The 288,358-nt window shown below is 42.5% G+C and overlaps 4 protein-coding genes across 8 annotated transcripts; all 4 read left to right on the top strand.

Annotated features, from left to right (window-relative positions):
• The first annotated feature begins 6,690 nt into the window (after positions 1-6,690).
• On the top strand, positions 6,691-160,942 carry MAPK4 (mitogen-activated protein kinase 4). Of its 2 annotated transcripts, XM_067545403.1 has the most exons (6): positions 6,691-6,835; positions 81,586-83,092; positions 126,267-126,411; positions 143,665-143,826; positions 146,569-146,770; positions 156,924-160,942. In XM_067545403.1, the coding sequence occupies exons 2-6, from the start codon at positions 82,547-82,549 to the stop codon at positions 157,609-157,611; spliced, it is 1,743 nt and encodes a 580-aa protein (XP_067401504.1). In that variant the 5' UTR covers positions 6,691-6,835; positions 81,586-82,546; the 3' UTR covers positions 157,612-160,942. The 2 variants fall into 2 exon arrangements, with proteins under 2 accessions (XP_067401504.1, XP_067401505.1); XM_067545404.1 differs by lacking the exons at positions 6,691-6,835; positions 81,586-83,092 and adding an exon at positions 92,541-92,625.
• Positions 160,943-182,322: 21,380 nt separating this feature from the next.
• ME2 (malic enzyme 2) lies at positions 182,323-224,010 on the top strand. The gene is made up of 16 exons (XM_067545405.1): positions 182,323-182,442; positions 190,220-190,341; positions 197,075-197,208; positions 198,962-199,111; positions 199,829-199,904; positions 200,727-200,888; positions 202,233-202,336; positions 202,693-202,802; positions 202,913-203,010; positions 203,453-203,566; positions 203,659-203,773; positions 205,127-205,269; positions 213,243-213,345; positions 213,912-213,982; positions 215,348-215,446; positions 218,055-224,010. Exons 2-16 carry the CDS (start codon positions 190,234-190,236, stop codon positions 218,217-218,219), a joined length of 1,752 nt encoding a protein of 583 aa, XP_067401506.1. The 5' UTR covers positions 182,323-182,442; positions 190,220-190,233; the 3' UTR covers positions 218,220-224,010.
• A 4,365-nt stretch (positions 224,011-228,375) lies between these two features.
• ELAC1 (elaC ribonuclease Z 1) lies at positions 228,376-238,030 on the top strand. Its single transcript, XM_067545653.1, has 4 exons — positions 228,376-228,597; positions 231,299-231,477; positions 234,495-234,962; positions 236,670-238,030. The coding sequence occupies exons 2-4, from the start codon at positions 231,321-231,323 to the stop codon at positions 237,137-237,139; spliced, it is 1,095 nt and encodes a 364-aa protein (XP_067401754.1). The 5' UTR covers positions 228,376-228,597; positions 231,299-231,320; the 3' UTR covers positions 237,140-238,030.
• Positions 238,031-248,016: 9,986 nt separating this feature from the next.
• On the top strand, positions 248,017-280,100 carry SMAD4 (SMAD family member 4). Of its 4 annotated transcripts, none has more exons than XM_067545406.1 (12): positions 248,017-248,355; positions 262,645-263,014; positions 264,001-264,175; positions 264,622-264,651; positions 266,324-266,536; positions 267,701-267,820; positions 267,954-268,067; positions 271,071-271,121; positions 272,140-272,323; positions 273,585-273,753; positions 275,062-275,200; positions 278,678-280,100. In XM_067545406.1, the coding sequence occupies exons 2-12, from the start codon at positions 262,766-262,768 to the stop codon at positions 278,887-278,889; spliced, it is 1,656 nt and encodes a 551-aa protein (XP_067401507.1). In that variant the 5' UTR covers positions 248,017-248,355; positions 262,645-262,765; the 3' UTR covers positions 278,890-280,100. The 4 variants fall into 4 exon arrangements, with proteins under 4 accessions (XP_067401507.1, XP_067401510.1, XP_067401508.1 ...); XM_067545407.1 differs by lacking the exon at positions 248,017-248,355 and adding an exon at positions 248,569-248,720; XM_067545408.1 differs by lacking the exon at positions 248,017-248,355 and adding an exon at positions 250,575-250,754.
• Positions 280,101-288,358: the final 8,258 nt, after the last annotated feature.

Consider the following 288,358-nt stretch of genomic DNA (forward strand, 5'->3'; position numbering starts at 1 on the left):
ATGATGAAGCGGTGAATCTATTCCTGCATGATGAATGCTCTCAACTCCCCTAGAGCTGCAGGAGGTGCTCAGCGTCTCACTCGATCCAGGCATTATTACCCATTACCACTCCAGAGGTGCTGCATAAGGGCAGTATTCCGCAGATATTTATTGCTATGCATAATGCTTTAGAGAACAGTCCCATTGGGTCTCACAATAGCAAGTCCCACACCTGAGAGTGTTTGCAGGATGGGGTCCTGATGTTATCAAGACAAAGAGGCTTCCTTTTAAACAGTGTGGTTAAATGGCAGAAACTCAAAACAACTGTAATTAGTTCACTAATCATTAAACAAGCAGGTGTAACTAATGAATATACAGTATTTACAGTACAGTCTGCTGATGAATCTCAAACTGTCAACTGAGACTGTTGCATATCCTGGCTTTTGGCACCTGAAGCAATTAGTGATATCATTACACATAAACTGCTTCTGTATACTTCACGTGGCAAGCTGAGAACCCCAGTGGGACCGACAGCAAATATTGCAGGGAAGAGGACTTCACTGGGGATCTGCAGCCTACAGAGCGTCGCAGGCAGGAAGCAGAATACCAATGGAGCATATTTCAATAACAAGATGTGGAGAGGAGAGGTGATGGCACCATAAGTGACTTAATTAAATACTATCGAGCCTGAATTGATAATGGCTGGTCTATGCTGCATATTAATGTCCGAGGAAGTGTGCCTCTTTTAAACCAGAGAAAATCGAAGCTCTTGAAACGTGCTTGACTGTTTACACAGAATTTGTGGTGATTGGTGAGATGGGAGTCAGGCTGCTTGATCAAAGCACCTATATTAACATCATTTCTTGAAGCATATGCCAATAATGGAGGCTATAACAAGCTATTTTTTCCCCAACCTACCACGAATGTGTCTCTTCATCCCCTCTCTCCCTTCATTTTGCCAGAGAGCTGAAAACAGCAGAGTATATGTAAGTCAAAGACACCAGGACATTTCATAGCCTTGCCTCAGACCCAGCAAATGAACCCTTTTAAAAAAAATAAGCAATTAAATTGCTGAGGCTGTAGATGTGGCATAATTACAGAAAGAGGAGCTGTGACTTCTGTGCTTCCTTCAGTTCTGTTTCCACTTCTCTGCCTATTCCAAGGTTTCTTGGTTTTTATTTGGGTCTTAATATTTGATGTTGTCTCTAACAATTGTGCCCACAGTATTTTATTCAGAGGATGTAACTTCACCCCTGTGCCAAGGGTCAAAACAAGCTTCAGTGGTTCTTGGTACGGGAACAAATTTCATCCCAATTGCATAATGTCAGTGCCACTGTTACACCGACTAAAAATCATATGTGTTGACCATATTCTGCCTTTAGTTACACCCGTCTGATCCCAGTGATGTGGCTCAGGTTGATCTAGTATGGTGTTACACATATGCATTTTCTATTGACTATGTCAGGCACCATTTGGCTCATTGTATTCAGTATGAGTAATTATAGTACTTTTTGTATTCAGAAGGCTTCTAGAGTACTTTACTAGTCATTGTAATTGTGATGTATTGCAAACTGTATTGAAATGGTAAGCTGTCACTTAAAAAGCTCAGTGGCTTTTCCTGTGCCTATTTGAAGGCTGGGGGCTCTGTGTGTGACCTGGGCCTAGCCAGCCTGCCTAAGGTAAGGTGGAGGAGCTGTGCCTCTCTGTTTTAAGGAGCAGCCTGCTTTGTTTCTCTCTGTTTTAGGGTTTGTGAGCATTATCGTTCTGCATTACAAGTGTACCTTTCTGCCAGGTGTAAATGGCAGCAGAAAGAGGTGGGCTCAATTTTCTAAGTGTTTCCTTAATGACTAAATTAACACTGGCTCAAACCCCCACCCAGAAACCTGGGAAACTATATCTACCAGCCTGGGTGCCCTGGATGGATGAGACATCCCCACTTGTAGGCAGGGAGTCCAGTGCTTAAAACAGAGAGAACATGACAAAGGGGAGAAAATTGTGTGTGAGGGGAAGCGGGAAGGACAACAGAATAAACACAAGAAAACCAGAAATTAATAAATCAACACATTCTGTGAGGTAAGACTCCCACCCCTGGGGTGCTTTAAGCATCGTCCCACCATCATCAGGCCTCCTGGCAACTGTGACCGGTGCATTCTAGTCACTTCCTCCTCTCCCGCTCAGTGATGCTCTGGGGACCCCATCCTCTGACCTAGCTGGGGTGAGTTCAGCTTCAACTGGTGAGTAGGGATGTCCACACCCTTAGGTAGGCTGCTGCTTCTTCCTCTGTGGCTTCTGTCAACTCAAGCTGTCTCTGCTCTGCTCTAGCCACTGCTGCTCTGTGCTGTCTGTCACCTCAAAGCTACCATCATCGCTCTGCGCTGTCCATTGCCTCAAAGCTGCCACCTGTACTGTCCATTTCCCCCAAACCACCTTTAGCTTTGCACATCTACTCTTCTGCAGCCATCTCAAGGCTTTGCAGATGAATCAGGAGAATCCCAGAGGGGCCTCATCACCAGAAAACCAGTCCAAGTGGAGAATGAAAGCCTTTTTCTCTTTCCTCTGCTCTCTGTTCAGGTCCCGTTGCGCAACTGTGCCTGACTGCCTTCTCTGCCAGGGTGACCCCAGGCACATTTGATGTCAGTGTCTTCTCCTTGTGTTTCCCAACAAGCTCAAAAGCATTTTATTGTCCCCAAACTCAAATGAACCGTATTGTAACCAAAATGCCCCCAAACTGTCTCCTAACTTAAAAGGCAAATTGAGGCCTGGCCCGTTCAGTCAATTCCCCATGCTCTCCAACAGACACCAGCAGAGAGTTTTCTTCCTACTGGAGCCCCTGCTCGTCTGCACTTCTTAAGCAGCTCTGGGCTGTTCTCATCCGTTGGTGGAATGGGAGATGAATAGAGAGCTCTTTACTCTCTATTCAGGCCACAGGGCTTACATAAGCAATACCGGTGTTAGAGAAAAACAAAGCACTCTTTTGAACTTCTCTGTGTGTAAGCTGTGAACAGAACAGTGACAAGTTGCAGTGTGTAAGAATTCTTGTCCTCTATCCTCTACTGCAATGCAGCCAGGGTTACGGTAAATCCTCAGCTGGTTTACAGACCCCCCCCAAACACTACACAACCAGCAGGGAATGAAGGCTTCCCTTCCACATTAAGGACGCTTGAAAAAAATTCAAACTAGATTGCTGGAAGTTAGGCACCTAAATGGAAGTGGCCTGATTTTAAGAGGTTCTGAGCCCCCTCAGAAGTCTCTAAGAGCTTATCACCTCTGAAAATCAGGCCCCTGTTTGTTCGTTGCCTACCTTTTGGCACTCAAGTTTGAAATTCTATGCCACTATCTCAACTGTAAACTCCTGCTAGGTTTCAGGGACGTCTTTGTCTTCTGCCTAAATGTAACATATTGTTAACCACTCCGGGGGGCGAGGGGGAGAATAGGTCCCCAGACAGATCCCCATGGGTGAATCCCTCAGTTTGTGTGGAGTCACAGGAAGGGTCTGACTATAGTGATCTAATTGCAGGACTGGGGGTTAAGTGCTTGGTGGGTAGAGAGGGAAATGGGTTCTTTCTTACACTTCCCTATTCCAACCACATGTTACTCATAAAGTGTTAGCCCTCCCTCAGCATTTTTACACTGCGACTCAACGTTTAATAAGTGTCCTACTTCTCCGCAGATTAACAATTACTTGACTATAATCCACACTTTTTAAAAACTAAAAATAAAACAAACTGAACCACATTAAAAGGGTCTCAGGAAATACCTTCCCTGCCTGAGCCTAATCCCCTGAGCTCTCCATGCATGGACCTCCCATTGGGGTGAACAGGGAGTTTTATGTGAAGTGTTTGCAGGATTTGAGCCGTAGTAACTACACACTACCAAGCACCATCCAGTTTACACTTCATGGCTGAAATTGTGCAGTGGTTCTGAGATTTATGTCACGAATCTTGCGATATTTTTTTTAAAGTCCCAGCTGCTGGAATCAAGAGGTTGCATCAGAAAGTCAGCTTTCATTTAACCCAACAAATGTAGCCCTCAGAGAAAAACTGGAACGTGACCCAAGAGCACCCTAAAGGCACAAAACTTCAGGGCAGATAAAGCTCCTCAAATTATTTATTTATTTTTAAATCTCATGGCTGGGGGCCTGACTCATGGTGTTTGAACATTTGGTGGCAGGTGTGTGTGTGTGAGGATCACAGTCACCTGAGCAGATGTAGATGGGGTAGAGAAAAGCTGGTCTTGTCAGTGCTGCTGCCTGGTCATCTAAAAGCAGCTGGATTTTTAATTAGATCTCCAATCTGTGCAAGCAAGGGCCCATGTCCTCAGTAAACGTAGCAGATATAGACTTTGGCTGTTTCCCCTGACCTTGAGTATCACTCTTAAAGCTTTAACAACCATGTTTTTATCCATACCCCTAACGTGGTTCAATGATTTGGGCCCTAGTTTATGAAGTGGGAGTCATGGGTTCAAGTTCCTGTTCTGCTACAGTCTTACTGTGTGACCTTGGGAAAGTCACTTAGCTTCTCTGTGCTTCAGTTCTCAGCTATAAAAGGGGTGCTGTGAGGATAAGTACACTAAATATTGTGAAATGCTTTGAGATTTACTGATGAAAAAGTACCATGTAAGCCTAGATATCATCTCATGCAGATGCTGAGACTTCATCAACTACAGTCCCTGGACTGGAAAAGGCAGGGATATAAAGGTAGGTCTCATCAGCAAAGGGGTGGAGTTCAACTGCTATCTCCCTGCTGATCTTCCTTTCAGCTTCATACCTTGTGCACAGCATTGCCAACCTCAGGCATTCAAAAAAACCCATGAGACTACCTTAAAAACAATAAGATTTTAAAAATTAATAAATCTGAGGCCTTTTTTTGTTTGTCTGTAGGTTTCTGAGACATTAAAGTTCATAATTTCAAGCTTTACTCCACCACCACAAGAACTAGAAAGATACTCTTAAAAAAAAAAAGTTGAGATTCTCATAATCACATGACTCCAAGAGCTGGAGCTTTAAGAAAACCAAACATGGTGAAAATAATGATAAAGTCAGGAGAGTGGATGATACTGGGGATGTGTTGAACAGAAGGGATAGTTCCTGCTGTGCCTATATGAGGGAGCTTGCTTGGGTTGCTTCTCACACTGCCCTCTGAGCTTTCTCTGAGAGAGAAGAATGAAGCTCCCAGACAGCAGCTGCTTTGTCTTCTCTCCCCACCATCTGCCAATGAGTCAGCAGCACCTCATCCTCGGTATCAAGTCTAATAAATTAAGCATGGGTCTTCATCCGTCACTGGGAGAAGATCCTGGACCAATACAGCAATGGCTAAGCCAGATCAACAGGTGATGGAGATGTGTGGCACCATGAGATCATGAGAGGTTAGTTAGTTAGTTAGGCACAAACTTTCCTATGATTTGAACCAGCACTGTGGCCCCATACTTACCTTATCCCACCCTTTTGGGGAAACTAATCCGTGTCTTTGCTTCATTGCTATATTGTAGCTGTCCTCTGAGCAAAGCAGGGAAACATCCTTTTACATTGCTCCTCCAGCCCCCTTCCCCCCCATGTACCTGTTCATCATGAAGGGCTGGGCAGGGTCTAACTCCTAAAAAGGAGATGAGGAAAGTACAATGCCAGTGGCTGAGACAGCTACTGAACATCTATGGCCAGGGAACAGAGATCTTAGGGGCTGGGATGTGGGAATTTCTGACTTCCCCAGTCCCACCCCAAATGGAGAGGAGGAGTTTGTGGTTAAAGGACAAGACTGGGAATCAGGGCAGCAGAGCAGGGGATCTTCCTACCTATACCAGAGACTTCCTGCCAGACTCTGGCAAGTCACTTAATCTCCCTCCGCTTCATTTCCCCCTTCACTAACATAAAATCTCTCCAGCCAGCTGACTTGTGGGATCTGAACTCTAAACTCATGCCCGGAGCATCAGAGCTACCTTACTCCTCCAAGCTGGGGCTAAGGCTATTTCCCTGGGCCCACGCATTGTCTGCCAAGAGTCTCGAGAGTGACACCTGCTCCCGAGAGAGCAAAATCCACTCCTGTCCCGGGGTCCGCTTTGCCATTTACAAACCACTGCTGGGCCTCATTTCCCCTGGCAGGGGGGACCATCTGGTGAGTGACCACGCTTCCCCAGGCCAGGCCTGTGCCATGGGAGAAGTCCCAGCAGACTGACGCAGGTGTAAATCAGTGGTTCTCAACCAGGGGTACGCAGAAGTCTTCCAGGTGGTACTTCCACTCCTCTAGATATTTGCCTCCTGTTACAACAGGCTACATAAAAAGCATTAGCGAAGTCAATACAAACTAAAATTTCATACAGACAGTGACTTGTTTATACTGCTCTACATACCAGACACTGAACGGTAAGTACAATATTTATATGCCAATTGCTTTATTTTATAAGTACCGGGGGGGGGGGAATGAGAAAGTCAGCAGTTTTTCTGTGACCCTTCTGTATTTGTAGGTCTGATTTCATAAGCAAGTAATTTTTTAGTGAGGTGAAACCTGGGGTGCACAAGACAGACCTGACTCCTGACAGGGGCACACTCGTTTGGAAGGCTTGAGAGCCACTAGTGTAAACGGGAGCAGAATCCGGCCCAGCCCCTCCGAACTGACGTCAGGCGGTGGGCGTGGCCCCGGGCCGGGTTCTCTCCGCCAGGGGAAGGGGCTGGGCTGGGCTGAGCCGGGCGGGCGGTGGCAGCAGCAGCAGCAGCAGCAGCTGCCGGGGTAGATGCGCTGGGTGGTTGGGGCTGGGTGTGAAAGCGGAGCGGCGCTGCGGCAGGGCCGGCGGGGAAGGAGCCGGGCGAGCCCCGGCCGCGGAGGCTGCAGTCTCGGGCTGCCGGCCGGGCTTTCTCTCGCTCGGGGTGGGTAAGTGCTTGGCTGGGGGATGCTCCTTCCCCGGACGCGAAGACGAGCCGCCCCCCCCCCCACCGGCCGGGGCCCCTCGGGAGCGGCTCCCGCCGGCCTGGCCCCCGCGCAGGTTAATCGCCGGGTGGGAGGGGAGCCGGCGGGGCTGCCTGGCCTGGGGCTGCCCGGGACCGGAGCTGCGAGCTGGGGCGAGCGCTCAGCAGCAGGGGCGATGCTACCGGGGTCGGGGCTCGGTCCCGGTGCCGCTGTCTGTCTGTCTGTCTGCCTGTCTGCTCGGGTGCGGGCTGGCCGGGAGCTTGGCGGGCTGTGTGGATGGTGCCGTCTCCCAGTCCCCCCCTCGAAAGGACTCGCTGCCCTTCCTTTGCCGGGGGGTGCAGAGCCGGGCGATGGACCGGGGGGGGGGGGGTGAGTACACGTGGGGGGCACGGCCTGGCATGTTAGGGGAGAAGGGCCCCGTCATTTTCACGAGCCCCGTTTGTGCCACTGAACCCCCAAATGCATTTCCCCGCCCCGGCTCCTCGCAAAGGCAGCTGCGAACCGAGGCAAAACGGTAGATCTTGTTCGGTCCAATGTCCTGCAGTGGCTAAACGAAGTGATAAGATGCTTCAAAACACTGGTTATCGTGTGAGAGGCGTTGATTTGAGGCTGCTTGGTGGAAGATGAGGATGAGTCTATGGCACCGGGCTCTATTGTAACATTTCTCGTACTCTGCTGCCGGTATTTCTGTGGGCTATCATCACCCTATGAGCTTGGTTCATCTCTTCCTTACCCCTGAAGTCAGTGGAGTTACTCCTGATTTACACTGCTGTTAGTGTGTAGAGAATCAGGGCTTGCGTGTTTCGTCACACACCAAAAAGCATCAATATTCCAGTTTGCTTCAATGACTAACTGGTATTTGCATGAATGAATGGTGACTTTTAGTGTAGCGTCACCTCGGACATTTCGTTTGCAGTGGCTTTAATGCTTCGTTGGCCGTGTGGGAAGGGCACATTTTAAGGTAATGGATGCTGAGCTTTTGGAACTGTTACATGATGTGGTGTAAGTGACCCACCAGCTGGTAGCTGTGCACAGTTGTTAATACCGCTCTTAATTGCTCCAGGGAAGGAAGCAAACTGTCAGCCTGTTGCATCTGAAAGCTGTTGGGTGTCAAGTGTTCTCTGTACCACTGGGAATAATCTTGTACTCATGAGATGGACTAGGATGACCTACTACAATTTATCTATCTCTAAAAAATGCCAGTGGTGGTTCTGGGCTGTAGAGCAAAACATGGCTATACCTATGCCATAATTTTGGCCAATCTGGGTGTTTACAATTAGGTATTTTAATAAATGTGTGATCTGGTTTTTCTTAAAGGGAATTACAGGTGCCTGACAGTGAGACATCTAGATAAGTGACCTAACCTTAGAGTCGTTTGATAATACTAGGTTTAGTGCTCTTACACTTCTTCTTATTTTGCTCGGTCTCTGGATGTGTAAAATGAATGATCAGATCCGCTTAAATAAATCCTCAGCATTGATTTACCGCACATGCAACTGATTTTTGCTGCTGCCATTCATGAAAGATCCTGGCTGCATATTAATTGTTAGCATCACTTCACGCTTCTGAAGCAATGTCTGAGTATCATTTAGTTGACCAGACTCCTATGACAGGTCAGTATTACAACATTTAAGAGGTGGGGAAGCCGTGGCTTTGGGGAGATGACAAATCCGGGTTGGCAGGATTGGGATTAGAGCTCCTAGAACATAGAAGCTGGCGATGAGGTTATCGGGGGGCACGAGGACCTGTTGTAAAGTAGCACATTCCCACATCCTAGCTGTTTTCTGAGGGGCTGGAGCTGGCGGAGACCGTGCTTTTCCAGAGGTGGGCCAATGCCAGCAGTCGGCATGTAAGTGGAAGTCCATGGGGGAGGGGTTGCAGAGCAAATCCACCCCCCACTGTGCTTGTTACTGGCCTGGTGTGCAGGGGAGGCCCCGACTGCGAGGAGGTGGGGGGGGGATTGGAATGAGGCCACCCTCTCTCAGTGCCTTTGCTACCCCACCCCCCCCCCGACTTCACACCCTGTCCTGCCTGAGCCTTGGATGCTGGGCTGGTGACATCAGGAAGCAGCGTGCAGGTGGTGGGGCCGGAAGCAGTGTGGAGGAAGCAGCTGGAGCTGGCGAGTGGAGTTATCAGGCACCTGGTAGGCATCGTGGGCCGCCACGGGGAGGGAGAAGGGGTGCAGAGGGTGCAGCAGGCTGGGTGTAGCCCCCATAGCCCACATGCTGCTCATAAGGGAAAAGAAAAGACTAAGGCCTTGGCTACACTAGACAAATAAGTCGACATAAAATAAAATATGTCGACTTTCAGCCCCCGGTGGCTGATGTCCGCATTGCTCTCCTTAGGTGGATGGAGCGCGTTCTCACGAGGAGCACTTCCACCAACCTAAGCGGGGCAGTGTGGGGAGCTGAGAAACCCGTCTCTCAGCTCCCTGCTGTGAGCCCACAGGCTCCCCGGCTTCCTGTGGGCTGCTCCCTCCCCCCTCACTTCCTGGTCCCAGCTGGGAGCACGGCAGCAGCCGCTAAGTGCTGCCCAGTCCTCGTCTGCCTCTGGGAGCTGGGTGACAGCATCCCGCCTGGTCCCGGTGTGCAGCCACTGCCAGCGAGGACGCGAGCGGCTGCTGCCCAGCTCCCCAGGATGCGGGCGGTAGCTGCCTGCCTCCCAGGCCCCTCCAGTCCTGGCTGGTGGTAGAGAGCTGGGCTCCAGCTGCCCTAGGGTTGCAGCAGCTGGGAGCAGGAACCAGCTGCCCAGGCTTTCTTGTCAGTTTCACTGCTCCAGGGTCCCTCCACCGCTGCAAGGGGTTGCAGTGTCTACATCGACACTGTGTCACCCTAGCTCTGCCGACAAAAGCCCTACTCCTCTGGTCGCGTTGGTTTTATTTGTTGAAAAAACAGGGCGTGTGAGTGAGTGAGTGAGTGAGATTGTAGTGTATATACCAGCACTGCTTTGTTGACAAAACTCACTAGCACTTATGCTGGCAAAACATTTGTCGCTCAGGGGTGTGAAACCCTCTATCTCCCAAGCGACATAAGTTTTGCTGGCATAAGCGCTTGTGTAGACAGCACTATGTTGGTGGGAGATGCTCGTTTAGGTGGTTTTTACTAAGTCGGCAGGATAGCTCTCTCCCGTCAACATAACGCAGGTACACAAGCACTCTTATAGCGGCACAGCTGTACCGATACAGCTGTGCTGCTGTAAGTTTTAGGTGTAGACTAGCCCGAAGAATGCAGAAACGAAAGATACTTGTAGGTCTGGGCCTATAAGAAGTAGCTTAAGTGCTTAGCATAAGAGTCAGACCACCCTGCCTTAGCAGAAGTAAGTTGCTTAATAGCGTTAGCATAAGTAAGTGAACTAGCAGTGACCTTAAGTCACGAGATGGCCTAAGACTTTGTTTTGCTTGCTTAGCAATATTAGAAAATGCTGAAACTAAGCATGAAACTGCTGACAGGTAACAGCAACAAGGCAGTTCGTACCAGTTTGAGGGTATTTTGGGGGTAAACATCAGCAGATGCCAAACTGCAGGTAGCTATGGTAACTAACTGATGTACATGCTAATGAGTTTAAACTAATTAATATACTAACCTAAAGGATAAGGGCGCCCCCAGTGTTATGAGGGTGAAGAAATTCAAATATGGTGAAAAAGGGAAGAGTCACTCATGCATATGCATGATGGACATCAAGGCCTATAAAATCGTTGGCCATGGGTTGGGCCGTTGGAGTTCTCTATCTGCATGCCGGAATCAGATCTGTCTCAACCCTTCAAGTCATCCCCAAGGACAGAGTGAGTTACACACATGTAATAGTGCTGGATATAATTACAGGATTGTGTTGCTTCACTTTACTTATTTGGATTGTTTTACTTAGGACTAATCATAGTAATAATATAAATTCTGCACTTTCAAATGGTTTTTCCTGAGTGTGAGTGGTGTTGTCAGTGCTGTGCACATCGGCGCTCCCTACTGAACGGTAATTCTGATAACACTGGGCCCGATCTTGGGATCAGAACCTACCAAATTTTGGAATGTTAATTGAGAATTCTAAGTATTCTAAATGATCAACGTAATCGATGCCTAATCAATAGATCAGGCAACATGAGAGAGTGAGAGCAAGGGAGTTGAGGGGGAGAGTGAGTGGGTCAGGGTCAGACTGGGGAGGAGAGTGGAAGGGAGAATGGGTGAGTCATAAACATGAAGCCTGAATCTGTGAAGGGGGGTTGCAGTAAAAAAAGTTTGGGAACTTCCGTCCTAGAACTTCTGATTCCTAGTGTCATGCTTGTTTGACTAGACTGGGCCTTTTCCCAGTGTATTTGAGTAGAGTTCTGAAGTCTCCACAGTACATGTATGGTTTGTATAGTGAGAGACATGTCTTTCAGGGGGCTGATGGGTGTTATGAACAGAGCTGTCTGAATCAGGGTGACTTCAGATACCGGGAATTAGCAGTCTTTTCCGTCTCCCTGGTATTCACTCTGAATTTCCATTGAACAAATCTGGAAACTCAAAGCAAAACTCAGCCTAAAGTACCAAGTTTTCAGTGGTTTTTGGGTGGAAACCACTGAGCTTTGCTTGGTTTCTACCTCAAAACCATACCTGAAACCCCGGCTTGCTTGTAATCTGGTTGAGGATTGTTGACAAGCTGGAGAAAGCCTGGTGAGTGTGACTTGACTGTTGGGTTTGTAATAAACACAGGTGAATTTTGTCTGGTTTTAGGTTTTGGACAGTTTTAGTTACAAACCTGTGTCCTTCAGTATCTAAACACCTGCAGCCACAATTCACTGCAATCATATAGAGTCCTCAGCCAGAAGGGCCCAGTGTGAGCATCTAGTCTGATATCCTCTATAACACAGGCCATAGAACTTCCCCCAAATAGTTCCTAGAGCAGATCTTTTAGAAAAACATCTGATCTTGATTCAACAATTACCAGTGATGGAGAATCCACCACAATCCTTGATAACTTGTTCCAATACTTAATTACTTTCACTGTTTAAAAACATGCACTGTATTTCCAGTCTGAATTTGTCTAGCGTCAACTTCCAGCCTTTGGATTGTGTTATACCTTTCTCTGCTTGATTGAAGAGCCCATTATTAAATATTTGTTCCCCACATAAATACTTAGCCTGTAAATCAAATCACCCCTTAACCTTCTCTTTCTCTTTATGTTTGGAAGGATTCTATTTACATTGCTAGTTGTTGGTAAGCATCAATTTCACCTGACACACAGCAATTTACAAAAAAAAAAAATCCATTGATGGTAGTTGGTAAGCATAGCCCCCCCCTTACCTAGTGCCTGCAGGAATCTGGTATCGTGGCCCCTCAGCTGCTCAGACAGCCTCCTGCAGCCCGGCTGTCATGGACCCGCTCACTCATTGATGGGCCGGAAGTGCAGGGGTCAGTCTGCCACTCACGAGGCCAGAGCCGTTCAGCAGCAGCGTGGACTCCCCAACAGCTGGGGGCTCATCCTCCTTATTGTGGTCCTGGCAGACACCCTCCTGGCCACGTTGCTTCTGGTTGCAATAGGAGCACTCAGTGGGACTGGAACAGTGGCAATCATGTGACCAAGGGTGATAGTGGTTGCCAAGTAGTGTTGGAGCTGTAGATCTGATGGGTTAACACAACAGTGCTCTGGGATCAAAGTTCAGGCAGAGCATGAGTGCGGTTACATTTGTGGTGTGGCCTCAAATGCACTTGTACAGCAAGAGAGGCCGTGTGTGTTGTTTTACATCAGTAAGGGGTCACAAAAGAAAACACTAGAGGAATATTGCAGTGAATATCCTGACCTCACATTTAAAATGGTGAAAAAGTCTGGAATGGGAGAGAAGGACATTTTGTCCTGCCAGTTGATAACTTGGGAATCTCTGGAAAGGTAAATAGCATTGCTAAACATCTGAACAGTAAGTCTCATTTGATGATAAAAGAAAGTCAAGCAAAGGTAACCCAGGCTTTGATAGAAGCCTTTTTAGGAAGAATGAGACAAAAGGAGGAAGAAGCTGCAGATTTTCTACATCGTCTGGTATGTATATTGTGCTTTGAGGCAATTCCAATGAATGATATCCATGGGGTTGGAGCTTTTTATTAGTTCTGCTTCACAAATATGCATCGGCAATGTGCACTTGCCCAGAACGTCATCAGCTGGAAGAAAAATACCTGCCTGAAGTTTTTGCTCACCACCACGCTACAATAAAGGATCTTTTGAATAGTGAGAAGTTCTCTTTAATAATTGATTAAACCCGAGAGCTTTCCTGACCACCCGCAATTAATGTCCTTGCAGTGTTCTATAGTGACAAAAATAAATCGAGTAGTCTGTTGAAATCTTCACTTGTTCTTCAGTGCGATGCCGGGGTCATTTCAATTTGGAATCAAGATGTGTTGCAAGCATACAGCCAAACGTGGGAATGCTGTGGGTCAGTCAACAGTGACTACACAATATACATGCCACGCCTAGTAAAGGACTTGGAAGAAATGTTTCCACATCTGCTAAACATTGCATGCATTGCTTATCTTTTGCATATAGCCATTGATCATGCAATGAAACCTGATGCGTTCCACAACATCAACAAATGTGTGGTACACTTTTTGGTGATATTTAAACATACCAACAGGCAAAGGCAAGCGTCTTTTGAAGTTGGTGTGAGCAACAACATGAGCCTTGCCCTCTCATGTTGTGCCATCTTGTTAGTTTTCCTGGCTCAAGGCAGCAAAATTCATTCCTGTGCATTGGACAGTGTGATGGACTTTCTTATTAAAGAAGAAGTAGCAGTCACCTCAAAGAAGGCAATGAAACTTCACCGGGTGGTCAAGGATGATGGAAATCAGCAAGAACTGTACTGCAAGTTATCTTTTCTTTGTGTATTTTTGGGGAAAATCTACATTGTTCATTTACAGATGGAAACAAAAGTCACCTCTCAGACATTGCGTTGGTATGCTGCTTACCTGTGATTTACAAGTTCCTGCTGATGTACATTAGCACCCACAAGGGGAATGCAGGTCAGTGGGCTCCAAAAGGCAGTTACTATAATTTGCAATGAAACCCAGTCATTGCCTGTCATGTCCAGTGTGACATTACATGCACTCACAGTGTCAGTAACTTCAGTGCCTATGGAAAGACCATTCAGTTTGTTCAGAGAAGTTCAAGACAAATATCGCATGTGCCTCTCAAAGACCGACTTCGGTAGCTCAACAGTTTTGGGCTATAAAAAAAGGATAGAAGCTCCAATTTCGAGAGTTTTTGAAATTTGGAATCCTCTGCTTGCTCTAGCAAATAATTACGAATACCAGTACCTGCAAGGCCTGAGAGATTTTGTTTGTTTATTAACTCGACCTCCTAGCTGTGGGAACTGAAGATGTTATGGGCAAAATTCTGTGATTAGGCATGTTACAAATAAATAACACCTTCACTATTTGAATCTCAACATCTCCTGCCATTAAATAATTATTGTCTGACACCCTGCAATGGTGAAAATTCTAATTGATAAAAATAAAAATAGCTTAAAACCCATAATTTTGCATAACTGAGGAAATTAAAAGTAATAGCTTCATATCAGTTTTTATTTTTAAGGATTTTTTTATCTGTGGAAATTAGGAAGCAAAAAAAAGAAAGAAAGATCTAATTCTAAATAAAGCTAAATATCTTATCAGCACCACAGTCTGTAATGTGCAAGTGTTGCTGAAGAGGGAAAAAATAGATGGGACCCAAGGATATCTGTTGGAGATAGTTCTATGTTAGGCCGATTGTGCCTTACAGTGTGATTGGGTTGACATGACCTGTGTCCATTTGTCATTAGAGAGAGAAGGTGAGTGAGGTAATACCTTTTATTGGACCATCTTCTGAAAGCAGTTAAAAGATAAATGCACCCACATGGCTACAACACTGCAAACAACAATGGAAGATATCCATTTGTCATTGTCCATCCCTGAGTTGGTGGCAGATTGTTCTGTACCAAGATGTGATCCCTGCCCTCTTTCTCTTCTCTCCCAGGGTTATATACAGTTTCCCTCATTGCTTTTTGGTTCAGTCCTCTTTATCAGCTCCAATCATTCTGAGGAAATGCCATTCCTGCACTCACTCTAATTTTGGGTGCAAGCAGAAAATGTCTGCGGAGATGGGAAACTTTTCTAATTATAAAATTCTAATGAGTCATGGACATAAGTAGCACACACCTTTCACGCAGAAATGTGGCTGTCGATTTTTGCCTTCTGTCCTCCCACCATACCGCAGCACATTTTTTGAGGGCCAAGCCATGGTCCCTGTAAGCATATCTAGCTCTCTGTCCAAAAAACTGTTCCTCACTATCGTTAAAGAATTTATCCTCAAAACGCCACTGTGAGGTGCAGAAGTAGCATTATCTTCATTTTTACAGGCAGGGAACGGAGGCGCAGAATGAGTTGTCCAGGGTCGCACAGGGGAGTTTGTGGACAAGTTAGGAACTGAACTAAGATTTCCAGTGTCCCATTTTAATGCTTTAACCACAAGACAATCCTTCTAGGATGCTAGCTCATGGGAGTAGCCAGTTGTTCCTACGGAATATCATGTTTTAATCATGCCACATTTATATTCTAATGATATGAATATGGCCCCTGAAAGGTGCAGATGGAAATTAGGACATGAGCAATGAACACCCCCCCCGAGTCTGAAGCGATAGATACACTTGACTATGGACATTATAGGTAGTGGCTGAGATCAGAGGACATGCACAAGAGCTACAGATGAAAATGAAATAAGCTTTTCTGCATATGGGACTGTGTGTGATGTGCATGGCTGGGTATTGTTTAGAGCTTTTTTCATTAAGGCAGTCACTGCTTCATTGCACTGACACATGAAGTGGCAGTTTGAGACAATGTGACATCAATCAGCACTCTCCAGCTGTTTTTCTTGGATTCCTCACTCCCCTCCACACCTAAACTTTTTCTAATTTCTCATTCATTTTAAGGATTTGCTTGGGGGAAATGGTATAGTTCCAAGGATGTTGTGAAATTGCATGTTTATCAGATGAAAGAGAACACGTTTTGGTCAGGCTGTTTTTGCAGGGGGTCCTCCAAATTTCTCCTCCTTCTCCTTTCATTCCCAGTTAGAAATTGGAGCTCCCCATTTCCATTAAAAAAAAAAAAATCCAGTTTTCCAGGTGAAACTGACAAAATCTACTGTTCCAGATGAAGGTCACTAATGTTATAGGGGATGAGCTGACCCAGTAACTTTCATCCCACAAATCTTTTCCATATCCTCTCCAGAGGAATCAGATATAAGTCCTATTAGGTTGTCTAGCAGAATTGTTCCCTACAGTCTGTATTCTATAGCGCTTTGTCCAGCCTAGCTTTAAAGGGCTCAGATGATGGGCTTTCCACTCCTTTCCCAGGACGATGGCTGCCCAGACTATTAAGGATTGTTTTCTGATATTGACCCTTTGCCATATTTTTTCAATTTGCTTCTGGTTATGTCCCTTTAGACCAACTAAAATGATTACTCTTCCCTGGCTTTCCACTTGTGCTTATGCCCTTCAGAGTGTCCTATGTGTGTTGCTTAATCCATTGTATTTTTTATAGTTTGAATGGCTGTACTCGTATCCAGGCAGAGTACTATGTCTTCTCAGGCATTGTTGAGCCAAGCTGGGTTAGATCTGGCTCGGGTTTATGCCACTTGCTGCTGCTGCTGCTGCTGTAGGGCCCTGAGGTGGAAAGCCCACCAGTGAGGGATTGTGGAGAGGCCCACCCAGTTGGGAAAGGGGGGTGGGCAGTGATTGGAAAAGGGCACAGATCCAGGGCATTCCCTCAGCTGACAGAGCTCTTATGGTGTTCCAGCTGCAAACTAAAGCTTCCACTCTTGTCAAAAATCCAGAGTGAGATCAGAGGCATCAACTCACCCCAGGGAAGGGCAGGTGAACTCCACACTCCCTAGCCACAGACAGCGGCATCAGTGTGGCATTGCACTTCATGGACCTGATCCTGTCCTGAGGGGTTACAATCTAGGTTACATTTGGGTCCTCGAGGGGCGCATGAGTTTCAGGTTTGGACTCCATTGGTCTATGGGGGGGTTTTTATTCTTGCTGTCCTTCAGTGTTTCTGGTTTGTTGCCGCTGTCCAAAGCAGTTTCTCCGTTTTATTTCATGTTGTCTTATCCAAGTATTTTGCTGTCTTCACCCTTCCAGGAAAGCTGGTAAGCTCATCTGGGTTTTTTTGTGGGAAAGAGGTGACTGTATTGGCAGCGGGTTTGTAGGCCCTAGGAAGGCGCAGCTGGAGTCTTGAGCTTTGATTTTCTTGTGGGTGGTTTTATTAACTGCAGAACAGTGTGGGTGGGTACCAGAAAATCTGAATTACTTTTACTGGAGACTGTGGTTTTTTGTAATATGAGTAGGCTTGGACAGATTAGATTGACTGATAAAAATGTCAGTAGACGTCTATTTCACCACGCACACACAAACGGATGAAAAAATATTTCCATGGATAAGAATTGAAATTTACAGCTAGGCAAAAGTAAGAAAAATGTTGCTTGATAACTTATTAGAGTTTGATTTAAGGATATTTACTTTGTATATTTTGGCATGTGATGTTAACAGTTTGTATTTTAATGATTATATGGCTTTAACCTTTTGAATCTCAATGGACCACTCTCATTAAATAATTATCTGACACTCTCCCCCCTCTAATTTCCTACAACTGTGAAGATTTAAATTGATAAAAATAAAATCCCCTTTACTGAGCTATTTCCTGTAGCTACGATGGGAAATATTGCCAATAGCACTGTAAGTCAACTGCTAAGACATGAGGCATATGCAGCTGTGTGACTGCATGGGAGATATTATGATTCTCTTTCTTATGTATTGTACCTTCACATATGATTCTTTTTGTCTGTGAAGGGCGTCAGGATGGCTGTTTTACAGAGGGGGGTTCCTCTCTCGCTCTTTCTCTCTCTGAAACACTTTAGTTAGTTCTGGGTTTTATTTATTTTGTTTTTAGTCTTAAATCACCCTGACTTGAGAGTATGTTTTGCTCTGTTTAATGCTGCAGGTGGTAAATGCCCAGATTTTAATGGCATCCACTGTAGTGAATGGGATGTAAGCACATGATTAGTTTAAGTCAGCACTTAGATCATATGCTGGTAGGCACCGTAGATTTAAGTTAGACAGATGTAGCTTGAATACACAGAAATGTTAAAAATCAGTTTTTCTGTTTGTCTGTCTAGCTACTATACATCCCTCCTTCCCACAGCATCTGGGTCACTAACCCTTTAGCTGACTGGATCTTCCAATACTGGACGCTTTGCCAATATATTATATTATGTCCTTCACTTACCTTTTGTGGGTCACTGTTCGCTCCTCTCTATCCACCACTACCTAGACTCTTCAGCCGTGTCTCCCACTGCAGTTAAAAACCCGCGACTAGCCCGGGCCAGCTGACTTGGGCTAAGGGGCTGTTTAATTGAACTATAGACGTTTGGGCTCAGGCTGGAGCCCGGGCTCTAGGACCCTGCGAGGTTGGAGGGTCCCAGACCTTGGGCTGCAGCGCAAGCTGGAATGTCTACACCGCAATCGAACAGCCCCACAAGCCTGAGCCCCGCAAGCACGAGTCAGCTGGCAAGGCCAGCCTTGTGTGTCTAATTGCAGTGTAGATATCCCTTCAAGTCTTCACACTACATATTATGCTCCCATTGCCACTGGTACTTGACTGCACTCCTAACAAATACCCTTCGGGATCTGAGCCATTAGGTGCCTACCTCCCATTGAGTTAGGTGCCTACATACCTTTGAGGATCTGGGCCAATGTCCTTAAAGTCAGTAGCCTTAGAGTTGGGTAAACCAGTTCTAACCCTTCTCCCGCCCCAGCTTTCTCTCCGTTTGAGCCACAGTTCATTTTTAGAACCAAATCTTTTTTTGAGGCTCCAAAACGCTTGGGTATCTCTCTCACATATCCATCTAGTTTATGATAAACTGGTTTATCATATGTCTGTTGTTCAGTGATATTATATGATTATCATATGTCTATGTTATTCAGGGTCCCAGCAGGACAAGAAGCCAGATATACCAGGAGTCTCATGAGAGAAACTTTTCTTATGAAGTCTCCAGCTTGTTTTGGAGACAAGTGAAATGGATACTCCTCAGAAGGATCCAGACTCAAATTCTCAACTCTATGGTTTACCCATCACTACTAGCAATGTCTTACATGGTGCTGAGAGACCTGAGAGATGCTGAACACCCTCCACTCCTATTGTCTTCAGTGGAAACTCAGCCTCTTGAAGATTGGGGCCAATGCCCTTAATAATGAAAACGTCCGTTTCTGAAATGTTGTCCCCATGCACCCTTTCCTTGTCCTGCTATTCAGCCTGCGAGTGGGGCCTTTAGATAGACTAAACTCCGAGTCAAATGCCTTTCCCCACTGGTCAGACTAAAGGAAACTGAATAATGAGCATATCGTATTTTTCCTTCGGGAATTGAAGTGCCCCTCGCTCAGCGTCTGAGATCTCCTAATGCATTCCTATTCCAAGTTGTGTTTATGCAGAGGAACCTTTATGCTTAGAGGGAATATTTAAATAATTAAACCATCCAAGTCGTTTACCTTGTTTTAATGTATAAAAATCAATCCCATATCGAGCCAGAAGGGGTAGACTGTAGAATCGTACAAATCCTGTGCAAATGGATAGAGACTTTGTGTTTAAAAACATAACTCTGATGATCTCATTTTAACATTTAAAAAAAAAATATATTTACAGCAGAGAAAGAAAAGGAATTGTGACCTTGTTGTTAGAGCAGGGAACTAGGAGCTAGGACTTCAGAGTTCTGGTTCTACCTTTGTGGTGCTGGGTAGCTTACAAAAGAGAGAGCTTCCAAACTTGGGTGCCCAAAGTAAGGGACTGAAATCCATCTTTAGACACCTAAATAAAGGTGCCCTGACTTTCTGAGCGGCTAAAATACCTTCCATTAACATTTGCAATTCAGAATACTTCTGTTTAGGCATCTACAGTGCACCAACTTTGGCTTTAACCTCCGTTTGTCTCAATCCCTTTTTAAAATGAGCATGCTATTTTCCTACCGCACAGGGCTGTTGTGAGGATTAGTTAATGTTTGTTTGTTTTTTTGTTAGTTAATGTTTGTAAATGCTTTGAGATCCCTGGATGGAGGGTGTTATAGAAACACAATTGACTGAGAGTGTTTGCCTGATTCAAAATATGTTGCTGTGTTGGGGTGAGTCACCCTGTGCAAAGGGCCAGAACAAGGGCTATGCTCCATTTAAGTCCTCCAAGTAGGGTTAAGTGGAATTTAAGTAGTGCATGGACCTGCATAAGACTTTGCAAAGGAATAAATTATTCTTTTGAAGAGACTCATCTTGGCTTTGGCACTTACTCCACTTTCACTAGGGCTTTGTAAACCACCAGGGAATGGCCAAACTAGGAATTAGATTATTTTGGGTGCTTGTTTCTACAGCTAGTATAAGAAGGGGAGAACCCCAATAATTGTTCTAGTTCTACTGTGGGGCCAATCCTATAATGCTGGATTTTACATCATGCTGAAAGTAGTATTGAAACATTAGATACTCTATAGCCCCTCCAAAAATACAAAATCGTGGAATTGCCTTTGGCTTTTCTACTGAAAGATTTATCAGCTGGTTTATTAGTTTCTTTATTGATTATTCATTATTTATTATCACTGTGGTATTTATTTGCCTCTCATGGTTTGCAGGCACAATGAATCATGGCAAATATTGCTACTTTGTGTATTAGACAATAATTGAATATTCTAAAGTAGAATGAAACCCCATGATTATGGCCTAAAAGCATACAGCAGATACTGCTGCAATTAAACAGTACCACTGCTGGGGAAAATCAGATACTTTAATGTTGGTTCAATTATTTCTGTTTATGTAAGCATGGGATCTTTCTTTTTATCCTATCTGCACACTCATCTTCTCCTAGTCAGCCATGGTTTCAAAACTCATCAAGTGAATTCCCTAGACACGTGGAATGATAATTGACATAGTCTAAGAGTGTGCCATTTTAGTCCTCAACTGTAATGACTATGTTAACGAGGCCAGTTGACCACTCTCCAACATCACTTGTTATAAAGAACTCAAAGAAGACCCCACACCACAGTTTACCCAGAAACATAAGGATATCATCAAATCCTTCCTCGAACAACTCCAAGAGAAACTCTACAACCTCATCCCCCACAAACCCACACCACGGACCTTCTATATGCTTCCCAAGATACACAAACAAGGGAAGACCCAGGCAGACCCATCATATCTGGCCATGGCACTCTTACTGAAGGAATATCGGGACTCATACAAACCATCCTCAAACCACTCACCATACAAAGGGGCAGCTTCTTCCAGGACACAATCGACTTCCTCCACAAACTCTGCAACATTAACAGCCTCCTTCAGAACACCATCCTTACCACCATGGATGTCACTTTCCTATACACCAACATCCTTCTACAATGATGGCATAGCTGCCTGCCTCAAAGATTTACAAGACAACGGACAGCCCTCAAATATCCTCCCCAAACACATTTCCAAACTCATCCATTTCATCCTCACCTATAACAGTTTTACAGTCAACAACAAACACTTTTGTCTAAACCATGGGAACAGCCATGCATACTAGGAGGACTCCCCAATATGCCAACCTCTTCATGGGCGACATTGAAGAATTTTTTTCTGGACAAATGGACCATGAAACCAATGATGTACCTGACATACACTGATGATGTTTTCATCCTCTGGACAGATGGCTTAAACTCACTCAGATTTCCACCACAATTTCAACAACCACCACCCTGTCCATTAAACTCTCTGTAACATTCCCAGTCTAGTATCAACTTCCTGTACACCACAATCAGTTTTAGCAATGGAATCCTGCAGACAACCATATACAAGAAACCCATGCATGCATCACCACACCTACCTTAATAGACCTAGTAACCACATCAAACACACCAAGCACTCAATATCACAGAATCTGCTCCAAGGAGAAACCGGGATATACAGCCAAGGACACTCAGAGAACCTGCTTCGATACAGAAATAAAACCCCCTCCGACTGCATATGCCAACTTGTCACCTACCACCCCACACTGGAACACATACAGGATATCATCCCAACGACTACAACTCATACTCGAGAGGGACCCCATCCTGAAAGAAATCTTTCCTGAACCTCCACTTCTGTCCTTGAAACAATCCCCCCCAACCTCTCCCTCCCAACTCATCATCAGAAGCAAGCTCCCCACAGAGCAGGACACACCAATTCAAAGTGACACCAGACCATACCAAACAGATGCAAAACCTGCAGTCATATGCCCACTGCTCCAATGATAGCACCTCCCACAACATACCTTTCAAGATCCACAGATCCAACACGTTCCTGTCACAAGGTGTGGCGTACCTCATCCAGTGCACTAATTTCCTGAATAACAGCTATCTGGGTGAAACCAGACAATCCTTATGCTCCCGAATGAACTCACATAGGGTGTTTTTGTCTTTTATCATTTTCCTATCACCTTTGGGTGAACAATTTTCACAAAGGGATCTCTCTATATCTGACCTATCAGTCCTCATCCTCAAGGGAAACCTGCACAACACTTTTAAAAGATAAGATGAGAGCTTAAATTGATAACTCTACTAGACACTAAAAATCATGGACTGAACAGACACTGAATTTATGGCTTTTTACAATAATCTGTAACCCACTGCCCTTGTTTTTTTGTCCTATAACTGCAGAGGTGTTAACGGGCTAGTCTACCTTGAATGGTTCCTTAGATTAGAATATGTGCTAACTCCTTCTCTTAAACAGTCTGTTCCACCTTGCATTTAGCTGTACAAATGCAGAGAACCTTTCCCAGACCTGAAGAAGAGCTTGTCCAATAAAAGATATTACTTCACCCACCTTCCCTCACAGTCTGAGTGGCACTTAGAAGTTTCCATGAGTTTTCTTTGATCAGCACAAAGGCAAAGTTAAACAGTTTTTTGGTTTTCTGATGGCTCCACTTACAGAACTTTATGCAAAAGTATAAAATAACTGAATTCAATGTGGTGAAATGTGCCGGATTGACCTTAGTAGCAGCTGATGTCCTCTACCCACAGGAGAAATTAGCGGAAGTACAAGCTTCCCCGTTCTGTTTTTTTCTCATGAGCGTTCCCCAGCCCTGACCTGGAGGATCTCAGAGGAGTTAAGCCTTCCCACTCATGGAATTCTCTGCCCTTGAACTAAGAGTGTCTCTAAAAGATGGCCAGTTGTGACTATCACAGTATTGCCAACCCAAATGTTCAAAAATCAGGAGTCAGGCTCACCAGAAATCATGAGATTAAAATCATGAGATCATGTAAAAATAATTGATTTGGTGGTGGTTTTATTTGCCTTCTGCTTTTTTTGAGCCTTTAGAGTGCACTGGGGTCACGTTTTGAAGCTTTCTCCACAGCCATGAGGGCTTGAAACTTTTTCTTTAAGAATGAAGGCTGAAATCATCACATGTCCACTTGACTCCAGGAGCTGGGGTTTTCAGGAAAACAATAATGATCATGAGATTCATGACAAAATCATGAGAGTTGGCAACACTGCTCTGATTTGTGGAATGAGGAATTGGGCTAACACCGACTAACGCAGTTCACATATGCTAGCAAACAGCCATCTGTCTAGGAACTTATTTGACCCTCAACACTACAGTGTCTGGCTGGCTCGTGATCAATAATATGCTTCTCCTCATGCCACGCCCGTGTAGTAGTGAAGCATTAGCTTCATTTTACAGATGGGGAGCTGCGTTACAAAGAGGCTAGGGTTAAATTTTCCAAGGTGCCTAAGTGATGTGGTAGCTTAAGTCCCATTTTCAAAAGCAACTTAAGCACTTAGAAGCCTGAGTCTCGCTGAAAGTCAGGGGGAGAGCCCCAGTGACTTCTGAAAATGGGACTTAGAAGCCTAAGTCACTTAACGGCTTCTGAAAAATTTGTCCTCAAGGGACTTGCCCAAGGTTACTCAGTAAGCTTGAAGCATAGCTGGGCATTCAGTCTAGCTATCCTTAGTCCCAATCACACCATCATCCTGGCTATCAGGTGGTAATAACTTGTCGCTCTCCAACCATGTCCCATTCAAACTAGCAACCTAGAAGTCAAAGGATCTTATCCCCCTAAACCATGCAGTAGTTCCCGACTAAAACATGAAATGGGTGTTTCCCCTACCCCCAACCAGTTTGTTCATCTTCTCTCAATCTCCCTTATGCATGTCATGTATACTCAGGGCCACTGTATATTGGGGTGCAGGGAGGGGGTCAGCAATGATAGGTTTCCATGTGTTACCATCACTTTAGTTCTGTCCAAGTTTTGGTTACACCCTCCCCTGACATTTCAATGGTATTAATTACCAGTAACGGATGTACCTGCAACAGTTAGCTGTGTAAACTAAGATACTGAGGGTAATTAAATCTCATCCTTTAAGGCACAAACTGATTCCTTTCAAGATTCAGAAAAAATGTATTTTCCCTATGTATAGGTTTGCACAATTGAGTAGATGTATTATTTGGGGCTTTTTATCCTTCCCCCCTGAAACACGTATTGTCTACTTCTGAAGGTAAGATGCTGGACTAGAGATGGGCCAGGAAATCTTGGGAAGACATGTAATTATTTTGGGATTACTTTTAGGTTCCCACCTTCAACTTTTGCAGTAAATGTATGTGGCCTTGGTTGATGTAATTACATGCTGTGTCCTATTTACAGAGAGCCATCTGTGCAGATTGCAGCAATGTTACCTTGCGGGCAGCGTGCAGAACTTTGGGTGTTTGTGTTTCCAGGCAGGTGCACAGCAGTCTATTCTGGCTACCGGACAGATTCAAATTAGCATTTTGGATTGTAACAGTCATGATGACAATTGCTGCAGTGGAACCCACATGCTGGGCTGCACAAACTGTTCTCCCAGTGGGAGTTTGCCATGGAGGAAGAGCCCACATAGAGTTTTTGCCTTTCAGGCTTCTGTGAGCAGTAAATACAACATCTGAAGAGGCTCTTGGAAGGAAGATGATATGGATAGTCATCGATCAGCTGTTGTGACCTGCACAGTATGTGCTATATTTGTATTTCTCCCTGAGGGTAAAAGCAACTTTGTCTGTATGAAGTGCAAGATGATCTCTATATTGGAAGATACGGTTAAAGGACTAGAGACCCAAGTATCAACCCTGCATTGCATCAGAGAAGATGAAGACTTTCTGGGTAGAAGTCACGATTTGGTACTGCAGACACAGCAAGCTTAAGAATCCGAGAGGGCAGTGCAGGGGCGACTGAAGAACAGGGAAGAAGAAATAGGAGATCCCATGTACCCCCAATGTATATAGAGCAACCGTTTTCAGTCTCTCTGCACAGGTACTATTGCGGAGAATGGTTTGGAAGAATCGACTGAGGGAAGGGATCAGAAGGAGCCACCATCGATCGGAAGGCGTGGGATGCATTGCCCTTGGGATGGGGGTTCCATGACCACCACTCCCAAGAGGAGGAGACGGGTGGTGGTGGTTGGGGACACCCCGCCGTGTGGACTGGGAGACTTGAGACGTGTGCTGCTTGCCTGGAGCTAGAATTCAGGATGTGATGGAGAGTCTGCCAAGACCCTTGAAGCCCTCGGACTGCTACCCCTTCCTACTTCTCCATGTGGGCACCAATGATACTGCTAAGAATTAACTTGATCAGATCATTGCAGACTACGTGGCTCTGGGAAGAGGGGAAAAAGGAGTTTGAGGTGCAAGTAGTGTTCTTGTTCATCCTTCATGTGAAGGAAAAGGCCCAGGTATGGACCATCGAATTGCATGAATAAATGCATGGTAACACAGGTGGTGTGGGAGAGAGGGCTTTGGATTCTTTGACCATGGGATGTTGTTCCAAGAAGGATTCCTAGGAAGAGATGGGATCCACCTAACAAACAGAGGGAAGAGCATCTTTGCAGACAGGCTTGCTAACCTAGTGTGGAGGGCTTTAAACTAGGTTCACCAGAAGACGGAGACCTAAGCCTGGAGATAAGTGGGACAGCAAGGGGAAGCACAGGAGGAGGGTGCAACAGGGAAAGCCTCCTGATCCGTACTGAGAAAGTAGGGCAGTTGGCTAGTTATCTTAGGTGCCTGTACACGAATGCAAGAAGCCTGGGAAACAAGCAAGAAGAATTGGAAGTCCTGGCACATCAATGAACTATGATGTGATTGGAATAACAAAGACTTGGTGGGGTAACTCGCATGACTAGAGCACTGTTATTGATGAGTATAAACTGTTCAGGAAGGACAAGCAGGGAGAAGAAGGTGGAGGAGTTGCACCATATTTAAGAAAGCGATATGACTGGAGAAAAGCCTGTTGAGAATATCTGGGTTAAGTTTAGAGGTGAGGACAACAAGGATGAGGTTGTGGTGGGCATCTGCTGTAGACCACCAGACCAGGAGGATGAGGTAGATGAGGCTTTCTTCAGACAACTAATGGCAGTTTCCAGATCACAGGCCCTGGTTCTTATAGGTCACTTCAATCACCCTGACATCTGCTGGGAGAACAATACAGCAATGCACAGGCAATCCAGGAAGTTTTTGGAGAGTGTTGGGGACAACTTCCTGGTGCAAGTGCTGGAGGAACCAACTAGGGGTGTGCTTCTCTTGACCTGCTGCTCACAAACAGGGAAGAATTGGTTGGGGAAGTAGAAGCGGGTGGCAATTTGAAAAACAGTGACCATGAGATGGTTGAATTCAGGATCCTGACAAAAGGAAGAAAGGAGAACAGCAGAATATGGAACCTGGACTTTGACTTTCTCAGGGAACTGATGGGCAGGATCTCTGGGAGACTAATATGAGGGGGAAAGGATTCCTGGCTGTATTTTAAAGAAACCCTAATGAGGGTGCAGGAACAAACCTTCCCAATGAGCAGAAAGAATACCTAATATGGTAGACGCCCAGTTTGTCTTAACAAAGAAGTCTTTGGTGAGCTTAAACACAAAAAAGAAGCTTACAAGAAGTGAAAGCTTGATCAGATGACTAGGGAGGAGTATAAAATACTGCTTGACCATGCAGGAGTGAAATCAGGAAGGCTAAAGCACATTTGAGTTGCAGCTAGCAAGGGTGTGAAGGGTAACAAGAAGGGTTTCTACAGGTATGTTAGCAACAAGAAGAAGGGCAGGGGAAGTGTGGGCCCCTTTACAGAATCGGAGAAGCAACCTAGTGACAGATGATGTAGAAAAAGCTGAAGTATTCAATGCTTTTTTTGCCTCTTTTTTGCAGCACAGTATGGAGAGGAAGTGAGCAGCCCTCAGTGTTGAAAGAACAGGTTCTGAACTATTTAGAAAGGCTGGACATACACAAGTCCATGGGGCAGATGCAATGCATCTGAGGGTGCTGAGGGAATTGGCTGATGCGATTGCAGAGTCATTGGCCATTATCTTTGAAAACTCATGGCAATTGGGTAAAGCAAATATAGTGCCCATCTTCAAAAAAGGGAGGAAAGAGGATCCAGGGAACTACAGACCAGTCAGCCTCATCTCAGTCCCTGGAAAAATCATGGAGCAGGTTCTCAAAGAATCCATTTTGAAGCACTTGTAAGAGAGGAAGATGACCTGGAACAGTCAGCATAGATTCACCAAAGGCAAGTCATGCCTTACCAACCTGATTGCCTTCTATGATCAGATGACTGGCTTTGTGGATGTGGAGAAAGTGGTGGACATGATATACCTTGACTTTAGCAAAGCTTTTGGTATGGTCTCCTATGGTATTGCTAACAAGTTACAGAAGTATGGGTTGGATGAATGGACTATAAGGTGGGTAGAAAGCTGGCTAGATCATCAAGCTCAATGGATAGTGATCAACGGCTCAATGTCTAGATGGCAGCTGGTAACAAGCAGCATGCCCCAGGGGTTGGTGCTGGGGCCAGTTTTGTTCAACATAATTAATGATCTGGAGGATGGAGTGGATTGCACCCTCAGTAAGTTTGCGGATGACACTAGGCTGGGGGGGGGTGGTAGATACGCTGGAGGGCGGGTACAAAATACAGAATGACCAAGACAAACTTGAGGATTGGGCCAAAAGAAATCTGATGAGGTTCAACAAGGAGAAGTGCAGAGTCCTGTACTTAGGACAGAGGAATCCCATGCACTGCTACAGAATGGGGACTGATGGGCTAGGCAGCAGTTCTGCAGAAAAAGACCTGGTGGTTCCAGTGGACAAGATATGAGTCAAGTGTGCCCTTATTGCCAAGAATGCTAGCGGCATATTGGGCTGCATCAGTAGGAGCATTGCCAGCAGATCAAGGGAACTGATTATTCCCCTCTGTTCAGCATTGGTGCCGCTACATTTGGAGTATTGTGTCCAGTTTTGGGCCCCCCACTATAGGAAGGATGTGGAGAAGTTGGAGACAGTCCAGCGGAAGGCAACGAAAATGATTAGGGGCTGAAGCAAATGACTTATGAGGAGAGGCTGAGGGAACTGGGCTTGTTTAGTCTGCATACAAGAAGAGTGAGGGGGGATTTGATAACTACCTAAAGGGGGTTTCCAGGGAGGATGGAGCTAGGCTGTTCTCAGTGGTGGCAGATGACTGAACTAGGAGCAATGGTCTAAAGTTGCAGTGGAGGCGGTCTAGGTTAGATATTAGGAAAAAAATTTCACTAGGAGAGCGATGAAGCACTAGAATAGGTTACCTAGGGAGGTAGTGGAATCTCCATCCTTCGAAGTCCTTAAGCTCTGGCTGGGATGATTTTGTTGGGGTTGGTCCTGCTTTGAGGAGAGGGTTTGACTAGATGACCTCCTGAGGTTCCTTCCAACCCTAATTTTCTATGATTCTCTGAATGCTATCTGAGTTGCCTGACCCTCTCCCTGTGTTTTTCTCTCCTACTTTGCTGTGCTGTCTTCCTTTAAACTGAACTTCTGATTTTGGGGGAGTTGGTTACTTTTATCCCATCTCAAATGACACCATGCAAATTGTTCTGAGATCCTGAGGCAGGCATTTGCTGGCTATAAAAAGCTTTTTCCCATCTTCCTGTCTGTGAAAATCTGTTTGCTGGCCATAGAGTAACTGCCGGTTCTTGGATCCGAGAGCCAGGACTCCACTTTTGAAGGGTTGCCTGTGTTTTTTCTTAGCTGAACGAGCTGAAATTTCTGCTGTTTTGGGGGCAAGGCTGCATTTCTCAGATAGCGGTGTTATAATTCTATTCTGTGCTTATTCAGAGCAGTTCCCCAAGCACTGTGCTCTCTGCTTCAACAGCACTTTACAGAAACTCACTTAGGGCACAGTCCTGCAGGCACTTCCTGTAAGGTGTACAGTCCCACTCAGACCAATGGGGCTGCTTATGACAGTGAGTGTTATACTTGGTAGAAGGGCCAGATTTTCAAGAGTTCAGCTCCACAATCAGACCCTAATTTCTCAGTTTCCTGTCCTCTTCCTCTCCTCATGCCAACTTACAAAAATCTCTGGCCTCATTTCTAGCCTGTTCCACCCAGCTTGTTTTAATGCGGGTTAAATCAGGACAGAATTTGGCCCTCCTTCTTTTCACCTGACTGCAGCACTGAGGGAGAGGAGTGGTGACGTTGTCTGACAGTCCCATACGTTTATCTTCCATTTGTTTGGAGAGCAATTTAGGGTGATGGAGTGAGTGAAATGTGCAACAGCCTTGAGATGAGAAATATATGCCCCATGCATAATATATTCTCAATTACAAACACAAGCCCTTCTGAAATTAATTGTTTGTTCACCACATTGGCGCTGCCACTTGCAGATACAAAAATAGCTAAACAGTTCAGCAGCAGGCATTGGCTAACATTCCCTAGTGGATCTCTAAGGCAGTGATTCTTAACCTTTCCAGACTACTGTACCCCTTTCAGGAGTCTGATTTGCCTTGCATATCCCCAGGGTTCACCTCACTTAAAAACTACTTGCTTACAAAATCAGTCCTAAAAATACAAAAGTGTCACAGCACACTGTTACTGAGAAATTGCTTCCTTTCTCATTTTTACCATATGATTATAAAATAAATCAATTGGAATATAAATATTGTACTTGCATTTCAGTGTATAGTATATAGAGCAGTATAAACAAGTCATTGTCTGTATGAAATTTTAGTTTGTACTGACTTTGCTAATGCTTTTTATGTAGCCTGTTGCAAATATCTAGATGGGTTGATGTACCCCCTGGAAGATCTCTGTGTACCCCCAGTGGTACGTGTACCCCTGGTTGAGAACCACTGCTCTAAGGAGACTTAGTGGGGTAACGTTTATGGGCAGTGATGCCTGTCATGGTTATGGGGTTAACTGCACCTCGGACCCCTTCTCTGCCTCCTTAATGGCACAAACTCAGGTCTCAGGCTTCTTAGCTGCCACCTCTGATGGGGCTAGGATCCCTATCCTTTTCCTTCCAGACTGGGGATTTAGGCTTGCAGTTCCCCTAAGCACTTCCTAGTGTTTATCCCTGCAGGTCTGACCTTAGGCTAAATCCTGAAGTTTTGCTGTTTCGCTCAAATTGCTCTGACAGTGTCTATCAATGACCTGCTAGCTTTCGTAGAGCAGAGTACATTTATTTTAGGACAAAAGCATGTCAGGAGAATGCATCATAAAACAATAAACAGTCGACATGAATGCTAGGCTTACCAGAAGTCAGCCATCTTCCACATGGGAGATCTGGTAGTTTCAAAGTCCTTCAAACCCTTCCAGCAGGGTTTGCTCTCTTGTTTACAATCTCATGTTAGTTTTTTGGATCAGAATGAGGGAGCTTCAGCGAGTGCAGACTGGGCCTTTTCATCACAAACACTTTGTTTGTCTCCTGAGTCTCTTGAACTCAGTCTGAACCGGTATGGTTGGTACTTATGTGGAGTTGTTTACCTGTTCCAGGGTCTGTAGTAATTACCCCCGACTGATTTTAGTTCCTGGCGGGAGCTCAGTAACCTTCCCCCCGTGGAGCCAGCATACAATCCCTGGCTCACAGCGGTACAGATTAAGTGTATAAAGTTCATACAATACTGCGAAGGGTTACAAAGAGATTTTACACAATTGGGTGACTGCGCAACAAAATGGCAGATGAAATTCAGTGTTGATAAATGCAAAGTAATACACACTGGAAAACATAATCCCAGCTATACATATAAAAACATGATCTAAATTAGCTGTTACCACTCAAGAAAAAGATCTTGGACTCATTGTGGATAGTTCTCTAAAAACATCCACTCAATTTAGTGACAGTCAAAAAAGCTAACAGAATGTTATGAATCATTAGGAAAGGGTTAGATAATAAGACAGAAAATATCATATTGCCTCTTTATAAATCCATGGTACGCCTACATCTTCCACATCTTGAATACTGCATGCAGATCTGGTCATCCCATCTCAAAAAAGATATAATGAAATTGGAAAAGGTACAAAAAAGGGGAATAAAAATGATTAGGGGTATGGAGAAACTTCCATATGAGGAGAAATTAATAAGAGGGGGACTTTTCAGCTTAGAAAAGAGATGACTAAAGGGGGAATATAAGAGAGGTATATAAAATCATGACTGGTGTGGAGAAAGTAAATAAGGATGTGTTTACTCCTTTTCATAACACAAGAACTAGGAGTCACCAACTGGAATTAGTAGGCAACCAGTTTAAAATGAACGAAAGGAAGTATTTCTTCATACAACGCACGGTCAACCTGTGGAACTCTTTGCCAGAGGATGTTGTGAAGGCCAAAACTATAAGGGGGATCAAAAAAGAACTCGATAAGTTCAAGGAGGATAGCTCCATCAATGGCTTTTTGTCAGAAGATGGGAATGGGCAACAGGATGGATCACTTGATGATTACCTGTTTTGTTCATTCTCTCTGAAGCACCTGGCATTGGCCACTGTCGGAAGACAGGATACTGGACTAGATGGACCGTTGGTCTGACCCAGTATGGCTGTTCTTATGTAATAGTCGCAAAGAGATTGTATGTGTCTGAAATATCTGCCACAGTGCCATTTAGAGGACAGCTTAGGCTGACTGTTAGGAAGAATTTCCTAATAGTTACATTTATCAGGCAGTAAAATAGTTCCCAATAGAGGTGTTTGAAGCCTATCATTCAAGGCATTTAGGCTTGAGAATATACTGCATTATGATGTCAACAGTGCAGTAGGTGCCTTACAGACAGGTAAGATGTCATAGGCTGAAATCTTGTCTCCATTGAAGTCCATGGCAAAACTCCCATTAGCCTTTATGGGGTGAGGATTTCACCCATGGTCTCTGTCCCAAGGAGCCTTCAAGCTACATACCGTAGAGAACAATCCTGCACTGGTCCCCTGAAGGAACGGATTAGATGGTTTTAAAGTTTTTTTGTTTTTTCCACCGCTAGTATCTATTTATTTTAAAATGCTGTTCTTTGGACAGAGGTGGGTGTATTCCTAACCCCCAGATATCTGCAGCTGATTTAGAGTATCCACATGCCTCATCTGTCATCTTTCATATAATAAAAGGGGGGGGGGAAAACCCAAAGCACAAGTCAGATTGTGCTTGCAAGCCATGTACAAATCCAGCTCATTGCTGCTGCTTAAGTTCTACCAATTCAAGGAGGAATCTATTCGTTTTACTCACTGAAGCTGTTTCAGGAAGATCTGCAGAAAAGGCAAGTTCATTGAGAGGTGAGACAACGGAAGCAGACTATGGCCAGGAGGCAGTTCCAGCAATAGCTTCTAACAATTAAGCTCCGCTTTGGGAGTCTTTCTGGAATTGGCAGGTGCAGAGTGCCAGCCTTAGCACAGTCTGTGCACTACTCTTCTATTTGGCTAGTTAGCCTGGTTTGCGGCTCCTAAGATGCCAGAGAGAAATGTTCTGCTGCTCCCATGAAATTCATGATCAAGCTGCACATGGTGGAAATTCCTGCTGCTTGTTGTCTGTGCACACCAGTTAGGGGGTCCACCGCTGAGCTCTTTCTCTGCCTGAAGGGCCTATAGGAAATACCGTGCTCCAGGTTTTGGGACCCTAGCACTGGTTTGTGATAAAGGCTCTTCTTTGTATGGCACAAGTGAATTTAATGTTGGCGAAAGATTGCGAAATGTTGGCGAAAGCATGCGTGGCAGCAGCATACGCTTTTTGTATTCGAGCCAGTTGCCTGACTTGCAGCAAATGCTTCTAGGTGCGATTTGATATTTCAGTTGCTCCATGTCTATTCAGGCCCAGGCCTCTCTAATGCAACTGCCAGCGGGGGGCAGCTAGTGACAACTGGGGTGGTGTTTGTGTGTAATGTATCCATGGGGACCACCAAACCCACCTCGCATGGACCAGGTGACAGCCATCCCAGGGAAAGGACTTTCTCTTATCGCTGAGCTGGATTGGAGCCAGCGGCCTGCAGATGAAAGGCCATGTAGCCCATTAACTCACCCCCTGGGCCGTCCAGTCCAGTGGGAGATGGAAAGTTTGAAATGTTGGACAGTACGTTCTGAGTAAAGGCTTCAATAAAAGCCTTTCATGCTGTGAGACAGCCCGAGCTAAAATGTAAATGCAAAGCTCAGCTCCGTCTAAAATGACAACGTATTCCTAGGGAGACATTAAGGATGGAAGGCAGATTTTGGGCTCTCCTGGAACTGCCTCAAGAGAGGCTGATCCCAATTTGTAAATGAGAGTGATGGGCAGGGAGGAAGTGATCAGTTACAAGCCTTCCCGGCAGGAATGAAGAGCAGCTTTCTGTCTTCCTTGAGCACTTGTCTATGTGCCCCTATGGTCCCCTGTAGGAGTAAAGTCTATGACCCTGTCACAGATGTCTGTGCAAGTGCTGAAACTGGCCCCAACAGTCCTTCAGAGGGTTTCTGTGACAGATATTGCAACCACATGTAGTATCTGTGAGAGCCATGTGGTATTACATCTCTGTATCGTTGTGGGTTTGGGATTGAATTCAACTCCCCGTGGAACTAAACGAAAACTGGAACAAAAAACTGTTTGTGTTTGTCTTGCTGGGACTGTAAACAGCTCCAGAGAAGTGCCACCCTTGGGGTGGTTTGCGTCTACTGGTTCAAACTGGTACCTGACTTCTGGCATAAAAGGCTGAGTTTAATCTGAATCTTTTTTTTTGTTTTTGGACTCTGCAAACAAACATGATCTTTTTTCCCCACCCTGCCAAAGGGTTGGAAAGACTGGAACCTCCCAGAGTGCCCCGTAGATCTGATGGGTAGCTGCTGGTATGTTTAGACACTGTTCTTTTGTCTGTGTGCCTTTGTCCTTAACTAAAGGTACTCTGCTTTGGAAGAGCAGTTTGGATCACTTGTAACCGCAGTCACACTCCGGTCATAGCCTTTGGAGAAAAAGCAGAGAGCAGAGGCTGGATGTTAGTCACCTGTTCAAGGAGAATCACAGTGAGCGCAAGGGGACTGCAACCTAAATCCCTGGTCTGGAGGGAGAGGGACATGGGTCTTTGCCCAGAGAAAGTTGGCAGCTAACGGCCTGAGACCTTGAGTGGGCATTCCTGGAGCAGACAAGGGGGTTAAAGGTGCAGTTCCCCCAAAACTTTGACTGTTTCTGTAATGCTTATGACACTGCTGCTACCCTTCCCGTTTCCTGCCATTTAGGGAAGTGGAAAGCGCTTGATCTCTCTCATGTCTTTGATTTTTATGATTCCCAATTGTACCTGTCTTAGAAAACATTTAATCTTTTCTATCATTTGCTTATACTGTAGTCAACTGGCTTGTGCGTGCGCATCTCTCCTCTGCTACATGAGGTGGGAAGTACTCAATTGCACATTGTAGATTATATACTGCCAACAGTTTTTGGGGATTTTCCTGACTGCCAAGAGGTGGAGGCCTATACTGATGGAGCAGAAGGAGCCCAGTTCTACGGCTGATGGTTCTGTTCAGTTCTGCAGCATGGTGTGTAGCATAGTGAAAACCATGAAGCAGTGGGTGGCTATGGATTTGTTACAATAGGTAATGTCCCACCAGAGACATGTAAAGGAAAAAGATGGATTTATTTGCACACAACGGCAATAACATCAAAAAACCAGGAACATGGTAAAATAAGCCAGGAACAATAGGTACAAGAAACATAAAGCCAGTATCAGATAATCTGAAATGTAGACTATATCTTAATACTCACTTAACTGCAGGAGGGAACAAACTCTTTCCCCAAAGCTTCCCAACTTACAAAGAATAATGTAGGCAAAGTAATTTGATCCTACTAGTTAGTACTTGGTTCACAGACCTTCCCTGCAAGTCTACTCTAAGGTGACTGTCACTTCACTGTGACTCTGCAAGATTTATGGATTACAAAATCTCCCCTTCCTCTTGGGGGCTGAGAGTGCTGCTTTCTCATTGCCCCAGCCAACCTGGGAGATGGGGAGTGGGCCTGGGCTATGCTGGGCTGTTACAAGATCACTTGCGTGGTTGGAAAAATACTCTCTTGATGACAGCAGTGGGTTCTGAAACGGAGCCCACCTGGTGGGAAGAGGTTGCACAGCTACGTGCTAAATATGCCCACATGTGCAGGTGATGGAAGTACAGCGAATGAGCAAGGGCAGAGGGAGGAATGGAACAGATGGGAGTAGGAGAAGAATTACAGAGCAAAAGCCAACAGTGTGATCAATCTTTTATCACATTGAAGATGGGTAGAAAGTGGTAATCAGAGTGACAGAACTTCAAAGCCTGGCTGCCACCTAATTAAACTGCTTCTCCCAATATTTACTGCTGTGGGGTGTGAATGACATAAAACTTCTCAGTAGTTTGAACTTTTTCCCGTTGCTGTGAATCCCTCTGCCAACACAACCTGAGAGGCTAACCAAGCCGTAGGCTGCTGTTAACGTCAGAAACAACCTTTCCTGTGTCCATAACTGCCCAGTGAAGAAAACATCAAGGGCAGGATGGAAAACAAAAGAACTCTGATGTTTTCTCCTGAATTAACTGGAAACCTGAACTACCTGTGATAGCAGCAGCAGCAGCAGCAGCAGCAGCCTGGGACTGAAGTAACCCAGGGACAAATACAAACTTTGTTTGGTTAATTAGTACATTTCAATAACTTCTCCTGCAAGAATAACCAATGGGGGGGGGGGTGGTGGTGGGGGGGTAGTTGAAGGGAGAAATCCTGTAATGACTTTGGAGACGTGCTTTGGAGTTGAGTGTTTCATGACTTGCCAAAGCAGTGAAACATTTGTCCACAAAACACCTTACTGGTTCTGAAACTCTAAGTGCTGATTCTGGACTAACCATTAGAGGGGGAAGCTTTTGATACGTGAGTGCCAAGAGCAACGTGCAAATTCACTGACACTCCGCCACCCTCACCACCCTCCATCCGTGCATCCCAGGACCCCTTGCCAGCAGCCAGGGACAACTCTCAAAGCATGCCTTTGTCTGCACTGGGAGAGTTGTGTTCGCTAGGCTGGTGCTTGTAGCATAGTGTAATGCTTTGGTTTAGTGGTTGTGATGTTGTCTCCCTCTAGTGGGTGGCCTAAGCAACTACAACTGCCTACTACTTCCTCCATGCTGAGGAAGCTCTCTTGACTCAGGGAACTAAAGGCGTGTGATTTTGGTACTTAAGATCTGGGTACTATCCTTGCCGGTGGCTGTGGTATCAGTGTGTGTACAGCTGGGGTTCATCACAGTGGTGTTCTGCCCCAACCACCTTTGATCCAGCGGATATCAGACATCGCCTTTCACCGTTCAAGCATTCTGTTGTGTCCTTGCTCTCTACACAACATTAAGCATATAAGGAAACCACATGGACACAGCTGATTTCAGATACCTACCTTTACTAACCAGATGCCAGGCCTACTTACATGCATATGCAGCTGCTCTAGCAGGGTTGTGGTGGCTACTGCAGTAGAAGACAGGAAGGCCCACTAGAAGGATGCTGACTATTTAAAGGGATCCTGCCCATTTCCTCTGCACTACATACTTCTAAATTATATGACTGCATCACCATACCAACCTGACAAGAAGGCCGAGGAAGAGAGAGATGGTGACCGGTTAAGGGAGTTAGAATCAGTGTTTGCAGTGTTGTAGCCAGGTTGGTCCCAGAATATGAGAGAGACCAGGTGGATGAGGCAATATCTTTTATTGGGCCAACTTCTGCTTGTGAAGGAGACCAGCTTTCAAGCTACACAGAGCTCTTCTTCAGGTCTGGGGAAGGAAGCAGAATATCTGAGCTAAATACAAGGTGGGACAGAATGGTAAGCAGGAGTGATAATGCATGTTGGAGGAGGTCACTTGAAATCAAGTAGGCAACTGGAGGTTCAGTTGTTAAGGTTTGAAGCAGGTAATTAAGAGTAGCAGGCAGGGTGATGTTAGAAATTGTTGTAATGAACCATAAAACCAGTGTCCCTGTTAAACGCATGGTTTTTGGTGTTTAGCAGAGTTATGAATTTAAGTTCCCTACTTCTCACCTACCACCCTCCACTGGACCCCATATGGGGTGTCCTCAAACAATTACTACCTGTATTTGATGGGGATTACATCCTGAAAGAAATCTTTCCCCCATGCCCACTTCTGGCCTTCAAACAACCCCCAATCTCGCCAAAATCATCAGAAGCAAGACCAGGACATACCAACTCAAAAGAGCACCAGACCCTACCTGAACAACAGAGATGCAAAACCTGCAGCCATATCTCCACGGTTACGATGATCAGTAATCTCCACAATACATTTTTCAAGATTTGTGGGTCCTACACATGCTTATCACAACGTGTGGTGTACCTCATCCATTGCATCAAATGCCCCAATAACAACTATCTGGGTGAAACCAGACAATCACTACGCTCTTGAATGAACTCTCACAGAAAAATGACAGAAGACAAAAACACCACGTCACCTATGGGCAACACTTCTCATAAACCGATCACGCCATATCTCATCTTTCAGTATTTGTCCTCAAAGGAAACCTGCACACCTTCAAAAAGTGAGCTGGGAACTGGAACCCTTTGTGCATAACAAATCTAGCCTCCAATGCTCACTTCATATCAACTGACTGCTTCCGACATATGTATCCCTTCTGCTTAACAATCTGTTCTAATTTGTATTTAGGTCAGAAACTCTGCTTCCTTCCCCAGACATAAAGAGTTCTCATGACTTGAAAGCTCATGCCTTCCACCAACAGAAGTTGGTCCAATAAAAGTTATTTCCTCAACTTCCTTGTCTCTTCTTGTGTCCATGATAAATACTAGCTCATTAGCAAAATGCAAAACTGCACACTGTTGAACTTTGTCACGATGGCACAGATATGAATGTGCATCAGCATAAGATTTCCAGCTGTTAGTCAAATTGGTAGGAATGATCAGAGTGCTTGAAGGTCTTCATTATATGTGTATCAATAAAGTTCAAAGATGATTCCCCACTCAGGAAAGGCTAAAGGTCCTTGTCTCATTAAATCATTAGAAATGCCAAAATACTTATGTGAAAAAAGGTGCTAATGATTAAAAAAACCACAAAAAACTTGAAAGTGAATCTACCGTCTAGTCTTCAAATGAAGCGGAGTGGGCTGAACACAGTTTAAAAAGAGGAAGATGTTTAAAGCAAATGCCACTTGTCATGCTTGCAACATCTTTTCATTATCCAAAAATGTCATATGTTTTAGCAAAATTCAGAGGTGGTGCAGAGATTCATGCAGCAAAACAGCAGCCGGGGGAAATAATCTGAGCTTGAAGTTTTGGAAAATGTGGCTTTTTTCCTTTTGACTACTATGAGCTATTTTAGCTTATTTTATCAAATATGTGTGTGTGTTTAGCAGACTGAAGGGGGAAAAGCGGCACGTAAACTGAAATGAAGAACATTTGTCTACGTATGGTTAGATAGAGCACTGATTCCCAATGTACTAAGGCTGTTTGTTCACTAAAGAGGCTGGTGGGAGGTCTACTGGAGTGCTTCGAGGCTGGATTCCTAGGTTCTGTTTCTGGCTCTGTTGTTTCTTCACTGTGGTGCTGAACAGTACACTTAATATTTGTGTGCTCAAATGTACCTATTTGTGAAGAGGGGATGCAGTCAAATCCCTCTAACTGATCCAGTTATCTGAATTTAGGGTTATGTCCTATAATGTGCATTGATTACAAGGCACAATTTATTCTCTGTATTTGTTACTATTCAAAAAAACAGGTCTCCCCTGCCATAATACCGACTCTGAAGCCTTCCTTGATCCCTGTAATGTACTGTGAGATCTGAGTGTGGAATCATCTTTGAACTTTATTGATACAAAGGTGCTGTGGGAATCTAAGATATCTTTATAAAATAATAAAGACAGACAGACACACACAAGTTAATCTTCAACTTGAATTTTATAAAGCAAACAATTTAGCTAGATATTCTTGGCAAGATTTCTCTGCCAGCAATGAATATGCCACCACCCAGTGGGACCAGAGGTTAAGAGTGGGATTATGCCTGCTTTAATTGCTCCTTTCAGATCACCATGTTATTTACGGTACATGGAGGCATCAGGGATACTACTGAGCAATAGTCAGCTAAATATAAAACGTTGGCAGGCCCAGATTTCTGCTGCTGTGAATGGGGAAAACTCCACTGATGTCAGTGGAGCCACTGTACTTTACGCCAGGTGAGGATCTAGCCTGGTATCTACAGAGTCTAATAAAAAATTAAAAGCAATTAAAAACTACACAAAAACTCAGGCTACGGCAGAACTCTGACTTCAGGCTGCTATGTCATTCCCACTCCTCTGGTGTGCCCAGCTCACGAAGGGATTAGCACTGCTCACTCTTCAATTGATTCCCTTAGAAAGGACCATATCGGCTGCAATAACCAGGGGTCTGGTGACATGCCATTTCCTTGCTGCTGTGAATTGCCGTCTGGCCCTTTGAGGTCTATGCTCTTCTCCTGTTTGCATCCTTTGCAATGAGACCAAGCCTCTGTGGTGAACTATTGTGCTCTCTGTTACCGAGAACTTTCTTCAGAAGATGTGCAGCGGTGCAACCTGCTTGGGGGCCTTTGGAGAACAGCAGCCCCTTGGTGGGACAAGCGCATCTGCAGAGGCGGGAGCCGTAGTGCTACAGGCAGGTATAGTTACTCCCGGGGCTCTTTGGGAGTATGGGCCACCACCGCCGTTGCTATTACCTCTTCCAGGGTGCTTCGCCACTCTATTGGGGCCACGTCTGATGGCTGGTATGGAGGAGGGCTGGGTCATGGGCTGTGGTACTAGCTCTGAGCTGTTCCCTGAGTGCAAGGGTTGGGATTGTGTCTGCACTACATTGTAAACCCGTGTCTGTGAGACCCGAGTTTGTGGACTCGCTATTTCCGAACTCACAGTGAGTATCCATGCTGCACTGTAAACCTGAGTGTACAGTTGCTTGACTCTGGTCTCTCAGCCATGCTAACGCGTCTATTCTGCACTATGCAGATCTTCCGACTTGGATCTGTGGCTTGTGCTGTGTCCACACTGCAGAATGACAGGGAAAATCCAAGTCTCAGCTGGACTTGGGCTCAGATCTACCCCGCTAGCAGGGTCTTAGGACTTGGCTCCTGAGTGCTTGCTAAACCGAATCAGACTGATTTCTGTGTGGACAGAAGTGGCGGGCTTTGGCTCACACCTGACTCAGAGCCCAGGCTTAGTGGGCAGTGTAGACGTACCTTTTTCTAGGGCTGGTGGGTGTGGGTGTGGCAAGAGAGCTGGGCAAACATTTTCAGTGAACAGTAAAATAGTGAAAAATGTATTTTTCAAGGTGGGGCCCTGATCCCTGCGAGGGGTCTTGGTGCTACTGCAATACAACGGAATAATAACATGAACATTATTACTAGCTGGTTAGGAAGGGAAAGAGGTCCAGGTCATTCCTGGTGTAACTCCATTGAAGCCAGTGTAGTAAGACCAGAGAGGAATTTGGGCCAAGAATTTGAATGATTCCTGCCAGTCGTCTTGTTGTGTTCAGTGTGTGTAGTTCGGGAGAGAATAAAGGTAACCATGGCCTGGATCAAATGAAAATACAGAGCCCCAAGCCCATTTGTGTGCTTTGGTGAACTGGAGGCTGGAGTGGAAATAATCTCCAGAGAATGCTGGCTGGATTGGCTGATCGATTTGATCCGGCTTTGATCCACCTTGGGGGCCCTTCAGACCACAGGACAAGCTCAGTCATTGGGAATTAATGATCAACCCAACACACTTCAATAGAGATCAGCACCAGTCTAATCGCTGGGTCTGAGCTGTTGAGCTGTTTGAACCTTTCCAGCCAGCTCCACTGAACAGCCTGTGATTTCAGGGTGTTCAGAATCTAAAATCAGATGGGCATGTTGCAGACACCCCTTATCTTTATAATGGCCACCCTGCCCTGCAACACTCCCTCCGCCCCCCACCCCCTACCGCAAATTAGCACTATCCTATGGGTATCCCGGTGCATTCTGGTGTGATCTGTCGACTTAGACATTCTTCCTGCATTGGCATTTGTGTGTGAGTGGGCATGCCTGTGTGGTGTCCCATGGAACGTTGAACTCAGTGGGACATGGCTGAAGTGTAAAGGTTTGCCAGTGCAGGTCACATGGCAGGACTGGGGCCTTAGACTGTTGTGTCCTCTGAGCAGGGGTTATGTCTTTCTTTGTGTCTTGCTGTTATGGCATGCTCAGAGCTCTGCTCCCCAAATACTGATACCCATATCCCCAAACTTCCCTCAGCTTCGGAGAGTTTAACATATGGATCCAAATGTTGCAGCTTTATTTCTTCTGACATCACCTTAATTTTTAATTTTTTCCAAAGCAAACTTCTTGGGTCTATTTCACATCAAAACAATAAAGGACTCCAAGCTAGAGTCATCCCTGGTGTAACTCCACTGACTTCAGTCAAGAGACACCAGGGCTGAATTTGGCTCTGTGTTTCTGTGCAATGCTGCTGCCCCTGGCTGCTGCGGTTTTTACAGTATGCTCCTCTATTTCCTTGCCATACCTTTGCAGGGTAGGTTATTTACAGAAGTGTTTTCTAAAAATAGCCAGTTGGTTTGACCTCACCCCGCATAGCACCCAAACTCTGCACAGATGGGCTGCTCCGTTCAGTGATGCTCCTTTACAAAAGGTTATTCCACATAATCTCATTAATTCTGGAGGTAATTGTGCTGGGCTGCTGCTAAAGCTTGTTCCCAGTATAACTTTTTATTCTCCAAATGCAGGGTGGATAGTTAATAGTCATTCAGTATGTGTTTTGTTGGGCTATGTTGGGAGCTGCACTTGTAATACTTTTATTTTGAATTCTCTTTAGAAAACTCTCCCATGTTATTTCTGATACTGACAAGCTGCTACCGGCACGTTATTTTCATTGCTTTTGGCATTCAGCATTGCCAGCTCCATGCATTCAAAAACTGTGTGCCAGGCCCCGAAAAATCATGAGATTTAAAGGGGGGGGGGGGGGAGGAAAGAATTCTGTCATTGTTTTTGTGTTCTTTCGTTTTGAGCCTTTAGTTTAGGGTCCATGTTTTCCAGTCTCTCTCTCTAACCATGAGGGCTCAAAATGTATGTTTTTTGTATGAAAGCTGAAGTTCTCACATATTCATCTGACTCCAGGAGCTCAGGCTCTACGAAAAGCACCAGATATTGCCAGTAAAATTGCACAAGTTGGTAAAACGATTGTTTGGTGGTTAATTCTCAGATAGGGCCAGACTGCCACTTTTATTCGTATTGAGTAGTCCCAGACTCCTCGTGTAACCCTATTTAAAATGCATGGCACCACTTGTGGAATAAGATCTTACTCGATTCGTGCTCAATAGCCAGAGCGGTCTGGCTCATAATACCTTTGCAAGCTTCAATATGGATGGCAGCCTGGAGCTGCAGTACTCTGCGGATTTGGTGGGCCCAGCCACCATGTAAAGTTTAAACCTTTTTCATTCTGAAGGAGACAAGGGAGTGGGAAACTTAAGCAGACTGGTGGAATGCCAATTAATGCCATGTCTGCGAAGTGACTTCAGCATTCCCTAAAGCTGTTGGATGGAAAGCCCTGGAAGCCTTAGTCTGCTGTTTATATAGCACAGGGGACATGTTAGTACAGACCTCTCCATTCTACCCAGCTAGTGTGCCTCACCTGTGCCAAGTCTCTAAGGATGAGAAGCTTGTTTGTGGAAGGAAATCTCCATGGTCATTCATTCCTTGGCCTCTCTCCTGAGGCCATAGTGAACGGAATCAAATGAATGTTATCTATAAACCCACGCCATAGAAATATTTATTTCTATAGCCTTTAAGTGGTACATGGTGTTGGAGAGACACATTAAAAAGACAGGTCCTTGCCTCCAGAATGGAAGTAAGAAAAGAGGTGGCAAGAAATGCTGAGCAAAGCTGGAGGAGTGGGGACTGAGGTAAGTATAGTAGAACCACACACATCCTGTTGCTTCCTATTCTTTCTTTTGTTTTTTATCATCGTGTTTGCTTGTTAAAATATTTGTAGAGGGAGTGAAGTCGGATGAGAGGGTGACAGTATGGCCTAGCAGTTGGAGCACTTGAACTGGGAATCAGGTAACCTGGGTTCTAATCCTGGCTCCTTCACTGACCTGCTATGTGACCTTAGGCAAGTCACTTCACCTCTCTGGGACTCTGTTTCCCCTCCCACCTGTTGTCTCATCTATTTAGATGTAAACTCTTTGGGGCAGCAGCTGTCTCACTCTGTGTTAGTACAGCGCCTCGCACAAAGAGGTCCCATTATTGGTTGGGCTAAGAAAGACCAGGAGTCGAAGAGCGAAGGTATTGGCATTTTGTGAAATGGATTGTGCAGACAAATGCAATTTCCTCTTTTTTTTTTTTTTTTTTAACGGCATACCTTTATTTTGGGGTTTAGAAGCTGAGTGTGTGGATCTGCATGCCGTAAAGAGCAGCATCCCGAAACATAATGCAATGCAGCATGAGCTTTGTCAATGAATAGCAAGATCGCAGACATTGCTTTTGGAGACACAAATGCAAGCACTTGTGAGATGATAGTGTAGCGTTTCAAATAATACTAGGCTCTCGTCTTGCAGAGGTTGCTGGTGGTTTACAGCAGTTTGCTGTTTGTTGGAAGGTAGGAGTGAGTAGACAGAATTGCTATATTCCATTTCTGTCCTGGCTGGGGCAATAGAGAGAAAGCAGTGAACGCTGCTTTTATTTGCCTTGGCATTATTTCCCTGTCGCAGGCTGCCTGGTCACTATGAAAAGCCTCTGGGGCTGTTTCTACATTACCCTTTTCCCTCCCAAGCATCCCACTGCTGCTAACCCTGGTCCAGCTCCACAAGTGGTAGCAATGGTTGCAGCTGCAGTGTGGGCAGGGTGCCAATACCTACCAGTGCTTTTGGCACCCTGTTGTCTAACCCCTGGCCACAACACACATAAGCAACATAGTAAGAAAAATGCTGGTGGCAGCTGGTACATTGTCTGTCAGCTTGTAAGCTATTGGGAGGGACTATTCTTTGCTTTATGTTTGTACAGTACCTAGCGCAAAGGGGCCCTGATTCACCTTTGAATAATAATAGAGCTCCTAGTGTTGCTACCCCCAGTGGTGTTCCATGGGTGTCAGCGACGATGGAGAATTATAGGGAAAAGGTTTAGAGAAGGCTGAAGATCTGTGAAATCTAGGTTCTGTTACTGGCTGCAGACTTGCTACGTGACCAAGGGCGAGTGATCTAACTACTTTTTTCCTGAGTTTTCCCCCTCCGTAAAATAGGGATAATGCTCCCTACCTTAGTGGGTTGTTCTGATGCTTGATTCGTTAATGCCTGTGAAGCATTTTCAGACTCGCGGGTGGAAGGTGCTTTAGAACTGCAAAGTACAAAACATGCTAACAAACTGATGTGAAAGACAGAGAAAGTTTTAGCTAAGGTCCTGGGGAGTGTTCAGGCTTTTAGGCTACCACATCTGAGGTTAAGAAATTGTCCTGGTATGTTCCTTAGATGCTTAGGATGGATATTTGGATTGGTGGTGTCATTATTTTAACAATAGTCTTCCTTGTTCTGTATCTAGTGATCAGTCTATTCTATTGAAGGATCATTGCCCCAGATAGTTTTGGTAACCTGGAGCGGTTCATAGGAAAAGAGACGTAGATGGCACAGTAGTTTCATGCAGTAGCTTTTCTTCTATGAAGATGTGTGTCATGTTCCTTCAATGTATTATATGTAAGTTATAAGTAAAATGAGCTGTGTAGTCTGAACTCTAGTATAGGTTTTAGCCTGTGTTAAAGGGCCAGATCCTGATACCAGTGCTTATGTTGAGTAGTATCTTATTCTGTGAGTAGTCCCATTGAAATCAATGCTTGTGGAGTAAGGGTATGAAAATACGTCCATAAGGGAGCTCCATGTATTAGTGTCCGCTTAGCAGTGCTCTAGGAGGGGTGGTCTGGCAATGGTGGATTGGCGGAGCTATGCTGTGGAGAAGCTTATGTAACCCATATGCTTGCATGGCAGCATTGTGTGGTGCAAAGAAAGGAAGAAACAGTAGGGAGAATATGTAGTCCCTTGTTTTTGTTTCGGGAGGCTCAGCATACCCGACTTGCCAGAAGCACGCAGGGTGACTGCTGGCTGGGCCAGAATTATCCCGAAATGTAGTGTGACAGGCAATAGGTTGAAGTATTTGGGTGACTTCCATTGTGGGCAAGCAGCCTGGCAGGACACATCCAGAGTCACTCAGCGAGAAGGGAACCAATAGGAACTCAAGAGGACGAGGAGGAGTTTATAAACAGGAAGAGTGGGAGCCAGACTGAAGGACTCCGTGATGTATAAGTGCAAGGACTAGAAGGGTCTGCGGTAATGATTGTGTTCCAGGGACTTTGCCACTCTTGTTGGATTAGACTGGGGAAGAGGACTAGAATTGCAACAGGCTGTGCAAATTGCAGACATCTATTGCAAAAAATCAAGGGGGGTTTGAAGGAGATTGTGGGACTAGCACTTGTTTCCCAACTTGAAGAAGCCGGTATGCCCAGAAGAGAGTTGGGCACCATTCCACAGAGACTGAGAAGGGTGAATTCTCCTAAGGAAGAGTCCTGGGGGTGGAGGGGTGTGCGTGCATATAATTATATTTTGCATGTGAAGATGTGACAAGTACTAAAACTTGGGGAGAATCCCCTCAAAGTGTTGTCTTTAAAAGCGTTATTGACAATATTCACAGTTGTTTCAAAGGTTTATAAGACTATATGAATGGCCATACTGGATCAGACTAATGGTCCATCTAGCCTAGGATCCTGTCTTCTGACCATGGTCAGTGACAGATGCTTCAGAGGGAATGAAGAGAACGGGACAATTTTGAGTGATCCATCTGATGTCGTCCAGTACCAGGGCTTGTCTACATTTCAGATGCTACAGTGGCACAGCTACCTACCTCCCATTGGTATAGGTAATCCACCTCCTCAGGAGGTGGTAGTGAGGTTGACGGAAGAATTTTTCTGTCAATCTAGTGCTGTCTACATGAGGTCTTAAGTTGGCATAACTACGCTGCACAGATGTATGGATTTTTCACACTCCTGACCAACATATTTGAACAGACCTCATTTTCTAGTGTATGCCAGGTCCCAGCTTCTGATAGTTGGAGAATTAGGGATATCTGGAGCATGGGATTGTGTCTTTGACCATCTTGGATCTAAGAAAGATCTGGAAAAATTGGAGAGTCAACAAAAATTATAAAAAGTTTAGAAAACCTGACCTATGAGGGGAAAAATCGGACATGTTTTGTCTTGAAAAAGAAGCCTGAGGGGGGCCATAAGTCTTCAAATATGTCAAAGGCTTTTTAAAGAGGTGATGATCAATTGGTCTCTATGTCCACTGAAGATACAAAAAGAAGAAATCAACTTAATTTGCAGAAAGGGAGATTTAGGTTCGCTATTAGGATAAAACATCTAACTATAAGAGTAGTTGAGTACTGGAATAAGCTTCCAATGGAGGTTGTGGAAGTCCTGTCATTGGACGTTTTTAAGAACATGGTAGGCAAACACTTGTCAGGGATGGACTAGCTATGCTTGGTCCTGTCCCCGTGCAGTGGGCTGGACCAGACGAGCTCTTGAAGTCTCTTCCAGTCCTACACTCTGTGACTCCGTGATTAGCACAGTTACACTTATATAGGGCTTGCCTACTTAGTGCCTGGCTCTCAGGTTCCCATTATCATGTGCTCCTAAAATTTTATCATATTAATTCCAGAAAAAATAACTTGAAAGGAATTGTATCCCCCATTTCTGTGTTTGGAAGTGAATGGTGCTCTGACAAGAGGAGGAATCTCTCCTCTTGGTACATTTAAGCATGGTGGTATTAATGCACATATAGGACAGGGTAAAGCTGAATGGTAAATAAAACTCAAGTGTTAAACTATTTAAATAGGTAATATTTTTAATTTTTTTCTATATTAAGCCCATGTTTAAATTAGTGATGGGTGAATGAGTTCCAGATATAATAAAAATCATTATACAAGGTGCTGGTGAGACCTCATCTGGAATACTGTGTGCAGTTCTGGTCCCCCATGCTTAAGAAAGATGAATTCAAACTGGAACAAGGGCAGAGAAGAGCTACTAGGATGATACGCGGAATGGAAAACCTACCTTATGAGAGGAGACTCAAAGAGCTTGGCTTGTTTAGCCTAACCAAAAGAAGATTGAAGGGAGATATGATTGCTCTCTCTAAATACATCAGAGGGATAAATACCAGGGAGGGAGTGGAATTATTTAAGTTGAGCGCCATTGTGGACACAAGAACTAATGGATATAAATTGGCCATCACAAAGTTTAGACTTGAAATTAGACGCAGGTTTCTAACCATCAGAGGAGTGAAGTTCTGGAATAGCCGTCCAAGGGGAGTAGTGGGGGCGGAAAAACCTAGCTGGCTTCAAATTGTGCTTGATGAATTTATGGAGTGGATGGGATGATGGAACAGCCTAATTTGGCAATTGACTGATCTTTCACTACTGGTGGTAGATATGCTAATGATCTGTGAAGGGATGTTTGATGGGGTAGGTTCTGAGTTATTACAGAGAATTCTTTCTTGAGTGTCTGGCTGGTGAGTCTTGCCTATATGGTTTAACTGATCACCATATTTGGGATCGGTAAGGAATTTTCCCCAGGGCAGATCGGCAAAGGCTCTGGGGGTTTTTCACCTTCCTCTGTAGCATGGGGCACGGCTCACTTGCTGGTGGATTCTCTGTATTTTAAAATCTTTAAACCATAATTTGAGGACTTTAATAACTCAGATTAGAGGTTTATTACAGGAGTGGGTGGGGTTCTGTGACCTGCATTTTGCAGGTCAGACTAGATGATCAATATTGGTCCCTTCTGACCTTAGAGTCTATGAATCTAAGTATTTTGGCCTGAATGGTGGTTTACATTTTATTTGAATTTAAGCGCACATACACAGAACTAACACTTCCACATAAAGCACAGCAATACCATTCAATATGGTCCAATCCAGTCTCCCAACACCTGCTGATATGGAGGAAGGACTTTTCTTTTTAAATTATTATGTTTATGGTCAGGCCAAATTACACTGGGGAAATTAGACAACACTCATTTGGTCATGGACAGAATGGAAAGCACACAGAGACTTAAATAGACCTGAAATAACACAGAAGTGATATTCATTCAACAGAACTACAGACAATCTTGGCGATTCACTCATGACATGAAGTATCACATCACCAGAATATATAGCAGAAATGGGGAAGGATCGCTTTTCCACTGGGAGATAATGTAAGAAGAAGAAACACTGGCCTAAAATCATGGGTTCCAAAACGATAACCAGATAATACCTTGAACAAATAATTCTTCATTACATGACCTTCTAGCCAACGTGCCTTCTGCAGTCAGCCTGAATAAAATATCTGTATGGGAGGTTAAACTGGGAAACCCCAGTCCCTAATCTAGTGATGTATTAACAATCATCCATTGAGATCTATACATTTCTCTTAGCTGGTCATTTTAGCAAGCTAATTCTCACTTGCATAGTCCTCACTTTTATTATTTCATAGCATACCCAAGTGTGTCAAGCACGTCAAAGAAGAAGGCATGGGCTATCCCTAAGCAGATTGGTATTATATCTACAACCTTTTGTTACACCTGTAACCTATGTTACAACAATTCTCCATTTGCAGACTGACTTAATTCTGCCAACTATAAGTTTTTCAGTTTGATACATCACACTTTAAAAACCCCCCAAAATTAAACTTATTGAAGTGTTGGAATTCTTTTATTAACTAATGGATCATTTGGAAAACTCCTCCCTCACTGTGAATTAGTGTAAGTGAGAACACGATGCCTAATCATGGCAAATCACTTTGCAATATTGGTTTGCCATCTACATACTTTTATTACAAAAAGGAATGTGCCACCAGCAGAGTGTGTGTGTGTTTGTATACTGTGCACTCTCAAGAGGGAGCAACACTGAGACCACCATAAAATATACTGTGGGCTTACTTTTGATCTTACACCAGTGAAACTCAGCTGACTTCAGTGAAGTTCTTTCTGTGGCGTGGTCTACACTGCCGGTGAAATTCGGCGGCAGTTGACGTAGCTTGTGTATTATCTCCCGTCAATTTGTGACTTCTGTTTACCTCTGTCCCAGATTACCTTGCCCCTGAACCCCTTGTGATCCTTTGGGGACTGCCAGTTACAAGGATTAAACACGTGAGAAACTCACACTTTCCTAGTGGTGGTGCTGTTGCTTCCCTCTGGAATCCTAATCTGAGAGAATGAGGATAACCTCCATGATGGCAAAACTCATAATCTGGTCATGGGTAGATTGCATGTTATTGAATATGCGGCTCCCATTTACACAGACTCCTGAAAAGCAGAATTGTCAAGGCATGATGGATCCCAGAGGAACAAACTGTTTTGCTGAATTTGCTTAATTAAACAGATTATGCTAGTCCTCCTGTGATACCTGATGTATTGTCCTCTGCTAGGCCCAGCAATACCCTGGAACAAATTGAAGCAGAATTGTTCCCTGTGCTGCTGCTACTTTACCTGTTTAGGAAGATGAAAAGATGAAGGTTGAAAACCAAACCAGCACCCAAACCTGAAAAACCCTGTGGGAGTTCATTGATTGGAACCAGTGATGAAAACACCTTCATGGATGTAACAGAGCCCTGTTGCTGCCGTTCCTGGTAATTTCCCCAGGGTCTCCTCCCTCTTCCATAAAGATGATCCACATTAGAACAGGTGGGGCAGAAGCAGCTGAAGCATTATGTAGGCATCAGGATCTGTTGCCTCTGATTGTTCTGCTTTAAACAATGCCTGCATAATAGGATATGATTCTGAATGGGGGGGCGGGCTTCGCTTGTCACAATAAAAAGAAGTTAACTCAGGGAGTTCAGCACGACAACCCTCTAATTATGCAACTTCCTTTTATATGGATCCCGCTGCCACTCAATGCTAGTGCATCAGAGCACACTCTTACCGTGCTTTCAGGAGCATTGGGACAGGACGTCTGTGATGGAAATGCAGGCACAGAGGTAAATGAGGACACGTTGCACAACAGCATCATCTGTTCTTTAGCAACATTTGGAAAACTAAGCTGTCTGCCTTACTGAGTGCATTCATGGTATGATGTGAGGGAGGTGCTACCTCTCCTCTGAAACAGGACCCAGTCCTGGGGCGTGGATGCTTGCCTGGGGCTCAGTTTTTATTTTCTTCCACTAAAATCCAGTCCTTCTGCTGGTCCCCCAGTGCACCCCCATCTGCAGCCCAGCCACATGCTCCCAGGGTGTTCTGAGCAGGAGTGAGTGCTGAGGTGATGCAGCTCTTCCTCCTCACCTAGAGGTGGCGTCATGTGTAGCTCTATGACCATAACGCTGTGTGAGGAGGTGGGCGGTGCTAAGGAGCATGGCAGAGGAAATGCAGACAGGCTACTCTGGCTGGAAGGGCAGCAGAGGAGAAAAATGAGAAAGAGGCAGCTGCATTTAAAGTATAGAATCTCTAGAAAAGAGATTTTAGTATAGTATAATTCTAGTATAGAATCTCTAGAAAAGAGAAGAAGCAGCTGCATTTAAGTAAGGCTACATTAAGGCCTACGCCCTGAGCTCCTTGAGTCATATGTCAGAATCCTAGCTTTCATTTGAATGAAAGGAATTCTCTAGTCCTCCCTGTTGTGGGGAAAAGCTTTAAAATGTGAATCAAGTGTAAACCAATGCTCTGACATCTGCCTAGTCTGCAGATAGCCTGATAGCTGTGAGACGGGAAACTGCCCCCTTCATCTCAGCGGGGCGCTATTGCCAAAACCTTTGCTCTGGGGAAGCCAATTCAGGCCTTGTGGTAGGTGGCAGGGGTTGAGTCACTCTCCTTGTGGGAATTCCCTAGGCAAATGTTCCGCTGGCTCCTACTAGTTTTAGGTGGTAAAGAGGTTTTGGAAAGAGAATCGGGTCCATTGGTGACAATTCCTGGAACTACTGGATTTGCTGTTTGCTCCTACAGAGTCATCCAGCAGGGAGCAGGAGGCAGGAAAAACTGCAGGGAAGTTGCCCACCTCATCTGCTGATAGCACCTGCACTGCAGGGCCCCCACATGGAGGGGTGGGGATGGAGAAAAAGGGTACTCTACTGGGGCTCAGGAGGGGACCGACCTGTGTTTTTAAGTTTGTACTGGGACTGAAAACATTACGCTTGGGCCCTGACCGTAGGGAACAGAAAACTCTGCACACAGCTAGTCTGTACTAGAACACACCTTCGTTATTACTGCAATCATCCTCCACTACCTGCTAGTCTCCCTCCCCTATTGTATCTTTTTTTTGTTAGACAGCAAGCTCTTCAGGGCCAGGAAAGGCATCTACTGTGTTTGTACAGCCCCTAGCACAATGGGGTCCTAGTTGGCTGAGGCCACTACAATACAGCTAAGAATGAGATGGGGTGGGAAGGAAGGCTGTTCTAAAGGCCTGTGGTTGAGGGGAAGGAGGTGACAATTAAGTTCTGTTGGGGAAGAGGAGAAAAAGGGGGAATTACATTTTGTTACACTCCTGCCCAACTCAACCCATGCTATTTTTTTTTTAGTATAGCACTTTATAAAGAAGCTAATAAGTTGAGTGAATACAATAAGCATAGCTTATGATCTGTCCCAGAATGCCCTCTTTGCTGCCCCCGCTTGTAGCACATTATTTAATTTAGAGTCCAGTCTTTGTCTATTCACACTTAAGGGTTTGCAGGATTGGGAACTTTAGATTGCAAGAGATATGTCTGGTTTTTTTCTTTAATTGGCTTCTATGGTGCTATGTTAATAATAACCATCGTGCTGCAACACTTACATCCAACTAGGGAGAACTCCAGCACTTCTAACAAATCTAGCACAAATAAAAGGCTTCTGTTAAATACTATTTATCTGAGCATGTCCTTCAATCCTGTATGTTATAGATGAAGGAACCCTAGCAATTCACTGGGCATAAATAAACCACATGGAAATTTTAGTTGAAAGCCCATCTAACAGCATAAACCCCATCCCCAACCTTCAAAGAAGATAAAAAATAAGAAAACGTCAAAGACTCCCTAAATACCGTAGACTGGCACAAGAATCTAAGTGAGCTGGAGAGACTAACATATCACTATAGAAAACAGCAGGATGAATTTAAAATGATTCTGTAAAAGAATCTGAACAGCAACATGGGAGCAAACCCCGAGTGCTTTGCTCGCACACTGGCCTCAGGGGGATTGTGTGTGTCTAAAAAGTGAGCAGGATCTGGCCAGTTTTCATGACTATATTCACGGATATTTTATTTTAAACAAAAATTAAAAGTTGTTTCTATGCAATGTTGTAACCCAGATATAATTGCTTGTGCTGAGACCCATAAAATGAAACCTACCAGGATATTTTAACCAACTAAACAGAGTGAAGGGCACAAAGTAAATTGACAGAATAAGTAGCTGCTATTATTCTTTATTAGTGATAATATGGTAGCACCCAGTGGCCCGAGTTGATGGTCTCGCCATGCTAAGTTCGGTACAAACAGTTACACATAGCCCTGCCTTTAATAGCACCAATCTACAGAAAGTTAGTGAAAAGTGAGTGAAGATGTTACAATCTTTTCAGTTTTGATACTGTGATTAAACCCATGCAAAGAAATTTCTTAGATCATTTTTATCTTCACAATGCTCCTTTAAATATTCCTCGGGAATTTGACTTCACAGTTCTCAATAAGAAGAAGAAAATTACATGGAGTACCATCTTCTGATGGTCTGAACACAGGATTGGGAGCCAGATGTGCCACAGACTTATTGCATGGGCCAAGATTATCAAAATCAGGTGTCTAAATCCATACCCAAGTAAAAATGGCCTGATTTTTATAGGCATTAGGCACAAACCACTCTACTGACTTGAGTGGGAAGTCTGGGTACCCAGCAGCTCTGTGAGCAAGCCTTATGTTTAGATGCCTACATTTCGGCACCCAGTTTGGAAAACAGCTTATGGCCTTAACTTCTCTGCACATCCGTTTCCCCATCTGCAAAGACAGCATAATGATGCCCAGCGCCCTCACAATGTGTTGTGCTGCTGAATTAGTATGTCTCTGTAAAGTGCTTTGAAGGTGACAAGTGCTGTATAAAGGCTTACTATCATTACCCAGTGTGTATTGTTTATGTTGTGGGCTTTTCTTAACTCTCAAAAGCTGTTGCAAAGTAACGAATGGCTCCTAACAGCCAATGGTCAGGAACAAGCTTTTTACACACTCTGGATGCCTCGTGTAGCAATTTAAAATCAACTCATAAGGGAAGAACCAACTGGGAGAATGCATGGAGGGAGGGAGGTACAAACCTGCTCCCCTTTCAGCTATGACAATTAGGACAAAGTATCGCTAAATCCCATGCTATTTTACAACTGCAAGAGATTAAAATGTAACTCGGTTCTTGGGTGACAAAGTCCACTTAGAATCGATGACGCCTGAGCCGTTTTTACAAGTCCTGGGGAATGGTACAGGGAACCATGCTGCGCTAGCGCTGGCAATGAACTAATGGATCCAGTAGGCCTCTTCTGTCTCTAATTTCTGATTCTGTGGTCATGCTATGAGCCTGAAGCTGAGCTGGAAATTTCCGTGCTGCCAGTGATGTTCTGTAGGTCATGTGTATTTATAATTTATATGATAGCTACGATTTATGGTCTGTAGATATCAAAGCTCATTCTAAAGGAGGGTATCATTATCCTGATTTTATAGATATGGAAACTGAGGCATAGGCGGGTTAAGTGACTTGCCTGAGTTCCCATCCCATGTCGGTAACAGTTAGGAATAAAACCCACCTGTCCTGCCTCTGAAACCTTTGCCTTACCCTTGACCCTGTTGTCTTCTGTATTTCTGCTCTCCCCTTCTTGTCTGTGTTCAGAACAGTGGGGAATGCTTTGTAAAGCATCACCTGTTTAAATGGCAGGTTGCCTCACGTTAATCGGTCAGCAATGTCTCCTGGCATCTAGGTACCATTTATCATAGGATCCTTTCCTGTGCACACTGCAGAATGAAACCAACTCTCAGCACCAATCCCACTAATCTGGAAGATGACAAGACCTTTTCACATGGACTTTGTAACCGGTCAGAAAAATGACAGAATCACTGTCCCAACTTGGTGAGGTGGTTCTCTTGGTGAGGGTTGGTTACATCCCCTTCATCCTCTGTGTGATGCTTCTCCTGCTTGTGATCTCTGTCTGATCTGGAATTTCATAAAGTATGAATGCTGCAAAATATGGCTGGATGAAGTCTTTCCAGCTAAGGGCCACACTGACAACTGGCCATGTGTCCTCTTGAATCTCAGTGGCCTTTCAGTCGGACAGAGAGAGTATGGCATTCTGCAGCCTGTGCTCTCTGCAGTCTCACCTCAAGGTATTGAAAATGAGGATAGCCACACGTTGGGCTGGATCAACAAAATGAACATCCATATGCCCTAAAACTGGTGTCTCTTTCTATTCTTACCCCTGCTAGACCTCATGTTTCACTAATGTAGCATGTTGGGAACAGCTCAGGGAGCAAAAGATTTGAGTGATTCCATTGATCTACACAGAAGAAAATCTCTACTGCGCTCCTCTCTCTCCAGTCCACCAGTCACAAGCTTGCCTCCTCATCATTCCTACTTGCTGGATAGATTCACTTACTCTGAAATCCCTTCAAAACAGAGAGCTCTGTTGTGCCATTGTGTTTCCCTAATGCTCCTCCAGAGTGCTTTAAAATGGGTGGCAGATTTATGGCCCAGTCAATTTTTAATACTTAATCATAATCGCCCATCAATTGGACTCCAGTTCCTAGTCCAATTTAAATGGATTAAGTATTCCATCATCCACAGCTAAGTGACAGCACTACTGCTTTGATTATCATTGCAGGTTTGCTACAGTTATTTTCATAAGGCCACTGAAATGATGCTTTTTCATTACAATGGGCTTTGGGAATCAAGAAAAGAGAAAGTAGCTGTGCCATTACTACTCCCCTCTTCCAGGCTGATCCTGACAGAGCTGGCCTCCAGAAACTCCCACTGTATTAGGCTCAGGCCCTTCATGAGTTATTGGACATGGTAGGCAGAGCGAGATGGTTGTTGCCCACTGTGATAGCTGTGCCTTGGCTGTTCGATAATTTCATAGACTCTAAGGTCAGAAAGGACCAATATGATCTAGTCTGATCTCCTGTACAAAGCAGGCCACAGAACCTCATCCACCCACACCTGTAATAAACCTTTAACCTATGACAGTTATTGAAGTCCTCAAAGACTTTAAAGTACAGAGAATCCACCAGCAAGTGAACCGTGCCCCATGCTACAGAGGAAGGCGAAAAACCCCCAGAGCCTTTGCCGATCTGCCCTGGGGAAAATTCCTTCCTGACCCCAGATATGGTGATCAGTTAAATCCTGAGCATGTGGGCAAGACTCACCAGCCAGACACCCAAGAAAGAATTCTCTGTAATAACTCAGAACCCACCCCATCTAACATCCCATCACAGGCCATTGGCATATCTACCACAAGTAGAGAAAGATCAGTCAATTGCCAAATTAGGCTGTTCCATCATCCCATCCCCTCCATAAATGTATCAAGCTCAATTTTGAAGCTAGCTAGGTTTTTTCTCCCCCACTGTTCCCCTTAGATGGCTATTCCAGAACTTCACTCCTCTGATGGTTAGAAACCTGCATCAAGTCTAAACTTCCTGATGGCCAGTTTATATCCATTAGTTCTTGTGTCCACACTGGTGCTCAACTTAAATAATTCCTTTCTCTCCCTGGTATTTATCCTTATGATTGCTCTCTATGAATACATCAGATCTCCCCTCAACCTTCTTTTGTGGTCCACTTCCTGGAACCGGGGCAAGAGTACCCCCGCTCCTCACTGTGGGTCTCTGTCCCTGTGATCCTCCCCTGTTTGGGTGAGGTCACCCTATCTCAACTCCATTACTCAGTTGTCTGGGCAGTCAGGTCCTCCTTCAGGCCTCTGTGCCTGTGTCCCTTGGCTCTGCCCAGGCAGGCTTCTCTGTAACTCTGGTACCTTTTGTGTTGGGGTAGCAACCGTAATCACTCCAAGCTCTGCTCCTCCTCTTAACTCCCTTTCAGCTGCCCCCAGCTGCCTGGCAGGGAGGCTTTTAACTGCTGGGGCAAGCTCCTTAATTGGCCTCAACTGGCCTAATTGCCCTGGAATAAACCAGCTGAATCACCCAGGGAATAAGGATTTGTTGATCCTGGGGCTAATATATATACCCTCCAACATAGCAGTGCCTTCAGACATCTCCCACGCCTGCTCTTATTTCCTCTTTCACTGTCCATTACGGCTGCTCAACCTGCTTATCCTTATAGAAGGCAGTGTGGTCTGCTACCAGCTGTACTCCCTGCTGTGCTCGGAGAAGTGGAACCACACCCTCTCCATGGTCTTTATCCTCTTCTGCAACTACTATGTCTTATTTAAGCTCCTCTGGGACTGGATAGTATTGAGCAGGGCCTACTCTACCCCCTCAACAGCTACGGACTCAAGGCACATTAACCTGCCCAACGCACCAAGGGAGGGGAAGGGAAGGGACCTCAGAAAAACTATTTTCATATAGTTCTATTTTTTTCTTGTGCTGTTTATAAATATTTAAGATATTTAAAAAAAATTTAAAAAAAAACAACACTCTCCTATAGACATCAGGTCTGACCCTATCACAATGCCTTAGAGGCCTCAATCCATGTGCAAATCAGATTCTGATGGTCTGTAGCACACCCCAAGCACTATCCCAGGGGAAACTCTAGTAGTTTTCTTCCCCAATGTGATTTTTACCGAGACAGACTCTGTCTTATCAATTTAATCACTTCTAATTTCTTTACAGTCTACCTCATCATTGACATACAATGCTGCTCCACCACCTGTGCCTTTAGATCTGTCTTTCCTAAATAGCACACACCCTTCAATACTTGTACACCAGTCGTGACTACTATTTCACCTTGTTTCTTTTTTTCCCCATTAATATCTGGTTTCACTTCCTCTACCAGTATCTCTAGGTCCTCCATTTTGTTACCCAGACTCCTCACATTGGTCTACAAACATCTTAACTTTTGCTGTTTGACTTCGCTCATGTTCCTTACCTGATTTGGCCCAGTCATTCTACTGCCAATATCGCTTATTAGACTGGTACTTACACTACCCTTCCTCTTTATGTCCATTCTGCTCGCCACTGCTGTGTCCTTTCTTTCTTCATTTTCCTCCCTCTCAGTGCTAAAATCAGGTGTGGAGATTACCTGGGCATCTCCCAACCATGTTCCCCAACTCCATAGTTTAAAGCTCTCTTAATCAGTTGTGCCAGCCTCCGTCCTAGAAGTGCATTTCCCTCCCTACTCAGGTGAAGTCCATCCCAAGAGAACAGTTCTCTGTCCATGAATGCCTCCCAGTGGCCATACATCCCAAAACCTCCTTATAGCACCGCTGCCTGAGCCATCTGTTGATCATCAGAATCTTGTCACATCTTTGTTGTTCTCCTCCAGGGACAGGCAGAATCCCACTGAAGATCACCTGAGCCTCGATTTCCTTAAGAGTCTTCCACAGCCTGGCATAGTCTCCCTTGATATGTTCCAGCGAGAATCTAGCTATATCATTTGTACCCACATGAAGGACAATCAGTGGATTCTTTCCAGGTCCCTTTAGGATCCTCTTCAGCCTCAGGTCCACATCCCATATCTTAGCACCCGGCAGACAGCACACCTTTCTGTTCTCCGGATCAGCTCTAGTTACAGGACTGTCTGTTCTTCTCAGGAGGGAGTCTCCAGTCACATAGACCTGCCTTTTCCTGGTAACGGTGCGATTCTCCAGCTTATCCCCTGTTCTTTCTGGTTGCAAGTCCTCTTGTCTACTGTTCTCCCTTGCAATCCTCTCCAACCATTCCTGTACCCTCCTGGGGTTCTTATTTGGTGGTATCTCCATTGGCTCATCCATTCTTTGTATAGGACTAGCTGCTCTTCTCTTCTTCCTTGCCCTCCCACCTTCAGCAACCACCTGCTGTGCCCCTTCTTCACTTTCCAACTCCGCAAACCTGTTTCTGAGCTCTATTTCTCCTTCACTAGCCCGTCTTTTCCTCTACCGGGTTCTTGCTTCTACTGGCCACTTTCCTCACCCAGCATTCTCCCCTCAGAGTTCATTGGCCCTGCTTCCATCTTCAGGTCTGTTTTTTTTTCCCCTTCAGCCTCCTCATTCCTTTGCTCCATCATCTGCTCAAAACCCCTTTTAAACTCAACCAGAATTTCCACCTGCATCTCCAACCCTCGAATTTTCTCTTCCATCATCTCTATGAGGCGGCACTTCATACAAACAAAGCTCTTTTTAGGTACCCCCTCCGGGATCATGTACATCCCGCGGCTTCCACATCCAGTCATCTTCATTGTCTCTTCCACTGCTTGAGTGACTACCACTACCGCCTCTGTATCTGTCGTAGCCTTTCCCCCTACTTCCTGTCAGTGAGAGACACAAAAACAAAAAATCCCCACCAAAACAACCAATGAGCACCCCAACAATACCAGAACCCACACACTTCTTCTCCAAACTCCCACTCACTCAAACTCCCCTGTTTTCAGCTCTCTTGGCTGGCTCCTGTGCTGCTGCAGCTGTGCCACTGCCTCATGAGAACATCTGTTGCACGTAAAATTTACTTCATTTCTTTACTGTTTCTAGTGAGTTACACAATAAGTGGAAACATGAAATGTCGAACATGGAAAGCATCATGGAAGTCACTGCTATAACTGTTTGGGTGGAATTGTCATGTCTTCTATTGCCTGGTTTTGGACTACCTCATCTCTGGGTTTCCTCCTGTATTAGAAGGCAGTCACATGAAAATCATGGATGGACACATCCCTCAGTCCTCTGTGCTGCTAAGACAAAGAACCTGCCTTCTTGCTGTAGGTGCAGTATGCTGTCAGCTGCTGGAGATGTGCCCTATGGGCCAAATCCTGAATCCAATAGGCCAGGGGAAGGGGACGTGCTGTGCAGTGAGGGGGGGAGCATGACATGGCATCCCCCCAACTCACAAGACTGCTCTGCAGGTGCCACTGCTACTTCACTGCTGCCAGAGCCTCTGCCGCTGCTGTAGCCCTACCACCATGCATAGGATTGAAAAGTGGAGCCAAATAAGCAGGGATCCATCAAGCATGTCCTGGCCTGTATAGCACAATGTTATCCTCTGCCATGGCAGAAGGAGCTTCCATGCACCCTCTGTCCGGGATGTCCTATTCTAATCCCCCTGTGCAATGGAACCCCACAGTTTCCACTACCTACCAGGCATTCTTTTATTGTGGTGGGTAAGATAGGGGAAAACCCTATGTCCATGGTGTTGCCTAGTAGTAGGTTCTCTCCTTGCTCAATCTATAGATAAAAAGGGCTACATAAGAGCGAGGTGGTGGTATTGTTACTACTATTTACCATTTTCTTTTCCAAGCCTACTTCCTGAAGGAGCAGAGTTGTATTTATACAACCCCTTCTGATCCAAAACCTTGCTTAAATCCCAGCCAGCTGCTAATTGTTCTGTTCACATCAAACCCAGCAGTTCCACAGTACCCAATAGTAGCCGACAGTTTCATCCTATAAACTTTCAGAACACCGGTACGCACTGAATCTTTGTGCATTGTTCTCACAGGCATTACCAGCTTGTGCCCCAACTTGATGCATCTGGGGCAGATGTACAATGATGCAGTATGTCCATGGGCTGAAATAAAATGGTTTCTGTTTTCATAATGCACACTGCATTTTCCCTTTCACTGCTCTGAGGACTGTGCCAATTATTAACAAGTAAGCTGACAAGGAAAATGTTCATCTCATTCCATTTCGCATCAAATAATCTGATGGACTCAGGATGGTGACTCTCTCTTTTGATCATGCTTTTGACCTTTTCCCCTCTTGATTTATGTGGTGGGTGGTTCTCTTAGCACAGTGTCTTATCCGCTTACCACAGCTTCCTTTCTTTAGTTAGCACCATGGGTTCAAAGCTTAAAAATGCCCTCAAACATGAGTGGCATAAACCCTATCCATGGAGTGGGAGGAAAATACAGAGAAGGGAATCTAATTTCTAACTTGGCTTATTGGTTAGTTACCACAAATTATGGGTCCAAATTCTGGCTAAGTGGCAAAATTTGCAGACAATACAAAATCACTCAAGAGAAGTTCAAAGTTGCCTGTGAATAGTTACAAAGGGAACACACTAAACTGGGTGACTGGGTAGGGTTGCCATTGCCAACTTTCTAATTGCTGAAAACCGAACACCCCTGCCCTTTCCACCAAGGCCCCACCCTCTTCCCCACTGTGTCCCCCCCCCCTTCAGTTGCCTACTTTCCACCCCCCACCCTGTTTCTCTCTCTCCCTCCTTCCCTGGAACTCACCTGCAGCCTGCAGAGCCGGGCTGGGAGGAGCTGACACTGAGCCTGTGTGCCCAAGTTGGGACACAGTGGGGCATGGCAGGGGGTCAGGGCTTGGAGCAAGGAGCTGTGGTGGGGGAAATAGGGGCACAGTGGGGTGGGGGAGGTCCATCCCTGGAGTGAGGGGCTGGGGTGGGGAAATCAGAGCACAGTGCGGTGGAGGGGGAACCACTCTCCAGAGTGAAGGGTCAGGTGGGATAATAGGGGCACATTGGGGTGGGGGAGGTTTGGTCCCTGGAGTGAGGGGCTAGGGTGGGAAAAATGGGGCACAGCAGGGCAGGGGTGGTCGGTCCCCAGAGCAAGGAGCCCAGGTGGGGAATCGGGGCACAGTGGGGGTGAGGGGGGCTGATCCCCAGAGTGAGGGACCAGGGTGGGGCAAAGGGGGGCTGATCCCTGGAGTGAGGTGATGGGGTGGGGCAGATTCCCGGAGCGAAGAGCCGGAGTGGGGCAATTGGGGCACAGTGGGGCAGGGGAGCAGACAGGATCCCACCCCCAGAACAGCAGCTCTGGTACCTACTTTGGGGGGGTGGGAAGAGCAGCAGTTGCTAAGCAGAACAGCTCCTCCATGCTCCAGCAGCATCTGCTGCTGCTTTTCCTGCCCCTGGGGCAGACCTTTAGCATTCGGTCAGCTGTGCTGACCAGACACTGCCAGGTTCCCTTTTCGACCAGACATTCCGGTTGAAAACTGGCCACCTGGCCACCTATGACTGGGTGACAAAATGGCAGATGAAATACAGTGTTGATAAATGCAAAGGAATGCACATTGGAAAACATAATCCCAACTATACATAAAAATGATGGGGTCTAAATTAACTATTACTGCTCATGAAAGATAGTTCTCTGAAAACATCTACTTAGTGTGCAGCAGCAGTGAAAATAGCTAACAGAATATTAGGAGCCATTAGGAAAGGGATAGGTAATAAAACAGAAACTATCATAATGCCACTATTTAAATCCTTGATACGCCCACACCTTGAATACTGCATGCAGACCTGGTCGCTCCATCTTAAAAAGATATATTAGAGTTGGAAAAGGTGCAGAAAAGGGTAACGGAAATGATTAGGCATATGGAACAGCTTCCATACGACGAGAGATTTAAAAGACTGAGACTGTTCAGCATGGAAGAGAGATGAGTAAGGGGGGATATGATGGAGGTCTACAAAATTATGAATGGGATGGAGAAAGTGATTAGTGACATATTATTCACCCTGTCACGTGACACAAGAACTAGGGTCACTGATGAAATGAACAGGCAGCTGCATTAAAAGAAACATAAGGAAGTAGTTCTTCACACAACGCACAGTCAACCAGTGGAACTCATTGCCGGAGGATGTTGTGAAGGCCAAAAGTATAACTGGATTCAAAAAAGTATCAGGTAAGTTCATGGAGGATAGGTCCATCAATGGCTATTAGCCAAGATGGTTAGGGGTGTAACCTTACGCCCTGGATGTCCCTGAACCTCCAATTGCCAGAAGTTTGGACTGGATGACGGGATGGATCACTTGATAATTGCCATGTTCTTTTCATTTGCTCTGAAGCATCTGTCACTGAGCGCTGTCGGAGGACAGGATACTGGGGTAGACGGACCATTGGTCAGACCTGAATGGGTGTTCGTATGTTCTTATGATCCCCAGGCTCACAGAGTCCTCCACAGTGTCTGGAGGAGGGAGGGGAAGCATTGTCAATGAGATGGGTGGCGCTCTCTTTCTATGCAGGAGGGGCATGACCCATGCACAGAGGTTATGAAGACTCTGCAAGCCCTATCTACCCTACAAAATGGATTTGTATTTTAACCATGTCAAGGGACAACTATTATAACAGTGTCCTTCGACACACAGGTTGTTGTAGTAGTGCTTACATCCTCAGAGGCTGATGATACTACAGTGGAGTGGGGATGCCACTTACTGAGTGCCCCCTCAGTTCCCGAGGTCCCCCCGCAACACCCTCCTGTTCTCCCTCTTTCAGGGCCCCTTCTGAGCTCTCCTCAGCCTCTCTTGTGAGTAGAACCGCCCTCCATTTGGAGCTAGTTTAACGACCACACACAGTCCCGCATAGTCCTTAATGTCTCCACAATCCAGGGCAGCACTGCAATCCAAGAGTTCACACTTATCCCTGGCTCTTCTGCCACCCACGCGGAGCTCTTCCCCTGCCAGCATTTGCTCTTTGCAGGGTCACCACTCCTAGCCATTTCAGCCTGGCCTTCTCGCTCCGGCTTCCTTCTCCCAGCGTCTCCCCAGTTCTGAGGAAGAAGGTAGTTTATCTGCTGCCGTCCTCCAGAGAGTTCTTCTCAATTGGCTGGATGAGAAGGGAGCCCTGCCCCCACCCTGCACTACAAAGCTCCTGGTCCCAGGCCCTTAAAAGGACAGTGTCCTGGGTTTTTTCCTCCATCCAACTACTAATTCCCCAGGACCTCTTCCTCTCTTTTGCTACAAAACCATTTCCTTGGCCTTCGTTGGTTCCAGCTTGCTGGAATGGGGTTGTCTGGCCCCATCTACTCTTAAAAGTCCAGTGTGTACTCCCTTACATGCAGTGTGGAACAATGCTGACCAATCTTATTACGCATGTGCATTCACTGGCTCAGCTGAGTTCAGTTCAAATATTATTCACTGCAAGTGGGGAGTGGTTCCCCCCCCCACTTGAACTTCATTTCCTGCTTGAGAACATTGGTTTGATAGCCCTGTGGGTAGTTTGTGCAGTTAGATGGAATCCTAGCCTTGACTGCTATACCGGTACACTCATTTATTGTTCCAGTCCACGGGATAGTAACTCCCTTCAGTGGATTTCAGGGCTTATTGTGGCCCCAGATAAATCTGCATCTCCGTCTCCAATAGAAGTCAATATTTTACTCATACTTATTATGTTTACAGCTGCAGGAATTGGAGGCCCATAGTACCAAAGTGTCCTACCCAAGTTCACAGAGAAGCCCAGATGGTTGTTCGTAATAAGAAGACCCAAGGAACCTTACTTCCTGCTCCTAACCACTAGTTCAACTTGCTTCTCTGGAGTTTAATTTCTAGAAGGAACCACTGCACAATTTTTAGGGTAAAACTGTTCAACTTGAGGCCCTCCTCTAGCTGAACATGGCCAACAAGCTGCTTATCATTTCAGCAGATGTTTCTCAATTTGTGTTTTTAAAAGCCAATGGAGGTTATGAAGAGATTCTCCCTCCCCTCTCCTGGGAGCATATGTTAGCACAGCTGAAACCCAGAAACTCCAGTAGGCTTTGGAATACAATTTTATGCTCGTGAGACCCCACATTAGGCTGTCTTTGCTGTCCTTATTTGCATTGGGTTCTGGCAATGAGACAGGGACTCTCTGCTGAGGGAGACAAAGGAGCAACTGGGATGGTTTATAAGGGCCTCCACCTAATGAGAACAGTAATGTATTCTGTGCCTGTCAGGAATATATAACCAGGACTGGAGGGCTGCCAGTTTTGTCATGCGTTAAGAGAGTTTGAATCCTAGGCTCATGCTTCTATCACTCTGTTTTAGCTTATTAATGTGAAGGGGGCTTTAACGTCCCCGCAATGTAACACTGCACCTGTGTAACAAGAATTCTAAATGCTACATCAGAGGAGACTATGCAGATGTCTGAGAGGATTCTAAATAGCACCTGGATTTGTCCTGTAGTGTGTGCATTGACTGGGGTGGGTCGGTCTTGGCTTTCAATAAAACCGGCAGCCACAGGTCAGAAAATAACAAAAAGTCTTATAATGAGGATAGGCAGTACCACTGATTCAGTGAACTGTTTTAATAGTAGACACCCCTTCAAATGATATAAGGCTGATCTGCTTCAGGTCAAACAATAAGATTTTATTTCACATACTGGCTCTCTAGCTAGTACTATTATTAAAATACTATTTGGTGGAGAAGAGGGTGGGGGAATATCGATGTTGTATACTTTCATCCAATACCCAAGTTTGCAAAGAGCAAAACCAATTTGTTATGAGAAAAATAAATGATCCAGACACTGACAATGCAAGAAACTAATTGGCCTCTCTACAAGAGACAGCAATTTCAGCAGCACTGCGGAAATGACACCCATCTTGTCAAGTTCTGTATGTCAGAGGCTTTGCATGCTTTTCCTTTTGCATTGAAATAGAATGAGTTTAAGTTCACTAAAAATACAAGGAAATGCCACAAGCATCTGTAGTGTCTTGTCCAGGCTATAGGGAAACCTGTTCTGGTTGGTTTTGAAAGGTGCATCAGGTGAAAGGTGCATCAGGGTTGGAGATGGGACCTATTTTCCTGTTGTAAGGCAAAAGCTAAATTTTATTGCTACATCTGTTGTGCTAGATAATCTGCTTTTAATGTGCATGGTGGGAAACAGGAGTGCCTGACAACTACTGGCTACAAACAGCTTATTTTATTATCTAATGCTATAATTAATACAATCACTCTTGTTAGTTGGTTATATGGTTTCTGGTATTGGTAACACGGGAGGAGAATAGTCGCACTGATTTGGTGGTATTCCTAGCCCCCCAAAAAGTTTGGGTTTTCCCATCGTCCCTTGTTTTGAAGTTTGCAATTTTTTTATAGTCTCCTCTCAGTGTTTTCCTTAAATACCAGATCTCATTTGTCATAGAGGCATCATTCTGGGTTGCATCTCTCCGTTTGTATTATGTTACAGAATGTATCCCATCACTGCTGCTGTAGAAACATGGGAGAATTTTGATGCCAAGGAAAACCATATGGTTTAGAACTGAGACCTGACCTTGGACATCATGTCAAGAAGGGGGTTTGAAAGAGTTTGCATGCTGGAAATTGCGATAAATGAGTTATTGATTAACTATCCTTTTCCTAAGGCCACTACATAACTAAGAGATCCTATCTTATCAATGCAAAACTTGGACAGTTATCTTATGGAATCTATAGTCCTGCTACGTTTAAGGTTTTTTTAAATTGTTGTTTATGACGTTAATAATAATACACTGTGCTTTTCATTCTGAAATGCTTTATGTCAGACCTGACCTATAGCCATCTCAGTAGCGCTACTCACATGCGTAAGTCTGCACTATCAGTCCCTTCTTTAGGACCTTTTCTCATGTTGAGTAGTACCTTAGTCTGTGATTGATTCTCCTGAACTTATGACACTACTTGTGAAGTAAGGTACTGTTCAATAGATGTGAAAGTTTCAGAATCTGGTCAATAGTATATATCATCTTTGTCAGTTTAGGGAATATTTCACCCACCCCTAAAATACATCCATGTCTGGGGTGAAACATGGCAGCTGTTTAAGGGCACACAACAACACTGCACTATACTATCTAGGTATTTTTATGAGCCTCATTGCTGTAATATCTGAGCACTTATACAAGAGTTTGTGACAGGAAAAGAGGAATACCGTAACCATTTGAAACTGAAAGGGAGTATTTTAGGTTTGGGTTACCTGAGCTGAAGTGGGCCAGACACCTAGATTAAGACTCTTAATTTACAAAAAAAAAAAAAAAAAAAAAAAAAAAGAGAAAAAATGAAGGTGCTAGGGAATCCTAAAAGACCCTGGCCTTTGGTCTTAATAACAATTAGCAATAAAGATTTCTCAAATATGCAGGACAATTCTTGGTTTGCTGAAGGTTCGGACTAATCACTGAGAAACTTCTGAGGAGAAAGAAATTCTGCAGTACACTTGTTAAACTGAACTTCCTCAAACAGAATATTATAGTGGAAACCACTAATTATTCTGTAGACACGGCAAAAAAAAAAAGTACAGTTACACAAGTGCTTTTGTACTTAGTTTAATGGTGGAAAGTACTCTAGAAGAATCAAAGCAGGTTTTGGAAGGTCTATTTTGGGAAATCTAATCATTTGAAATTAAATCCCTGATGCTAATATTTCAAAGATCAGCTATAAACATGCCTCTGAAATTTACATCAGTACAAAGGATTTAAAGCAACTTATTTTTTATCCCTCTTTAACACAGGAGATTTTAGAGCTTCTTGAACCATCATTTCTCCAGGTAAATTGTGTGGGGTAAATGGTGTGGTGACTAACTCTTCAGACAATGTTAATATAGGCAGTAAGGGGAAGTGCATACAGGAGAGAAGGGTGCTTGAAGATTCTTATTAGAGATGGGCTCCAAGCAAAGTCCCAGAGTCATATAACCCTTAAAAAGGAAGATGTTCCTATCTAAACAATTGGGGCCTATCTCTAATTATTAATGTCCAGGATGAACCATAGGCTGTTTTGTTGGACACAGACTAATTCCCTGGGGTTTAATGCCGGTCATTTTAAGGATGTTATGGACCTTGTGGGAGTGCTGTGTCATGGAGAAGGGGACATTTCTGACTTGGAGGAAGAATAGGTAAGAATTGTTGGAAGAACCAGTCCTACCCTGTTGGGAATAACACCATCTATGTCCTGTTGAACCTGAGCCACTGCTTCTTGCAGTTGGTTTACAAACTGTCCCTTGTGCCAGAAACCTGCAGTGGGAAAATGGGTCACATTGGGAGATCAGGGTGGGTAAGAATTGGTCAGACAGCAATGTTAGGCAGTAGGGAAACAGAGATGGCAGCAAAAAGATTGGGTGAGTGGGTTCCTAGGAGACAGAAGAGGTAGGAAGGAAGCAGGGATCCTTTTGTCTAGGAATGAGAGGACAAGTTTACTGGGATAGAACAGAACATGGATGGTGAGCACAGTCAGTGCTTTAAGGGATAAAATGCTACAGGGCTAAGCAGCAATGGGCCTGAATCAAAAACCCAGATCTGAACACTGGCACATGAATCTCTGAACTGGTCCATGTCTATGAGCCCAACCCTAAAGTCCTTACTGAGTATTGACATAGTTGTTATTCACGTAAGTTCATAGCCTCAACATCCAGAAGGGGTAGGTGTGTAAGTAGTATTATCTCCATTTTACAGAAGCATAGAGAGGTTAAATGTCTTGTCCAAGGTTACAAAGAGAGTCTGTGGGAGACCTGGGAAGAGAACTCAAGAGTTCCTGGCTCTGTCTGTGCTGAGACCAGCAGATCACACCTCTCTCGCTAACTTTTTCCTTCCATACTTTCATGAATCTTGTGTTTTGTTCCGTGTTGCAGTATTAGATTCCAGCTGAGAAAAGGAATTGTGGATTTTGGTGGTTAATTGGATGAACGTAAACTGTCAGTGCAGTGCTGTGGCCAAAGGGCTAATGTAATCCATTGATTCATAAACAGGAATCTAGAGTGGGAGTAGGGAGGTTATTTTATCTCTGTATTTGGCACTGGTGCGACCACTGCTGGAATACTGTGTCCAGTTCTGGTGTCCACAATTCTAGAAGGATGTTGTTAAAGTGGAGAGAGGTTCGGAAACCGCCATGAGAATGAGTTAAGGCTTATAGCAATAAGCCAAAGAACTCAAATCTATTTATCTTAACAAAGAAAAGATTGTGGGTCACTTGATTACAGTGTACAAGTACCTACATGAGGAAGAAATATTTAATAACGGGCTCTTCAGTCTAGCAGAGAAAGGTATAACATGATCCAAAGGCTGGAAGTTGAAGCTAGATGAATTCAGACTGGAAATAAGGTATGAATGAGAGAAATTAACCATTGGAACAACTTTCTGAGAGTGGAGGTGGATTCTCCATCACTGACCATTTTTAAATCCAGATTGGATATTTTACTAAAAGATTTGCTCTAGGAATTATTTTTGGGAAATTCTGTGGCCTGTGTTATCCAGGAGCTCAGACTACATGATCACAGTGCTCCCTTCTGGTTTTAGAATCTATAAGTATTGAAAGAAGGGCTACGGACACTTTCTTTGCAAGGAGATTAAAACTTCATGTCATCCAAACTACATCTATTCAATCAGAACACTCATTTAAAGTTTATTTTGAACAAACATACACATGTGAATAGTCAGATCTCTGTCTCAATGTATTTTCGGTATAGATCACTGTCTGGAGAATGTGTTGTGCTCTTTTTGGGTGCAATGGGGTTTTGGAGGGTGGTGGTGGTGGGTTCTTTTTGCTTTTATTATATTTTTTTTATTTGAGGATTTTTTAAAGGGCCGGATAATCTTTCTGCAGCATACTGACAGGGAAAACTTCTTGGCTCTGTCAGAGTAGCCCCATAAGGGTTCATTAATAGAGGCCTTGTGAGCAGCTATGTGATGATTAGCAGAATGTTAGGCCCCATCGACTTAAATCCCATCACTGACTTTGATCGTGATGCTGGGGGTGGAGAGGAATTTGTTGGTCAGGTTTCCTAATAGCCCAGTTATTTTATTATTGGTTAAAACAACGAGAGTCCTGTAGCACTTTAAAGACTAACAAATTTAATTTCTGCAGGCAAGTGCTACAGGAGTCTTGTTGTTTTTGCTGTATACAGCCTAACACGGCTACCCCTCTGGAAGTTTTATTATTGGTTGTTTCCTTTGAACTTTTTTCCCATCCTTGTTGTGTCAAAGTATAAAATAGGAAGATAAAACAGAGGTATGTAAGGAAAAAGAAAATATCAAAATGGCTTAAGTAAGTATCGGGCTTGTTCTAGCCATTCACTAACACTGGGGTAAGCAGTGTGACATCAGAGAAGGCCATCTGATGAGCCTGCACGAGATGAGCAACCGTTCAGGCAGGGTGGAGGATCCTCAGCTGCACTGAAATTGCACAGAGGGCCTGAGTCCCCAGGTCATTTGCTGCATACCTTGCCACCCCACCTCTGAAATGGTGGTGCTTGCACCAAAGATAACGTGGCAGCGTGAAGCCAGGCAGTCTCTGATCAGGCTGAGTGATGAGGAAGAAGTTTCTGACAGAAGGAGCAGCTTGTTCCCATTCTGCTCCCCACAATGTGATAATGTCCACTGTAGAGCCTGTAGGAAGCCGCTGTGGCCTCCCCCCAGAGACAGAGCCCGAGGGAGGGCGCGAGCACCCTGATTGGACAACACCAGGCCCAGCAGCCGAGTCTGCCCGGCAACAAGGGACCCGGGCCGTGATAGGACCGCCCAGCCAGCCCAATCGGCGGCAGTGGGGCGGAGCCCTGACAGGAAGGGGAAGTATAAAAGCCTGGCCCCTGAGCTCAGTCAGAGAAAGACTGCTGCTGAAGACAGATGTGCTGCCCTGCCAGCAGAGGCCTAGGCCGGAGCCGAGCCATGCTGCCAACCAACCCCGGCCCCACCTGGGCCTGTGGACTGGGTTGGGCCTTCGCGGAGCTGGACCAGGCAACCTGGCCAGGATGACTGGGCCGAGGTACCCCGACCCCAAGACTGGTCCTGGACACCGGAACCACAGGACTGGGCCGAGACCCCAGAGCAACCCGAGTGGCGGGTACCCCCTGAGACCGGATAGGATCTGGAGGAGCTGCCGGCTGCCAAGCCCCTCCCTGAGTTGGGACAGGACTTGGAGGAGCTGCTGGAAGCTGAGCCCCTCCCAGCCTACAATGACCTAGAGGAGCTGCCCCTTGAAGAGGAGCTCCCCGCCTTACCCCCCGTCGATGAAGAGGGACTGACGGGTCTACCCCAGGTGGACTACCCTTGCAGCACGGAGAAGGCAGGTACTGGGGCCAGCGGGGAGGAAGTAGCCCAGGGGCAGCCCCGGCCTGTGGCTGACACTGTGGTATAGTCGGTGTGTTACGGCAGGAGCCCCGCCGACACAGTGGTAGCCGCTTCTGCCGCTACTAGGGCCCTGGGCTGGGATGCAGTGGAGACGGGTGGGCCTGCGTCCCCCTTCCCTCCCTCCTTTTCCTAGCCATCCCGAGGAGAGTCTCTCTCTCCTGACCGCTCCTAGAGCTGTTGCCCTTGCTCGCTCGCCCTGATTGAGGGCCTGAGCGATAAATGGCTGCTCACCCTGCCTGAGGGCTGGAGCCACTGACTCCTTGCTCGCTTGCTCGCCCTGACTGAGGGCCTGAGCGATCAACCGCTGCTCATCCTGCTGAAGGGTTGGAGCAACTGACTCCTTGCTCACTCGCCTGGATTGAGGCCTGAGCGATAGACTGTGTGCTCACCCTGCCTAAGGGTAGGGCACTAGACTGCTCACTCGCCTAGCGCAAGCTATTTCCCCGCGTATAGGAAGCCGCTGTGGCCTCCCACGGAGACGACCCGCCAACAAGCCCAAATTGGTCTTCTGCTGATGAGTTGCTGGCAAGGTGCCTCACATATATCTTTGAAAAGTGAGAATTGTGGTGTCTCCTGGATTTTGTGAAGGATGTTCTTTGTTGCAATACATAATCTGATATTAGGAGGTGGGATATTAGAGAGGGCTGGTAGCCATTTGGTGTTTGTTGGTTTCATAGTCCCTGTTGTTCATTCTCAAGACTGGATTCAATTATGCATCGATTAGTTTTGTGTGGGAAGAATTTAACACTGTATCCTCCAGCTGAGTAGCAGAGAGCTAGCACCGAGCTGTGCAGTATGTGTACGTTAGCTTTGAGCCCACAAGCTTATTTATAAGTCTGTTTCTGCTCTTCATCTCATAAGCTCACTTCCTGAGGTGTTCCTTGTAGGAAAGTTAGTTATTCCTAGGTGTACTGGCTATGGATCATATATTCCACTCATTCTCCATTCAAGAAGATGTTGAGCTCTTGTGAAGCATTGGTGTGGTTGAGATGGAAGCATTACGGCACTGTCTTTGACACAATGAGCTTACGTCTCCCCTTCCTGCAATAGCCACTGGTGCCTGCCATGTCTGGGTTCAGGTTATCCTCTATCTTTTTGAAGTCTCTGCTGCTTGTAAGTAGGTAGATGCCATTTTCATACTTGAATGGTCTTGAGATTGTTGAGGGCAGATTCAATGGCCGAAAGATCCTGTGGGAGAGCCCATTAGTAGGGTGTCCCTACCACCCCTGACATCATGCATGAGTGAGGAGTCAGTCAGGCCACCCACAGGGTGATTCCTGTCGTCTCTGCTTCCTGTTATCTCTGCTATGTGTTATCCCAACTCAGTCCGAGTCCTGGATTTTCCTCCCTACTGCCTTTTCTCCCACCCTGGACAGAGTTCTGTTTTTCCACCTATTCCTCACCTTATTTTAAGCACATAAATGTCAATGGAAGGCAGGGACCAGATGTAGTGTGAGTGCATGTGATGGTAAGCACGAGTCTCTTGTTTTGTATGTAGCTAACCAACACCAAGGAAGGGAATGAATGATGAAGCCTGCAGAAGTCAACATTGTCATCAATTAATGGTCTGTGAACCCCTATTTCCTATTGCTTGTGGTGTAAAGTACCCAGGAAAGGGTTGATTATAAAGCCAACTGCTCTTAGAAGTTACTTCTTAAGTGTCCTGTCCTTAGAGTAAGTTCAGCTAATAGGACTTGCTTTGATCCTGTGATGGGACGGATGCTCCTTTCACATCAGGGGAGTTACTCCCGATTTGTACTGGGGTGAGGAGAATCAGGCCTGGGTCTCTGGGTGTTTTACTTGCTGCATGTTAACAGTATGTATCATGCAGTCCGAGTGCTATAGGAGCAGCCCTGGGATAATTCTCTGTTCCATTTTACTTTGGACTGATTACTGACCTGGAAGACAGGAATTCTCCTGCATTTTAATGACATGTCGGCCATAGGCTCATTGTGTAACCTTGAGCAAGTCCCTTGAGACATCCAGAGTCTGGTTTTCACATGTGCTGAGCACTTACAGCTCCCATTGCCTTCAGTCACCTTTGAAATTCAGGCTGCAGGTGTGTCCCACTGGGCGCCTAAAACTGAAGCACCTGAAAATAGCTGGAGCTCTTTTGAAAACTGACCTCTCATCTCTCTGTGCTTGAGTTCCCCGTGTGCAGAATGTGGACTATGTCCTAACCTGCAAACATGGAGGGGGGGTGCACTATATATTATATAGAATTGGCAAGGAGATCTTTTACTTTTAAGTTTTGCTCTGATGGTTTGTTGAACAACCCCAGTACCTAGTTGCCATAGAAACAGGTCCCTGAGCCGTGATAGGGAATAGCTTGGAAGTGGGGAAGGGAAGAGGCAGAAGAAATGGAATAGGCAAACAGGCACATTGACATTTGGGAACTGAGGAGGATTTGAATGTGTGGAGAGTTCACCAGATTGGAACCACACAGAGACAAGATGGGTTTGGAGAGGAGAAACCTCCTGCCCTGCTTGGGATTGGCGGGAGTGATGCTCCCAACTTTGTATGGGGAAGCGGCAGCTCAGGCTCTGATTTGTAACAAAGGAGCAGATCATGAAGCTGAGCTTCTGAAGGAGGATGAAGAGGGCGTTAGGCAGAGGCAGATGAAGCTGCGATGTCCCTGGAATTCCTGCTGAGCAACTAAGAATGCGGGAGCTGAGGTGATGAAAACTTTCAGTGTGTCATATGCACTGCTCCAGGAGATTGCTGAAACCCCGAGAAATCTGCCAGTTGCTGCTAACAATCCCCTGCACCAGAGCAGAGAGGGACAGGTATGTAGGAATCCAAGAGGGATTCGACTGTTGAAAATATTTTGCGCTTATATGTATAGTGCATGTGTGGATCTGAATTAATACAATTAGCTAAGCCAGGCCAGAAGGGCTGGGGAGAGATGTGTATCATTGACTTGCCAAATAAATGGCTCCCCACACAGTGTGTTGCACTTCAATTTTACTGCATTGAAAGATTCTGCTGTCTTCAGAGACATCTTACAGTGGCATAGTGGGTGGGATTTTTCAGAAGCACTCTGCACTGACCTAACTCTGCTCCCACTGAAGTCAGTGGTAAAACTCTCACTGACATCAGTGTGAGGCAGGTTAGATACCAATTCCAAGTGCTTTGGGAAAAAAAAACCCCATTTCTTAGATACTGTAGTGACAGGACCATGCAAATCCCTTGGTAGAGACATAGAGCCCTATAATGGGGAACTCTTCTAGAAATGACAGAATCTTTTGGAAGGGTACCAGTTTTTAAGGGCACCCAGTGTATGGCAGACAGTCCATGGTGTAGCTGGGGAAGGTAAACTGTCTGAGGGAATACATGCTTTTGCAGTATTGATGGTGGACTGATGATGCTCAACCATTATATGTGCAAAGTGCTTTTCATCCGTAGGTTTCAGAATGCTTAGATGTTGGTAATAGTTGGGGAGTCCAACAAGTCTGTATGTTGTCATCTGCCATGCTCAGCACTGGCACAGTTCTACTCATGAACAAAGGAAAGAGAGCCTGTTTTCCAGACCCAGGATTGGCATCTGATGTCATAATGATTCATGAGCTGGGTATCATGGGAGGGAAGAGGACAACCAGAATTATACTAAAGCAAAGGCCTTTCTCTTTGAGCCCTACATAAAATGCATTAATACATTATCCATGTCAAATCCTGGCTGTCTATATCTTGTGGATAACCCTATTGACTCTGCTGCACGGAAGGTTGTGTTGGCATCTTGCCAGAACCCCGCCTAACTTGTACATGCATTTACATAAGTCAGAAATAAATGCACATGGCCATAAAAACTATAATTTCCTTGGCAGAAGAAGGGATACGACTCCTGATCAGAGTTCACCAGCAATAATAGCGTTGTTGATCAGCTTGGTTCTCTTCCCCTTGCCCTCACAGCTTGTGGTCTTGAATGGAGCAGCACTCCCCCTGAATGAACAGAGATATCAGAAGCTTTGCTCGATGAAGGGCAGCAAAATTTGACTCTGTGAAGTGGCACTTGCCTCTTGATCATCTCTGAGTGGCTGGGTGCAGCACTGCAGTCCTCTTCTCACCCCTAGTGTCCCCAGCAAGCTGCCAGCTGATCTGGATGGGTCTTCAGTGACTTGGCCCTCCGGCTGAGTCACAAAGTCCAAATGAACCCCTTCCAGGGTATTAAAGACTCCAGCAAATAAAATAGCCTATTTGCCCTTCCTAGGGTCTTCAGCTCCGGCTCTGGGCTCTTTAAATTCAGCCCATTGTTCGGAGTCCCGCATATGCCCTGCCCCCTTCCTGTGGCAATAGGGGATCCAGAGCCATCTGCTACTCCAGTTCCAACCCAGGGTTCCTACACACAGTAGCCATGCACTGCCTGATTCAATCTGTCACTGCTGTTTTCCCAGGCCTCTTTCTACTGGACCCTTTTATCTCCATTCCTATCTCAGAGCCAGCGTCCTCAGGTCCTTCTCCCTTTGCAATCCCAGGTGTGTAAATTCAGCCAGCCATAAACTCTCTCTGATCATTGAGCAACTTTTGCCAGAGAGGAGCACCCACTTCACTCCCCTGGTTCCAGCCACGGACTGACCTGCTAATGCCAAGCAACTCCTTTTATCTGCGCCAGCAGGGCCCTGATTGGCTGTGGTTAGCCCCTCTTGTCCTGGGAGGACCAGGTCTCTATGGTTTCCAAACTAGCTGCTCTGGAGAGTCCTCACTAAGTAAGCTTGAAGGACTCACTTATACTGAGCCTCTCCTCCCAGCTTGCTGCTTCTTGGGCAGGGTGCGATAGGACCACAGGGCTCCCAGTAGGGAACTGCAGAGGCTGAATACCCCCCATTTCAGGCTCCTTTTAATTTACACACACAAATGATGCTCTCCACACTTCTTGTCAGAGGTTTAATATCAGATACTGTCACCTCATGTTACTATGGCTTCATTATTTGTTTTTAATGAAGCACATTTATAAATAGAGCTAAGCTGCAATTGCAAAGTAAGTTCAGAAAGAATACCGTGTCACGCCTGAGCCTTGCTGTCTTAGTATTTGGGTACTCATGTAACCCACAGTGGGTTACTCCAGCGTCTGTGTGATTAGCAAGGTTCTGCTTCATCCCCACTGTATGGATGGGGAAACTGAGATACAGAGGTGGCGACTTTCCCAAGGTCACACGGCAAAGCTGTGACAAAACTAGGATTTGGGAAAAATAGTGGAGAAGCTATGCGTTAAAGTGTGGGAGGAGGGAGGGGGGTGGAGCAGCTACTTAAACACCCTCTTCTTTTACACTTTTGGACTCCTTGGCATGTAAACTGCACCAATTTAGACTCTCTTATGCGTCTGTTGAGTGGGCGTCACAAAGTCTAAGAGTGTCTGAGTGGACAGGACATCTAAATTAGTGTGCGATGGCCTAAGTCCACAAGGGCGGGTCTGACAGACCAGGGCTTAGTTTGCAGGGTAGACATGCTCTTCGTGTGCAACAGGCTACTGCACTGTAGATTTATACCCCAGCTGGCTGCACATTAACTGTTGGTCTAGACAAGCCCTCAGACTCTCTTTTTCAACATGACATGGAAATCCCCTAGATCATTACAGCCGAAAAGAACCCATTACACATTCAGTTTGCAAGGCTGACCTGAATTCTGGGGAATTATTCTAACCAAAAATGTAACCCTGGAAAATCACATTGCATTTCCAGCTCTGTTCTCTGTCAAGTATTTAATGTTTTTCATAAGCCGAAAACCACTCAGACCATAGCTACCTGCCACCCCAGCTTGGGAACCAAATTTTCAAGGTCATATGGAGGAAGAATGAAACCTGCTGCTGCTGTATATGCTGTACTCAAAGATCTTCTGGGGTCTAGAATGCTTGTAGAATTATACTTTATTAGAGTGACATGTTGTTTTTGCCAAGTGCTGCTGTTGCCACCAGATACAGCACTTCCTCAAACTGTATGCTCTGTCTGGTGGGTGGGCGTTGTATACACACATATCACGAGCTGCACCAAACCTCAACAAAAATTGTTGAATAGAAACATACAGGTATGTTCCCTGTTCAAGGAAATCTTTGCTTCTCTCTCTTGAGACCTGATCCAGAAAAGATACAGCCCATTTCTGTGAAATTCCCCTGTAGATGATGTGACAGAGAAACTCCAAACATGGAAATGTTGTTTTTCTATTTGTTCTCTTTGCTACATGTGAATGGGAAGTAGACTCACTCTGGCTACACATCTGTGTGGTGCCTGAAAAGGGAGACTTCTCAACTAAGGATGTGCAATTACCCACAGCGAATAGAACAAAATAATGTTTTCATGTAGGTGATTATGTTATGGAGCCAAATAGCTGCGGTAGCAAACACACAACAAAAATCCCATAACTTTTGCTTGCCTTTAACTCTGTGTATTTAATTACAACAAATAATATACACCTGGATAGAGACATGGTTCTGCCCAAAGAGAGTACAGTGCATTTCAGGAATGGGCAGGGAATGCTGCTCTAATTTATGCTGTCTTCTTCTGGCCCAGTGCAGGGAGAAACCCGGCCATGTCCCTTTCTTCTTCCATAGTCCAGATACTGGCTGCAAGAGGAAGAGATGGAATAGGAGCCAGTTCAGGCCACCTGAACTTTCATAATTGCCATTAAGTGTAATGCTATTCTAAATGTGTCATTCAGACTCAACATCATGTGGGTTTCATGTACTGCACCCCAAGCAATAGCATGAAAGGACTACAAACTAAATTTTGTTTCTAAAATGAAATTGGTTTTTATTAAGAGAACTGTCTACAGCAGAGGTCCCCAAACTGTGGGATGCACCTCGCTGGGGAGGCAGACATGGAGGAACATTCGGGCCCCCCACAAGGGGTCAAGAGGGAGTGCCACCTAGCCTCACTTTGGCCCTAGCTCTGCCACAGCCCCGCCCTCAGCCATGGTTCTGGCTGCTCCCGGGCCTGGCTCCACCCCCAACTGCAGACCTAGCTGAGGCCGGCTCCCTCCCCAGTGTCAGCCGCTGGCTCCCGGCCACAGCCCCTGACCCCAGCATAAAAGGTTTGGGGACCACTGGTCTACAACTGCAGCTGGCATGCAAGCCATGTGCACACAGACTAACTTTCTGATGCCATCTCCAAACTCCTCCTGCAACCTCTGCGCCTCCTTCCAAGTTCCATGCAGGTTGCTACAGTATGAAGAGTAAACCATTTGAGGTGTTTGTTTCCCTTTTATTCAAAACAATCTGATTTATGACACATTTTGATTGCAAGCCGTCATTTCAAATCTTTTAGGGCATCCTTGTATAAACATGGATTTCAGAAGACGTTAATGTCTCATTCAGTGCTGACTGGTGCTGGTTAAATGTGTGTATGTAACTGCTTGTGTAAGTAGACCAAAGATAGGTGCTATGCGCAGCCACACAAAATGGGAGTCTGGAGAGGGGAAATGCTAATTCAAGAGAGGTAGTATGGTATAATTGTTAGAAGAAGACACTAGAAGTCGGGCCTTCTGGGTTCTATTCCCCGTTCTGCCAATTACTCCTTCTATGACTTGGGCAAGTCATGTAATGTCTCTGTTTCTCTTTACCCACTTGTAAAGTGGAAATAAAACATGCCTACCACAGGGGAGTGTTGTGAGGCATAATTCATTAGTGTTTATAATTGATTTGATATCCTAGGATAAAAAGCCCCATAGAGAAAAGTATTCATGGGGATGATTCTTGAGGCAGAGAAAGAAGCAAGTGTTCCCCATTACCCTTCCCCAAACAGATAATGTTTGGAGCTAATGGAGCTCTGTAGAGGTAGACAGACTCAGTAGCAGTGGATGGAAGGGACCTGAGAATGGACCAGGCCAGGCTTCATTTCAGCTTCTGAACCCCGGAATCAGAAATTGGCCTTTTTCAGTTCCCAAAGCCCAAATATAAGCCAGATCCAGACTGCTAGGTATGAAGCCCTTCCAATTTGGGAGTGTGCGGTAGCAGAATGCTACTATTAAGCATATCCTCATGAGAGAGACCGTGAGAAGTGAAGCTAACTTGTATTTTCATTTTCCACTCACACATTTGTCACTCGCAAAGTTGACGGAGTGAAGAAATTCCTGCCATTCTTACCCTTGCAGATAAATACCAAAATACAGCTGAATATCTCAGACTTTGCTAATAAATGATAAATCTCCCCATTTGGAATGACACATGTTCTCTTTCTCCCTCTGAATCACCCTGGACCATTAGCATTTCTAGAGGAGAAATGAGCTGCATTGTTAGCTGACTGTCGTACTCCACTCTTGGTAATACTCTTGTTCTCCTTGGTAAATATCCCAGATCCTGCCTGCCTTTATAAATGTACTACATCTAATGGTTTGTCTACATGATGTAAGATTTTGGCAGCCACCAAAGTTCCTAGGCATGTGGCCAACAACTTACTAAATCTAATGTTGAGAATATTTACCACTGGACCTTGAATTCAAAGGGAGTTGCACCTGCTTATGCCAGGTTTGAATTTAGCCTCATGTCTTTAAGATCTGTAGGAAAGCAGCCCAGCCTATAGAAACCATGCTCTCAAACCCTGAAGCAGCAATTTGTTTTGGTAACAGGTTGTGTGAGACTGGTCTTTTACAATAGCATGAGGCAGGGCTGGAGTTGTGTGTGCTCTTCTCTCTGAACAATGCATATGTTGAATGTCGCCCTTTTTTGGTTTGCAAACAGTAAGGGTACGTCTGCACTGCAACTGCACACCTGTGGCTGGCCCATGTCAGCTGACTTGGCCTTGCAGGACTCAGGCCCTGGGGCAGTAAAACTGCAGTTTAGCTGTCCGGGTTTAGGCTGGATCCTAGGTTCTGGGACTCTCCCCCATCATGGGGTCTCAGAGCCTGGGCTACAGCTGGAGCCTGGATGTTTACCCTGCAGTTTGATAGCCATACAGCCTGCATACCACGAGCCAGAATCAGCCTGCTGCAGGTGTGTTATTGCAGTTAGAACATATGCTCAGAGGTCTCTGGGAAAACCCTAGGTGCAGATAACTCAATAGCCGTCACTCTCTTCTTCAGCACAAAGTTAAGCTGTGCTGTGCTGTTACCATAGGCATGTCTGTGGCCCCCATTACCCCAGCATCTGAACACCTCACAGTCATTAATGTATTTATCCTCACAGCACCCCTGTGACTTACAGAAGGCCTATTATCTTTTTTTACAGACAGGGAACAGAGGCCCAGAGACGTGAAAGGCCAGATTCACAAGAGAACTTAGACACTGAGCTGCACCACAATCTCAGAATCCAGCTCCTCTGGGATTCACAAAGCCCCTGCTCAAATGCCTCTGAATCTGCAGGTGCCTAAACTCACTTGGCACTTAAATCTTTGCAGTAAAAGCTTCCTGGGCACCTATATTTCTGCCTCCGAGCATGTGCACTGCAGCCCCATGCCAAGGGTCTGGATGTCTAAGTCTCAGAGGGATGCATGAACCAGGGGAAGTTAGGTGTTCCTCTGCTTAACTCACCTGTAGGACCGGACTCTGTAAGCATGCTCAGACCTCGCCTTGTGGATCGGGCCCCTATAGGTGAGCTTGCATACGATGGGGGGAGGGAAGAGGAGGAGCTCTATCATAACTGCTAGCCCCGTGGTTACAGGACTCCCTTGGGACACCGCTGGTTCAAGTCCCCACTCTACCTGAGGGGGAAAGGAATTCGAGCTGGGATCTGCTACCTCTCCAGGGAGTGTGCTAATCAGTGCGCTGTGGCACACTCTGATGTAAGTGCTCTCAGACGCTCCTGTTGAAGCTGTTCCACTGTGGATAAATAAATGTTTTTAAAAAAAAAAAAAAAAAATCACTGGAAGAGGGAGAGTGGATCCTGGGTCTCCTGTGTTTGTGTTCTAACCACCAGGCCCCAGAGTCAGTCTCATGCTTGCTTGCTTGCTTGCTTGCGCGCGCGCTCTCTCTCCTTCTTTCTTTCTTTTCTTTTCCCCCCTTCCCTCTGGCCCAATGATTCTTTCGTCATTTAGCCACCGTGGAACAGTTTCAGAAAGAGAGACTGCGGGACATGAGACTCTCTCAGAGCCCAGCAGTTAGAGCACTCACCTGAGAGTGTTCAAATCCCTTAAGCCCCTCAGGTGGCGGGCCCTTGAACTGAGGGGTTCCCCCATCCCAAGTGAGTACCCCAACCACTTGGGTTAAACGTTATGAGGGAGCTGCTGCTGCTGCTCCTCCACCCTGCGGGTTTCCTGACAAAATGGCGTAGGCACCTAACCCCCAGGGAGGGTTTACAGCTCAGAGTCCCAAGCAGAGGGAGGTCCATCCTTGCAGGCTGGAGTGTAGGCACTTACCTCTGAGAGAGGAGGTGGGTCTTAGCACACAGCCCTCAACTTGACATCACCCATTTACTCCCTGAGGCTAGAAGCCATCTACCATGCTGGCTTTTGTGAATCCCATGCTGGGGCACCTACCTCTCCCCACGCCTGGGTGCCGAACTCAGGCTTTGTGAATCCCAATGATTTTTCTAGGTGCCTAGAAGTTAAGCATGGTGATGCTTAGTGTCACCACACCAAAATCTTTTGTGACTCTAGTCCAAAGTGACTTGCTCAAGGTCACACAGGAAGTCTATGGCAGAACAGGCACTTGAAGCCAGGTCTCCAAAGTCTTAGGGTAGTGGGTTAAGGACTGAACAAACCTTCCTCTCTACTTTTGTTAGCGGCACCACCTTTATTTCACATGTATAATACAGTAGTACCAAGAGGCTCAGTCAGGAACCCTGATCTTATTGTGCTAAGTCTTGTTCAAGCACATATAAAGTTAGTCCTTACCTTAAAGAATTCAGTCTAAGAATGGTATAAGGCATGCCTGTTGTTTAAGGCTGCTTTATGAAGTTAAACAGTAGTTCAATTCCTCCTCGAGATAGCTTCTCTTCAGTGGATGGTGAAAGTATTCCTATGTACAGTTTGCATGTCAATTGGTAAAGTTTATAAAGCATGTTAAGATCCTTCTGAATGAAAGGCTCCACAGAATTGTAAGATCATTATCATAGCTTTTAAATTACCTTGGCTTGTGCAGAACACAAATGCAAGTCAGATATTTTGTTTGTGTACCTGTGGGAGTGTCTTTCTCCCCCACTGCAGCATTTACATACAAAAGAGGGGGAGAAAAACCCAAACTGAACAGCTTTTAAACAAAAAGAACATAAATTACAAACTGAAGAAAAACATGCCAAATTCTTTACTCTGGGTTGCTTAGCACATAATGCCTTATGTGAATAATGCACCACTAATACAATTTTCTTGCAATTCAGTTAAGCATGCCTGTGCTGTTTAAATGGATGACACACAAGTCCTGTTAAATCTTAGACATTTGCAAATTATCTCATAAAATATTCAAATGTTAAAAAAAGAAAACCCAGTAAAACATAGTGTTTGGCCCTTTATGTTTTCAGTTTAAAAAGGAAGAATTAACCAGTTGAAAAAAGCTACTAATGATGTGTGTGTTTGGAGACCATAGAGAGCATAACTAATTAGTTTCCAAAGGTCACAGCTGATATTTCCCACCTACAGTTTAGCCCATGTTTAACCTTCAAGGAGAAAGAATTTACATAAGAGGCGCATATTTGATGTTCTTATCAAATCAATCAATCTCTTCTTTTTTTCCAGGAGGAGGGCCGAGAACCACTGAGGGATAGCCAGATGGTATGATGCAGGAAACTCCACCAGCAATAAATGTTCCAAGAGGCTATAAAGATCGAATGATACTTGGGCTGGTTAACAAAAGATGTACAAGGGGAAGGTGTTAGAATATTGAGCATGGAAATTTACTGTGCAGAGCTCAGCTGATGAAGCACGTTTCAGTCCGAAAAGCAGTTTACCTCTGTCAACCTTTCTACCTATCAAATGGAAAATGGGCCTGTATATAGAGAGAGAATGGCAGAAAGAATAACAGAGTCTCATTGAACGACTGGCTTCCGAGAAAGAGATCTGGCATTTGAATTCACCTCCGGAAGATTTAGCTCCCCAGTTTGAAGGTTGTTTGTGGAATCTGGGGGCTGAAAGGCATGATTGGCAGCTAGCAGGATACAAAGCAATTCTAGGTTCCCACATTAAATGCTGAAATCTGTTAGCTTGACTCCACTGTGAAGCAACACCTGAAGTAAGTGAGAACAATACAAAGATCGAGGAGAAAGACTAATTACAACACCAGCCAGCAGATTATTTCAGCATTGAATTGTAGACTTCAGAGAGAAAAAAGCGAAGAATTTAGCCGAGCTGATCTTTTAATAGCCTCAAGAAAAATAAACTAACTGTGTTTTGATAGGAAGAACTATTTTTTCATTGTTTTTTCTTCAGTGACTCTGCATTCCAAATTTTGAAGCTCTTTGGAAAGTCTCTTTCCCCCTCCCCCGTCTATCTTGAAATAGATCATTTTGCTCAGACATCTATTTTCACCATTTCTACGTATCTGGAAGCCTCTTGTCTAGAAACTATGGACTCAGAACAAGCAATCCTCCAGTCATCCATTAGTAACAATGACTCGCTTTGTTTCAAGATACATTTGTGATCTGGAAGTTATTTGCCTTTCTTGGTTTTCCAAGCGATAAAGAAAGAACTGAGCCCAACGATGGCAGAGAAGTGCGACTGCATCGCCAGCATGTATGGCTATGACCTGGGTTGCCGCTTTGTTGATTTCAGGCCCCTGGGCGTGGGGGCAAACGGCCTGGTCCTGTCTGCGGTTGACAGCAAGAGCTGCTGCAAAGTGGCCGTGAAGAAGATCACCATTAGTGACGCGCGGAGCATGAAGCATGCCTTCCGAGAGATCAAGATCATCCGCCGGCTGGACCACGACAACATTGTGAAAGTGTATGAGGTGTTGGGGCCTAAGGGAGCTGATCTGCAAGGGGAGTTATTCAAGTTTAACATGGTGTATATAGTCCAGGAATACATAGATACTGACCTGGCTCAGCTGCTGGAGCAAGGAACGCTGACTGAGGAGCACGCCAAACTCTTCATGTACCAGCTCCTGCGAGGGCTGAAGTACATCCACTCAGCTAACATACTGCACAGAGACCTCAAGCCTGCCAACATTTTCATCAGCACAGAGGACCTGGTATTGAAGATTGGTGACTTCGGGCTAGCAAGGATTGTAGATCAACATTACTCGCATAAGGTATGTGAAATAAAACCACCACTGTTTCTGTGTCAATCAGATTGCTGTCCGAGGGAGAGAGGGTCTCAGACCAAATCCCCAGAACTGATCATCCCCCAGAAACTTTGGAAGAGGATTCATGTTCAGTTCTGGGCAGTGGACCTGATTCTGACCTTGCTTGCATCAGTTTTGCATCCATGGATTGCTATAGACTTCATTTGAGTTACTTCTGACTTAAGGCTGGGGTGAGAGGAGAACTTGCATCTTGGAGCCACTCTGATCTAGTCTTCCATTGCTGTTTCTTCAGATCTCTTGGCATCTGCATATTTGTTAGGACCACAGGACTTCTCCTAAGGGGAAACCACTTATTGTTCCTATTCGTAGCACCTGTTGCAGCTACTTAGAACTCCTTCCATTAGTATTATGTTCTATTTCTAGGAAGTATTTCCTGGGTGTCAATGTACAGAACCTCTTCAACCCCCAGCACATTGCAGAATCATAGCAGTTCGACTCCAGTGTTCCACTAAACAAAGAGCAGAGCACTAGAACTCTTTTTTAAGGTATTAAAGAATCATTCAGGTTTCTTAGAGGAGTCAATCACAGTTTGCCTTTTTTTTTTTTTTTTTTTAAAGGACTAGTTTCGTACAAAAGAATAATAGGGTGACTTATTTATTGGTTTGGGTTTTTTAGATTTTTAAATGACTAAGTCTCTTATTCAAAGCTGTGCTTCTTTTATAAAACAAGAATTGCAGTATATCCCGCAGCCATGGGTAGGAGGGTTGTTTAACCGAATATGTGGTAACAAGATTGGAGTAGTCTTTACTCTCACTTATGAGCGGAGTGTCCTTGGTTTTTCATTTGCAGAATGTTTCTGTTTATGGTGCATCACTTCATGTCCTACCTGATATTAACATCTGTGAGTGCACAACTGTCAACCAGCTTCCGTAGTCCTGTGTGTGTCAGAAGGATTTGCTGCTGTGCTCCCTGAATATACTTTCCTTTGCAATGATAGTGATATTTGGCCGAACTCAGGATCATTTTTACTGATAGGGAGCTGCTGAAGCACAGATTAAGGTCAAAACTATCCACTAGCTTTGGGTGCCCAATTTGAGATGCCTGTCACCTGATTTTTCACAATGTTTAGAATTATATTGCGCTTTATATATTCAAGCGTTGCTCTGATTGACTTCAGTTGGAGCTGTGAGTTCTCAGTACTAAATCAGACCCCAGAGCCTCAAGTCAGTCACCCAGACTATGAGGAACAAACAATCTGTGGTCACTGGTGAAAGGTTTTGTTTTAGTGACTTGCCCAGCATCACACAGAACTCAGTGGCAGAGGCAGGAATAGAATCAGATGCTCCAGGAAAGCATTCAGCTGCCTTAATCAGGAGATCATCCCTTCTTTTCTGCCATCTCCTGCGTCATTCAAAACACACCTTCTAACTTCTGCAAAAAATGAGGCAGGAACCCTACAGACAATAGCCTGCTTCACTAGGCAGTCCTGATCCATCCTTAGAGCAGGTCCATCCTCTACACTCAATGAGGCAGGGGTCCTGTGCAAAAAATAGTATGTGAACACTTAAGACTGGATTATAATGCACACTCACAAGGAGACCGGATTCAGGTTGCACAGGCAGCCTTAATTCTGGCATTTCCTAACTGCTGAGTGCTCGACTTTTCAATCTTAATAATGCTCTTTTAACAGGCATTTTGTGTACAATTGGTGAAAGAGTGCAGAGAATTGGTATGGTTACTGCCAGGGTTCTGTAGGCCTGTCAGTCTGGTATCGTTTTAAACACTAAAAATCACAACTGCATCTGATCTACTTTTTTTGTAAACAAAGGGATAAATCAGAGAATATATTATAGGAAGGGGAATAAGTGAAGCTTGCTGCACCTACCCTGGCCACATGATGACAATCTGGAGGCTGTGGTGCAGGAGACCCTGTATTTCTTTAAAGGGAAATTCCAGAATTCTTCCAAAACTTGAGAATGATTTTATTTTATTTAATACTTCTACAGGCTGCCGTTGTGCTGGGGGCTGGCCCAAAAAGCTTGTAGTCTAGGCCAAGCAGACACAGAGTAGGCAGGATGCCCTGGGAAAACTGGGAGAATAACTGAGGTGTTTGATTATAGTAATACCTTCTATATTCTCAATTCCATTGTGGAAAGAGTGAATCTTTCAGGAAGTGGACACGGCAGTGCCCTATGGATCTGTTCAGGATGCGGGTTACCAGCGTAAGGGGCAGAATGGAAAAAGCATGATAGCCCTATGGGAAAGTTGAGAAAATTGGCAGTCGAGGCTGGCCTTGTTGGCAGAATAGAGGAGCAAAGGGTTCCCTGATAAGATAGCAGTGCAGATAAGTAGGTGGTGGGGAGGAGAGAAATGGAAAGCCTCAACTGTGAGAGTGAGAAGCTTGGATTTGATGTAGTGGAAAAGAGAGAGCCAGTGGCTGGATTCAAAGGATGTGTGTGCGTGTGTGTGTGTGTGTGTGTGTGTGTGTGTGTGTGTGTGTGTGTGTGTGTGTGTGTGTGTGTGAGGACAATAATCGCAGCAGCTGCATTTTGAATGGACTGCGGGGGGCCAATGCGTAGGGGGAGGTGGCTGCAGAAATAAAGATGGGAGATAATGAGAGATCAGATGAGAGTTTTCGCTGTGTGAAAAATCCTGGATCCTAGAAACCCTGTGGAGAAAATAGTGGCAAGCTCTGGATGCTGCATGGCTGCATGGGGCAGGAGGCGTCAGACAAGGCCCACGTGATAGCCCTTTCAAGCATGGTGGTATTGGCACCGGTGAAAGAGGAGAGTATGGGAGGAAGCATTAACAAAGAGTTTGTCTAATCTTGATTGTGGAGCCTTACGGCTATCGGGTTCAATGGAAGGAAAGATAGACTTATAATTAAAGCACAGGACTGGGAGTCAGGAGATGAGATTTCTAATCCCAGCTCTGACACTGACTATCTGTGTGACCAGGATAAGTCATACGCTCTCTGTGCTTCATTTTCCCCACCTACAAAATGAAGGTATTCATGCTTATGTACATTACAGAGGTGTTGAAATGATGAAAAGCGGCGGTTTCAGCAGCTGCCACTCATTTCCCTTTGTATAGCAATTCTTTTCCCTGAGACTCTCTGCCACTGATCAGCATGTGCACACCTGCTACGACGGCTGCCAGTAGAATTCTGCTAACAGAAGGTTGGGAATCATTAGGAAAGGGATAGATAATAAGACAGAAAATATCATAATGCCTCTGTATAAATCCATGATACTCCCACATCTTGAATACTGCATGAAGATCTGGTTACTGCATCTCAAAAAAGATATACTGGAATTGGAAAAGATACAGAAAGGACAACAAAAACGATTAGGGGTATGGAACAACTTCTATATGAGGAGAGATCAGTAAGATGGGACTTTTTAGCTTTGGAAAAGAGATGACTAAGGGTCTATATGATAGAGGTCTATAAAATCATGACTGATGTGGAGAAAGTAAATAAAGAAGTGTTATTTACTCCTTCTCATAACACAAGAACTAGGGGTCACCATATGAAATTAGTAGGCAGCAGGTTTAAAACGAACAAAAGGAAGTATTTCTTCACACAATGCATAGTCAACCTGTGGAACTCTTTGCCAGAGGATGTTGTGAAGGCCGAGACTGTAACAGGGTTTAAAAAAAAGAGCTAGATAAGTTCATGGAGGATAGGTCTATCAATGACTATTAGCCAGGATGGGCAGGGATGCAAAACTATGCTCTGAAGTGACCCTAACCTCTGTTTCCCAGAAGCTGAGAATGGGCCCTAGGGGATGGATCATGTGATGATTGCTTGTTCTGTTCATTCCATCTGAAGCTCCTGGCATTGGCCACTGTCGGAAGACAGGACACTGGGCTAGATGGAGCATTGGTCTGATCCAGTGTGGCCGTTCTTATGCTCTTAATTTTTTCAGGGATTATTTTTCCATTTTGCAGACCGAAGTGAATTGTCAGGTTATGGATCTGAGCTCCCACGAGCTCAGCGAGAATCAGTAGACAGAGTGTGCAGGGATGGCTTCACTTGCTCGCCCCTGCGGCCTCCACAGCCTGGAGCTCTTTTCCCCCATTTCTTCTTGATAGATGGAGTAATGAGGCTACCTTTTGAATTTTGCTCTTGTAATTAGAGCACCTCAAACACTTTTAAGGTTTGCTCTGTGTCAGGTTCAAATTCTGACTTCCTGGTCCAGGGTGAATGGCTGCTGTAGCTGTGCCATGGGACTTTATCTCTCCTGCACTATTTAGTGGCTACTCAACAGAAATTTAAGCATTGGTTAGTGTGAGCCCAAACCAATCGCCCAGACCCAACCACTCTTGGGGTACTTGAAGCCTGGGGGTGGATCTGAATGTTGCAGGATGCTAAATTTTGTGTGGCCTAGCGACTTGGTGGAGGGGACTATGGCACATACTGCACAGTTGTGTTCTGTTTGCATCTTATTTAGTCATTTACACCTGTGCAAAAGTGTGGCCACATGTGAGTTCTCAGTTCGCACCCACAAGTGGTGGAATTTTACACCCACTTTGCCTAGTGTAAGTGGCTACAGAAGGGGCAAAGCAGTGGAGAACCAGGCCTTGGATCTCTTGTCAGCAGGGCACATTTATAGCACTTTATGTTCTTTAAGGTCAAATCCTGCAAGACTGGCTCAAGCTGCACTTCCTTTGGTTTCCTGCCTGTTATTCTTGGGCTGCCACAGCCCTGCTTTTCTCATCTGTGCCATCTTCCCAGAAAAGATTGTGTACACACATCCACTAGAACTTAGCTGAAACCACCAAACACATTTCTCCGGTGCAGTCAGCCTAGTCTTTAGAGGTGAAATGGTAATAGAAGCACGTGCTGCAGTTGGTCACTATGCAGCGCTCTAGCTAACCTCATCTGGGATTTTTGTATGTGGAACAAGTGTAGAATATACCATCAGGACCCCCACATGGGGAGAGGGAAGGGTACACTTTACTGGGACCCCGAGGCCCTGGGGGGCCCAGCCCAGGCTGCAATCCCCATGGGTATGTGTGTGGGAGGGGGTCCGTGTAACAAGTTTGTACTGGGCCCGAAAAAATTATGCTTGGGCCCTGTATGCTATAAACTAATGCATCGCACCACTCTGGAATGCAGCCCCTTTTCTGCTTTATCTGAATCACTGATAAATGCACAGTGCATATTCTGCTACTGTTAGTAAACTAGGTCTGCTCTCTCTTATGTCATAAACGTCCCACCCTTCCTTCATTATATATTTATATTTAGCTAAAGATACGTATTTGCCAATCTGTTCTCCCCTTATCACAAAATCAGTCCGATCCTGATTCTTGTTGTATGTATGTTCTGCTCTGGTTAGCCTGGCAGTCCCACTTAATTAGTTCCTCTTGCTTGTTTCTGAGACAAAACATCTAAATAATAAGGCTGTGCTGTCTTTAGACTCCAGCCTATTAGGAAACAGAAAATCTGTCAAGGCTTCACAAAGCTCTATGTAAACTCCAGAAAACATCGCAAATCCAACCAAGTAGATTACGGTGCCTGACTTGCATTTTAAGTGCCTGATTAACGGCATGTAACAGTTTAAGATTCTTACATAACCCCCTAAGCAGGAGAAGCTGCAGCTATATAAAACACAACACCACAAAAGTGTGTGTTCCAGCCAACAAGCTCCTATCTTTTGACCTTGTGCAGCAGGATCAAAATGCGCAAGAGTGCGCCACCTTTCATTCTGTAATTGCACGACTAGAGTGTGTATGTGCACCTGCTCTTTACTGAAAGGACTTTGGATGGCTCAGTTGTGTGTCATAGGCCTTATACCACCCACAGCTAATGGAGATTCTCCTTTAGCTCAATCTGAGCAAAAGGCTCAGAGATCTCTCTCTGTCACTGTGAAGTTCTGATGTGCTGCGATGTGCAGTACAGTAACTAGTATGAAGTCCTAGTTGGCCACAGATTTACAATATCTAATGCTTACTAGAAAAATATTTTGAATGGAGTTTAGGCAGAGATGCCTTCGTATAGTTAAACCAGGACTAGACCGGAAGCTGTGTTGCTGCAGTATTTTCACAGTCCCTTCATGTACGCTACTGAAGGGCTTTGGGGTTTTTTGGGTGGGAGGGGGATTGGGTTTTTTGGTGTTGGACTGGATTTTTTTCTACTGGACTGGATCAGTTAAACAGCTCAACTTTTAAGGGCAGGATAAATGATCAACTTGTCTTAACAGCAAATTGCAGTGCAATGCTTGTGCAAAGGGAATATCCTGTTCCTGAGAACTATGCCCAGGGTACCTTGTTAAATGGCACTTTGTGTCCTTGCTGTACAGTTTTACTGCTCTGCAGGAGCTGTTAGTAACTGCCTGACTAATGCAGATGAAAGAGGGAGATGTGCAGAATGAGGAATGTGAAATATGTTCTGTGGGGGAAGGGGGAATGCAGGTGGTGATTTCCATGGGATTTTATCTAACGTGCCTTGCTTTCAGCAATAAATAATAAAAGCAAATCCCTCCTGACATTGGATGATGCAACCCTCTGCTTGGGTAAGACAATGAGGAAGCAATATGTAGCCTAGGACTTGAAAAAGCCTGATGTTAAATTGCAAAGCTGAGCGTCACACCTCTGCCTTTGTATGGCTGGGCTAGGGTTTAATGCATCAAGGAACTGTCAGTAGGGAGATTATTTCTCATGCTGTGGAGAATTGTGATTCCCCGTAGAATGAAGCCATTAGTAATTACAGTAGCCCTTAGATAGTGTTTTTTTTATCTGTAGATCACAAAGTGCTTTACAAAGGAGATCAGTATCATTATCCCCATTTTAGAGGTGGGGTAACTGAGGATCAGAGATGGGACTTGATCAAGATCCCCAGCAGACCAATGGCAGAGCCAGGAACAGAACCCAGATTTCCTGAGTCCTTGTCTAATCCTCCATTTCCTCATCCATACTGGCTCCCCCTCTCCATGAAGGCAACATATCCTGTCTAATCTACACAGGTTACACAGTAATGGCTTCTTATGTCTCTCTTCCCAGGGCCAGGTTCTGCCATTTTCATTCCCATTGGGCTGGATGGGTACCTTGCAATTCAGTAAGTAAGTAATCTAGTCAAGAAAGGGGCATGGGGTAACTGTGCTGTCCCATGAGCAGGCCTAGGTCAGAACTGTGGCTCCTGATTGAATCCACTGAGTAACACTTCACTCTGAGAGTCATCCCACGGAAATCAGCAGGGCTATCCGGAAAGTTTGCCATCACTGTATGCAAGGCTAGCAGAATCAGGCCATTGTAAGGTAGCAGAGCATGACCTCTGGCTTTGCAGATACTTGTCAAAAAACCCAGCCTTCTGTCATTGAGAAATTAAAAAATATTGCAAAAAATATAAAGGCTGCTGTTTATACAGGGTTATCCTGATATCACTGGGAGATTTGCTATTGACTTAAATGGGGCCAGGATTTTCACCCCATCTTGCTCTCCTGTTGGCTCTACAGTAAGAGTTTATCAAGTAATATTTTACACAGAGTTGAGCTGAAAGGGTGGTAGTATAGAAATGTAGGGTTGGAAGGGACCTCAAGCCATCATCTCACCCCCCCACCCCCGCTAAGGCATGTTAAAGTATGCCTATTTGATCAGAGCTGCTGGTGCAAAAGGGAACTAATGGGAAAAAAGGTGAAAATTGGTTCAAGGCACTAAATCTGGCTGTGGATCAAGATTTGGATTTTAAATATCTTCAAGTTGTTGCGGGTGGGTGGGAAGGGGGGAGGGGGAAGAGGCATTCGGATCTTATATTTCCTTGGATTCCTCTTTCAAAAAGCCAGAGTTGTTTCAATCTCTATTAGAATCATATGGTGGAAAAACAAGTGCCTGCTCTATTTCGGGTCAAACCGAGAGGGGAAGAAACTTCAGAATGTGCCGAAAGCGGGGAGTGCTGCCTGATGCTGTGCCTAAGAAGGGAGAAAGCAACAAAGGTTAGAATGGAGCTCACCGAACATGCGCAACCTGTTTGAAAACCATTCATTTTAACCCACCACCTCTATCTGGATTACGCTTATTCATTCTTGCATAACCTGGAGCAAACTTTTGAAATGCAATTTATGTTCTTTCACGGAGGTCAAGGACCAAATAATGAACATATCCGGCCTCCCACTCCTTGGCACCTTGCATAGTGCATTATAATGCAAATACTGTACATTCCATACGGCGAGACTCAGATAACAGCACAAAGGTGAACTGCACACATCTGGCATTAAAATCTATAGGTTAGCGAGGTAGGAGGGGACCGGCTGCTATTAATGGAACCTATCCTCGTTGCCCTGATTTCTATCGTACTGTGCTGTACATACTCAAACGATTTGTCCCACTGTAACACGATTAAGGTTGAATGAAACCAGGAGAACCTAGTTCAAACCTGCGTGGTCTGTGCTGTGATCAAGGCTGAAAGGTCGAAGATCAAATGCCTCTTCGTTCCATCCTGGGAAGTAGAGTTAACCACTCATGGTCATAGAACTGCATGTCCATTAAATATTACTTAAGAGGACAAAGAACAAGTACTAAGCCATGGCCAGCCGGGGCAACATCCAGAAGCCCTTACTCAGAGCAACCTCATATTTACATCATTGGGGGTATTGTCTAAGTTAGGACTGTTTAAATTGGAGGGCCAGAGTCTGCCACCTTTACTCCCATTGAGTAAGTGCCTTACTCCACCATATCAAAGACACAGTTCAGGGTGTGAGGTGTGAACACATTGTATACAAGGGAGACAGGTTCAGGGATGAGGAAAGAGCTCAGAAGTTGACTTGGATATTTTAGGCCCTGCTTATATGGGAAGCTTTACTAGTCTTACACTCGTTATACCGGTTTAACCCCATATAGGGATGCTCTCCTACCAGAGTGTCCACACAGTAGTTAAACTGGTATAACTATATCTGTTTAAATTCCAAGCTTAGAACATAAGAACAGCCATAATGGGTCAGACCAATGGTCCATCCAGCCCAATATCTTGTCTTCTGACAGTTGCCAATGCCAGATGCTTCAGAGGGAATGAACAGAACAGGTAATCATCAAGTGATCTATTCCCTGTTGCCTATTCCCACCTTCTGGCAAACAGAGGTTAGGGACACTTCAGAGCATGATCTAATCTAGTTCTTTCTTGAACCCCATTATAGTTTTGGCCTTCGCAACATCCTCCGGCAAGGAGTTCCTCAGGTTGACTGTGCGTTGTGTGATGAAATACTTCCTTTTGTTTGTTTTAAACCTGCTACCTGTTAATTTCATTTGGTGACTCCTAGTTCTTGTGTTATGAGAAGGGATAAATAACACTTCCTTATTTACTTTCTCCACACCAGTCAGGATTTTATATACCTCAATCACATCCCCCTTTAGTCATCTCTTTTCCAAGCTGAAAAGTCCCAGTCTTATTAATCTCTTCTCATATGGAAGCTGTTCCAAACCCCTAATAATTTTTGTTTCCCTTTTCTGTACCTTTTCCAATTCCAATACATCTTTTTTGAGAAGGAATGACCAGATCTTCACTCAGTATTCAAGATGTGGGCATATCGTGGATTTATAAAGAGGTAATATGATATTTTTGGTCTTATTATCTATCCCTTTCCTAATGATTCCCAACCTTCTGTTAGCTTTTTTGACTGCCAGTGCACATTGGGTGGATGTTTTCAGAGAACTATCCACAATGACTCCAAGATCTCTTTCTTGAGTGGTAACCGCTAATTTAGACCCTATCATTTTATATGTATGGTTCAGATTATGTTTTCCAATCTGCCTTACTTTGCATTTATCAACATTGAATTTCATCCGCCATTTTGTTGCCCAGTCACCCAATTTTGTGAGATCCCTTTGTAATTCTTCACAGTCTGCTATGGATTTAACTATTTTGAGTTGTTTTGTATCTGCAAATTTTGCCACTTCATTGTTTACCCCTTTTTCCAGATCATTTATGAATATGTTGAATAGTACCGGTCCCAGTACAGACCCCTGAGGGACCACTAGTTACCTCTCTCCATTCTGAGAATTGACCTGCTCATTGCTTCCTATCTTTTAACCAGTTACTGATCCAGGAGAGACCTTCCCTCTTATCACATGACTGCTTACTTTGCTTAAGAGCCTTTGGTCAGGGATCATGTCAAAGGCTTTCTGAAAATCTAAGTACACTATATCCACTGGTTCACCCTTGTCCACATGTTTGTTGACCCCCAGAAAGAATTCTAGTAGATTGGTGAGGCATGATTTCCCTTTACAAAAACCGACTCTTCTCCAGCAAATTGTATTCATCTTGTGTCTTTTAATTCTGTTGTTTACTATAGTTTCAACCAATTTGCCTGGTACTGAAGTTAGGCTTACCGGCCTGTAATTGCGAGAATTGTCTCTAGAGCCTTTTAAAAAAATTGGCGTCACTTTAGCTATCCTCGAATCATCTGGTACAGAAACTGATTTAAATGATAAGTTACATACCACAGTTAATAGTTCTGCAATTTCACATTTGAGTTCCTTCAGAACTCTCGGGTGGATACCATCTGGTCCTGGTGATTTATTACTGTTGAATTTGTTAGTTGGTTCCAAAACCTCCTTTAATGACCCCTCAATCTGGGACAGTTCCTCAGATTTGTCACCTAAAAAGAATGGCTCGGGTTTGAGAATCTCCCTCACATTCTTAGCCATGAAGACCGATGCAAAGAATTAATTTAGTTTCTCCACAATGGCCTTATCTTCCTTAAGCTTAGCTTAGACCATGAAAATGTTCCTGTACAGACAATGCCTTAGAAGCAGTAAGCAAGGGTGTGTGTGAGTGGTGGGTAGGGTTTGAAAGCCACGTCTTCCCGTTAGGATCTCCACATGGTTCTCACCATACATGAGCAGAAAATGATGCTCACAGCTGCTTCTGTAGCACCATCTGCCCTATCCCTGGACAGTTTGCTTTGATGTGTTAGATCTGTATACTGGAAGGGGCTGTTCTGGGGACAGGACTGAAGAGCTGGTAGAATGCGTACACCTTCCTTCCTTCACATACCTTCCTTCCTAGAGGTGAGCCCAATTACAAGTTTTCTGGGGAAGCCTTCTGTGGTTTGAATCTTCCCTGAATGTATAGGATGGAAGGTCCCAAAATGGTGGCAGATGGATAGTCCTTGTGAGCAGGGCTGGTGCTACAGTTATTGTGGGGGCATTATTGTGGGGACAAACAGGTATTTTGGGGTCTCTGAATGTCGCTATTTAAAGAACAACCAACCTTCCAAGAGTTCAGGGTTAGACCACTGGAAAATCTTGGAGTTTAAGAGTTTTAAAAAGTAAAATTGGGCTCCTGTGTCAGTATTTTACTCTGATTAATAATTTTGGTCTTTCTGACAAGAATTTGGTTCCCCTTGATGATTGTTTGGTGAGGCAATGCCAGTGGCACCAGGCCTCCTTGGGGGCAGTCTGAATGGAGCGATAGGGGAGTGCAGAGAGGGGAGCCCCAGAGTCTATGCAGAGTGAACAGCATCTGTGCAGAAGGCTGTGTCCGTCAGCTGATCCCAGAGAATTGAGTTCTAGTGCCTGGACTTGTTTGTTTCTTTGGGCGTGGGGGAACAAAGCCAGTCCCCGCTGATGGAACAATCTGGGAAGCTCAATCAGTTTCCCTTTCCTACTCTCATAGACCCTGCATTTATCCTGGGACGGGTGACCTAGCTCCAAAAATGGAACTTTCTCTAACGCAATTACTGAGTTATGTACTGTAGTCTCCTCTGTGCAACAATATATTCACAGTCAGCTACAGCATCCCGCACAGTAATCTATTTAAGGTACTGAAGTCAATTCCATCCTCAGTTATTAAAACAGCACATGCTGTATTTTTGCTGCAAACCTACTTAATTCAGCACGGCAGTGTCTTGGCAGTGAAGCTGTCCCACTGGGTAGTAATCCTATATGCTACTCTCCACTCTCATGATACCATCTTTTATCTATGCTAATGATCACCTATCTTTCAAGGCACTGCTGTTTTCTGGCAGCCTCTCTCACTGAACTTTCTATGGGAAGCTGTAGGAGAGAAGGAGCTGTATTGTATTCATCTGTGAGGACCACTTGCGAGATTTCCTGTGCTCTTGCAGCATCATCAGCAGTAGAGCTGACTGGTAATTTTTGATTGAAACTTCTTTTTGTTGGAAAATATCGGTTTGTCAAAACTGAATATTTTTGTGGGTGTTGATGAACCTTTTACTGGGAAGGACTCTCAAGTCCAGGATGGAATTTCTGGACAAAACTAGAGCGAGAGAGGTGAGGAGTGGGTCGGGTATTCAGCTGGGATGTAGGAGAGCCACGTTCACATCCCTGATTTAGAGCAGAGGCTCAAACTCACATGTCCCACATCCCCAGTGAGTTCCCTAATCACCACATTATTCTGGGATCTTTCTGGGTTTTCATGGAAAAGGTTTCTGTTTTTGTCCTGATGCAGCACAGGGGAAAAAAAATTTAAATCTCAAAAATTTTCACGGGACGAGAAAATAGCTTCGCACCCAGCTGCAGTCAGTTGTCCCTTGCAAGACTTCTGAATCCAGGCCAGTTCAGTGGTCACAGTAGCAGCATAGGCTGTGTTTAGTTAGACTGGCAATGAATGAGCCAGAGAGAACTACAAGGTCCTGTCTGTGTCCAAGAGCCTTAGTAAAGAATCCCTTTCCCTTAGTAAAGTCTTCTCTCTTCTCTACTGCTACGTTGGCAACAAGGATGGTGTGCTGGACAGGTGACTGTTCTGCAGGAAGTTATGGATCCTGTAGGTTGACTTGCTCATGGGGATGTTTGCTGAATGAATATGTTAATTTAGTTTAATAGCAACTTGTTGGGCAAAACAGCAGCATGTGAAACAATAGCTTGAGATAAGCTACCTTCTGGTAACACGTCAGGATGGTGAAGAGACAATGCCAGTGCTATTGACTATGAAGATCCTATATCTGGGCTCCAGCCATGTTACAAAGCTTGCTTTGCTAATGCTGGGAACCAACAGATCAAAGAAACTATAAAGACACACTCTGTCCAGAAGTCGGGGACCGTTATGGTGGTGAAGCTATACAGAGTGACACACACGGACCAGGGATGTCACAAGAAGCTAAGCTTTCATAAGCCACGGTCGTAAGGTGGTAGGTCTTCAAATAAGGTAGGCTTGCATATAGACTTTTTGTTGTTTTAAAATCCTTTTTCTTTTATGTTATACTTTATTTCTGCTGATAAGATTAAACACTGCTTTGGTTTAAGAAGGCTGTCTGGCCACTCTGTATCCCCACTGGTCTCAGTCTCCTGAAGGGAAGAACCATGGGTGCTGAACCTAGTTGGATCACGGGGCAAGTATGGCTGATTCACAGGGCACTGTAGCCCAGGGCCAGGTCTAAGAGTAGGAAAAAGTGGGTGATTCCACTCCACAAGAGGCGAAGGTATGAAGGCAGACACCTGAGGAACGTATTCTTAGAGAGCCAGGTGAGGGAGGGAACAGATGAGCGCACACCACCTTCTAGAAGTGGCCCACTAAATAGAGATCGCAGAGATTGGAGGTGTCTTGTGTGTCAGGGAACAGGGCACAAGTGGGCAAACTGCCAGGGATCATGGTTCATGGGGCTGTGATGTGCCCCAGCAGGCTAACATGACAACTTAAGTGCAACCACATGGCAGCCAGACTTGGTAGCCAGAAAGGCAAGTCCACTGCCTTCCCCTCGTGGAAACTGATATATTGCCATAGAGGACTCCAGCTCCTGACCCACAAGGAGATGGAGAAATGATAAGAATTTGGTTCTGTGGAGAGATCAAGGAATGATCCCCAAGGAGGAAACTATACACAGAACCTGAGATAGGGATAGACACCTTGACAAGCCATGCTTCAGCTGGAGGGTGGGGGACCTGAATCCATTCTACATGTGCCACTAGGTAACCTGAGCTCAGGAGTTACTGCTCGGGTCCATTCAGCTTTGAGAGACTCTACGTTGACAGCGAGGATGGCATCTAAACACACTTGTGCAAGTTATGACATTTAAGGGTCTCAAGGTTCCGAGTCTTGGTGATACTGCCCAATTGCTGCAGGGCTTAGAATGTCCAGAAACCAATCAAATTCCTCCTTTCCTAGTGCCCGTCTTATTTTGTGTGAAGAGTTAAGGCTTCCCCCAGAGTCATGGAAACACAAGCGAGTTAAGAACTTGCTGTAGTATAAAGGCCTGATACTAACTGATTTCAGTGGGAACTAGGGATGCTTAATGCCAGTCTGTAGCTTTGCGGCATTAGTGAAGCATGGCTGAAGTTTAATGAACATTCTCCATCAGGAATAGATGCTACCATGCTGCAAAACTTCTTTAGCTGTGCTGCTGGGATATTGCAAACCCTACAACACATGCTACTCACTCTAGCTATCCTGCTGCTAGGTCCTGCTGTTTCCTTCCATATTTATCCTTCCATTATCTGATCTGCCAAGACATGCAGTTCTCCATATGATCACAGATTCCTGTGATCAAACTGAGAGCAAAATATCACGTCTGCTGAAACTGACACCAGAATATCCCCAACTGGTTTCTGGTACAATTATTAATTACTTGTACAGTAGGTCGATAAAGTAAGATGTTGTTTGCCTTTAACTGGATCCTTCTGAGCATGAGCATTGGTGGCTTTCTTGGCAACTGTCGATTTTATCCCTGTGGCAAGGTGTAGGTGTGCCCTGGCATGTATGGGAATCTTGTGTAGCATCCTATCACAAGGCTGACCTGGGTGGGGTTATAAAAGTAAAAGGGGAAATGAATGAAGTAAGGCAGCTATTATAGGGAAAGGGTATACCTTCTTCTCTCCTGGCTGTACCTGGAAAGACCGTGAGTGGTTATTTACGCAGTGGTTTGAGTTGATTTGCTGTGGTTTTGAGTCTTGGTTTTGGAACTAAAACAAGCCCTGAAAAAGGGATGTGCAGTGACTTGTAGTTGGGACTCTTCTATTTCCTTCCCCAGCTGGCCAGTCTGTACATGGCTGTACAGCCCCCTCCTCAGGCAGCCCATTATTGGCAGAAGAGGGAATAGAAGCCAAGAATGCAGACTACAAATCCCTTGGTACAGTCTTTGCACATTATTACTTCCTAGTCCAACCAGTGGCTCCTACCTTTGAAATAGGCTTCTTGGGCAGACATGTACAAAGGAAAAGTCTTTCCTAAAGAAGGGTAACTTCTAAAGAAATGTATTCCAAATTACACGATGCTATGTGAATACATAAAGTAACTGACCTAAAGAATATCATCTTCTTGCCAGAGAGTACAAGACAATGACAGGAGTTGTCTAACCACTTCTGTAGTTGAATTACTGTTATTCCCAAGCAGTTGTCCATTGGATTAATCATAATCGGAAATAGTGGAAAGAAAGATGTCAAGCCTGATGCAGGGGTCAGCGCTTCTTCATGGGATTCACCTTTACAAAATGCCATTATGTTAACACCTTCTGATTCCCTCCTGGTGTCAAGAGATTGCAGTGTTGAATAAAAACACCCTGTTCTGCAACAGGAAAACAAAGCACATAAAATTCAAAGAGTTATGATTCCCATGGTAGGGCAAAGCCTGAATTGAACATGTCAAGGGAAAAATAAAGGAGCCAGAGGTATTTCAAGCAATATGGGGCTATAATAAGGGGAGTCTCCATCACTATTTTAAAATCAAGATTGTCTGTGTTTCTAACAGAGATGTTCATGTGCAAACAGGAGTTAATTCAGGGAAGTCCTATGGCCTGTGTGATACAGGAGGTCAGACAAGATCATCACAGTATTCCCTTCTGTCTTTATAATCTCTGAATCTAGGACAGAGTCAGACAGAAGAACAGAGGCCTGTGTGCTATAGATTAACTGTTATGTTATGACTTTCCAGCACAGACATAATCAGGAATATATTAGTTCTTTGCACAATATGGGGGAGAGCTGTATTTGCCAACCAGAGGATAGGATCATAAGCTTAAAACTAGTCATAGCTATATGACTCTGCCACTTACTCTATATAACATTTTCCACATGCTGGAATTCCCATCTGGACCCTACCTCCATACCTCCTACAAGCAGATATGTAGCACTAATGGGTGTTTCACACTGTTGCTATGTCTAATCTGAGGCCAGTTGGTGTTGTCATCAACAACATTCACAGCCGCTGTTTCATTCATGCTCTGTCCCATTTCTAGGGGTCACTTCCTGTGAAAATACTGAATGAAGTAGCCATGTTCACTGAGCAGTCAGTCCTTGCTTACTCTGAATTGCTACAAGGACCAGGATGCAAGTGGTAGGCCCAGCACCATCTGGCATGAAGATGGACCGTGGTCCAGTGAATAGGCCCCCTAAACTGGGCTGGAGGAAATCTGGATTCTTGTCCCAGTTTTGCCTCTGACCTTCTGGGTGGCCCTGAGACTTTGTGCCCCTGTTTCACTTCCCATCCTTTGTTGGTCTTGTCCATTTAGACTGTAAGCTCTTTGGGGGCAAAGACTGTCTCGTACTATGTGCCCAGTATAATGGAGCCCTCATGTTGGTTGGATCCATTAGGCTCTACTGTAACACAGAATAAATAATAAATGCAATCCACCTTCCTTCTGCTATACGTGTAGGTAGTGAACGGCTATAAAAGATCTGTCAGGTCCAACCCCTTAGAGGTTAGTACAGAATTGTTTCCCTTACAGAATATTTCACTTGCAAGAGTCCATGACAAGAAAATGTCACCCTTTAGTGCTTGTTTTTTGGTGAGCTATCATTGCTGGAGTGTGCTTAGACTGAGGTCTGGGATCTGAGAACTTGCAGTTTGTATATCAATCACTTACCCTAAAAGATTGCAGCTGTTCTGACCAAATGTGTCTCCAGTCAATCCTTCCCCCCACCCCCACTTCCCTGTAATCCTCCAGCTGCATAACCAAATGGCAGATAATAGCTACAACATATTTTGACTGATGCTGTAAATATAGTTTTTAAAAAATCAGGCTTAATAATAGTCTTTTCCTGGCAGTGTATCTTGTTTATATGAATTACAGCAAGCCGCCATTTAATTAGGATAATTATTTGTGGAAAGGGAGCACTCTTCACTACTGGAAGATGCTAGAGGAAAAAGCTGGCCACGTTCATCGTTGAGACTGAACAATGACAAACTCATCTCTGTCTCTCTCTAAGCATTTCTACAGTGCTTATTGCTAAGAGTCCTTCTGAACCTTTTCAAAGGTACTCACTGGATCAGGTAATTTGAGGTTTCAGTTAACATCAGAGATGAGCTCAGGCTTCAGAATTCAGATTCATATCCGGGTTTCCAAATTCTGAGGCTGTTCAGATCTGGAGTCTTAAATCACAGGCCTATCTCTGAACAAGTTACTAAATTTCCCCCTGGGGTGTTCAGATATTTGCAAATGCTTTTGCAAAAATTTAGTGATGGTGAATAATTAACTCTGAGTTCATCACCTCTCCTTCCCAGTGTTCTGACTAATGATACTACCTTGAGTATGGTCATCTGGGCTCCTTCTGTCTCTCATCCCAGCAGTCACTAAATCCTGCTGCTTCTCCCACTAAAACATCAAATTCATCCTGTCCTCTTTCTCATCCCTGCCCATGCTTTGGAAACTTCCCACCTTGACATAACTTCCCTACTGAAACCTACTCCAAGCCCTTTCCATCTATCCAAAACACAGCCAAGACAACTTTTTCCCTGTCTTAAATCACCAGCTCCCCTTCTGTATTCCCATTTAGTTCAAGCTTCTCATCTTCAGAGCACTCCATAGTACCACTCCTACGTCTCTGATCTCATTGCTTCCTGCATCCCTCCTGCACTCAGCACTCTGCTCAAGTGTCTTTAACATTTCTCTTTGTTCCCTTGGTTCATTCCTGGTTCTGTGCTTTCTTGCGGGCTGCCTTTGTATTTGGAGCTGCCTCCTAATCAGCATTTATCAAGCAGTCTCTCTTACCTTCAGATCACCCCTAAATGCTACAGATGGGTCCAATCAAAATTCAGCCTCCAAACACCCCCAAACTGAGGGGAAGGGGAGAGTCTGAAATCTGAACCCAGATCTGGCTTTCAGAGACTGGGCACTTTTCCTATAATGAGCTGAAACAAACTTCAGATCTCAACCCCACGGTCCCATTGTCCTCGGGTTCAAAGTCCAGATTTGAATTTTACAATTTAGGCCATCTTTGACTAAAAACCACAGAGCAGAGTTAGGAAAGAACCCAAGGGTCAAATTTTCAAAAGAGTTCAGCTTCCACAATCAGGGCCAGATTTTAACCAGAGCTCAGCTCCCAAAGGGTACCAAAATAAATGGCTCGGTCTTCCAAAAGAGCTCATCCCATTGGGGCCTTAATTCTTTCCAAAGTCAGGTCATCAGTGTCCCCATGGGGGCTGTTGGGTACCAAGCACTGGGGGATCTCTGGCCCCAAGTATAAGAACTGAAGACTTGGCCCTGAACTCGTACGATTCCAAATGAAGTCAGTAGGCGCTGACTCAAAACCTCTACAAGTCAAGCCCAATGACTTGAAGGCAGTGGAAAGTGGACATGCCTCCAGAGGTGAGTTTCAGGCAAAGATCCAAAAAGAGTAACCGAATGAGAAGAAACTAAAAACTCAGAAGCTGACAAGTTGCTGCAAAAGCCATTCTTTTCTTTTTTTTTTTCTTTTTTCTTTTCTTTTCTTTCCTTTTCTTTCCTTTAATATTTTATGATGGGTTGGATTAAAACTTTAGATTTTTAAGCCCATGAGTTGGTGTGTGAAGGTTCTTTCCCTGTCATTTGCTACGGCTGAAATTGTCTTTGTTTTGACATCTCCACTGAAGCTTATAGAATGTCCTGGTATGGCTTTTCCTTTAGAAATACCAATTTGCAGGACTAAAAGTGGCAATATCAAGTTTGTTATTCCTCAAAATTAACCCTCTTGGTCAGGTAGCAAGACAGTAGGAGTTAAATGGAATTACTTTTAAAAAAGCAAAATATATATATTTTTTAAATTGAGATACCAAATAACGAACAGAAAATGGGTAGACTTTACATGAAAAATGAATGTCTTAAAAAAGAAGACCATACCTGAAATCTGCATTCAGTTCTGTGCACTAGAAAGATATAGGCAAGCTGTATTCAGGGAAATGCAATTCAGGCTCAGCAATTCATTTCAGAGAAGAGCAACAAAAATGATTGGGAGCAGATGCAATTGACTGAGGAGGAAAACTTTAAAAGAAGAAACTGTATAGCGTAGGTAAGTGCCATCTGTAATAGGGGACACAATAGTCTCTGAATATTTGAGGTATGTAAGCGCTGAAGTTGCAGAGGTCATATCTGAGGTAGTACAATGGGGTTTAACTGCATGAAATTAATAATGAGAAAACGTCGCCTGAATATCAAGGGGAAAAAACCTTACGCTGAGAGATCTGTCAGGCTGCATGGATGTCTGGCAAGGAGAACCCCATCAGCTGGGATATAGAGTGGACAGGTAGCCCTAGAGGAGGAGATTTGCAAAGGCCAATCGGGTGCGCAGATCCCACTGACTTTCAGTGAGGAATGTCAGTGAGAGCTGGCTAATAACCACCCTTTGTGCCTTTGAAAATCTCTCCCATAGTGAACAATTCTGTCCTGGCCGGGCAAGGGCTAGTTGGTCCCATAGTTCATTTTCTTCAGCAGCTTCTATGATTTGGTGCTATCACTTTTACCTGCCAAAACTTGTGTTTAGTCCCTTGTATTTCTGTTTCTCCTCCACAGTTGATGAGCTCGATGACAGCGCAGGGCCTGATCTTGCTCTCCTTACTTTTTTCTTTGTGAGGCATGCAGGATGGGGGCCTAAAGCATTTGTGGAGAACTCCTCTGAGCTGAATTTCTGTTTCACCAGGTTCCAATTGACTGAAGCAAGAAATGTAGTTTCAGGGTATAAGCCAAAGGAAAGCAATACTTAAAAGCATACCAGTACTGTAGCTATTTCGCACCAGGGCCTACTAAGTAAATGGAAAGTCTCTCTCTATTATTGTCTCTCTCCTGGTCTAAAGACTCTAGTTCCTTGCATTCTGGGTAGTCATTGACACCTGTAAATTGTGCTCAGACCAATAGTAGCATTTTATAGGCACTTTGCCTAAGTGTCAATGATTCCCCAAGTTTCCAGGCTTCCTTCTGCCTTGTCTCACTTCCTTTTCTTGTCAGGGAGAGAGTGGGTTATGTTGACCACTGCTTATCATCATCAGTACTGCCCTTTAAAGAGGAAAGCTTCATTGAACAATGCAGGAATGATCATCTTCCCGCACTGTATAACCCAAGGTAGCTCTAGACACACTAGAATCCTAGACTTAAACTATAAAGACATTGCAGGGAGTTTTTACCATTAGCTAATTAACATGATGTTTATGTTTATGAAGAGTAAGTGATTCATTCAACTGAGTTTCATTGACACTGCATGAGCAACCTGGGGAGAGGAAAATCTAGTTCTGTTTGGTTCTGTAGAAACTCCTCATGTTCTCCTCCTGACAACAGGGTATCAGGTTAAAAATACTACACACCCTGCTAGAATGATCACATCTTGAGGGTCTCACATGGCTGTTAGATATTGTGTGGAATCAGTAGGTTTATACAAATAAATCTCTTTTGAATGTCAAAGATATCACTAGCTGTCCAGTTAGTGGATCCATGGACCTGAGTTAAAACACGTGAATCTGGATATTGGCTCAACTTTGCGGGTGTTTGGATCTGGCGGGTCTTGGTTGTATGGACCAGCTGAGATATCTGGACTTTTCCATAGTTTGGGGGACAGGGAGGAAGGCACTTTCAGACATGGTATTAGTTCATGCTAATTAGCTGACCATTTGCAGCAGCCTCTTTAGCCTAACTGGAAAATTGCTCTTTCGGTGCTTGTGAACATGTGGTTTAATTGCAGACCCTTGGGCAGTCTCAGACTGTTACCTCTATTGGTCATTTAGTTCCAATAAAATCTCTGCACCAAAATTCCTGTTGCTATATATCATTTGAAAAGGATAAATCACAAGTTGCATGGCGTTGTTTTTTATGTGTGATGTGATTTCAGATGGTTTGTGCTAGCCATCTCTAGCACATTCTGCATGGTAAGGAAGCCCATTAGAATGGCTAAAGTAAAATAAATTCATTCGGAATTCAAGTGCATGTTTGCTCTGGTGTGCGTGTGGAAGGCATAATTCAGAAGGGTTCTATCTCTGCTGATGACTGGTGCCAGTGTGTATTCACCATGGAGCTGTTAAAAAATGGCATCCCAAGTGGGATTTGAACTACAGTGGACTTCAAGCATTTGGGACTGGTTTACCGAATAGGAATAGCATGTAACACACTAGCTGTCCCACCACTTAATTGGGTGGTAATACTCAGAAGGCCTGATTCTGGTCTCACTTCCAACCATGTAGCTCTGATCACTTCAGTAGAATTTCTTCTGATTGTAACACATGTGTAGGCAAGAATCGGAACCCATAACTCTTCGCCAAGTTTTGGTTGCATTAATAGAGTTAATCTGTTCAGTACTCTTACCCAAGTCCCTGTAAATGATATGACGGTGCTGCAATTTCAGCCTCTTTCGCAAGTTCCTTATTCCTAATACTTGCAAGTTTAATTATGACTTTCATTTGCATGAATTTGCATTTAGTGTGAATGTAATTACCCTTGTTAAGAGACACCTCTTGGTAACTTGTTTCCAAAATATATTTAAATCTTGCAAGTTAAAACCTCTCATTTGTTGTGCACTTGCTAATGGGTCTAATATAATTGCTTGCAGCTCAATCAAAAAAAAATCTCAGTTGGTTAATCATGAGGAAATCTTTAAAATAGAAAAAAATGGGACCTCTCCCAGCTACAGTGGTAGAACCCAGTGCCCTCTGTTTATGTAACTGTGAGACAGATGGCATTATTAGGAGGGGGGAGATCACTGGAAAGAACATGCATTTTTCCATCCCCTTCTTGTATACTTCTAATTATTTTATATGCCTGTGTTGTCTTCTGGGGTAACTTAGCTTTGGTGTGAGCTGCTGAACAATCACTGCAGAACAAATATCTACTAAATAGCTAACATTTGGTATTCTGGGAGTCCCGTTGGTACTGTCTTCAAGTACTGCATCTGCCCTACATTCAGACAATGCCAAGTCTTGATTGTATGTTTGCAACTGATGGATGAGCTGGCCCTTGTCTGCTCCTGGTCCTCTGGAGCATGGTGCTCTCAGGAGCACAGACTTTCGTTATTTTCTATTTTGTCCCCTTCCTTCCTTTGATGAAGCTTATAATAGGCTGGGATAATCAAATAAACTGATTCCGTAATCCCAAGAGAGAGGATCCATGTCACGTTTTTTAAGAGTCATGCAACATGACATTTTTATTGTGCTTTGCTCTGAGCCAGGAACAGTCTTCGGCCATATACCAGACAAATTCAATTTGTCACCCACTCTTTTTTAAAAATGCATTAAAAAAAAAAACTGCAGCAGAATCAATCTGCTGTTGTATCAGCATTATTCCAAAAGCTTTTATTTGTTTTTATTTCAGATTCTCTCCTCCTCCCTTTGCAGTTCTTAGAACCAGGAACCATTCCAGCTCCTATTGAAGTCAGTGACAGAAGTTCCACTGACTACAGGAGCTATAAGCTATCATATGAGATTGGTACATTTCCATTTTATAGGCACCTTATACCCGTCCTTTGCTCTTTATGTACTACTCAGAAGGCCAGGGTCCAATGTCAGATACACTAATATAACTCTGGAGTAAGTCCAATGAAGCAGAGGTGACTTTGGATCTTGTGCTTGCAGGGCTGCCTGATTTGTGAGAGCTAGAAAAGTAAAGGAGAATCTCACCTTTTTAAAAGATTACATTTCTATCCTCTTTCCCTTGAAAAAATACCCCTGAAAACATTTTAAGCAGTGTAAACCAATTAGTAGAATTGCAGGCTGTGATTTTCAAATGAATCTAAGGGAGCTAAAACAACGAGAGTTCTGTGGCACTTTAAAGACTAACAAATTTAATTTTTGTAGGCATAAGCTTTCGTGAGACTCAGCTCACTTTGTCAGATGCAGACGTAGAATGATACAGTAAATAGGAAACATAGATATACAAGTGCATAGACAACAGTGGGGGAGGTGGATAAAAGCCGGGTACTTGAGGGCTAATGACAGTCATTGAGTAGGAGGTGAGAATGGGTGAGCAAAGCAATTACCTCTTGTAATGAGAGAGCCATTCCAAAACTCTGTTTAAACCGAGTTTGAATGTGTCAAGTTTGCAGATCATTTCTAACTCAGCAGTTTCTCTTTTAAGTCTGTTTTTGGAGGTTTTTTGGAGAAGTACGGCGACTTTCAGGTCAGTGACAGTGTGCCCTGGAAGATTAAAGTGTTCTCCCACTGGTTTATGGATGTTATTATTTTTTATGTCTGATTTGTGTCCATTTATCCTTTTGCATAGTGATAGTCCAGTTTGGCCAATGTACATGGCAGAGGGGCATTGCTGGCACATGATGGCATATATAACATTAGTGGATATGCAGGTGAATGAGCCCCTTATGGTGTGATTGATGTGGTTAGGACCAGTGATGTTGTCACTAGAGTCGATGTGCGGGCAGAGCTGACAACGGGGTTTGTTGCAGGGATAGGTTCCTGGGTTGGACTTTTTGTAGGGTGTATGGTTGCTGGTGAGTATTTGCTTCAGGTTGGGGGACTGTCTGTAAGCTATGATGGGTCTGCCAGCCACTGCCTGAGCGAGAGATGGATCATCTGCTAGGATAGATTGTAGATCTTTAATGATGTGTTGGAGAGATTTTAGTTGGGGACTGTAGGTGATGACCAGTGGGGTTCTGTTGTTTTCTTTGTTAGGTCTGTCCTGTAGTAGGTGACTTCTGGGTACCAGTCTGGCTCTGTCAATTTGTTTCTTTACTTCTCCTGGTGGGTATTGTAGTTTTAGGAATGTTTCATAGAGATCTTGTAGGTGTTTGTCTCTGTCTGAGGGATCGGAGCAAATCCGGTTGTATCTTAAGGCTTGGCTGTAGACAATGGATTGTGTAATGTGTCCAGCTGGAGGCATGAAGATACGTATTGCGGTCAGTTGGTTTTCGGTATAGGGTGGTATTAATGTGACCGTCCTTTATTTTTATTGTAGTGTCCAGGAAGTGGATTTCTTATGTGGACTGGTCCAGGCTGAGGTTGATAGTGGGATGGAAATTATTAAAATCCCAGTGAAAATCTTCGAGGGACTCTTTCCCATGGGTCCAGATGATGAAAATGTCATCAGTGTAGCGTAGGTAAAGAAGAGGTGTTAGAGGACGAGTTTTGAGGAAGCGTTGTTCTAGGTCAGCCATAAAAATGTTGGCATACTGTGCGGCCATGCGGGTGCCCACATATGTGCCACTGACTTGAAGGTATAGATTGCCTCCAAATCTGAAGTAGTTGTGGGTCAGGACAAAGTCACAAAGTTCAGCTGTGAGGTGTGACATGATCATCAGGGAAAGTGTTTTTGATGGCTTGTAGTCCATCTTTATGTGGAATGTTGGTGTAGACAGCCTCTACATCCATAGTGGCTAGGATGGTATTTTCTGGGAGATCACTGATGGATTGTAGTTTTCTCAGGAAGTCAGTAGTATCACGAAGATAGCTAGGAGTGCTGGTGGTATAGGAGAGAGTCCATATAGCCTGACATTCCTGCAGTGAGAATGCCAATGCCTGAGATGACAGGGCGTCCAGGATTTCCAGGTTTGTGGATCTTGGGTAGTAGATAGAATAACCCTGGTCGGGGCTCAGTGGGTGTGTCTGTGTAGATTTGTTCCTGTGTTTCTTTAGGGAGTTTATTAAGTAGATGTTTTAGTTTCTTTTGGTATTCTTCAGTGGGATTGGACAGTAGTGGCTTGTAGAATGTGGTGTTTGAGAGTTGTTTGGCAGCCTCCTGTTCATAATCCAATCTATTAATGATGACAACAGCGCCTCCTTTGTCTGCCTCTTTGATTACGATGTCAGAGTTGTTTTTGAGGCTGTGGGTGGCGTTGCGTTCAGCAAGGCTGAGGTTATAGGATAAGCGGTGTTGTTTGTCGACAATCTCAGCTTGTGCACGTCGGCGGAAACACTCTATGTAAAAGTCTAGTCTGTTGTTTCGGCCATCAGGAGGAGTCCATGCAGAATGCTTCGTCTTGTAGCGTTGGTAGGTAGGGATCTGCGGGTTAGTGTGTTGTTCACTGGTGTGGTGGAAATATTCCTTGAGTTGGAGCCGGCAAAAGTAGGATTCCAGGTCACCACAGAATTGTATCATGTGTGTGGGGTTGGTGGGGCAGAAAGATAGTCCCCGAGATAAGACAGACTGGGAGCTAGGCACCCAACTCTTATTAAAATTCAATAGGATTTGCCTGCTTATGTCCTTTGACTTCTTTGAAAATCCCAGATGAAAGGAAAAGAATCTGGGCATCTGCAGCAGGAGGATAGGGGGAACCTGGTCTCTTCCCCCAAAACACACTCTTCTCGTATATAATTCACGTTCTACTAATACACAAACCTGATGTTAGTTCTCACCAAAACTTCTCCCCAGTTCTCAGCAAAGTGGCTTAGTGAGGTGTCCCACTGGTAAGATATTTCCATTACTCCATTGTATTAACTAATATACCATGGCGTGATCAGAACAAAACCACAGCCAGGGCAGTGCTGGAGGAGAGGCAACAAAGGACATTGGTAATTAAGTAACCTTGAATTCGCGCGTGCGTATCTGTTCACCTGCGTCATCACAAAATTGCATGATCTGCAATGTGCCTCCCAGTCAGTGTGTGAATTAAAGGGATACAGTCAACTTAAAAAAACCACTTTTCTCTCTGAAATGTTTTACCTTCCATTCTTACAAGCCACACCTAAAATTACTGTACCTGAAAGATTAGAAAAAACAACTGATTTTTTTCCCCCCATTTCAATTTTTCCGCTGCTGTTGGACAGTGTTTTGTGTGTAGTCATGTGAGAGGGTAACTGACCCTTCTGAACTGATCCACGGCTCAACCTACCTTTGGCAGGCTCCACAAGGAGGAATGAGACCTCTCAGGTTCACCTGGGACTAATTAACTCACTGGGAGGAAGTTAATTAGACAGGGAGGCACCTGAGCTGGATGAAAGAAAGGTCCTACTGCACACACGTAGCCGGAGGGTAGAGAGCAGGGGCTCCTGGGCAGAGGAACAGTCTGTGGAGCACAGAACAAGACAGCTCCCAGGTGAAGGGCTGCTAAAGGAGAGTCTGGTGAGGGGACTTACCAGGAACCAAGGAAGAATGCTCCTAAGTGGGATAAGCTCTGCAAGGGAGGAGCTGTGAATGCTGACTTGAGCAAAACCTGGCCCTATGGAAGGACTTGGCCAGGGAGCAGCAGCAAAGTCCCAGACCAGAGGAATTACATGCTGTCCTGAGGAAGGGTTGGTCTGGTTTGACCACTCAGCCCTCTCCCCCTCTAGCTAGAGATGCTGATGTGGAGGCTTATTTGTATAATGTTCTACCTTTGGGTTAAATAAACTAGACAGACCCTGAAGGGGCACTGCTCAATATACATGTGCTTCATGGGACTTACTGAAAGCTCACTAGGGGAAACTGAGTCAGATATAATGGTGATGCTGCACTGGGTTACCAGGGGGTGCTGCATATGTGAGGGCCCCCACCACAAGTCTGTTTCCCTGCATAGCTAATTAATCCGTTTCCCATGTTGTTTGTATGGATCTTGACTGAGATCCTCAAAGGTATTTAAGTGCGTAACTCCATTGAAATCAGTGGGATGCTTGTGTCTAAATACCTTTGAGGATCTGAGCCGTTAGGCATAATAATGGCCCATATGGGGGAAAAAAAGTAGGAAAATGACATTGCAAAATTACAAAAGAATTGGCAAGGGGCACCTGGAACTACTTTTAAGTAGTTTATTTTTAAATTATCTTGATTTCATGTTGACTGTGTCTCCTAATTGATACTCTATTGTATATTTCAGCTGCAAAATGTCAAAGTTTTGGAAAGTTATGATGTACCCAAAGCATGGGGTTATTGCAGAAATACATATGCAATCTTTATATAGAGTTTGCTGTTGCTCTGCCATGGGTGTGTGTATGTATTTATATTTCATGGGGTGGGGCTGATACTGAACTGCATTTGTCTTGCATCTTTGACAGTCTCACCTCAACTCTGCCCCCCAATCCACTGCTCCTGGACCTACTTCTAATATTCCAAGCCTTGGAGTAGCTGAAGGCTGCTGTCATTTTTAACAAAAACAAGGGTTGCTCACAGACTCTGCCCCCGGGACATGGGCTGGGGGAGAAAGAGACATTAATACTTGCCTTTTGGCTGGACCTTGGAGTTGTGGCTGACTTTGCACTCCAGAGAACCCTAGGGTAAGGATTTGCCCCATGAAAACCAAATGGTAGGGGCAGCTCCACTCTGAGATGGATGCACAAGTAGCTGAAAATGATTACATGGCTGAACATCTCAGTGCAGTATCTGCTTTCCAGAAAGATATTTGACTAGTCACTTTCTAAAGATGTATTTCATAATACAGTTTAACAGCTCCACAGCAGTTTTATAGTCCATCATGAGAGATTAGCTAGTGTGTTGCATGATAGTTGGCTCTCTTCTCTCTGAACAAAGGCTGCCACTTTGTACCCTGTAGGCAGAGGCATTTCAGTGATGGGTGAGTGATTTCATGAACATGAAATTCTGACCACCCTGCAGCCAAAGGGAGCTTTGCCACTGACATCTAAAGGGCTAGGATCATGGTTCCAAAAGTGCTGTAGGATATTACTATATAAAAATAGGGTAGAGGGGTTGAGATTCCCCATGAGGGGGGCAAAGCTGTGGGATGGTCCAGTGGAGGAAAATTGCTCTTGCCAAGTTCCCATAGAATTAAGAGCACATTAAATAGCTGTGTAGAATTCTTCTTCCGGGGTGGGAGTGGAATTTTGGGGCCACAAAAACACACGGGCTGTTCAACATCCAAAACAGGATTTGCTGGAGTCCAGGATCAATAGTTACAAAGCTCTATGCCCCTGCGCTACCACCTGTGGATGCCTCCTGATTCCCGGGACTCTGACTGTATTAACTCCAGAGCAAATTCCCACGTAAGGTTGAGGAGTGGGGGACATAATGGACATCATCCTAACTGCGCCCCCAGGCTTTCCTGTCTATTCCCCCATGGGCAGATCCTGGACTGAACAAGAGCTGTCTGGGAAAGAAGGAGTGATACTAGGGAGAGCTGACACCCTTCTTCCTTTCCCCTCTTCCATCACAAACAGGGACAGATCCATATGCAGGGGGCTCGACAAGGGGATACTGTTGGGCCAGGCACTGTTACATTCATAGCTCCCTCTTGGGCTAGTATCTCACCTAAAAAAGTATCTTCTGAACCTCTTCACTGTGTGCCTTCTGCTGTCTGCACATCCATCCTCCAAGGCTGGTGAAGAGTCTAAAGTGACGTCTATTATTGGGGAGAGGAGGCTAGGTGGTGATAACAGAAAAAAGGCAGATTTACAATGAAGAGGCAAGCATTAGCAGCAAGTAACATGCTCCAGTTTTGCAACCCTTTACTGAGCCTAGTAGTCCTAACTCACACCTTGCATTAAAATAAATGGGACTAAGAAGGGTTTGTGGGATCTGGGCACTGTGGCTGTGTGCCCATGAGAATACAGAGAAAACTGCACTGAAAATACAAAGGATTAAAAACATTTCTACCTTGTCAGTTTTGCTATAACTATCTAAACTCTGACACAGTACATCTAAAATCTGGCATAATTATCTAAAGTCAGATTATTTAAACTGTTTTATAATCTTCCTACAATTGAGCAAATATATTGCCTTGGGAACAGAGGTTAAGCTGTGATAACATTCTCCATCTGTAGGGCTGAATGTAGTCCTGGAAAAATACAGGGAGGGAAGGTTCATCACATTTTTCAAGGGTATGGACTGTGTCATGTAGCAACTGTCACACTGAATTACCATGGGAATGCTGCGGCTACACCTGTCAACCCAACTGTGTCCCTGTTTGTGAACACAGGGCAGTTCGTGCATACTTCTTTGGTTGGTGATGTTCTGTATGGGAATGGATGCTTGCTTCTTTCATGGGAAGGAGGCTTTTAATGCAGTCTAAGAATCTAGCCAGTGGCTTTAACCATCAGATTCCTGTAGGTGGGTTGTTCATAGATTGGAAGGCCAGGAAGGGTCATTTAGTTTGCCCTCCTGCATAAGACAGGCCATAGGGCTTCCTGAATTAATTCCTGCTTCAAGCCCAATAGCTGTGGGTTGAACCAGAGGAATTCTTATAGATAACCATCTAATTTTGATTTAAAAACTGCCAGGGATGGAGAATCCACCACAACCCTTGCTTATTTGTCCTGATGGTTAATTACCCTCACTGTGAATAACGTGTGACTTATTTTTAGTTAGAATTTATCTAGCTTCAACTTCCCATCACTGGATCTTGTCATCACTTTATCTGCTACATTAAAGAACCTTCTATTATCAAATTTCTGTTCCCTCTGGAGGTTCTTATAGATTATGATCAAGTCACCCCTTACCATTCTCTTTGTTGGCAGGATGTGTTTCCTGTAGAAAGGCTAAGGGAAATGAGGTCAGTACCTCTCAGGGTCATTTTTTGCATTATGGTAGTGCCTAGAGCCCCCAGGCATGGGTTGGGTCTCCATTGTGTTCACCACTATATAGACATTGCGACATACTCAGATTAGGCGTAAAACCCAATTTTTTTTAACGGTGAGTGTGATTAACCACTGGAACCCACTATCGAGGGAAGTGGTGGGTTAAGTACAATGGCCTGTGACAGATCATCTAGATGACCGAATGGTCCCTTCTGGCATTAAACTCTCTGAAAACAGATATCAGAATCCCATTGTGCGAGGCACTAGTGACTGTAGAAACACCAAGTAAGAGACAGTCCTTGCCCCAAATTGATTACAATGTAAGTATATGACAACAGGCAACAGGAACAGGTGGGTAAAGCAGACTGGGAAACAGGAGTGACGTGATTAAAATAAGCAGCATTTACAGCACACCAGTTACCTCATCATGGAGTATATTGTAGACCCACAGCAGAGATGCGTTTTAAGGAAGGATTTGATGGAGGTCAATATAATGGCTTACCCTTTATTTATTTTTTTACAGGGTTTTTGAATTTTTACAGGGAGCTTTTCTAGTGCATAAATGGTACATGGGAAAAAGAGCAAAGGATCAGGCTCTAAATTAGATACAGGTAGTGCACTGGATGTGATGTCAAACCTAGATGCCATTTTACATGCAGCACTTACTAGACGCTAGAACATCTATGTTAACGGAGGGAAATGGCCAACCATCTGGTAGGTTTGAGAGTTCTAGGGAGTCTGGTGTTCTTAGGATATTGTTCACTGGGATAAAGAAGTAGTAGTTAATTGAGCAAGATTGGATAACAATGCCAAGGGGCAGCTAGCAAAACATTATCTGCTTTTCCTCTGGATCAAGCAGTTAACAGGCAGCTTCCTGACTACTAAGAGACTTTTGCAGAGTAACATAAATCTGTCCTCGGAAGCCCATGGATGGGGGAGCCTGCTAGTAGTGTAACGGAACAGACTGAGGCAGTTACAGCTGGAGAGGCACCTTTACAACTTCCTGTCTCAAATGTCAAAGAGGCCAGAATTTGTAGGAGATCAAGTTGGGTGGTTTCTCATCAGGCAATGTCTCACCTGAATCATTACCCCGCATAGGGAGACTCATCTGGTCCCTTGATCTGCTAGTGCAAGCTTTTTCCTCAGTGTGCCTTCTCCGGTCCTTTATTCAATCTAGATTTAAGTGTTCCAAGAGATGGATCTTCCAGCACTTCCTCTGCAAGGCTGCACCATAAATTAGTAGATATTGCTGTCACCAAGTTTCCACTGCTGTTCAGCCCAAGTTATCTCTTTTCTTAATTCCATCCTTTTACTCCTAGCTCTACCCCGATACCACCCTCAATAATTCTTCTCTATCCTTTGTGTTAGCAACCTACAGATATTTTGTAACTGTTGTGTCCAGCTTAGTCATTGCTTAGCTGAGCTCTTTTAGCTCTGATTTAGATCTTTTATTCTTTGCTCGGGTTCTTGGCTTCTTATTTGTATTACAGTAAAGACCAGGGCCTCATTGTGCTAGCCTATGTACAAAGACCTAACAAAAAAATAATACCGCCTGGAAGAGCTCACATTCTAATCAGAAGGCAAGAAACAATGGGTATACACAATGGAAGCACAGGTGGTGTATATGTGAGGCTGCTTTCTTATTTTCCCCTTTGTGTTTTTTCAGAATTATTATATATATATATATATATATATATATATATATATATATATATATATATATATATATATATATATATATATATATATATATATATATATAAGGATCAATATCAGCTAGATCAAGATTGGATTCTTTGTTGTGTTCACTTGGTTTATTTATAATATTTATTACTTCCGGGCATCTGGAGAAAATAAAAATACATTGCCCTAAATTATCCATTTCCATATGTTACTCAACAAGCATTTGTTGATTTTTCAGTAAAGGAGAATGTCTCCATTGAAGAGAATAATAGCAGTGTCTGAAAAACCAATAGTCTGGTCTGATGACACGTCAGGGCTTGTGTTCTATATCTGATTCAGTAACAAATGCTCGGCTCATCAGTCTCAATTACTTTGCATTTTAGAGAGAAAGAAATTACAGCATTCTTCTAATAGCAAATGCTGTTGTTTAAAGTATTGACTCATGCACTTAGAAATCAGAGCAACAATCTTCATTTATGGGAAGATAGGAAAAAATAACTCTCTCTTATCATTTGTTATATTTAGCTGTCCCTGTTTTTATGCTGAAAAATGAATCATAATGTGCCATTGATCACAGGCAATCTAATCCAGGGCTGCCATAATAAGTGACAATACTGTGTTGGGCTTTTTAGTAGTTGACTCATTTCATGATCATGCATCATTACATTAATGTAAACTGGCTCAAACATAAAGGACTTTGAGGAACCTGTCTCTCTCCTGGCTTTAACTATTGCAGAAGTGACTCTTTACCTAGAAATCATTTCTGTTGAGGATTTAAAGAGAAATACAACTCATAATTTTCATACTCATAATTTTTAAAGGCAGCTCTAGTATTTCTCTTGCTAAATAAGCATAGCTTCCATTGACAGTAATGGGGACTATGCATACACATCAAGGGAGAACTAGTTGGGTTGGTTGAAAATTTTCCAGATAAACTTTTTTGATGGAAAATTGGGGTTTTGACTAAATGAAACTTTTTGCTAAAATTGTCTGCTTGCTTCAGAAAATTTAGACATTTTTATGAAAAACAAAACACCCAAAAATGGAAGCTTTCAGCAAAATATCAAAAACTGAAATATTTTGATTCGGAGTGGGGCTACGGTGCCTCATGGGCATTGTTGTTCGGGTGCCTTAGCCTCCCGCTCTCCTCTGTAAGCTGGGTTCCCTACCAGGACTACATTTCCCAGGGTGCACCGTAACTAGGGACTCCTATCATCCATCCCTTCCCTCACCAAGAAGATGTAGTCCGGCTACAGAGTCTGGCCCACAGAGGAGAATGGGAGTGTAAGACACACAAACTACAATTCCCAAGAGACATGATGTTGATATTTTGTATTAAAATATTTTGGGTTTTTCTAGTCAAAATATTTCAGTTTTCAATATTTTGTTGAAAAGTCTAAGTCTTCCATAGAAAATTTCAATTAAAATGAAAAATATATATATATACTTTTTGCTAAAGTTTTCCATAGAAAAACCCCATTTTCTGACCACCTTTAGGAACTAGACCTTTGAGTACTTGCACTGTGATCACTGATAAAGGAACTTCCTTCATCAGTGTCAGTGTTTAATGTAACTTCCTGTCTAGTCATTCCTGCCTTACCATGACATTTAGGATAGGAGCACTTTTGCTAGAAAGTCAAATTTTTTCTCTTTTCCTCTTCAAAGATCCAATTCTTCAGTCTTTCTTTTTTAGAGTCACAAGCAGGCAGAGTCTTGAATCAATGGCAAAAATGCTGGTTGTGCTCTCTTTCCGTATATGCTTGTTAAGAGAGGTTTTGGTGAGAGAAGTAAACACAATATCTGGCCACTAAACAATGGTTTCGACAGTAACAAAATGTGATTTAATATCTTTTGTATAATAAATAATACTCCACTTTCATATATCCCATTTCAGCTGTAGATATCAGCCCTTCACACAAAGAAGGGCAAGTATCATTATCCCCGTTTTACAGATGGACATACAGAATCGTAGAACTGAAAGGGACCTTATGAGGCCATCTAGTCCAGTCCCTTGCGCTCATGGCAGGACTAAATATTATCTAGACCATCCCTGACAGGTGTTTGTCTAACCTGCTCTTTAAAATATCCAAAGACGGCAATTTCACAACCTCCCTAGGCAATTTATTCCAATGCTTAGCTACCCTGACAGTTAGGAAGCATTTCCTAATGGCCAATCTAAACTGCTCTTGTTGTAATTTAAGCCCATTGCTTCTTATCATATCCTCAGAGGTTAATGAGAACAATTTATCTCCCTCTTCCTTGTAACAACCTTTTATGTACTTGAAAAGCGTTGTCATGTTCCCTCCCTCAGTCTTCTCTTCTCCAGACTAAGCAAACCTGATTTTTTCAATCTTCCCTCATAGGTCATGTTTTCTAGACCTTTAATAATTTTTGTTATTCTTCTCTGGACTTCCTCCAATTTGTCCACATCTTACCTGAAATGCGGTGCCCAGAACTGGACACAATACTCCAGTTGAGGTCTAATCAGCGCAGAGTGGAGCGGAAGAATTACTACTGTAAAGCACGAAGGATTCTTTCTCTAAGAATCAGGTATCACAGACAATACTGAAGAGGTTTATTCAGGATACTGGGAAGTCTGATAAATCAGCTTCAACTTCATGTTGTTACAGTGGTCAATTATATACGCTTTCTTATCAATGACATAGTACGTTTAAATTCTTTATCTAATCACTTACAAATACAGACATTGTTCCATCCAGAGAGTACAACAGTGATAATGGTCATTACATACATGCAAAGACACTTTAATCTCTTTACTTACATCAAGGATCCTAGGGCTACACTCCCGGTGGGGGTAGGGTGGAGGAAGAAGGGGGGTCCTTACAAATAGGAGGAAGACGAGACAGAATTTCTAAAAGAAAATGTGCTGTTCTCATTGGAATTAGAATCACTAAGAGGACACCTGGCTTCCTGAGCCATCGGATGTTTACATTAGCCATTGCCCTTGAGGCTCAGGTATGCTTGTTAGCCATTTAAATGAGTTTTGACCTACAACTTGTTAGCTGAAAACAGCCTCAAGCCTTACACTACTCATGTCTTACTTACAACACTCCTGCTAATACATCCCAGAATGATGCTTGCTTTTTTTTTTTTTTTTTTTTTTTTTTTTTGGCAACAGCATTGCACCGTTGACTCTCATTTATCTTGTGATCCACTACGACCCCCAGGTCCCTTTCTGCAGTACTCCTTTCTAGGCAGTCATTTCCCAGTTTGTATGTGTGCAGCTGATTGTTCCTTCCTAAGTGGAGTACTTTGCATTTGTCCTTACTGAATTTCATCCTATTTACCTCAGACCATTTTTCCAGTTTGTCGAGATGATTTTGAATTTTAATCCTGTCCTCTGAAGCACTTGCAACCCCTCCCAGCTTGGTAACATCTGCAAACTTTATAAGTGTACTCTCTAAGCCATTGTCTAAATCATTGATGAAGATACTGAATAAAACCAGGCCCAGAACTGATCCCTGTGGTACCCCACTTGATATGCTCTTCCAACTTGACTGTGAACCACTGATAACTACTCTTTGGAAAGGGTTTTCCAACGAGTTATGCACCCACTTTATACTAGCTCCATCTAGGGTGTATTTCTCTAGTTTGTTTATGAGAAGGTCATGTGAGACAGTATCAAAACCCTAATTAAAGTCAAGATATACCACATCTACTGCTTCACCACTATCCACAAGGCTTCTTACCTTGTCAAAGAAAGCTATTAGGTTGGTTTGACACAATTTGTTCTTGACAAATCCACGCTGACTGTTATTTATCACCTTATTACCTTCTAGGTGTTTGCAAATTGATTGCTTAAGTTTTTGCTCCATTATCTTTCTGGGTCCTGAAGTTAAGATGACTGGTCTTAATTCGCCAGGTTGTTCTTATTCCCCGTTTTTATAGATTGGCACTATATTTGCCCTTTTCCAGTCCTCTGGAATCTCTCCCGTCTTCCATGACTTTTCGAAGATAATCAGTAATGGCTCAGATATCTCCTAAGTCAGCTCCTTGAGTATTCTAAGATGTATTTCATCAGGCCCTGGTTACTCGAAGACATCTAACTTGGCTAAGTAATTTTTAACTTGTTCTTTCCCTATTTTAGCCTTCGTTCCTACCTCATATTCACTGGCATTCGCTATGTTAGACATCCAATCGCTACTAACCTTTTTGGTGAAAACTGAAACAAAAAAGTCTTTTAGCACTTCTGCCATTTCCATATTTTCTCTTATTGTTTCCCCCCATCCCGCACTGAGCAGTGGGCCTACCCTGTCCTTGGTCTTCCTCTTGCTTCTAATGTATTTGTAGAATGTTTTCTTGTTACCCTTTGTCTCTAGCTAATTTAATCTCATTTTGTGCCTTGGCCTTTCTAATTTTGTCCCTACATACTTGTGTTATTTGTTTACATTCATCCTTTGTAATTTGACCTACTTTCCACTTTTTGTAGGACTCTCTTTTGAGTTTCAGATCATTGACGATCCCCCTGGTTAAGACAGGGTGGTCTCTTGCTATGCTTCCTATCTTTCCTATGCAGGGGATGGTTTGCTCTTGCACCCTTAATAATGTCTCTTTGAAAAACTGCCAACTCTCTTGAACTGTTAGACTTACTTCTCAGGGATCTTACCTACCAACTCCCTGAATTTGCTAGTCTGCTTTCTTGAAATCCATTCTCTTTATTGTGTTCTTTTTTTCCTCCTACCATTCCTTAGAATCATGAACTGTACCATTTCATTATCACTTCCACCCAAGCTGCCTTCCACTTTTGAATTCTCAACCAGTTCCTTCCTATTTGTCAAAATCAAATCTAGAACAGCCTCTGGCCTAATAGCTTTCTCCACCTTCTGAAATAAAAAATTGTCTCCAATACATTCCAAGAATTTGTTGGATAATCTGTGCCCTGCTGTGTTGTTTTCCCAACAGATGTCTGGGCAGTTGAAGTTGCCAATCACCACCACGTCCTGTGCTTTGGATGATTTTGTTAGTTGTTTATAAAAAGCCTCATCCACCTCTTTTTCCTAGTTAGGTTGTCTGTAATATTCCCCTGCATGACATCACCCGGTTTTATATCCCTTTTATCCTTATCCAGAGACTTTCAACATGTCTGTCTCCTCTTTCCATCTCAACCTCGGTCTGAATGTATATATTTTTTATATATAAGGCAACACCTCCTCCATGGAGAGATATAGAAGTGAAGTGACTTCCCCAAGATCACACTGTTGGTCAGTGACTAGAACAGGAATAGAACCTAGGTCTCCTGATTCCCACTCCAGTGTCCTTCACCCAGGAACACTGTACTGCCCTCAGAGTTGGCAGTCTCTGCTCATTTCTTTCTCAGCTATCCTTAGACTCTGCGTTGGTATCTGGATTTCATGGGAGGCTTAACAAGTGGTAGCACTGATTTGCTCTTCCTCCCTGCTGTTCTGTGCCAGATAATGCCTATCTAAGGTATTACATGGCCATAGTATCTGAGCAGCACCCTGATGATGTAGGGAAATACTATTATCCACATTTTACAGATGACGATCTGAGGCCCAGAGACATTGAATCCAGGTCTCCTAAATTCTAAGCTAGCAGCTAACCACGGGTCCATTCTTCCTCTTCTACCTGCCCCTTGGGGTAAGTGCGTGAGAAGAGCTCCCAGCACCTTTTCCCCATTAATGCAGGAATAGACATAAATACCATCCTTAGCATGTACAAAAATAGTCAGTTTAGCCAAAGGTGAATTCCAAATGTAAGTGAGCCGGCTGAACAACACACAGTCGGAGGTGACTGGTTCCTCACTTGGACAGGGAGAAGAACAAAGCTGTGCTTATGCTTTGCTCAGCCATTTAAATGGCGAAATTGTTCTTATCTTGGCTTTTTAGGACGTATCTTGTATTTATACAGCTGACCTTTTCTTTATTTGTCTGACCGAACGATAAACATTTTAAATCAGTTCTTATAAACAAGTGCGTTCTCAAGTGCTGACCCTGACGAACCCAACTGCTAACCTTTGCCCAGCTAGTGAATGTTATCTTCTCTCATTTTAGAGATCCTTTTGTTGAAGGAATAAACACATATTGAATAAATATCTTTTCTATGGCTTCGGCTTGCTTTGCACATTCTGAATACAGCTTGGTGTTTCCTGGAATGTGGAAAGAACATGTCACCTCACATTTTCTGCCTAGATTTTGGGTAGCTTAATAGTGCAATGTATCTGCCGATCTCAAAGCACTTTGCAAATGAAGCCTCCCCACACGCCTGTGTGGTAGAGAAGTGTCGCCCCCATTTTACAGAAGACATTACTGAGGCACAGAGAGGTTGAGTGATTTTGCTCAGAGTCCCACAAAGGAATCAATGACTGCGTGCAACACCTGTCAAAATGCAGAGTCTGTCTTCTGAAAACATAGGATTCTTTATTGTTTCAGTCAGTACAAACACAGCACAGCACCTGTAACACAGAACAGGGACTTAGGGGTCTGTGCAAAAACAGGGCTCCAAATGCCAACCACAGCAACCAGCCAGCAAGAGCAGGGAGTGTCTAAAAATTACCACCTCGGGAATGCAGCAGGGAGGTTGTTCAGAAAGTTCAACCACCATGCACTCTTTTGTTTCACTGAGCACTCCCTTTTGTGTACACCTTACAAAAGCTGAGAAAGGAACCCAAGAAATCCAGTTCCCTGTCTCCTCCTCTCAACACTGGACACCACGCTCACCTTTCTTATAAATAACTGGGTGCCCTCCCTACACTGGGTTAACACAATGGTGCACACAGCTCAAAAGCACCAGTGGTAAACCCTCTCTTTCTTCTGCTTCTCAAAGACAATCTCATCTGCACGTTCAACCTAGCAATCACACTTTTTGCTTCCATGCTGCCCACCATGACCCAAGATCATGCTACACAAACTCGCTGTCTCAGGAATTCGCAGTTGTTCTAATGTGATGCAGAGTAGCTTTGTGTCGGTTCACAAGCACGTGCATAAAAGGATTATCTGCTCTTTGTCCCGCTCTAGTAACTGGTCCCCATAAGAAGTTATTGAGGCTGCTACAGCTGCCAGGGAGAGGACTTGGTTCAAGTGGCAGAGGGCCATGTGTTTAGGACTGTAAGTCCGCTGTTCAGATCCTGTTGCTCAGCAGGTTGCCTGAGGGTGCAGGGCTCCTGCCAGAGGGGACCCCACGCAGGTGCAGCGTGGGTAAGTGCTAGGTGTTGTCCTCCACTCTAGGAAGGGATCTCAAGGCCACAGGTCACCAGCTCCTTGACTTGCAGGAATGCAGGGTGAAAGATGGGCAGGATGTGGAGAACGAATGGGTGTGTCTGAAGAGACAGTGGCATAAACACGGGGCATGAGTTACAGTGTTTCCTCTGGGGCATGACTAGGCAGGGGTAAGTTGGTGTGTACACGGCAGTGCCCTCACTTGGCCAGGGTCAGACCTCCCATGCTCTCTCCTGCACATCACTTTTACCTGACACTTATCTGCGTCACACTCTGTCTGTATTGGGCCCTAAAAGAATTTGACTTGACCCGTTTCTCCAGAGCAGATGGGTGGACCAAGCAGCAAAGTTTGGAACAGTTCAGATCCGGAGTTCGGTGTGTTCACATCTAGGGCTGTGACTGGACTCGTTATAGAGATGGTGACTAGCTCCAAAGTTGGAATCCACATCTGATTTTCCCCAAAGTTTGGGGGGCTGGAGTCAGCACCCATCTCTACAAGAGGCCTGTCTTAAATCGCCTTATGTACCAGTGTTCCACGGGAGAGAAGAGGATGCGGCCGTCCCTCTGAAGTGGTTGGTATTCCCACACCATATCTCAGGCTGGCTTCATTTAATGCTGGACCTCTATGCTGGCCCACTCCCATCTTCTTCCTGGGTAAATGGAGTTGTTTGTTTTGCTGCAGGCCTTTCTTTCACTTTTTGCCTGCCTCCATTCCCATAATTATCTGCTGCTTCTTGTGGCTTCTGCTTTCGCTCTTCCCTGCTTCCCTCTGAACAGTCACTAGAAATCCTTCATAGCCTGGTAATGAGGGCCTTCCTACATCCCAGGGACTCCAGAGAATGAAACACCCTGTAGCCAAGTCTTCTCTTTCATCAGTTAATAGTTTCCATGCTGCTTTCCTTTCAGTGTCCCCTTAGTGATCCTGTGACAGTGATTTTGCTTCGAAGGATTTGGACAGGAGACAGCCGAAGTTTGGCCTATTGGGGAAAATGCAGCCTCACAAGGTAACATAGTGCAACCTGTGGCTGCCATCATTTAATGTGGAGAGAGAGCCTGAGCCCTACAGGTGCCAGCAAGCAATGCTCAATCTGAATGATTTTAGAAGAAGATGGAGCAGTGCATTCTGGGGCCGGCTGAACCTCCATATTAAAGATAAGGGCAGCAGGGAGATATAGCAGGTGAACCTAACACAGAATGTAGGGTGCTGGCATGAGAGATTCAGGTCCAATTTGATCACTTGGGATGATGGGTAGTTTAATGGCTACAAATCACTGTCTGGCACTGCCAGTCTGGTGATATATACCCACCCCTCCCTAGATGTTTGAGCTTGAGTTGTCTGGGACAGGGACAGTCTCTGCAGTGCATTGTTATTCCATGACTAGTACAGTGATCCCCGATCACTGTTAAGAATGCCACAGAAAGAGAGGTGCTATGTGCAATGCACAACAACAATTTGTATGGATCCTACCAAACCCCGGAACTGTGCTTCATATTCTTGAGCACCATCTAGTGGCACCTCCCTAGAACTATTTACATCGATACAGACATTGCTCGTTGATAGAGCACTTTTGTAACATTGGAGCTCCCGAGGTTCTACTGCATAACTTCTTGTCCTTCCCAGCTGAGCACCACTAACCTTCCCTAAGGGCGGTCACCAGTGGCTGTCTGAGAAAGCCATGCCTTAGCTCAGGATTAAAGCGTAAAAGTCATGTTAGCCTTGGATTCTGTCCACAAAACAATGAATAATTATGAAATTAGTATCAGCCTTGCTATTTATTACAGAGTGAAGAATCAGCTTGTGATCTAGAACAGAGTGGATGTGCATAAGGGTAGCATTTGGTGAGAATAAATTAAGGAACCTGGAAAATACTATTGGAGGACCAGAGAGGCAATTCTCAAAGCAGTGTCTTTTATTTAATATCAAGGACTGGGGTCAAGCTAGGTATTAATAATGTGACAAGTCCCATTGACTTCAATGGCCTTCTGTATGCTCAGCACTTTTGAAAGCCACATTACTTATTCTGGTGCCTAAAAAAAGATTTAGGAGCCTAATGATAGCTCCCCAGGTAACATTTTTTAAAAGGCGTAAGTGACTTAGGAGCCTATGTCTCAAGCTCCAAAATGCCTAAGTCACTTTTGAAAATAGGACTTAGGCTCCTAGGTTTGACAATCTTGGCCCTAGAAGTTAAAGCACTGGCCTGGGTGTAAATTAATCTGGACTTTATTGCCAACAGCAAGCCTGTCTCCCTGTATGGCACTGGTCAAATTAAGTGCTAACTTTTCTGTGCCTCTATTTCCCCATCTGTAAATTGCAATAATATCAGCCTTACAAGGGTCTTGTGAGGTTTAGATTATTCAAGGCTGGATTTAAAAAAAAAAAAAAAAAAAAAAAAATCTGCTCTAGGAATTATTTTGGACAAGTTCTCTGGCCTGTATTGTACAGGAGGCAGACAACTTGACCACAGTGGTCCCTTCTGGTCTTGGAATCTATGAATATTTGCAAAGTGCTCTGAAATTCTTCATGGAAGGTGCTATCGAAGAGCAAAGTATTACTATTATAAAAGGGCACGCCCCTTAAAATTAGTACCAAATGGACACCCAGGTGCAGAAAACACATGGTTTAATGATCCAAATTCAGTTCTCAGACGCTGTATACCAGTTGGAACGCTGGGTCTGATGCTGCTGTCATTTACGCTCGTGTAAATCAGGTGTTACTCCATTGAGGTCTATGGAGTTTCACTGGCCAATAACAACCGTGAGATCAGATTTGTCCTGCTGAAACTCTGAACAGAATTTGGCCCACTGATCTTAAAGTAAAGGAGAGCAGAATCTCAGATCCCCCTTCCCATGCAGGACTTTATTCTGATATTAACAACATTGAGGCCTGAGTAGTAGATTGTTCTGTGCTGGTACTGTTAAACCTGACTAATCATTCATGTAAACTCCAGAATAAAGTGTAAGCCCACTGCCCCTGTGTAAAACTGACAAATGTATGCAAATTTCAACAGTGAATTTCATTAAAAAAAAGAATGTTCTCTGAGGTACCAGTTCAAGTAAGATACAGGATCACACATGGTGCTTTCAGGCTTTCTTCCTCCACAGCAAGTTATTATGCAGTGTCAGCTATTTAACAGCTTCAACACTATGATCCAGGCTGCAGTTTCACCTACGCTTTTAAGGTGTTCATGTCTGTGTGTATATAAACACAGTCACTAACGAATGAGTTGAGTATATATACGGAGTGTCTGTCTGTGTATTACCTGAAGATTTTTAACTTGGGAATATTTCTAAAGGCTTTATAATAAAATAGCATAAAACAAAAACCAGAACAGTTAAGTTTTGTTTATCCTTCCTGTCCCCCCACCCAAATCCAGATCAATAGTAAAGAGTTAGACCCTGTCCTTCAGTTCATCAGTCAGTCCACTCTCGTGTTGTGGTGCTTTGCATAGAAACAAGAGGTCCACCGTTTAGATTTCAGAGACACAGAAAAATTATAACTAGGCCCCAGCTCAGCAAAGCACTTAAAGCACGTTTAACTTTAAGTATGTGCTTAAGTGCTTTGCTGAATTGGGTTTAATGCAATACATTTCTGAATCCTTTAAGAAGTATCTAAGACAGCTTTTGTATGCAAAATAATGTTGCAATTTTAAGTTCACTTATCTTTCACTATTGCTTTTATGTGGAAGATGCTCGTATACCACGGTGAAGGGCAGCAGTATAAAACCCTGAGACAGAGTGTCTTTGGCTAGAAGCAGGCGTTTATCCTACTGGAAAGCTGATGTCCCTTTTCCAGTAGTATAAATCTCCTATCTCTACTGGCTGTGTGATATCAGTCTTACACCTGTCATTTGACTAAGATTTTATATTGCCCATCCTGCATCTCAGACTTGTGTAGTTGGGGGGAATTTCCACATGAGATGGGAGGGGCATGGGGGTAGAAGAAAACATCTCTCTAGCACATTGTTTTATAGTCCAGTATTGGGGTTGGGGTCCCATGGTACTAGGCGCTGTACAAACATGTCAGACTTGACTTTCAAGAGCTCAGCAACCACTGCACTGGCTGTTCTGACAACTTGACCCCAGTTGTGGGTGCTGAGCACTCTTGAAAATGCTGGCCCGTAGTAAATGACAGTCCCTGTCCTGAAGAGCTTGCTGCCTAAAAAAGAGGACAAAATGAGCACACGGCCTGGGGGGCAGGGAGGGAGAATGGGGTAACCAAAATAATAAGATGCTTTTATTTAAATTAGCCATGGGTACAATTAGTAGGCAGCCAGCAGCAGTAAATGCAACACTCCATCCATCTAGTCATCATTTAAAACAAGCCACCAGCTACTTGCAAAGACAATGGTAGTTTCAGTGGGGTGGAATTATGGTCAGAGTGCTGGGGAGGTAGTGAAAGGTGCATGATAAATGCAATCGTGTGGCTCTACAATTTGGTACCTGGAGATCACCACCATGTGTGTATGTGTGTTTATATACAAGCTCGCACGGAGTTTGACTGAATTTACCGCTTATACCATCAGACTCAGTGAGGATGTCAGTCTTGCTGTCTCCTAAATACTGAACCTCTTTCTCCGAATTCCTCTTTTTTCATGACATTTTGAAAGAAAAAAAAATGCCGCCTGCTTCTTTGTGATGTAATTGGGACAAGGAAAAGCAAAAACTCTCCAAGATGGGATTACGAGTGCTAAACTCATCCTTTCGCCCAGCGATTAGACAGCAAAAGGCAGGGATGGATGAAGGGTTTTCCGAAGTTATTTATATAGAGACATATGCATTTTTAATCTTTCAGGGTTATCTTTCTGAAGGCTTAGTAACAAAATGGTATCGATCGCCACGCCTGCTCCTCTCACCTAACAACTACACCAAAGCCATTGACATGTGGGCAGCAGGGTGCATCCTGGCGGAAATGCTCACGGGAAAGATGCTGTTTGCTGGTAAGTTTCTAATTCCCATTTGCTACTTCCTTCCTGCCCCCTTCCACGCCTCAAGTGAACAATTAGCTGTTTCGAATGTTTACCCGTTTAACTGAATCCCTCTCTATTTGCAGTCAGGAACAGCACAGGCAGCAGCAGTGTAAGGGTCCTATACCTTGTGCTAAAGGTAACACCTCTGGCCAGAGTAAGTTGCATCTGCCCAAGCTCCATTTTACACTGGTGCAGCATTAGAGTTGTCCCTGGTGCAATTGCATTGGTGCAAATTTTCCTACTGCAGATAGGCCCAAAAGAATGAGAAGATAGTTCACAGTCTTCATTTCCATTCAGTCCCTGGTAACTCTGCCTATAAAGGGTGCTCGTTGCTTGTGATAGTGGCTTTCTTACGCCTGTATCCCCGGGAACTGAACTGACCACAAAATGCCAAGGAATATCTATTATTATCATTAAACATTTCTATTGCTGTAGTGCTTAGAGGCCTCACTTAGGATCGGGGCCTCACTGTGCAAGGCACTGTACAAACTAGAGCTGCTCAGGAAATGGATTTTTATTTTCCCCAAAAACAATTACATGAAAATGAAAAGTTTTCAGTTTTGTACTGTCGATCAATCGATTGATCTATCTCAGAATATTTCAGATTTTCGATCAAACACCAAAAACGGAAAACTGCTTGGTTTTGGGTTTTCAACAAAAATGGAGATTTCTTGCAAAAAATTTTTTAGTTTGGAAAAAAAAACATTGATGAAAAGTTTTGACCAATTCTAGTACAGACACATAAGATGACATGGCCCTACCCAAGAGACTTATGTGGTGGATTTGAATTGTGGTCAGTATCTTAAAGATCTTTTCCTCTGCTGTGAGAGAGAACATCCCAATGTTTGCCACAAAATTTCCACCAATAACATTTCATTTTGGAAAGCACATGAAGTTCGCTGTATGCTGGTTGGTGCATACCGCTCTTCTGCCAGAATCTTGTCACCCAGCAATGATTGTTTCTACAATATTCTTAAATCCAACTGTAAAAACCCATAACTCTAAAAACTGTCTCCTGTAAAATACCTTAGATCCAGTCCTGCAGAGACTTATACACGTGCTTAACCTTCTGCACTGTGAGTATTTCCATTTTAATGAGGACTGTCCTTGTGTAAAATCCTTTTGCATGATTCGGGTCTAAAACTTTTAAGTCCTACTGCTCCCTGGGAAAATCCACTTTAGTGTCCAGCAAACATGAAGTCTGATTCTGCATTCACATTGCTGTACTTCTATATCTCCAACGGTGTTACCTTCTGATTAACACCTGTGAAAGTGAGCTCAGAAACAGGTCTGCTGTGTTGACTATAGTGGAAGGCAAGAAGAAAAATTGACATAATTTTGGTTTTTTGCTACACTGTGGACGTGACCGCTACTCCTCAGGGGTCGCACTTCTGAAAATGCACAGAAAGAGCACCTGCGTGGCAGGTTTAAATGGAGGCTTTTGTACAGGCAAATGAATATGTCCCCAAATCTTGCAGACATGATTTTGATTGCCCGACACAGCTTTGCCTCTAGATGTTTGTGAGTTTGACAAGTCACATCAGCAAATGATAAATAAAGAAGCATGAAATAAAAATGAAACAATAAAAACATAGCACAAGAGAGTGTAGTTACTGAGGATCTGTGCAGAAAATAAGTGTGTGATTAGAAAACAAGTCTGAAATTGTTCTAAGATGCATAGAAGAATATACAGGCTACTAGTGAGGACATCATAAGTTGGGGGTGGAGTTTTGCTTCCTTCCAGGCTGTGGCATTTACTGTCTTTATGCTGGGGAGTGATTTGTTTCCGTACACTAACTTCAAAACATGAGTATACAGTCTAAAATGAGTGCTTGCTGATTAAAGAAAACAACAAGAAAGAATCAGCTGTGAGGCTAGATTCTGTGGAAGCGGTTCAGGTTTAGAAGAGGTTAGAAGCGGCCAAGAATTTTTCAAGTGACTGAAGATTTTGGGTGCCTAGTTTGAAACACCTTAGAGAGGCCTGGATTTAAGAAATGCTAACCAGCCCCTTGAAGGTAATTTAAGTTGGGCAGTCACAAATAGAGGCCCTCAAAACCGCTAGTCACTGTGGCAATGCCCCTGTCACAGAGCGGGGCTCGGTATTTATTCACTGACTTCAGTGACTACGGTGCAATATGCAAATCTCTCTTCTAGTACAGGCTGGAACCAACTCTGAAAACAAAATGGCTGCTGCATGGAAGGGATAGTTATTAGTAATCTAAAGGTGCAGTGCAAAGAATTTGATTATATGACATGACTGGACTGGTTGACCCTGGAGAGGTCCCTTTTACTCCTCTAAGTTCCTATAATAAAAAAGCATCATTATTTCATAGCTCCAGCTAGAAACATACAATATTTTAGGAGTAAAAGCTGGAAGATATCTTGATGTTCTCAAGAAAATCTTTATCCAGTGTATTTGCTAAACTGTTATTTAGGAAGCAGGGGCTATATCACCTGCAAAATGCTGGTTGGGTCCTTAAGCACTATATAAAGCTGGGACATTGAATAATTTCTGCAAGAATGAAGTGGATACGCTGAAGCTGTCAAAATACCTATCTTCCTTCTTGGGCTATTTAACAGTGTTCCTTCGCTATTGTCATTATCATTGCCTATTATTATTTTGAAAGTCAGGGGGAGTTTAATGCATTCATAAGCAGCCAAGCATAGATTTTTCTAAATAAATCATCAGATCCATTAATAATGTAGAACAACCCTTTCTTCAGAAACATGTCAGTGCACTGCCTTGTGCTGCTGCAGCCGTGTGACTTTTGCTCTGCAACCACTCCCTTCTATCCTCTTCATCCCATTTATTTTATTTCAGCCCAGGGCCAAAGCTTTCAACTTCCACATTTCTCTTGCAAAAGCTACAATTAAGCGTTCAGTGTTGCATAGAAGAGATGATTAAAATTGCCCTTGTCTCCCCACTGCAAGTTCCCCAGATAGCAGTGTGGCCATGGCAGGAGAGGTGGCAGCTAAGGTAGCTGCCTGAGTGTAAACCCTCCAAACCAGCTGGGTAAATACTTGGATGGCTAAGCCAAGTCACTGACCTGTGTCGCCATTTAGGCACTAGTTCACACAGAACTAGCGCATCTCTGACTGCCCGCACTGGTAAGCACCCTCCCAGCTGCTGTGTAGACACATCCTCAGACATACTGTTACAGAAAATCTGAAACCTATTTTGTATTTTCAGAACCCAAACCAGATTATCATCCCAAACAGCAGGATGTGGCATAGCCAGATTAGCCACAACTTTAAAATAGTGCTTGGCTCCTTGTTTTTCTGATTTCTACCATTTTATGATTCCCTAGTAGCCCCCATAATTCTAATATACTTAGTTTACAGGTGAAGATCAACATTAAAACTGAAAAAAACACCTGTCCCTTTGTTTTTGTTTGTTTCTAAGAGTGGTACTTAGCATTTCTATACCCCTTTTATCAGCAAACCTCAAAGTATTTTCAAAACATGAATGAATGAGGTTCCATGACACTCTATAAGGTAAGTATTACTCTTCCCATTTTAAAGGTGGGGAAGCTGAATCATAGAAAGGAGTGTAGTGACCTGTACACTATCGGTGACAGACACAGGTAGGCGCCCATCTTGGTTTAACAAAGAAGTCTTTGGTGAGTTTAAACCCAAAAAAGAAGCTTACAAGAAGTGGAAGCTTGGTCAGATGACTAGGGAGGATTATAAAAATACTGCTCAAACATGCAGAAATGAAATCAGGAAGGCCAAAGCGCAATTGGAGTTGCAGCTAGCAAGGGACGTGAAAGGGAACAAGAAGGTTTTCTACAGGTATGTTACCAACAAGAGGAAGATTAGGGAAAGTGTGAGCCACTTACAGAATGGGGGAGTCAACCTAGTGACAGAGGATGTGGAGAAAGCTGAGGTACTCAATGTCTTTTTTGCCTCTATCTTCACAGACAAGGTCAGCTCCCAGACTACTGCACTGGGCAGCACAGAATGGGGAGGAGGTGAACATCCCTCAGTGCTGAAGGAATAGGTTCAGGACTCTTTAGAAAGATTGGACATACACAAGTCCATGGGGCCAGATGCAATGCATCCGAGGATGCTGAGGGAGTTGGCTGATGTGATTTCAAGCCATTGGCTATCCTCTTTGAAAGCTCGTGGCAATAGGGGGAGGTCCCTGATGATTGGAAAAAGGCAAATATAGTGCCCATCTTCAAGAAAGGGAGGAAAGAGGATCCAGGGAACTACAGACCAGTCAGCCTCACCTCAATCCCTGGAAAAATCATGGAGCAGGTCCTCAAGGAATCCATTTTAAGGCACTTGGAAGAGAGGAAGGTGATCAGGAACAGTCAACATGGATTCACCAAGGGCAAGTCATGCTTGACCAACCTGATTGCCTTCTATGACTGTTCAGGTGACTGGCTCTGTGGATGTGGGGAAAGCAGAGGACGTGATATACCTTGACTTTAGTAAAGCTCTTGATACAGTCTCCCACAGTATTCTTATCAGCAAGTTAAAGAAGTAGGGGTTGGATGAATGGACTATAAAATGGATAGAGAGCTGGCTAGATCATCAGGATCAACAGGTAGTGATCAATGGCTCCATGTTTATCTGGCAGCCGGTAACAAGCAGAGTGCCCCAGGGGTCGATCCTGGGGCTGGTTTTGTTCAACATCTTCATTAATGAATTGGAGGATGGGGTGGATTGCACCCTCAGCAAGTTTGCAGATGACACTAAGCTAGGGGGAGTGGTAGATACCCTGGAAGGTAGGGATAGGATACAGAGTGACCTAGACAAATTGGAGGATTGGGCCAAAAGAAATCTGATGAGGTTCAATAAGGACAAGTCCTGCACTTAAGACAGAAGAATCCCCATGCACAGCTATAGACTGGGGACCGACGGGTTAGGCAGCAGTTCTGCAGAAAAGGACCTGGGGGTTACAGTGGATAAGAAGCTGGATATGAGTCAGCAGTGTGCCGTGGTTGCCAAGAAAGCTAACGGCATATTGGGCTGCATTAGTAGGAGCATTGCTAGCAGATCAAGGGAAGTGATAATTCCCCTCTATTCGGCATTGGTGAGGCTGCATTTAGAGTATTGTGTCCAGTTTTGGGCCCCCCACTACAAAAAGGATGTGGACAAGTTTGAGAGAGTCCAGCGGATGGCAACAAAAATGATTAGGGGGCTGGAGCACAAGACTATGAGGAGAGACTGAGGGAGCTAGGCTTGTTTAGTCTGCAAAAGAGAAGAATGAGGGGGGATTTGATAGCAGCCTTTAACTACCTGAAAAAGGGTTCCAGGGAGGCTGGAGCTAGGCTGTTCTCTGGTAGTAGATGACAGACCAAGGAGCAATGGTCTCAAGTTGCAGTGAGGGGAGGTCTAGGTTGGATATTAGAAAAATGTTTTCCACTAGGAGGGTGGTGAAACACTGGAATGGGTTACCTAGGGAGGTGGTGGAATCTCCATCTTTAGAGGTTTTTAAGATGAGGCTTGACAACGCCCTGGCTGGGATGATTTAGCTGAGGTTAGTCCTGCTTTGAGGAGCGGGTTGGACTAGATGATCTCCTGAGGTCCCTTCCAACTCTAATATTCTATGATTCTAACCTATCAGATTTGTAGGTGAACTACTAGTTTATTCTCCATCTCCTGTAAGAGTTTTCTACTAGCTAGTGGTAATAGAATAACATCTTACAAAATTAAAATTTAGGCTATGTCAGAAGAAAATTTTCCAGACTGTAGCTGTGTCTACGCACAAAAGTTGCACCATGTTAACTGTATGAGACTAGTTCATGTAGTACAACCTCCCTGGTATGGATACAGTTATATCAGTGTATGTTTGCTTACTGATGTCCTATTCTTGAATGGGAAGAGAAATAAGCTATACCAGTATCAGGTACCTTTTTACTAGGGGTTGTACTGGCATAAGTATTTTGAGTAAAAGATCATACGCCTACTCAACATAGTTATACTAATACAAAAGCTGTGCACAGACCAGGCCTGAGACACATTATACAACGGCCTGGGAGGAGGACTGATGAAAACCCAATTATCTGAATCACTCAAACCTAACAAAACACCTTTGTGTGTGTGTGTGCGTGTGCGCTCACCTGCGCGCACACACAGTACTCCTGCTCTGACAGTAGTGTGGACCAGGCGACCTGACACCACTGGCTCTTACTGATCTTCTGTTTCTGCCATTCTAAAAAAGTTTCTGTGGCTGTGGACAAGGGATCTTTCCCTGCTTCCCCGATTACAGAGCCAAGGTATGGCACAGAGATCCCACCTACCCAGGCCTTCGTGCCTGGCGCTTAAGAACCACTTCAGGGGAGGTATCTTCTCTACATAGACACACAATTCTCAGTGTGAAGGGAAAGTCAGGGTGGAGGCTTTCCCCCTGCTCTCTCTTTACAAGTCCATTTTTAAATAAGGGGTTTGACCAGCAGTCTGTTTTACAGCTGTTTGCAGGTCAGGGTGTGTGCATATGCAGACCACATCACAGCTCAGATTAGCAACTCTGTTCCTGCTGCACAAACATAGGACGTGTCTACATGTAATGTCAGTGACCCTTGTCACTCATAGCTTACATAGCATGTTTCTGAAGGTCTTGGGTCCCCAGTAAATAGACCATAAGGGACAAGGGCATGATTGCTCACAGACACCATTGTAAACCTCTAATAATTACATTAGACTGGGTTAACTGTTCTTTTTCTACACGCTTCAATTATATAGTTTAATTGGGGGTGCTTAGCACAACTCAATATCATTAGTTTAATAGACTATCTGGATCCTTAAACAATTTAAATGAACAATGACAATCAATTATTGAAAATAACAGACACTAGTTTAAGAGCTGTTGTTAGACATTTGTCCCTTGCGCCTGTCTGTACAGTAGATGGGAGGGAAGTGAGAGACAGAAGAAGTAAATAAATGAGAAGGCTACAGGTAGATCAAAGGGTACTGAGGATACCAAATTAGCTCAGAAAATTGAAGTTTTAGTAATTTGTAATAACAACAGAATCAGATATGTTGTATTTATTGATTTTATCTTGAGAACAGAATTCACAGCCAAACAACTACCATGAGCCCTCTTCTCTCCAGTCCAGCCAAAAAGCACATCATGCATCATTCTGTACCATAATACAAACACATAGCTTTTCATCAGTAGAACACAAAGTACTTTGCAAAGGAGGGTAGTATCATTATGCCCATTTTACAGGTGGGGGAAAATGAGGCAGAGTGGGGAAGTGACTTGCCTAGGGTTACCCGGTAGCAGAACTGGGACTAGTATCCAGGCCGCTTGAGTCCTAAGCCGTTGCTTTAGCCACTCGGACGGATTGCCTCCCTGAATGTGTTGTTACAATTTCATGAACAAAAATGTCCCCTGGCCACTTGCGACTACATTCGGAAGCCTTATTTGCAACTTTTCTGTGTCTTTGTGTAATTTTGGACAATGGGCCCCTCTTTGGAAAGTCTTTTCTGCTCTTTCTCTGCCTTTTCCCCTGTTTGTAAAACACTTTTGCATGTTTATTGGCTTCCCTGACTTTCAGCATTTGCCAAACCCATGATTTTCAGTTACGGGTCTGATCCAGTGCTTACTGAAGGCAACAAAGATCTTTTCAGAGATTCTCAGGCCCTTAGTCAACAAACAGATCATGAAAGGTGCCAGACTAACAGCCTTGGGTAGACAGATCCTTTGTTTACACAGAGAGCAGGTACAACAGGAGAAGTAGCACTGCCGGCTTGCTCTGCCACACGCTCGCCACGTGCCTCCATCGGAATTCTGCCTCTTAGCGCACTGCCAATAAGTTTGCTCTTTGTGAGGGTGGGTATTGTGTGCCCGCTAAGAATAGGACTGAGATCCGCCAGCTTGTGCTTCATAGAGGCCACTGAACCCGATCAGTTTATTGCCCTATCACAGGGTAATACGTTTCGGTTACTAGGACTGACTGTTTCTGGATTTGAACTGATAGCCTACTGGCAAAGACTGTATGTGCCACCAGCCCCCAAGCCATCCACTCCCTACGGTTAGCTGCTTAAAACAATAGCTTAGTGCATTTTTGGTGGGAAGGATGGTTTGGACTCAGAGGCGCAAACAAGTTAACACATTCTCAGCTCATTCTCAGCCAACCCAGAGTAGCAAATTTACAGTAAATATGATATTTAAAACAACATAGCAGTGTGCTAGGTCAAGATGAGGCAGTGCTGCTCCACCCAGCGAAGCCGTGGGGAAGCTCCAGAGGGGATGCAGAATGTGTTTGATCGCTTTGCTGATACAAACATATTTTTTGGACCTGAGATTGGTTCCCCCCTGTGAACAAGGGGAAGAATCTGTGATTTAATCACAGGATCAAACAATACAGAATACTTTATGGGCCAGAGTGCCAGGGCCAAAGTTACAGCTGGGGTCTTTCAGTGCAACTCCACTGAAGTTACTTGTGCTAGGGCTGAATTTGGCCAATTGGACTTATCCCTCATGTATATGAATTTACAAGCAAAAGCTAAATATAATTTTTCTGTGTATTACAGTCTGTGGATTCACGTTATAATACATATCATGAAGTGCATCCTTTAGATATTGGCTAAGTGGTTTATTTAATAAGGTAACTGTTTAAGCTTCTTTTCTGTGCATTATGCCTTTAAATCTTTAAGGCTTCCTCTTTCTTCAGAGGCTGGCAGCCATCTCGCTTTCATTTCAGTGCAGAATGCACAGAAGCCTTTGTGTTCTCTCATGGAGACTTTACTTTTGTTCTTTCCTGGTTTTTTTACTTGGTTTTGTATATTTTAAGGCCAGGAGGGGCCATTATGATCATCTTGTCTGATCTCCTGCAGAACACGGGCCATAGAATTTCACCCACTAGTATCTTAATGGTCTCTTAATATAAAGTAAAGGTCATCCTTGCCTTTTGCTGATTGACTAGTCACTCCCACTTCACCCTCTCTTCTCTTTACTTCAGGCTCAGTTCATCTGCCCTCTGTGCACCCCTTCTTCTTGTAACACCTCATGTAATGTCCCTCTACATTCATTGTCTCTTGTCAGCTAATCTCTGCCTCCAATTTCTTTTAAAAAAAGAAACAAAGTAATAACAAGAAGAAGAATCAAGGGCCTTGCATGCTGTTTGCAAACCATCCCACTGCTCATTCTGCTTGTATGTTCTGTCCCTTTTCCCACTAACTTTGTCTCTCTGGTCTATTTAGATTGTAAGATCTTCAGAGCAGGGACTTTTATTCTCTGTTTGTACAGGACTTAGGACAGTGGGGTCCTGATCTTAGTTGGTGTCCCTAGACCAGAGGTCCCCAGCCTGTGGGGTACGCCCCCCTAGGGGCCCATGGCAGGGCCTGGGCCAGCCCCTACAGAGACAAAGAGGAAGCGCCACCCAGCCCAGCTTTGCCCCCATCTCCACTCCAGTCCTGCCCCCTGGCTGCAGCCCTGGGCCCCACATCCTGCTCCTGGCCACGTCCTGCGCCTGGGCCCTGTTCCTGGCCTCGTGCCCTGGCTTGCGGCCCCATTCGTGGCCCCATTCCTGCCACCTGCCTCTGGCCCCATTCCAGACCCCGTGGCAGCAGCTCCTGTTCCCAGCACCAGCTGCAGCTCGGGCCCTGGCTCTCAGCCCTGCTCCCGGCCCCTGACCGCGGCTGTGACCCCGCTCCTGGCCTCAGCTCCCAATTGCAGCTCCTGGGGCGGTGCAGACCGGGTAAAGGGGAGGGGCACAACCCCAAAAGTTTAGGGACCACTGCCCTAGACACTGATGTAATACAAATAATAATAATTCTGACAGAAAGCATATTATTGTATTGTCCCTTCTCCTGACACCAGTGTCCCCATTTTCACTGTACACCAGCATTGCCCTTTCCCTGAGTCATAGCAGACTTTCCCAAGTTTTGCACATTGGCTTCCTAGTGAAGATGAAATCAGTGAATAGTAGAGGTATATGCTGCGTGGAGCTTGTTTTATTTGCACATGTACAACAGCCCTGAAATGAGATGGTCAAAGAGCAATCAGGGCAATCCTTTCTCCTAGAAATCTCAGTCCCACACCAATGCCCTCTTCCTAGATGGCAACTCTGCCTCCAAAACGGGCTCCAGTCAGAGCCCCATGCAAACAGCAAACTCTCCTTTTGCTCCCACAGCTCCCTCCACATATCAACTTGCATACCCCAAAACTAACAACACAGCATGTCTTCCGTGACTAAAAACTTGCTTGCACATTAAGAAAAAGAACTCGGAAAGACTATGGTAACAGCACCACCTTGTGACGCCTATCATAATGTACCGACTGACTGATGTCAGTGTAACCTTAATCTTTCTGGTCTCCTCTTTTCTTCTCTCAATTCCTTCCCTGCACTCCCTCTAGTTCACAAATGTATATTTATCAGCTTCTGTTTATGATGTTTGAAATAAACATAACAGAAAGAGCTAGAGCCTGCTAAGTTGATGGGAATTTTGCCATTGATTTCAAAGGGAGCAGATTAGTCCCATGGTCTCTAGTGAAGGCGAAATGCCTCATTGTAAAAGAGAGCAGCTGCACAATGTATGGACAGGGAGGCCTGCAGTTTTCATGGCCCCCCCTGCAGAACAAAGCCCTTGGATTTTTTTACATTTAAAAAAAATTAAAGCTAGGAGTCAGCCCAGCTGTCAGTCAGTGTCACAGAAATTTGCAACAAACCAACAATTTCAATTTGATATCTCAGTGATTGGGAAGTATAAGATAGTTTTGTGATGGCTTTTAATGCTGGTTTGGATAGTTTCAGGATGCTTAGCCTAAAACAATTCATAGACGTCAGATCAACTGATTTTGGTATCACATGGTTGTATGCAGTGTGGTAGCTGTGTTTGCCCAGGATACTAGAGAGAGAAGGTGGGTGAGGTAATAGCTTTTATTGGACCAGCTTCTGCTGGTGAGAGAGACAAGCTTCTGAGCTAACACAGACCTGAAGAAACTCTTGTCTCTTTCACCAACAGAACCCACTTTGTCTCTCTAATAGCCTGGGACCAACATACTATAACCACACTGCCAACGTGGGATTTCTCTGACACATTTCTCTCATTTATAGCATTGTGCAGCGATCTGTTTGAAAAGCTGAATTATTCTGAGACCGAAATCCAAATCCTAGACCACCTGACTGCAAATCTAAGGGGAAATCACCCTTCCAAAGACATATGGCATGACGCTCAACTCCTAATGCTCTAGACTAGCAATAACATTTACATTTAGTATCTTTAGTCTGTGTCTTGCCTTTCATAAATTAATGCACTCACAATCCCCATACCGGTTGTATAAATACAGGATAAATGGATAGAGAGAACAGTGTCCCGTAGAGCAATAGCTATTTCCGATTTCAATTAGCAGCTTTTGTGTGGATGGATATGTGCCTTTCCGCCATGTTGGACACATTCAGCAATCAATGGCTGGATCTGCAGTGAAATAAGAATAACCATTAAGTCTTTTTGATTTTTAATGACTTGTAATTTGCATCCCACTTTGGGATTGCGCCTTACAACAAACCGCTTGTTTCTGTGATTATTCTTTAGCATCCCCTGGAGCCACTGTGCAAATCTCTAAATGGTCAAAGCTTAGCTCTTCTGCAGGAGAAAGTAGTCATTTTCAGCTGGATAGAAATTAGGGCAGCACCACTGTAGTTGAATGCTGCAGAAGAGACTAGGAATAGGCCTCAGTGTCATTTAAATGACAATGTTTCTTTTTCTTCTGATCCCCCAAATTTGAAATCTCTTTGTCTGTGGTGTGTATTGGGGGGATGATGACTAATTTAATCACTGACTTTTGGAATGACCATTTAAACTCATTGTCACATGTTGGGTAAGGGCTATATCAGGTAGATGCATTGCTCCAGGGAAAGCCCTGGGAGGCATTGTTCATTGGGGAGACAAAGGATCTCCTCAACCTCCCCAACATACAGAGATGGTACACCTGTCACCGTACCTGTTTGTAGGGCACAGTTTATCCTCCCACCGGCATGCCATTCCCACTGCACCTGCTGGTGCCTGGTGGCAGAGGCATAATCCCATCTACTCACTAGCCCTCCCTATCCCTTTGGCACTCTGTGTGTCCCCCAACAAAGAAGGTCCAGAAAAGTCACTGCTCTCCCTTCAGCTCAGAAATTGCAATTCTGCCTGGCCCTGTCTCCTCCCTCCCTAGGCACCCACAGAAGGGGCAGACACCATGGGCACTGGGTGTGTATTGCCCTCTTCCAGAAGGATTGTCCAGCATGTTTAAGTGTTTGTGACAGTGGGCCAGGATCTGATCTGATTTACGCTGCTGTAAATCTGCAGAGGTTCCACTGACTTGGAGTGGAACTCAGTGGAGTTTCTCTGGATTTACAGTGTAACTGAAAGCAGGATCTGACCATATGTTTTCCTGTAGTGACTGATGCTCACAGGGACTAAGCCCTGATGCCACTAGCTGATGGACTTTCTCTTGTGACTGAAGTGGAAGAGGCCAGTTTATGTTAGAGCTCCAAGTCTTAGTTTCTATCACTGATGCTGCAATTCAGTAGCTCAGCTGGCGATTTTGGAGTGTCTGTTGCTTGTTGTCATGGATTCCTTACATCACGTCTCAGAGAGCTGATCACCCCCTGGAAATGATGTCTCTGTCTAGCATCCCTGGTTAATAAAGGCAGGTAATTTCAGCTATTAAATAATGAAAGCAGATGGGAGTTTGACTTCGATAGCAGTGTTAATAATTCAGAACAACACTGATGAGATTCCAGCAAACTCTCCTGCAGGAGCCACATTCTTGTCTGATTCACTCTTATCTAACTTGGTCATTCATCATTAGCAACACGATCAGAACTGCTGTCCTGTAAATATTTCACAGATAAATGCTCATTACTTTCTCCATAGCTCTGCGGCCCACTATTTACTGGAAAAGCAGATTGGAAAAAAACCATCATTCAACCCTCAAGGCTTGAATGGTACAAAAATCCCCTTTTTTTCATCAGTTACAGACATCCAGCGGGTCTTAGTCAATGGGCTTCGCACTAGTGCCAGGATGTTTGTAATCAGAGATTCAGGCAGACAGAAGGTTGATGATAGCACAGCTCAGTATTTAAGCAGTGCTGTTTCTCTGTACACATAAGAAAGTGAAAACCATCATGGGAACTCTTGGTCCAAATTCAATAGAGGATAGGATTAACATTAATTAAAATGTTGACCTGCCCCCAGCCTTGCTCTATTAAGATCTGATGACACAATGAACTCCTCCATCATTTATTTCTTGCCACTGATTGATAATCACCTCTGAATGGAAATTTAGTAATATCGGGACAAATACATCATTTGCTAAATCTTGGAAGTTCTGGCAATGGAGAAACATACCAGTATTAAAAGAGGTATCTATGACAGTTCTATGGATGTATGGCAACCATTTAATTGAGGTCCCAATCCTGCAAAATTTTGCATATCCTTAACTTTATGCATGGCGAGTGCCTGAGTGACTTCAGTAGTGCTGTCCCAGTGCAAAGTAAAGTTAAGCATGTAGCAAAATTAACCTCAAGGTGAAATTGATCCTAGTGCAGAGGGTCAACAAAAGCTCCTCTGCATTACATACCAATAAGCAACTCAGGTTCCACATCAAGAATTTCATTGGGGCTTAAATGGTGCATAGGGCCTCGTTGCAGCCCTCTTTGCATTGGAGTATATTTTGCCCATAGAGAACATCTGAAAACTGCTTATACTGATAAACTTCTTCCCTTGGTAGTGCTAACCCTTGCCAGTGCTGGCTGCACACCTTTAATACATGTGTTTGTTTTCTTTATAGAAAGTCTCACTGTGTCTGTCTTTTTTTATGTATGCCTGTGCCCGCTTCAAGAAGAAGAATTTTAATACAATCTCCAAGCACCAGTTTCTCAACATAGCTTGCCTTTACTTTTGCTCTTAAGCAGCTGGATAGATTGTTGTTGGAAAACTGAGATTGTTGAGCTCAGCTGAGAAGGCATGGTGGAACCAGATCTAAATATTAGTCTTTAGAGACAGGTAATTTGTAATGAGGACTTATTTGAAAAATTCATCCTCTTTTTCTGGGCACAGAATATCATGAGCCGATCATGGTTCTGCTGAATTTGTTATTTGATGGGGGGTTTTTAAACAATGCTGATTGTTTGAAAACAGTTCAGTTCTCTCTGGATAGTGGCTATTTGTTGTTCCAGCTGTGGTGCTTCACTAAGAATAGTCAGATAAGTCACAGGATAGTGTTTCTGATCCCTGCTCGGATAAGTGCACAATATTTCTAGAGCAAATACTGATGCATGCAAAAATCACTTTGAGGTATGTAAGTATTCTTGGCCTCTGAAATTTGCTTTCACAAACATTCATGCCAGGAAAACTCTGCTAGGTTAGATGTTTGTGAGAAATGAACATAAAGGGAGTGTGACCATGAGTAAAGCAAACGTGATTTTACAGTGACTGAAATTTTTCCCACTTTTAGTCTATTAAATATTATTTGGATTATGGTGGCATCTAGGGGACACCAATCAAAAACCATTGTGCTAGGTGCTGTATGAATACAGAACAAAAAAGACAGTCCCTGCTTAGAGGTGCTTACACGCTAAGCATAACACAAGAGACAACAAATAGATACAACAGGTAGGGCGAACACAAGGAAACACTGTGCTAAAATATCCTAAGCATAATAATAGCCATCTGTGGACTGAGTTAGTCATTTCACATAAAGCACCGAGCACTAGGATAGCGTAAAGAGAACTGCCAGGCGTTATTCTGCCATTAAAGATTGCAGCTATTTCCTTCCACCTGGAGGTAAACCCAGACATTCTTCAGACTGTCATGGGTCATCCATAGATTTTAGAGGATTGTTAAAGATGTCATAGCACTTTTTGTCAGAGTAGGAGTGTTGATCCCAAATCCCACTGGTGGCTAGTGTAGAGTAACAGCCTCTCGCCTACAGAATTGGAGTTGAAACACGGAGTTTCATTTGGGTGCAGTTTATTCTTCATTACCCATTCTAAACTATCATATAGTCTAGCTATGCCCTGTTAAACCGAAGAAATTGCTCTCTGGTGGGAGGAGTGATTTGTCCAGTATATCTGTTTAAATAAGAGGCCTATCCTTCGGAGCACCCAGAAAGCCCATTGAGTTCAATGAGTGCTAGAGAGAGTCAACGCCTTTGGAATTTAGGCCACTTTTATTTAAGTTCCCAAATATGGATTTATGAGGCTAACCTTAGGCAGTGCCTGGTATGATGCGGCCCTTAAGTGCTACTGCTATAGAAATAAATAACCATAGGATGTCACACTAGGAAAATACTGGCCTGTAAAAGCCCATGTGAGGCCAAAACGTTGGCAAAAAGCCCGGTCTGCAAATGCTAAGAGCTTTTCTTAATACCTTGCTGTTTGAATGATTTCTGGGAAAGACAGATGGGGAGTTCAGGCAGAGCTACAGGTTCACAGGGTGTTCTCATTGCTGGTTTCTGAGCATGCCCAGCCTGTGAGCTGGCAACCCAGGCAACCGTTCAGCTGACAGTTAGCCACATCATAACAGAGTGTGTCAGGAGTCATTTTTTTTCATTCGCATGAGAATTTAAGCTAAGGCAAGGAGGACATTTAATTAGCAAAGATTCTGCAATGCTGCCAAATCAGAGACATAACATGGCAACCGAGTTAGGTCAAATGGGACGGCAAAGGCCACTTGTCCTTTTGGTACTGTGGACCAGTCCCTGTCCCGCCCTTAGTTTCTATAAGGTATTAGAGGGCTCGGCCCTAAATACGGATTCCAGAGTGCAAATGGCAGAGGTCACAGCAGGGTATAAAATCAGCACAGCCTCATTTCCTTTCCCACCTGGTTTCGTAGCTGAGTCACTAGGGGAGCTTCGGAGTGGAACCGTCACCTCTGCCCAGGCACTCCCTATGACGGAGTGTACTGAGCCACCGGGGGTGTGAGAAGGGAGTAGTCCCTACGCCTGGGGAAGCACAGGGACTGCAGCTGTGCCCAGGTACCATGTGGGAGCACAAGGGCAGGAGCATTTTGCCTCTTGTCCTACCTGACCTACCTCCCCTGCAGTGAGCAATCTGGCGCTGTTTGTAAATCCACACCACCCATGTACATATGTACAGATTTTTTGTCAAGGATCGATTTCTTATCCACCAATCTCAAAAACAGAAGCCTCAAATCAGGAGCTCTTCTAAACAACTCAGCCCCGCTCCCCAGTTCCAGATCTGCCCATAGAACTGGGCAAGCCTGAAAGAACAGAGGAAGTCAGTACCCCACAGTGGGCTCCTTAGGCGTCCTGTGTGAAACCCCACAGGTAATCATGCTGCCTTCTCTAGGGGTCTGACTAAGGCCAGGTCCACACTAGTAACCTTTGCTGGCATAGCAATGTGGTAAGGGGTGTAATTATTTTGTGATGTTTCTATATTGTCCAAAAGCCCTAGTGTAGACACAGTTATATCCACATTGCAGTGCTTTTATTGGTATAGCTTATTTCCAGTATAAGCTATATCAGCAAAAGTACTTTTTGTCCCCTGTGTGCTGCATCTCCACTAGGAGGGTTTGCTGGCATAGCTATACTGGTATAGCTAAACTGGTAACTTTTTCCTGCGTCATTGGCCCATCCCCTTCAACAACAAGAGGGAGGTGCCAAGTTTGACGACTCTCGTTTTGTTTAGTGGGTGTAGTGCTCATGGAATGTGCCAAGTTGATGGATCAGGGGAGTGAAATCCTTGTCTATTTAACTATTCAACAGGCACAGCACAGATAGTAGCAGTGCAAGCTTCTTTTGCAATGCCCACTGGTTGCCACAACCCCAACCGGGAGAGCCCCCATCTCTAAAGGGGAAATCCAGACCGTCCATCCAGTCTGGGCCATCAGACTGAAACTCCCAGTTAGGTTGCCAATAACAACATCACAAGTATCAAGAAGTGAAACCTCAACAACTGAATGGGAAAAGGATATGTATTCTGGCTGATTAGAAGTGGTGGGGAGGTGTTTGAGCGAATCAAACCAAGCAGTTGGGAGGAAAGCTTTAGTTAAATATTCCACACCCCGATCTCTTTAACTCAGGTCTGAAAAAGCTCTCATCCCACATCTCTGGTCCTACAGGGAGACTTCTAAGGGGAAAAAACCCAAGGAACTCAAGACTTTATATCCTTGATTTTCCTAAGGTTAAAAAAGGAAGCAGAAAAAAACCTCCTGTCTGGAAAAAAAATCCAAACCAAAATAACAATGTAGAGGCACCCAATGATGCGAAAAGAAATCTCACCAGCACTGACAGCGTGTTGTTTGCTTGTCTAGGGAGTCATGAGCTGGAACAGATGCAGCTCATTCTGGAAACAATCCCTGTTGTCCATGAAGAGGACAAAGAGGAGCTGCTCAAAGTGATGCCGACTTTCGTCAACAGCACTTGGGAAGTGAAAAAACCTTTACGCAAGCTGCTCCCGGAAGTGAACAGTGAAGGTACCGTAGCTTTAAATCACACATTGATCTGGTTTCTCTGATCCTCCTGATTTTAAGACCAGATATCATCCAGTGGGCTATACAAGAGGATCCATCCCCCAAGCCTAAATACGGCACCACGGAGCTGCTGGAGACCTGCTCTCTCCATGAAAAATCCCCTCTATGATGCATCTTGACCCACCCACCCCCTCGGCAGCTAGGTTCCTATGGTGCCCCCAGACCCTAGACTCCCAGCCCCATCAGAAGGAAGGAATCACATCAGGACACGGGAAAATGTCTTGAGTTAATGCTACCTGGATCAGTGTTATGCTGGGGAATTGCTACAGGTTTGTGGGAGATGTTGAAGGGGGGTGGCTGGCATGCATTAGCACACACTTTATCCCCTCCATGTGGAGCACACATACAGACTTCCCAGAGTCTGGGAGAGATGGGGATCATGTCACAGAATTGGCACTCACCCACCTTTCCATTATGTCTCAGCTCAGATCACTTCGTTCCCCCCCAACTTCTGCTGGTGGGACGGGAGAGGTGTGCTTGGTCCTAAGTGAGACGTTTTGCCTTAATAACCTTGCTACAAAGCAGCAGGGCAACACTGTAAGAGTGGACACCTTACTTTTCAAAGGTGTCATACTGGCAAAGTACGTCACGTTGTCCTCCATAATGGCTGGTGAACACTGTTTTGGCTGCATTCATGTGTTGGCTCTGGAGTTGTTATTAATGTATTGACCCAGAATTTGTCCCCAAGCTGGGATAATTTTCTTGTTTCCCTTCTTCTTGGACAAATACAATTGTGCACAGTGAGAGAATAATTCATTTCTTCCATGTAGATCTGAGATCCCTGATACCCTTTTACAGTACCCCAAGGCAGGACTTTTTCCAAACCCATGGCTGGTTTTTTGTGGGTTTCGGGCAGGAGGAGTATTTACCTTCAAGACTTCCTGGCCTGGAATGGCTGGTAGAACTTCAATCACTTCCAGCACAATCATTCCCTTCTATGGTTATGGGGCCAGCGAAAAATTACTTCTATCTCGGTGCCTGAGTGATGCAAGCGATGCTGCCATGGTGGTGATGTACTTTCTCTGTTCTCTTTGCTCTGAACACTGGGCTGGCAGTGTGACTGGCATTCCATACGCAAGGTCTACAAGATAAAAATTGCTTTTATGTGGGTAAAGAGTCAAAACAGAAACGTGGGTGTGTAGATCAGTGGGACTCTTAATTCGAGTAGCCCATTATTGGTCCTTATCAACAGTGATACCCATCAACCTTCATTATCTCAAGTTAAGGTCAGGTTCCAGGCCCTAAGTACTGAAGGGATTTATTCTCTCTCACTAGTTGTGAAAAGAAATGTCACTGGCCAGGCATACATCATTTATTGACATTTTCTTGCCTAAATGACTTGAACTCTGAATGAATTGTCTCACCATGTTCCTTGTTGCAAGCCAGTGACCTTATAAGACTATTGATTCCTTCATAATTAATTAATGCAAACAGTTAAATCATCCAGTGAGACAACCAGGTATTAGTTAATATTTACACACTGGTACAGCAGGTATCACCATTCCCTTCCTTTGTGATTAACTTAACTTTTCTTGTGAGTACACAAAGAAACCCCCAGATCAATATTTTTCCAGATGAATTGGGATATTTACAGCATTGTTATAGGTACAGTATGTTAATATTTCCTGGATTTAGGGATAAAAACATGATCTGACAGAAAAAGTAATGCACATGTCTATGTTTATTATTTAAGTGCAAGGCCATGGCCTGAGAATCCTCCCAATAAAGCAAATGTCTTTAACAACAGGAGTTGAAGTTTTCACATACCCTCTGCAAAAGAAAGCATAAACAGACCAAAAAAACCCAACCCAAGGCCTCATAGATGTTTAGACTGTATTTCGTATGCACTTTAATTGCACTGTAGCTGCTCTTACATCAGATGTGTTTATGTAGATGTAAAGAGTTCACACTGTACTGTACTGTACTTTCTGAAATAAATTATATGCACATGGAATTCTTTAAATGATAATGGGCAGAATTATTTCATAGCCTTGATCATGCCAGGCACTTCAAAAATAGCACTTTTCATTTAATTCCACCTCCAATGAACAAAAAAATGTTACAGTCAGTTTACAGCTGTCCCAGTTTCCAGCTATGAGGCGAGTCCATAAAATGGATTTGAAAGCAGGGAATCAAACACTGGGTCACACATCCAAATTCAGCAGATGTCCCTGTTAGCCGTGTTTCTACCCTGAGGCACTGAGTGAATTATAAAATCTTGAGATAGGCCTAATCCAGGCACCCAAAACGTAAATGGAAAAAGTCCCATTGATTTCTGTGGAAGCTGGCCTGAGACCTTAGTATGCCACAATAGCATTTTAGGCCCTTATCTTTAAATTGGATCTGTACTCAGGTACAAAGATCTGCCTGCTGGATCAAAGCCTTGACTCTCAAATTTTCTCGGCGATGTAATCTCTCTCTGCCATACCTCCGTTTTGTTAAATGAACTCTGAACTGAAAGGTACAGTACCATTCCAATGCATGCCCATGACCCCCAATAAGGATAAGACTGATATATATGCATCAAGAACAGATATGCCTCAGTATTAGATGTACATAGCACTTAACCTTTAACTCCTTTCTTATCTTAATGATTAACATCAAACAGAATCAAACAGTGGATTCAGGAGGCTGTTCAGGTTTGCTTTGGGGGAATTAACAGACCTGTTTCTTTGCGGTACACAGCTATTGATTTTCTGGAGAAGATCCTGACTTTTAACCCCAGGGATCGATTAACTGCAGAGATGGGTTTGCAGCATCCGTACATGAGCCCCTACTCCTGCCCTGAAGATGAACCAATTTCTCAGCATCCGTTCCGGATTGAGGATGAGATTGATGATATTGTACTGATGGAAGCCAACCAGAGCCAGATGTCCAACTGGGACAGGTGCAGTATCCATGACTTAACAGGAGCCACGAACTCCTTAGTCAGGCAAAACTCCCACTGACTTCATTTGGAGTTTCTCTGATCCATTATTATATGAGTCAATAATACATGCTCTAGGAAGGACACGGATCAGTTATTATACAGCTGGTCTTTCTAACCCAAATCTGGTCCCACTGAAGTCAATGAGAATTTTGTCCTTGATTTCCAATGGGAACAAGTTTTGACTCTGCATGTGTAAATTATTGGGTTGTATTCTGCTATCAGTTATAGGAGTGGAACTACATTGACTTCAGCTCAGTTACAGCTGTTTAATTTAAAAGAATTTGACTCTCTTTCTCTATTTTCTATTTCTTGATCTAAATGCTGTAATACTAATTCAGGTAATCTTTGGGACCAGGAGCACTATATCTGCCACCTTTCAAGCTGCATAAGGCCACAGATACTGGGCCTGTTGTAGCCTGACCTAGCTAATGGAAAAAGCTGAAAGGTTGGTTTGCTGCAGAGCTCCCAAAATGGCAACACGCTCCCACTTTTGCAGGTCTGAAATGTGGCACTCCCCACCTCCTGTGCTTTGCAACTCCCAGTCATTGGGACACTCCATTCCTCCGCCTAAGGCTGGGCCGCGCAGCCTGACTGAGTTCCTATTGCACTATGGCTGTGTTGCCACAGATGGGTGGACGGGAAGGATGGATAGGTCTGGGCCTGACTGGACCATTATTTTTAAAATGTACCTGGGAAAAAGGTTCCTCCCAATTTGCTCACCAAAGTACAGGGTATATTAAGGGCACATGGATGATGGCTGAGTGTTTCCTCTCTTTAGAGCACACCTAGAATGGAGCTACCTGCCAGGGAGAACCCAGTATTTTGAGTTGCGGTCAATTAAAACGTCTTCCCTAGATAATTGACATTTTCTCAGCTAGCAACTGACTTGCCCTTTCTGAGCACATCAGGGGATTTACTTGGCATATTCCCAAAGAACTTAGTTTTCATTCAGTCTCATGCTCCACTCCTTGGAAAGGAATAGATACTGATCACAATCTAGCACTCTGGAGGCACTAGGAATGGCGGGGAGGGGTACATCTCCTTAAAACAATCAGGTTGCCTCTATGATTAACGAGCTTTCAAGGGTCTTTCAGCCTTAGAGGCTTATTATGTCCAGATCATGTCCAATGCATGTAAATATCAGTTTTTGTCTAACTGCTTCAAAACGAATTGTACACATCTATTTACTTCACACCATCACAGGGAGGGCATACGCTGCTTTTACACTTGGAACATAGAATCATAGAACCACAGACTTAGAAGGGTCCGCAAGAGTCATCTAGTCTAACCCCCTGCCAAGATGCAGCGTTTGTTGTGTCTAAACTACCCAAAGCAGATGGTTTTCCTTCTGAAAACCTCCAGTGAAGGAGATTCCACGACTTCCCTAGGCAGAAACACGGTCTCTAAGAACACACCAGATGAAAGTCAATCCTAGGCAAACTAATGGAATGGCTGATACGGGACTAGATTAATAAAGAATTAAAGGATGGTGTCATGGGGAGAGTGAACCCCATCTCCCTTTTGGTGAGGGGCCACAGTGTGGTTGGCCCGCACTTAAATCTCCCTGGCCAGCCCCAGCCAGGGTAGTGTGACTTAACAGCCAAAGTCAGTGGTGCTCACTGTGGCCTAGTGGCCAGAGTCAATATGGTGGCCCTGATCCATAGAGTTGTTTGGCCTAATAGCAAAGCAGGGTAGGCCACCATCTAGCAGTGGGTGGCAGCTGGAGTAGGGGGGGCCCGGGCCCTCCCAACTCTACCGGGTCCTAGCCCAGGGCCCTGACAGTGGCAGAACCCTCTGCCACTGGGTCAGTGGGTATCCAGCCGAAACACGCTACAACTCACGGGGTAATGTCTAAACTATTCCAGGCTCCTTCCTACCCTGACTTCTGAAGCTGAGGCCTGGGCATCGTTGGGCTCTCCAAATCCCTCTGCGAGTGTAGCACCCTGCAACTCCAGGCTCTGTCGGGTGTCCACTGGCTCCACGGCGGTTGACAGAGTCCTGGCATCTCCGGCTCCCATTACCTGGTGCTCCTGTGGTTCCCGGGCTGGAGCCTCCATTGCAGGCCCTTCCTTCTCAGGGTCCAGCCTCAACTGAACTGAGCTGCTTCCTTTTATACTAGAGCACTTGGGGGGTGTAGCTTCCTCAGTCCATAATGTGGTGTTAACCTTTCCCCGTCCAGTGCGGGGTGATGTCACAGATGGTAACATAGTTAATATAGGATAATATAACATAGATGGAGGCATCTAATTGCTGACCTGCCATGGTGTCCCGGGAGGTGTGATGTCTACCTGGAGCCTGCATCCAAGACATCACAGAAAAGTTTCATCTCTCCTTCTGACCACTACCCCATGCTGCTCATCCATGACGGCACTAATGATACTGCCAGATCTGACCCTGATCAGATCAGCAGTGGCGACCGAGCTCTGGAAGTGAAGGTGAAGGAATCCGGGGTGCAGGTTATGTTCTCATCCATCCTCCTAGTTGAAGGTAAAGGCCCAGGTAGGGACTCACGCATCCTGGAGATAAATGCATGCGTATGAAGATGGTGTTGAAGAGAGGGCTTTGCCTTCCTTGGCCATAGGATGCTGTTGGAGGAATGTTGGGAAGAGATGGGATCCACCTTACCAAGAAGGGGAAGAGCATCTTCTCACACCGACTCACTAACCTAACAAGGAGGGCTTTAAATTAGGTTCAAAGAGGGCAGGTGACATGTAGGTATAAAAAAAGGTGACCTCCAGAAAGGACTCAATGTTGGGGGAATGGAAATGGAAAATTACAATAGGGAGATAGACGCTATAAGAGGGATAACAGTGGGAGAATCTGCTCAACACCATATATGTCTATGCGCAAATGCAAGAAGTATAAGGAATAAACAGGAGGAGATGGAAGTATTATTGCATAAACCAAATGATGACATAATTGGCATCAGACAGTGAGACTTGGTGGGCTAAATCTCATGACTGGAATGTTGGTATAGAGGGGCATAGATTGTTCAGGAAGGACAGACGGGAAAAAAAAGAGGAGGTGGTGCATTGTAAATCAAGACAACATACACTTGTTCTTAGGTGCAGAAGGAGATGAGAGGCAGACCCACTTAAAGTCTCTGGGGGGAAATTAAAGGTAAAAAACAGAGATGATGTTGTGCTAGGTCTACTATCTACCGTATCAGGAAGAGGAGGTGGATGAGGTATTTCTAGAACAAATAACAGAAATATCCAAAGCACAATACCTGATAATAATGGGGGTCTTTAAAATCCAGACATCCGTTGGAAGTCATATGGCAAAACACAAAATGTCCAATAAGTAATTGGAATGTATTGGAGACAGTTTTTTGTTTCAGAAGGTGAAGGAAATAACCAGTGGCACAGCCATTTTAGATTTGATTCTGATCATAGAGAGGAATTGATTGTGAATCTGAAGGTCGAAGACAATTTGGGTGAAAATGATAGAATTCATGGTTCTAAGGAAAGAAAGGAGTGAGCGCAGCAGAATAAGGACAATCAACTTCACAATAGCAGACTTCAACAAACTCAAAGAACTGGTAGGTCAGGTCCCATAGGAAGAAAATATAAGGGAAATGGGAGTTCAGAAAAGCTGGCAGTTTCTCAAAGATACAATATTAAAGGTGTAACAGCAAACTATATCAGTGCAAAGAAAAGATAGGAAGAATAGGAAAAAGTCAATATGGCTCCATCATAAGCTCTTTAAAGACCTGAAAATCAGAAAGGAATCATATAAAAAGTGGAAATGTGGACAAATTGTTAAGGATGAGTACAAAAGAATCATGTAGGGAGAAAATCAGAAAGGCTAAGACACAAAATTAATTACACATAGCGAGGGACATAAAAGATGATAAAAAGAGGTTCTATAAATACATTAGGACCAAGAGAAAGATGAAGGAAAGTGCAGGTCCTCTATTTAGTGGGGAAAGAGAGCTAATAACATATGACATCAAGAAAGCTGAGGTATTTAATGCTATTTTACTTCAGTCTTCACCAAAAAGGTAAATTGTGACCAGATACTTAACACAATTAATATTAACAATAAGGAATGCAAGCCAAAATAAGGAAAGAATAAGTTAAAGAATATTCAGATATGTTAAGTCAGCAGGACCTGATGAAATTTATCCTAGGTTACTAAAAGAACAAGCTGAAGCAATCTTGGGACCATTAGTGATAATCTTTGAGAACTCATGGAAGATAAGTGAAGTCCCAGAGGACTGAAGAAGGGTCAGCATAGGACCTATTATTAGAAAGGGGAATAAAAAGGACCCAGGGAATTTATAGACCAGTCAGCTAAACTTTGATACATGGAAAAATAATGCAACACATTATTAAACAATCAATTGTAAGCACCTAGGTGATAATAGAGTGATAAGTCATAGCCAACATGGATTTGTCAAGAACAAAACATGCCAAAGCAACCTAATTTCCTTCTTTGGCAGGTTTACTGGCCTAGTGGATGTTGAGAAGCTGTAGAAATGGTATATCTTGATTTTAATAAGGCTTTTGACACAGTCCCACATGACATTTTCATAAGCAAACTAGAGAAATGTGATCTAGATTCAGTCAGGTCTTGGCCTTTGCTATTATCATTTTTATCAATCAGATTGAAAAGATAGGTGCAAAACTGGTTGAAAGACCATACTCAAAGAGTAGTTATAAATCGGTTGCTGTGAAATTGGGGAGCCATAACTAGTGCGGCCCCGCAGAGGTCAGTTCTGGGTCTGGTACTACTCCATATTTTAATTAATGACTTGGATAATGGAGTGGAGAATATGCTTACAAAATTTGCAGATGACACCAAAATGGGAGGGATTGCAAGCACTTCAGAGGACAATATTAAAATTCTAAATGACCTTGAGAAATTGGAAAATTGGTCTGAAATCCACAAGATGAAATTCAAAGTGCAAAGTACTACACTTAAAAAGAAAAAAATTGAATGCACAACTACAACATGGGAAATAACTGGCTAGTTAGTAGTACTACTATTGAAAAGGATCTGTAGATCACAGATTACAGTAGATCACAAACTGAAAAGTTTGATGCAGTTGCAAAAAAGGCTAATATGGTTCTGGGGTGTATTAACAGGAGTTTCATATGTAAGAGACGTGGTAATTGTCCCACTCTACTTGGCACTGGTGAGTCCTCAGCTAGTGTACTCTGTTTAGTTCTGGGTGCCATGCTTTAAGAAAGATGTGGACAAATTGGAGAGAATCCAGAGGAGAGCAACAAAAATGACAAAAAGTTTAGAAAATCTGACCTATGAGGAAAGTTTAAAAAACTGGGCATGCTTAGTCTTGAGAAAAGAAGAGTGGGGTGTGGGGGGAACACACCTAGTAATAGTCTTCAAGTATTAAGTGTTGTTCCAGAGGACAGTGATCAGTTGTTCTCCATGTCCACTGAAGGTAGAACAAGAAGTAATTGGATTAATCTGCAGCAAGGAAGAGTTAGGTTAGGTATTAAAAAAAGCTTTCTAACTATAAGGATAGTAAAGTACTGGAATAGGCTTCCAAGGGAGGCTGTGGAATCCCCATCATTGGAGGTTTTTAGAACAAGTATCAGGGATGATCTAGGTATACTTGGTCCTGCCCCAGAGCAGGGGACTAGACTAGATAACCTCTTGAGTCCCTTCTAGCCCTACATTTCTATGATTCTGTGATAGTTAATGTCAATTAGCTTGTTTATAGAAAATAGATCTTGTCAAACTAAATCATTATTTATTTATGAGATTATAAGTGTTTTTGACAAAGGTAATAGGGTTAGACTTCTGTAAGGTATTCAGCTTGATATCACATTACATTTTGATTAAGAAACTAGAATGATACAAATTAAATCCAGTTCACATTAAATGGATTAAAAACTGGCTAATATATAGGTCTCAAAATTTAAGTATAAAGGAGAATCATCATCATGTTTCCTGAGGAGGCCCACAAGGATCAGGTCTTGGCCCTCTGCTATTATCATTTTTATCAGTCAGATTGAAAAAAACAAAATCGTTACTTATTAAATTTGCAGATGATCCAAAACTGAAGGAGTAGTAAATAACGAAGAAGACAGGTCACTGACATAGAGCGTTCTGGATTGTTTAGTAATCTGGGCATAAGCAAACAATAGATGTTTTTGTATGGCCAAATTGAAAGTACTACATCTAGGAATAAAGAATGTAGGCCAGACTTACAGGATGGGAGTCTCTGTGCTGGGAAGCAGTGACTCTGAAAAGGACTGGGGTTAGGGTGGCTGATTTGCTGAACATGATTTCCCAGTGTGATGCTGTGGCCAAAAAGGCTAAGGTGACTCTTGGATTTAAAAACAGAAGAATATCAAGTAGGTTATTTAACTCTGTATTTGCCACTGGTGTGACTGCTACTGGAATACTGTGTCCAGTTCTGGTGTCCACAATTCAAGAAGGATGTTGATAAATTGAGGATTCTTCAGAGAAGAACCCCAAGAACAATTAAAGGATTAGAAAACCTGCTTTATAGTAAAAGACTCAAGGAGCTCAATCTGTGTGGTTTAACAAAGAGAAGGCTAAGGTGTGACTTGATCACAGTCAGTAAGTATCTATATAGGCAATAGAAAATTGATTAATAGAGAGCTTTTCAATCTAAAAGGTATAAAAAGATCCAATTGCTGGGAAGCTAGACAAATTAAGGTGCAAATTTTTAACAATGAATGGACTTAAACATTGCAACAATTTACCAAGGGTTGTGGTGGATTCTTCATCACTGGAAATCTTTAAATCAAAATTGGATGTTTTTCTAAAAGAGATGCTCTTGATCGAACAGGAATTAATTTGGGGAAGTCCTGTGGCCTGTGTTACGCAGGAGTCAGACTAGATGGTGCTATGGTCTCTTCTGGTTGAATGCCCATCAGCAACAAAATCATCTTTATCAGTTACTTTTCGGCAAAATACACAGATTTAAGATAACTGCTGCCATCAAATTTTAATGTAGACTGTTAAGGTGGACCAGTCGTTATTTGGAAAAGCACACAAACTGCCAAGACACCATAATCATATGTAAAATGACTTTCTTTTGACCTGCATAGTGAAAGTTTCGTAGTGTACTATTATAATTTAATCATCTCAGTTTTTTGCTCATAAATGCACTCAGCATTGTTACAGCCCAACTGGGAATGGGATTATGGAATGTCTCTTACATTATTTTATTTCTTCATTATATTTTAACATCGTTATAGCTAACAGGGTGTGAGCATGGTTTCTTCTAACCATAAGGGTAGAGATATTACATTCTGAGTACTGTGCTAGCCAAACCATGCTGCAGATGATCCTCTCAGACAGTTGTTAGCATAGCTTCATCATGGTTCTGACATGGTTCTCAGACAGACCATCCCTGTCCACAAAGGTTAGAGAAATTGTCTAGAACCTGCAAGCAATAACCATGTTTAAACAATTCTGCTGGTGAGCATCTTTCTGTTTCTCTATGTATCTGCCAACAAATTTTCTTTGAACCAACAATCAAGAAGTCACGATTCTCTGTCCCTACTGGACATTCTGTGTATAGCTTATATTTCCAAGGAGGAACCCTACAGCTTGGAGAAGATTCACTTTGTGTGTTAGCAGTTTCTGATACAGTGACTGTTGCTTTGCAAAGTAGTGCTGTTAAGCTACTGAATATCTCAAAGATTAATTATTTCCTTATGGAGTTTCATAGACTATCTTTCTCCAGGAGTGAAAGCTTGTCAAGGCTAATGATGTCTCAGTTTTTTGGTTCTTATTAACCCTTTTAAATTTTGAGGATGTGAAAGCTGTCCAAGTGAGGCTCAGACTTGTAAGCCATCGCTGATGTGATTTCCTTCAGAGACATACTTTTGCTCCATTCCTGCCTGAGGGAAATAGAAGTAGATGAGCTGAACAAGACAATTGAATTAATTACAAGGTTCTTTCAAAAGGTCATATATTCCAAAAATGCATTTGCTATTGAGACAGCAGCTGATTCAATACCCTCTTTCATTGTTTCTGCTGTTTAAAAAATGCTACTGGTTTCGGCTAGTGATGCTTTGAACTGAAAATAAATAAGACATATTTTTTTAAAACAAATATGGACAAGTGGTAGGCCCGGAGGATAGCTTTCTTGTCCCTGGGAAGATGGTCTTTCATTACATCAGTGATTTTTAGTTGGTAACTCTGTGTATAAAAAGTCAGCCATTGCCTAGAGTTTCCATGCAGCGGTATCTGAGATCCTGCAGGTTCTCAATATACATTGAATAGAAATACCTGCAGTATATCAGCTACCACTTTATGGCAATTCTTGATAAATGATGACTTTTAATGGCAGCGGCTGTGAGTTGTGAGGAGGTAGAGGGAATGAGAAGGTAAATATGTGTTTCAATTCTAACTCCTTCCTTTCCAGGCAGTTTAGATGGCTCAGAGGATTTTTCCTGAGCTATGGAACCTTTGAAATTTAGGCTGCATGTTCAAATCAACAGCCATAGATGGATGGTGACTAGGAACTTTTATGATCTGATACAGTCACCGTTCATCAGTCTATATGAAATGAATCTGGTTGTCTTGGGTCCATTCCCAGTGAACAGGTGTCCTTCTTCACAAAAAACGTCTTGCGAACTGGCAGCTTTGTTGGCAATCTAAGCAGAGAGGTCAAGGAGAGAATAAGCCATAGAGACCTAACTCTACTCACGTCCTGACAGGTCCCCCCTCCAGGTCAGAGCTGAAGCACATGGGCCGCAGGCAGTATGTGGAAGTTGGCAGTACTATTACCTGTGCCATCTCAGGTTGGGAGCCAAGTCTCAATTCACCACATTTCACCATCACTAAAAAAATAATAATTTAAAAAATCCATCCTGTTCAACATTATTAATTTCCCTGTCTGAGTGAACAAGCATTTGAGGGCAAACTAGCTAAATTAAGTAGAGAGTAATTTTGGGAGCCTCACTAATCGTGCTTTCAGTGTAAACCTGCAGTTATGGTCAGTTTTGGTTACTGAATCAGCAAATCAATATCTCAGGGTCAGTGTGTCACTCCTTTCTCCCTTTGCTTTTGTAGTTTACGGTATGATACATTAAAGCAGTAGCCTTGACTGTTCTCCCAGCTGACTGGAGACGCTGGGTATACAGTAGTATGTTTTATAGCACAAGGCAAGATTTTCAAGTCACTAGTGATTTTTGGGTGCCCAACATGGGAAACCTTAAAGGAATCTGATTTTCAGAAAGTCCTAAGCATTCACCCCTTGAAAAACAAATCTTTTTAAAGTGTTTCAAGTTGGACACCTACAGTTCACTAGTCACTTTTGAAAATGTTATCCCAAGAGTCTAATGTTCTAAGGCAGGGGTGGGGAACCTTTTCCCTGCCAAGGGCCATTTTGATATTCCTACCTTCATTTGCGGGCCATGTCGCCGATTCCGCCGCCGAATTCCCCCCATCGCCGCCGAAAAGGGGCAAACGGCGGCAGGGTTTCGGCGGCAGGAACTGCCCGCCCCCGCCCCCGCCCCCCCACGGAACCGCGCCGCCGCCGACTCCACCCCCCGGCCGCCGAAATACCGCCGCCGTTTCCGCCTTTTCGGCGGCGCGGTTTTACAGTGTCCGTGGGGTGCCGTGGGCCAGTAACCGCCTCCGAGCTCCCACCGCCGCCGAAAATGGGCAGACGGCGGCAGGGTTTAGGCGGCGCGCACTTCCCGCCCGCCCGCGGGCCAGATCAAATTCTTTCGCGGGCCGGATCCGGCCCGTGGGCCGGAGGTTCCCCACCCCTGTTCTAAGGAGAGACAATATGTCTAGTGATTAGATGAAGGGACATTTGGTTTACTAGTTTCTAGTCCCATCTTTGCCCGTGACTGAATGGATGACCTTGGGGAAATCACTTAAACGCTCTGCCTTTAACACATATGTAAAATGTATATAATATTTCACAAGAGCTTTTGAAGGCTTAATTAATTACTATTTGTAAAACACATTGAAATCAATGGAAATTAGGTGCTTAAATACCTTTGAGGATCTGGGCCCTTGAAATTTTTGGATAAAAGGCACTTTAGCACAGGAAGGGTAATAGTAGCAATCTGAACATCTATTTAAACATTCCCCTTACTTAGAAACAAAGCCAACAATTGTCCATCTAATAATAGAATGTCTTTCCCAGGTATCAAGTAAGTCTGTCTTCTGATTTGGAGTGGCGACATGATAAATACCATGATATGGATGAGGTACAACGGGACCCACGAGCAGGATCCGACTCCATTGCTGAAGAAGCACAAGTTGATCCACGCAAATATTCTCAAAGCAGCTCAGAGAGATTCTTGGAGCAATCGCATTCTTCAATGGACCGAACGTTTGATGCTGATTATGGGAAATCATGTGATTACAAAGTGGGGTCACCCTCCTACTTAGACAAACTGCTATGGAGAGACAACAAGCCACATCATTACTCAGAGCCCAAACTTATTTTAGACTTATCCCACTGGAAAACAGCCACTATAGCGCCCACTGCAGAGTTATCACTGGAAGAAGAACCATCCAACCTCTTTCTAGAGATAGCTCAATGGGTGAAGAGCACACAGTCAGGGCTTGAATGCCCTAGTCCTCTTCCAGAGCTTCAAGAACAGAGTCTGCCATCTTCTCCTCATCATCATCATAAAGAATCCAAGGAGGTAAACAGTGAAACAGATCCTCAGTTTGACTTGGATGTCTTCATCTCTAGGGCGCTGAAACTTTGCACAAAACCTGAGGATCTCCCAGACAATAAACTCAATGATATCAATGGGGCTTGTATGTCAGAGCACCCTAATGAGATTGTACAAACAGAGGTGTTTCAGAAGGAGAGGTGGTAAAGAAACAATGTCTGATATTCACTGCTAATCTCTTTGTAAGTCTTTCCATCAATTACCGTATGTTGAACAGTAATTAAGGTTTGATCTGTCATTGAACATGTCAGTTTCTTACGATATAATGAATGCCTTTTTATTAAAAGGCAAGCACAAACCAGGAACCCCTTTTGATTCCTTAGAAATACACTTAAAGGAGTCAAGAGGTGTGAATTAAATATTGAGTTTCTTATGCTGCCTTAACAATCTTGCCTTGTAACCTCTGGGACCTGTTTGGTACTTCAATGTACAATGGAGAGATGACTGTACAAGTTTACAAACAGAAGTTGAATCAACTTCCTTTTTAATATATAGTATCTTAAAAGAAGAAGGATGAAGGGGAGTCCCTTTGTTATGGTCAGACACTCCCCTAGTTTGACAGATTCAAAACATGTTGAACTGGAGGGCTTCTTTGATGAACCCATCCGAGTATTGTCTGTACAAAGAGGAGTAATGTAAGGGTATCTCGTTCTATACGCACCTTTGACCAAATTCTGCCTTTAACCAGGAAATAGGGGTTGGAAGAATGTAACTAAAGGCAGAGGGTTTGAAGAACGTAATTAAGGGCAGAATTTGGCCATCAGGACAGAAAATGAGGCTGCAAGAATGTTAATGGGGTAAGAATTTGACCCCTGGTTTATGGCCCATTTTGTTTTTCTCATTGCGAGAATTTTCACTGATAAGCACATTCTTCTAATCTAGTTCTTCACATAAACAAGTCTTTCCTTCTGCAGTCTAGATGTGGATCTTAAGTTTGCTATTTTTAGAAGACCCAACATTGGGTGGATGAATTAAAAAAACATAATACAGCAAAACCTGTCTTAAGCAACTGCTTAAGGACCAGCAAATACCAGCAGTGTGGTCTGGAAAGGAGGAGAAAGCTGGAAGTACTGAGTTAATGATCCTGGCTCTACCACCTACTTGCTATGTAGCCTTTGGCAAGTCACTTAACTTCTCCACTACAGTTTTCCCATCTGCAAAATAGGTATAATAACACCTTGCTTACACAGATGTTGGGAGGGTAAATTAGCTGGAGTTTGTACAGTACTTTGGGCAGCCACAATACCATATAAGTGCTAAGTATTGTTATATCATTTTCCTAACAGAAATTGGTCATCTTTGTCTAAAATCTGAACAAAATTATACTGAAACTTTCAAGATACATTCAAGTGGTCACTTAGCCCAATGGCTTGACTGTTGGAGATGGTTCTCTATGTAGGCTGTACAACAGGGACCAGCAAGGAAAAGCGATCCTCTTATTGGTGGCATTAGATTCTTATATATATATCTATATATATATGATAGTACATGTACTTATAGTTCTTATACTCTGTGTGTGTATACATATGTATATATACAGTGTGTGTATATATGAAGTACATACACTTCAGATATGAAGAATATTCAGATCTTTCCAAGGTCCTTTGCTTTCAGCTTCCTTGGAAGGTAACTAAGTCAATGGAAAAACAATGCCGCTTTGTAAATAACTATAAACACAACTGATCTACTGTAGGTTCTATTTTCATCCACACTTCTGAGCACCTTAATAACCAATCAGCGAACTAGAGTTTGTATATTGAAGAAATGTTATATACTTATATTTAATCAGCCTGATCACATTTTAAAAAAAAATTGAAAACCTGTAAATAGTAAGTGTTTTTAAAAATATATGTATTATTCTTGTCATCTTGCCATTTTGCTTTCCAGCATGACGGCATTAATTTTATTTGTAAAAGATAAACTACTGAAGGTTCATGTGTCACTACTGTCACATTAAAAAATACTTTTATCCTTTTGAAAAATGATCTATTAAATACTGTGAGAAGTGAAGAAAAATCATCTGAGGGTTGGATGAAAGACTAATGCAGCATTTAATACTACTAATGAACATTTCTAGAATGGGTGGAATTAGGATTTAGGGACAGGTTCAGCTTTATGAGAACTTGTGCTAGGAGTTCAAGAGCTGAATATCTTACTTGTTCCTACTGTTAAGAATTTACTGTACTTAAGCTGCTTTAAATATTGTTACTCCAGTTGCTTAGTAGCTCAGTTCAGGCTTCCATCTGAATGGATTGAGGTGCAGGGGAAAACTTAGTTCAGTGGAGGTAAAAGCATCTGGGATGCAAAGAAAGTGACTACTCAGATGTACAGCAGAGAGAAGGGCTATGTACTGGTTCTTAGATTTGAATGTTTGGGTGCCCTACTTTTAGATTTAAATGCATTGCCCTGACAGGGGAAATGAGGGAAGGACTGGAAGAGACCATTTAAGGTGTGTTATAAATTATTTATATACCTCAGCAGAAACTCAGCACATTTACTCACGATGAGCCAAATTCAAACTGAGTAAGTGGATGTGTCTCCAGTGCAGCTGCATCTGTTTATGCCAGGTGAATTTGGCCCAGTGAGCTTATGACTCGCCGCCCTTGTTCACAATTTATCAGAATACTCTTCAGCAACCCAGGAAGTCCTGAAACGTTATTCATAGCACCACATAATTTGTGGTATCCATGTACCACTCCCTAGCTGCCAGAAAAGAGAGAGTATCCTAACATGAATATAAACCCTGCCCAGGTTCAATCCTGCAGTGAGCTGAGTGCCCTCAGTTGCCACTAAAGTCAGGAGTTGAGCATGCCCAACACCTAGCAGGAGACGCGCAAACCTTGCAGCTTGAGGCCCCGAATGAGAGGAAAACCTTTTGGACACAATAGAGTGAGATCGTAGGATCGAACAAGTAGTGTCAGAAGTAACTTTTAAAACTGTATATTGCTAGAATAAGCAAATATTTACTTCTGTTCTGTTAAGCATCAAGATTTACTGGCCTGAGAAGACAATATTGATCAAATAATGTCAGTATTTTCACAGCGGGTCAATAAATCTTCAAGTTAGCTGAAACAAGAAGCCATTTTATGTGTGTTGTTACATACAATCTGAATGTCTTCATCAGAAATATTGGGAATCTCTTCACTGTGACCATGAATGTCAAAAGCATAACCGTTTTTTTTTTTAACTAGCATTGTAACGGGGAGATGAAGTTTCAGGGCCAGAAATAGAAGCGTATTATTTACCTCACAAGAAGTAAATAATAATTTTTCATGGAACTCGTTGCTGCTACTCAGGATTTTCCATTTTGATTTGTGATCTGATCAGTTAATATTGTTTCAAATGTCAGTATTATCGACCTGGGAGGAGCTAAACAATGGGAAATGTCTCTAGCTTGTCACATGATTGTTTTTAGCCAATGACACACCAGGTTTTGTCTCATATATGTAACAATAATAAATTTAAGCTCTGATTCTTCCCTGCTTGACAGTGTTCAGTCATTTTTCTTCTTGTGATAAGGATTGAGATATAATTGAAAAGCTCATTACAGAACTTGGTTCTAAATTCATTCAGTAAATTATCATGAATACTCCTTGAAGTTTTGTGAGGCAACATGGTTATTTTCTACTGGGTGGGATCTAACCAAACTTCTTGTTTTACTCAAGGTTGCATTTCATCCATAGCTTAATGAAGGATAATCACTGAGCTGTGATATTCATGCTACTCTGGGTATTTCCATTGGTGCTTTTTGACTTTTTATTTGTTGGGGGGTTTTGGTCATTCATGGTATTCAGTCTGATGAATCTGATTCACAGACATTTGCACTTAGGTTATTATATGTTCTGTAGAGCAGATGTTACAATAGATTACAATATATCAACTTAATAGTCAGGGTTACAGCAAGGTGACCTATTTGGAAAAATAGTTTATCTGACTATTTTAGCCACTTTTTCTATTCGCAAATAGGTGCTGTAGTGATTTGAACAAATTTACTCTTCTCATAATTGTTTGAATCATTTTAGTGAATACATTTTTGGCTATAGGCTATTTGCACAATAACCATTATTACCATTATTACTTATTCATGATGTCACTGTGTGATTGGTCACCCAAATCACATGACATTGGTTCAGTTCCTTGATTGGATGACATAGACTTTACAATTTATAAATTACTTCTGCTTCTATCTGAAATTATATTATAAGCATTCAATATGAACTGAAAATTAATGTAATAGATTAAAAAATGAAAATCATCAGCCAGGTCTAACTATAGAACTGAGGCTGCTGGGAGCTGAAACTAACTAGGAATAATCAGCTGAGTGCAGAGAGGCATAGGTGACAGGAGGACAGAACACTTTACGCTTCATCCCATCAACTCCAGTCACTCAAGCCAACCTCAGATCACAGGACAGCTGGCATTAGATGCGTGATGTGAAATAGGCTTTTAAATGGCAACTTAATAAAACAAGAATTCCTTTAAAACTTTTACAAATTAAAGATTCCATTCTGACAGCCACTGTTAACTGCTTTGATACCGCCTAACTTAACAGGCACATGGCAACAGGGAATTAAAAAAACATTGATCAGCTGCATGTGGTATTGAAGAGTGACTGACCCAACAAAACATTATTGCTGAGATCCACCACCACATAATGGCTATGGAAGAGAATAACAGGGAACATAAACTAACTACTGATTTAGAAGGGTGACAGGAGTGAGCTGTAGCACACAAGAAAAATGTAATTCCCATACAAAGCAATACATTGCTGTAATGAGAGGAGTCTGATTTAAGACAGCCAGAGAGAAGCTATTCTGACCACACTTCTGATCAGCCAACCAGTAGTCCGACAGTATAACTGATGTTAGGAGAAGTCTCTCACGAAAGGAGCATGATTAAGTGTTGTGGCTGTAGCTGGTTAGTTTTAAGCATGCCATCTGCTGGCAAACAAAACTATGTAAAAAGCTGTTAGTCACATAGTTGTTATGAACTGCAAAATGCTTCCTGACCAGGGGCTGCAGAGTGCCATTTAAAGTGTGTGTGTGTACGGGGAGGGAAGGGGGTGGATAGATTCACCCCTTGTTGTTCGTCCTTTGAGTTCGAAGATGACCCTGACATCACTGGTTTGGTTTCTGTGAAAAAGTGAGTGGCTGATAAGGCCAATTTGAGTTTGGAACTGTTTGTGGCACACTGAACAAGAGATGTCTCTGTGGGTTACTTGATTAACACTAGACATACTGAGAGATGTATGCTGCTGGTGTTTCTGTTCTGCCTCAGGAGTTCTCCTCTGCTCATAGACTGTGGCTCCAGTATGGATGAGACTTTACCAGATAGAACGATCCTGAGCGAGATCATCCCAAAACTCTGGGTCAACGTTGAAATGCCTCAGGGATAACTTGAGTGAGTCTTTGAAATGTTTAGTCTGGCCTCCCTGAGGGCACTTTCTCTCCTTTAGTTCACCATAAAAGATCTTCTTTGGCAGTCACTCGTCTGAAATTCTGGTGACGTGGCCTGCCCAATCTCATCTGTGATTTCATCAACAGAGTCTGGATGTTTGGAATACCTGCCCGTATGAGAACCTCAGTATCTGGAACCTGGTCTTGCTCTCTTATCCTCATCATTTTCCTCAGACAGCCCGTATGAAAGTGATTCAGCTTCATAACATGGCATCTGTACACCATCCAGGTTTCGCGCGCATACATCAACGTTGGCAACATGATGGCTTTGTAGACCTTCAGTTTTGTTTGTTGAATGCCTCTGCACTCCCACGCATTTGCATGTAGCCTGCCAAAGGCCACACTTGCTTTGGCAATTCTGGCATTGGTTTCATCATCAATGTGAACTGCACGTGACCGTGTACTGTCAAGGTAGATGAACTTGTTCATTGCCTGGAGGGTTTGGCCATTCACTGTGATAGTAGACTCTACATAAGGCTTCCCTGGTGCAGGCCGGTGCATTACTTCTGCCTTCTTGATGTTGATTGTGAGACCAAAATTGTCACAAGCTGAAGAGAAATAGTCCATACTCCACTGCATGTCAGACTCAGATCTGGCATTCAATGAACAGTCATCAGCAAACAGCAGATCATGAACAGTCACTTCCTGTACCTTCATCTTTGCTTGTAGTCTCCTCAGATTGAAAAGCTTGCCAGTAGCCTGGTATCTGAGGCCAATCCCGGTGTCACAGTCATCAAAGGCATATGTAAGCATGGCAAAAAACATCATACTGGAGAGGATTGGGGCCAACACACAGCCCTGTTTGATTCCACTGGTGACTGGGAATGGTTCAGATGACTCACCGTCATCCATAATGTGAGCGAGCATGCCATCGTGGAATTGCCGAACCACTGAGATGAATTTCTCTGGGCAACCAAATTTTGCCATGATCTTCCAAAGGCCCTCCCGACTGACTGTATCAAATGCTTTTGTCAGGTCAATTAAAGTCACATACAGGTTGGAGTTCTGTTCCAGGCATTTCTCCTGAAGTTGACAAGCTGCCAACACCATGTCTGTGGTCCCACGACCTTTCCTGAAGCCACACTGACTCTCAGACAGGAGCCCTTGTTCAATGTGTTGCACAAGACAATTCAGCAGAATTTTGGCAAGAATTTTTGCCGGCTATTGACGAAAAGGAGATGCCCTGATAATTGCTGCAGGAGTGTCTGTTACCTTTCCGCTTATACAAGTGAATGATGGATGCATTCTTGTACTCCTGGGGTATAGTCCCTGGAGTCCACATTGACCGGAAAAATTCAGTCAGTTTCAAAGACATGTGCAAGCCTCCAGCCATACAAACTTCTGCTGGTATAGCATCTGCTCCTGGTGCTTTACCGTTTGACAGCAGATCAATCACTTGCAGTTTCAGTCAGCGTTGGGGGATCAGAAGAGATATGTTGATAACAGTCTGGGGCAGTCAATCAATTGCCTCTTTGCTAACAGATGATTGTTGATTGAGGAGGTTGTTAAAGTGTTCTGCTCACCTTTGCACTAACTTTTCATTATCAGTGAGCAGTGTGGTCCTTCGGCATTCAGTATTGGAGATGTTCCTGATGACCGTGGGCCATAGATTATCCTCAGAGCATCATAGAAGTTCTTCATATCATTCCTGTCTGTGTAGGACTGAATCGCATCTGCCTTGTCGACTGACTGCCCCCTTCCCTCGCCCAGTCCAGGAGCCCCTACACCCGCTCCCTTCCAGAAACCTCAGCCCTTGAGGGAGTTCCCCCTCCCCCCACTATCCCTCCCAGGAGTCTCACCTTCCCCCACCCTGCTCCTTACCTTACCCTTCCCTGCTGGTGAACCTTGCCCGCATGTGACGGGTCCTGCTTCCCAGTGCTGGGAGCTGCTGTGGTGTTGGCAGCTGGCAGGTGAGGGCCCGGCATGCTGTGCAATGCAATGGTGGGACCCAGGCGCCAGCTGCCATGTGCTAGTTACAAGATGGGTGCATGGGTAGCTGCACACACAGCACTAAAAACATACAAAACCCCCTAAAATGGTAAATTACATCCCTTGACGGGCAAGAGAGTAGAAAAACCCCACCGAGCCAGTCATAAACCGGCCCTATTTTCTATATAATTGCTTAAAAGTGGCCTGGGTGCCCCTCCCCTGCTCCAACCTGTGCTGACGACCGCTCTGAACAGCTTACACACTGTCCTGTGCTGTGGACAGCATAGACCCTAACCAGCCAAGGCTGAATGTTAGCAGGCATACTCTCTCCCATAGCGGCTGACCTGCAAGGCGAGTGCATGTGCTGTTCGGTTCCTTACTATGGTGCTGCATGCCCCTTGCTCAGCTCTGGCCAGCTCGACTGGCTGGTGCAGAGGGGACCTGAGCCCTGGTCCCACCTCCCTTCTTACTTTGGGCTGACTTGTGCCTTCAGGAGCACCAGAAGGGAGCAGTCCCTGTGTATCCCTAAATGCAGGGATGCAATCATGCCTTGCAGGTAGGAAAGGAAGACTCCTTGTGCCCTTATCCCTTTATCCCATGCAATGAGCAGACATAATTGGTAGCTCAGAGATGCTACTAAGTTCACTTATTCGATTACCTACTAAGTTCACTTATTCGATTACCTGGGAGGAAAGGAAGGTAGGAATATATAATTTTTTATCAAGAGGATATGTGATAGCGGCAAACCTGGAGAAAACAATCCTGTGCTATTTATCCATACTGGCTACCATAAAGGCTTCAGCTGTAGCAAAATAAGGCAACTACTGCACTAACTTGGGAACTTCTACCTTTAGTACTGAGTACTTCTGTGATGAGGTGGGTGACTGCCCAACACTGGCAGAGAGGGGGTTAACAGAGCCCTGGGGAGGCTGTGTGGGAAGCAGCCAATAGGAGAGGGGTTGTGAGCGACAGCCAATCAGGGCTCAGCAGGCCCATATAAGAAGAGCTTCAGGACAGCGCAGACCAGACATGGACTGGAGAGGGAAGGCTGTCTCCTGCTGGCTGAGAGGCCTGTATCACCTGAGGCAGAGCTACTGCTTGGTGGCACTAGGGGAGCCAGAGGATCTCCTGGCAAGCTGCTGAGAGTGAGTAGGGGCTGGCACTGAGGACAGGTAAAGAAGGTGCTAGGGCTCAGGGGCAGTGGCCTGGGGAGACAGCTGCAGGAAGAGGAACTTGAGGTGCAGCAGAAAGCTGAGATCCACTGGGTCCTTGGGCTGGGACCCAGAGTTATGGGTGGGCCCAGGTTTCTCCCCCACTTGCCACTGGGAAGTAGCAGGATAAATCACTGCAGGCACCACTGAGGGAGTGGCAGGCCCAGCCGAGAGACTGCAGTTGCCACTGGGAAAGTGGCTGGACTACCAAGGAGCCAAACCTCCCCCAGAAGGGGGAAATGCAAACTGTGACTCAGCCAAAGGGCCAAGCCATGAAGAAGGTGCTGCGGTTCTAGACAGCTGTGGAGAGCGCTGTAGGAACTGTGGTGAGAGAGTGATGATGTGCAGACCGTGGGCGTGGGCCTGGGCCTGGAGCTAATCCCCAGATGACCTGCAGGTGGCACCAATCCAGTGGTGAGTAGAGTGCCCTGTTACAACTTCCCATCTGGAAATCTCAATGGGTTACAGAGGCTGCCGTAGTTTCATTATCCACTTTCTACAGAAGAAGTAGCTGAATGGCAGAGGGAGATGACTTGCAATATAAGCTTAGGCACATCAGTGGGCAAGTCTACCTGACTTGCAGTCCCTGTCTCCCGGCCAATGCTGCCTCCCTGCTCTGACCACCTCCACCTCAGTCTAGGGTGTCGTTGCTTTCAGAATGCGCCGGTTACATTCTGAACCTGCATTCCTTACTCCCACTGGAGTCAAAGGAGGGTTTGCCTGGGGGTGGAGTTCAGGATTAGAGTTCTCCTCTGCTACTCTGTCCTTCCAGGAGCAAAGAGCCAGCTTTTTTCTTAAGATCGATGAGCGTACTGGCATTTGAAGATGTACTGTCTCTGTAGACCACGAGCAATGACAGCGTGTTTGCATGACATCATTGCTCAGGCCATAGAAAGGCTGAGGCCACCATGAAAAAGACTGAAGCAAAATGTGGAAAATGTCATTCTATGAGTCCCTGAGCAACCAAGCTGTTTAATCACAGGGAAGCATGTTTAGCATGAGGAGGGGACAACAGAGAGCGTTCATTTCATTTACTCTTAGCCTGTGGCTTTTCACAGTTCAGAAATATTGTAAATCTTACTCACTGCCTCAATGGAATAGCTCATCTAAAGTAGAGACGGGAAAGACCATTTAGCTCATCTAGTCCATCTCCCTGCCAAATATACATCCAAGCCATGCAATGTACAAAGCAATGCTTTTACGTGACGTTTCCACTGGGAGCACCTTCCACTGCCCAATCCCTCGTGCAGCATGGCAGGTTCCAGTGATGGTCAGTGAAAACCTTCCCAGTCTTAATTTCATGCCATAACTTGGAGTTGTTTCCTGTGGGCCTACACTAAATAATTCCTCTTCCTTGGTGTTTGCATCTTTCAGATACATGTACCTTGCTACTGTGTCCCTCCCTTGCTGATCACAGACATGCTGTTAATTTTCCCTCCTGATTCAAGTTTTCCAGCCCTCTTCATCATCTTTGACTTTTTCTGAACTTCCTCCAGTTTGTCAGTATCTTTATGGTAAGGAGGCGCCCAGACCTGGTGCAACATGCCAGGAGAGACTACACCAAAGCCAAAGTGAGGAACTGCTGTATAAAATGTCTGGGTAAGAGATGGTTCTGGTGTAAGAGATAAAGACTAACGAAAACTCTGCCTGTGTCTACCAGTCCACCAGGCCTGCACAATACCATCACATTAGAACAGGACACTACAGTGTATAAAGGGGTGTAATGGACTCACTTGAGCAAAACCATTTTGAGCATTTTAAAAGCCTGATCCTGCATCATTTGCACCATTGCTCTCAGGAAGAGGTTTGTATGTAGAAAGACTGTCACCATGGTTTTCATAGGTATGGAGCACCCAGCAGCACACACAACTCAGCCCACTTACTTGGGTGCCTAACTGTGGATTTAGGAGCTTATTCTAAAAATCTTGGTGGGTCATATTAAAGCTATGAGAATGCTTTGTTACCAGCCTCAAACTCCGCAAGGTTCAGCATGATAGGTTCCTGGGGAGCCCAGGCGGGGAACCTGCAACCATCAAGGGCAAAGTATTGACCCTCAAACCAGGTGGAATATGGCAGGTTCTGCGCCTTTTTTGCTCTGAGTTTTGCTGTTTGCATGTGACATTCAAGGAAATGAGCCCAATGCAAACTGAAACTCAGGCAGAAAAACTTAGGCCCAGTTCTGAACACCTCACATTTTGTGAGTGTGTGGATTTGGAGCTTTGGTTTAATCTTACAACTTGCAACATTTGTATCTGGATTTGGATTGCAAACAACCTCCTAGTTTAGGGGCACTCAGATCTGGGGGTTTTGTTTGGGTCAATCTGTTAGTAGCAGCAGTATTTATTTGCATTCTGGTAGTGCCCACAACATGCTAGGGGCTCCCCATGTTCCCATGGAGACACAGTCCCTGTCCCAGAGAGATTCCATTCTAAGCAACACCTTCCAAGCTAAAAAACACCCAAAGCAACAAACTTCATCCAACTCTCTTGTGCATGCTTCTCGAGAACCATCTTGATACAGTACCAGCTCAATGATATTTCAAAGCACTTGCCAATCTTTAATGTAGTTATCCTCACAAAACCCTCGGGATGTGGGAAGTACTATGATCCCCATTCTTACAGTTGGGGCAGAGAGAGGCTAAGGGACTTTCTATGGTCACATAAGTCTGTGGCTGAGCAGAAGATTGGCCTCATCTAATTCCTAGGCTAGGGCCCTAGCCAGTGGACCATCCTTCTGGCTTTAACAGGAGTCTCCTTCTTTGGGCTTGCCCTGAGCATTGCAAGACAGGGTGGTTTTTGACAGGTGGCACACTGCATTTACTGTGCATATTATTCTTCTATCACACAGCAACCAGGTAATGATATGTGGCAACAGTCATGATATTTGTCAGTTGAAAATTTGCTGAGAAGGGAAAAATTCTGTATCTGTGTTCTGTCACTGTGAGCTGCTCAAAATGTGACCCTTAATTATGAAGCAGTGGGATTGTCCCTGGGCAGGAGGCACTGCATCAGGTGCATCCTCATGTGTATCCGCTTAAAACAAGAATGTCTAAAGTGGTGGGTAGATGGCCTCTGACTGCTGGAGGCTCATTCAATCACAAAGGTGTCTGGGAGGCTGGTTGTGCAGGAACACATCATTCTAGAGCATGATTGTCTTAGTGACCTACAAGAAAAATTACTGTCAGCACTGGCGGGCAATTTTCTTCCACCCACTGAGCAGGTAGGAAGAAGAACCGTGCTTCTCATTTGATACCATGTGTGGTGAATTGAGACTGTTTAACTTTTCCAGCATTAAGCAATGCAGCTGCTGCTGTGAGGAGGGGAAAGATTGCTCTCTGCTGGTGATCTGATGTAAATTATGGCTTTTACTCCACTGCCTTGACTAAAAACTACAGGCCAAACCCACCTGAGACTTAAAGTGATGCTTAGTGACACTCACTATCCAGGGCAAAGGCCTGGAAATGCACTTCATTTTTTTCCTTTTATTTGTTTATCACTTGTGATTTGCAGAAGAACTGCAGGGTGAGAATGTGGTTGGTGTTGGGACATCAGGACTCACCCGGTGGGGAGGAGGGAGAGAAATATAACTGAGGCAGATCCCCATGGGTCCAATCCAGTAACGTTCTTAAGCACATATGTATTATGCTAAGCATGTCAGCAGACCCTCTGAAGCATGAATTTGTACATGTGAGTGCATGCCTGCATTGGGGAATACTGGATCAGTATCTGAGTACTCTGACGTTGGAACAGGAAGGGAAATGTAGTTTCTATTGGCTTGATCCTGCACATTGCATATGTAGAAGCCTGCATATATTAATGCTAGAGTTTATAACTGCTGTATTTAACAAAACCTAAATGCCTGGTCCCAGCTCTCTGACAGTGTCTCTGTAAAGCTGTCTGACAATAAAAGGCAAGGAAAAAACTGTTCCTGTGTGAAACTCAGCTGTTAGCGTATGCTGGCTGCATTCACTGGCTCCTGTCCTGTTTAAAATCTAGGAAAGCTGTGTGACCTTTCCACAGTAACTCTGAAACATCTGACGCTGTTAAGTGCCTTCTTTATAAAGAGAAGCATGTGATCTATTGGTCTGAGCCTAGAGCAAGGAGTGAGGCTCCCCTGGAAGGCTAATCTGAGGGGGAAAGGAATCCAAGAGAGCTTGCTGTATTTTAAAGAAACCTTATTGAGGACGCAGGAACAAACCATCCCAATGTGCAGAAAGAATAGCAAATATGGCTAGTGACCAGTTTGGCTTAACAGAGAAATCTTCGGTGAGCTGAAAGACAATAAGGAAGCTTACGAGAAGCTTGGATAGATTACTAGAGAGGAGTATAAAAAATATTGCTTGAGCATGCAGGAGCGAAATCAGGAAGGACAAAGCACAATTTGAAAAAAAAATCATATTTGTCTAAACATCCCATTTTCAGGTGGGAACAGGAAAAGTTCAGGTGGGGGTGGGTTTGAAACAACTTTTCATTTAAAAAGGTAAGTTACTTTATAGTTTGAAATTGAAACCAAACATTTTGACTGACCCCATCTTAATTTTATTTCAGATTTTGGGGTTCTGGATGTTTTCAAGATTTATACTTTGTCCCCATTCAGGATGGGAAAAATTTGAAAACCTCAAATTCTCCCAAGAAAGAAACCATTTCTGCTCTAGCTGTATTATTTTCCTCCCCTGTCCCTTTTATCAGTCTTTCTGGGGGTTTTTCACTCTGTCCAGTCTCTTCCACTTTCATGCTGCCTTTTCACTTTTTTCTCTTTCCTTCCCTGATCCTTTTATACACTGGCTCTTTAAAGTGGAGCTTTTAAATATCAGTATACGGGAGGGTAGGTCAGGATCATTAATCTCCTCCTCTACCAATGAAGAAACTGAGGCACAGGGAGGCAAAGTGACTTAACCCAATATCATCCAGAAAACCCTTGGGAGTGCTGGGACTAGAAACCAGGTCTTGGGAGTTTTATGCCAGTGAGCACGCCACAAGGCTACAGTTCCTTCCCTTCATAGGAAGTGAAGATGCTCAGCACTGTACAGGATTGGCTTCCTTGTCTTTCAAGAGTTGATAGGCAGACAATGATGCTTTCTATTGACTCAACAAATAAAATGAGTCCCTTTTTGCTTGACAGTCTGGCATGTTACACCCTGAAGGACTTTGAATTTTAAGAAGATTGTTTTCTTTCAATATAACTAAGAAAAATAAGCCATTTAAGTGCTCTTTTCCCATCCCGTTACATTACATCTCCCCAGTCTTTGGTCTCAGCTCTGAATAGTGAGTATTCCCCCAAGTGCTTTTTCTTAGTGAGCCTGTCACTCCTGACCTGAGATGGAGCTCTGGTGTCATGGTACCTAGGATGACCACATTCTTATACTGCAGTTCCTATGCACATCCCTCTTCTATATACAGAGGGGAAGAGGGCTTATAGATTAGTTTCTGGGCCTTAAATCATAATGCTGCTTTATTAAATGACATTGAAAGTGTCAGGCTTTGCCCTGAGTTACACCTCATGGAACCGCACTGAAGTCAGTGGCATTGAATGGAGTGTAAATCAATAGGACTTTGAAATTTTGGTCCCAAATTTCTACCAAGCTTAATTTCATGCGGAGAAAAAGAATGAAAAGCATAATCTAACATACACCAAATGACCAGGAGAGGGCAGTCATTCCCCTTTATACCATCTAGATTTTTTTTATGCTGTAAAAATTAATGGTCAAAGAATCACACATACTTAACTCAGAAACCAGTTTTCTTTACATATCTTCAGTGGGTGGAAAAATGCTCTCCAGAGAAGGTGTTACTACCTGCAGTTCACCAAAATAATAGTATTCATTTTGTTGCAGTAGCTTCCACTAGCTTCTAGGCATTTACCGTGAGAACGGCCATGCTGGGTCAGACCAATGGTCCATCTAGCCCAGCGGCCTGTCTGCCGACAGTGGCCAATGCCAGGTACTTCACAGGGAATGAACAGAACAGGCGATCATCGAGTGACCCATTCCCTGTCACCCGTTCCCAGCTTCTGGCAAACAAAGGCCAGGGGCACTTCCAAACACGGATGAATACACAGGGCCTGGTTTTATGTTTTTTAGAGAGCTGCTCAGCACTTCAACTTTCAGCTGAAGTTAACAAGTAATACCTCTGAAAAGCAGGCCTACCGTGAGCCCTTTCCTTGACTCTGATACACAGGGAAGGGAAAGGGATGTAACATACAAGCCAAGGGATCAAAGTTACATTTTTGTTGTTTTATGGCAAGAGATGTTCTATTAAGCACACCCAGGGCTAGATTCACAAGAGGCATTTAATAGCTGAACTGCCCCTTTAGGTGCCTGGGGCCTACATTTAGGCCCCATGGGCATTCACAGACCTGCCACTCAGCTGCTGCCTAGCTCTGTCAGTGCCTAAAGCCCCTCGGCTTCCACTTCTACTCATAAAGCCCCCTAAATTTCTGCCGATGGATGTGTGCAGAGCTGCCGAGGTCCTGACACCACCCAGCTGCTAGGCACCCAGCTCACCACTAAGCGCCCGTGGAACTATCAGTCGAGGCATTCTCCCGCCTAACTCGCCTGCAGGTGTGCGCTCAGCAAGCCCAGCTGCACAAAAGACAGACAGCAGGAGGGATTCCCCCTTATACCAATAGCCCAGTAGGCAGGGCAGGGATTTAGAATGTGTGAGAAACCTGGGTTCAGATCATCCCTCTAACTGATGTAGAGCAGGGACTTGACTGCTGGTCTCCCACCTCCCCAGTGAGTGCCCTCACTCCTGGGATACCCTATCATTCCCAGTCTCTCGCTGGCCGAATGAACATTTAAGTAGGTCATTACAACATGGAACATCTTCAACAGGAACCACTGAGAGAGGCAGTCTTCCATTAGGCTGGTGCTTAGCATATTCGTGTGGGAGATGTGGGGTCAAGCTGCAGCTCTGAAGTAGGCAACGTGCCAATTTGAACCTGGGTCTGTAACATCCCAGGGAGTGTCCTAGTCATGGGCAATTGGGGGAGGGCATCAGCACTACCTCCCAATAGTAACCATTCAGACCTTCCCAAAATACTCAAAGCCACTGCGGGGCGACAAGTAACTGAAGTTTGTAAACCAAACCTGTTCTGAGATGTAACAGGCCAAAAACAGTTTAGAAGATTTTCTCCAAAGTGAAATAAAGCTCTGATTTTTTTTTAAACTCTCTTCTGTCAAGAATTCCATGTTGAATTCCCATCAAATTTAACTGCCTCCTCCCCACGCCAAACATATCCTCCTACAGCAGAAGAGCACACACACGATGCATTTTAAGCAAAGTAATTTTGTTTTGACAAAGTAGGAGGGCAGAGGTGAGGCAAACGCAGGCGCATAATGACAAGATACCACCTTTCCTAGTCTGCTGCAGTTCCACAATACACATGAGGAGAGTAACTAGGGTCTTCTCTAGTTAGCATGATTATGTTGGTTTTAAAATCTGAGGAAGGGCCTACGCAGGGGATTGATTCAACCTTAACCCATTTGGTTGAGAAGAGACGGTGAAGGATGTGACTGTTACTGTCGCCATTTGGTGTTTGTTCTTTGCTCAGAGAAAGAAAATGGCTTCTTTGTCCTTTAGCCCCTAGGCGCAGCAGCTGCTGCCTTGCCACCAGATTCTGGGCTGTGGTGGCCCTGCCTCTTCCCCTCTCTGCTGTGAGGGTGGAAGTCTTTGCTTATTTATGCACCATGCGGGTTCCCGGGTGGCTCAGGAGTTCAGGAGGCGGTATCTGCTACTCAGCTTCCTGGGTCCCTTGGACTCCCCAGAGGGATTACTGATGAACTCGGGAAACTGAGGAGTAGATATTGCCTCCCAGGGACCAGCATGGTGCATATAAAAGCTCAGCGCAGTGTTCTCCGCCTGTCACTGCCCGCCTGGCTCGGCGGATGCTCCTTTTCAGCATGTCGCTACCGCCACCACCCCCCATCTCTGAGTCCGGAGGCCCTTGAAGTCACTGCTACTCACTGGTTACTCCTCTCCTCCCTGCTCCCCCCTCGCCGTGTCCCTTCTCTACTCCCTCGCTGGCCTCCCCGCCACTGCTCACCGTGTCCTTCCTCCCCACTGTCACTTGCCACATGCATTCCTCTTCTCCCCCGCTGCTGCTCCCTGCGTCCCTGCTCTCCTCCATGCACCGCCCCACCCCGGAGCCCCCATGGTTCACTCCTCTCCACACCCCCTTCCTTCCCTCTCCATCGCTTGCTAAGTGTTGTTACAGTTCCAGACCCTGGTGCTTCGTTCATGCAGTATGGTACGCATTCCTCCTGGATCACCGGAGATTGGGACTTTATGGGACCACAAGTCCTGCTGATGCTGGAGCAATGTGCTGAAAGGGGGCGGAGGAATGGACAGGGCCCCACTGGACCTACCCCCCATCACTTATCAAACCTTGCTGTTTAGCTCGTGCTGTAGAGATCTGTGCTCTGAGCTGTGGAGGTCTATGGTTCAAAACCAGCCTATCGCTGTTATCACAATTTCCCCATCGTTTGTCAAAGTGGGAGGCAGGAGAACTAGACAAGACAAGATGCCACCAGGCCAGCCTTATGCTCTGTGCAGTGGGTGGGACGTTCCCTCCCTTCCAAGCCACTGCAGGGCTGGATCACTCAGTGTGTGGCAGGCAGGCACCACCGTGCTGTCCTCAGGGCCAGTGCCAGCCAAGCAGGGCCAGGCAGCTGAGCAATAAATGGCCAGGAGGAATGGATCCCCCTTCACCTGGCCCAGAGCCCTTCGGAGTGTTCCCATGAGGTAAGCCGCAGGCTGGTGGCAATCAGGGGCACCTGGGGGCAGCGAATGCTCCATCCACGTTTTTTTACTTGTTCAAGTAGTGGGGGGAGCGCTTGGGTCAGGGGAGGAGCGGAGAGCGGGAGAGCAGAACTTTGGGGGCAGGAGATGTGTGGAAAGAAGGGGTGCAAGCAGGAGGGAAGCAGGAGGGGGGGCTGAGTGGGGGTGCCAAGCGGGGAGGGGGGCAGGAGCAGAGGGGACTCGTGGAGAGCAGCGGTGAGGGGTTGCGGGTGGGGTGGTAAAAAAAGGGGTGGTGTTTTTTGAGTTTGTCTGATGCAATGTGGCAGCTGTTTTTCAGCCTAGTGTGGGACGGTGGTTTCTTGGGCGGTGCGGAATCGACGCAGCATTGGGACCCAATACAGCCGGGGTAGCATGGGGTGACAGGTCTTTGGGGAACCGTGCTGTGGGCAGAGTGCGGGCAAGGGCAGCAGTCTGGGGGCATGTTGGAAAGGGACAAGGTGTTTAGGGGTAGGGGGGTCACAGTTCCGGGGAGGTTGGCTGGCCATCGCTCAGCAGGAGGGGGCCGTGTGTGTTGGGGAGCGCTCAGCGCTGTGAGGGGACCTGGCGTTTGCCAGTATTTGGGGGCGGAACGAGCATGTGAGATGGGGGAGGGGAGAGGAGGGCTGGCGTAGCACCGCACTGACCCCTGCTGCACAGAGGGAGGCTGCTGCAGCAGCACACATGCCAGCGCCATGGCAGGCACAGGTGAGCATCGGCTCGGGCCGGAGGGAGGTTGGTTGCTCAGGCTGAGGTGTCCAAGGGCAGCAGCTCCCGCCCCGACACCCACGGACGCACACAGCAGCTCAAGGCATGCTGGGAGTGGGGAGGAGAGGAGGAAGTCAGGGAGGCACATGGCACATGTGGGAGGGGGCAGGGCCTGGGGAGGGGTCTGGGGTGGAGGTGGAGTGTGGGTGGGGCCTGAGGCAGAAGTGGGGGGACGGGGAACTTCCCCGAGGAGAAGCCTCACCTGTTGTCCATGCTTTACTTGCCTATAGCTAAACAGTAAAATTTCTTCCTTAGCTTTGGATGTCAATAAAAGTGAACATATCTGTGTTTAAAACAGTCTCTTCTTCACGTCTATATTTTTACTGCAGCTTTTTCAAAAACTATAAAGAAGTATTATTCTTTTTAAATTTTCTCTGATTTTGTCCTTTGTAAATCATGAATTGTGAATCAAGCCTGGTTGTAATCCAGTGGGGAGAGAGAGAGAGACTGTGAGCCAGATTCTGTATATTGATATAAAGCAGTAAATGTAGGTGTACGTACAAATCATCAGGCTCTCTACGATGCGGGATATTTCTGAGTGTTGATATTGAGGCAGTGTGGCCTAGTGGAAAAAGCACTGGGCTGGGAGTCCGGAGGCCTGGCTCTCAAATGAGTAGTAGGGAAGAGAAATTAAAACATGCAGTTCCAAAAGTGAAATCCCTGCAAACTGCATGGAAACTTTTTAAAGACACTATAATAGAGGCTCAATTTAACTGTATACCCCAAATTAAAAAACATAGTAAGAGGACCAAAAACTGCCACTGTGGCTAAACAACAAAGTAAAAGAAGCAGTTCAAGGCAAAAAAGCATCCTTTAAAACGTGGAAGTTAAATCCTGTTGAGAAAAATAGAAAGGAACATGAACTCTGACAAGTGAAGTGTAAAAATATAATTAGGAAGGCCAAAAAAGAATTTGAAAAACAGCTAGCCAAAGACTCAGAAAGTAACAGCAAAATTTTTAAAGTACATCAGAAGCAGGAAGCTGCTAAACAACCAGTGGGGCCACTGGACGATAGAGATATTAAAGGAGCACTAAAGGAAGATACGGCTGTTGTGGAGAAACTAAATTAATTCTTTGCATCAGTCTTCACGGCTGAGTTTGTGAGGGAGATTCCCAAACCTGAGCCATTCTTTTTAGGTGACAAATCTGAGGAACTGTCCCAGATTGAGGTGTCATTAGAGGAGGTTTTGGAACAAATTGATAACTTAAACAGTAATAAATTACCAGGACCAGAGGGTATGCACCCAAGAATTCTGAAGGAACTCAAATAAGAAATTGCAGAACTATTAACTGTGGTATGTAACCTATCATTTAAATCAACTTCTGTACCAGATGACTGAAGGATAGCTAATGTGATGCCAATTTTTAAAAAAAGGCTCCAGAGGCGATCCTGGCAATTACAAGCAGGTAAGCCTAACTTCAGTACCAGGCAAATTGGTTGAGACTATAGTAAACAATAGAATTATCAGGCATATAGATGAACACGATTTGTTGAGGAAGAGTAAACATGTTTTTTTGTAAAGGGAAACCCTGTCTCACTAATCTACTAGAATTCTTTGAGGGGGTCAACAGGCATGTGGATAAGGGTGATCCAGTAGCTATAGTGCACTTAGATTTTCAGAAAGTCTTGACAAGGTTTCCTCATCAAAGGCTCTTAAGCAAAGTAAGCTGTCATGGGATAACAGGGAAGGTCTCTCCTGGATCAATAACTTGTTAAAAGATAGGAAGCAAAGGGCAGGTCAATTCTCTGAATGGAGAGTGGTAAATAGTGGTGTCCCCCAGGCGTCTGTACTGGGACTGGGACTGTTCAATGTATTCATAACTGATCTGGAAAAAGGGGTAAACAGTGAGATGACAAAATTTGCAGATAATACAAAACTATTCAAGATAGTTAAGTCCAAAGCAGACTGCAAAGAGTTACAAACGGATCTCACAAAACTCAGTGATTGGGCCACAAAATGGCCCAAGATGAAATTCAGTGTTGATGAATGCAAAGTAATGCACGTTAGAAAATGTAATTTCAGCTATACATATAAAATGATGGGGTCTAAACTACCTGTTATCACTCAGGAAAGAGATCTTGGAGTCGTGGATAGTTCTCTGAAAACATCCATTCAATGTGCAGCAGCAGTTAAAAAAGCTAACAGAATGTTGGGAATCATTAGGAAAGGGGTAGATGACAAGACAGAAAATATCATATTGCCTCTTTATAAATCAGTGGTATGCCCATATCTTCAATACTGTGTGCAGATCTAGTCACCCCATCTCAAAACTGATATACTGAAATTGGAAAAGGTACAGAAAAGGGCAAGAAAAATGAGTACGGGTATGGAGCAGCTTCCATATGAGGAGAGATTAATAAAAATGGGATTTTTCAGCTTGGAAAAGAGATGACTGAGGGGGGGATGTGATAGAGGTTTATAAAATCATGATTGGTGTGGAGAAAGTAAATAAGGAAATGTTATTTATCCCTTCTCGTAACACAAGAACTAGGGGGTCACCAAATGAAATTAATAGGCAGCAGGTTTAAAACAAACAAAGCGAAGTATTTCTTCGCACAACGCACAGTCAACCTGTGGTACTCTCTGCTAAAGGATGTTGTGAAGGCCAAGATTAAAACAGGGTTCATAAAAGAACTAGGTAAGTTTATGAAGGATAGGTCCATCAATGGCTATTAGCCAAGATAGGCAAGGATGTAAAACCATTCTCTGAAGTGTCCCTAATCTCTATTTGCCAGAAACTGGGAATGGGCAAGAGGGGATGGCTCACTTGATGAACCTGTTCTGTTCATTCCTTCTGAAGTACCTGGCATTTGCCACTGTCGGAAGACAGGATGTGCTGGATGGACCATTGGTCTGACCCGGTATGACCGTTCTTATGTTCTAATGGTGAGATTGATGCTGGAATACTGCATATGGGTCAGGTGTCCACATTTTTAAAAGGTTGTTGAAAAATGGGAAAGGATATGGAAAAGAGCCACAAAAATTATTCAAGAGCTAGAGAAAATGCCTTAGTGCACACACTTCTAAAAGTGAGGTCATTGACCGTTGGAGAAAATGACCATGGGTAGAGGTGAATTTTCCAGCTCTGGATTTCTTCATATCAAGACCGGATGCCTTTTTGGAATCTAGGCTTTAGTCAAACATAAGTTACTGAGCTCAATGCAGAGATAACTGAATGCAGTTCGAGGCTTGTGATAGAGGAAGTCAGACTTCTGGCCTTAAATTCTCAGAGTGAATCTTTGAAGCAGAGTGCCTTCTGGCAATAATAAAACTAATGACCAACATCACAGGAGCCAAAATAAGCTTCTCTGTGTTGAGCACCAAACATGGTCTTAAAAGGGGGCCCACGACTGTCTTTCATTGTATACAATTTAGAAAATCACATAAACATAGAAATGATTTAATGAGTTATTTGGCACACCACCAGTGCAGCCTGGCTGTCTCTTTCAGTATACGAAGGAACAGCACCCCTTACTCCTCTCTTCTATTAAGAGGTTTTGCTGTGAGTTTTAGACAGTTACATGATTTATGCCCATTGCAGATCAATGTTTTTAAATCTCTCTCCTTTGAGCTGTTTTAGCCTGACACCCAGTTTTGAACTTTCATGTTACTATAATAAGCTGTTTTGGTTTACATCTTCCATACCATGCTTATCTGAAACATTTCAGGGACATCAAATCCATATTAATCAGTGCAGGGAGAGGGGCAGGAAGCAGTGGGGTATGTAATTCACAATTGGGTGCAAAATCATGATTAGGAGAAGAGGGAGCTTTGATTGAAGAGGGTTGTAGCACAGATATGTATTATAGTTGTTTCTATAGCAACTCTGCTTCACTTAACTACACATTCACGTCTAACAATCCGACTCATCACAGCTACCATGACAAAATTAATAGCTTTGCATCTTTTAACATTAACAAGGCTTCACAGCATCAGACTGGAGAAGTAAAGGTGCCCAGGGAAAGGAGAAACAAGTGGATCCAGGTGGTCTGAGCAGTGGTGGCTCACACTGTGTTTGGACTCCAATCCAATCACCATTCATATGGCATAGGGGAAAGTACATTTTTCTCTTCTGTGTAAGGGGTTGGAAGAGTGGATGGGCAGGGTCATGTTAAGAACATCTAGCCCCGTATCCTGTCTTCCGGCAGTGGCCAATCCCAGGTACTTCATAGGGAATGAATAGAACAGGTAAACATTAAGTGAACCATCCCCTGGCACCCATTCCCAGCTTCTGGCAAACAGAGGTTAGGGACACGTCAGTGAATGGTTTTGCATCCCTGCCCAACCCAGCTAATAGCCAGTGATGGATGTATCCTCCATGAACTTACCTAGTTTTTTTTTTAGAACCCTGTTATAGTCTTGACCTTCACAACATCCCCTGGCAAAGAGTTCCACAAGTTGACCATGTGTGAAGAAATACTTCCTGCTGCCTATTCATTTTATTTGGTGATCCCTGGTTCTTGAGTTATGAGAAGGAGTAAACAGCACTTCCTTATTTACTTTCTCCAAACCAGTCATGACCATATAGACCTCTATCATATCCCCCCTTAGTCATCTCTTTTCCAAGCTGAAAAGTCCATTTTATTAATTGCTCCTTATATGGAAGCTGTTCTATACCCCTAATCAGTTTTGTTGCCCTTTTCTGTACCTTTTCCAATTCCAAAATATATCTTTTCTGAGATGGGGTGACCAGATCTGCACAAAGTATTTAAGGTGTGGGCATACCATGGATTTATATAGAGACACTAAGATATTTTCTGTCTTATTATCTGTCCCTTTCCTAATGATTCCCAACATTCTGTTAGTTTATTTGACTGCTGCTGCATATTGTGTGGGTGTTTTCAGAATACTATCCGCAATGACTCCAAGATTTCTTTCTTGAGTGGTAACAACTAATTTAGACCCCATAATTTTTTTTGTGTATTGTTGGGATTATATTTTCCAATGTTCATTACTTTGCACTTATCATCATTGAATTTCACCTGCCATTTTCTTGCCCAGTCACCCAGTTTTGTGAGATCCCTTTGTAACTCTTTGCAGTCTGCTTTGGACTTAACTATCTTGAGTAGTTTTGTGTCATCTGCAAATTTTGCCACCTCACTCTTTACCCCTTTTTCATATAATTTATGCATATGTTGCACAGACCCCTGCAGGCTGCCAATATTTACCTCTCTCCATTGTGAAAACTGACCATTTATTCCTGTTCTTTGTTTCTGATCTTTTAACAAATTACTGATCCAGGGGAGGACCTTCCCTTTTCTCCCATGACAGCTTGTTGCGATTCTTCAATGGGCCCTGCTACAACGTTTAGCCTGCCACATGTGCTGCCCTTTTGTCATTTGCCATCTCTTGTGTTTTTAATTAAATATGCTATTGCGCTGTGCATTGTGAGGTGTCCCAGATCATTCATGTACAGTAAAGTAGAATGCTAAATTCAAATAGAAGCAAGCAACAGAAGACACCCCCCACCTGAATTCCCAACTTCTGCGATTTGTGGTCCCGTTCTTCTCTGCACCCCTTTTTCTTCCATGTCCTCTGATGGATCTAATTTTGCTGGGCCCTCTGACAGCAAGGATTAAGTTTCATTTAACAATAGGCTGTGTTTAAGATGCTGTTTCTTAGAGGAAGGGCTCCTGGAAATTTTCCCTCTAGGTTTATAGACTGAGGTTCAAATACTTTCTGGATATAGGGCCTCCCTTTTCACCTGTGTGACCCCAAGTTGCTGGGTGGGGAGAAACCATCCTGTAAATTGATTCCCTCTGAAGTCCTGCAACAAAAAGGATTTCTTGTGTGTGTGTGTGTGACAGAGAATCAAATCACTAGTTGTATAAAATAGGGCCCATTAGTCTCAGAAAAGGAGGGCTCCAAACAATTGCTTATGCTTAAAGCTGGCATGGTTTGGATGAACCCAGAGAGGCTTCACAGTCCCACATCTCAAAGGCCCTGTGTTTTAGTCCCAAAGTTACCTGTGTTCCTTACAATTTGGTATCCTCTCACTTCTATCACTGAAAATTATTTACGTCAGAACTAAAGATCCCTGAAACTGAGAAAGCGGTGTGTTTGCTGCTGGCGGGCATCCTACAGTGCTTTAAATTCCCTGCATGAATAATGCAGCTGTCTCTCTCACAATGCACCTGTCCCCACATTTGGGATTGTGCATCTTGAGGGCAACACACGCGAGCCACCGCTCGGCATGAAACATGGGTAATGCCCCACTGGGCGCTAGGTGCCTGGCCCCTCGACTCCACCATCCCAGTCTCATGTCTCCCGCACTCCTTCAGGCCTCGCTGCCCCACTTCCACCTGCCATCACTGCAGTCCCTTAGCCCCGCCAGAATCACCCCCCTGTCTCCTTCCAGCCTCACCCCCTTTCCATCACTCTGGCATCCCCCTGGTCCCTGCAACTAGTCCCATCAGCCCTCCCCCACCCTCGGCTTTGTTCTCCATGGTCCAAAGGGTCTAAAACATCTCCCCCACCCCGTGTCCGTGTTCATCGCGCACGCTGATTGGCTGTCCCTATTGGTCTTATTAGCATCTTCACTAGCTGCTCCCTCAACCCCACCTCCTTGCCGGCAACTTCGGGAGCCGAGTAGAAGAGCGTCATCCAGCGGCCACCTCTCATTGGTTGAGTTGAGTTGTCAGTCAGAATCAACGCCCCGCCCTCTGGAGTGTCCCTCCCAGGTTCTGTTCTGGCTGCTTCATTCCCTGCCCGGGAGCGAGGGGGAAGGAGGTCTGGCTGAGGGGAGCTGCTGGCTGGTGCTGTAACGATAGAGGCAGGTTCAAGTCCTGGGACAGCATCATACAGCGGGCAGGAGGAAGAGGGAGCAGCTCCTGCTCTGGTAACTATTTTCCTTTGTAATATTAAGAGCTTTATTTTTTTTTTAAGTGCCCATTTTGGTTTCCTGATCATTTCCTTCCTGAATTTCTTCCTCCTTTGAAGCCTTGTTCTAGGTCATCCTGTCTGCTCCCTGATGTGTGTGTGGCATGGGCCAGAGCTACAGTGTTTGGTTCAGGCTATGGTCAAGATTATAATTAAATTGAAGCCTGGGCTGATATTATCCAGTATCGCAGTCACAGATTGCTGCACACAGACCAGCCTCATAGGGGGCACTTCTGTTATAATAAACCCTGCTTGTCTCCTTACTCCATTCTCTTATAACAGGGGCATTGCTGCTGCCCGTTCAGGCTATGTTCACACTGATGTAGGATGATGAGGGTTCTGTGTCTCTTGTTACTAAGGATGACTTAATCCCCTGACTCACAAGATGCTTCTGGAGAGCGAATAGATCCTGCAGTTAGATTGCACTGAAAATGATTTCCCCTTTTGGGTGGGTACCATCCACTCCGTTCCTCCTGACCACAAAGGCTTTTTGTTCTTGCTCCACTTCCTGCAAACTACTCCATTTAAATGCTGCTGCTTGAGATGAAACTGTTTGAGTAACTATGAGAGCTCTCTGCAATTTTCTGTACCTCTTGTTGGTATCTGATACTCCCTCTGCTCAGTGAGGAAGGGAGTGTGTATGTCTCAGGTGAGTTCCCTGGATAGGCAACAACTTAATCTTTTTATGAAAGGAAACAAGATGTATGTTGTTTACACAGTAAAATGGATTGGTTATTCATGTTCTTTTCCCCCCAAAAAATATCAAAAGTGAGGATGAAAATGACAAACTAATCAGTTGCAAGACTTTGCTGGTGTTAGTAGAAACCTCTTGAGTCAGGTCAGAGTGAAAAGAAATATTAAACTGCTAAAGCACAGGGCTTATATATTTTTTAAATGTCTGAAGCCCTGCCCCTGAGCTGACAGTTTGTGTGCTGACATTCAGCCTGGAGTGAATTTTTATGGCAGAGCCATAAAGCCCTGAAAGTAAAAGTTCATAATGAGTGGAAATGCTGATGCAGCTTTTGAGTAGGAAATATTAGGCTGGTTGATATTTTTAGAACTAGCTTTTGCAAACCTTGGTTTGACCTGTTGTTGTCTATCTGGTAAAAGAAATGCCAGTGATGATTTGAAATGCCACTGTTGCATTCTTATTAGCTTTCATCTTATTATTACATTGTAAGTTTAGATGCTTGTGTTCTGTATGAGTAGAACTGATAGTCAAGTAATAGCATTCACCTGCAGTCAGTTAAAAGAAACTGTACTGCATTTAATATATGGATGAAACTATAGTAGAAGAACTATTCTTTGTTCCAGAAAAACGTTACCATAAGATTTCTGACAATTGAATATCTGCTTTGTGTGTGGTATGCCCAGCTTTTTAATATATAAGGGCTTTCTACACTCATCATGACTCCTTGGAAATAACATGTTAGTGTAACATAACATAATAGTGTAATATGAGCTGGGTGATACCTGACAAGGAAATAGAAGCTTGTCTCATATAAATCAAGAACATGAGACTGTAGATTGTAAGCTCTTTGGGACAGGGACTGTCTTTTTTGTTCTGTGTTTGTACAATGCTTAGCAAAATGAGGCCTTAGCCTATGCATAGGGCTCTTAAGTTCTAAGATAATACTACTACTAATAAAAGAAAAAGAAAATTGTCATTACATATATAGTATGCTGTGCTTCGGTGGATGTTCATTAAATTCTCTTTTAGATAGCAACAGAGGTTTCCATTTCAGCAGTAACAATGGAACATTTCCAGCTGTTGCATGAGCTGGTATCAAATTTTGAGTGGGTATTTTCAGAGTCTGTTTGTTATTCAGAAGGGAACACTTTTTAAAAAGAAGTATTTGGCTGTTTAGTATGATTGGAATGACTGAGCCTTACTTATACTTTGAATCCTTCCCATGTTGCTGCTATTTAGGCTACATCTAATTTTAGCATGCAACCCAAATAGTTAGGCTCTGTTCTGGGCTTCTCTGCAGAAAAGTATCTTCTCTTCCAAGCATGGGTTTGCAGTGGAGCTGCTACTGGAACAGGTGGGGAATGACCATGGATCCTCTAGTTTTGTCTGGTTCCTCCACCCATCTCTCCAAAACGTCCCTGTCTGTTGCAGTGCTCAGATTCCCCAGGGAATACCCCAGAACATTGTTCTGAAACTTGCTGTCTCTATCCAGTTCCATTTTTGCAGTGAAACCATGCTGGTTCTGCTGAATTCTAAGGCCCTTCACTCTTGGAGGAAGCCTCATGAGCAGTTTAACAATCCACTGTCTTTATGAGAATTCTTCAGACTAGGGCACCGATCCTTCACATGCTTATGCAAGTGCTTAATTTTCCTACCATGAGTCTTCCAATTGAAATCAGTGGAACTACTTGTGGTAGTAGAGTTAAGCACATGCATAAGCCTATGCAGGACTGAGCCGTAAAACAGAACAGCACCTTCTACAAAATAGCACTGCTGATACAAGACAAGGCTGTTTTAGCACCTAGTAAGTTAATTGCATTAAGAACCACAGAGCAGTAACTGCCAGATCAGTTACTCTATTAAAGATTTTTCTCATATTGTGTGGTGAGATAAGAACTTTTATGAGCCTCTCGATATCTCTAGACTAAATGGTGTAGTACTTCTTTCTGTTTGGACTGTGAGAACTCTAGCTTATACCTTATGTCAAAAGTAGTTAAGTCTCCATGTATCCTTCAGTCATTTTTTAAAAATTGAACTGGTTGTATTTCCTGTGCTGAATGTCTCAAACTGTGTAGGTCAGAGGGATGTTCCCCACATAAATACTTTCAATTTTGCTTTTCTTCTCCCTTGTTGCAGACTCAAGACCTGTTATTGGATTCGTTGCACCATGCAATGATAAAGTGAAAAGAGGTCTAACAATTGCTTACAATGGCTGTTTGAAACAGTCACCATCTGCAAATGCATTGTGTAATACCTTCTAAATAGTGCTTTCTTTCATCTGAGAATCTCAAGGCACTTTACAGATGTCATTTAAAATTGTGTTGTAACTCCTGCGAGAGGTACCTAAATATCCCCAATCTGTAGTTGGGGAAACTGAGGCACACAGCGTTGAAATTGACTAGCCCAGTGTCACAGAGTGAATCAGTGATAGAGCATGGAATAGGATCCAGAACACTTGACTCCCAAACATGAACGCTGGGCTCCCTTCCTCATACATACATGTATGTAATTTAAGGCTACCCTGCAATGAAATGGGAATTCCCCCATCTCTTGCTCTCAGCAAAGCACTTTTCTCCAAGTGAAGTAGCCCTGATGGAATCTACTAGGTGGATGGAAGTTTTTTTTTTGGTTTGTTTTTTTTTAAATAGACCTCTAAAGGGAAGGGCATTCAGACCTGGAACTCGCCCAATTTCCTAACTGTAGTCTGCTTTGTGTGTGTGAGTGAGCGAGCGAGCGAGAGAGAGAGAGTGTCATACTTACACTCCAAATCTCCATACCTGTGCTATGGTTCAGGTCTGTACAGATTCACAAAACAATTGCTGCTGATGTATGTGACATAACGCTGGTTGGGCCAAAGGTGGTTGTGTGTAATAAAACATTGTTTTCCTATAGAAACTCAGGAATCTCAGCTTGGCCTGTTCAATCCTTTAAATTGAGAGTTGCACTCTATATTTAAAATAAATGTTTTCTAGTTCCAGTGATTGATAAGCCTGTCCTGTATATTAAAGGGATAATTATGCTCATTTGCTCATCCCAGCACTCTGAAATGTTGTATAGGAAGAAATATTTGAAATATTATTTTTATGATTAGTGAAACTGAGGGATGGCTTCAAAGTCTTGGAACATGAACTACAACTCTGCTGAAGCATATTACTAAGTATTAAAGCTGTAAATCCTGACCCAGATAGCTTCAATGTTAATTGAAATAGACTTTGCTTTAATTGACTCTGTGAACTACATGACTCATTTGGGAATGTAATTGTACCTTTAAAAGTATAATGAATATTTTTCCCTAAAAATAGCTTTTGAAATTTAACTAATCCATAATTGTCCTAACAAAAACATTGGCTTCTAGATAAGTGCACTTGTATAATGCTAATAATTAGTTTGAACTGGCCTGCCTCCTGATAAGATACTCCACTTCAGAAAACAGTCATCCAATATGCTGAAAAATGTAGACTCAGTTAAGCATTGACCCAAAATGTAAGCAATATTATGCCAAAAATTACTGGCTATATTGAATCAAATCTGATTGTATAACACAATTCAGTTTAGGGCTGTTGCTAACTACACTATTAGTTACTGAAAGTGAAAGGAAAAAATGTCTAGTTTTGATTATGCTGACATAGGTTTTAGACAGACTTTTTATTCCTCTTTCAGTTCCCGTGTTCTCTCTTCTTATCCCTGTGCACAACTCCACTTCTGCTTACATCTCTGTTTTCATTTCTTTCTAAACTTCCTTTTATATATTTTTCCCCACAATTGACTTTTCTCCTCCTCCTGGTTTTCTTATGTACCAAAACATCACCCCCTCAAGTCAGATCCCTTTTTTAAAAACTCACTCTTCTACAAAACTTTCCAGCACCAACCTACAAACTATCTAAAAGATATTAGCACTGCCTTGTGATTGTTCTTCATCTGAACAGCTGTTGTGCTGCAAATCCAAATTGTAATTTTATAGAGGCCCAATCCTGCAGTTGGCACAGTTGGAGTGTATGCCCACATGGGCCTGTTTGTTTTAACAAACTCCTTTATAGAGAAGTAAATAATGATGGTTCTCATTTATATTTTTTAAATCTTGAGGTTTAATTTTGCCTTTGAATATATCTGCAACTCCCATTGAAGTCGAAGAGTTTTGTGGGACAATATTTAGGCCTTTGATTTTAAAATGCAAAGTTCCATGTGAGTTGTAAAGGATGAAGTGAATTGAAGAGAATAGAGCAAGGGAGCTCAGTTCATGGGAATGAGAAGAGAGATGGGATGAAAAAGAAATGAATAAGTAATAGGCCTGAGGGAGGAGAGTTCAGGACAAAAAAGTGTCCAGTCAGATTTTACTGGGATATACAGTACTTGGAATTAAATCTCCTTCATTCAAAAGAGGGAAGGGAGTACTCTTTTGTTCACAAGTGTTCATTCATTGCAGTGAGGTAATTGAATTCAATTACAGCAAAGAGTTTGGGTGTTTTGTTTGGCTTAATTTTACTTCCTTGTTTAAGATATTTAATATTTACAAATTGAAACCAGCATCAGACAGTGCTGATGGGATGTGTATAAAGTGTTACTTTTGCATTGCAATGTTGAATCATTTTTAGCTTCCTACGTAGAGAGCATTGATTTGAAAATTGTATAATAATGGCAAACAAGTGGCCAGAATTTAAACTGTACTCAAAATTAAATTTGCCATGCACAAACGATGACCATTTTGTAGCATGAATTTAATTTTGTTTTATCGGATCCTGTTCTCTATCAAGTTATTTTTGTCAGCACTGTTGATTAATTCTGACATGCCAGCTGAGTTTTGTCCACCACCACCTAGTTTCATGTGGAGCTACTCTATTAAAAGCAACATTTGTTTTTAATGATAACAAAACTTCCATTATTTCTGTCTGCAAACATTAAACTTTACAATAAACCCACTGCACATATGTGCTTCAAATCAAACTTTCTTAAAGGCATGTACATGTAAACAGAGGAGCAGTGATTGAGAAACAGAATATAGCTGCTGTGTATATGGGCATCGCTTTCCGTTATAACTTGCAGTGGGCGGTGCAGAAATGAAAATATTGTGAAAGGGCAGGAAGGGAGATAATTTTCCTAGGCATTTTGTTAGCTACTTTTGAACATTTTTCAAGGAAATTGTTATCATCAGATTATTCTTTATGGTACCTCCTTCCATCATATAGTGTTTAACAGCTGATTAGATAATTTAAAAGACATTATAACTGCTGCTACAAATATTGAAGTTATGTTTGATTAAGATAGTGTCATTCCCTAATGTAATTTGTGATCCATCTGTAAGCAATTTTAAAAAAATCAAACCAGGTAGCATTTTGCTATTCAAAACCTGCTTACACTCCTTTTGATAGTCTACATTTGTTTAGGATTTGAGCATGTAGGTAGGTCAGGGAATCATGGAGTTCCAGTAATACTAGGTAGGAGCTCCCTTTGCAACCTATTATTCAGTTTTGATCTTGGGAGCATATTATTGCTAGCTTAAACAATTGCGTATGCTGTATGATGGCACATGGGAAAGCTAACCCAGCTCTATATTTGATTGGGAAAGCCTGGCTTTGATGTAATACCGGAGCAAAGCATTAAAATATAACAAAAATCTGCTACCTATTAGTCTGGTACTGTGAAGTTCTGATGATTATTAACACAGCATCCTTCATCTGTTGTCTTTTTAGACAGTAAAACTCTTTAGACTGTATCTTTGTGTGTATTTGTACAGTTCCTAGCACAATGGGGCCACAAACCTATTTTGGGCCGCTGGGGCTGCAATTATTATTCAACATTTATATTATGGTGGCACTGAGAGGCCTATAATTGTCCTAGGTGCTGTACAAACATGTGTAAATGGTAATCCCTGCCCCAAAGATCTTACAGTCTAACCACAGTCCAAATAATAATAATTGAACCTAGTGGGATCTGAGGACATTCAGCATTTCACAGGATTAGGCTCTAGGTAACACTAATAGGATCTTTCAAAGAGGCTCTGGAAAATTATACCCAGCAGTTATCTCAGTAGCGCTCCATTTTTTTAGGACTGAGATAAAAGAATCTAGAGGTGGAAGAGCTCTGTTAGTTTATCTTCTTTATTCCCTATTTTACATATATTAGTTTTTCTCTTATCTAGTTGTAAATGTGCTAAGTAACAGGGTTTCCTTTACTTCCCTTAGGAGACTATTACACCGGTTTTTCTGTGCAGGAAGAATATTTCTCCCTCTGGAAGCTTTTCCTGACATTCAGCCTACATTCTCCTTTCTCTGTACTATCCTACATAATGCTCTCCTCCTTGGTGTTAACGCTGGTGGCAGGCTCATTGGTCAATGCTAGCCAGTAGCTATTTTCTATTCTCAGTATAGGCTGCAAATATCAGGTAATTCTTGGCACATGCTGACTGAATACTGTCCCTGTACAATGATAAATGTACGAGTTTTCCAGTGTTCTGTCCACTTGGGATATGTCTACCGAGACCTAGGCTCTGACTCAGATTTGAGCCCAAGCACCACTTCTGTCCACACACAAATCAGTCTGACTTACGTCAGCAAACTCTTTGGGCTTGGTCTTAGGACCCTGGTCTTTGACCCTGGCTCAAAGCCTGACTCCCATTGAGTCTTAGGTCCAAGCCCTGTTATTTTGCAATGTGCCTGCAGCTCAAGCCACAGACCCAAGGCAGAAGGTCAATGTAGTACAGTATGGGCACGTTAGCACGGCTTTGAGGCTCGACTCCAGCAATTGTAAACCCAGGTTTATAATGTAGTGTGGGCTTGGAAACACCGAGCTTGGGTCCCGCAGACCATCCCACAGACTCACAGGCTTACAGTGCAATGTAGACATACCCTCTCTCTCTCTTCTACAGAGATACTCTCCACTTTCTTCTTACTGGCTGCCACAAAATAGTATTAGTTATAAGCCTAGGTCTCCCCAGTCTAGCACTATCTGATGTGTGTCTGTTTCTCCCTCTCATGTTAGCAGACATAAAAATGTGTACATGTGTTTAACTATTTTTATATCTGATTTTTTTTTATCACCCTTTTCTTAGGTGAACTATAAGAAATGCTCTCCCGGTTACGAGTAGTTGCCACTCCCTGTGCACTGGCATGTCGCACCGTACACACAAAAGAAAAAGGCAAGCCGCTGATGTTAAACCCAAGAACAAACAAGGTTAGTAGTATACTTTTATCAAATATCTTATCTCCAGTTAGTAACAGTTTTGTGGACCTTGTTCTGGAATTAAAAATTATACTGATGTGAGGTCAGGGACTTGTTCTGTTCAGTGCTGGATCAGTGCCAAAAAAGATATACAAGACTGAGGATCCAGTGGTGATTTCAAGTTTAATGTCTCAGATCTATGATATCAGGGCTAGAAACAAAGGCTTTCTGTCATCACCACTCCTGCAAATCCCTGATTTCCAATGGCATAATAACATATTCATTTATATTTCCTCCCCCATCATTAATTAAAAATCCCACCTTTCTGATTACCGTCTTGCTTTTGTCTAGTTTAATCCCTGCTTGGTTTTAGTAGCCACTATTTCAAGAAACACTGAACTCAAGACCAATATTTTATATCAGTGATAGTAGCTTTGAATCCCGCCTTTCAAGGGGTAGGAAGGACAAGGACAAGTACAGAGTCCTGCACTTAGGATGGAAGAATCCCATGCACAGCTACAGACTGGGGACCGATGAGCTAGGCAGCAGTTCTGCAGAAAAGGACCTGGGTGTAACAGTGGATAAGAAGCTGGATATGAGTCAGCAGTGTGCCCTGGTTGCCAAGAAGGCTAATAGCATATTGGGCTGCATTAGTAGGAGCATTGCCAGCAGATCACGGGAAGTGATTATTCCCCTCTATTCGGCATTGGTGAGGCCGCATTTGGAGTATTGTGTCCAGTTTTGGGTCCCCCACTACAAAAAGGATGTGGACAAGTTGGAGAGAGTCCAGCAGAGGGCAACAAAAATGATTAGGGGGCTGGAGCACAAGACTTATGAGGAGAGGCTGAAGGAACTAGGCTTGTTCAGTCTACAGACGAGAATGAGGGGGGATTTGATAGCAGCCTTTAACTACCTGAAAGGGGGTTTCAGGGAGGATGGAGCTAGGCTGTTCTCAGTGGTGGCAGATGACTGAACAAGGAACAACGGTCTCAAGTTGCAGGGGGGGGAGGTCTAGGTTGGACATTAGGAAAAAGTTTTTCACTAGGAGGGTGGTGAGGCACTGGAATAGGTTAGCTAGGGAGGTGGTGGAATCTCCATCTTTAGAGGTTTTTAAGGTGCGGCTTGACAAAGCCCTGGCTGGGATTATTTAGCTGAGGTTAGTTCTGCTTTGAGCAGGGGGTTGGACTAGATGACCTCCTGAGGTCACTTCCAACTCTATGATTCTGTGATAATTGTAGACTGTCTTGCTGTATTGGAGATGAGACCAATGACTGGGGTGGTGTGAGGAAAAATTGCACTGCAGCACCTGATTAATGGATAAATAACAGACTCAGTATCCATTGCTGTGAAACTGCTGAAATTGTTATCTCATTGTCTGACCTTTTGTTGGCAGGTCTGGTTGTGTTGCAGTCTTTCACTTATTTTACTTAATATTTTGTCTCCCTTAACATGTGGGACTTGGGAATTGGGACCATAGTAATGTGGACTAAATGTCATATTAAAAGTTGTATGATGCCAATTGATGTCATTACGGACATTTGCGGACCCATATCCCAACCCCCCCTACCTTTTGTTACCATTAAACTTCCCACCCCAGAGCTCCCGTACCAGCTTGACTGCTTAGCAAACCCAAGAAGTTATTTGCTCTGACCTTTTCCTGCATGAACTGGTTCCCACAGGTACCAAATGCATAAATTAACTGAATTTGTTTGTTTCAAGTCCAGCTTTCGAGTTCTATTGTCAGAGCAGCCCAGGAAAGGTCAAGAGCTGTATTGGTAATAGCTGTGTCACATCAGCCAAACAATAGCAGAACATACTGTAACTGCACAAATATATCCTTACATTCTTCCATGGTGTTTGATTTCGCAGAACTGCTCTATGATAAGGACTCAAAATTACAATTAATTAACTTAAAGGTCTTTTGTTATGACAGAGTTAACTGCTATGCAAAAATTACTCTAAGCTTATTTGCTCCTTGGAATATAGTTAACCAAATACATTTGTTTATGGTAGGCAACTATAAATGTTGTTGTTTACTATTTATATTGGACCAGTCATGGACCAGGACCTCCTTATGTTAGGCAATGTGCAAAGGCAGAACAAAACGGTGGTCCCTGCCCCAAAGAGCTAAGTATAAGTGAAGAGGCAACAGATGGATACAGAATGAGAGATTGAAGAGGACAAGGAAACGATGATAAGAAGGAAAATAATTGTTTAGCAGGGGGTTAGATTATTCCTGAGATCAAAAACATACTTAGGTCTATAATACTTAAAGATTGCCTCAGTTGTGTTGAGGATTTATTATCCATTCTTGAGGGGATCAAAATGTAAAGAGGCGATAAACTGTTTAATCTGCAACTAGTTCTCATTAGTTATTTAAGAAGGTGTTGGACATGACAAAAACATGTAGGTAGGCTTCAACTTACAGTTCATTTACCTTAGTGCAGTCATCCACCTCAAAGTTGCTGAATTTTTTGTTGGCCAGATGCCTTGTTTCAGGGGAAAATAAAACCAACCAAGATGATTCAATTAGAAGAGCAGCAGTTTAAAAAAAACCCCTCCAAGTGAGTATTTTAGTGACAGTATACAGTCAAGATGAAATGGTAGTCGAACAGTTACAATCCATCATGCTAGTGACTTCAGCTTTGCAATTTTCAGCTTTGTCAAATCAGCGTGTGCTTGGAAATAAGTCTGAAAGGATTTGGATGGCTCAGGTGATCAGTGCTGGTATGCAGAGACTTTAGCATCTTAGTGACTGGTTCATATTCAGCCTAGATCATTAATAAGTGGGAGTTACCACTGGCTGTCTTATGGCTGTTTGGTGGCCTTTGTGAAGTAGATGTGTGATTTCTGCCTAGTTCCAAGCAAACAGATATTTAACAATAACAGTTGGCATCCTTGCAGTGCAAGTCTCATCAGAGAGGTTAAGCATTGGGCACAGAGACCAAATTACCTCGTAGCGTCACGTCAGGATGTGAGGCACATAGATGGAAAATTCTGGGAAGCTTACACTGGTGTTTTATATCTTCTGTGACATCAGTGTTGTCAATCCAGCACCTTCCACAAGCACTAAATTAAGTTAAAAATATGGGGAAAGGAAGGAAATCACAATGTATTTCCTGTGCTGTGTTTATGCGACCAGTCAACTTTGACTATAAACGTTATGTGAGACATAATATAAACATTTCATTCATGTAGTGAACCTTGTTAATTTTCACTGATGACTGGAGACGTGTTGTGGAACAGTGAACTTTGTGAATTAGCAAGTAAGCAACCAAGCATGATTAAAACAAATAATACCCAGCTCTTCTATAGCTCTTCACATCAGTAGATCTCAAAACGCTTCATAATCTTTAATGTATTTATCCTTACAATACGCCTGTAAGGTAGAGAAGTGCTATTACTTGCATTTTATAGATGGGGAACTGAGGAACAGATCACACACAAAACACAAAAATACACCATCCATTGCAAAATGTACTTTATTCATATATTTTGACAAGTGTGGCTGAGCTTTATTTTTGTTTTTAATGAGATCTCTTTACAATGTACTAATGTGCTGTAAAATATTTTATGGAAGTGATATAATATTAAAATGAGAGCTCACTATTGTATTCTGCTATTCAATCTAAAGGGGGCTTTTATTTTTTTGAAGAAATACAAGGCTTGGAAAAAGAGAGTTAAAAAAGCTCTGGCGTATCCTGTATTTACATATCATCAGGAACTTTGAATGATTTGTAATTAAGAATCATCAGTTATACTAGCTTTGCAAAATGGTCATGAGCATTTATCAGCTCTGGTACAAAATGTATTCACCCAACCCCTACCACTGGTAATAATTTTAAAAGCCATTGATATATTCTCACATATCAGTTTTCTCCATTTTTCCCCTCAAAAAATGCCAAGCCTTCTTACCTAATGGTATGAGAATAATCAGACTTGCAGAATTCTGCTCACCTGGTCACCTTCATGTTAGCGAATGAGTTCAATGTTATAAATCAGATTTTTGGAGCACCATTTGATTAGTGTAGTAGTTGTCAACCAGGAGGGCCAGAGTAAGAACAGGTAGGTCTCTGTGCCAAAGAGTTTTTGGGTTGAAAGCACAGTACAGAATGCAGAGAAATGCCTGTGGCTTCACTAGAAGGGTGTCAGCAAGAGAACCAAGTGCCATTTTGATTCTGAAGCAGGATGTGGTCTTTGTTGTAATGACAGGTAGAAGCGCAGTTAATATTTGCCGACTACTATTTAGATTGTGGTACCCCCTTCCCTTCTTCTCCCCCCCCACTGTGCTGGGTGATTTCCAGTACACAGGAAGAGATGGTCCCTGCTCTGAGGGTACAGTCTAAAAAGGGACACCTCTCCTTCTTGCATCTCTGAATTGGAAAGAGGATTAGGACTCTAATCTAGGTGAAAGTCAGGGCAGAGGGTAATGGAGAAGAACACCTGGAGCTGGAGAAGAGAAGAGAGGCTGGGGTCAATTAAAGAAAGTGACCCTTAGGGGCCTAGTGCTGCGACGTTCTAAGAGGTGCTTAGGCCTCTCAAGTCATTGTGAACCGAGGGTGATCATCAGCTCTGAGGAGGCGAGCAGCATGCTGCCAGATTGGGAAGGAGGAGAGGGTGAGATTAGGAAAGGAAGGGGAAAGGGTAGTCAAAAAGCATACTATATGAGAGAAAACAAGTGATGGCAGGTCCCTGGAGGATCTTGATAGTGCTGTCCTATCCTAATTTTGGGGGGTTGGGGAAGGGGAGAAGGAGTGAATAGAGTGGACATAGCTAAAGTGTTGTGGTGTTGGCTTCAGGGACTGACTAGTAATTAAGATGTATATCTGAATGTGAAGACTTGGTTTGTCCAGATATATAGTGTGGAAAACTTTAGTGCCATTTAAAAAAAATTCCAACGTGTTAACACCGCAGTGACTCAGGCAACACTGAACCTCTAGGATGTCTATGGACTGGAGGGGAAAAGTGAATGTCACATAAACAAAGGTGGGTAACTATTAATAAAATATATCAAACAAGCCCTGAGCTTTTTGTATTAAGGAACCAGAAGACTTGTGGTCACTGGTTCATTTACACAGGGAAATGAAGAGAATGTCATGCCTAAGTATTTATGGTCTCAGTGGTTATTAAGTAAATCTTTAAGGGACCCACCCAAGAACTTTGACAGAGATAATGTTGTTTTCATTGGTGGGATACTTCCGTATGGTTATGGATAAAATGTTAGCTTGGACTACCAAGGCACTACTAAAGGTACTCGAGGGTTACAGTGTATTTTAAAAATTGGATAGACGTAATTGATCTATATTTTATATACGTTCTGAAGTGATAAGTTGTTTTTTTATTCCTTGACATCAAGAATCTTCATGTTGCTTTTGCTTTTGTAGTGCCTAAAATATGGTGAAAATATTGTTACTGTTTACCAGTTGTTAATTTCAGATTCCGCACCTTTTTCATTGACGATAAATGTGGAGTTTGAGGGATGGTCATGTAAGAGGGCATGAACTGCCGCACAGTAATTAATTATGAGGACAGTTCAGAAAAACAGGAGTTATCTGACATCTATGCTGGCACATTTCATTTTCACATAACTTTCCAGGATACATTTACCTCTGTGGAGTGCCTTAAAAGTACGACATAGGAAGTACAAAGAAAAAATTCTGAATTTAGTTTAAAAAACAAACAAACAAACAAAACGATGACTAGTCAAAGTGAACAATTCACAAGTAAACTAGAGGCTGAAATTTGTTTGCGTAAAATATTTGAATACTTGAGAATCACTAGTACATTTGCCGAAATCAGCATCCGTTTGCAAATGACTCTCAAACTGAAAAAGGGTTAAATTCATTAGATAATTTACTATCAATAAATCTACCAGCCTGAAGGTTAAGTCCTACCAAACAACAACCACCAGCCATCTATACTGCTGGTTAGATACTTAAAATTTACTGGTAAGGATTTTCTCAACAAAATATCAAGAAGTAAAATATTTGAGGACTCATAGACATTTGTATACATCTGAGATTAGTACAACTGAGGATATTTTGGGATCTTTTTATTATTATTTTTTTTACCCTTCAGAAACTTAATCTATTACAACTGATAGAGGAGGCTAAAGCTTTTTTTGTAGTAGGAGATTACAATTGAAAAGACTGAGATAATTTTTATCCTTAACTAAAAGGAAGGTTTCAGGTTGAGATGCTATCCCAACAGAGGTCTGAGAGCACTGCAGATAACTTTTTTGGCTGGATAGGTTATCAGAAGTGTGTAGAGAAATGTTCCAAACAGGAATATTCAAAAGGAACATTTCAAGAAGCAAATATCACTTGAGTCTAGTATATCTGCAAAGGAATCTCCATCTGGATGTAATCCAGTTTTAAAGGAGAAATGTGCTGTGGAGTAGGATGTATGTGCTGCTGATTAAAGCACAGGACTGGAAGTTAGGAGGCCTAGGTTCAGTGTCTGTTTGTGCCACTGTTTTAAATGATTTGCCCAAGAACACAACTACTTCTCTGTGCCTTAGTTTCCCCCACTGTAGAGTGGGGATAGGAATTCCTTCTTCCCAGAGTAGTGAGGTTTAATTCATTAATATTTGGGAGGTGCTTAGAAACTGTAATGATGTGCATCATAAAAATGTGGATAGTCATAAATATAGATACATTTACATTTTAAACAAAACAACTACTTTAGCTGAAAAAAAATTAAATAAATAATACAATAAACTAACTTTTTTCCCTTTTGTTTTCAGGGCATGGCCTTTACATTACAGGAAAGACAAATGCTTGGGCTCCAAGGGCTTTTACCTCCTAAAATAGAGACACAAGACATTCAGGCCCTACGCTTCCATAAGAATTTAGCAAAAATGAGTGACTCCTTGGAAAAGTAAGAATTAATCAGTATTTTCCTTACCTATGTGTAGTGCAAACTTAAGAAAATCTGAGAGAATCTATTTTATTATAATATCAAGGCAGATCTTTTGCATCCAGAGGGTTTTATAACTGGCAGATTTCTTTTTTAAAATTAATACAAACTGTATTTATGACTCAGACTTCTGCAACTATGTAGGTTTTGTGTTGATTTAAAGGAGGACATTTGTGTTACTCCATACTTATGATGTGAAAAAGAACATACATAAATTAAAGGTCCAGTCTTGCAGTATTTTCTCAGGCAAAACTTCTGTCAACTTCAGTAAGAGTTTTATCTGAGTTAGGACTGCAGGATCAGGCCCTAGCATTATAGCATCTTGTTGGAAACATTACTGTTCTGTTTCTGGCAGCCTTTCTGTTATGTGTTAGAAATTTATGTTATGGATGAGTTGGGTGGCAGATTCTCAGAACCTAGATGTATAATTTTTCAGATTTTTGTAGAGATTTTCAGAAAAATGTGGGGAAAGAACATCAATTTAGGACTTAAAAATCAGACAGGAACAGTGATAAAGGGTTTAATTTTATGTGTATTAACTTACGTCTAGAGGGAAATGAAAGACGTTTTAACATTTCACAGGCACTTCATGATTAATCCTTTCGTGTGTTTTCTTATTTTGAACTCTCAGGATAGAAAATACTTTTTTTAAAAGGATGCTCCAGTTGGCTGCAATAGCTTGACGTTTTTATCAAATTACAGTTGATTTATGTTATGTTATGTCCTAAAGCCAGTGAAAAACTAGAATGATTTGGAGTTTATCACTGATTTATATTAGGACCACATCAACATTTCTACTGCAGTCCAGTGATGACAGAACAAGGTAACTTGAATCAGCATTACACAGCCTGTTGGAATGGAATAATGAAATCGTTTCCATTATGAATGCTTCTGGGACTGTTCTAATATAAACCAATGGCCCAAAATGAATCCTTACTGAATCTCTTTTGAATCTGAATTGTAAGAGAGGAAACAAAGGTTCAAGAGTTTATTTTTTAATATTTAAGATCTGTGGTGTTTGCAGAATTCAAATCCCTAATTAACAACTGCATTAATTTTATATTTTTGCATTACAACTTCCATTTTGACATCAGAAAGCTATAGAAAGATATCTGGGGGATGCTCTTTTGTTTCTATTCTAAACTAGGAACATTCCCATTAATATCTTAAATCCAGAAGGTATTTTCAGTCATCATATTAGAAAAAATGAAATGTTTCTTTTGCTCAATTAAATGTCAGTCCACTCATTTGTTTATCAGAGGACACAGATGAGATTCTGCTTAGTGTTCAAAACTTCTCAGTGTGAGAACTTTTCATTTAAAAAAGAACAAGGTTAGGAAATGCTAACGTTAAGAACCTCAAGAAAATTAATCAACCTTTAAACTGCAAATCAGTTGTGGCAACGGAGAGGGAGAGGTGGAGGTGGAGATGATCTCCTGTCATAGTGTACATGCATCAGTTGGTTTGTTACCATACACAGTACAGTATATCCAGTATTTGTACTTAGATTTTATGGTTGCTTATGTCTATATTCTCCATCTTGCATCAGTTTCTCAGGGCCAGGGTTGAGTTGGGGAAGGAAATACATGAAATACAAAAACCTAAAGCAAATTGGTTAGTGCCGTGACATTTCACACTGTGTGTTTCTAAATAAATGGATGCAAATCATTTTAACCTAATTCTTCTTTTGCTTTGTTTTCCTGTTTGATTACAGGTATATCTACATAATGGGAATCCAAGAGAGAAATGAGAAGTTATTTTACAGAATATTACAAGATGATATTGAGAGATTAATGCCAATAGTATATACACCGACAGTAGGTCTAGCCTGTTCCCAGTATGGACATATCTTTAGGAGACCAAAGTAAGGACAATAATTTTATTTTTGAAATAAGTGCCAGTAATTTTCTTAAGTATGGTTTTTATTTATACTGTAATTCAGAATTTATACGGAACACTTTCACTTGCAGATTTTGGCTAAATCCTTGGCTGTGGATAAGGAGTGCACAGCACAGTTCAGCAAAGATAGCATAAAGCTCACCTTTCCACTCCTCTGATCCTGGGCCAGATATTTGTTAGGCTGTGCCAGTCTCCCAGTGTAACTTAGAGCAACCTAAAAACAGCTCTGAGTTTTGCCAGCTTCCCGTGGCTGATATGGCAGCCAGCGATCAGTGGGGCATAAAGAAGCTCTGGCCATACACCTACAGGCACCAGTTCTATACTGATCCGTCATCCCTGTGGGGGATGGGATGGTCCTGCCATTTCTACCGACACTTGCTTTAGGGCCGCCCTGCCCTGTTTGTGCGACTCAGACTGACTCATGAGAGTACAGAATCCGGGTCTTGTTGTGAACAACTTTATTACTCTACATTTATCTTTTTAATCTAGTGTGGTATCTTAGTTGTATAGATTTAATTGTAATTGTAATTCATTGTCTCTTTAATATTCTTTTGTTTAAACAATTGCAAAACTTATAATGAATGAGCATCAAAAATGTAGTCTTTAAAACCTTTTTTTGCCAAGCAGAGTGGAAGTTTTAATTATCAAGTATAAAAATATTTCTCTTTTGATTTTGTTTCAGAGGATTATTTATTTCTATCTCAGACAGAGGTCATATTAGGTCAATTGTGGACAACTGGCCAGAAACTGATGTTAAGGTATACTGCCACAACAGTCCTTTTCCTAATTGTCTTTTCTTTTTTGAATCCCAGCTCATCTTTTGAAAAAGGGGATAGTTTTATTGAGAGACCTGGTGATGCTAAATAATGCATGCATGGCAATTGTACGATAATGACAGCAAATAGAGTTTATAAGAGTACTGCACATCCATATGTGTGGGGTTGTTCTCTAAATCCAAGCTTATAGTTCAAGACCTACAGCGTGAAAGCTGCAGATCTATGCAGCTATGTTCTCTATGCTAGTTGTGATCATCACCGTATAGAATCAAATTTACAAAACACTTTTTTCTTAACAGTTCCATTTGAATCGGGTTTTGTTTCTTAACATGCCTGTGTTTCTGCTGCATCAGTTCCCCTTCCCCCTCACAACCCGCAGTGGCTGCCACCCTCAGGGGCCTCTGCCACCCCAGTGCACATGGCTAAAGCCGAAGAAGTCACAGAGGACTCTTAAAGTCACAGAATCCGTGACTGCTGTGATGAAATCATATCCTTTAAAATGATGGTACTTAAAAACTTGTCAGCTGCCTTTGATAATTAAGTACTTATTTGCAGCTAGATAGGTGATTCCTATAGTGACTGTAGGCAATTACAGGAGAACTCTGCAGATACTGAGGTAACTTTGTCTATTTCCTTGGATAAAATTCCCAAGTGCTTAAGTGTTGCCACTACAGATAATATTCTTTGCAAGCTATTCTTAATTTGTTTTAATGGTTAATTTTGCCATGAAAAGTTTGTGCAGTATTGCTTTATCCTTTGGCCAGGATTACCAAAGTTTACCTTTAATCTTTGTTTAATTTTAAGGCTGTTGTAGTAACTGATGGAGAGAGGATATTGGGTCTTGGAGATCTGGGTGTCTATGGAATGGGAATTCCTGTAGGAAAACTATGTTTGTATACAGCATGTGCTGGAATACGGCCAGATAAATGCCTGCCTGTATGTATCGACGTTGGAACTGACAATCTAGTAAGTGAAACTGTATTCTGCATGCCATAAAGAAGTCACCTTTTGATAGTGGTTTGTGGTGAAATAGTATTGTAAGAGGATGCTTGTATCCGACTGAGTACTCTTTGTAAGATGAAATTGAATTATCTCATGTAATGTTCAGCTGTTTGGAATTATTTTAAAGCTGAATATTAATATCTGAGAATCCCCAGCTATGTATATAAGGTGAAGTGGTGCATTTGGACTGTTACTTGAATGATGGTCTCAAGTGCAAAGCAATGGAGAAAGGTGACCTGATTTTTAATCTGCTGGAAGATTGAACCAGATTTATTAAAGGACTGTTACTCTGAACGTTGATTTATCCCACTGTAAGGACAGTGATGTTATGTTTTCAGGTACCAGTCGATATTTGCCTAACCTCATAACTTGTTCCTTTTTATGTTTGTTCCCAGTGTAGTATTGTTGTCTATTTTATTTATATTGCAGAAATGCCTAGCAGGGACTGGGGCTCCTTGTTCCTAACTGTTGTGTAGACACATAGGAAGACACAATCCCTACCCTGAAGGGTTTCCAGTTAGACCCTATTAGACCTTTTATGTTTCAGGAGGCTAGATTCACTATAGACAAAATCAAACAATACTCCTATGTCTTAGCAAACAATTTGTACTTAACTACTAACAAAACTAATGAAAAGAGAGGACTTAAGATGATGCTGAAACATCTCTCCCAATTAAGCATCTGAAGGGAGACTGTCAAAGGCACAAATAGTAGCTAACTAACCTTTGTGCCTTTAAAATGTCCCCTCTTACTCTTTTCAGCTAATTTTATTTCCCGATTCTCTTTTTAGAAGAAAATTTCTCCCCTATTTCCGTGTTTTTCATTTTAACCAGTTTCCCAATTTTTCCCCCTTCCCCAGAAAAGTTTATTTTCATAAACACTTTAGACTCACGCATGTTGTTTTGATTTCCACTTAAGTTGCAAACTCAACTAGACATGGAGCTGTCTCATTTAAGGCAGCTAGAATTCAAGTATGTGAATGTGATGGAGTGGGGGAGAAATCAGAGGGAGAGATAAAAAGGGAGCAAAAAAATGGTGGGTGACTACAACAAAATCCAGAGAATTGCCACCAAAACATAGGATTTCTGCAGCATTTTCTCCAAATGGCTGCAGAAAAAAAATTCATGGCTCCCTGACTATGGCTAGCTAGAAATTCAACTGTGAAAATATTCACAGAAGGAAAGACAGTTGAAATCCTTCTCAGTATCTTATCTCTGGGTATGTCTTGAAATACGTTACTTAGAACTTTGGAGAGAGTGTATTGAATGAGTGGTTTCATTCTGCTGCTATCTTTGGTTTATTTTATAGACACTATTAAAAGATCCATTTTACATGGGCCTGTACCAAAAAAGAGACCGTTCACAGCTTTATGATGACCTGATTGATGAATTTATGGAAGCCATTACAGAGAGGTATGGTACTGAATTAGTTACGCAGAAATGTGTCAAGAAGTAGTGGGCCATGGAAAACATCACACGACTTCCTTTTAAAATGTCATATAGGGAGAGAATGCAGTCAAGTGACTAGTATACAGGACTATGAATCAGGAGACCTGAATTCTAGTCCTGGCTCTGCCAGTGACTTCGTATTTGACTTTGGGCACATCTCCTGTCCTCTGTGTTAAACATGTATAGGACAGAGATGGCATTTAACCATTTCCATGAAGAGTCCGAGGACTGCTTCTGTCCCTAAACAACTCTGTGTGTATATATAGGAATTTTTTATTAGTGTGTCAATTGATGATAAAATATTTTGCTGTGTTCTTTAGGTACGGCCATAACACACTTATTCAGTTTGAAGACTTTGGGAATCATAATGCTTTCCGTTTTTTGAGGAAATACAGAGAGAGATATTGCACCTTCAATGATGATATTCAGGGTAAAATGTTCACTTTTGACTCTTGCTACATATGTGAAAACCTTCCCCAATAAATAGATTCTATCATGTCAGTCTATTCAGTTCTCCTGAGAGTTTTATTTCCTTTTTAGGGACCGCTGCAGTGGCCTTAGCAGGAATGCTGGCAGCACAGAAAGTTGTTGGGAAAGCAATCACAGAGCATAAAGTTTTGTTTCTGGGAGCAGGAGAGGTGAGTTTTGCAATGGTCTCCAGAGCAATAAAAGTTAAATCCCATAGAACTGTAAAAAGGGGTGTAGGTGTACTATGTGTTTTCTTACAGAACTCTGTATGTGTGAGGCCTACTGAAATGTATTCGCATAAAGGAAATGCTTCTTTACAGAAGATTATTTAGATTGAAGTTTGGGTTTAACATTTACAAAAGGATAATTTTCAAGGGCCAGATTCTCACTTCATCCCTACAGACTTCTTAAAGCAAGATGGTCCCATGAAACCAATGGCAGGGTTTAGCCCCAAAAGTTATGATTCTGTGTGAGAGAGAAAGTATTTTATGTTAGTATGTAGAAAGTATGTTGATTTTTGCCATATTGGAAAGAAATGTGCCATGGTTTTCTTAGTAAGTTAAGTTGATGGATGTTTCCTTTATTTTCAAATACTTGTTCTTTGTCTGTCAGGCTGCTCTTGGAATTGCAAACCTCATCGTTATGGCTATGATGGAAAGTGGTATTTCTGCAGAGGAAGCATATAAGAAAATATGGATGTTTGATAAATATGGCCTGTTGGTTCAGGTGAGGGTCTATCAGGCCTTTGGAATAACATAATACACATTGCCGTTCTCTTTCCTTTCCTTCTCACAATCGGAATCAACTTAAATCTTTAGGGTCGAGAACAAAAGGTAGATGCCAATCAAGAATCATTTACGCACCAACCTCCAGACCAGGTGCCAAAGACATTTGTAGATGCGGTGAATGTACTTCAGCCATCAGCTATTATTGGTCAGTAAACTTATTTCAGACTCTTTAGATAATGTATGTCATTAATTCGATATTGTTGTCACTGGGCCAGTTGCTGCTTTCTCTTTACCAGAGGATATACAGCATAGCCCTGAATAAGTTGATGGGGCTACTCTGCATTTGCACTGGCGTAAATGATGGCAGAATTTGGTCCACTCTTTTAAAATACACTGAGCCCCAAAGCCATTTTACATGTATCATGTGTGTAATACATACAGGCTCAGCTCCTTAGCTATGGCTGAGCTGATCAAAGTGCAACTCAGGGGTATGACCTGTTTTGCTGCCCACTCCAATCCTGGGAGGCCAGTCTGCTGGCATATCTTAGAACAGCCTACAGACTAGTCTGAGTTACACTGATTGCCAGTGGCCCCAAAAGAATGATATTGCAGCTGCAGATCGGTGAGAAATAAAGAAGACCCAGCCACCCGTCCTTTCTCCTGTCACATTCCTACTCCAGCAGCTGGGAGAGAGATGGTATAGGAGCTGCTTTGCATACCCTGTGTCATCAGGATACCCCCAATGCTGAAGTGATTTTCCCATGCCTGGGTACACTGACTTTTGAGCTAGGATCTGCCAGCAGTTTGATGCAAAGCAGCTGCTCTGCACCTCAGTCCCTGCCTCAGAACATTCATTGTGTCAGTGGATGCGTGAGTATATGTATGTATGAGTTAATTATAACAACCACTAGTAGCCACTACTATAATTAAGGCTGCAAAATGGCTTCTATTATAACCCCATGTTTTCATCGTGCACATAACTTTAAAAAAAATGGTTTTGGACTAAGTGTCTGCCCCGAGCGTGTGCAGGTATGTGTGCGCATATACAGATGCACAAATACATAAAAATGAATGTCAGTTACATTACACTTTTTTAGTTATAAAATGATTGTGGGGAGGAGGAATTCCTTATTCTTAAAGCCCGTTTTCCCTCTTATAAATAACTAAAAAATGTCTGAACTTTGAAAATTCAAGTTTGGCCTAGAATTAGTTTTACTGATTTGTACTGTCTTTGCTAGGTTTTGAATAATGTAGGATTTCAGTTTATAAAGCATTTCAAATTAGAGATTGGAAAAACCTTTTGGGTTATCTTGTCCCTCTCCTGATAGTGTAAGATTGTTTGTTTGTTTCCAGAGCTCATTTTCTAGATATAACTTGTTTTAATGAATGATGAATATTTGTTCAAAGCCTTTTATTGGTTTTCCCGAGTGTGATGACCATTTTAGCAATAAATAATCTTGATTCACATCAGAAATAAATATATACAGTGTAAAGTTCTTGCAGTCATTGTCCAATTTTACATGTGTAGCTAATTTTTGTATCTTTCAATTTATTTCAGGAGTTGCAGGGGCTGGCCGACTTTTTTCCCATGATGTGATCAAAGCAATGGGTTCCATCAATGAAAGACCTATAATATTTGCACTAAGTAACCCTACAGTGAAAGCTGAATGCACTGCTGAAGAAGCTTATACATTAACAGAGGTACATAATGATGAAAAATATCAGTGCACATACATTGTTTTGCTTTATAATATGAGAGTGCAAAAATCCAAGCATTTAAACTTGGAATTTCTCCATGTAAAGAATACAACTGCTCATTGCCTTTCAATTTCAAATGCATATTTTTCTTGGTATAAATTAAAAAGCAACTCTGATTTTAAATTATTACATTTGGCAGGTGATTACTTTGTAATGAGGTCTAAATCTTGTTTCTATTTTGACGATAATATTGAAGTGTAATTATTGGTTACTGAGAGTAGTTTGTGTTTCAGACCTTGACTGACATTGTTTCTGAGACTATTTTTAGCTTTTGTTTTTAAAGAAACAGTTATTTTATTTGTAATGATCATGACAGAAACCAGCTATAACCTGGAAATGGTTAATTAGTGCGCTCTTTACCTACATTGAATCAGGCCCTCAGAACAGGGAATGTCTTTGTACAGCCCAAGGCTCATACTCTGCACTTAATTTCCTAAAGTTTGAGTTGGTCAGAACACTTAAAATTAAGCACAGCAGACTGATTCGGATCTCTCTCACTCTGGATTTACACACCAATGTAATTCCACTGATTTCAGGGGTATTGCAGCTAACTTATCCCAGTGTGAGCGAGTTCAGATCCAGTGTTTGCATTTACTAAAAGAAAACCCAATAAAACCTTTATCCTTCTGCACAGTATTTAAGCCATGTGCAAATAAAACTGATTTTTGTTTGAGGAGAGGGGCAAAGAGGGAAGAGCTAGGGGGGGAAAAAAGCGCAGTGCAGTGGGAGAGCCAGCCTTAGCTGTTCAGAGCTGGCTACAAACAATTTTTTGCCATGCTTTCAACTTAAAACTTTCTCACTCTTGTCCTGTGTTATCTCACCACGCTCCACAGGGCTAGCATGAAGACTTTTTTTTTTTTTTTTGAAGGGTGGGGACGAAAGTTGGTTAGTGAAATGATTCTTTGGAGTACATCCCAAACTTAAACTTTCACTTACGTAAAATCTTTAGGTGCTTCTTGCTGCAGAAATGTGTATTTGTCATTTGTTCCCTTCAGCGTTAGTGATCACTTTACAGTGCTATTGACCAAGTTGCATTTTAAGGCTGTCTTTGCAAGGTAAAGGGCTTGAAACTTGCTTCCCCAATGAAAGCTGAGATTCTCATACATGTTGCTAATTCTCCCCCAGATCAGTGGGCCTGTAGCAGAGGCTTTTCAGGGGCAAAGGCCTGCCCTAGTCAGAGATAAAAAGCTTTTGGACCAAATTTAGGTTTTAACTACTCTATTCCAGAGTTCTATGACACAAGGGAGTTCCTATGCAAGGCGTTTAGTCCCTTAAGGCAATTAATTCTTTGTATACTGGCTATTCCCCAGGTGTTTATTAGGCAATATTTTATAAAATACAATAAAATATAAAACTCAAAATTCATAGTTCAGACACTTTGGATTGAAGGTAAACAGGAACAGATGATAGAGCCAGGTCTTTAGCTGCTATAAATCAGTGTAGCTCCATGGATGTCTATAGGGGGAACTTATCCACATGTGATCTGAATGAGGGTCAACTCCAATTTTGTTTCTCACTTTAGAGAAGGTCTACACAACAACATCTGTCTCCACTGAATCGCCCATGTGTGTAAATAGAATGCTGAAGTGCACTCCCTGGAACATTTATCACTGTCAATTTCCAACACAAGATAGTGTTGGTTAGATCCAGGTGTGGTAGAACAATTTAAACACCACTATGAAGAGGCAGGGTGATACTCAAAACAATTAGTCCTTAGTAGCTGGGGAGGGAATCTTTATTTTTCTCCAGTATAGGAACTGCCTTAATTTCTATTAATTATTTCCCATAATCCACCATTCATATGCATGTGTAAAATGATCGTATTCTAATGTTGAGCTGTCCCTTGATGTGTGAACTTGCATGCCCTAACAATCCCCAGAGTCTCTGTTGACTGGGGGCTTTCTTGCTCCCAGTAGGTTCAACCATGCGGATTGGCCTGTGGGGGAAGGGACCAGATAAAAATAGACACCTGGCCCTCCAGGATGGGGGTTAGGCACAGGGCTAACAAACCTGTCCTGTAAAAAAACAAAATATGTTACAGAGACAGTGGTGGAGAAATAAACCATTACTGTGTGCAATGGCCTTCAGGAGTTAATGACCTGTATGACTGCCAGGGGTGAAAGCTGAAAGGAAGCCACTGCCATGAAGACTGAAGTGCTCAACACTAAGACAAAAACCAACGTTGGTTTTTGGAACGTACGGATAAGGTACAAAACAAGGAAGCTTAGGTCAGGTCACAGCAGAGATGAGACGCTATAGATTACACATTCTGGGTGCCAGTGAGAGTAGATGGATGGGATCAAGAAGATTAACAACAGCCTTTGGAGAAACTTTTCTGTATTCCTGACGTGATGATGAACAACATTATAAGGGTGTTGCCATCCTTCTGAAGAAGGGAGTGGAGCCATCTCTGCTTGAGTGGAAGCCCATCAGCAGCAGATTTATGAGAGTCAGGTTGAAAGGGAAACACAGTAATATCACTCTGATTCAGTGCTATGCTATGACAAATGATAGTGATGAAAAAGCAAGGACAAATTCTACCTTACACTACAGGCGAAGTTGGAGAGGGTACCCTGCCATGACTTAACTATCGTCATGGGAGACCTGAATGCTAAGGTCGGTAAGGATAACACAATTAATGACAGACCAATGGGAAGACATGGGTGTGTCACTAAGAATGAAAACGGAGAGAGGCTTGTTGATCTCTGTAATATGAATGATCTAGTCATCAGTGGAACTCTGTCAGAATCATGCAATTCACAAGCTGCCATGGTGTTCTCCAAATGGCAGAGATAAGAACCAGACTGCTCATATAATATTAATGGTAAATCACGACACTCGTTGATAGATGTAAAAGTGAGAAGAGGAGCAGATGTTGATAGTGATCACCACCTTGTGACACCCTTCATCAAGTTAAAATGAGACGTGTGGGTCCATCAAACAAGAGATATAGACGTCATGGCATTGATAAAATAAAATAATCTGAAATACAGAAAGTCTTTGTTCTGCAGTTAAAGAACAGGTTTTAGGCACTTGCAGATCTTGATGAAGAGGAGTGAAACCCAGATGAGGTGAAAAGGTGTGATAAAGTAACAACAATTTATAAACAGAGTAGTGAAGCCTATCTAGGCTACAGGCAGAAGAAAATACAGGAGTGGATTACATCCAGCATATGGAAAGCCATAGAAACCAGACAAACCCTAAAGAAAAAAGTTTTAGACACAAAATCTCAGACTCTAAAGGACAAATACCACATGGGGAGGTTAAATGCCTTATGAGAACAGAATAACAACATTATATTGATAATCTAGCAGTACAAGCAGAGGATGCAATTGTCCATGGTGAACAAGGAACCATCTACAAAATTACGCGACTTAGTAGTAGTAAACACCAACAAACACTCTCATCAGAGACAAACAAGGCCGCCAATTGACAACAGAAGAAGAACAAGAAATGCGTTGGATTGAACATTTCAAAGAATTGCTGAACAGGGAGCCATCTAAAGAGGAAACAGACGTTCAGGAGGCAGACGATCTTGATATCAACACGGATACCCCAATAAAGGAAGAGATCATTCAAGCCATCAAATCTTTAAAAAATGGGAAAGCTCCTGGCAAGGATAATTTGAATGTAGAATTGCTCAAGGTTAATCCTGAGTTAGCAGCATCTATCTTGCCCCTCTATTTACATCAGTTTGGGAAAAGAAAAAGTGCCAGATGAGTGGATCAATGGGGTTTTAATGAAGATACCAAAGAAAGGAGCTCTCCATGATTGTAATAACTGGCGTGGTATTACACTTTTATCTGTGCCAAGTAAGGTATTGTAAAATCATAGTCCAGCATATATCCGAGGCAGTTGATAGTATTCTCAGAAAAGAGCAAGCTGGTTTTCGGAAAGGGCGTGGATGCACAGATCATATCTTTACTCTACAACAGCGGTTCTCAACCTTTTTTTCCCGAGTACCACTTGGGTCAGGTACAGTCAGGTCAAGTACCACTTGACCTGACTGTACCTGACCCGAGTACCACTCGGGAAAAAAAGTGGGGGGACTTTCAGCGGCGGCGGGGTTATATGGGGGGAACAATGCCCTCCGCCGAAACCCTGCCGCCATTTGCCCCTTTTCGGAGGCAGGGTTTCGTGGGGGGGGGGGGCGGGGACTTTCGTTGGCGGTGGGGTTTCGTGGCGGTGGTGGTGGGGGGAATTTCCGGCAGCGGATTCGGCATACCACCGGTTGAGAACTGCTGCTCTACAAAATATAAAAGAACAATGCTTAGAATGGCAACAACAACTTTATATAAATTTCATAGATTTTGAGAAGGCTTTTGACAGCATTCCCAGCATCAGCGTATGGCATATTTTCCAGGCTTATGGAATCCCTCTCTGTATAATTAACATCATTAAAAGCTTTTATTCCAACTTTACATGTAGTGTTGGTCACAGTGAGTTCATTTTGAAGTCAGAATAGGATTATCGAAGGGGTGTGTTATGTCTGCAATCCTTTTTAACATTGCCATTGATTGGGTAATGTGGCGTACAATAGAAGACATGCCAAGAGGTATTAGATGGACACCCTTCTCATTCCTTGAAAACTTGGACTTTGCAGATGATCTTGCTCTCTTATCACATACCCATCATCATATACGAGAGAAAACAACCCGACTCAACATATTCAGCCAGCAAATTGGACTGAAATTCAATCGCAATAAGACAGATATAACTTTTAATATTGCCTCACCATCACCAGTACAGACAGAGGATTATGTTCTCACTAATGTAGAAAACATTCACATGCCTGGTCAGTACCATCAGCCAAGATGGTGGAACAAGTTAGGACATTTGGAACAGAATCAATAAATCCAGGAACACCTTTAGGAGCTTAAATACAGTCTGGAAATCAGCAAAATATAACATCAAAACTAAACTTAAGATTTATCAAAGTTGTGTACTTTCAACACTATTTTATAGTGCAGAATTCTGGGGAATGGCAAAGTATGACATGTCCAAGCTGTCTTCATTTCATACAATGTGGCTCAGAAAAATCCTCTGTATATTTTGGACCAGAACAATATCAAATCAAGATCTATTTATGCAGTGTAGCACCATCATTACCAATGACTCTGGAAATGGATTGGCCATGTGTTTCGAATGGAAGTTGATTCCATCACCAGAATAGCAATGAAGGCAAGTGAAAACAAGGCTGCCCAAAAACAACATGGCAAACAGCTGTGGAAGCTCAGCTGAAAAACCTGCGACACAGCTGGGGAACCATTGAAAGACTTGCCAGAAACAGACAGGAGTGGAGGAGCTTTGTCACTGCCCTAAACGACAGATGCATAATGGGGGACTGACTGACTGACTGACCCGACGCGACCTCACCTGACCGACTGACTGATATGTTGAAGCTGTGAAATATAATAGGTTAACGGAAGAAAGATTTTAATTTTTACAGTCCTCCAAATTTTATTTTTCTAACACTTTTGGCAGTTCATATTTTTTTCGCCCAATATAATGTCCATTTTCAGAATCATTATTTCTCTGAAGTGCAGTCAGCACGATCTCACCATTTTCTCACCAAAATTCACCATTATCTTAAACAGGGTCATCTTCTTTGACACCTAATAATTACATAGAGAATTCCCTTTATTAGCCAAAATCTTGATTATCCAAAATTACTCAGCGTTCTCCTTGTCATTTTACTAATAGAGTTTTGTCTTGTAATTACCAACCCTCCACACCCAGCCCTGTGGGTTTCTTGACTTTGGAAATGGCTTAACCATTGTAAATGGGAAACTTTAAAATAACACTTAATGAGAAAGTCCATAGACAAACCTCCAAGAGCATGAAGAAACAAACCATCAATAAACTCTTACCACTTATTCTTTTTCCACTGGCTAGCCCTTAGAAGAGTATGGTGATGGTTTGGTGCCCTCTGCTGTTTTGCAACAATTTTTTTTTCTTTTCATTTATAGCATTTTTTGATCCTGACTTCACATGTACAGGCCTGCATTGTCAAACACAGTATCATAACTTTTTGCATACATGGTGATGTGTTCTCACGTGTGAGATTGATATGGAGCTGTAAATGTTGAAATTTTATTATTTTCATGATTTGCTGCCATTTAGTTTTCAGGTATCAACTAGATGAAGAGATTGCTCGAGTATAGGGCAAGCAGATTTCATAATCAAACCTCTGGGCTACTTTTAATATTTCTTAATGATTAAAAACATCTTCATAGCAAGAGAGGATCAATTGCATAATACATTCCTTCTAGAGGCTCTGATTTAGCAGAGCATTTAATCACATACTCAGACCACAGCCTGTCATGCTGACCAATATTGTCTCATTGTTTCCTTGTGCTCCCATCTTTCTGTTTATATGCCTATTGTTTCTTAAATTATATTTTACATTGTAAACTCCTTGTGGCAACGACCATCTTTTTGTCCTGTGTTTGTGTAGCATCTAGCACAACGGGAGGCCTGGTCAAGTCATTGATGGAAGATATTGAATAGTATCTGTCCTGAGTCAGCACTATTCAATATTTTCATTAGTTACTAGGATAATGAAATGGAGAGAATGCTTATAAAATTTGTGGGTGACTCCAAGCTGGGAAGGATTTAGGAGGACAGGATTAGAATTCAAAATGATCTTGAAAAATTGGTCTGAAATCAGCCAGATGAAATTCAATAAAGAAAAGTCAAAGTACTTCACTTAAGAAGGAAAAATCAAATGTACAACTACAAAATGTACAAAAACTAGCGAGGCGGTAGTACTTCCGAAAAGGATCATAAATTGAATGAATGTGAGTCAGCAACGTGGTGCAATTGTGGAAAAAATAATTCTGGGATGTATTAACAGAAGTGTTGTATGTAAGACACTGGATGTAATTGTCCCACTCTGCTCTGAACTGATGAGGCCTCAGCTGGAGTACTGTGTCCAGTTCTGGGCAACACAATCTAAGAAAGATGTGCACAAATTGGAGAAAGTTCAAAGGAGAGCAACAAAAATGATAAAAAGTTTTGAAACTTGACCTATGAGGAAAAGTTAATGTTAAAACTGGGCACGTTTATTCTTGAGAAAAGAAGAATGAGGGGGAAACTGATCACAGCCTTAAAATACATGAAGGGCTGTTATAAAGAGGACTATGTGCAATTGTTCTCCATGTCCACTGAAGGTAGGACAAGAAGTAAAAGGCTTTAATCTGCAGCAAGGGAGATTTAGGTTAGATATCAGGAAAATCTTTTCAACTCTAAGGATAGTTAAGCACTGCAATAGGCTTCCAAGGGAGATTATGGAATCCTCGTCATTGGCAGTTTCAAGAACAGGTTAAACAAATACCTGTCAGGCATGGTCTAGGTTTACTTGGTCCTGCCTCAGTGTGGGGGGGTTAGATGAGCTCTCGAGGTCCCTTCCAGGCCTACATTTCTATGATTCTATGACTAATGCACCTAAGTGCTGCCACAATACACATAATAATTAATCATGGTAATGTACTTTAATCCTGTGGGTAGTCCCACAGAAGGCTTTACTTTCCTAGAGAACTGTGTGCTAGTAAGAGGAATTAATATCTTTTAAACTAGTAGAAATCTTCCACTCCTTAGAAACCTGCCTAGTTTGACAGGTATGCTTTTTACTTTTAGTTTCCTGATGTTTGCAAATCAGAAGGAAATCTTGCTAATATTTTTGTATCTTCCAGGCTGTTGTTTGGTGTGAGTTTTGGTTTTCGTGATGATGGACTGCAGAGCTTTGATTCAGCAAGACACTTAAGCATGGGCCTGACTTAAAGCATGTGAAAAAATTAGGCCCATGCTTAAGTACCTTGGGGTCTAGGTGACTGTGATGTGGTAAGTTTCTCCTTCATAATGACTTTATTTTTATGTAACACAGGCTCTGTGAATTACTCCCTCTTGTTTAACAGGGACGTTGTTTGTTTGCCAGTGGCAGTCCGTTCGAGCGTGTGGTTTTGAAAGATGGACGATCCTTCAGATCGGGTCAAGGAAACAATGCCTATATTTTTCCAGGTAGGATAGAGAATTCTGTCCTTCCACTTTCAGATGAGATTATTTCAAAGCTTTTACTAATATTGCAGCATTCATTGCCTGGAGACCCCTGTCAGATGAGTTTTTGTAAAGATGCTTTCTTTTACTTACTTTTGCACAGATAATGGTGCAAAAGAGGCATCGTGGTGTAATTTTGTTTAACAAAAAATGTTCAGCCCCCACAAAGTTGCACATTCAATTTCTGATATATTACTAGGACAACAGTGACTAGTCTCCAGAAATTTTGTGTTTAACGTCCAATTCAAGTGAATGTGTATGAACCAAGATTTTGCTCATTAACCAAAAAAAATCCAGTGTGGCACTTGAGTGTTCCAAATTTCTATATATGCTTATGCAGCAAAATTAGCACTTCTCTCTCTCCTTTGCTGTGAATCTATTGGCACTTGCCAGAGGAGGTTAAAAAATCATATCCATAAATCTGAAATCCTTTTTTTTAGGTCTTGTCTGCATTCCTTGTGCTCTATCAATGGCAGGGCTGCACATTAAAAAAAGATGTTATCATAATATTATCAATAATTGTATTATAGGTGTGGCTCTGGCTGTAATCCTCAGCGGTGTTCGGCATATTAGTGATAAGGTCTTCCTCGAGGCTGCCAAGGTATGTGTTCAAACATAGATTATGGCTTTTGAAAGGTGAAGTAAGTTCATTTGACATGTTGGGCTGAGTGGGAATGGTCAAAATTTTTCCACTGAAACAGTTTTTCAGTAGAAAATTGGGTTTTGATTATCAATATTTTTTGTGGAAAGTGTCTGCTTATGTAAAATTTTTTAATCTTTTTGTTTAAAACAGAGTACCTGAAAATATGAAATTTGTAAATGCAGCTGCAGTGCCTCATGGGAATTATAGTTTGATTACCTCGTGTCCCCATTCTCTACGGGTTGTTCCCCGGCTGGGTTATGTCTCCTGTGATGCACCACTTCCCTTCTCCAAGAGGGGAGCAGACTTTGGTGCATTATGGGAGTTCAGTGAGGGAGCTTGGCTTTTGGAGAATGGGCAATGGGGTACCCATATAACTGCCATGAGGCACCACAGCAGCATATCCAAATCAAAATATTTAACTTTTTTGGCCAAAATGTTTTGGGTCTCCAATTTCCAACAAACCAATTAGATTTTTCACAGAGCTAGGGGAGTACCCCATTTGTTGATCAGTTCTAGGGCTGATGTTCTTTTCTCTCCCCATGTTGCCCTGTGTAATCCAACTTTATGGACTTGATTCACCAGCAGAAGTCTCTGCACTCCAGGGAAAAAATCATCTGAAAGCTGGGCGGGTGATGTTTTTGCTGGGAGAATTTGTAGCCAGGGCTTTTTAGGGTTGCTACTAGACAGAACAAAGGTAGAAAGAAAAAATGTGTTAAAAAAACCTTGAAATAGAGTGTGTGTGAATTTTTTATTGTGTGCTTTTTCTTTTTTATTGCAAACATAAGGGCAAAGGGGCGCTGTCCAATTCCTGTTGTAATTTCTGTTTTGTTCTTCCATCACCTTCTGCAGCTTCTTTTGGTCTCTACCTGTCCTCTTTCCATCTTTTTTTTTTATTTACTCATTTATTTTATTTGGAGGTGAGTGGAATGATGGGATCCAACATTTTGTGTGTCCATGTTAAATGGCTTAACAGTTGGGCCAGCCCCGTGGTGGAGTGGCTCCCTTGTAACTTATTCATTTACTGTCATTAACACTGAAATGTTGGCACTTCAACAAAGAAACATGTGACGTCAGCTTAGATGCTAAAAATCTAATAATAATATTTAATAAGGGAGAGGCTTGTTGATTTGGACACAGATTGCAGCGTGCATCTTTATGGTAATTGTTGAGGCTTTGACTGACTTATATCAAGCACTTTTATATGTATTTCAGGTAAACTGTACCAGTAAGAACTCAGGAACACATTCCTTTTTTTTTCAGTTTAGCGTTGCATCACCTACTGGGAAGGGGTCAATACATTGCTAATATTTGTTTTTAATACAGGCATTGACAGACCAGTTGACTAATGAAGAGCTTGCCCAAGGAAGGCTTTATCCACCACTGTCCAACATCAAGGAAGTTTCTATTTGCATTGCTGTTAAAGTAAGTGGATAGCATACAACTTGGCCTATGCTAAAAGGTACCCTATACATTATATAAACCTCCCAAGCTCTGTAGCATGATATTTGGGACAAAAAAGAACAGACCAATGTTCAGTTTATTGATAAAAGTGCAAAGTATTACACTTAGGAAGGAAAAATCAAATGCACAAATCTAAAATGGGAAATAAGTGAATAGGCAGCAGTATTGCTGAAAGGGATCGGGGGTTATAGAGGATCACAAATTGAATATGAGCCAACAGTGTGATGCTGTTGCAAAAACTGTCATTCTGGAATGTAGTAAACAGAGTGTTGTATATGAGACATAAGAGAGAGTTGTCCTGCTCTCTGCACTGGTGAGGCCTCAGCTGGAGTATTATGCCAGTTTTGGGCACTGCACTTTAAAAAAAATGTAAACAAATTAAGAGGAGAACAACAGAGTAAGAGGACCTGACCTATGAGGAAAGATGAAAGAACTGAGAAGGCCGAGGGGGAACCTGATAAGTCTTCAAATATGTACCAGGTTGTTATAAAGGGGACAGTGATCAATTGTTCTCCACATCCATCGACGGTAGGACAAAAAGTAATCGGTTTAGTTTGCAGCAAGTGAGATTTAATTTAGGTTGCAAATTAGTAAAAACCTTCTAATTGTAAGGATAGTTCAGCAATGGAACAGGTTACGTAGGGAGATTGTGGAACCCCATCATTGGAAGTTTTTAAGAACGGGTGAGACAAACACTTGTTAGAGATGGCTTAAGTATACTTAATCCTGCCCCATGATGGACTAGATGACCTCTTGAGGTCCCTGCTAGCCCTACATTTTTATGGTTCTGATATAATAAGGGAGATTTGTGAAATATTAGTTTAGTTACATGCTTCAGTCTGGTATTGACTTTGCTCCTTTGATTTCTTTGACATCCTTACAGTTCTAGGTCCCTTAAAAGGTTCTGGTCCTTATCTATAAAGTCCTAAAAAGACTAAAATGTTTCTTCCTGTACCATAATCTATTGTAGTTTTGCCCACAAGGGATTCTCTAGCTTTTGGAGCCTAGATTTGAACTCATGGGAACAGAGTACTCTCAATTGAGGGCCACCAGCTATGGAACTCATTGACACAAGAAGTCAAAATGAGCCCAAGCCATACACCTTTTAGGACATGTAGCAAGATTTTCTTTCAGCATGCCTTTGCCTAATATATGAGTTACAGAATACTCCCATAAATAACTGGCTTTAATCTGAGACAGGAAGGATGGTTTGTTGCTCCCCTAGACAGGGTTGATACTTTTCTCAAGTTATGTTGCTTGTACCTTCATGGGTGCCATAGAAGTGTGCATAATGATACTTTTATCTGAATGTTAGATTTTGCTGTATGAATCGCAGAAGATATGAGTTGGAAGGGACCTCAGAAGGTCATCTAGTTCAACCCCCTGCTCAAAGCAGGACCAACCCTAACTAAACCATCCTGCTAGGGTTTTGTCAAGCCAGGTCTTACAAACCTCTCAGGATAGAGATTCCTCCACCTCCCTAGGTAACCCATTCCAGTGCTTTACCACCTTCATAGTAAAAAAGCTTTTCCTAATATCCAACCTAGACCTCCCCCACTGCAACATGAAACCATTACTCCTTGTTCTGTCATCTGCCACCATTGAAAACAGCCTAGCTCCATCCTCCCTGGAACCTTCCTTCAGGTAGTTAAAGGCTGCTATCAAATCCCCCCCTCACTCTTCTCTTCTATAGACTAAACAAGCCTAGTTCCCTTAGCCCCTCCTCATAAGTCATGTGCTCCAGCTCCCTAATCATTTTTGTCGCCCTCCACTAGACTATCTCCAATTTTTCCACATCCTTCCTGTAGTGGGGGCCCAAAACCAGACACAGTACTCCAAATGTGGCCTCACCAGTGCTGAATAGAGGGGAACAATCACTTCCCTTGAGCTGCTGGCAGTGGTCCTACTAATGCAGCCCAATATGCCGTTAGCCTTCTTGGCAACACAGGCACACTGTTGACTCATATCCAGCTTCTTGTCCACTGGAACCCCCAGTCCTTTTCTGCAGAACTGCTGCTTAGCCAGTTGGTCCCCGAAATGTAGCAGTGCTTGGGATTCTTCCGTCCTAAGTGCAGGATTCTGCATTTGTCCTTGTTGAACCTCATCAGATATCTTTTGGCCCAATCCTCCAATTTGTCTAAGTCACTGTGTATCATATCCCTACCCTCCAGCATATCTACCACTCCCCCACAGCTTAGTGTCATCTGCAAACTTGCTGAGTATGCAATCTACCTCATCCTCCAGATTGTTAATGAAGACGTTGAACAAAAACGGCCCCAGGACTGACCCCTGGGGCACTCTGCTTGATACCCTAGGCCTCCTTTTTACACTCTCTTTTGAGCACTAGAGCAAGACCCTGCCCTTTTCCTTATGTAGGGGATACTTGTAATAATAGGAGGTAAAAAAAAATCAGAAGTGTGATTTTTAATTTGACATTATCTACTACCCTCGATCAAGCCCTTTTTAATACATCTAATTTCACTAGCTGTGCTGAAGTTATGTTATGTTTTTCTTGTATATTGTCCAAAGAGTTATTAAAGGCACAAACTATAATAATTTAACTTTTCAGGTTATGGAATTTATGTATGCAAACAATATGGCTTTCCATTACCCTGAACCTGCAGACAAGAAGCAATATATACAATCAAAGGTTTGGAGCTATGAATATGAATCCTTCATGCCAGACGTGTATGACTGGCCTGAGTTTACAGCAAAGCCATCTGAAATGCACTGACATACCAAAAGGTCACATTCCTCAGGTGCTGTCTTCTACTCTGCAGGGAACCCTTTTAAGACCAATTTAAGATCGTGACTTTTGCAACTTGTAACTTATTATCCCTCCATTTTTTTGTCTGCCCCCCACCCCTTCATTTTTTTGCGTGAAAGATTTTCCCATAAGAATTTGATAAACTGTATTGATGGTGGCTCACATCACATGAATGGTATAGCTGTCCAAAACTAATTTAAATGACCATAATGTTGTAACTCTCGTTTAGAGCTTTCATCACACCAGAGAATTTTTAAATGACGTTAGCCATAGATTTATGATGATGAACTGTATCTCCGTCTAATTGTTGTTGATTGCCAAGATATTTGCTTTTCCTTTATAATAATCAGTCTTCTGTCTAGTTCCTTCATTGTCATCACAAACAATGAATTGTGACATCACAGAAAGAATCTATCAAGAAAAAAGGCCAGGTGTACCTAAATGGCAGGTTTTCTGTTCTATCTGCAGGACAAATCTTCAGGTTTTCTTGCTTCATTCAGCCACTCTGTTCTGTGGTCGTGCTTTGGAAATTCTTGGCTATGAGGAGGCCAGTGTTGTGTCCACATTTAGAATTTGCAGCAATATTTGTACTCTGCAATTTAATCATTATATGGAATTTATTATTAGAAGAAAATGGTGAATTAGTTAGAAAAAAGTTATTCTTGGAAAGTCTGAGAATAATAATCACAGCATAGTATTTTTTATATAAAAACAAAAGAAGGTAAACTATTGCAGATTATTCTACTTTTTGGGATGCAGTTTACCAAATAGTCTACAGAATGTTTTATAGAGAGGTGTGGAAGCTCCAAGTGGTTCGGTTTAGCTGCAGAACGCAGAAATTATCTGCCAAAAGATATTGGTTTGTTTTCTTTTTTCTTTTTAAGGTTCTGTTACTTTAAGCATACCTATCAGCATTGTGTTCTTCCTTGAACTTTTTACATTCCTTTGTTTTCAAATGAGGAGTTAGTTCGTTGAGCTAAGTGACACAGCATTGACCAGAAGTGACTCCAAAACAGATACAGTCACATTGCACCTCGAACAAAGATTATTTGCCCCCTTTCTTCTTCTCTTGTTGCTGATAAAGTGGAATAGTGGGTGTTGCAGAGAGCTGTTGACATGCACATTTCCAGTGGTTTGACTGCATGTTTCCTGCCGTCTTCGCTTGATAGACTCCCAATTGTTCAGTGTGACTAGAAGACTTGAAAAGTCTGACCAGATCATAGCTAGGTTACTTCTTTTTTTCTCATGGATTCATTCAAGGAGAGCCTCCTGTTGCATTGAAGGCACTGTATTTGTCATGGATATTACTGTTTGGATTCAGTCTTATTCTCCCCCCTCGCCCCAATCGCCTGTCTGAGTGAAATACAGTTCTCTACATTAGTAGACATAGAATGGTTGCCAGTTGTTTGTGACTTGGTTAAAACCATCCCCTACAGAGAAGGAGTGACTTAAGATTAGACAAAAGGACTGTGTGTTTTACTGGAGTTTTGCTGTACCAAGAACCAGTGGCAGAAATAAATAGATCTTCTGGCCGAACTGACAGACTGGAAGCAAAGATCCAAATACATAAGTAAACTTGCTCAGGTTATATCCATTGCAAATGTATGCACAGCAAGGCACACAGTCACCATGCCTCCTGACCTTTTTATTGCTCGCTCTGATACAGTTTTAAAGTAAATATGGCTTGATTAAAACAATCTTTTTAAGAGCAAAAGGTGAGAGTCAAAAAAGTAAAGTTTGCTTTGGATTTTACCTAGGGGAGGAGAGAAGGCTGAGATATTTGGAAAAAACAATGATGGAAAAATTACTTGACAACTTGCTGAGGTTTTTGTAAAATACAGAGTGTGGTGGTGGCTCTAAATTCTATCTTATGTTTTGTGAATTATGAGGTTTGCAATTTACATATCTGTTAAAAAGACTAGCACACACAGTGTTTTTACAAAGAATGCCTTTTCATCTATTTTTGCGATGCGTGGTTTTTGGTGTATTTATAAATTAATGTAAACTTGAATCTTATTCTGAAATCATTATTTATTTAGTACAGAAAATAACTACCAGAGCTTCTGAAAACTCAAATCTCACCAAAGCATGAATTGAGAATTGTGTAAGTGGAACTCTGCATCGCTGTTTTAAAGTAAACATGCAACAAACATTTTCCCACTCCTTCCAGTGAAAATGTGAATTTAACAAAGAAAAAAATAAGCACTCCATATGTTGCCCGCATGACATGCCCACATGGCATCGCATGGCATGCATTGAAGATGATTCTTCTATACCCTGGGTCAGCAGTGATTACAGAGACTGAGAGATCAGCAATTGGGGGAAGGTTGCAACTAAATACATAGATTAATTTAGGGCCTTATTTCTCAGAAGAGCAGAGCAGCCACAATTCAAAGTCAATGGGCGCTGTAGGTACTCGGCACTTCTGAAAATTAGGCCCTTTAAGACAGGCCACAGTAGGCTACTGCCATAGGCTGGAAGGGCAGCAACTGATACTGTCAGCCAAAACGCAGAAAAAAATTGGCAAAGGCTTCCAATAAGGGTGTGCAATAAGGATTTCTGTTTTCACAAAGCATACTCCATTCCGTTCCTGGCACTGGTTTCTTGCTGTCCTTCATCTGTAGGAGCCAAGAGCCTTACATTGCCTACAAAGCATTGCTTAAGGGCTTGATTCTGTCCTCAATCTGCACACACTCCCAATGACTTGTGCACACAGAACAAATGTTTTAACACTCCTCCACTCCCTGTCCTATACAGTGCTGAGCACTTCTGACAAGGTGCTGAGGATCCTAAACTTCCAGTAAAGGCAATGGAGTTGATCTTCCTGAGCCTTTTCCAGGATTGGTGCCAGTTGTGTTCCCAGTAACCTCAGTGGTTACTGAGATGAGGGCTTTAGAGAACAAAGGAGGGAAACACCTGTGTTACAAGTGAAAGGAATGTGCATTTAAAAAATTACTAAGGAAATGTGGCCTAACTGCACAAAATATACATGTTGTTTGCAGTGGTGTTTGTAGCTAAGTTGGTCCCAGGATATTAAAGAGACAACGTGGATGAGGTAATATCTTTTATTGGACCAACTTCTGCTGGTGAAAGAGATAAGCTTTTGAGCTTACACAGAGCTCGAAAGCTTTATATATTCCTATACTCTATATTGTGTTAAAGCCAAATGTATCCAGTATATAAAAAAGTGTAACTTGCCTATATTCTTCTAGACATACAATGGGTGTTGCATGATATTCTGCACATTTTGCGAGTTTTAATGGGAAAATTTTATGGATGAAATAACATTTCACCCGCATTCATATTTAATTTGTTTGCTCCAAGTAGGTGAGTTTGTTCTTAGTACTTTCTCCAGCAGATTTTTCTGTGAGGGGGAAGTGATGAAATGACTCTTAATCACTAACTCTTATGGTGAAAAAATGTGTTGAAGGGATAAAGGACAAGTGCTTCTTTTTACTAAGCAGTAGTCTTGTTCTTTCATGAGTATTACTGTGAGAGAATTGGATTATTCCCAAGGTAACGGTGGCATCATTGCTGTCATACAGATATAACCAAGTATCTCAGTTCAGACTGGATTTTAAGTAGGCAGAAAGAGGCAACTATCTCCTTTCTTGTAGGGCCTGGTCCTGCTCCCATTTACTTTATTGGTGCAGAATCAGGCTCTTAATATAATTTTATTTTGTCATCGAATAGTTTTTTAGGTATGAAATGTGAGAGTAAAAAAATTCAGACTTTAATAGTCTCATGATTCTAAATGATATACTCAAGTTGGCAAATCCTATTGCTCTCCATTTTTTATATAATGCCCACAGATGCTGTATAAGAACTTTCACAATATCAATCCTGCACATCATATATATGCTATTGTATGATGAATGCTGGAGAAAGGGAAAACCTCTAACTAGCGAATAGTTATCGATTGAACATACAAGGACACATTTGAGCATTAATGTGAAACCAGTGTAACATCTGTAGTTGAATGCTGTTGTAAACGTGCCTCTGGTAGAAGAGTCATCTGTCTATATCTATGTATTTGTCCATCTTGCCCTACCTAGGTACTTTTAACTGGCATGTCTCCATAGTATCTGAGTGCCTACACATGGACAGGGTGGCACATATGGGACCAACCCACCATGCTATAGGCCTCTTCTTGCTGCTGTTAGCTTGTGAAGCATAGTATTTGGTGCTGATGGAACCTAGTAGTGATTATTCTTAAGGAACATGGCTAGTATCTTCTGGTGCAATGGAACATTGCTGGAACTCACCTATAAAATTGGGTCCAAGGTGTCCAAAGTTGTGCACCCAAACATTCAGAGACATGAGTGAACATTTCTGAAAATTTCAGCTTTCATTGCTTTTCAGACTAGAAGTGCACTTTAAGGAGCAATTAGTATGAACATGCATGCAGAGTACTCTTTCGGAATGAGAAAAATCCCTTCCATTTTAGTCTTGAGGGGTGGGGGAGAAGTATCGATTACACTGGAAATTATCTTCTTAAAACTGATCAATAAAATAAACTGAGGCAGTTAAAACACTTTTTAACTTGACAAGATCCAGGCAAACGCACCACTTATTAAAACAAAACTCCCATTGACTTCAGTAAGTTGTTTTGCCTGCATAATCTTCCTGATTTCTCTGGGGTTTTTTAAGAGCACAATTGCATCAGTAGGAGTTTTACCATGAGCTTCAATGGAAGCAGAGATCAAGGCCCCTCATGGAACACACATCACTTGTTAAATTGGCACTCAACAAAAATGTCAATTAAAATTACTCTCCAGACTAGGGTTACCATACGTCCGGATTTTCCCAGACATGATCTCTTTTTTTTGGTCCTCCAACCTCAGTTAAGGAGGATTTCTGAAATATGAACAAATGCTTGTGATTTTTCCTTGCTCGTCCTTTTTCCAACATCTATTCTGGTAGAACTGCAATTCTTGGCGTGCCTTAATAGCGGTTTGCATGTTTACTAGTTTGCCACCCTTACTTATGCGCTGCTGGTGGCAGTGGCACTGCCTTCAGAGCTGGGCAGCTGGAGAGCAGTGGCTACTGGCCATGCACTCAGCTCTGAAGGCAGAGCTGACACCAGCAGCAGTGCAGAAGGGTGGCATAGTATTGACTTTTGAGTCGCAGAAAGGGATCCTGCTTGTATAGTACAACTCCAGGCACACATCTTGCAAAGACTTTCATGATGAGCAATTAATCACTGCTGAGAAATATACGCTTCACAGAGAAATATGCATGGGCACAATAGGAAGAAGCACAGTAAGAAAGGACTGACTACATGTAAAAAGGTCCATTTAAATTTGATTTACATTTATTTTTGAGGTCATTACACTTGCTTATAAACGTGAGATATTCAACATAGAAAAAAATTGTACTTCTTCTGCCTCAAATTTCCCATTCCCCTGGCAGTGTCCTCTAATATGGTATCCCTACCCAGATTACACACACTCAATTTGCCTGCTTTTCAGGAATAAAATGGCAAAATTAACTGCTGTCTGTTTTAAACATGCTGCAAACAGTGTAAAGAAATTGCTCTATATTGGGAGTTCTTGTGAGAACAATTCTCATCTAGACAAAGGGAATCCTTAGGATGTCAAATTCTATCTAGGATTTGATTTATTTCAGAAGGGTCAGTGGCCAGTTGAAACAAAAACTGTTGAAATGTGATTTTTTTTTCTTCCTTTTCAAATATTGTACCTGTAGTGAGATGTGTGTTCTGGTCTTCTATTTTCTTAATAAAATGCATTTTCCTTTGCTTAAATTGTTTGATTGTTTTATTTTTTTAAATAATACATCTGCTTAGTATGCAGCACTTTTCAAAACTGACATTAAATTGCTTAAATTTATTTTGTTCTAATGGGTTTCAGTGCCAATGTGACCAACAAAAAACATTGTCCTAAAGCAGGTGCAAATAGCCCCCACAGAGCTATGTCAGTGCCCCTGAGGCCTGGCCTATAATATTTCTTTTATTCCAGGCCGAGGTCCCCAGCTGTGACAACTGTATTGTAACATATGCAAATAGCAGGAGTAGCACGATATCTCCAGATTCATCTTCACATTAACTTAAAATGGAATTAGAATTAGAATCCACAGATCTCCAGGGGGCAATCTGATCTCCAGGGGGCTGAGCATACACAGGCAATGTTGTTTGCATATATGCCTAATATAAATGAACACTTATGCCTCTGCATTTTTTTTTAACCAGTATGTTATGCTAAAGATACTGGGCAAAAATTCTGTTCTCTGATCCACACTGTGGCTTCATTGCTTTGTCTGCATTCTCTTCACACTCAGAACTCTGTGTGGTCAGTGGAAATGCTTTGTATGGAACAAATGTAGAAAATGCAAAGGATTTACAACATGGGTCAGAAGAGAACTTTTTCCCTTTGGAGGCATTAATGGAAGAGTGCGCAAAACCCTCAGTAGCACTTCAGAAAATGGTATTCCAGTCCTATTTTCTCCATTAAATCAATGTTTCTTCCCCCATCTTGTAAAATGACTGAGGAGCTAGAAAGAGAAAGGGTAAGTTGGCTGCCCCACTGGTGAACTGGCTCATCCCTCCCAACCTTTAAAGTAAGTTGGTAAAGTTTTACCTTAAATGTATTCCAGCAGGCATAATAAGACCTGCTCTTCTATACACTTTCTAGCCATAGATCTCAAATAACATTACAAAGGACATCAGTATCATTATTCCCACTTTACAGATGGGGACACTGATGAGCAAGAGAAGTGACTTTGCCTAAGGTCATCCAGCAGGTCAGTGGCAGAGCCAAGAATGCAATCCAAATCTCAAGTCTGTTCCAGGACTCGGTTCAGTGGGCCACAACCATTTGCTTCTCAGATGTTATGGCAACAAGTTATGTTGCTATATCTACAGCTGCAGAATTCTGCAACATCTGAATCCTAAGATTAGGAGAAAGGACTTCACTGGGGAATTAAACTCAATAAACGTTAGAAGCTATAAGGTCTTCATAGTTTAAAAACAGTTTACAGGGGCAAAGGCCTTTGTGGGTTTTCCTTTGAAAAGAAGAGATAATATTCCAGACTCTGTAGATGTGTACAATCAATACTGTTTGTTTTCAATATACAGTAAAAAAAACATTACCAAGAGTCTCACAACTGAAAGGTCAGGTGTGCAGAAGACTCCAGGATAACCATATGTAAGAAGGAATCTTTTTAAGGAAGAAAACCTGGAAGAAATACTAATGAAAATTTAGGCAGCTTAAAATTTATGGACCAAATTCTGTAGTACTATTCCACTACAGCAAATACCGGGTCAGAGTTCTATGAGGGCCAGTTCCTGGTCCCCATGCAAAGCCCAAGTAACGAGATGACAAACAAAGTAAGTTGAGGGACATGTAACTGGGTGGTGGCAGAGCCGGTGCAAGACTATTAGGCATGAAACTATTACATGAAAAAGAGATTTTATTATGATACTGATTGTACATTCTCATTGACCTTTCATTGCCACTGCTGAAGCCTGTTTTTTTACTTACGTAGTTTCATGATTAATTCAGTTTTCTGCCACTAGGCAACCACCTAATTTGCCTAGTACTTGCACCGGCCCTGGGTAGTGGGATGCTCAATTTCCAGCCTTTTTAAAGGCCAACATGCAGAATATTCTTTTCCATCAGCTGTGGAATCATTCAGGCCACCTCTTACATGGGGCTCCATGTAGTTCAAGCATGCCATCATGGAATTCTACTGTGTGGTAGTTTTGAGGTGTAAAGTACAGCGTGACATCTCTGCAGCCTTTGTTTTCTCACAAATTACACAGTCCCTGCCCCAATTAGCTTTTAGTACAATCAACACCGAAGACAAATTCAGACACAAAAGGCACACAGGTTGAGGATCCAGTACTTTTAAAATATGGCCCATATGGGTTATCAATGAAAAGCTGAACAGCAGAAATGCATTTTATGGGGAACTGGAATGATATGCAGGAGTTATACAAAGAAAGAATGAGGATAAGAAACAGCATCGATGAAGGCATAAAAATCCAAGGGGAGGAAGAAACTGGATTAATACTTTATACTTCTATATGCCTTCCACCAAAGTGTTTCCAAAGGATTTATAAGGAATAAATAGATCTTCAGTGTCAGAGGTGCTGGACACTCAAACCATGAATTAACTTAAATTAGAGCTACAGGTGCTCTGTACCTCTGAAAACCCCACGCAATACACCTGTGACATACAGAACTATTAACCTTATTGTACAACCAGAGAAAGAGAAGAAGAGTTAAAGTGGCTTGTCCCAGGCCATACAGTATGTTTGTGGTGCAGCTGAGACTAGAATGTTGATTTAGTCATGTGCTTTAACTACATAACAATTGTTCCTCTCAGAAACATTTTGATGGGATCAGTGACAGGATGGTATAATTTGCTCCACTCAGGTTTCTCTGGATCACACTTGGTGCTCACTTCCATCTTTGCCCCTTAGTTAACCAATTCTTATCCTGGGACCAATCCAGAGCACCCAATAATGAGCCATGCAACTCAATTCAATATGTAAAAAAATTTAAAATATTTAATGTATGTAATCATTAAAGTCAACCACAGCAGCACAGCTAAACATCATGTATTTACTGCTGGATATCTATCCAAATACTACACAGGTCAAAACCGATTCAGCTTTGAAAAATTAGACAGTAGCAAGCTCGCTCAAATTTGTAACACCTTTGTTTTTCACATACTGTAATTCAGCTGCTGCCCACCTCACCTTGACAGCACTAATGTATTCATATCAGGATGCAATTATATATAAACAGTATTAAAAAAAAGTTTTGAAGCAGTGACTTTAGCATGTGTTCTTCACTGGTTTTATAAACTGGCTGTATTTAAAATCCTACTGATTTGGAAATCAATATCTGTGAGATATCTTTCAAAAACTCCATTTAACAGTTTATATATAAAGCAAAAAAGAAGCATTTGGGAAATGTTAAAGTAGACCCTTGCTGCCTGCTGTTATAATTTGTGAAAACCTAGTGCATAGCATAAGTGGCATTCCTAGTTTTATTTCTAGTTGGCGTTATCTCAATTAAAACTGAACAAAACAGAAGTGATGTATAGAAACTGCCATCACCAATGCAGAATGCACACCGCCAAAGATCCCAGAATTATACAATGAACTGACTGTGTATGTTTATCACTGCCCTCTATTGGATGAAATCAGAATGGCTCGCTAACAGATAATGGAGCCCAATAGTAAAGGTCCTGTGTTTCTGGAACAAGCATCTTAGTTCTATTCCCAATGTCGCCACAAAGTTCTGAGTGGCCATGGTGTATAGCATAACAGGAGTTGTCATCACTGCTAAAACAAACAAACAAAAACGTGTTGTTATCATGGGCTATCCTGCTGTAAAATCCTAGTGGAGATAATGCACCTATAGTTTTACCCGAAGGTAAACCACAATAATTAGATTGTAAGCTCTTTGAAAGCAAGGACTGTCTTTTATTTCTGCTATTATACAGTGCCTTGCACAATGATGTCCTTGTCCATGATGGTGCTCCTAGATTCTATGATAATACAAATAATCATAATATTAATGAACTAGTGAGGTCACCCACAGGTGAGGGAGATAGCGTTGACTTCACCTAGCTTATCACTTGGTACACTCTACAGGTGTCTTATCTCCACTAGGATTTCACAGCAAAATAACTAACTGGTTAGTTACATGAGGGTAAATGCTCCATCTTTTTGGCAGTAAAGACAAGGCCTGAAAGTGGCTGAAAGTCTGGCTGTCATAGCACTCCTGTGGTGCCAGCTCTTCCTGCAAGGGTGCTCTCGACACAGTACTAAGCCGTTGGTTGAATGCTCCGAGCCCTTCCCACTGCTCATTACAAGTCCCACTGGATTTCACTGGGAGCAGGATGAGGCCTGGTGTTGGCAGCCGGGGGGAGCAGATCAGCCCTGGAGTTTCTGTTTCTGAAGATGGTGGCTAGGGGGTTCAAATCCTACTGTGGGGAAGCTTATTTCAGTGTCAGAACTTGCCCCAGCCACTGACCCCCTCTGCCACTTCCCACCACCCCACCCCGGTCGCTGAGCCCCTCCGACCCCCCATCACACACCGTCCCCAACCCACCCGCTGCCGCCACCCCCCGTCACGGGCCCCGTCCGCCGCCGCCCCTCTCCGCACCCCACCGGCTGCGTAGGACGCTGACCGAGGCACCACGCCGCCGCGCCCCTCTCCGCCCCGCAGCCCGGAGGAGCAGGCAGAGCTGCTCGGGCAGGTGACGCTGCTGCTCCCAGTCCCGAGCGCGGCCCGTCCCGGATCCGCCCAACCCCGTCTCCTCGGCGCGTCCCTGCTCGTGTGGCCCGGCCGGCTCGCGGCGGGGCATGAAGGTAGGAGGCCCAGGGAGCGGGGCAGCGTCCCCGCCGCTTCCCTCCCTCCGTCCCGGCCCGCCACAGGGCGCGCTCCAGCGCTGGGGGCGCGGCTCCTTCCTTCCGCGGGCGGCCGGGCTCCGCTGGGCCCCTCGGAAAGGCCCCGACAGCAGGGGGCCGCGCGGGGCTCTAGCTCGGCCCCTTTGCGTGAGGCAGTGTGGGTGGCTGGGAGCCCCTGCCCCTGCCCCTGCCCCGTGGTGCGGGGGCTCCGCTGGCGTTCGGCGGCCCGGCCGGGCTGCTGGAGGGAGCAGGTCCATTCCCGCGCGGGAAACCCGTCCCCGGACCCGCCCCCGATGAAGAGCGTGTGAAGAAGGCTGGGTCCACTGGGCTTCTTCTAGGGCCCGCCTCGCGGGCTGTAAAGGGGGCTGCTGCTGACGCTAGCTCAGTTGGCTCATTATCACGCTTTGGTGGGCAGCAACCCACTTCGTCAGATGCAAGAGACAGCAATCAGGTAGGAATTATATATATATATATATATATATACACATCCAAGGGTAAGGCACAGCAATGGGGAGGAGAGGTGTTAGCAAAGTCCATTCGGTTAGAGTGGATGAGGCCTAGTCACAACCATTGATTAGAAGGTGAGAATGTGTGAACAGTGACAATTACTTCTTGTAATGAGAGAATCATTCCAAGTCTCTATTCAGACCTAGTTTCACTCAAACTTGACACAATCAAACTGGGTCCGAATAGGGACTTGGAATGATTCTCTCATTACAAGAAGTAATTGTCACTGTTCACACATTCTCACCTTCTAATCAATGGTTGTGAATAGGCCTCAACTACTCTAACCAAATGGACTTTGCTAACACCTATCCTCCCCATTGCTGTTCCTTACCCTTGGATGTATATATGTCTCCTATCTGATTTCTGTTTCTTGCATCTGACGAAGTGGGTTGCTGCCCACGAAAGCTTATGCCTGCAGAAATTAAATTTGTTAGTCTTTAAAGTGCTACAGGACTCTCCTTGTTTTTGCAGTATTTTGGCTGAAGTCAATGATGTGTCTTAAATGTAAGCATTAGTTACTTAATTGGTGATCATTTTAGTGTATTCAGTTAGGAAGGCAGGGACAGAGAGAGAGAAATCCATGACACTGGGAACCAGGAGTTGCTGAAAGGAAAGATTAATGTAAATCGGCACAAAAGAGGAAAAGCCGCATGGAGAATGGGAAAGGAAGACAAACAAAAGGCAGGAATAGCAATTACCTTGAAGAGAATATCCTTGTAATTGATATTGAAGGGGACAATAAGGTTCTTTACTAAATAAAGCCATATTTTACCCTTGAATTTTGTGCAAATCTCTCATTGACATCACTGGGAGATATAGCAAAATCAAAAGAAAAAAAATTAGCCAAAAAAAAAAAGACTTTAGCAAAGCTTTTGTTATGGTCCCTCACAGTATTCTTATCAGCAAGTTAAAGAGGTATGGGTTGGATGAATGGACTATAAGGTGAATAATGGCTCGATGTCTAGTTGGCAGCCGGTAACAAGCAGAGTGGTCCCGAGGTCGATGCTGAGGCCAGTTTTGTTCAACATCTTAGTGATCTGGAGGAAGGGGTGGATTGTACCCTCAGCAAATTTGCAGATGACACTAAGGTGGGGGGAGTGGTAGATACGCTGGAGGGCGGGGTACAGAATACAGAGTGACCTAGACAAATTAGAGGATTGGGCCAAAAGAAATCTGATGAGGTTCAATAAGGACAAGTGCAGAGTCCTGCACTTAGAATGGAAGAATCCCATGCACTGCTACAAACTGGGGACCAACAGGCTAGGCAGCAGTTCGGCAGAAAAGGACTGGGGGTTACAATGGAGAAGAAGCTGGATATGAGTCAACAATGTGCCCTTATTTCTAAGAAGGCTAATGCCATATTGGGCTGCATTAGTAGGAGCATTGCCGGCATATCAAGGGAAGTGATTATTCCCCTCTGTTCGGCAATGGTGAGGCCTCATTCGGAGTACTGTGTCCAGATTTGGGCCTCCCACTACAGAAAGGATGTGGACAAATTGGAAAGAGTCCAGCGGAGGGCAACAAAAATGATTAGGGGCCTGGAGCACCTGACTTATGAGGAGAGGCTGAGGGAACTTGGCTTGATTAGTCTGCAGAAGAGAAGAATGAGGGGGGATATGATAGGAGCCTTTACCTGAAAGGGGGTTCCAAGGAGGATGGAAGTAGGCTGTTTTCAGTGGTGGTAGATGGCAGAACTAGGAGCAATGATCTCAAGTTGCATTGGGGAGGTCTAGGTTGCATATTAGGAAAATCTTTTTCACTAGGAGGGTGGTGAAGCACTGGAATGGGTTACCTAAGGAGGTGGTGTAATTTCCATCCTTAGAGGCTTTTAAGATGCGGCTTGACAAAGCCCTGGCTGGGATGATTTAGTTGGGGTTGGTCCTTCTTTGAGCAGGAGGTTGGATTAGCAACCTCCTGAAGTCCCTTCCAACCCTAACCTTCTATGATTCTATATTCTGTGAATTGAAAGGTAGGCAGTCGTAAATTCATACCCTAGTCCATGGACTACATTTTAAAATGAAATTTGACCCGTTTAGTTGAATGACTTTGACATCCCTTATTTCAAGCAAAGCCATGACTATTTGTTTTTGTTGGGGTTTTATTCCTCTGCAGAATAAACTTGTGAAATAGACTTACAATGATATATTTGTTTTAGGTGGTACACTGACGTGGGTAAAATGTCCATGGATATAACTTTTCTGGGAACAGGCTCAGCATATCCATCTCCAACAAGAGGAGCTTCAGCTTTAGTCATTCGTAATGAAGGAGAATGTTGGCTCTTTGATTGTGGAGAGGGAACTCAAACACAATTTATGAAAAGCCATCTTAAAGCAGGTCAGTGCAATTGAAAGTTATTATCTTGGGAGAGAAAAATCTTACTACATACAGTCCAAATGAAATACCTTTCTGTTCAGGCTCATATTGTCTGAAGACCTCTGTAAATATGAGTTAGCATCTCCAGTTATTGTATTTAAGTGCGACCTCTTGAACTTGCTGTGGAATCCTATTTTATCACTCTTTGCTGCTGAATTGTGATCCAGAACATAAGCTTTCATCTAATAAAAATTTCTAGCCCTCATGATTATAAGTTCAAAAAATGAACTAAATTTAAACCTATGCAGTGCTGTATTCTGAGTCTGCAAGCAGCTTGAAACAACAGCTTGACATGTGAATGGTCCCATTCATTGTAATGGGGTGTTCAGAAAGCTACAGCTGATGATGGATATGTCAACATTAGCTTTAATTATTTAATGACTGATCACTTAAATATATTTGCTGTTACATCTGTTTATCACAAACCACTTTCAGTACTTCTGCAAGTTCCAAAAACCCTAACTGTCTTCTGCCTGGCTGCCAACATTTTCACCTTTCCCCTGTAATTTTTACAATGCAGTTGTATTGTCCATACCAAAAACTATGGCATATCAAAAACTGAATATGGAGAGAGCATGGACCTTAATTTAATATCCAAACAAATAAACACTGTTCGTGCTGCTGATCGTGCATTATTTGTTTTCATGTTTGCTTAAGTAAAAACCAAAGAAATCTTAGCAATTGTATAGGCTCATCACTAGATGGAGATAGTAAAATTACTAATGATGCAGAAAAGTGTTCAATAAATATTTCTATTCTGTATTTGGAAAGAAGCAAATTCCTATCACATAAAAATGAAGTACTTTCCAGTCCATTAGTAACTAATGAATATGATAGACATTATCTACTAGGGATAAACATTTTAAAATCAGCAGCCTGGATAACTTGCACCCAAGAGTCCTAAAAGATTTGGCTGAGGATCTATTTCCCACTGACATTAATTTTTAATAAATCTAGGAATATGGGGGCAATTCCAGAAGACTTGAAAAGTGCTCAAGTTATGCCAGTATTCAAAAAGGGCAAGTGGGATGACTTGGATAACTATAGGCTGATAAGCCCAATATCAATCTCAAGCAAAATAATCAAAAAGTTGATAGAAGATTCAATGAATAAAGAGTTCAAGGATGGGAATATAACTAATGCCATTCAAGAGGGTTTTATGTAAATTAGCTCTTTTCGAACAATCTGATTTTATTCTCTGAAATTGCAAGTTTGGTTGACAAAAGTAACTGCATATATGTAATATACTTATGCATTTGACTTAATATTATGGTACGTTCTAATTAAAAATAACTAGGAATATACAATATCAATAGAGCACAAGTTAAGTGGATTAAGAACACCCAAGATGACAGATTTCAAAAAGTAGCTGTCAATGGAGAATCATCATCGAAAGGGGATATTTTAGTGTGGTCTCACTGGGATCAGTACTAAGCCCAATGGTAGTCAAGGCTTTCATCAATAATCTGAAAGAATATATAAAATCACTGCTGAGACGCTGCAAATTCTAATAGAGTGGTCAATGATGAGGACAGGGTAGTCATAGAGAGCAATCTGGATTGGTTGGTAAAATGGGTCCATTCAGACAAAATGCATTTTAATACAGCCAAATATGAAATTATACATCTGTGACATACCTGCAGAAGAGGCACTGTAGTCGTGAAAGCCAGTGACTCTGAAAATGAGTTAGCGGTCATAATGGACAAGTAACTCAACATAAGATCCCAGCTCAATTCTGTAGAGAAAGGGCTAATGCAATTCTTGGATATATAAATGGAAGTAATGAGTAGGAGCAGGGATGCAATTTTTTTTAACCTCTGTATATGGCATTAGTGAGCGCACTGCTGGAATATTATGTCCAGTTCTGATACTGACACTTTTAAAAAAAAGGATGTTGAAAAATTGCAGAGGGTGCAGAAAAGAGTCACAAAAATGATTTGAGGGCTTGTGAAAATGCCTTTCAGTGAGATCTAAAGAGCTGTGTAGTTTATCTAAAAGAAGATATAGTGTATAGGTACACTAGGGAAAAAAATACCAGGTACTAAAATGCCCTTTGCTCTAGCAAAGAAAGATATAACAAGAACTAATACCTGGAATTTGATGCCAAATTAGAAATAAGGCACAATTAACTGTGAGGGTGATTAATCATTTGAACAAACCACCAAGGGAATTGTTGGATTTTGCATCTCTTGAAGTATTCAGATCAAGACACTAAGTCTTTCTGGAAGATACACATTAGCAAACACAAGTTATTGGGCTCAGTTCATGGGTAACTGGGAATGGCCTTTGATAGACAGAAGATCAGAGTAGATGACCTAATGGTGCCTTTTGATCTTAAATTGTGACTATTCAACTGATTAAACTGCCTTAATCAAAATTAAAATGTTGCAGAAAATTCAGTGTCCTGTACCAGAATGTACTGCCAGCTTGCTGCGGAGTACATGAAGTTTTAGTTGTAAATTGAGCTTATTCGGCTTGTGGGAGGGCCTCTTTGCATGTTTGGAATGAAACTAAAACGAAGGCAGAAATTCACCCAGTGGTTCTCACTGGCCCACAGTCTTCATGCGGTGTGACAAAGTGCGACCTTCATTGAGAATTTGTTTGCATTTTAATGCAGCAAATGTCACCATAATAGTCAGTTTTTCTTAGTTTCTTTGCTTTTAAAAGGCATTTTGATCTAAACTTTCAACCCCATAACCTTTTGACAAAAAATGGCTTGCCAACCAAAACAAAAACAGCGACAAATTTAATTTTGGTTCAGATTTTTCAAATTTTCATTGAAAAAATGAAGTGAATAAATTTTCAGTTAAAAATCTTCGCTTCTTGGTTTGGGTTTTGGTTTAAAATAATTGGGAACTAATTGTTTTGTAAATTTTTCACAAAATAATTGGCATTTTTCAACTAGCTCTAATTTTGCTGCTATGAGTGTAATTGTCATTCAGTGCACTTACTACACTGTCTCTTTGTTTCAATCATAGGTAGAATTACTAAGATATTCATAACTCATCTTCATGGGGACCATTTTTTTGGACTTCCTGGTCTGCTGTGCACAATTAGTCTTCAGAGTAGTTCTACTGCAAGCAAGCAACCTGTTGATATCTATGGACCGTTAGGATTACGAAACTTCATTTGGAGAACTCTGGAACTCTCCCATTCACAACTTCTCTTTCCATATGTTGTTCATGAATTGGTACCTACACCAGATCAGTGCCCTGCAGAAGAATTTAATGAACTATCTTATGTTGACAGAGATGAAGTCTCTTCCAAAGAAGTGCAAGGGAGAACGCTTCATCTGGATCCTGTAGAAAATTCCTACACACTGGTTAACAATCAGCAATTTGTAATGAAAGCATTTCGTTTATTTCACCGCATTCCTTCCTTTGGATTTTTAGTGGAGGAGAAGCAGCGGACGGGTAAACTCAATGCACAGAAGCTAAAAGACCTTGGTAGCTAGTTTCATTAATTTTTTTCTTTAATTCTTATGACATGTGAATATCACTTTGTTTCATAAAATCTATTCATTAACATCCTTATGATACGATTGATGCACATTAAAGTCATAATAGAACCATATGATTACCTATATTTTTATATGCTTACATTAACTGCCAAATGTCTTATTAGAATTTCTAAGGCACCCATTCTGATAGTGTGTAAGCATAAATGTTACAATTTAACTGTTAAAATGGATCCACCAAATAGGTGATGGATATTCAAGTATACACAATGGTCAGGCTGAAAGCTGATTCACATTTCCAGGAATTGTAACAAAACTATATTCTTCACTAATGGCTGGTGTATCTTCTGAAATCTCTTGCAAGGAAGCTTACTGAATCAGAACAGTGTGCATCCGTCTGTAACACATTCTGAAAAGGACCACTTTATTCTTCACAAGAAAAGGGAAGATCCATGTTCTAGAACTCTGTTTTTATCCTACAAATGCACACTGCTTTGATCATTGGAGGGTTGAAAACCAAGCTACCTTTGCTAGCTCATTCTTTCAAGGCTTACGTGAGAAAGAGACCATAAAACTGGCCTTAGAGTTGGAGGACATAGAGTGCATTTGCGGGAATGTATCAGCCTCAAAATACACAATTTAAAATCTGTTAGTAGAACCTTTTACTAAAATTAACATTTCTTTTTGAGTATGAAATAAGAGAAACATTAGTTTTCTTATGTCATGGATCCATAGGGTTGGTGCTACACTGTCAACTTTTGAACAGACTCTCTGAGGTGTGCTAGACCCAAGAGGTCTCTCTCTTCCTTCAGCATAGTCCGTGCAACCTCACTGATGAACTTCTGGGGCTTCCTCACTTTTGCTTCACACTGTTGAGTTCTGGTCAGTGATTCCAACTGAGATAGACTCCTGGTTAGAGACTTGTACATTGTTCAGGGACTAATGAACCCCATCTGATATTTGCACCCCACATAGTGTTTTCAAAACAGAGTAGGATTTATTAGTCAACTGGGACACAGCATTAGAAGTCCTTAGGTTAGCACAGAGAAATAAATGTTAAAGCATAGTCCATTCTGGTCAATCCACAATTCATCAGCCTTGCTGTAGCGAACTCCCATTTTCAGGCACTGTCTTTCTCTCACTTCTTTCATAAGTTCCCCAATTGAGAGCTAGCTTTCCAGACCCAGAAGCCCACATTTTTTTTCCATGCTGGACATGTCTGTCCTTTTTTTGCCTCTCAGGGCCATGCTGAATTCACAATCCCACTGCCAGAGCTTGGGTTTCTGCTCAGCTTCCCTGCTGAGAGGAAGAGATTGTTCAATCTTTGGGAGTTCCTGTTGTGTCTCGGTTGATCTGGTTCAGTTTCAACCAGTTCCTTAATGACTCTATTCATACCAGCCAGGCAGCGAGGTGACACACACGCCTATGTGTCCTGTGTTGGTGCATGAACAATGTTTAACCCTTTTGCCCCACTGAGTAGCAATGCAAAGATAGAGGGAAACTGAGGCACACATAAGAGTCATAAAAATATTATAGAAAATTCCCACTTTGCTGCACCCTAATACTTAATTTGTCAGAATAACATGCTTTAAAAGTAGGTTAAATGTAAAATTTGTCAGATACTGCATTGAAATATGAGCAGTGTTTATTTTCAAAACACAAAAACTCACCATACACTTTTGATTTAACTTTCTAGGAGTTCCGCCAGGTCCTATATATGGAAAACTGAAGAATGGTGTTACGGTTGTCTTAGAAAATGGAGTAACCATTTCTCCTTCAGATGTCTTGGATGAGCCTATTCCTGGAAGAAAAATTTGTATTTTAGGTGACTGTTCTGGTGTTGTTGGAGATGGAGCAATGAAACTCTGTTATGAAGCAGATCTGTTGGTTCATGAAGCCACATTGGATGACACCCAAATGGACAAGGCCAAAGAGCATGGTCACAGCACTCCAAAAATGGCAGCTGAGTTTGCAAAATTGTGTAAAGTTAAGAAACTGCTTCTGACTCACTTCAGTCAGAGGTATAAACCAGCTGCTCAAATTGAAGAAGGAGATATTGATGTCACGGAACTGAAGAGACAAGCAGAATCAGCGTTAGATGGTCAAGAAGTAACTTTAGCTGAGGATTTTATGACAATAGAAATTCCAGGGAAAAAACAAAAGTAGCATCTAGCTCTATAATATGACACAAATAAGCTTGATGTTGAACTGTGAGTTTACAGCTAGGGCTCCAGGTATCCAAATTGGTTCCTCGGATTCCAGATGAAGAAAGAAGTTGCATTGCTAAGGTTACATGCTCAGTTGCTAGAGAATGGCTAAATGCTGGTTTTACTTGCTGTAGGGCTGCTATTTTAAGACTCAATTCTGCAAGATGCTGAGTGTCCTCAGCTCTCATCAGCTTCCATGGCAGATGAGGGTGTTCTGTGTACCTATGAGAAATGGGCTGTTATAGAAAGGTATTGCTGTTAACTTGGCCAGGTAGATTCCCGCCCTCCTAGGAAGAAGGGAGATGGAAAAGCAGATTACTAGTCAAACTCACTGCCTTAAGTGTGCAGCTACCTAAGTAAGGGGAAAAAAAATAAACTCATTCTTTGGTTTATATATATACAACTTTTCAAATATATGGGAACATATGGAGCCAAAGCAAAATATTTATTGATCATCTAAACACTTAGCTGCAAATCTAAATAACTATATTTTTAAAAGTAAATGGAATGCCTTTAACTTGCCTTTTGGAATTAAGTGTTTAGATGATCAATATGGGTATTTAGCCAAAGAATCTAGAAAACTTAACTGTATAGGTAGAAATTTTCTGAACACTAGACACTTTTTAATAGAATTTCAGATTCTTTAGTCTTAAGTCTTAAAATAGAACTTTGCATTTTTGCCTCTTATTTACAATCCTCTGTGAATCTTAGTGGCATACCAAAGTAGATATTTTTTAATGTCTGAACCTTTCATGAGCCTTTGTATAAAATATTTTCAATAATTATTTAAATGATTTTATATAAAAGAAATTTTGCACTAAACTTAAACTAATAAAGTGTTGATAATTATGCCATATTTTGTAGGTTACTCTCATCATTGTATAGAAATACTACAAATTAGTATGCTTACTCTATTTCATAGAAATTTCATAAGGTTAGAAGAAACTGCAAGAGTCATCCAGTCTAACCGCTTGCCAAAATGTAGGATTCGTTGTATCTGTTTGACTGTACCTGATATCCATTTGCTGAAGAGATCACTGATGTCAATGAAAATTCTTCACACAGATAAATAATTTTATCTGTGCCCCCTAGCTGTTAAAAAGATACTGTAGATTTAAATTTGGCTCAGAATTAAAATTGTGGATTAGTTAGACAAACAAAAAAATTATGCTGCCTAGAGCCAACCAAAGTATTTTTTCTGGGGTTGTTTTTTGTGTTCAGCATTTTTAAACATTCCCATATAGTGTCCGAAACACAAACATGGGTGCACCAAGAACCTGCAAGTGAAACTGACATTCATTGAACAAGGTGAGCAGTACAGTAACTGAAGTGCATAGTAACAAACTGAATTAAAATTTTAATTGATATTAATAACGTAAGTAATTACAAAATTTTTAACTACACAAAAGACAAACTTTTATAAGTCCATTACTTTATATAAATACAAAGTCTAATTTAACAAACCACATTTATGAAAGATTTAGAACAAAATAATTTGTTCCAAACTATGACTTTAAAACCTTCTTAATATAAACTTGAGAAAGAAGTAACTGCAGAGAATAGATAAAACAAGGACCAGTTATGGACCTGTTCCTTCTTCCACTTAGTCAGTCCTTTAGAGTCCATGATGGCTTGACTGTTCTTTTTCAGATGTTCTGTGGCAAAAATGAAAATTCTAGATTTCCCTACCTGTGTAAAAACTTCTTTTAGTGTTTTTAAAAATATGCAAAATAAGCAGTACTGATATAAGGATTACTCCATTAGTATAACTGCATCTACACAAGAGGAGGTACAGATTAACTGTATCTTTTTCTAAACTGGAATTGTTAAATCAGAATAAAAACGAAGTCCCATTATCAAATGTGACTTAGGCTCTTAGTTCACAAGTATCAGTGAGACTTTAGGAGCTTAAGCACCAAGTTACTTTTGAAAATGGGATGTAGGCTCCTCGGTCACTTAAGCGCTCCTGAAAATATTACCCCAGATATGCTTTCTTAATATGGATTATTAAAGGCTAAAAATATTGAATGGCTTTGAACAGTGCCTAGTTTTTTAGAGAATTTATTAAAATACAACTGATACTTACGATTTTGTTCACTTCCTGTTACACTGATGCTAATACAAACAAGAAAAATTAGCATAAAAACTTGTTTTAAAATGAACATGACTTAAAAACTCAGTATGACATAAGCGCATTTACATAAATACTAATATGATCACATCCCTCTAAAATAGGTCAAATTGAGCCCAGCTGTAAACAGGTGCACCTTTCTTCAGGAGTGGGCCACCTGTTTATGCTAGCTCTAATACCCAGCAAGTGTCCTTCAAATATCTTACAGGCTGCAGTGATCTGCATACAATAGTGATAGTCACTCCACAGCCATCAATTGGGTTTGTCTAGAAACAAAGCTGTATCCTGCAAATACTCTCACTGTGCTTCTCCTCATTGAAAAGTATGCGGTTTTACTTAATAGCACACACCACTCCCCTGCTGCCAAAACAAATCTGTAGAACCATGGTATGTATTATGTAAATGTAGTGGTATATGGGAAATGCTTGTGCATATTTTGTGCTGAATTTCTCTTAGCAACTGTTCAGGGGCCAAAGCCTATTCTCTTTACAAACACATTTCTTACCCTCCAGTCTCTTCCTTTCTTGATGGAAAAAGCTGGATTTTGAGCTCTTTTGAAAATCTAGCCACCAGTGCCATTAGAATGAAGTTAATGGGACTATGTGTGCCAGTAAGAAAAGCAGGATTTGGGCCATAGATTGTTCTTTATCCTCACTATTAATAGATGTATCCTTTTCTCATTGATCCATTAATCAGATTCATAAATTAATTAGGGGAGGGGAAAATTGCTTAGGATTCAAGTATATCTGCTTGATCATGTTTAACTTGAGAGCTGCTTGTTAATGTGGTAACATACTGAAATCTCCAGATAGGTTTGTGAAGTGTGCTTTAGTAACTTCTTTATTTGCAAAGTGTTTAAGATGGAAAGAAACTTGAGATCCTTGACTTCCCTTTTTATTTTTATCTCCAAGTGCATCCCAAGTTAAAAATACTTCTCCCTGAAAAAAAGCGGTGAGACCCAATACAGCTCAAAGGTCAGCATTCTAATTTTAAACTTAGCAGGCATGGCAGGTACAAAGGCTGAATTCTCCCATATGCAAGTGAACAGGATATAGCATGGATTAAAATTTCCAGCTGTACAAATTCCCCTTTGAATGCCACAAGCTGCCCTCAAAGACTCAGATAACATTTCCTCTCCCTGAAGAGTTTTGAGCCAAGTAAAATTTCCTCTGGCATTCATGTCTGAATTTAGTACTCTTCTTCCCCACTAGTTGGCTGCTGTTCTAGTGCTATGTAATGACAGCAAATGAATTTGCTCTCTCAGTAAATGATACCTAATTATAGGGCTAATCCTGCAAAATGCTGAGTGCCCTCAACTGCCCTATAACTCAATGGGAACTGAGAAAAGCTCCTGCCAAGTGCTGAATGTTTAGGATTGGGCCCAAAATATGTGAAGTTGGTTTGGATTGTACCACATGGAAACGTGGACCCAGAGAAACTGAGGTATTTGAAGGGAGAGCAGGCAGGAAACTGATAGCTCTGGCTATATTTTCTCCCCAACCTCTAGGATTTGAAGATGAGATGGTAAAAATAGCAGTGGGGATAACTTCTTTCAGCTTTTCAAGTTCTAGTAGAATGGGGGGCCCTTTTGATGCTGAGTTAAAGGAATGAAACGGGAGTATTGCTATCATCTAAAGATGACACTATGGATTAGCAGATTAACGCTCAAAATCAGGACATTGTGGGGGTAATAAGGGTTTTGCTCATTACCAGTATGTAGGCAAGGGATTTCTAGAATTTTAAACTATAACTATTTGAAATGACTGTTTCTTTACTTTTTTCTTTTGAGGACTCGCCTACCTGCATTAGGCTGATATCAACAGAAGAGCATGAGAAACTGCAGGGATAAAGTAAAGCGTTATGGGAATAGCAAGGGAAAATTAATTTTAAAGGGCAGGGTGTAACGTTGCCATTTTGTACACACAGTTGATAATACGTTACCTTTTATCCCAGTTCTCTTTTTGATCTCTCTTTCCTTTTTGGGCTCTATGTCAACTTTGTAAAAAGGTCATGGACAGAAACCCTAACCTAAAGTTCAGAAATGTTTAGCTATTCAAAGTATTGTACAAGCTACCTAGAGAATTAATCTGGCTCCCAGCAAATTTCTATTTACTTCAATGTATTTGGTTCTAGGTCTGGTGACTCCAGCCTCCAGAGAATTGTATCCAGGAGACAAGCTTCTGGACAGTAACCATTACAGGTGCCTGGCATCTGACCTATTTAAATCTGTTTAGGAGTGACTGTAAGATCTAATATATCAGAGATGGCAATGAAAACTTTTAGTCCTGGTAATCACAAAATTGGACCTTAAATATGAAATGTTGTTTTGTGTACTAAAAACTTATTTTAGAAACACTTTAGCAGGCTCAGAAATGCATTTGTTATAACTTTTTTTCTCCCTCTGAGGTCTTCATGTGATTCCAACTTAGCCTCGCTTTACTGCAGGAAAGAGATGTAACAATACCAATACAATAACATTTTTAAATGCTATAAAATATTTCTTCAACTTTTTTTCTGTACAATATGTGGCCTAAACAAAATACATGATAGTGAAGTATGGTATAAGGTTTCTGTTAAGGGATGTAAAATTAATTTAATTAAAAATCGGTTTAAATGAGAATGTTTAAATGGTAAAATGCTGGTGGGGAGAGCCGTGCTGGGCTCAGCTCCTCACTGCCAAGTGAGAGCTGCCCAGCTGCTCTTGCCAGTGGCGAGCCAGCCCAGCTGCTGCTCCCCGCCCCCAGTTTAACGGTAATAAGCGGTTTAAAACGTTTAAACCGCTGATTACCATTTAAACGGTTAGCCTTTTACATCCCTAGTTTCTATAGACATTTTTTGTGATCAGTCACTCATGGAATCACCATCTGTGAATAATGCAGCCATCTCACTATCATGAATGCTTCCTCTATGTGTTTGTGTGCGCCATCAAATATGAGTTATTAGTTTAGCTCGTAACCCTTTTTTCCTCCAGAACAGAAAAGAACAAAGTTCCCCATCTACAGCAAGGGGATAGTGAATGCTATAGATAGTTCAATTTCTGTTGAAAGTTCATAAATAATAAACCATCCTTCTATGCTGCTGGAACTTGGTATATGAACCTAGTTTGGGACTGATTATTTTTCTGCCAGATTTGAAAAGGAAATGATCTTGCCCAGTATTGTTTATAAAGAAAAATATGTTGATTATTTCATACATTTTTGTGTCTGTATAACTCATATAGCTTCATTTTACTAATTCATTTTGACAAGCTTCTAGGACCTGTTCCACCTCTCACTGAAATCAGGGGAAATTGGATTGGACCCATAGTCACTAACACAGATTGACAGCTTTGAGTGTTTAAAAAAATATTAATAAAAGTACATACTTTTGGATCCTTAAATGGAAGAAAGTAGAGAAATCCAATCAATGTAATTTTATTATTTCAAAATTTCTTTTTTGCGCATGTGAAATTTTTGTCACTAATACTTGAAATTTCAAAATACAGATGAAATGTGTAACCTCAAAGGAACTTCTAGGTGGCTTCGGTAAAGCAGCAGTAGTTCAGCAGATTGCACTCTTCTCTCCAAGTCAGTACTGATCCAATGCCCCCTCCTTGTGCATGCTGATAAGGAAATACTGTGCTGCTTAGAGATGCAGCCTTTCAGATGAGCCTTAATACTGAGGTCCTGACTGCTTATGGTCATTAAAGATTCCATGCAACCTTCCCCAAAAGTGGAGTGTGAATTCAGTTTTTCTCATTGAAATTTCAATATAGGTAGCTACATTCAGCCTACCTACTATTTTCCCTGCAGTTTCAGCTGGATACAATATTCTTGTGTTGGCCTAAACTGTTGTGTAGTTTGACTGTGCACTGTTCAACAACTGCTGTGGAAAATTCCTCCTTTGTTTTATATAATTATTCTGTCTATTTAAGTCCCCAATCCTGAAAACAGTCACATTAGAGCAGACTTCTCTGTTTGCATGGAGTCCCATTGATTTCAGTGGGACTTTATATTAGCATGTGTTTTTGCAGGATCAGGGCTTAAGTTCGTAAAGTACTCAGGGATTCTAATAGAGAATAGATGTTACATACATTTGTTATTAACATTAGCCATAACAAAAATATTTACTGTAATTATTAAAATGTGACTGGAATATAATTGTTTACAAAGCAGCAGGCGAGGGAAATAAGCATAGTGATTGAAACTAAAGGCAGCAATTTCAGGGGGTATTAGAGGAATAAAGTTAAATAGGAAAATTGAACTAAAGTGATAGGGTATATAAAGAAACATAATATGCTCCCAAGTAACCAAATTAAGGTGATGAAGAACAAATCTGAACATTTCATCTACCAACCAATCTGCAGTCTTTAGACTCAGACCCACCTATGATGAGCCTAAATATAAGGAAACTGATTGGCTTTTCTTGTTGAGTTTATAGACCATCTCTAACTGCTTGCTGTAGCTGTCTGATAAGGTGCAGACTACGGGGAAGAATGTGATGTTAGTTATACCATAATTTATTATTAAAAACACAATTTACACTTAAAATGACTGCATATTAAAAGCATAATTAAAATACAATCTCAGCAGCAGCAATTTGTTTGTTGCACACCCTCCTCATTTCTCCAGATGGGGCATTGTTGGCTGGCTAGCCATGAAAAAAACTAATTGTATTGTAAAAGGAAAGATATTTAGGAAATTATATTTAGGGATTATTATTTGCCATTGTACAATCAACTTGAATCTGCAAATTACAATGCATATTTCACAATTCTTGGTGTTTATAACATTACCAGTTTAAAGTTTTCATCTACAGATTTGAACAAATTATCTCCCTGGATGAGTAAGCTACAGCTGGCTCTCCCAGGGAAAAAATCAAGGGAAATAGATTGTTTTTATAGAAACAACATGTTAATAACTGAAAAATGACTGTTTTCCATACCCGAGAAAAGCACTGGTGTAGGATTAGCATTAAAGTAGTCTTTTGACAAGGCAGAAAATTTTCCTTAGAAATCTGTAATCTGGACATTTGGTTCAATGTAACCAATCAGAACTCATATGTAAATTATTATACTGATTGGTTGCATTGCATTTCATCAGTATTATTCAGGTCATTTCCCAGCCTCTTATCTCCCCTTTGAAATGTTAGTTTCAAAGGAAAAACCTAAAATTCTGTCTTTCATGGCTGCATTGCCATTCTTGGATAGAGGAACTTTAACTCCTCCTGGACAATTATGGGATGAAGGTGGAATCATGTGTTGGCTCCTAAATTGCAATTCGTTTTCAGATATGACGTCTATGACAGAATGTACCCTTGTATTCACATCTTACACATTACTGTAATAATCTTTGTACAGAGTACATCTGTACAAAGTACGGTATCATTTGAAAGCTCATAATTTGCTGATCAGTATTGTCCTGATAAAATGTGTGGCAACATTGTATGTGAAGTTATAAGATTCCACTAGATGGTGTTATTTCAAACTAAGGTTGGCAAACAAGTCTGTCTCAAATTAAGCAGAGCCCATATTCCTTTAGTTGCATTAATTTGCATTAAGCAGTAAACAGTCATCAAGCAGCAAGGGAAATAAAGGAAGCTCAAACAGGTGAGAAAAAAAGCTGCATGGAACATCCTTTCCCATAGACTTTTCCTCTCCTGGTACCCAGCTGGAAATGTTTTTCAAGCGGGGAACTGAAACTATAAAAAGGAGGGACAAACACCCACAGGCTCCCTCCCCTGTCTATCAATTCACTGCACCTGAAGAACATAAGAACAGCCATACTGGGTCAGACCAATGGCCCATCTTGCCCAGTATCCTGTCCTCTAACAGTGGCCAATGCCAGGCACTTCAGAAAGAATTAACACATCTCTACACCTTCAGTCCCGTTTGTAGCAGTACTCCCTCAAGCTGTGTGAATTGTATGTCCTGTATCAGCAATGCACATGAGAATCATGCTGAGCTTTGCAGGGGCATGCTTCTGTCAGTGAGATGGCAGAAACTGAAAAGTGCCATGTGGCACTGTGGGAGTTTTAAAAACGGCATAAAAATTATAGGAGGTGGAAAGTATTATGGGATGGATAAAGTGGCATGGTGGTACCTTGACTTCCTAGTACCCAGAAATACCTGGACAAATCAGTACTATCCCACAAAGCACTGTAAAAAGGTCCCAAAAGGCATTACACTGGATGACCGCATGGGGCACATTATGATACCTACCTATGGTGCATCACACTATACATCAGTGCAAGCACTGCTAATAAGTACAGGCAGTGCCAACACACGCAGCCAAGTGTGCATGCACCCAAGAGATATACAAACTTTGGTGGTTGTACACTCACATAACGTGTGACAACCCAACTTTATAGTGTGGCTATGGCCTAAGTTTCGCAGGATCAAGCACTTTGTTAAAAGAAAGAAAAAGCGTCTAGTGTAAGAAGCTTTGTGTGGGAGGGAAGGAAGTTTGATTGCTTCATTTAATAGTGGTAAGCACTATTGTCTGCAAACCTTAGCATCATTTAAAAAAAAATATCTGTATAAAAACCCAGTTCTGGATGTTATTCCTTGCATTATGCATTTTTTAATGTTCTTTTGTTATGCTCATCACCATAGCAACTGGGCACCCTGTATTTTAAAATCAAATTACAAAGTAAGGATTAAACCCAGCCTTGGTTAGCACAGAGAGGTGGAGGGGAAGTGCTGCTCTGTGTCCTCTGCCAAAAGACTCTGTCGCATGGACTTCTGTGTTGGAGAGGAGGAGAGGGCTGAGGATGTGCTCTGTAGTTCACTTTGCTGCTGCTCGGAGCTTGAGTAGTGTACAGTAAACAAATGAATAACTGATACTCAACTCCAGCCTGTGTCTCAGTCTCCCACAGCAATTGTAGGCACAAGGGGGGGTGACAGAGTGAAATCCAGAACCTTCGCAGGGAAAAAGGTATGAGAGGGGAAAAAAACCAAAATCACTGCAAGGACTCTCATTCAGCCCTCCATTGCCCCAGAGAAAAATAAACAGCTTGATATGGTGAAGGGTTTCAGAGGCTGCTGATAGATCTAATAAAATCAGTATGGTCACTTTCCCATTGTCCATTATCTCTTTTGAGCAATCAATCACAGGTATTTCTGTGGCTGAAACCTAAGTGGCAGGATGTTGGCGAGTGTGCAAACTCAGTAGCTATGGGTGGAAAAATAAAGTCTCACCTACAGGGCTCTTCACATCTCTTTCTTCGGGGCTTGCTTTGTTTCAAAAACACAAACTCAAAACCAGAACAAATCAACTCAAGGTACTGCATTATAACCACACACAGAACTTTCCAACTAGGAAGGAAAAGGATACACACCCTTTCCTTATGGTCATCCCAGCATTCACCAGCTGGAAGGGGAGAGGACACACGCACACCCTTCCTCTATAGTAGCCCTTCCAAACTACTATGGTGAGACCTACACTTAGGGCTTCTCTAAACCTGTGTCTCCCTTGTCTGTGGCCCCATCTAACTGGCAGGAAGCCTTTACGATGCCAATTGGCCACATGCTCGCTCCTACTCACGTAACCCACAGCTATAGCTAAGTCCTGGTATAAAGGTCCTAGGGCCTGTAACAGGCATACTGGGAAGTGCGTATGTGCTGCAAAGCCCAGTGCCCTGCCTCAGAAAATGAGAGGTTCAAAAAAGTGATAACTGGAGGAGCTGTCAATGGGAAATTATGGTTCTTTGCACAAGGGTCTCACCCTTGCCTCCCTAGCCTCAGGCTTTCGACAGAGTATCAGGCTCTTGAGAGGTTCTTTAGACTCAGGAGTGTCTCTAAAATCTCAGGGGGATTGTCTGTGCAACTGCAAAAAGACACAATGAAAAGATTGGAGACAAAAATAGAGAGCGGTCTCCTGTTTGGGCAGACTACATTGAAGGCAGTTCTTGAGACCTGTCATTCCCTAAATATGTTTAAAGTAGCCAGGATATACTGTTTTCCTTGACTTAAAAACATTAATTTGATGTAGACCTATGGCAAAAGCAAGATGAGATTGGGGATGTGGGGGGTGAGAAAGGGGTTGAAGGATTACAGCCAAGAGAATTTCAGGCTTTCACGTTTCCAGCTGAAGGCTGGTGTCTGTAGTGCTGCTGCTACCTTGGATTGACATCATGCCCTGCTCCGCAGGATGGCATTAACCATCCCCAACAACAGCTTGACCCCATGTCTGGCTCTGCTGGCCTGAGTGTCAGAGGCTGTGTCTGGACCACTTTGCAAGGTGGCCAGCCCGCACCTCAGCGAATCTGTCTAGCTCCCCTCCTGCCACCACGGGCAAATGGTGGAATCTGGCCTCTCTCTTTATGGGTGTGAAATAAGGGCAGACACCCTGATTTCCCCTCAGGGTCCAAGATCCAGCTCTACAGGCTGATAGCCTAGCTTCTAACAAAAGCAGTAGTCCGCCCCCCACAGTAGCTAACAAATCCCCACCAGCAACAGGAGTCAGACAGGTGCCCCTGTAACTGCTCAGAGTATTGTAGTCCAAAAATCTGGAGCTAAAGGAGACTAGAAAGGAAACTGACTTTTTCCCCCTCAGGCGGAGACAGCAACCACAAAATTAAATTTCACCCGCTACCAAAAAAAAAAAAAAGCACCCGCCCGCCTGCATGGAAACGTTTTCCAGCGCTTTTCCACCAGAGAGACGTTGGTGGCCTCCAGGCGCACGCGCAAAAGCACAACTTCTCCGCGTCGCGATGGTGGAGGCAGGAGGGGGGAAATCCCTTGGCTGTGGCTGGGTTGCCCGGATGTTGCGCATGCGCTGGGGCGGCTCCGTGTCGGCGGCGGACTCCGGAGCTGCAGCAGCTGCAACAACAACACCCCGGCGGAGGCGGCGGTAACGGGGCGGTTGGATCCTTCCTCCCTTCCCCCGCTCGCGAGCGCCTCCTCCCCCATCCTGCCAGGGCCGCCCTGAGGGGACAGGCCGCGGCACGAGGGCCTGGTCCCCTGCTGAGAAGGAGGAAGAGGCGGCGGCGGCACCACCACACCGGGGTGGGGGGAGCAGGAGGGCTCGGGCCCGCCACGGTCCAGCCGAGCCTGGAAAGCCCAGGTAACGCCCGCCCCCGGTTGTTTGTATCCAATCGGACGCCCCCCCCGTCAATTCGCCCCGCCCCCATTTCGCGATAGCACTTTGCCCCCCCCCCCCCGACTAGCCCCCGCTCCCCGGAGCTTTCCGCTCGCTCGGAGGAACACCCCGCCCCCCGCCGTGGGAGAAAGTCCTGCGCTCTCTGGCAGCTTGTCCTTGGCCGGGGGAGGAGGGGGTCTCTTCTCCCGGCTGCGGCGTGTCCCCCTCTGGTCATCGCGCACAGGGAGGGCAGCGCTCCTCAGGCTCGAGCAGGAACGGGCCCGGGCCGCCGTTATACGAGCTCCCCCGGGCTGCAGCCAGGGGACCCCTGCACCCACACGGAGGCTCTGGTGCGGATCCCACTGCAGGACTGGCGTCTTAGGGGAGCATCCTTCCTCCGAGATCGCTCCCTTTTTCTTTCCTCTCTTCCCCCTTCCAGTTTTATAGCTTCTCCCCATTTTCTTGCCCGGCTTATTTGATTCTCCCCTCTGAACTTCCCCGCTTGTAGGAGGTTGCCCACCTTGTGCGCTCCGCTCCATTCCCCAGCTCCCTCATTCTTCTCCTGTGGTAGGAAAGGTTTTTCTTCTCTTCTCCTGTTGATCAGTCTGTCCCCAGTTAAGCTTTTCCACTACCCTCATTATAGAAGTGCTTTTCCTGCCACTCCATTCTTTGACACTGGGGCCCTGTTATACTTGACTTCAAAAACGTGCTGTGTGTTTTTGTTGTTGTTTAGTTAGCCATGTCCTATTTGGCTTCTGCTCTGATATTGAACACATCTTGTTTTCTTTTATTGTAAATCATGGTTTTAGATTATTTTAAGATGCCCAGAGGCCTTTAAGCTTTGAAAATATTATCTAATGATTATTATCCTTTTTTTATTCCTCTGCACCCTCTGCCCCCTAATTTTACTGTTTGTCATGTGCTGCATGGCAGATTTTAGGGGAGTCCTTGCTGAGGATTGATTGATTGATTGATGATGTGGGGAGTTAGACATATTACAGTCCAGAAGCCTAGGTGATAATAGTACAAACAGATCACTGACACACATGTGCATTAGAGCATACTAGGATCCTGGTGTGTATTTTAACATAAAATCCCAGTCCTCCATGGATTCTTTTTTTTTTGTTTGTCCCTGTAAACGAGGTATAAGTTGTTTTCAAACTGTGACCATTGTATTTATAATCTTGGCTGTAAATTAACTTCTTTCCTATGTATTAATTCTAAGCTTATTTAACTGTGAGAAGAATTTCTAGATAAAAATGGTATGTAAGTGGCAGTCAAAATAGTTATAGTAAACTACAAAATTTAATGAAAAGGGAGGCCTCTTATCTTTCTTACCCTCCTTCTGGCCATAGTCTTGTTTTGGGTAGATGATTGTTGAAACAGGGCCTTCTTCCACTTCACAATCATGAACCTATTTTGATTTTTGATGTATTTGTCTTACAGGCATGTATGTGCATTTAATATTGATATTAAAAACAGTATTCATACACAGAGCAAAGCTCAAAAGAAAATCACTACAAATATCCCTGAAACTGATCAACATCTAGAATTAGTTTTATAAGTAGATGAGTTTAGTACAATTTACTTTATGCAAGAAATAACACAATAGATGTGCAGTTGTTCAGAAATATCTGCATACTCTGGGGAAGAAAAAAGGACCTGAGTGCAAAGAATTTAAAAAGTACTGCACATATTCTGAGAAATTAGTTTGGGGCTGGAATTTCCATTCTTGGTCTCACCTCAGAGGTGAAGATTTAAAAAACAAACAAACACAAAAACCCAACTCCTTGAGCAAACACAAAACACTATCTCTTTGCAACTTTCCTTACAGAACGCATGATACCTAAGTACCCATTGCTATGGTATTAAGGCATTAAAAATATAAAATCACACTACATTTGTGCATAAAATATTCTACTCTTCCTTCTATTATTTGGTTCAGCCACTGTTATTTCTTCTGTTTATGGGATTTTGCCAGTTTATTGTTCAATCCTTATTGAAGGAAGGCTTTTGCAAAAAGGTGGGTTTGTATTGTGTTCTGAAAACAGTCTGATTTGGACTTTCTTTTTTCTTCTGTGTTCATACAGATCATACACCCCAGTGAGCCTTAGGCTTGGGGAAACCTTGATGTGACTGTCAGTGATAGCATTCCTTGTGAGCACAGATGTCTCAGTGAGTTGCAGATGGAGGAACTGTTTCTAAGGGCTTGTCTACACTTCTAGCACTGCAGCGGCACAGCTGCGCTGGTGTAGCGCTTAGTGAAGATGCTACCTACATCAATGGGAGAGCTTCAGTGTAGGTACTCCACCTCCCTGAGAGGTGATAACTGACAACGGGAGAAGCCCTTCTGTCAACAAAGTGCTGTCTAAACCTGTGGTTAGGTCAGTATAACTATATCACTCATGGGTGTGGATTTTCTATACCCCGGGGCAATGTAATTATACTGACATAAGTTCCAAGTGTAGACCAAGTCTAAGACAATCAGGTCCTGGCTCATTAAGGGCCTCAAAGTTTAGGCATGTCCTTTAAATGGATCCGACATGAATGGCGGACCAGAGCGACATGCAGCACTCCAGTTTATGTGTGACCAATGATCATCTTTCTTCCCTGACAGAGTCAGGCTGTTTGTATGTAGTACAAATTGTAGTTCATTTGGCCTTTACAAGTCCTCAAGAATAATGACTGACTGGAGGAAAGAGGAAATTGAAATACAAAAACTTGCATTAATGTAACTTGAAAATGTGATTCTACTCTGAAAAATGACTATGTAAACATGGTACCTTATTATTCAGATTTTTTCTATATATGTATTCAATTCATAGTTGCTATCTTTAGTGACAGAGAGGGTTTTTTTTTTTTTTGGCCTACTATTTCTGCAGCGCTAACACAGCTAAGATAGATTCTTGGGTAGCATCAGTAGAAAGGCTTACTATGTTCCAGTTATGGGGCCAATCTGTTACCCTTATAAAATGCCATTGAAAGCGATAGGTGTGCACAGGTAGAGGCTGAGAAAAACAAACCAATAAACTCTCTAAAGTCAGTTAAGACTTCAGATGTAGATGTTCCACAAGAAAAAGAAGCTATCTGAATTTTTGAACTGTCTTTTTCTCTTAATTAAATCAAGATGAAATATTGTTGCTACTGAAATTTGTCTCAAAACATTTCTTTGAATTCCTCTTGTTCTGTTTTGTACTATTGTACCAAAGTTTCTTTATTTTCTTTTTAGTGTTGTCCTTGCTTTAATATGAAATTAAAATGCCATTTCTGCCACTGCTGTCAGTGAGATGGCCAGAATTGATGTTTTTTAACTTAATTCAAATTCAAGAAAAGTTCTAATACCTAAAGAATATTATGGATAACGTCCATCTACTGCTTGTCATATATATCAGTGCCAATCTAATCCTACAGTAGTGAGACTTGCCATTGCTATTGTGTGCTGATTGTGTCGGTATCTACAAATCTGTTTTTGTTGTCATTCACCCTTCAGGCAAGCACAGAGAGTTTGATGTGGCTGGAAAAGCATCCGCATTTGGGGCATTCAGGCATATCTGCATTAAGACATGAAGGGTGCTTTGTTGCATATGTTTGTGTGTTTCACTTTATTAAGTTTATCATGGAAACTCATGTTTTACCACTGCAATCTACTAGAAGATAATGAAACAACTTAACAACCAAGCTAAAATTGATAACTAGCTGTTACAAATAATGTGTTCATTGGAAGCTGAAAATAAATATTTTTTTCCCCTCCAGCTTTGCTACTAAAGAACCAGAAATATTTACCCCTTCAATCCCTAAGGATACATTTTTGGGCATCAATTCTGGAATTGTTGTTTATTGTTGAAAGTTCCAGCATCTATAGATTTTAGATTGTAAGTGTATGTATGTCTTTGACAATGTACGTCACAGTGGAGCCCAAACTTATTGTGGCCTCTGGGTGCTCCTGCAATATATATGTTAATTAAAATTTTTTTTGTAAAGCCTTGACCAATAAGTGATAGTCTCCTTGAAATGTTAGAAAGTCTTCAGTCACAGTGGTGAAGTCTGTCATGAAGTATATTGTGCCCACAAATGTGCTTGTCTTGATCTGACTCTGTTTCTGTAATATATTCTAATGGCTGATGGTCAAATGTTGATTTTTATTATTGCCTTCAGTACTCTAACCCGAGCAGAAACACAGTGTATTTATTTACATGGTGAATATCTCCATATATCTCCCAGTTGCCTGAAGGGCATCAGCAAGAGTCTGAAGTTATCTTTTTATAGTAAAATTTGAAAATGTTTGAATTCATTTTGAAATCTTCTAAATAGGTTATCCTTCTATTTTAAAATCCAGAATAGGAATCTGTGGATGATTCAGTGCACAGTAACATGAGGAGTACCTTGTCAAATCTGAGACAGTATCAAAGAAATAAAGATAGTATCAAATGTAATAAAGGTCATCTTCCCCTCCAAAATCAATTTTTTTTTTATCAGCAACTGGTTATCAAATGTTGTATTTTAGCTTGGTTGATAAGTTAACATGTTGCTTTTTTTCCTGGCAAAAATAATTGTCTTCAGACTTCCTAACTCTGTGGCCTGTAGCTTACAAGCTTTATTCTCGCCCTTAAGTCAGATCAAACTGTGTTTCAGCTGCAGCTGCTGCTAAGATGTTTGCAAAGCTCTAAAACTTGATACACAGCCTACTATTACATGGCTGGAAAAGTAAATTTCTGCTGGCCTTTTTGTCAGAGTATAAAGTGCCTTTGATTGAACTATCTGACTAGCTGAAAATCTCAAACCCAATCTTTCTCTGTCTCAGTCACAACAGACCTCTCTATTCAGAGCCCTGACAGATGGCACATTCAAACCAGCCATGCTTAGCAGTACACTTACAGTACATGTTTAGCAGTACATTTCTTCCAAGGCATTACTTTTGTGGCTGACATCAACTAGGCCCAATCCCTTAACCTCTGGCAGCTTTGTTCAGTCACTCTGCTCAGCTCCCCTCCTCTTACTATAGATCAGTACTTTTTGCTCTATTCATATTTAGCCCCTTCAACAGTCCTTTTCTCTAGCACCTTAATGCTGCTGTGCCTGCCACTCAGCTTACCACCCTGATGTCCTTGTCTGGCAGGCAGAAAACCTGATGCTTAATGGGCCTTATAGTGTTTCTACTTGTCCCTGCTGCTGGACAATAGAATTTTTCTCAGTCTGTGCTATTGTCAGTGTTGTAATTTGGTCTACAGGTCCTTTATAATTGGTGGTTGTATGCAAGGAAAGAACATAAATTGACATTGAGACCCCAGCCAACTATGGAAGTACATCTTTTTACCTCTAAACTTAGCACACTTTTTTAGGATCTGATTGAAACACATCAGAATGGAACTCCACAATTTTTGAGGAGAACCTCAATTTAAAGTTCCTAATTTAAATGCTCTGAAATCAGGAAATAGAGAGGTAAGGTTTTCATAGTTATGTCAATTTGGCTACATTGCAAGGATTGTGTTTTCTATCCTTTTTCATTTTGATTGGTTGGTTGGAGTTTTTTTTTTGGGGGGGAATCAAATGTATGTCATACAGTTGCACTGAGTGATGTATTTTATCAGCTATGCCATAAGGGCTTTGTAGGATATTCCAAGGTATAAATAATTTCTTTAGCACCTAGCTTGGGAGGAAAAAAGCTGCAGCTGTTGGAGTCCAGTATCAGATTGTATTTCGCCTTTGAATCTGTATTAATATTGAGAAGAATGTTATTTAATCATATTTTCTGGTATAACAGTTTTTTTTCATCTGTGACAGAGCAGAAGGAAAACTAACTTGTGGTGTTGCACGTTTAGCTCAAGAGATTAGACTGCCGTTTATGCCAAATCCTTTCAGTTGATTTATGATGTGGACAGTAGTCCTTTATCTGTGACTTCATATCGGATGGGAGTCTTGCTTCCAGATATAAGACAAGCACTTTGAGCCAGATTTTTAAAGGTATTTAGGTGCATAAACATACAAATGGGCACCTAGGCATCTTTGAAAATCCTACTAGGCGCCTATCTGGATCTGTAGTTGCATAAGTATCTTTTAAAAATACCATTAAATTATCCTTTAGTTAGAAATGTACTACTTTGAGTACTTTTAGGATGAAATAAATAACAGAACCAAAAACATACTGCTCAGCCTATTCTCACTGCAGTTTTCTCACTTTGGCTTTATCAGAAATCTGTTTGTGTTCGTGATGCCTTGAGACAGGTTTTGAATTGGGCAACATTTACAGGGGATGAATTACCTAATCTGAGACAGCTAATCATGCATCTTCCTGGCTGTTGGCCATTACATTGAAAATACAATAATTTATTTATTTATTGGCTCTGTTTTAAGAATATCTGCTAGAGCTACTTTAGCAGTCTTAAGAGATGAACACTAACACTATCTTTATATTTTACATTTAAATTGTATACTGCTTAAAAGAACTGAGAATACAGTCATATTAAAGTTTTAGGGTTAAAGCTTCAGCATTTGTATCACATTAATGTTGTATGCTTGCCATTTAAAAATCTAGTGCTTACCTAGTATTCATTCCTTGGAAGAGTTCTAATGTTAAATGCATGTGCAAATGTGAAGTATTGTCTTCCATTTGAACCAACTGGTGGGAAAAACAAGTAACCCTTCTTCTCTCTTCACCATTTAAGTCCTTCACCTGGACAAAAACAAAAGTTAGAACCAAGTTTGTCATACAGTATTGAACATATGTTAAACCTTTTTTCTTTTGGTTCATCTGAAAGTGCATTGTAAACCATTTGGTGTACCATCACAACTACATTGAATTTAAGCTTCTTGAACATGCTTTCATAAGTTCACCTCCCTCTTCTTATCCACTCTTGACTTTGTTCAAGTCTGTATTTACTAACAGTCCTCCAGTGCCAGTCTCGATGTTATGTTTGTCTGCTTCTCCAACAAGCATCTTTGGACTCTTCGCTCTACCCCTTCTGCATAGAATGTCCTTCCTGAACTGATCTGCAAGGCTACCTTCCTTTCTGCATTCAAATCTCTCCCGAAGACTCACTTCGGCTATAATGCCTACAGAAACTAATCATCTGATTGTGACAAGATTGTAGTACTTTTGGAGTAATATATATTGCAATTAAAATAATTTTGTTATCCACACATTTATCAGTTGCCATCTTGATTGCTTTACTTAAATATTATCTCCCTTTTACGCATGCCACCTTCTTTTTGTCTGGTCTGTTTCTTTAAAACATGTAAACTCTTTGGGTGGGCACAGTGTCTTCATTTGTTTAGAAAATGTCTAGCGTACTGTGGATGCTAACAGATATAATGAATAGTAATGAAGTGGGGGAATTTTTGGTTATTTGCCCACATCTTAGGGCAGTTATCCAGTGGTGGTTTAGATTGTCAGATTTAATATTTTGGGTTTATTTCTTGATTAAATTGACCCCTGCACTGTTGATTGACTTAACCAGTAGTGTAAATCAGTTGGGTGATGTATGAACATTGGGCAAGATGGCAGATTCAGAACCAAAGACATTTATTGGACTGCTGATAACATGTACCTGCTTCTGTTGGCATCCTTCCCTAGCTCCCCATATATAGTTTAGTTTTCCTTCCCTAAGAGCACCTTCTTCCTTCTGTCCTTTTGGACTAAATAGTAGCTTTTCTTGCCTCAACTGTTACTTAGTGTGACTTATTTTTAATATCTGAGTGGTATAGTGTTCAGCTTTTTAAAACCAAGTCTGAAAAAAAGTTTGTGGATTGTATTTTTGTGAAAAGAGTTAAAGGTGATCTGTCCAGGGAAAAAGTGCCCTGTTTTTGCTGCTGTTTTCATATATGAAGAAGAACCTGAAAGGTTTTTAGAAATTACAGGTGTAAACTTCTTAAGGACTGGCAAATTTAGTAGGTTTTGTGACAACACAAGAGAAAGTGGAGTGGGAAGGAGGGTTTTTTGGTCATTGTTTGTTTGTTTTTTGGCTTTTTGAGATTTTTTTTTTTTTTTAAATTTTTATTTCAACACTCCTGCACTTCATCTGAGGTTTAAGTAAGCTCCCACTTCAGTTCTCTACTTCTCCAAAGAGTCAAAGCATGGAAATCAGGTCCTAATATTCTTAACTTAAAAAACCCAGAAAAAGTTTAATTACAAATCAAACCAAACCTTTCACATCCTCTTCAGAATAAAGACAGAGGCACAAATACAGTTTTTCTCTCTTTGACCTTAGGTATGTCCAGAGGCTTCCTTTATTGAAACTTTTTGATAGTTCTAAGGCCTCATTTATGCTGCAGGATTTTGGCATATCAGTAGCTCTTAAAAGTTTAGCATGCTGTACACACATTTGCTGCCAATATTCAAAAGTCCTCATGCCATTTTTGTTTTCTTTGCTTTGAGTGAGTCTAAACACTTCTTTTTCATCCAGGTATTACCTTTCTACTGTAAATAAGGAATACTGTCAAACTAGCAGGAATACTAATTCTCCCATCACTGTTCACTCCTTTAGGTACTCTTTGGGTTATTTTTTGTATTTCACTGTCCTGGGGTCAAGATGATCAGAAGCCCCTCACCTGAATAAATTGGACTGCTCTTCTGGGCCTCACAACTTGACTGGCAATGAGTTTTCAGTAGTTCACACAGAAAACCCTACCTCTGAGCACTCGGCGTGGCCTCCATTTTTGGGGTGATGTTACAGAAATGGCTGTATTATCAGGGATATAGTATAGCAGTTGTTTTGGGAACTGGGGGATTGGTTGCACCACTGCATTACACAGCTTTGTGTGGACATGAGGATAAATGGATGTGAAATAAGACTGCTGGTGTAGACACTAAGTAGCATCAATTAAATACAAGTAATTACTAGCATTTTCATTATAGATAACATAATTGCCATTGTAGATGGACCTAAATGCATACAAATTATATCTTTATTGCTCAGGTAACCTTTTTTGGCAGAAGTATCCACAGGTATGAAAATAAGGAGGCATGTGGCACCAGCCTACCATTGTTAATTTTAAACAGCTGCCTCCTGTTTTCAATTTCATTGCCTAGTTTAAAAGGATAATATCACCCTTCACTATTCTTGTGTAGTTCTGAGTGGGAATTAGTGTTTCGTTGGTTCGGGTGGAGAGAAGTGTAACAGTGGAATTTTCTGTTCAGTTTGACTCTTTAAGGAAGAGTAATAAATTGTTTATTGGGATAGTAGCATCTTGGTTAGCTTTTTTTGGTATTTTAACTACTTAGCTATTTTAATTTGTTCCTGTTTCCCAAGTCTAGTTTGCTCCCAACATTTTTTCCCTTATCTTAGTTGTTACACATCTTTCTTTTTTTACAAAAACAGACTTGTTAATGTGACATTAAAGTTGTGTTTTGAATTCCATAACTTTTGCATATTTAGTTTCTAATAGGGTTGCTAACTTGGCTACATGACTTCTACTTAGGGCTGATCTCCACTGAAGACTTACATTGGCATAGCTACGTTTCTCAGGGGTGTGAATAATCCACCTCCCTGAGAGATATAACTATACTGATCTAAGCCCCGGTGTAGACAGTGCTAGGTTGATGGAAGAATTCTTCCATCAATTTAGCTACCACCTCTTGGGGAGGTGGATTAACTACAGTGATAGGAGAACCCCTCTCATCAGTGTAGAGCATAGTTTCTCAACCTGTGGTACACGTACCCCTGGGGGTATGCGAGACACAGGCAGGGGGTACCCGGAGGAAAACTGAGTGAAGGGGAGGTGGGCGGCAGCTGCCGACTTCCCACCCGGTCCCAGCTGGGAGGGGGTGGCAACCGCCACAGTCCCTGGGAAGCCAGGTTGCAGCCACCCGCTTCCAGCCCTCTCACAGCCCCCGGCTCCTGGGGGACGTGGGCAGCAGGCCCCCGCTTCCTGCCCGGTCACAGCTCCCAGCTGGGAGGCGGGTAGCAGCCGCTAGCTTCTAGGGGAGGCAGGCAGGAGCCCCCTGCTTCCTGCTGGGTCCCAGCTCCCAGGTGGGAGCCCGGTGGCAGCCTCCTGAGTTTCGTGAGCTGGGTGACAGCCACTTGCGCCCCAGCTCTGAGCCAAGGGACAGCCTCCAGCGCCCCGGCTTGAAGATGGGCAGCAGCCTCCTGCTCACATCCCTGGGTCCCAGCTGGCGTGGAAGCCTCATCTGCCCCAGCTCGGATTGGGTGGCAGTCGCCCACCTCCCGGGCTGGCAGCTAGGTGGCAGCTGCCTGCAACTTGCCCAGGTAGCAGCCTCCCTCCCTGGCTCAAAGTCCAGTGCCCAGAAAACTTGTCAATTTCACTGCTCTAACTGAGCAGTGAAATTGACAACTATGACAGCCCCAGATTTTACTGGTTACCCTCTTTTCCTGTCTCTCTCTCTCTTGCTCTCCTTCCCTGTCTCTCTCTCACCCCTTCCTCCTCTCAAATCTATGGCAAAAAATTTGACGTGGTGCTTTATATTCCCCAGCATTGGCATGCCACTCAAAGCCTCCTAGCTTTGGCCAATGTCACCTCTAGCCCAGGTACATACTTGAGTTGTGTAGCCCTGGTGTAAAGGTGGTAATCCTACCCACACTAGATCTGACATCTGTCATATCACGGCCTTATATACTCAACCCTTCTTCCAACATATGGCTCACATTAGTCTGTAAATATAAAATCTCGAGGAATATTGAGTGTTGGGATATTAAAATTTTCAGAAGTTAGGGGGTACTTGCTACTTAAAAGTTTGAGAAACACTGCCATAGAGAGTGTCTACACTGAAGTACTATAGTGGTGTAGCGTTTTAAGTGTAGACATACCCTTTGATTTTTGTTATGTGTAAGACTGTGCTAAAAGGATCTTTTTTTTTTCTTGGCCCATATTGTCCAAATGAAGGATTTAATTCCATTTTTCTATGGAGGGAATTTTTTAGAGGATGGGATTGAAAATTGTTAGGTTGGGCTTGTTTCTGAATTTTATTTGGCCATCAAATTAGATTCTGGTGACAGTTAGCTGGATTGGTATATTGAAAGAAATTGGCATACAGAATCCCACTCTAAAATCGGTCTGTGTATCTATTTCCATTTCTGGGTTGTCTGTTGTCCCCACTTTCCTCCTGTGCTCTGTACCTTGCTCATCCTTCTCTTCTCCACATTGCTACTAGAGATTTATGATTCGAGAAGTTGGGGGGAGGGGGGATTTTTCAGCTTCTTCTGATCCCTTATAGGCCTCATGAGGTAGAACTGACAACTCCAGTGAACCAGTAGTCTCATGTTGTCTTTTCCTCCTGTTGCCGCCACAAATTACTATACTTCTGTCTCCAAGAATTCAGGTGTGGGGGAAAGAATGGAGGTGCTTGCAGTAATAATTTCAGTCCTGAGATGCAGTGAGAGATCATCCACCCAGTACAGAATGCTGGGAATGATTTTAAAGCTTCATGCTCATAGCAAATTTTATGTATAACAAGAATAATAAAGCATGATGCATATATGTGTGATCTAGAAATTTCATGTTCAAATATATGCTGGGACTTATTCCTGGTAGCTCTTACTTTCTAAATATGTAATTAATCAAACCCCCGTCTTTGATTTACACAAGTCAAAGAAAGTGAATGGATATTTTAAGACATCTTGTATATGTGATATAATCATCCTAAAATAGACATTAGTGCTTCCAGGTGCACTTTTGTGAGGTGCTAGGAACCTTGACAACCTAAAAAGTTCTTTGGCATTCCACCAAATATACTGATGCTTCAAGGTGAACGTCAGAGCATGTGTTAGTACATCTTGGGTTCGTAATGTCCACTTCTTTACTGGGATTCCTAGATGTGCCAGTGGGTTACATAGAACAGAGTGTTTGAAGACACTGGACAAGGTATTCACAACTGGGCATCTAAAATTGGGTTACTAAATCCTTATGTAATAGCTTCTGGGGACATATAACACACTTGACCAATGTGTAAGAGTATTCAGACACCTAAATAAATGGCCTGACTTTTAAAAGTGCCGAGAAGCCAGAAGCTTCCATTGACTTCAATGGCAGCTGATGGGTGGCTCAATACTTCTAAAAATCAGGCCACTTACATGATTGAATAAGGATTCAAGGGCCTGATCTTACTCTTATGGAAGTCTGTAGCAAAATTCTCATTAACTTCAGTGGTGTAAGATCAAGTTCTAAGAGCCTAGTTTTCAGGCACTTATTTCTTTATAAATCTTAGCTAGTGTCTTTACCTGGTCATTTAAATATTTATATAAGTTTTTACTTTTTAGATAGATTCACTTTATGATGTGTTTATATCTGGAATACTACTTATTAATGAGTAACTTGAATAATTGAAAAGATTTGACTGAGACTTTTTGGAAAATGGAGACATTTCAGCTCCAAAAAGGTGTTTTGAAAAAGTGAAACTACTGAAAATGGAGAGACGGGGAAGGTATTTGATAGTCCAATTCATTTGTATCATGTTTGTTATAGAGCTTTGAATTAACTCAAATTTAAGAGGAATAAATGTTGAACAGTTACAGTTTAATGAAGGATATAACTTACATATTTGTGCTAGATTCATAAAAAAGAAAGAAATCACTCTTACTTTGTCTTTGTAATATGCAAAATATTGCTTCATGAAAATTTGAGCTTGCAGCATGAGGGCTGGTCTATGCTTCAAAGTTAGGTCAGCTTAACTACATACCTCAGGGTTGTGAAAATTTTCAGTGCCCTCTGCAGTGTAATTAAGCCAACCTAAATGCCAGTGTAAACATTGCTGTGTTGACAGAAGGATGTTCCAATGGTCTAGCTACTGCTTCTCAGAGAAGAAGGTTTACTGCAGCGATGGAAATACTTCTGTTGTAATTAGTGTCTGTCCTACAGCTGTGCTGCTGTAGCATTTTAATGTAGACATACCATGAGTTTGTGAATTGTATATAGCCTTCTCTATCGTCTTAGTTACACTTGGAAGAGGCAACACAACTTTGTACATGGCAGCAACAGTGGAAGCTGTAGGGTAAACAGGAATCCCATTTTTTACCACCAAATCAAAGTAGGTTTGGATCGAGTGATAGAAATGCATGAGTTCTGTCTATGCTATAGTTGCCAATGGTGAAGCTGCAAAGAAGGGGAATTGTCCCAGTTTTCCTAGGATACATGCAGCTTGCAGTTGCTAGGTCACTAAAGTCTATTATCAGCTTCCAGTAAGATGGCATGTGTAAACTTAAGTATATGTGCCCTGATGTTATAATTTGCAAGTCATTTTTTTGCGGTGGTGACAGAGAAGTGGGGGGTGTTGTCTATGAAGCTGGCATCACTTTTTTTTTTTTTTTTTTTTTTTAAATGTGAGGTAACTATTTTCCACGGGACCTCAATCAAAATGAGGCAAATGTGATAGCTGCTTGTTTAACCATTGTTGGGACATGGATGTTTCTGCTGCAGTTTCTATAGACTACTAGGATAATCTGTCTGTTTGCTTTGGATAAACACGCTCGCTGGTTGTGCAAGTGCATCACTGAATAGTGAAGTGGCAAATCAGTGGTATTTTAGTTACCTTAATTAGACTTCCTGGGAATCACACCATTTGGATGACTGGGAAAATTCAATTTCAAAATAATGTTATTTGTTTGGTTTTATGTTCAATCAGACGATAGCATGGCTTTCTAAATTTGTGTAAGATTATAGAAAATACAGTAGCACTAACAGGAATGAAACCTTCTCTGCAAACTGAATATATACTTTATACGTCAACTTTCTAACAGTCGCATCCCAATTTTTTTTAACTATTTCTTTAACTTGGGGAAATTTAGCTTTTCAACGGAAAAGAGTAGCTGCTAGACTACTGATATTAACAGTGGAAAAATTAATTCCAACCATTTATAATATTTGCTTACAGATCACAACCCATACTGGACGTGTTCTGCCATATATACATAAAACCACCTGTTTCCAAACAATTTCTCCAACATCTATCCCCACCTAGTCTGTCTTTTGTTTAATCTTACTGATATGAGATACTAAAAATCAGTCTTGCTGGCCCTCTTTTTCCAAATCAGAGCCCATTCACCCAAGGTTATTTGTCTACTCCGCTCCTTTTCTCATTCTATATAATATGACATTTTGTTGTCAAAAATTATAAAATTAGTTACATTTTTTTGTTTCTAATAAAACATCTTGCGTTTCTTTAGAAAGTTGAAACATAATGCCAAGGTACTGGTTCCATTAAAGTTGGTTTTGATATACGGTTCAGTTATCTAGTGCTTTCATACAAACAAGTTTGTCACCTCCAAGCTGTGATGTGTTAATGCTTTATGAAAACTCTTTTACAATAGGTGTATTTTTCTTCTCTAGGTTTGCTCCAGACCCCATGTGCCTGACATTTTCTTTGATCATCTCTTGTTCGTTAGCCTGAGAAATAAAACCTTAAAAAGAATTCCGGACGTATTTGATCTGCCAGAAAAAGCTGTTACTAATGGACAATATGTCTATTACTAACACACCAACAAGTAATGATGCTTGTCTGAGCATTGTTCACAGCTTGATGTGCCATCGGCAAGGTGGAGAGAGTGAAACTTTTGCAAAACGAGCAATTGAAAGCTTAGTTAAAAAGCTAAAGGAGAAAAAAGATGAATTGGATTCTTTGATTACAGCTATAACTACAAATGGAGCTCATCCTAGTAAATGTGTTACGATACAGAGAACATTGGATGGAAGGCTTCAGGTTAGTCCAAATACAGACCTGGATATATTTTCAACGTATGCTAGCTGAGTGGGAGCAAAAATGGGTGAAATGGGATTGGGGGTCATCAAAGAGGGGGAGTGGATCAGTGGCATAACTTTCCCCAACTTTGAGCCAGTAGAAACCCCTATGCAGACATAGTTTGTCATTGGAGCTCTGTGAGAGCTGCATTAGTCCCTCTAAATGCTGTTCCTTTCCTTCACAGGGAGCAGCAGGCTTCAGGAAAGGGGAAAAATTTATGGTGGCATGACACCTGCCAGAGTTATATGGTCAGAGATGCAGGATAGTGAGCTCACGGAGGTGTGGGAAGGGTTTAGATGTCCTGAGATCTGAGGGGATAAACTAAGTCTACACAGGATTTCAACCCCATGTCTGTTTCCTCCTGTTTTAAGTCAGGCTAGTCTGATCTCCACCCCCACCAGGATGGTGGGCAGGGTTTACCCCATAACATTTTACCTTTTTTTTTTTTTTTTTTTTTTTTTTTACAAATACCTCTGTTTTTTCAAATGTATATTCCAAAAATTATGTAGAAAAACGATTTTCACATCCTACTAAAGTGTTAGCTTTTTAATATAGAGATAAAATTCTACAGTTTTTTTCTCCCATAATTTTTATCTGCAAAGTTCTGGAAGGTTATGATTTGCAATTTTCATATAATTTGTGAATTCTGAACACTTTTGTTGTGTTGGGCATTTTACTTCCAATATCTCCTGTTGCATTCTTGTATTTTCTCCTGGGAGTAATCACAATATTAGTTTAAATATCCACTGGGACTTCTTTTTGGATTCTTTCTATTGAATATGGAGTTTGAGGATAAGCGTTTTTAAAACACGACAGGAGAAATTTTTAGTGAATGGTATCTGTTCAGTTCTAGCCAATCTTATTTTGTTAGTGGAAAATGAGGGAAGTTTTTTTTTGGTTTTTTTAAAATACTTTCTCAGTAGACCTTTGTGTCTTTAACATTCTAGGTGGCAGGACGTAAAGGGTTCCCTCATGTGATCTATGCTCGTCTTTGGAGGTGGCCTGATCTTCACAAAAATGAACTCAAGCATGTTAAATATTGTCAGTATGCTTTTGACCTAAAATGTGACAGTGTCTGTGTGAATCCTTATCATTATGAACGTGTAGTATCACCTGGCATTGGTAAGTAGTCTGTCTGTTTAAAGTGGAACAGTGGAAGTGTAAATATTTTTTTCCTTATGTTCTAGAAAATGTAGACCTAAATAAAAACGTAAGTGTATAATGACATAGTTAAAAACAAAGCATATTTTGGAATTCTTTTTCCTTCTACCTTTTATTTAGTGGAAATAGTTACTGAAGTTTAACTTTGGAATAAACTTAATGCATAGGGATAAATTTTGGGGTTGCTGTTTCAGCTTTTCAGAACTGAATATGAAGTGGTATTTAGTTCATGTAAACTGTAGGAGAGTGATTTAGTTTGCATACTTCTGTGATGCACAGGCATAGTGTATTTAGTTGCTAACCTCAGGTTTCTGTTAATCTGTGTATATGTTTATGAATTCATTTGATGCATTGTAAGCTTGTAAATGAAATTCATTGTTTTTAAAGATCCTTTTTCTTTTTAAAAGATCTCTCAGGACTGACCCTGCAGAGTTCTGGTAAGTAGTTTATCAGTTATAACCAATTAAGATCTCTATGTAAAAAGAACTAGATTGCATTTTAAAAAGCATATGCACAAATGTTTTCACTTGTTGGGGGAGGGAGGAGGAGAAGGGAAAGCAAGGATAGAAATTCATTTGTTTTTCTAGTTAGGAGACTTGAAATAATGGTATGTTAAACTTCAAAAAACTTATAGCTAAGGTTTCAGCTCACCTTTCATTGTTGCTCTAGTTTCAGTCACTTGTAACTTTCCAAAAACTTTCAATTGGGATCAGAGCAAGCATGGAAAGTAACAAGCCAAATTTTTTTTTTTTTAAATTTTGAACAGAATATGTCAGGCGGCTTAATATATTTAGCAGCTGAGTTAGATGATAGGAGGATAAACGACTTTTCCTGTGTAAAATAGTATTAAAAAAAGTAAGATTGAACACAGCTAATTCAAACATCTGAATTCTATATTCAGATTTGTGGCAGGTGTGCTGGCAAAAAATCAAATTGATAAATTGTGGGGGAATATATTTAAAACTTGGAAACAATTAAACATTCACTTCCAGGGTTTTAGTTAATTCTGTCCCTGGATTGTGTATGCAGCTGCGTAGCACCAAAGCTAGGGTTTTTCTTTCCTCCTAAAGGAGAGATGTGGTAGGATTTTTGTTGGTTCAAGTGCCTGGAAGTCTTGTGGCATAAACTTAAAAATAAATAAATAAATAAATAAAATAAAATTGCTAAACTTTACAAATTTGAATTTTCCATAGATTAGATTCCAGGGCAGTTTGTGTTAAACTGCAAGAATAGAAGCAATTGAAAATGATTTATGTGCACCATATCAAATTTGTACCAAAGTTTATAGTACAGTAACTAAATACATTATATGTATTGGTTAGATATTTTTTTGTGCTGCTATCTCACGACAAATATGCAACTGATAGAGAACAAACAGAAAAGACTTAAATACCCTTTGACATTTCTTAAACCAAAAACAAACATGGAATTAATGCAATATAAAATTTTTAGTTTAAAACACTCAATAGAGAATGCGACGGTTAGTGTTCGTATAATTATAACTCGCACTAGCCACAGGGAATATTTTGGATTAGTAGTTAAATGTGAAGTGAGTTCTATACTGCCACGCATGTGCATGCACACTTCCAATGGGAGTTGCATAAAAGTAGCTTGAGGGGAGTAAGGCTTTTTCTTATGTGCAGTGTTGGTGAATTAATATTCTGAATTGCATGTTTAAAGTTGTAACCTCAGCATTGCATTAATGTAAGTTCAAGTGCTTGACAAATAGTGCATTTCTACTTTCTCACCCCCTCCAACCATACTCTAACGGAACAGAAACCAACATGGTGTCAGAATATGCATAATTTTGGCACTAAGCTGCTATTTCAGACGCAGCAAGGGAAGCTCACTGTTCCTTGATATGCTATACAGTTAGTCTTTACACTTCTAAGCTACTGAATGAATCACTTATTTATTTGTGGACTAGAGAACATGCTCAGCAATGTTGTAACAGTGTCTTTGTAGGTCAGAATTGGTTGCCTAAACCGCTTTTCCAAGAAAGCAGCTTTAATAGTGCTTGTTTGGAATTGGTGCTGCTCCATGTCTTTACCTATAAAATAGTAAAATGCACATGCATGCTTAAGGATTTAAACCTTTATTTCTTCATAGCTCCAAGTATGTTGGTGAAAGATGAATATGTTCATGACTTTGAGGGACCGCCATCATTATCTACTGCTGAAGGTCACTCGGTCCAGACCATCCAGCATCCACCAAGTAACCGGGCTTCTTCTGAGACTTACAGCACCCCAGCCATGTTGGCTCCTACTGAGTCTAGCACTACCAGCACCACTAACTTTCCCAACATTCCTGTGGCTTCCACAAGTAAGATGCTTAGATTATCAGGGATGTGAGATCTGAATGCTTGAATGGCACCACCATTTGATCTTCTCTAAAGTAAAGTAAAAAATCACACTTACTGAGTTTTATAAACTACAAAAAACGGACACACACTTTTTGAGAAATCCTTAAACAACACAACAATGAACCGTGTTTCTAAGTTATTGCCCTTTGAGGAGTGTTAACATTGTTATTGAACAACTGGTGTGGGAGTGCAAAACATCAGTATCTCATTAAATCAGCAGGAGAGAGATGAAACTAGATATATGAAGGAGTATTATCAGCCCATGTACAGAACAGTGATGCTTAAACTTCCTGAAGCTGAGAGGACACCTCCTCTTCTAACTTTTGGGGGGGAAAATTGGCCCACTTGAAAAATGAGCCTGTAAAAGTTGAGACTCCCTTAAAAGCCTCCTGAATATATTGGGGTGCCATATCTAATTTTTCTTAAACATTTTTTAAGAATTTAGCACATGTGGAATTGCTGAATTGAACCAGTCATCACACAGTCCTAGAAATTGAAATCCTCTGTTTACTTAGAGCAGGAATTAGCAGTGTGCAAAGATCCCCGTGCTCCCCGGCAACATCCCTCACTCCTGGTCTAAAGAAACCATTCATATTTTGCGTTTCATATTGCTCCCATCACCATAGTATTGTATTGCTCTAAGGGTGTGAAGATAATTTAGTCTCCATTTCCTTTCAGTCTTTGATGCCTCTGAAAGTCCATGATCTTTCTCTAGCATTAAAGTCACATGGAAAACATATTGAAAATAAGTGTTTCTAGAGCTGAGTGAAGCATGTTGCTCTTTGTGTCTCATTCAGTGAAGCCTTTAGCTTCTCCTCTTTTCCACTGGAACTGAGTTTAAGAAAAAAAACATTTTCCTGTTAGCAGATAAAAATGTGCAGAGCAATCCCAGTCATAAGATATTAAGCAAAATAGGCTGTCAAATAGAAGCAAAAATAGCTGATGCAAAGTATCTTATTTCCAGCTTTCTAAGTTCTTTCCTGCAAGAAATATATCCTTAAATTATAGCAACCTTATTGTAATAGCCTTGGTAATCGGGATGTGTTTTCCTCAGAATTGTGCAATTTTCCTCTTATAATAAAATTGTGGAATATTTATGAATGAGTCATATGTTCTTTTACCAGGTCAACCAACCAGTATATTGACAGGTAGCCATAGCGATGGACTCTTACAGATTGCTTCAGGGCCTCAGCCAGGAACTCAGCAGAATGGGTTTACAGCTCAGCCAGCTACTTACCATCACAGTGAGTATACACACACAAATGCACCCTTTAGTTTTCTACAATGTTAATAAATGTACCAGAGAAATAAAAATTAGAAATGAGATGGATAAACTCTCATAAATGCATATTAGTCCAGTCCTTTTTTTCTTTTTAGATAGTACTACAACTTGGACTGGAAATCGACCAGCAGCCTACACACCTACTATACCTCACCACCAGAATGGACATCTTCAGCATCATCCACCTATGCCCCATCCTGGACATTACTGTAAGTACTTGTCGATTTTCAAATTGCTATACTTCCTATGCTATCATTGTGGGATAATGGCAGAATCTCTTTTTTGTGATCTTCCCCGCAGAAGCCTAAATTATATTAATTTAAAACTATAATTACTGTCTAATGTATTCTGACAATTAAATATGAAAGCTCCATGACAGTTGGTGTACTATACTTTGTGCTGCACCAAGAGGCAAGAGCAGATTTAAATCTGTTGTGTTAAAATGGCACCATCCAATTTTGCTATTGTTAAAAACCTGTCAGTTTTTTTCCCTTTCAGCCTCTGTTTATAGAACTTTATAATTTGGCTGTAAATACTTTCTTTAACCTTATGAGTGTTTGTCCAAAAGGTGATTTTGAAATAATATTTGGCCTTTTTTGTTCAAGTTCCTTTTTTCAGATCTTTTAGAAACATATTTAGAGTAAAGTCACATTTTCTTAATAACTTGCAGTACTTAGACAAACATTGCTTTTTCAGGTGTAATTTATGTGCATTAAAATTTAAAAACATTATAAAAGTTAAAAATCATTGCTGACTGGCCCCACTACAATCTAATTCGTGGGGACATTTGGCACATAAATTTGCACTTAATACAAAACAAAATTGAAAATGGATTTTCTTTAAAGATTCTGAGTGAGCTCTTGGTTTCAAGGCAAAATAGATTGATTTTTGTTTTTCCATGTGTCACCCTGTCTTAGTGGGTCACAGCTGAGGATACCAGATTCAGGGCAAACTGTTGAGAAATGGGGCAGACCCTCCTTAGATTGGTGGTTATTCTTACATAAAAATATACCAAGCCACCAATAAAAGTAAACTTCCATATCACCACGCTGGTTGAAAAGAAGTCAGAAAAGCAGTTTCTTTAGATATCTCAGTCCTTGTTTCGCCACCCAGATACTAGATTTAATGATGAGTGGTTATTTAAAACCACCTTCATCAACCAAAGGGTTTTTCTGATCCAAGAGATCAGCCACACAGCCAGGCCAATGTATAAATCAGATCTTCTTCAATAATCATGCTGCTACCAGTCCTTTAGTATCTAATATCTAAAGGTTTATTCATAGGGCAAAAGAAAGAAGAGAGAGTTAAAATTGTAAAAGAATCACACACACACAGTTCTTGAATCGGGTTTGTAGCAGTGGTGAAATAAATTGTCAATTTGCAAAGTCTCTGGAAATGACCCAGGAAGCTTGGGGGACACCAGTCCTCCTTCAGAGCTTCTTTGTTAGAAATCCAGTCCAGAGAAATGAAGCAGGAAATGAAGACAAAATGGAGATGGTGAAACTGCCTTACATATTTTCTCCCATGTGGATAGATGCTTTTAGTTTTATCTTGTGGAATTTTACAGGCACAAGAAGATAAAGTCCAGGGTTACATGAGCAAGTCACATGTCCTTGCATGCTTTGAGTCATAGGAGCAGCCATTGTCCATATTCTGGCCAATATATTCACAAGGAGGCCCATGGGATGGTGACAGGCTTCTTCTGTGGTCTACTGTGTGAGCTAAGTGTGCTTAAATAAGCCATTAACTTGCATAATCCATTCACAATGGGCTGTCCGGTTTCAACGTACATTTTACCTGGTGGGTGTTACTCAGGAATGCGGCATATAAACAGGGTGCGAGCACTGAGGCCTGGTCTACACTTACCTTAAAATTTGGCGGCAGTCAACAGGAGTTACGCAAGCTACACAGAGTAGCTTGCATAACTCCCGTCGACTTAACTTCCATTGTGCATGGCGTCTTCATAGTGCTGCGCCACTTGAGGGGGTGGTTTTAACAAGTTGACTTCCGGATCGATTGAGCGGGTCTTCACTGACCACTCAATTGATCTGGGTAGATCGATCTGACGGCGGCGAATTTGCCAGCGTCGGTGAAGACGTACCCATAGTCAATATCTATAACTTCAGTTATAGAAAATATAGAAAAATCTATATTTCAGTTACAAAATGATATATCCATATAAACAGGAAAATCACATTTAGCGAATCATAACTTTTCCATTGACACATCACATGACATAAGTTTTGTTGCAGTTGTATAATAGTGGTAGCCACAATGTTACACATGGTTATATTTCAATCATACAACATGGCATTATGTTGTAATCTAGTAGGTTTGAGTGAGATCAGTAGAGCCTAAATGTTTAGCAACTTACATTATTTAAGAGCGAGGAGTGTGGTGAGAATAGAACAAAAATGAAAATTAATTTTGCCTGTCCTCTTATTCTGGAATTCGGTGATCTCCAAACACTGGGATAATTCTGGATTTCCTATTATTGTACTTACAACTTTTTTATTTGCAATGGTTTTGCTCCGCACCTTGTTTATTATTATTTAATATAATAAATTACTTTGGAGTTTTCCTGTGTCAGCAAAATATATTTTAGACTCTGCTATTAAGTGTTATTACGCCCTTCTACTTGGTTCCCACTCCATACCCAATCTTGTTTATCTGAAGTACCGGAATTCAGAAATATTGCTGGTGCTTAAGGTACTCATGAATGTTTTCAATATTGACTTGGCTTTGTAATTCAATACTTTCAATTTTCTATAAATGATACTTCTGCTTGGATGGTGGTACTCCTGGGCTGTCTCCTTGGCTTCCTGCTCGTCTTACTTTGGGCAGTCTCATTCATTGACATCTGCCAACTTTATTTGTCCTCTTCTCCCAGAAGCCATTGTGCCTTTGTCCATGACGCTTTTCCTGAACTCATCTGTAAGATGGCACATTTAATCCCTCCTAAAGAGGCACTTCTGCATGAGGAGCATGGCTAATTTATAATAAAAATAAAAGAACAAATTATTAAATTAACCATTCTTTGCCATGATTAAGCTCTCTGTTAACCTCCGTCTTTAGAATGAGCTCGTCAGGGCTGGGACCATACCTTCTCTGTTTGGAAAGTGCCTAGCACATTGTGGGCTCTACCAAAACAAAATACTCAGAAATCTGTATCTTCATTTAAAATAAACTTCATGCTTTTTTTTTTTTTAAAGGGCCAGTTCACAATGAACTTGCATTCCAGCCTCCTATATCAAATCATCCAGGTAAGTGCATGCTTCTGAAGAGTTGTTCAAAGTATAATGGAAAATTAAATTTATTCAGTATGGGCCTGATCCAAAGCCCCGTATCACCTACTTCAAAAGCTGCGCCAAACATATGTTACAAAGAAATAATAACATTTATCCATTTTGTGCTATCTCAAAATGTAACTGTCGGAATTTCCAGACACTAAAAGCCCACACTTGCAAAGAATGGATTTTAAATAGACAAAACAGATTTTTGTATAAGTTTAAGCAATTGCTGGAATCTAAGCAGCTCCAGTTTTTCAATGAAACCTAGAAAACTAGCCCACTTGCAGATGCAAGATAGTATTCCAACTGTATAATAATACAGTTTGTCCCATCACACAGGTTGCATCATTTGTGTGATTTAAACAGGAACTTATTTTTTCATTCATTGGCCTCTGCAACTGAAAGAAAAACTGGCAGTGATTGAAAACTGAAATTAACTGGTGATAAGACAGCAATCTTAATTACATAAATTTGAATTTTTATATAATCCACATTCTTCATAATTAAGTATTGTTTCATAAAAGTATGTCTGAAATACTTAAGGGTTTTTATAAAAACTAAAAGCCTTTGTCTGTCCTGTTATGGTAAAAACAGTATTTCTCCTAGTAATCTGCAGTGATTGCCTTAATTTCCTAAAAATCAACCTGTACTATATATATATATAAAAACCATAATTAATATGCAAGTACATTGACATCTGTGTGCAGTTAGAATAATTATGTTAAATGCAACTGCAAGCTTAAATTACTGTGACCTCATTCCTGCCCAGGTGTTTCAGTTGTATCTCTAATGTGCAAAATGTTCACTAGAAAATGCTATATGAAAATTTGAAAGTGGATGCAATTTTGTGCCTTTAAGCTCACTATATAATACGTGCACACATTGTTGAAAATTAAATTCCAAGTACAAATAGCAAAAGTTCTAACCCCTTGTCTCAGGGTTTTCCAGAATTTTTAGTGGTGCATTTCAGTCTGTTCTTTGTCTTCTCTAGCTCCAGAGTACTGGTGTTCAATTGCTTACTTTGAAATGGATGTGCAGGTGGGGGAGACGTTTAAAGTCCCTTCAAGCTGTCCTGTTGTTACTGTTGATGGCTATGTGGACCCTTCTGGAGGAGACCGCTTTTGCCTGGGCCAGCTTTCTAATGTACACAGAACAGAAGCCATTGAAAGAGCAAGGTATTTTGCATGTCTTCTGGAAAACCAGACTTTGGTGCTATTTTATATTTATTGTTGAAGAGTTGCTTTTGGTATATATACCTATCTTTTGAAGGTACAAGTGCAGTTTTGTATGTTCTGATTAAAACACTACTGCAGCATGTATCTTCCTGGGCCTTTAGATTCACATTTCAGGTGTGTACATCCATCTGAGAAGTGTATCAGTGGCCCAGGAGCGTGCCCCTTGTGTGTGGCATATTACATTTCTGTTGATTTATATAATTGTCTTTGAAAGTTTTGTAATTTTAAGAAGAATTTGTCTTTGTGCCTGGGGAAAGAAGATTTAATCTTTTGAGGGTAAGGGCGAAGATGAGACTAACTGAAGGACGTAGGTTGATTAGAGCATCATAGCCCAAGTTAAAAAAAGATATTTGTTTTTCATTCTCACCACACATTTAAGATTTTGGTGAATGAGCAGAGAGAGGATTTCGGGAACTCTCTTGCTTGTGATAAACTCCTTTCCCTGTGAAACAAACAGGAATGCAACGGACTAAAATAATTCCAAGTGTTTATAGTTAGTTACCTTAAAATATGGTGCATTGTTGTGACATCACCAAGAGGTCATGTTGCTGTTTTGGAGCATGGCTTCAGAAGATGTGTACAATGCTATTCTGTAATGCAGGACTGTACACTTGGATGACTTTAGAAGAGCTCTGTGTAGCTCGAAAGATGGTCTCTTTCACTAGGTTGGTCAAGTAAACAGTATTACCTCACTCATTTTGTGTCTCTTGTGTTCTGATACCAGTACGGCTACAACAACACTGCAAACAATTTAGGACAATTGTCTGTGTGGGTTCTTAATCTGCTGAAATAGGAGGCCCAAGTTTGTATTTGTTCAGATACAGTTTTGGAATGCAGAATATGTGCCTACAATTACTTTAAATATTCCTTGACCTACATTGCCTATCCATGCTGCTACTCCCATAAAGTTAATGTTACATGTAAAATGCCGTGTGCTCATTATACAATGTGTATGTGATATCCCTTCATGCTGTGTTGGATCACTTGCAGTGCGCTAATGCTAAGACTTCAACAATTCCAATTCTTTGAAAAATGGATAATTCTTCACCTTGTAGGTAAATTATTTTACAGCCTGGAATTTAGATTATGGAGTAGTGGACTACTGACAACTCTTGGGGGATTCGTATAGGGTTTATTTAACAAGGTTCTGATGTGTAGTTTCTGAACATATAAGTACATTGGACCTTTTTTCCTTTTTAAGGTTGCACATAGGTAAAGGAGTGCAGTTGGAATGTAAAGGTGAGGGCGACGTGTGGGTTAGGTGCCTCAGTGACCATGCAGTTTTCGTTCAGAGTTACTACTTGGACAGAGAAGCAGGGCGTGCACCAGGAGATGCAGTTCACAAGATCTACCCAAGTGCATATATAAAGGTTGGTTTGACTATCCAGGATGACAATTGTAGGAAGTAACGAATGAATTTGTTCCTTGTAAATGGCAAAAAAATTGCTTTTTGAAAAGTTGAAATAAATTTAAACCAAATAACATAAATTGTTTTTTCCCACTAAAACAAAAACTGTTTGTCTCTATTAGGCTAATTAGTACCAAATGAAGATTTATTTATTTTACTTATTGTTGATGAATGGCTTTTAAAATTGATCATGTTTATTCAGATGTTATGGAAGCAACCAACCATTTAATAATTCTGTCACAAGCAATCTTAGCAGTGGTTTTACATTTTAACAGTTTTTGTTTAAACAAGTCGTTACAAAAAGTTTGTTACTTAAGCTTATTATATGGTCCAATTCTTTTTTTAATTTTGGAAAAAAAGATATTTTGAAATGTAATAAAATCTTGGGAAAAACAGCCAGGTTTTTTTTTAAAAGGCATTGTCAGCATGTACGTATTGAACCAATGAACCCACCAAACATCAAACTTCTTATACAAAATCATGTTTTTCTGCAAGATTTCAGATTTAACCTACGTTAAAATGATCATTCACTTTACATACATCTTAAGGTAAGAATGTATAACTCCAAATTAAGGTTTAAAACCCAACTTCTTTGCTGAGCAACATACCCTGGGCACTAAGTTTCTTTCACTCACTGTAGAATCCCTCAGTCTCTGAGAACAGAATTCTTGTGTATTTGAATACTGTTTTATTATAAAAAAGCAGTGGGCTCACAAACTGAAACTTAGCTAGTTCTAATTTGAGGCCTACCAGCTGTTAGTATTCCATGTAAGTAAATTACCATATTTCAACAAGGCTCTGACAAAAGCAGACAAAGACACTCAAAGTTTAGGAAGACACCTTGTCTCTTATTTTTCATTTGTGTCTCACTTTTTGAAATGTAAGGATTAAGCTATGACCTTCTCCTGGATTTCATCAGTTTGTGACTATCTTAGGCCCTGGTCCTGCAATTTGATCCACACAAGTAGCTCTTTTAGCCCACACAGATTCAACATGGGCCTCAGTGTGTTTTGCTTTTTGTATAGCTACTAGTTCTCAGATCTTGGAAGAGTCTGTAAAAACAGTGGATGGGATTTTTTATTTTTATTTCTATATGTTCTAGAAATAAAAATTCAGTTGGTAAAAGCTTTTCTGTGTCCAGGAAGATTAACTCAATGGGTGTTATGATTTTTAATTTCTCTTGTAGCATAACAGCAAGCATAGCATTGGGAACTCTTTCCGCAGTGGATAAGAGAAATCTATGTAATGCAAGACTTATATTTTTTTAAAGGTGTTTGATTTACGCCAATGTCATCGTCAGATGCAGCAGCAGGCTGCCACCGCACAAGCTGCAGCTGCTGCCCAGGCTGCAGCAGTAGCAGGGAACATCCCTGGACCAGGATCAGTAGGTGGAATAGCCCCAGCTATCAGTAAGTACATTAAGTAATTTCTTTGGCCTTCCCTGCCGCACTCCTCCGATAAACATCCTACAATGAAAGGGAGTCATATTGTATCTATGCTTAGTCACACTTCAGACTTGCTCTTATTTATCAAGTAAATAAAGCACCTATTTCTGTAACTTCTCTGCACATGAAGCTCCCATTGTGAAGTCTGTGGGAATTTCAAGTGTGAATGTGGCTGTAGAATTTCTCTATAAAAGGAGTTTGACAGAGTATGCTATTTCCAAGGCATGAAGGTCTACCATAACTACATTCCTCTAAATGGAGTTGTATCTCCATCTCTTCAAACAGAGCTTGACAAATTTCCCGGAGAGAATTAAACTTAACCAGCTGCTCTTACAAAAAAGAGGGGGGATGGGGGAGAGGGTGAGACTGGGGCCTAACACTGAGATCTAAGAAAAACATCCAAGTAAACCTGTTCTGCAGGAAGGTGCTGGGATCTGTCACTGAGCATTCCCTGAATTTTGCTCAGAGGCCTCCGTCAAATAGGTGCTCCGTCAACTTATGTCCATATTTAGGCACCTAAATAAATAGCCAGACTTTCCAAAATGCTGGACGCTTACTTAAGCACATCAGTCTTCTCTAGCTTCCGTCTTGCTGTTGGCAAGTAGATATTTCAAGCCATTGCATACAACATTGAAAATGTTGTGGCCAAAGTACTTAAACTAGTTAATTTTAACAGAAATCATCAGTCTTTCTAATGATCACTTAGAATTATAGAAGATGAGAGTTGGAAGGGACCTCAGGAGGTCATGTAGTCCAACCCCCTGTTCAAAGCAGGACTAACCTCAGCTAAATCATCCCAGCCAGGGCTTTGTCAAATCACACCTTAAAAACCTCTAAAAATGGAGATTCCGCCACCTCCCTAGGTAAACCATTCCAGTGCTTCACTACCTTCCTAGTGAAAACATTTTCCTAATATCCAACCTAGACCTCCCCCACTGCAACTTGAGACCATTGCGCCTTGTTCTGTCATCTACTACCATTGAGAACAGCTTAGCTCCATCCTTCCTGTAACTCCCTTTCAGGTAGTTAAAGGCTGCTATCAACACTCTCCTCCTCCTCCTCCCTCCCCCCCCCCCCCTGTTCTTCTCTTTTGCAGACTAAACAAGCCTAGTTCCCACTGTCTCTCCTCATAGTCTTGTGATCCAGTCCCCTAATCATTTTTGTTGCCTTCTGCTGGACTCTCTCCAACTTCTCCACATCCTTTTTGTAGTGGGGGGCCCAAAACTGGACACAGTACTCCAAATGTGGCCTCACCAATGCCGAATAGAGGGGAATAATCACTTACCTCGATCTGCTGGCAATGCTCCTACTAATGCAGCCCAATATGCTATTAGCTTTCTTGGCAACCAGGGCAAACTCCTGACTCATATCCAGCTTCATATCCACTGTAACCCCCAGGTCCTTTTCTGCAGAACTGGTGCCTGGTCCATCGGTCCCCAGATTGTAGCTGTGCGTGGGATTCTTCCGTCCTAAGTGCAGGACTCTGCCCTTGTCCTTGTTGAACCTCATCAGATTTCTTTTGGCCCAATCCTCCAATTTGTCTAGGTCACTATGTATCCTATTTCTACCTTCCAGGGTATCTGCCACTCCCGCTAGCTTAGTGTCATCTGCAGACTTGCTCAGGGTACAATCTGCCCCATCCTCCAGATCATTAATGAAGATGTTGAGCAAAACCGGCCCCAGGACCGACACCTGGGGCACTCCGCTTGTTACTGGCTGCCAGCTAGACATGGAGCCATTGATCACTACCCATTGAGCCCGATGATTTAGCCAGCTCTCTATTCATTTTATAGTCCATTCATCCAACCCATACTTCTTTAACTTACTGATAAGAATACTGTGGGAGACCGTATCAAAAGCTTTGCTAAAGTCAAGGTATATGACATCCACTGCTTTCCCCACATCCACAGAGCCAGTCACCTCTTCATAGAAGGCAATCAGGTTGGTCAGGCATGACTTGACTTTGGTGAATCCATGTTGACTGTTCCTGATCACCTTCCTCTCTTTAAAGTGCTTTTAAAATGGATTCCTTGAGGACCTGCTCCATGATTTTTCCAGGGATTGAAGTGAGGCTGACGGATCTGTAGTTCTCTGGATCTTCTTTCTTCCCTTTCTTGAAGAAAGGTACTATATTTGCCTTTTTTCAATCATCAGGGACCTCCCCCAATTGCCCCAAGCTTTCAAAGATAATAGCCAATGGCTCTGAAATCACATCAGCCAACTCCCTCAGCACTCTCGTATGCATTGCATCTGGCCCCATGGACTTGTGTATGTCCAGTCTTTCTAAATAGTTCTGAACCTGTTCCTTCAGCACTGAGGGATGTTCACCTCCTCCCTATTCTGTGCTGCCCACCCAGTACAGTAGTCTGGGAGCTGACCTTGTCTGTGAAGACAGAGGCAAAAAAGGCATTGAGTACCTCAGCTTTCTCCATACTCATTTTGCCATACTCATCTTTTTTTGTTTCATTAAACATGAACAAAACAATATAAAAAGAAACCAGAATCATTTGAGTAAGGTCTTTTTAAAGATATGAAGTACATTTTGTCTGCTTTAAAACAAACAAACAAAATCATTCTTGAGCAAGCAACCTACAGTATGTACCAACTTTACACTGTTGGGAAATGTTTATTACAAAGCTAAATTCTAAGGAAAAAAATTAAAATGGAAATACAAACAGTTCTCATTAATAACACATTCCAATTGATGATGATGGCTTTAGGTCCCTCGCTGCCAATGTGATTTCTTTAGAACACTGGTAGAAAGTAAACTGCAGTAGATGTTGCAAATTTCCCAACACCTCTTGTACAGTCCTATTAAGTTATCATGTTCTTGAAGTGAAAAATTGAGATTGGTTATATACATATGCTTGTAGATAGAAGAAGGTGCTCCTTGATAAATTACATACACAGATTTTGAAGTATTTGCTTATTTTTGTTTAATTTGGATTGGTGTCTTTTGGGCCATTTTGAATGAAGACAGCACAGCTATATATTGAATTGTCAATACTTAATACGTTTCTTGTAAGACTGACCAGTCTACTAAGCTGTGCTGAATTTGTGCTTTAGCATACGTTCATCACCTAACTCCAGACATCAGTATCTCTAGCTATACTTAGCTTTCTAAAATGGGCTTTTAACACCGACTTCCATCACAACTGTTTTCAGGCTAACTGGTTGTATCTGATGGCTTATAGAGGTTTGCAAGGATACATAGCCACATAAATCAAAAAGTAGAGCTGGAAAACCTATGTTTCTGTAGCACAAATCTAGAAATGTTGACTGGCGTGGTTTGTAGAGAGGGAGAACTATATGTGGAGGAACAGTTGAGCAAGCGAGTTATTATGTAGAATTGGCTAGGTATTATGTAGAACTGGCATGGTAAAATGACCTGTCAGAGACAGCTAAATGCACATGAACATTTACTCAAAACCTCTTATTTAGGTTTGTCAGCTGCTGCTGGAATTGGTGTAGATGATCTTCGCCGCTTATGCATACTCAGGATGAGTTTTGTGAAAGGTTGGGGACCTGATTACCCAAGACAGAGCATCAAAGAAACACCCTGTTGGATTGAAATTCATTTACACCGTGCCCTCCAGCTTCTAGATGAAGTACTTCATACCATGCCTATTGCAGATCCGCAACCTCTGGACTGAGATCCCTCTGCTGCACTGCTGTGGGCCATTATAGTGTTGGGATGGTGGATTGTAAAATACAATTCTGTTTATAACCTGAAGATATATTTTACTTTTGTTCTGCTTAATCTTTTAATACCAGGTTTTAAAAATGTGTTTGCCTTCTTGCTCTTAGCAGAAAGAAACTGAACATGCAGAAATTGGATTTCAGTTACTTTTTCAGAATTTTACTGTCACCACACGTGCTCAGAGCTTAAAGTAAAGCCCGTATAGATACTTTCAAAGGGATTGAACACAATGCTGGTAACTTAATCTGCTCTATTATGGCAACTTGCTTATAAGCCCCACAAGAGCCTTTTATATGCAGAATATATATATTTATATCTGAAAATTCCTTCTAATCACCATAAACATTTACCTTAAAACAACTTTAAAGTTACTGAAATCTTACATTTAGATCTTTTAGGGAACAAATTGCTAGCTGAGGAGATTTCTTTATCTTGATGAGTATCTTGCTGTGGTTTTCCAGATTGAAGCGTACAAACTGCTAAAAATGAAGAGTGCGACGTACATTGTTGGTAATAATTGAAAGCAGCCTGGAAAAAAAATGTGGTTTCCTTTACTATTATTTGAAAAGAGTTCTTAGATTTTTATTTGTATAAGTGCACAATTTTTAAAACACTAAAAGGAGTGGATACTTTCAGTGCTGGTGCTCAGTTTAAATATAAGATGAATTATTCGATCTGTAAAATTGCCACTTAAATTATATAATGAATATCTAATGACAGGAACATATTTTCATAACTCCTACTGATTTTGTGGTCTAAATACAAAGAAAAAAGTCTGACTTGACATTTGTCTAAAATGGGTAGCTTGACTGTTTTTTACTTAATTTGAAAAGTGATAACTTGCGTATACCATTAAATCATGTATATTATGACATCAATATTTAGGATCCAGTTTTTGTATCTGTTCACCATTTCCACTCAGGGCAAGATGACAAACTTGTTTTTATACCTCTTGGTTATTTTAAACCCAATGCCATCAATGACCTCATAAATTGGCAATGACTTTGTATAGAGAATTTAAAGTAGAAAAACTTGCAAATGTATTGACTGTATGACAGCTACAATATGTATGCTTCCTCTCTAGTTAATAGTATAAATAAAATTCTGACACCCCAATTTATACAATTGTATTTTGTTTGCTTATATTAAATATTTTCTTCTACACCTTGAGTCCACTAATCTAGAGTGATGGGTCACTTTCACTTGAAAGATCAGCAGCAGCCAATAGCATCAAGATTCGGAATGGAAGTTACAAAAATCTTAATTTTTTTCATCAGGGCTCTTCTAGTGTTTCTTTCTTTTGCTACATCTCAACAAGTACAGAAGAGCTGTTGTTTCTTAGGGCTGGTTCACACTTACCATGCGATTCGGCGGCAGTCGACAGGAGTTACGCAAACTATGCAAACTTGAGGGGGTGGACTTACTCAGTCGACTTCCTGATCGATTGAGCAGGTCTCACTGACTGCTCAATCGATCAAGAAAGATGGATTTGGCGGTGGTGATTTTGCCACCGTCAGTCTGAACATAGCCCAAGTGACTGGGTGTGGCTATGGGTTTTTAAACAGCATTTGTGTAGAGAATTGGAACTTGGAAAAATGGGCCAGAAATACTGAGTGCAAATCCAATGTTGCATTCAAACACTGTTAATTCAATCTGCCTGCATTGTTCTGTTGAGCCAATCTACCAGCACGGTTTCAGCAGGTAACACAAGAAACATCCTTGAAACAAATTATTCAAGGTTGTTTTTTGTTTTTGTTTTTGCCAAGTTACTTGCATCAAATCAAGAATCTGCAGAGGACTGATAGCATTTAGATAGAGCTCTTTTCATCCATAGATCTCAAAGTGCTTTAGAAAAGTGGGAAGCAGTCATCATTTCCATTTTACAGATGAGAAAACAAAATCAAATGACTTGCCCAATTAGTGACAGCTGGGAATAGAACCTGAGCCATTTCCCAGTTCTGGGCCCTTATCCACTGATCCATGCTGCCTTCTCATCTTTATGGTTGACTTCAGATGAGATAAGTAACATTGTTTCTTCCTCCACCGGTTTCTCACCTTAGCTCCTTGCTTGTTCCCAAATTAGCAGTAGCCATCAAAATTTTTATCAAGTTTTTGCCTCGGGCATTTATAGTTAAGCTTTGGTGCCTCTTTATTTTTCTTTCTTGGTCCCTATGGTTTAACTTGTTCAGCTTCTCCATCAGGGGAAGAAAGTGGATTCCTCCAGTTCGTTGGGGTGGTTTTCTTAGGTGGTAGGATGCTTCTAACTATGTGGTCAGAGATCCTGACTCATCAAAAAAAAAAGAAAAAAGGGGCTCCCTAGGAGAAGCTTTCTCCCTTGGTGGAACTAGTGAAGCCTGACCAGAGGTTTTTCTTACCCATCTGGCTGTTGAATTATCTGCTGAGCTCTTAATCCTGAATTCTTGGTTCCTAACCACTTGGAAAGTGTACAGACTTCTGGCAAGTTCATTGTCCTGGAGCCGTTTGCCTGAACTGGATTCCATGTGACTTCCCGCTAAAGAATTATGTATCTCCTAAAGGCACTCATCATTTCAGTTTATAATTGGTGATCTTTACACAGCTACGTCAAAAAAAATCCTCCAGAACTTTGCATATACTTGAGTCCCCAAGCTTTCTGCCAGCTTGATGGTGTCATGCAAGATTCCCTCTGCCTGATTTTAAAAAGAACCAACTCAAACACCTTATTACGGGCCTGAAAGGAATCAGCAGATTAGGCTGTTTATGCAAAGGCATCACAAACATCCCTTCATTTCTAGTATACAGCATCTGGAATACTGGGTTCAGATTCAGGCAAATGAAAATATTCAGACTAGAACAACAAATTCAGATGATGCCTCATCCCTGGAGACACTTAAAACAAATAAGAACAATCTTATGGGGGGATGGATTAGAGCAACAGTTCCCAAACTTTTTTGGCTGCAACTCCCTTTCAGAGATTCATGTCCCATGCACACTCTCCTCTTTCTAAGAAAACGGTATTTCCATGGATGCCTGGGGTCCGGGAGCCTATCCCAGCTGGGGCACCCAGCTGCTCTTAGGCCCATGAGCATCTTCTGCCCTGGATATGTGCCAGGTGGGGCAACCTCAGCAGGACACAGACAGCTGGGCTGCACCCTTCTTGTGGCCCCACCCCTGCAACCCCCTAGAATCACTCACAGACGGCAGACTCCTCTAGCCGTGGCATGATTCTCAGCATGCATGTGGAAGAACCTGTGTGGGCAGGAGGAGCTACCAACCAATGGGCCTGTGGAGAGGTGTGCAGGCTGGAATGGGCCCCACTTCTTGGGCAGGGAAAGGCCAGACCCCCTCACTTCTCATCTCTCCCCCGTTCTTCCGGCCTCACAGCAGGAGCTACAGCTAGTGAGAGGACAGTCAGGTCTTTGCATCCCCCGATAACCCCATGGGAGGCGTGCCCTACAGTTTGAAAACCAGTAAACTAGAGGACCTAATGGGTCTTTTTCCATGTTTTATTTTTTGGATTCCCAAGCTCTGATCAGCCAGATGATCAGAACTTGGGACATCTTCTGAATCTTGCGCTGTCATTCCTGCCTGTGGTGTTTGTAAGCTAGATTCCATGCAAGACCAGATTTGACTAGCAAAGTTGAATCACACTTTTTTTGAGGCTCTGGACAAGAAGCTTTTGTTTGCCAAACACAGTATAGTTGTGTCTGAAATAATGGCTGCTGAAAAGGATGCCTGTACAGGTGCTGGACTGGTGTACTGTCACAACTTACACTGTCCTTCTGAGATGACTGGGTGGTTCTTATTTGCCTGGCTGCCTTGAATACGACTGAACTGAGAGATCCCTCTGCGTGTCCATGAAAATGAATGTTCTGAGATTTTATGCTGCTAGTCCAGCCATTGAGTAAAATTTAGAGAGAGACTGTATGAAGAGCAAAATTTGAGCAAAACTGAATTTGATTATCCTGAAGGCAGATAAACGCAGTGCTTTTTTCATATGGCAGAGAAAGTCTGTGTGCAATGGCAAATACTCTGAATCTGAGAGACCCTCCCTTGCAACATATTTGTGCAAAGATGAGGCTGTTAAGTGAACTTACTTCATTCAAGGGAGCAGTTAAGATTCAGAACTCCATTGCATCAAAACTTTCTTAATTTCAGTGAATCGGGGATTGATGCCAGAAATAAAGGGTCTGACTCTGGTGATCCAGATCTGCCTCATTCCTGTCAGGCATGCTAGGCAGACCAAATCCCTAAGCAATCTATTCCTTCTGCTTCAGTTCCCATGCTTGCTATGCCAAAGGTCCACTTTTCACTTGTAGGATTGCTTGCGAGTCTCTTACCCTGGATTCTTCATGTTCCCGAAGAGCACTGATACTAGAAGTCTTGGCACTCAGTTACCTGTAAAGTAGAATGCCTGGGATTATTTCCACCATATTAGGATTGCTTCTCCATGAAGTTTAAAATGGAAGTTTAGGTTACTTAGGCCTCATCCCCACTGGCATTGAAATGATGGCACTTAGATGCCAAAGTAAGTGCCTGAGAGGAATTGGAGATAAACCGTGCCAATTGAGTGATTTTTAAAATGGTTTTAAACAATGTTTAACAATTTTCCTGGCCCATGTAAGCTAGGGATACAATCACCTTATACTGTGAGCAGGATGGTTGATTCCCTTGCTTGTGAACACATACCCACATGAGCTCCTGTTAAGAGAGCACGTGTATAAACAGCAGTGTAGCTGTGCAATAGCATGGGGAGTGGCAGGGGAGGTTGGGCTGAGCTGTGTCGAATACATACCCACCAGTTTCAGGCTTGTTTGTATTCAGTACAGAGCCATGCCTCTGCTGCTGCTACCATGGCTACACGGCTGCTTATAGTTACACTAACTCAATGAGAGCTAGCGTAAGTATTTGTGCATGAGCAGAGGAGACACGCCCCTACCTCATAGTGTAGACCAGTGTTTCTCAAATGGTGTTCCGCGGAACCCCAGGGTTCCGTGGGCTGAGTTGAAGGGTTCCGCGAAGAAACGGAACCGCGCCGCCGAAAGTATCAAAAATCGCATGCCGCCGAACAGCTGTTCGCGCGCTGCCAAAACAACCCTACACCGCGCCGCCGAAAAGAGGAAGATTTCCTTGACTTTTCGGCAGAGGGTATGGCATGGGCGCACAAGGGTTCCGGGGGGAAATAAAATTGAGAAACACTGGTGTAGACATAGTCTTAGAAACCACTTACTAGGCTTAGCTGTCAAATGATTTTTCCGGACTTGATTACAAACTAGTTTCTAAGAATGATCTATCCATTTAGCTACTTGGATGGCCCCCCATCATTGCACTAGCTAGTGGATTTTCCTCTGAACACCCTGCAAGGTTGAGATGTACTATTCCCTTTTTTACGGATAGGGATTTGAGGTACCGAGAGCTGAAACCTGTCTGAGGTCACAAGGAAGTCTGTAGTAGAGGCAGGTATTGAACCTACTATGCCTTAACTGCAAGACCGTACTTCCCGAACAATTTATAAGATACATCTATGCTCTATCCACACTGACTAGGGAAATGTTATTTAAATTGTGTTACCAGGAAACTATTTTTTAAAACTTTCAGTGCCAGTATTAATGGGGTCTTTGCTTCTTCTTTGAACCCTTCAATTCTTATATATGTCCTGGTGGTCTTTCCTTTTTTGGAAAACGCTTTGTTTCTCCTGGAAAATTATATGGCATGCACTTTGGGATGGACTGTCTCTTGCTTTTCGTTTCTACAGTACCACATACAGGGAGGCCCACTTTCCGACTAGGACCTCTAGGCACTGCTGTAGTACTATTAATAAAAAAATGCAAGATGGTTCTTCCTTATGGTGGCATCCAGACTTAACTTGAGTCAAGACATTTCCACTTCTCCCATGCTTCTTAATTTCTATTCCTTCACATCGTGAGGCAGAGCATCTTTAGGAGTAAAATACTGTCAACATTCAGAGGAATTCTATTCATTTTGGTATCTTTTATTTTATAAACAAGATTTTGAAGGAAAACGGGTGCTAAGAAGAGTGGTTGAGTTTGAGCCTGCTTGTTTCTGTGATGTATGTATCTGATTGTTTCGATCTCTGATAACAGTTAAGGTCTCTACTAGGAGTTTGCCACTCCTCTAGGTGTACATACTTTTACAAGGTGGCTATCCGATCACTTTTGCAGTCTTCTGAGGCACCATAGGCTGGATTCCTCTACCTCTGATGCAGCTAGTAAGCACATTATTACTGAACATCATACCTTCCTTGACATTCTCCATCAAAGAGACCTCTACCCACATGCTTCAGGTCTAGGTCGGTGAACAGTGAGGCTGTAGAAAGAATACTTAGCCCTGGCATAGGGTGTTCCCTATTCAAAACACTTTGCAAATGCTATCCAAAAGTTTATTTACTAAACATTTCTGAAGCTCTGATCTGGAATAGCTCATCCTATTCTGTCATTATTTTTACTGTGCACATTCCTGCTGAGTTTCATGGGAATTTTGACTATTTTTGAGTCGTATGAAAACATAATTTGGGGAGACCTGCTAAAAGTAGGAATATAGTCTAGAAAATGCCTAGAGATTTGATGCTATTGGCTGCTTGTTACCTTATGCACATGATGCTTCATCACTCTGGAATTACAGGACGCAACATTTTGAAGGTCAGTGAATTCATTAGTACTTTCTGGCTCCAGTACCTTTTATCCATGGTGTTTGGTGAAGTTTGGTAGCTTTACTAAGGCAAGACACTACTGGATTGATTACTGTAAAGTATACAGAGCCCAAAATGCACCATGGAAGTTTTCTTTTGCGCACGAAAGCCTAGTGAACAGTAATGTAGCCATTGCGTTTTTGATAAACGGTCAAGAGAATTCCCAGTAGTTCCTTTGTAGCTTATTGTATGTTTTTCATTAGAGAGTTTGTGGATAATATACTGTAGTTAATTTTCCTGAAAATTCTGTAACAGAGTACGTTTTTGATTAAAAAAAAAAAAAGATAAAGATTAAAATCTTTGGCTTCTTCGTTGTTGTTCAGTGGATGGCTTGTACGTCTTCTTAATTGGCTTTTAACTCTGAAAACTGAAGCTGTGAGGGAGCACCATATGGTAGCTAAGGTAGTCATTGGAGGCTGCATCACGTTAAAGAATTCTTGCTTGGAGTGAATGTAGTTTAGTGTATATGTTTCTGTGAACTATTATTTTGTAATATTTTTATTCTAGTACAGTTCACAATGTGGTAGGCCCTGTCTGTACATGAAGACAAATAGGGCTTGTATAAGCACAGAAACTGCACCAGTTTAACTTAAATTAGTATAAACTGGTGCGTCTTTTGTGTGTGGACACACTTATATTGTTTAAAACTTTTTGTTTTTATTTTTTATTTCTGTTTTATTCGTTTAGATCATGACTCGAAAGTTTCTGATGCAAGCTGAATCTATGGAAGTCCAGTGTAAACCAGCATTAGAGTGTACACAAAATTGCACCAGTTTACATTGGTATAAAATCAATACAGTTCTGATATCAGGGGTGTGCACAAAGGGAGGCAAACAGGGACATGGGTCCCCACGCAAAAACTGGTGGGGATAGCGAGCTCCTCGGGTCCTGGGGCTGCAGTGGGGGCACAGAATGTGTCCCTTGAAATAAATTCCTACTCACACCCCTGGCTGATAGTTTTATGTTAACGTACATTGAGTCTGCACAGAAAGCCAAGGATAATTCCATAATCAGTCTAAAACCATGGCATCTTCTGAATTATCCATTGTGAGAGAAGACCTTTAAATGATGTACTCTTTTTATTCTTTGCAAAATGCTTTCCTGGCTTGCCATTTCTTCTTCATTTTAGACTTGGTGTCTTCAATGAGGACTTCCACACCTAGAAAACTAAGGGATATAATGTACATGTAGCATTTAATAGAAATATTTACTGCGATGGAAAAGTTGTGAAGGGGACATCTCAGTTGTGGCTTAAGTTTTAAATGCCTAATTATGGGGCAGATGTCCTTTCTTTTGCCTGTAAAAGCCAGTAATGGAAAAGGTTAATTGTTATGGGGAAGAGACTAGATGTATTTTTGAAAGTTTGGAAAGCTTAGCATTTTAAATGTTTGGAATTGAACTGAACAGATTCCTGAAGACTTAAAACTATGGAACAGATTCATGGGAAGGACAAAGAACTTTCCCTATAAAGTTATAATAGTCGATGCTTTTAGCTTTACTCCTCTCACTGTTGTGCATTATATAACTCAAGAAAACACAACTATTTGCTTCCATATGCAGATTATAAACGGAAAGAATATTTTTCTGTGAAGACCTATAACTGTGTACAAGTTCCAGAATAGCAGCAGTGGGACTACCATACAACATAGTCTGGCAGACAGCAATGCTGTGTTTAAGCTGTTGAACTTTAAAAATACTTCTAATACCACATACGTTTATGTATGTGCAATTAGGTGTTCAAAATAAAGATTTCCTATTAAGCAACCAACAATAAGTCAACAGCATTTACATGGAATAAAGGACAGTAGTTCTTGAAGAAAGACTCCCATTAACTAAGGAAGCCAAATTAACTTTTAAAAGTAAAGGTCATCTTAATGCAAAGGCATTGTTCTCTAAAGAGATGGAAGGATGCTTCACACGTAATGCAGTGTTAGTGGATGACAGATCAGAATGTTAATGCAAGTTCGTAATCCATTTCACAACAATTCAGATATCCTTTGGCTGTTTTGCTTGGAATTTATTTCCCCCAGTTCTAGCCAGTAAACTGTTTCATTCCAACTTGAGGTACTTTTTCCATGGCTCATTGTTGGTATTGAACACATCCAGACTGAAATCCCTTGTAATGAGTGATGTTTTCTTGAGTGATATAAACTGATTGTCATCTGTGTATTCCCCAGACCACAGTGGTTGCTGCTTAAATGAGTGACGCTATCATTCTTGTTAACCAGATGAAATCCAGAAACGTATAATTCCATTCTCAGCTCTTACTGGGCTGGTAACACTTGAACCGTGATCCTTAATAAGTGGACTAATTAATGATGTTAGTGCTCAACTGCTTTGACAATTATAGGATAACAGATGGACAGAACATATTCAAAGCTGTAATTGATTCAAGGGTGCTACTGATATTTAAACAGTTTGAATGGCAACAGAATCCCGAGTATGTTCAAGTTTGCATTTCACCTAACTAAAAGTCTATAGGACTCCAACTGTAAATACCTTTTATCTTTCTCCTTTATATCCATACATTAATATGCAATATGCCCATCTAAACTGTGGTTCGTATGTGTATTTTTACATACATACATGTGGGGGGGGGGGCATGTGGATGGATGGATGGATGGATAACATACACAAAATAAAAAGCCTAATAAAAAAAACAACTGTCCTTTTTCTCTCCTTACAGTGCATCTAGTTGTCATCCGAACACATCTGCAATTGCCATTAGGTATTT

Source organism: Emydura macquarii, unplaced genomic scaffold (genome assembly GCF_026122565.2).
Source record: "Emydura macquarii macquarii isolate MOO-44397 ecotype Brisbane River unplaced genomic scaffold, CSIRO-AGI_Emac_v2 contig_1045, whole genome shotgun sequence".
Lineage (NCBI taxonomy): Eukaryota > Metazoa > Chordata > Testudines > Chelidae > Emydura > Emydura macquarii.

Bases quoted from the DNA above. Each gene is read 5' to 3' on its own strand.
- MAPK4 (XM_067545403.1), top strand. From the start codon at position 82,547: ATGGCAGAGAAGTGCGACTGCATCGCCAGCATGTATGGCTATGACCTG. The intron at 83,093-126,266 runs GTATGTGAAATA...TTAATCTTTCAG, and splicing joins ATCAACATTACTCGCATAAG to GGTTATCTTTCTGAAGGCTT. The intron at 146,771-156,923 runs GTGCAGTATCCA...TGTCTTTCCCAG, and splicing joins CAGATGTCCAACTGGGACAG to GTATCAAGTAAGTCTGTCTT.
- ME2 (XM_067545405.1), top strand. From the start codon at position 190,234: ATGCTCTCCCGGTTACGAGTAGTTGCCACTCCCTGTGCACTGGCATGT. The intron at 190,342-197,074 runs GTTAGTAGTATA...TTTTGTTTTCAG, and splicing joins TAAACCCAAGAACAAACAAG to GGCATGGCCTTTACATTACA. The intron at 203,774-205,126 runs GTCAGTAAACTT...AATTTATTTCAG, and splicing joins TCAGCCATCAGCTATTATTG to GAGTTGCAGGGGCTGGCCGA.
- ELAC1 (XM_067545653.1), top strand. From the start codon at position 231,321: ATGTCCATGGATATAACTTTTCTGGGAACAGGCTCAGCATATCCATCT. The intron at 231,478-234,494 runs GTCAGTGCAATT...TTTCAATCATAG, and splicing joins GAAAAGCCATCTTAAAGCAG to GTAGAATTACTAAGATATTC. The intron at 234,963-236,669 runs GTAGCTAGTTTC...TTAACTTTCTAG, and splicing joins ACAGAAGCTAAAAGACCTTG to GAGTTCCGCCAGGTCCTATA.
- SMAD4 (XM_067545406.1), top strand. From the start codon at position 262,766: ATGGACAATATGTCTATTACTAACACACCAACAAGTAATGATGCTTGT. The intron at 271,122-272,139 runs GTAAGTGCATGC...TGTCTTCTCTAG, and splicing joins TCCTATATCAAATCATCCAG to CTCCAGAGTACTGGTGTTCA. The intron at 272,324-273,584 runs GTATTTTGCATG...TTCCTTTTTAAG, and splicing joins GAAGCCATTGAAAGAGCAAG to GTTGCACATAGGTAAAGGAG.